At 40.7% G+C, this 288,358-nt stretch overlaps 2 protein-coding genes across 2 annotated transcripts; both read left to right on the forward strand.

Annotated features, from left to right (window-relative positions):
- Positions 1-4,632: 4,632 nt before the first annotated feature.
- Positions 4,633-64,814, forward strand: SDC2 (syndecan 2). The gene is made up of 5 exons (XM_039549172.1): positions 4,633-4,895; positions 52,493-52,604; positions 60,306-60,439; positions 61,244-61,379; positions 62,579-64,814. The coding sequence occupies exons 1-5, from the start codon at positions 4,836-4,838 to the stop codon at positions 62,740-62,742; spliced, it is 606 nt and encodes a 201-aa protein (XP_039405106.1). The 5' UTR covers positions 4,633-4,835; the 3' UTR covers positions 62,743-64,814.
- Positions 64,815-74,892: 10,078 nt separating this feature from the next.
- CPQ (carboxypeptidase Q) lies at positions 74,893-223,916 on the forward strand. Its single transcript, XM_039549698.1, has 8 exons — positions 74,893-74,985; positions 92,862-93,319; positions 104,754-104,961; positions 126,164-126,371; positions 167,342-167,453; positions 183,209-183,300; positions 194,190-194,391; positions 222,254-223,916. Exons 2-8 carry the CDS (start codon positions 92,893-92,895, stop codon positions 222,412-222,414), a joined length of 1,410 nt encoding a protein of 469 aa, XP_039405632.1. The 5' UTR covers positions 74,893-74,985; positions 92,862-92,892; the 3' UTR covers positions 222,415-223,916.
- Positions 223,917-288,358: the final 64,442 nt, after the last annotated feature.

Raw genomic sequence — 288,358 nt, forward strand, 5'->3', positions numbered from 1 at the left:
TCAGGAGTGCTGCCAAAGCTGGACTTCAATGCCAGGTGTAAAGGCCATCTTTGAATCCGGATGAATGAGTGGTTCAGGTGTTCCCCTCTAGGTATGGATCAGGACTTCCCAAAAGTAACTCTCCTGGAAAGCTGGCTGACCCCATTCTCAATGAGCACGGAACACTCCAGATCCCCCTGCTGCCCTGCACATCCCCCTCTACATCCCCTCACTGGCGCAAAGCCCCCAGCCTGGGTGCATGTCCCCGTCTCTTTGCATTGATACTCACTCCTTTTGTTGCACAGTGACAAACACAAACCAGCCCCATTTGCAGGCTACTTCTGGACTGTTTCACCCAACCCACCATCTCATAGAAGGCTGCTGCTTGTGCTCTGCCTTTAATGCCAGCCTTTTATTTTTCTTATTACGTCTCCCTACCACTATACTTGTCCATGAAAAATGAACAAAAAAAAGTTCTGTCAGCTGCATGTTTCTGTTGCCAGTTGTTGCAGGCGAAGCTCAGACTTTCTGCTGCATTCATATAAAGCCCAGCATTATAAACCACCTTATAAACCCCATACAGCCCAGTTGTGCAGCCCCAGTGGTGCCACAGCAGACACAACAAGCCCTGGTTGCTCAGCAATGCCCTTAGCTCCTGCTGCGCTGTTGTTTCAGCTATCAGGGATACCTTGTTTTGTGCAGACATGTTTTTTACTTCATATCTAACCAAAATAAAACTATAGATACAATAAAAATTAAACAACCTGCATATCTCTGTGATTCAGAAACTGCATAGCAAAAGAGGCCTCTGGATCAAAGAGAGGCAAGCATGTCCTAGGGTATTTTGGGGATGCTTAGAAAAGCTACCCTTTAGAACAAGAGCCTGTTGAGGAAGTATGCATGTTCATGTAATTACACTGTTAAGACCTGATGCAGAAAAGAATCATTCACTGATGTGTTACCAAAAATTGCTGGCACCTCTCCTGTGGTTCAATGGCCCCATGAGTACCAGTCCCATCCTATCACATCCCTGAATTCAGACTATAATACAGAAATGAACACAACTGCACTTACAAGTATTGCAGACATTTTTATAGAAGAGATGAGCAGTTCTCAAATTGTTCTTAAATTAGAAGCATAAAATTTGGGAGTTTGGGGATGTGGTAATAAATCTTTTTAAACTGTCCTACCAACACATTTTAGCAAGTTTTTTTCAGATCATTGCCAGTGTGGGTTCAAACAGATTTAACATCAGCTGCTTTCTTCCTTTTCACAGGTTCTGTCCCTCTTTGAATAAGTTATTTGAGAAAATTTGCCACCTCTTATGATCTTTGAATGTGATGCCAAGGCTATCCCATTCTGGGCATAAATACAACCATCAGTCATTTACATAACAAACAGCTCTGGCCAACACCACCTTGTCACCCACTGCAGTGTGAGGTTCAGGGCTGTGCTTTGGGCCAAGCGTTCTCAACCACAACTTGTATTATTGAACAAATCTTAATAGAGAAATGGCATGATTAGGAACTCTCCTCCCCGTGTAGATCTCTTTCCTTGGCGCTGCTTGTTGTGCAAGTCCCCTGCAGGATTGACCGTGCAAAAATGAATGCTTGGGAAGCACTCAAAAAATTGTGATGCACCCTTATCCTTAATGGTGCCTTGGCAGCCATAGGCTGGAAAACTTTTTCCCAAGATTTCCCAACTTGCTTTTTTGCACAGCTCCCATGTGCTTCTAACCATGACTCTTCCCTAAAGTTCCAGTAACTTTCCCGTTAGGAGAGACCCAAAACTGAACTTTCAAATTTGGTAGACAACTGGGTCTCTTCTGTAGTTGATAACCACACATGACATGCTACACATGAGGTCCTCTTGCATTCTTCCACCATATAATACATTTTGAAAAAAAAATGGCCTTTGGTGAAGTTTGTCTCAATCCCACCTAAATCCCACCCCTTCCTGGTTTGACTCAATGTCAGGGTACTGACTGGGTGGCCCGTGTCCATTGGAGGGCTGGAGGTGAACACTGCCTGACAGTCCGCATAAGAAATGCCCAGGCCTGCAGCTGCTTCTCCATGGGACCACATAAGGAAGTGCTCTTAGTGCTGTACTGTGCTCCCAGATAGAAGACTCAGGAGAGTGGGGAGGGAGTAAGTGGAACCCAAGACAATATTTTGTTATTTCTGTGAACTACAAGGGTTATTTGTTTTCTATTCTTTAATCCTCATGCTCATTTCTATCTTTTCAAATCATCTGTGTGGCTTCCAGTCTTCATTTCTGCTCCTTCTAGCATTGTGTGTTTATCTTCATGTTTAGCATCAGATATCGGCCACACAAAGGCTTAAGGATTTGTGTAAGCCTTTGGAGGTTCTGCAGGTCTTAGCCCCAGATCCTTCAAGGGCACTGCCCATACGTACACTGGTGGTCCATGAGGAGCCCATTTGTTGCCATCATCTTTGCCCGAGGAAGGTCTTCTCTTCGCTTGCTGCAGGTGATACTTTGATCGTTGATAGATTCTGCCAAGTATGTAAAACTCTGATAATCATGGATTGTAACATGGAAGTAAAGCTGAGCTTGGTTTATATGTTAAAAGACATGCCTGTTAAAGGATGTTAAAGAAATACCCTACTGTAGTAAATCACCTGCCCCTTGGTATTTGACAACCCTTAGGATGCCTCCCGTATGCAGCATCTCCATCTTCACATTTGCTCTTTTATGGTATTGGTTTCTAATGTGGCGTTCTGTTTTCCTACTGTTAAGGAATGCTGTTTCTGGTTTCCGCCTTGACTGGGGGCAAGTTGCAGCCTCTTCATCTCTCCCCTCCCGGCAGTCTGCGCTGCCTGTAAGACCCCATGCCTATGTGAGGTCCTACAGATTTTGCCCAAACGGAGTTTTACTCCCTTTTCTTCACTGTACTTTACTCACCCACATCAAACAGTGCTGAAATTGTTGCTTAGTTGAATTGAAATCTGGCTGCCTACAAAGGAAGAGGATACACAGAATTAGGTCTTAAGTATTTGCAACACACTTTGAAGGAGAAAGATAATATTAAACAATCTGTTTAATATAAGGAATACATTAAAAAATCTGTGTGTGTGACACCAACAAGGAGCAGACCACTGAAAATCTGGTAGGATTTCAGTGGGGAATGCAGCCTAAAATCAATGACATGGCATGTCCGGAAGGTGGATCTAGAAATAGCAAGTGTGGTAACTGTTGAGAGGTATCACGTTCCTGTGAGTGGGTCGCACACAGTAAGAGCACTCCAGGCATGGCCAGCCACCCCTCTGAGGACACGGGTCCTGCCATTTCCCAGCACAGAGTCAGCCGCCGCGCCCACACTGCACAGGGATCGCCAGGGATGTGTTTGCCTGGGAGAGGCTGGGAAAGTGATGAGTGGGGTGAGAGATTGCTTGTGCCAGATTATTTTATTTTCTTACATGGCATGCCTGTTTTGATAGGAAGGCAAGCAGATCGGGAACTGGAGGCGGTTGGGATCTCAACACAACCTGTTGGCCAAAGTCCTTCACAGAGCACAGAGTAAGCAAAGTGAAGGGCATGCAAAAACATCTGCCTGGGAAAAACATCTGCCCAGGGTATCTCCCTGGGCTCTTCTTGAGCCAGGGTCCCCTGAGAGAGATAGATTTTGCTCAAACAAAAGAGATCATTATGGTCCTTGCGACCTTTTGATTCAGGCTATAAAACGCTGTTTGCTACCTTCTGACTTAAATCACCAGTGGTAGTTTGCAAGTGAGACTGATATATTTTGCTTTCCTGGTTATTGCTTCTTTCCCATATCCAGTGACTGATGTAATGTATGTACACTTTCAGTGGTGGAAACATGCTGGCATACGCAAATGGATTGGGTTGAGGCTTCTAAGCTCTGCAAAACCACCATCTTCCCCAGTTGAGAAATACCATGGACTAGTCGTAGCAAGACTTCTTGTTTTGGCTTCTGGAGCACACATTATTGGTGCTGTCAATTCCTGCAATATTTATTTTGAAAACATAGCTTCTGGATCCATGTCACTAGCTACAAATCGCGGCCCTCTCTTACTTTGCCACCCCTCACCCTTAAAAGTTTCTAGTCTTCTTGTTGAGGGCGAAGTGTCTAAAAAAATGAATTCTGAGGCAAAAAGCTAAGTGGAGATTCACAATGAGCTGGCATTTTTGGGATAGCCCCGCTTCCCGTGATTTTTGACCCCTCCATTTTGGTTTTTTTCCGACCCTTGAAGCTGCCACCGAGGCTAACCGGGGAGGGTGGCGCGGAGCAGCGGTGCGAACCCCGGCGGCACAGCGCTAAAAACACGCGGTCGCGGCCAGATTTCTCTTGCGCAGGGGGAGCCTTTCCACGTCCCCGCTTTTTTACGGGACCAGCCCTCTCTTAGTCGGTCCGCGGCGCTGCTCATGTTTTCCACTGTGGGGGAGGACGAGAAAAGGGGAGACCAGGGCGGAAAAGGAGAAAGAGGAGGAGGCGGGGGGAGGAAAGTTGCTTGAATTTGCGAGGGGCGAGAGCCGGCGGCGGCGCGCTGCTTGTTTCCACTGGCTGGGGGAGCTGCCAATCTGTGTTGTAATCCTGCAGGAATTTCTGCGGGGTTTAACTGGGAGCCGCGGCGCCGCCGCCGCGCACTCGGGGCGGAGGGAGGGCGGCGGAGCCGGCAGCCTGCAGCCCGCGCGCCCAGCGCAGCACCGGGCCCGCCGGAGCGGAGTGCGGAGCCCAGCGCAAGGAGCGCGGCGGGCCGGATCCGGGGCGCCGCCGGCCCTGCCCCGCGCCCCTCGGGCGCTGCCGACGCCGCCGGCCCCCGGTTTCTCCTTTGTGCCCGGCCCCCGGCGGCCGCCGCGCCGGCTCCACGGGAATAATGCGGGGCGTGTGGCTGGCGCTCACCGTCAGCTTCGTGGCCTGCGCCTCCGGGCAGCCGGTGAGTGCCGGGGCGGAGGGGAGGGGGCGGCGGCAGCCCTGCGGGACGGCACGGGACGAGGGCGGCCACCTCGGTTCCGTCAGCCGAGCGCCGGGCGCGCAGACCGAGCCCTGCCCCGTGGCATCGCCGGGCACTGGGCTGGCTCCGGGGGGGCATCTGTTGATAGCTGAGCGCTCTGCAAACGGCAGGCACCGTTCCGTCCCACCCGCCAAGAAAAGAAAGAAAGAGACGACACCTCCGGAAAAAAAAAAAAACAAACAAACAAAAACAAACCCAAAAACCCGAACACCCCACGAAGCCGAGCGGAGCACCCTGCCGGAGCGGAGCACCCTGCCGCCCTACAGCGAACCTTGGCCGGAGTTTGCCGCGACGACCCAGCCTCCAGCCGGCCCCGGAGCCCCCCGGTGCCTCTTTCCCTGCCTCCCCGGAGGAGGGGCGGCTGCCCGGCGGCCGCGGGGCGCCCGAGGGGCCGCGGTGCGGGGCTGGGTGCGGGAGGGGGGATTGCACCCGTCCCGGACCAGCGCCGGGAGCCGCCGGGCCGCCCCGTGTCCGAGCGGCCGCCCGAGGACATCGCCGCCTCCCCCGGCTCCGCGGGCGGTGAGGCGGGAGCGTCCCCTGCAAAACCCGCCCTTCACGGCCCGTTGCTAAAAAGAGAAAAGAGGCAGCAACTACCCTTGGCTGCGCGGCTCAGGACCTCCCAGACCCCTCAGACATAACGCGCTGCGCGCCTCCCAGCCAGCCCCCGGTGCCGGCTCCGCGGAGCCCGAGCGTGCTGCGGACCCGGCCGGCCCTTCCCCGCGGGCTTGCCGCGAGGTGCTCGGGATAATACCGCTTTTTACACTTTTTCCGCGCCACCAGTGTATTCGCTAACCGGGTCCTCTGCTTAATGCAATTAGCTCTGTTGCCGGGATTTGTACCTCTGGGAAAGCCTCTCTCCGGCGAACGCTCCCACCCTTTCGCGGCAGGAGCCGGCGAGGGCTGGCCAGAGGGTTTTGGTCTTTTCCATCTGTGGATCTGAGATTGTCTTGAGGGAAGGGATATGCAAATGACACTGATGCAGTGTTTGGGCAAATATTAGGAAATGATAAATTGAGGTTTCAATATGAAATTAAAAAAATACCATGATAATTTAATCCAATTAAAATGAGCCGCTTCACTGAACTAAATAATGTCACTAGCTTGGGTTAACTTTAGAAGTTCTCTAGCTATTGTATAAATTAGCCAAGTCACAGCCTTCATGAAATCTGGCTCATCATTAGAGATTTCTAAGGATACAATTGCAAAACACTTTTCTTAAAGACTGATTAAAAAAGGGTTGGGTAGAACAGTGACTCTTGTTTCCACTAAGTGTAACTGTACTGCAGAAACACCCTTGGATAATGAGGTACAATATACTTTAATTTTATAAAAATGCTGTTAGTACAAAGTTCTCTGATGGTGGAGTAGCTATTAAACTACCACAGTAATTAGTAAAATATTAAGTTTGATGGGCTTTTGCCTTAGGATGAACACACTGTGGCAGTGTGAGGTACGTTGTCGGGGTATACCCGGGGCTGTGTGGTTCAGGGGGCAGTGGGGAGAGTGAGGTGGGGGGAGCCTTCCTGGCTCTGCTCCACTGCCCTTACTATTGCCAGAAAGTTGTGGAGGGACTGGGAAGTAAAAGGAGGTTGGTGTTTTTCCTTTTCTTTCACCTTCCTTCTTTTTCCTCTAACTGTGCCTGGCAGCAGCTTCATGGTCCCTGAAGATAGGATTTTGTAGACCAGTCTGTGGGAAAAGACAGATGCCAAATCTGTCTTCCGTGCAGAAGTCTGTCCTTGTCATAAGAGGAATTCTATACAGATGCATAAAAAACTCCTCCGAGCTCTCCAGAGCACTGTCAAGTGGATTTAGCTCTTAATTTCTTCTTGTGTTTAGATTCTACTATTTATTATCATTAGCTAGGCAAAGCCATAAGGTAAAACCCTCATTTCTGAAGAAGTAAATTATCCATGAGTCTTTTAAGTAGAGGAGGGGGAAGCTGCAGCAGACTTTGTTTCTTAAAGCAATGAGTTCCCTATGTTTGGTCCACATAACCAGCAAACATTTTTATTGGGGTGGGCCAAGTAGATGTTAGCACTGTGTTAAGAATGTCCTGGAAGTGAGACCTGCCACTGAACCACGGGAGTGGTTTGTCGGTGCTGGGTGTGTGCTTCGTGTGGCCTGACGTGGGCTGTGGCTTCGCAGCCGTGCTCTGCTGTGCCGTGCCAGCTGCCCCAGGGGAGCAGCTGCTTCAGGACCGGGCTGTGATGGAGAGGGTGAGAGGGAGCCCGACCTGTTAGTGCCAGCCTGCACATGGTGGCAAGCGTTACCCACACCAAAGCTGGTGGAGTGCACCCAGGTCTTGCCGAGTGATTTGCTGCCATCAGTGCACTGTGCAGTGAGACATCAGATTATGGTGGGGTCTGGTAACCTGTGTGGGTCTGCAAGGATATGGGGGATTCACCCAGGCTTGGCTGAATGGCAAAAAAATGTGCTTTCTAGCTACCTTGAAAGTTTTTTGGTTTGCTTATGCAAGAGAGAAAGACAGTGACATGAAACTGCTGGAAAGAAAAGGAAATCTCTGTGAGTGAGAGGCCTGATGTGCCTTTTAAAAGGCTGAGCCCAGTCTTGATGATGCTGGGAGTCAGCTTTTGCTGATTTTAATAGCACCAGAGAGCAATGCCTAGTATCCAGCTGTAGTTGTCAGCTCCCATTCGGAAGAGGTTGATAAACCTTTCTGTTTCGTTCTAGTTTGCAAGAGTGGGATGAATGGTTTTCCCGAGCTTGTGTGACAGTCTGATCCTCTCTGCATGCCCAAGTACACATTGAGAAACTTTGCTGGCTAGTAGGTAGTGTTGCATAGTGCAGTATTATGGTGCTGCTCTCCTCACAGAAGGTTAATTCCATCTCTCCTTGGGAAGATTCTGGAGTCTGGAGACTGCTTCACGTCAGCAATGCGTGCGTGTGGGGCTGGGTTTAGGACTTCCGGTGAAACAGATCGTCGGCGCATCAGCTGAGAGGTCTTTCTGTTTCTTGTGTAAGCATCTGACCGCTGAGTTGTTGGCATAAATGTAATTATTGAAAGATGATCCAAGGGTAATATTTGGTATATTTTTCAGAAGTATTTAGTATTTGAGAAGCATGATGCGATAATTTTCCTACATTTGTTTCTAATGGTTACTTTAGTTTTGGAATTTGGAAAACTGATAGTGTGTTGGAGAGGAGGAATGTGTTTTTGGAAAAGGTAGTTAGGCTTCAGAGCTAGTAATTAGAGGAGAAGAAGGGCTGAAGAGATAGGAGAGACACATACAGCATATAAATCTAAATACCAGCTATGTGTGTTAAATTTGTTTTGTCAAATAAGTTCCAAAGAAAGGAGGAAGCCTTTTCAGTCTTGATTTATTTTTATCCACCTCCAATTTACATGTACTTTTCCTTCTCACTGCAGACTTCACAAATGTTCATCCATTGCTTTTTTGTGGTTTGGCAACACCTGGAATCTGCCATGGCTGCTTCTCTTGCTCTAACGGAACTTCTAGGTTCTGCCATCCAACAGCTGTCTGCACTGCCGTGCACTGGGAATTCTGGGGAGCTCTGGGGTTTGCCACCAGTGTCGGGTATTACAGCCGCCCCTTAGGTGGATGTTCTCAGGAGCCACTTTCTGGAAATGGGTTTCCCTCTCAGGTTAGATTATCTTTTAAAAATTGAAGAACAGTTGAATCTTGACCCAAGATCAAACACTGAAGTTCCTCTTTTTAACATCTTAGCCCTGAGGTCTACATTGGAACTGACTTATTATTGAGGCGTAAAGTGCAGAGATGTTTTCTCTGCATTTTTTCCTAGATCCTTATCAAAGAAGTAGATGAGAGCATTGTCTTCAGGAACAAGTCAGGACAAATATCTTAGGGTTTGAAGTTGGGTGCTGGGGTTGTGGTTCTTGGGCAGGTAACACCTCTGTGGTAGGTTTGAGACAGTTACTGCAGCTAATGGGATAAAGATGGTGGACTTTGGAGAGTGCGCAGTAAGTCTGGCATTTGCTTGGAGATTGGGTGGATCTGAGTCTCTGTGGTCCTAAGTTAAGTATAATCTCAGGATGACAAGATAAAGGCCTAATTTCTTGACTAGTAGAGGTGCAAGTTATGAGAAGTCGCATGTCAAACACACAGCCATGATCTAATGCCTCCAGGGAGGATGGTGGAGAGCTACCTGCCATCCTCAATGGGGAATGTGGCATTTTGCCAGGGTGTCCTGAACTTGGAGAAGAGCCTGCAGAGGAGCCAGTCATTTGCAGAGCTCTCCGTTTGCACTGCTCTTTATGGCAAGTTGTCTTTATAAAATGTCAAGCAGAGACATATGGATGGCATTTATTAATTACATTTTCTCACCAAAATGATTTCTGCCATTGAGCAGTTCAAACATTTTGCTTATGGCAGAGAATTGTAGGCTTTAGTAAGGCTCAACAACTGAACAAAGAGCTCTTGTCTAGTTGTGGAGAAGTGCTCTTTTGTCTTCTGAACAGATTTGACAGACTGTGCTTTTTAACATAAATGTTGTGTTTGAGATTGGCAAGCTTATTTGAGGCCTCATATAAGACCCTACTTGAATCTGAGTCATAAAGATGCCCTCTGTGCTGCCGCAATTGAGAGAGGATGCGCAAGTCATGAGCAAGTGATTTGGTCCACATTCAAGTCACTTTGCAGTTGGTGTTGTAGGAAGGATGAGAGAATTACTGGAGGCTGTTCTGTGAACAGCTTGTTGTTTGGTTATCTTCAGTTCATGGTTACAAGATGGTAATAAATTGCTATCTATAATCTTTTCAGGATTAGTAATTTTTTGTAGGTTACATGACACTATTCGGTGATTGGGGAACATGATTTCTTCTGCCCACATTGAAGTATAATTTGCAATCTCTTGAGTACAGATTGCATTAGTGTTTGACCCTGTAATAATGACAGTTCTCTGTATGTATGTTGTTTTCTTGATTAGCTCAGCCCTGGGGGATGCTTTCAAAAGCATACTAGAAATTTAGGCAGAAATACAGAATACATGTAATCCTCAAAAGTACTGGAATACTGATTGCAGTAGAAGAAAATGTAGCATTTAACAACCATTTGCAACAAGTGCATTTGCGCTGAGCAAATTATTTTTGTTGATGTCTCAAGCAGGGGTTTCATTTAAAGTGAAATAATGACTAATAGGGCGGTGATGAATCTGCAGAAATTGGCCTTGTCTGTAGATAGGCTATTAGAGTGTAGTGTCATATAAGCTGTGCTTAACTAAAGCCTGAGCTGGACGCTCCATCTGAAATCACTATTTTTAGTTTATATATAAACAACTTCTTCAGAAATCTCCCTTCTAAGCTAAATTGTTTTGTTCCCAAGGTGAATTGATTTGGGAAAGTTCAAATAAAAACGTGTTTGTCTGTGTTTGAGTTGTGAGCATGAAGATAAATACATTGTACTTTTATTAATAGTAAGGAGACAAAGGGGCTTGCAGAAGGTCAAACAGCCTGTGGTATACACAGGAATGGAATCAAAATGTTGAGAAGCCAGCACTGTGATTAACAACCAGAATATATTGTCTGTATTTAAATATTATGTTGTCAGACGTGTTTTGTTCCTGTTTGATTAACCATATATAATAAAGCATAATTTTCTCTAGATGTTCTTCCACATTAGTGAAAGTCACTTGTTGCCTTTCAGATCAGCGTGAAGTGACCTATCCCTGTTATTTGAAGTGTATTTCAGAACTGTGACTGTCTGTGTGGACTGAGAGGACTGACTCTTACAGAGCTGTAGGAAAGAGTGCTGTTAAAGTAATATAGCCTGGGAGATGAAGTACTTCCCAGGGAGCAGTTGGGTGCATGACCAGCGTAGCCTCAAGACTAAGGATGTTTCAATAGAGAACAAAATAAATATCGTACTTGCTGCCATGTGAATGAATAACCTAACCAGGTCTCCCCTCTCCCACATTCAAAGGGATCATTTCTGGTATGTCTGCTTCTGTCCTTCCTTTAATTATACAAGTAGAAGCAAGCGTTTTCTTTCTTTGGGCTGAGCTGCATCAATTTCAGCTGTGTTGATTCTTCAGTATCTGCAGGAATAGCTGGCTGGACACTGTACCTGGAGGGCGCAGCCAAACCCCACGCACTTTATATGTTTTGGCTTTAAGAGCCGAGTCCTGTTTGCTTTTTGGACTGGGGTCTGTAGGGGAAGGCTAGAAATGGGTTTGAATACATGCTGTATGTTGCAAGCTGCAGAGATGAGAGATGTCCAGGAGACAGATTCTTCCTTTCCCAGGTTGTTTATCTGTGCTCACTCTGGATATGGAGATTCAGCATCAGTGTGTGACTTACACTGATTACCAGGTGAAAGCATCTACAAAGCCTTTCCATTCAAATCCTTTTCAAGTGCAGTTCCATGTTCAAATATGCAGTCACTGATGTGTGACATTAATGGTGTTTTTATTATTTAAAATGAAAACCTGCAAGGGAAGCAAAGTGGAAAGGTGATGGTAGTTCAGAGTAATGGGAACACACCATCTTTGGGACAGCCAGAAACGGAGCTTCCCTTGAATATGAATTTGTGACATTGTATAAATAAAGATAGATATGTCTTAGTCCTATAAATAATAATAATGTACAATTACTACAGCAAGAATATGCATAAGATAATGCTGCTGAGAAGCAAAATTCTGAGGGTTTTTGTGGACTGTAGATTGCGAAACCTTCAGGTACTGTCCTGGCTGTGGGACTGAATCTTCTCCCGTTTGGGAGCTCAGAGGCACTTGGTACTTGCCACTGATGATGGTGCAAGCATGAAGGAAAGCATTTGTCCAGCTAGGAGACGGAGCAACCATGAAGAGGGTGTGTGAAATTTGGTTGTGTTAGTTACGGCTTGTGTAAATGTCATTGAGAGAAGGTGTAAAGTTCTCAGGAACTGCTGAGGCAGCATCCAAAGTTAGAAGATTAATGCTTCAGAATAATTGGTAGCTTAAGCATCGGTAGCATATGGAACTGACAAATCTTCTCCATGGCAGAACAAGAGCAATGGCTAGTCCTGGAGATAGACAGGAAAAGTTATTGTAGTTCCATGTATATATTCTGAATTCTTGTCTTTGGTGAAAGTGTTTATGATTTTCCAGACACGTGCTCTTTGCTTATTTCTCATCCATGAAGGCTGATTTTTTTCGAATGTGACATTTAAAATGTCATGAAATGAAACCTCTTGGGGTACCTTTGAAATTATGTGTTCACAGAGACTGTCTTCCACAGAGCATTCAGCACTGACCTATCTCCAGCTTCTGCAGTTCTAGCTTGGAAGGTCTTTGAAACTTTGTGTGTGTATGTGTTTTATATAGAACTTTATTCTATATAGAGCTCTATTTAACATATATATTTTTTTTTAATACTGTTGTATGTGTGTCTTTCAAGTGTCAGGAAAAGAAATGCCCCACAGAACATGCTTTCCAGTTAAATAAACACAACAACATTGCTCTCAAAATTGTGTTAATAATTTTCTTGGCCGGAATTAGTTTGGAAGGAGCAGCCTCTCTGACCTTACTTACGAGGAAAAAAAGCCTTAAACAGAAGATGTTCTTTTCAATTGGTTTTTTTTTCCTTGTTCTTCATTTGTGATTTAATACAGCAGTTTCATAAATTTTCCACTATGCATATGATTTGATCCTCAGTAGCTCCCGTAGGTGCTTTTGGTTTGATTCTCCAGCACAGCCGTTTCTCTGCTGTCAAAGCCGTGGTACAGGGACAGGCATGGTCATCACTGCAAAATGTGAATGAGTTGGAAAAATTTGTGTCTAAGGAGAAAAACTGGGAATAGTTATTAGCATGGCTCTGTACCTGACCTGAGCAGGCTTGGGAGGTCCCACTGGAGCTGCTGTGACCTGAATGGACCCCTGGCTCAGCAGAAATTTTTTGTCCATGTCACAATTGAATTTTCCTTTTTATCGCTTTTGACCAAAATACTTCAGTGGATGTCTGTCTGTCTGCTGCATGGAAGCATGACAGATGTCTCCAGAAATTTCCAGAGAGTTTGGCAGTGACGAAGCCCTCTGGCAAACCATGAGATGGTTTTTGCTGTTCTGGTAGGAGCTGTGGTCCTTCCTGCAGAGCAGCACAGAGCATCCGTTGATGTGCAGAGGAGAGGAATGGCATGAAGGCGTTGGGAGAAGGAAAAAGTCTGCTGACTATAAAAAGATACATCATTTAACAGCCTTAAATAATCAGGACTCATGATTCGTGTTTGGATAATGTTTTAACATCTCAGTGTTGCTTGATGGTCTGACTGTGCAGGGTTTGAGGGTGGGGAAAGTAGGTTCCATGGCCACCTGTTAAAAACAGACTTACCTCCTTAAAGTGTGCGGGTGCTGGAGGAGACAGGGCCTTGAAGTTGAGTTGACTCATTGTCTCTAGTCATGCTGCCTATTGCAAATGTTTTTCTCTCTGGTGCTGTCTAGCCCAACCAGCCATGCCCTGTTGAAGAACAGGTCTGTGTCTGCAAGGGGGATCTCTTTGCCTTTGATGGGGCTCAGGCTCAGTAATAAATAGCCTTTCTGCTGCGGTGGAGGGGCAGTCGTGTGCCCACTCCACCATGCTGGGGCTCTCTGATGGAAGGAACTTCTGAGCTCCTGGTAACACAGAGCATTGGATCCAAAATGGTTTGAGACAGTACTCTTAACAGTATTGCTGTGATGAAAATGCCACTTCTTGTCTGTTTCGCAACTGTAGAGCATTAGAGAAGGGAAATTCTCTTTCTTTTCTTTTGTTTTAGTTCTTAGAGTAATTCACAACCTGAAAGGCTTATTGTACCCTTGGCTGGTTTGGGTTTTGTGCTTATACTAATGTTGCTTGACTGTATCGCTCCTATTTAACTGAAAGCTGGTGACTTGGCATCTTCATGTAGGTCTCTTCTGGTGAACACCTTGAATTGGTCTTCTGCCTGGTGGCATAAACATAATAGTGATGTAGATTTTCTTATACTGTTTTTTGAGAGCCGTGGATGTTGTCTGTGGGTTAAAGAAGTTTTCTGGGTTTGTGAATATTTTGTAATGCTACTGATTTCATGTGCCAGTCAGCTTTTTTTTCTTTTGAGTTTCTTCCTCTGACCTTCTCTATCTGCACTGATAGAATTAGGAAGCTTTAGGTTATGACAAAAAAGCCCCAAACCTTACTTTGGGGAAAAAAATGTGGTAGTTTTATAATGTACAGGTAGGAGTCTCCGTAATGCTTCTTTGCCGTTTCTGGTTTCACATAACATCTGAGACTTGCCTCCTCTAGTTTACATGGGTAAGTGTATTTGACTTCAGGAACCTGAGGAAGACTGAAGAAGAAAACTTCTGGCAGACACCGTCAGTCTTAAAGTAGGTAGGATGCCTTGTCATGAAGGTTGTTGCTTACAGAGAGTCAGGGCTGGCACGGTTCCCATGGAGTGAAGTTGCTCACATGGCATTTCTGTATTTGTGATCAGAGATGAAGGGGTCCTAAGGGAGGATTAGCAAGAGTATTTTGGGGGATTTCTCTGTGGCTTCCTAGAGATGCACAGAAAAAGCTAATCTCTCTCTCTCCCTCTCTCTCTCGTTATTCAATTCAGCTAATCTAATTGGAAAACCTCCTTAGAGCAGTCTCTGGCAGCTAGCTGTAGCAGCTGTACAATTAGTAGTGTCACCTAACAGGAGAGCTAAACAAGGAGCAGTAGGAAACTGGAGTAGGATGTTTTGGTGTATCTTAACAACCCTCCCAAAGACCAAGATTGCTAGAGTGAATTCAGCTGTGAATTATAAGAGATTAAAAAAACCCAGGAGAGGTCTGAATTTTTAAAGACTTAAAATTCTGAATGACTCGATGAAGTAGTTTTGAGGTTTGGGCATTGTTGTTGGTTATTTACAGATTGATTTATTAATGAAAATTTACACAAACATGACTGGATATGGGACTGGTGGGCTCTATTGCCCATTCCTCAAGGTGTGAGCAGTAAAGCTGAGCAGGGAAGAGGTGTATAATTAACTGCCTCATATATCTGGGGACATTTCTTTGACCTTTGCCCTCCCAGCTTGGTTATTGGACTGTGTTTTGTTCGGGGAGAGCCCTGAAGACCATCAAGAGCAGGAGCTGTCATGGAGGAGAGCACCAGCCCCATCAGGAGATGATGGAGCCATTCGCAGTGATGTTCCCTGGTTGCACTGTCCAGGGCTGTGCATAGGCACAGGAGGGCAGAGGCAGGTTTGTATTTGTATCACCAGCTTGGCACTTTACAGCTTCACATCACTGATTACTGTGATGCTAATGCCATTTAGCCATATCTGTATATTCAGGGAGCATTTAGATAAGAGCATGTGTGGGGCAAGTCATGATTTAGCGATCTGTGTGGATACGTGGTTGTCATATTTGAAATGTGTGACCTGTGGCTATAAAGGATAGGTTTTAGAAGTGCTGTTAACCAAGTGGCATATGTCAGGGACTGGAAAATCTAGGCTATTTATAATTATCCACAGGTGGAGAGGGAAGCAGCAATGCATAATACCAATAATAATTATCAGCAGTATAGAAGTTCATCTCTTAAGCCGTTGGGTCTAATGCACTAAAAAGTATTTGATCTGGAATCTGGCAAAGCCTTCAAATGGAGCTGTTCAAAGGCATCCTGACCTAATTTTGCTGCAGAAGTGTGTGAGTCTTTCTCGTTCCCCTAATTTCTTGCAGAAGGTTTCAGTGATAAAGTCTTCATCCTCTACGCATGCATATATTTTACTGCAGAGCTTTTGAATAAAAGCAGCCCTTGCAGGCCAGGTGGTAAATATAGTACTCAGCTTAACAGAAAAGATGTTCAGTTTGTCAGAGACATGTCCTCCCGTGTTTTGCAGTTGTCAATTAGCTTTCCTTAAGACTTCTTTTCATTTGCTAGATCTTTTTGTGATTGATTACTAAGTCTGAAGTTCAGTGCTGGCTCTCTGTCTATGAGTAAAGGCTTCGTATTATGCTGAACTTCTATTTTAGTGAAAACCTCTAAAATGTAAAGCAGCTTATAAATAAAAGTTTGCTTTCTTTTCAAGAGAAATCATTAAATTACAAGGCATTGTCCATGTAGCTATGTAAATTTATCAGTTAAAGCATACAGCATAAGTGTTTTGACTTTCCTCTGGATAAATAAAAGCAGATGTAATGACATGTCTTAATGGACTTCTGTCTTCAAAAGAAAATGGGGAGAAATCAGGTTTATTTTTCAACAGTGGCAAAATAGAGTGTACTGCAGGGATGGGTAGTGCTCTGTGTTATTGTCTGTGTTGGTGTAGATTGTTTTTATCAAAAGATAAAAACAAAGCAACACAAACTGAAGGCTTTAAAATTGTCTGACCTGTCACTCGTACAATTTCTCATGCCATTATCACCATGGTGGTGGTGTAAGAGTACCAGTTTCCTACCAGAAGTGCTGCTTTTTGTTCAGTGTGGGGTGTTTTAACTTGGGCTAGTGATATCTCTGAGCAATACTGTGCAGTACATGGTAACTATAGTGCACTTTAATTGTAATTTATACCTTAAGTTATTTATTTGCTCTTTTTCTTTGCAATCTCTTTTGCTTCCAACCTCATTAGACTGATTTTTTTCTTTCCCTGCTGCTGCTTTTGTGCTATCAGGCACAAAAGGTAACTGTTAGCATTGGCACAGCTCTTCAGTCTCATGTTGCAAGTACAAGATCCAAGAGCAGAAGAAAAGGTAGATGAAAAACTGGGACAGCCCTGGGCCTTTGCCCACTCTCAGGAATCCTTCTGCTCACTCAGCTCGCAGCAGTGAGAAAGAGGGAGTGGGGAGGAGTTGGTTGTGAGTGACCAAAGTATTGGCAGAGCTGTTGGCAGGAAGGGGATGCTGGACTGCTGACATGTCTTGGCCAGACCTTAATTAAAGGAAAAACCTGGAGGTGACTGGTTTGGGCTGGAAAAGAGTTGCTGTATCAGGGATGCTAATTCCATCTTTGACTCATCAGCTATGTCTGTTTGACAGCGCTGGAGTGCACAAACCAAGCGTTTAAGCAGACATGGATGATTTGAGCACTGCATCCCTCATCCCCTTTGCTTTTTGGAAAGTGAGTGTGTAGAGCCAAACGTTGCAGCTTGGCATTTCTCTCTGTTCTTGGATTTTCTTGGAAGACTTCTGTGTTCTCCTCTCTGACTGCAGAAGGATGGGAATGATGGGTGCAAATTGCTCCTCCTCTGATCTACAGCCTCACTTCAAAACTTGCTTTGTGCAAATCACCATTTCTGTTTAAGTGATCAGTAACTGTGCTGCTCAAATGGAGGGGAGCAGTCTGAAGTTGGGACTAGCTGAAGTGTCAGATTACCGAGGGCACTATAATCAAGGTGACAGCTGCTTTCCTTATGTTATACTGAAACAAAATATCCCAAACCATTCAACAGAGCTTCACCAAATACATTAAGCTCAGTGCTTTTACTCTTTCCACGACTTGGTGGATTACTTAACACTGTTGGCTAATGAAATGCTGGAGTGCTAATCTCTCTCCGTGGATACCAGAGGGGAGAACGTTGAGTGTTGCTACCCCAAGAGTGCGAACGTGTGCGTGAGCTAATGGCCACATTCAAGGGCTGCAGTGCAGGGAGGGAAGAGGTTTCTCCCCGAGGTGCTGGTGCTCCCGCTGGAGATGCTGAGCTTGGCACAGGGAGGGGGATTATCTGTGGCTCAGCAGCTGCCGTGTGCATGCACGCTTCTCCCATACCCTGTGTGGTGAGCAACCTGGTAACCCAACCCTGTCTCCCTCCCACCCCTTCAAGGTATTTGCACTTGCCCTTAAGTAACCATTTCTTTCTTTGGCTTCTTAAGCTGACACACTTTGACATACTCAGGGGTGAAAAATGGGAGGTGCTTCTTGAAATAGCCTGGATGTGCTGCACAGGAGAAGGCCTTGTTTGAGGAGCAGGCTATGAGAGTCTTCTCTGAGCTCTATTTTTACCTTCCTTTTAGTAATACCAGTTTATTTTATTTTGTTTTGAACAAAAATTCATGTGGGTGTCTTAGCTACAGAAAAAAACCCCACAAAAATACCTTGCTGAGGTTTGGGTGCAGTTTATTTCCAGTAATGAAGGGCAAGCCTGCATAGGGAAGAAGTTTATGTGAAAGAATGGGATAAATAAGACTATTAGAATATGCTGGTCCTGGGCTTTATTGTGGGACTTCAAGTAAAGTTTTGGGAATCATCATCTGGTACAAAGCCTTCTCTTAATATTCACCCCTTCAGAAAGAATTAGTGTTTGGCCTGCCAGAGGCTTACTCTGAGAGCAGTCAGAGGGCTATAAGCTGTGGTTTCCTTTGAGGCAGAGGAACCTTTTCTCCAGCCTCTGAGGAAGGCTCTGCTTACAGAGAATAAGGGAGGTTGAACTGGGAAGCCTGAATCTGTAGAGATAGCAGGGACGAGAGACTTAAAAATTGCAGGGGGTAAAGCCAAGAATAATCTTCTAATTGCTGAGCTGCACTGTTCAGAAAGCTGTTACATCCAACTGCCACATCCCCTTTCTGGTTAGGAAAGGCAAGAAGAAGGAGTGAAAGGACTCTGAGATCATCTGAGTGAAACTTGACTCACACAGGTCTGAAAAAGGGCACTAGGAGTTTCATTGAGTGTATTTTAATAGATGGCTGTAACAGCCTGAGGCAGGTGGAGCTGCAGCAGGAGGGAAGGTGGGCAGCTTCCAGTTGTGGGGTTTTCAGGAGACTCCTGCCTTGCTCCCTCCATGCAGCCCTCCTGGTCCACTGCACTGCTTGTGTGTCTGGAAACTCACCTATCCCTGACCGAAGAGCCTCTCCAGTTTATGGAAAAGCATGTCTGTGTTACTTCATTTGTGGTCAATTGCATGAAATGTTTCCAGAGTTGAGAGTATGCTCTGAGCAGTGCTGATACTCCAGTCAGGGCAAAGAAATGGGATAAGACTTGAGTTATTGGTAGAGCATGAACTTCGTGTTTTCTGGGTTGTAGCTGCTTGGCTGTTTCAAAGCACCTAGTTTATCCTTTTATCTTTTCTCAGTCATACCTAACTTGAACAAAGCCTGTGCTCTGCAGAGACTCTTGGAAGACATTAGTCTTGAAGTGGAGAAACTGCTCAGTAGTGAGAAAGCATGAACATCTGACAAATTTGGTACCTCATAATTTTTGCTCATAGAATATCTGTAGCACAAGGTGCCCCAATAATAAATCTCCCATCAGCAGAAGACTGGGTGATGCATCCAGGCTCTCCTGGGGGACTATTTAACCTTTGCAGGAGGATGGCTGGGGTGTGCCAAGTCCCTGCTTGTGCAGCAGAGATCCCACATGCCCCTGTTGTCCAAATTCTTGAGGTTTTTTTGCTCTAAAATATGACTAGAATCTGAAACTGTAAGGCTGACTTCTTGCATGAGGTGACATCTTCCAATGGAGAAGGGACAAACCAAGGAAATTAAAGAGAGGGTTGTTTCAATAAGATTTTTTTAGGGCTGTTTTGTTTTCTTTTTCTGTAATTATTTTTAATCTTCTCCTGCTGGCAATGTAAGAGGCATCAGAAGAAGGTAGTTGTGTTCATTAGGTGTGGTGCAGGACTTACAACAACTGACCAAAATGAATAGGCTTCACTGGGTGGTCATGGAGAACATGCTCTGGAAATAACTCCTCCGTTTTCTCTTGGGGTTTGGGAAATGAAGGGAGACTTTCTTTCAGCCCTTCTACTTATTTAAGATAATATGCTGGCCTGCCAAGCAGAGCAGGATTTACTTTTTTCTAATGCTGGGAGAAGAAGCCTGTGATTAAGGAACTTTGGCAGTCTGTGATTCCTGGTTTTCTTGTATTTTTGTTGCTTGTGTTTGTATGCTAAGGTGTTCACAAAAGCATAAGAAAGTGTATTTTTGAGAAAGATGTGAAATGGGTGACATTTTCCAAAAAGACAGTGTGTCTCTTGGCAGTATCATGGTCAAACAAGTAAATATGTATTTTGGTAAGGAGCCTAATTTTGAGAGTATCTATGGATCTGACTTGTCATGCCCTCCTTACTGTGATTGCAATTCCAGGCAGTCTTGGAAATACCACAGATATCAAATCCAAGTATTTTTTCCTCCATATTTCATTAATTTAAAATTACTTTTTAATTCTATGATAATGGCTGGATTGATGCATAGTAAATAAATACACTGGATTTCTAGTAAAATTAGCACAAGTTAGGGATGAAGTGGCCTGGAACTTCAGTGGTGGTGTCTCAGCACTTTCTGTGAGAAAAAGGTATCAACTTCTGTTCACTTTTACCTCTCAGCTGAAACTGCTGCTAACAGAGCTTGTTTGGGTGTCTGTATTTCTAATGTGGAGAGGTCTTCCCTCAACTAATAAAAAAGTGTCAAACTCTGTTGAAAATGTTGTAGAGGGGATGCTGTAATGCTGTGTTACTGCTGCTGATCTCTTGTGTGTACAGAGGACATTGACAAAGTCAGAAGGAGAGACACAAGGAAAGAGAAGAGCCACGGTGTGACTTTACGTGCTGAAAATCATTCTGTGACTGCTCACAACTGTTAATTAATGCCGTTCCAGAAGATTATGCATGTTTTGGAAGTGGCTGCAACAACGGATAGGAGAGAGGCAGCTTTCCCTGAAAAGGAGGGAAAACCTTGAAGAAAATACATGTGCTGTAACTTTTGATTCCTTCTACTTTTGTTTTGTTGGGGGTTTTGTTTTGTTTTGTTTTTGTTGTGTGGAAGATGTGACTACAGTCACTTCCTCAGTCTGCTCTGTCCAAGAGCCGAGTGAAGCACTGATGGAGAGTGAAGAGGTACATGGCATTGTCATTCCCAGTGCATGGGCCAGAAGGTGAAAGAACTGACTTCTCACCAAACCCTTCCTTCATCAGGGAAGCATGATGGTGTAGCAGCTAATGTTTGAGAGATGAGGGCGAAGGTAATGGTGGATTTGTTTGTGGGACTTCAGAAAGATGACCCAGGGAAGATGAGGTGCTTGTGTGTAGCTCCTGTGAAAGCAGAGGACCACCTTCACCAGGAGAGATGGGACAGAGTGGCAAGTTGTAGCTGACTGGGTGGAAAAAGCACAAATACCCCTTGTGGTATTTGACATCTGAACTGATGAAAATGCATATCAACTGACATGGCTGTCATGGAAATACTTAAGTGTAATCTAAGGAATTTCTTGCTCCTTTTGCAGCAACAGCAAATCAGTTATTACTTTGTTATGCTCATGTAAGAAGTACAGTACCTGTATTTTATCAGTTTTATCTTTGAAAATCTATGTTATTCAGGGCTTTCAGTATATGAATTAGCCAAGTTTATGCATCACAGTGCATATGGTTATAACATTCTTACTTGCATGGTGAAAATTAGCTAATATTTTAAATGAGCTATTAAAACTTACTTAGCTCTTACCTAATAAATATTTATTAGCTGCTAAATATCAGTCATTCATGCCTCATGAATGAGGTTCTCCAGGAGGCAGCTTCAGCTGGAAAGGCATCTCTCTTCCTGCCCTTCCTGCCGGATCTACATGAGGCAATGTCTTTCCCACCTGCTGCTTTTTGCCTGCTGTTGGAATGTCCCTTTTCAGTGCTTGTCAGTGGGTCTGGATGGAGATGTGGGTATCTGCACTTCCCAGCACTCAGAAAGGGGCCAGTTCTCCAAGGCAAATCCTTTTAGAGATATGAATTTGTTCATTTCTCGGGGAGGATTGAAATGGATCGTCTACTCAAGCGATGCTGTGCTTTCTCCTGATGAATTTAGGTGGATATTATGCATGTCACACAGCTAAATTTCTGAACACATTTTTCTTTTTAAAATCTGTTCTTCAATGTCAGTAGATTCATCTCTGAAGCTTAAGCATCCAGAATTGACAGGTGTGTTTTTAGGACTAGAGAGTCTTTGTGCAGAGGGAAGTAGGAAAGCAGTACTAAAGTGAAGCATTAGTCTATTTGGGATTGCTTTTCAGCTTTAGTGTCAGAGGATATCTGGGAGTACTACAGATATATTTTCCAGAGCATCCAGAACATGTGAATGCATATAGAGTTCAGGCTGGAGCAGACAGGATTTTCTACAGGACATGAAAACAGTAATTCATATGTATGTATTATGGATGTTTGATGGCAAAGGCAAAACTCCATTTATACAGGAAAGGCAGAACAAAGGGGAACCAAAAAGAATTGGCCAGAAATGTATTGGTTTGTTTCTTAAAAAACAGCAGACTAGATACAAACAAAGCGAAAGAAAAGGTCAGCCCCAAAATTTGAGCTGATTTTACTACGATCAGTGAAGGAATAGCAATCTAGCCTCAAACAACAGCTTGGGATGTGTTGCTGGGTCTTTTGAGAAGAAATAATTGGTAAGTGGTATTTTCCTCGTGCATTAAGTGGTGGTTTGCTGCAGACTTGCCTTGAGGAATCAAAGCAAGTTAGGGACTTGACTTTTTCACATGTCCAGTTCCCATTGCCCAGCAGTTCAGGGCTTTCCACGCATCAGCGTGATCTGCGCGGATTATGGAGACAAATTTAGTTCTATACTTTTGACCATATAAAAAAGTCAATGCTTCTTACTTTATTAATTTCCTTTTCAGTCAATGTGTTTCGTGTGAGGTTTTATTTCTTTTTTTTTAAAGAGACTGCAGCATATGAAACTTTGAGGATTAAAAGTAACTTTCAAGGGCCTAATTACAAGGCAGTTCTCTGCTGTGTTACACTTAGTTTGTAAATTGTAACTGTCACTATGAACTTACCCTTTGAATAAAGCCTTATGTACCACCAGAGTTAATATTTAAACCAAACCACCTGCTTAAAATTGGCTACCCATTACCCCAGTTATGTTAAATTAGAACCTCTCATAACAATGTGAGAAGGTTCTTGTTTTATAGGATAAGCTGCTTGCCCACCCTCAGGCAGCAAACTTGAAGTATTTTAAGTCATTTGCTTGGAAAAAGATAAGAGTCCAGTCCTCCAGCTGCACATGGCCATCTCAGCACCACGAAAATAGAAACTGGTGCTATCCCAAATGCATAATTCATGCAGTAGCTTGCAGGCATTCGTGCAGTGCAGCAAACAGCAGTGGCTCTTCCTTGAGCATGCTGTGGGTGAACAGCAGCATCGGGGCCACGGTGCCTGTGGTTGTGTGCCTGTTCCCAGCTCAGACGCTTCCGTCTTGTGCCTAGTGAGAAAGGTGCCCTAAAGATGATATGGGCAGCCTGGCAGCTTCACCAGGGTATTCAGGAACTCCTTTTGGGGAAGTAAAGGCCGACCTTGCAGCCACTTAAGTTAGGGCAAACCTAACTTGATGTTGTCTTGGTTGAATGCAAACAAAAAAGTTGTAGAAATGAATAAATCTCAACTTTCTGGTATCTTCTGGATGAACAGATATTGATTCAGGCTTTGTAAAGCATGATTATGTTCTGAATCTCTATAGGAAAAAGCAGTGTTGTAAGCTATATGCTGCCATATGCTGCCATCTTTTTTTCTTCCTTCCCTCTTCCCCAAAAACCAATGTTTTTCTTCCCCTCCATCACATCAGTGTTAGTCTAGTTACTGCCACCAAAACCAAAGAATTGGGATCAAGATGGTGCTCAGTGTTGAACATTAGAGAAGTGCAGCATAAAGTAGTTCATGTTAATAGTATCTTGTGCCTTGTCTACTTCTGAGCAAAATTTACTAGAGCATTTGCTAATTTCTGTTGGGATGCTTAGTGTTGCTTTTACTGTTGGTTGTACCTGAGCAAATGCCATTGGCTTCAGTGAAGTCTGTGTTGTAGAATTGGAGATCTTATTCCAGATGGAAAAGGGGAAAAAAAAAAAAGCTAGAGCTTTGGAGACACTGAAGGATGGAATAATCTCAGGTAGAATGGAGAGCACGGAAAGGTGTTGTTGTTTTTCTTAGAGAGTGAAAGCATGACAAAGATAGCTGACCTGTTACTTGTTTTGATAATAAATACATGCACATCTATTTCTCTACTACTTTGATTTATAGAGGAATAAACATTGAGCAACAAAAATATATATGGCGTGACAGAAAAAGATAGACGTTTAGGTGGCATCTCAGCAAAGAAAGGAAATGCTTTGAAGTATGTCCTGTAAAAGTGCATTGTGACAAGCATGCAGAACTTCATTACAATGCCTTTCAAAAGAGATTTATTTTAAATAGACTTCACCAGAGTGATTCTTAAAAAAAAAGTTCCTTACATGCTCACAGCTCTCTTCATTCTTCTTCCAAGCCAAGCCATTTTCTGTAGCTATATCTCTGTGTGCACATGGGATGTAGATTTAGCAGAAATTCATTTATATGGGAAAAGAAGGTGCTTTGGTCATGCTCGGCATCCATTGATAACTTTGATGGATGCAAAGAAGTATTGACTGTTTCATGGTTATGGCTTAATGAAATTAACCCCCGAATTAAGTGGATACTTGAACTGGCAAAAGGGCATTCAGAGAATTGTGATCATCCTAATTTCCCAAGTACATCCCTAGGGCCTACTGTGGCGTGGACAGCCCTCTTGCCTGAGCCCTGCCACCAGCTTTCCCTGGGACTCATGCCCCAAGCCCCCTTGTCACCTCTGCAGAGGTGGAAGAGGGCTGGGATGGCTTGGAGGCTCCCAGTTCTGCTGCCAGCCGTGTTCTTGCAGGGGAGCAGGTGAGCTGAGCATGTGGCTGGGAGCCCTACACTGCCCCATGGTCCCTGAGCCTTTCCTTCTCTCACAGCAGGGGCTCTGGGTGGCCCTGCCATTGGCATGTGATGGCCAGGTGGGATAAGCGCTGCTAGCGGGCCAGGGCGTGGCCATGTGGCATCAGTAACTGAAGACAAAATAAATTAGGATGCTTGAGGATTTCAGTCATCAAGGGAGAGGGGTTGAAATAGCAGTGATTCCTTGTGTGGGAGTCCACATCTATTAGTGCATGAGCTTTGCTCTGCTGGATGATGGTCTTTATTTTGCTGGGATTTAGGGAAATCCCACACTCTACATATGACCAGATGCTGCTGAAAAAGAGTCTTTTGGTTGTGTAACATTAAATACTGGTTGATTCATCACCTACCTCACTTGTATCTCTTCAGCTTCTGATGATTGTTGACCTTTAAATAAAACTCTGTGCAACTGTGATAGAGTTTGTGTTGTGACAGGTGGGCCTCATGTTGAATATGTGCAGTTGGCACTGTCTGGAGAAGCTGGTGGTGATGTGCAGGTTAGATGGATCCCAGGTGTTTCTCTTTTGTTATTCTTGCATGTATCTCATTTTCAGACCACTCAATTGTTGATGATGCTAAATAAAAAGATCTTAGGGGTTTAAAGTACAAGCACTTACTTGTATGGTGTCCTGAAGTATTTTGAAGTTGTAAATAAGTAAGTAAAAAATAAGAGAACTTGTATTTTCAGAGCAGTTCTTTTCAGCATGAGTTAAAAAAAAAAAAGGCAAATCAGATGCAATCCATGACTTAAGCACATACTTTAAGTTAAGCACACTGAGCAAGCCGAGATGGGGTCCCTGGTGGGACTCCTTGTTGTGCATAAGTGAGACATGAGGGCAGGCATCTGATAAAGGTCTGAGTTCAGAGTCACAGAGTACAAGCTCTAATCCAAAAGTGATAGCAGGTACAGGGCCAAAACTGACCAAATACGTTCTTTGGAGGATTTGTTTGCTTTATTAAATTGCTCCGTGGAGTGTTTTCACAGTTTTGTATTGATCCAAGACAGGCCAGAGCATGCTCTTGTCTGCTACTTAGTTTATTTATGAATTAACGAAATAATATAAGCAATTTGAATGCTCTGGAGGGAAGAGAGAATGGTACAAAATTCAGTATAAACATGGAATGGTATGAACACTTTTTCTGTCAGTGAAAAGATGGAAGTAAGGCAAAGTCACGAAGTGTTGTGTTGAGAGGAGCAGGCTGATGAGGAGGAGCTGACAAATGCAGAGAACAGGCAGCTGGCTGCTTGCAAGTTTGTCCGAGGAACTGTTGGTTCCTATAAAAAGTAAATTTTATATACCAAAGGCAGTTTACTTGCTGTTTGGCAATAAAAGTTAGGAATGCAGCTGAGAGGGGAGATGCAGATCACTGCAGACAAACATGGAATTACCTCATTGGGAAAGATGAGTAACTCCAGAAGAAAGTGCTGTACCAGTGGCTCACTTACTTTGGTCAGTCCTTGAGAGAGGAAATTAAAATGACAGAAGTTTGTGAGTCTTAACAAATCTTCATTGGAAGAAAGGATGTTTCTTCTGTGTTTCATATGAAGGAGACCAGTGGTTGTCATTGCCTGTGTAATTCTGTTAACTTGTCATTCCTACATGTGACTGAATTAAAACGTGTCATATTCCCATTTCAATTAATACTTTCCATTCCAAGCTCTCCTTGCTAAGTATTTGTGAAGCAGTCCTGCTTTTCTTACTTGATAACTGTCAATTGTCTGCCTGGTCTTCTCTCTTCCCAGATCCTCCCCCCTGACCCAAACTCAAATTACTGAGCATTGTAGGGATAAAACCACGGCATCTCCTCTGTCTCTGGTACTGCAGCACAGGCCTGGCTGAAGCCCAGGGTTTTGGATGGCCGCTGCCTTCCTCTTGCTTGAGAATACTCTTCAGGGCAACATCAGTGGATATTTGCAAGGGCTGGAGTCTCACTGTGGCATCTGGGAATCTGCATCTGTAGACTGGTCTAGCACTGAGTTGGCCAGTTCACACCAGGTGTAGGTACTGGTGCACTTGAACGTCAGCAACATTGCAGAGTGGGTCCTCCAAATCTGTGTCACGTATGACACAGGGACTGAGGCCTTAATTTTACTCTTACATACACACTGTCCCTGGAAGTTGTTTATAATTCTGATTCTGCTGTTTCCTACCAGAGAAGCTTTGGTGCCTTGTCCCATGTAGATCAGGCATAGATGAATTCTAGTTTATTGAAGTCAAGGGTTTGCTTGAAACTGTGCTCAGCTGCGTGTTCCTCTGAAGCCAGATGTTCTGGCCCTGGCCTGGGGAGCTGGCAGGGTTTGTGGGCACATACTGTTCGGTGAATGCAGTAAGGTCGTACCTCTGAAGCCTGTAGTCAGTTCTGCTCTGTTTCAGAGGATTTGGCTTTGTGAAATCCTTCCCTCTCTGCTGTTAGGCCTGACAGATGAATGTGATTAAAAATAGATCTGGCTGCTAACTGTTTGAATTCCCAGGTGGCTGAATTTTTGTGTAATAGGACTTTCACCATAATTTATCCTCTTGGGGTGTATTAGCGATGAAAAGCTGCCTTTCTGCAGTCATATTCATCATATGATTCATATATTCATCATATTTTGTTTTTGCAGTTGCTCAACCTTTATATCATTCATCTTTGCTACTAGGTTGCTTTTGCTACTGTAAAATTTGAGGTACTCTATTGAAGAGAAGCTGTACTGGGAAATTACCCCTTTATTTCACCTGGCCTAGTATATCCTTTCCTTCCTTCCTTCCTTGTCTCTCCATTTTTCTCACTGCTGTGCCTGCTGCTCCCATGGATGGGTCTGTTTCTGGCAATGAAGGGCTGCTCCTGCGGCTGCCTCACCAGCAGCAGAGGGAGGGTGGCTGGCATCTTGGGAGTAGAAATAACTGGTGTAGACTACATGGCCAAATGTTTTTTCTTTTTGGCAGATCTGCTTTATTTGTCAAATTCCAGCAGCCTTGCTTTGGGTGACTCTTGGGGAAGCAGGTTTCCAAATTGTATTGGTGTGGTGACTTAGCTGGTGCCAGCTGTTGGTATGACCTCTGTTTGTCCTTTAAAGTCTGTGACAATTGCTCGAGTAATGCTGAGGAAAGCGAAATAGGCAGAGAAGTTTTTCCACCTTGCCTTTTCCAAGTGAAGCTTCAGCTTCGAACCTCTCTCCTCTCAATTATGCCACGGGAATACACCTCAAAAAAGGTGTGTGAGTTTGAAAGCACAGTGTAATATGCAGTGTGGAATTTCTGTTAGCATGTCACCTGCTTCACTGGCCTTTTGAAGAACTTGACCAGGAAAGTCTAATTTATAGTTTACGACAGGTTTATATGGAAATAACAGTATTTTACTATTGTCTCCTGTTTTTCATTCTCTTCCCTTAACGCAAACTACTCAATTTTAGAAAGTGTATGCATTATAATTTAGTTTCCTGTTTTTATATCTCTTACAAATATTTTGTGGGAACTTTTTATAAAAGATACCTTTTTTGACATTGTTACTTTCTATAATTTTTTCAGTGTTGTGCGATGCTGAATGAGCATTCCTCCTGTTTCTTGAAGCATCTTCCCTTTGTTAGTATATAATGTTTCTGCAATTCATTAATCTTTATATGAGTTTCTTCGTAGTGAATGAAAAGAATTGCAGCTATTTCAGGAATCTGTGAATAGCTATTTCATAATAAAAGGCTAATAAGAGAGGAGCATTTTTTTCCTGGTAATCTTAGTTTCAAGAGAGGTGGGTACTGAGAGCTCAGTGTTATAGTCTCCTTGCTAGAACTCGATACTTCAACTGTGTAAAAGAAGGCTGTAGTCTTCAATGAGATTGCAGAGATAAAAATACAGATCCATGCTGTGTCAGAGTAATTCTCGCCACAGCACTGAGTGCGCACTGAAGTCTCTTTATCTAAACCATAAGTGACAGCACTGTTGCCTTCAGCATGGCCAAGAGCTAAGGTAGAAGGAGGGAGACTGGATAACAAGTCCCATTTGAGTGCCTGTAAAAAGTAAACAACTAAATTACTTGCAAATTCTATAGTATGCTACAAGTTCTTCTCTGTTAAGAAGCATTAAATAATTGTGATTTGGAAAGACATCTCAGGATGACCATTTTACTTTTTAGAAAAGGAATTCTGCTAGATTGCTTTGCTCTGTGTAGTGAATTGTGGTAGCTGCTGTGAGAGCCCTTCAACCTTAATGCCTTCCTTTTAGGAAGTGGTATTGGTAATGGGAAGTTGTTCAGATTAGGTTATATCAGTGCCTGGTTTCTATCAAACAGCTTGGCAGGAATTGCTGCGTTCTCTTCTAATAAATTTGTTCCTCTAATGGCATCTTTCTAAACACAATCTCAGATGAGATGCTGTAGTACAACTGTTGTTTCATGGCTGTACTTAAGAGCACTGCCTTTATATTGTGGAGGCTTATTGTGCTTCAGTTTATTTATGTTTAATTTTTAAGCAGGGGTTCGCTTGAGCTAGGTACTCAGTTTTACTTAAGGCATATAATAAGTAAGTATTAGATGTGGATGATTGTTTTACTGGCTATGGATTTTCACTGTATAGTTAAGGTTAATGTTTTCCTAAATTTATTTGGTTTTGTATCCTTTTCAATTAGTGTCTGATGTAAAAGATAGGTTTTTATGCTACCTCTGCTCTATTTTTTTTTTTTTCTAATGTGATTTAATTATTTCTGAGGGAAAAAAATCTGTCTGGTTTGGCTTCAGTGTTTCAACAGCCTATAACCTTAGAGGAATGTGCTAAAGCCTGAACTTTTTTTTCTCTTGTCAGTGGTTGTCAGGAACAAGTTCCCATAATTTAAGGCTACCTCTCCAAGGGCAGTAATATTACCTGTGCTTTGGATTCAGCCCACACAAGGTGGGGTGTCATGGTTTAACTGTATCCAACAACCAACCACCAAGTGGGATCAGGGAGAGAAGCGGAAGGGTAAAGGCTGGAAAACTTGTGGGTTGGAATAAAGACAGTTTAATAGGGAAAGCAAAAGCTGTGCACACAGGCAAAGCTAAACAAGGAATTAATTCGCTACTTCCCATGGGCAGCCATCCCCAGTCGAGCAGGGCCCCATCAGATGTAACGGTGACTTAGGAGGACAAATGCCATCATTCCAAACATTCCCTTTTTCCTCCTTCTCCCCACTTCATTTACTGAGCATGATGTCACATATTACAGAATGCCTCTTTGGTCAGTTTGGGTCACCTGTGTTTCTTTTGGTCAGTTTGGGTCCTGGCTGTGTGTCCTCCCAACCTCCCATACAACCCCAGTTCCCTGCCCCTGTGGCAGTACAAAAAGCAGAAAAGGCCTTGGCTCTGTGTAAGCCCTGCTCAGCAATAGCAAAAACATCACTATATTGTCAACCCTGTGTTCAGCACAAACTTGAAACACACTCCCATACCAGCCACTGTGAAGAAAACGAGTTCTATCCCAGCCAAAACCAACACAGTGGGTTTCATTACTGGTGCTGAACAGGGGACATCTCTCAGTCAGTAGTTCCAACAAAATAAAGGTGGTTTTTTTCCTGTTGCCAGAAGCAGTCTTAGGATTTCCCTGTTTAAGAAAGTTACCTCAAATAAGTCTAAATTTACTTGTGGTACTTATGCTGTATCAATTTTGAAAATGATGCTCATTCCTTCCTTAAGTAAGAGACATTTGATTTAATGCTGCTGGTTCAAGGCAATATCAGGAAGACACAGACAAATGAATCTTGTCTGTGTATTTGAAAACAGTAGAAACATTTAAATAATGTCTCTCTTTACACAGGAAAAATTTTAGGCCCAGATAATAGAGTTCATTAAGCAAGTTTAAACTTGGAACATGATTTCTGCCTTAAAAGGACAGAACAGAGTAAGCAGCTTGCTAATGACTTCTAGATACCTGGGACTGTTATTGCAGCGACCGCACTTCATGGGAAAATCAAAGAAATTTAGAAGTATAGCAAGTTTTCTAATTTTCTAAGTAAAGATTTAAAAAAAATCCTTTCCCCGTACCCCAGTCTGTGCTGGGATCCTCAGGCTGTTGTGAGGAGTTTGTGTATTGTTTTCTGTTCATCACAAGAGGTACTTATATTGAAAAGAAATTAAAAGCCCCTGTGGGAATAGCTGTTCTGTAGGAAGCTGTCAAGGCTTCCTAATTGTATATGCAGTAAAGCTTATATAATACTTTCACAAAAGTTAATTGCTCATATGTTTAATTTAATCACAGAATTCAAGCCTGTAAAGGAATTAAAATCTGGGGCTTGTCCTTTAATGGTGATGGCTGGATTTTGTGAACAGTGTTTTGAGTGTGTTTCTTTTGTGTGTATATGTGTATACAGGTTTTTGGATTTTTTTTAAATCTAAAGTTGTCCTTTTATTCCTTTTGGAATTATTGCAATAAAGCAAATTGCCTGTTTTTAATAGATGTGAATGAGGTATGGTATACAGTCGTGCTTTTTTCCTTTTTTTTTTGACTGCCTGTACAAATTAAATTCTACATACCATGCTGCAGTGTGTTAGGCAGTCTGATTTATGGTTGAAGAAAAATACCATTGCTAGTGGTTTTGAGAGCCTGGGAAGGAAGGAAATAGGTGGCCTTTCTGGTTGGTCTTTAGTGGAGTGCTCTGAAATGCTTAGACTTCAGTCAAGAGAACAAAAGCCTTCTTGTCGGTTTATGCGGTTTTGGGGTGTGCCTACGCCCTAAAAATGTTGTAGTAGGATTTATTTTGGAAGTCTTATTTGGAGCTTTCATCACCACCTTGATGAGGAAGGGAGAGCTACTATCGACTCCCCTGTCTGGCCAGTTTCTGGCTTAATCCAGCCAAGACGGAAACATTGGTAATAAGGCATCAGTCTGGGCAGATTCTGCCTGGACTTGTCTTTCTGGCCTTGAAGAAAGAATGAGATGTTCACTGAGATTTTTTGCTGATGTCTATGTAAATATGGCTGGTGATCTGTACAATGGAAAACTCTGGAAGAAGAATATCTACGTGTGTTTTAACACAGACAACTAGTAATGCTTCACTTTGCTGTGTTCGGCTGCTCATCTCATAAAAGATCCAGTTCAGGATTGCAGCCTTCAAGTCCTTCCTAACATACTTTTTTTGCTGTGGCAAAGGGGAGGAGGATTGTTCCTTCTGCAAGAAGCTGTGGCTGATGTAGCAGCTTGCCTCCTGTAGCCTCTGACATGGATGTGTCGGAGGCAGCAGGGGATGAGGGGAACTTCGTGATCTGTAGAAAAGCTCTGCAGGGAGAGCTTAGACATGTCCCTTTGCTGGTGCAGGAGCTATTGCAGATTCTCAGGGCTCTCTTGCAGATTCTTACAGAAGCAAGGAGAACCAGTTTAAGCAAATCTAAGTTGCGGAAGGAGGGCAAAGACTTGGGTCCCTGGTTTTCTAGTTGTTAAAAAAAAAATGTCTAATAGATCTGTGTTACAAAGACATTAGTGTTCTTTTCACTTCTTTGCCAACAGGTTACTTATATTCGCTTTGAAGGTTTGGAAACTTTCTGTGCTTGGCATTTTTAGTTAAAAAAACCAACCTGATGGGGAAAAAAATTCTGAGTATAGGTCTTGTATCCCATGTAATCATCTTGCAGACATGGGATGCAGAAGTCTAGGTTGATGTCTGCTGCTGTGAGGAGCATCTGGGGATTTGGCTCTCCAAAGCTTGCCTTACTGTGCAGGGATTGCTGTTACTGAAGGGTGATAAGCCAAACTTTGTTTATGTTACGAAGCTGAGCATTCCAGAAGTGTTTTAGACATCTGCACAACTTCATTCAGGGTCGTTTGTCTTCTATGCCACAGACCAGTCCCCAATTCAGAGACAGCCTCCTCCTTCTGCCTGCAAATCCAGCCCTCCCAGCATGGGACACAGAAGACAAATAATCTTAACTTTTTCGTGACATTTGAGATACCTTCTGATGCTGGGAGGTTCGCACAGTCCAGTCCTGGAAGGTGCAATGGGATCTGCAGGAGACGCATGTCCATCTGGAGCAGGAACTGGGAACAAGGCAGTGTGCCTGAGGCATCACAAGCAGTGCTATATGCCTGTGTTAGGAAGCTCAACAGGGCTGCCCTGGCCACAGCTACAAGATTTCCAGTGATTAAAATAGGATTTCGGGCATGGAGCTCAACACAAACACCTGCCTAAAAGAACGTGTCTCTGAAGCTGAATGCCTCATTTTAAGCTTGGCCCTGTGGGCAGTTTGGGCTCTCCAGGAATGGGTTTTAAATTCTCCATGCTTGTTTGTGCTTTTTCTCTTTTCCTTTTTCCCTGTCGCTGATGAACAGCAATGGTACTTCAGCTTGGGGCCAGGAAGCACGCCAGTATCCTGTAATTGCCTCTCAGACATTTGTAGGGAAGTTGCTTTTGTATAATTGTCTTGTTTTGTTCTCGGCTTGTTTGTTCCCACAGCCTCCTATTACATTAGGACAATTTGTCCCTTTTGGAAGGTTTTCTAAGCCACTGTAAGGTAATTTCATCTGTTCTGACCAGAACATCATTGCTTGTAAGTGCATTATATGCAGGTATCCTTATGGGGTTTTCATACTGTGTGGGCATTTATCAACAGCCTGGGTCTAAAGTAAAGAAGGTGGCACAGGAGTAGGAACTGGAGTGCTGTCTTACTGAGGGAGTAAGTTCTTATTGTCTGCAGGTGGAATAGGTGTATAATTACAAGAAACTTCAAGCACTTTTTAACACAAGCGCAGCTCCCTTTTAGAGGTTGGCCTTAGGTCAGTTTTTCTGCTGTTCTGTAACTGATCGGTATACAAAGCTCTTTTACATAGAAGAGAACTGTGAATTTTGAACTGGTTTGACTGGTTTGTGTCCCATGGCATGATAGATACAGGATGTTTAATTTTAAGGCTTAGTAGATTACATTTCATTCTCAGTGTGCATGAGAAGATATAGTAAAATACACAGTCTGCAGGTTTTACAAACCATTACATCCTTCTCGGATAGTGCCAGTCTGAATAGTTGCATGTCTTGAGGATTTCAATGACTGTATCACAATGCAGCTACTCCTTTGGTTTCCTTTCCTCAAAGTGGCACATGAAAAATCTTACTTCTAAAGCATTATTAGGTTCAGCGTGCATTCTCCTCTGCACACTGGATGGCATTCAGAATGGATGTATGTTACTATTGATTTCATGACTGTACGGGGTAGAATTAAGATCTGGAGGAGAGTTACAGTTCTCCAGGTGTGGAAGAAAATCATTTTCATAGCAGTCACCAAGTGACTATAAGAAGCAGAGGAAGAGGTAAAAGGTTTACCTGAAAGAATTTTTTTTGGCCCATAATGCTGTGCTAATTATCCAGCAGAATTGGTTTCCTATACAGCCAAGTCTGCACATTTAGTTTCATGACAGGGACGTCCAGGTGCTTATATAGCTGAAATAGCTGCTGTTGTACATGGCTAGAGAAATACAGCTGCTTCTTGCCGAAAGAGCTCTGCAGTCAGGAATTATGCTGTGGTTGCTATTTTTCCCCTTCCTTATAAACTGTCCAGAGAAATGAGTACTTGCTGTTCCAGGCAAGGGACAAGTCACCTACTTGGCTGGGTTATAGTGTGTCATTGCAAATGAACAGAGGTCTCTTATTGGAACCATCAGTTGCACAAGTGTATGTCTGCAGCCCCAAGTCATGGGGTTTGGGTTTTTCTTCAGCACATCTCATGGCAGCTCTGAGATTCTGAGGTTTTTTTCTGAGTCTCGTAAATGTTCTGCTGTCACAGTAATTGTTCCCTTAGAAGATGCAGATGATCTGCTGGTTTTGCAATGTGCCTGTCTAGCGTTATTCCAAAACTCATGCAGACCTACTGGAACCTGATGTTACACGTGCTATTTCAGTCAGTTTGACTCCCTTGCTTATCATGTGTTGGAAAGACTGTTCAGCTGCTAGCTGAGGAGTCTGAATTCAAACATAAAATCAGGACTGTGAGCAGCCTGCTGGAGAAGTATACCTCTCTCCATTGATGTGTAGAAGGACCTTTTGGTCCTAAATTTAGCTGCTCTGAATAGAAGTAAAGTTAGGTGCTTGAAATACACAGTGACTTTGTCTCCCTACCTCCTTAGTCTCATCTGAGAGTGCCACTATATTAAAGCTCTGAATTGGATAAACCAGCATGAGGCCAGTGGATTCAAAATCTCAAGTGAACTCTATCTGTAGTGATTAAACCTAATTGTACATAGGTATTAAGAGGGAAAGGAATGTGCATGTGACTCTTCAAGGACTTGCTTTGATCCCTTGTCTTCCTGTGCTGAGCAGAGAGACACAGCGAGTAGGAGTAGATGGAGATAACATTGGAAAAATACGTTAGGTTTCATCCAAGGTTTATGTTATGTTTCAGGCTGTGGCACTTTCCGTGAAGCTGGCTGAAAACCCCAGCCCATGTAGGAGACACCACTGAGGTTGGGTGACTGCAGTCAGTAGCAGAGCTGAGTGAGGAGCAGTGCCCATCTTCTGAGCTCCTGGTCCAGCCCACCATGCTGGGCGCTTGCTAGACACTCAGAATTTATTGATGAATAAATAGATGGGGCAGGAGCTGCTTTTAAACTAGTTGTCAGCTGAGACATGTGAATTCAACCACTGATGATACCCCTGTTAGGGAGAACTGTTTCACTTTTGCCACACTAAATTGAATGGTGTAACCTAGGGTGTTTGTGGGACAACCTGTCTGACCACTTCAGAAAAAGCAAGGGTCTCTGTCACATGAAGCCTGGCACTGGGGCAGGGGTGAAGGTGTCAGCTTTTTGGTATCAAAGGGACGAACAGGTGGTGGATGTTAGTCATGCTTTATATACCATGCCAGAGAGAACTTTGCAACAGCCTGTGCACAACAGAATTAAGGAACGTGGAAAGGTTGAGCATTAATCCACGCTGGAAGCCTTCTCTTGCATAAGAGGCATGGCCTGGGCCTGCTCACATCCAGCTGAGGAAGCAGTGTAATCCAGGTGTGACCCTGTCACAGGGTACACTGAGCCTCTGGGAGCTACCTGTCTTTAGCTCTGGCCTCGCTCCAACCTGTACCTGGATCAGAGTGCCCACATCTCCTTCTTGGCCTTCCCCTGCTTAAATGGAAACACCTTCAGTGTTCCTGAGCAGGGAGGTCAGCTGCTGATCTGCACAGCTTTTGCTGGCAGTGTCTGTGTAGCTCCCTAGAGCAAGGGACGCTTACATGTTAAGCAAAATGCGTGAACACAGATTGTTAAAAGAATTAAGAGTTTGAATCCCCAGCACCACAGTCTTAATCCCACAGTCACGACAACATCAAGCAACAATTCTGAGAAAGATGTTGAGCTTGCTGCTGTTGCTTGGGATGGCTTCCAGCCAGAGCATCCAGACCCCGTTGGCGGCATGGGACCACAGCTGCATCCTGTGCTTTCTCTGAGCACCTCTCTTCTGAGGTGCTGAGGATTCAGAGAATATGAGGATGAGGACTCTCATGGGTTACTCTGCTTTGGCAAGTCCTCAGGGTATTTATTGCAGTGGTGCATTCAGAGGGGAAGTAAAATGCCAAATAGCTGCCATAACTGGATGTTTCACGGTACTTTCTGTGCTTTGCTTTGAAAATACAAGCCTGAGACTTGACGTGTGCCAGGATCACTGTGAATGCAGACTGAAGCTGTGTTTAATTTCTCTTTAGTGTTGGGGTATAAACAAGAAGTATGTGCCCTGGATTCCATCTACTTGCAGAGAAGCAGTAATGGAAGCTCAGCATTGAGACTGATTGATTACTCACAGATTATAGAGCAGAAATTGCAGACAGTTTTACTGTTTAAACACTGCTTGGCATTAAACCTCTTTTATAGCAGACTGGAAATGCAGATGTCCATTTAATCTGTTTGGCTCTTTCATTGCTGCATAGTGTCATGAATGACAGCCTTCTCCAGCAAAGTGGAAACCTTCAGCTGTGTGATTCAGTGGAGTAGGCTTGAAAGTCAGGGAGAAGCTCGCTCCTTTTAGTGACTCTTTCATTGACAGGAGCTTTAATTTATAGATGATAGGGCTGGTTATAAATTGAGAATGGGATATCCTAAGATATATAGGATACTATATCTTGCTTATAAATCAATAGTGGATATTAAGTTAATTTCCTAAGATATTTTAAGATGGAGCAATGGTGTGAGGTATCCTAAACTATCCCTTAATTTGAATCTCATGTTTTGATTTAAAAAGAGAACAGATGAAAAAAGCAGTTCTGTTGCACCCATCGCTCAACATACAATCTGTATGTACTGAGGTTTTGTGGTCAGATCTCTAAGTGCCACCTTTTTTTTCAGCAAGTGCTGAAGGACTGCTTTTGGCTGTTCCCAACTCGAAGTGCTTTTCATTTTATGTTACCTCTGAAATGTGGCAGTAATGAACACAGAGAGGGGAACAACACAGCCCTCTCATCCTCCCAAAATGGGGTTTCAAAAAACCAGGTCCCTGTGGCTGGCCATTGCCTAGCTGGGCTTGTGTTGGAGCTGCCACAAAGCAAGTGGGGACAAATTAGTGTCTGGGGGCGTGTGCCTGGAGATGGCTTGCTGGAAATTTCTCCACAGATTTCTGGTGACAAAATGAGAATCTTTTCCTCTCTGAATGCAAGTGGTGTGCCACTTCGAACTGGCCCTGCTGGAAAAGTAATGAAGAAAATGCTGCATTTTCTGTAAAAGCAGGCTGCAGCTTGCCTGGAGGGATGCCTTTGGCTCCCAGTGCCGTTTGCTGCCTGCCTGAAGCCGGTGGCTGCTGAGATGGTGCATGTGAGGAGCAGCAGCATTCCCATGGCCAGTAGCTGCGGATGCCGTGGGCAGGGGACAGGTGGGATGGACCTTTTCCTCTCCTTTCTGCTCCATGGCCTGCCATAGGAAAGGGAGTGATCTTCAAAGCAGATTTTGATAATATTAGACCTGCAGAGCATGGCTTGGTCTTTCTAAAATTGTAAACCACCTCATGAAGGACATGGTGTTTGGGGAGAAAATAAAGAGCAAGTTCTGCCTTTCTGGGAGGCATCGAGGCTCCTGACATGGCCCTCACTCCAGAAAGCAAGACCTGAGGTGTTCCCTCACCACTTTGCACTGTGGTTTATGTCACTTTTTTTTGGTGATGTTCTTCATATACATTCATTTTTTCCCCCTTCAAACTAGCTTTAAAAGAATGAAATGGAGGCTTGTTAAACCTTTCAGCTACACACATCTGAGCTATAAGCCAGTAGTAATCGGCTCTCCCAGCCCATTAGAGGCTTCCCGGGGGATTGCTGCCTGGGCCTGTGTGTGTGTACATGTAATTAGTGGAGGAAGGACAGTCCCTGTCAGGAGCTGGGCTGGGGCTTTGGTCTCCAGAGGGGGCCATGCTCTGTCAGGCTGTGAGGTGAACAGTTTCAGCGCAGCAAACTGGGGAGGTGTCAGCATATCTTGATAAGACAATTTTTTCTGCAAGGAAAGTGCAGCTATGTATGTCACTGGACAAGTATCATTAGTTTTGGTGGGATGTGTCCAGTATGGAGTCAATGTTTTTTAAAGAAATGAAATGGGTTGATGACTCTGCTTTATCAAATGATGGTCACTATTCTGTTCCTCTGCCTAGTGGTCTTTGTTTATTGTGTCATTATGAAGTTGAATGAATAGTCATGACTCTAATTTTAAGCAGAAACGATCTTCACCTTCTCAGTTCTCAAAGACTTCTTGGTTGTCATCTGCCCTTCTTCAGTTGTTGTCCCTTAGAAAGGCATGGGAAAGTATTTTTCTGATGTCTTTTGTCTTGTCAAAGTGAGTAATCAAATGCTGCCTTCTATGATGTGATATGTTGGAATTGGCTCCTTACGTTCTTCCTCGACTTGCCATAAAAAGCTGCTTCCATTTCTATTGTTTGAAGAATTGTATTTATTGATAACTTCTTGATCTAATTTGCTCATATATGTTTGAGGAAGCCTGATTTACGCAGTTCATGCCCTGCCCTTTGAGAAAGGGTTATTCTTGATCACTCCTGTACGCTTTTTTTCTAAGATCACATTACATGAGCATTCTATGCTTCTAGCTTTATAGATGCTTACGTTAAAATGTTGCTTTGTGTTGCATTGCTGTCATTTGAAATGCAGTTCTTGACCTCTGTTTTCTTAGACGTACATATGCAAGTTTGTGCTAGTAATGTTGCAAAACTATTCTGCATTATCTTGCAGTGGTCTGTATGGTCTCCCTAAGCAGAGCTTTTACACCTTCCCTCTTTGTCCTTAGATTTTTTTTTTTTTTAAGTTCACAGAACCCAGGGAGGTGAACAGGTTTGTGCAAGGTCAGGTCTGCTAAGCAGCTGAGATCCATAACACTTAGGCTGATGAAACCCCTATTTGCTTGTTCCATTTCTGACTGCTGAGTGACCCTTTTCCTGAAGCAAACAGGAACCAAGAAGCTTTCTAATGCCATCAGTGTAGCAACCTTTTCTATTTCTTGCATAGAAAAATGTGTGGTTTGAATTAAAGTTTTGTTATTAATCTTGGGATATCCTTGCAAAGTGAATTTGCTTTAGACATATCTGCAGTGCAAACTGAAGGGAATTTGTCCATTTGATTGACAGCTATATGGAGCAGATTATGTGCTGTATTTTTGGAGCAGAACTGTTGGAAATAAGGTGCAGATTATTGGAATACATCTGCACTTTATCTAGAATAACACAGGGTGGACAGGTTACTTATTCATTGTGTCTGCTATTTTTGCCAACCTTTAAGCATGTTAAATAGCAGAAAGATGTCAGTGCTGAATTAGTTGCTTCTATAGGACGTTGGTTAAAAGCTGTTTTTATGGTACTCGCAAGCATTACAGAATTGATAACTTAGAAAACATCCATTCTTTCCATTCTCTCCACAAGGTACAGGTTTAACAAGGAAATAGGAAACTTGATCTAATATCCAGAAATAAAATACCACTAACAAAGACTTCGTGGATTAAAGTTCAAATCTCTTTCTTTTACCCTTCTCCCTGGGCAGCTTCCACTGTGTATCTTGGCCCTCAGCTGAGAGTCTAGTTATCAAGTGTGATGCTGAAGTTGGTATCAAATCTAAATCTTCTCTGTGCCTGTTTGGGCTGTCAGTTTAGTAGATTTTATGATGTGCCCTTGGATTAAAACAACGTAGGTATCCCAAGGGATAGTATGGGTCACTGAGCACACAAGCTTTCGAAAAAAGCTTCAAAGTAAAAGTACAAGCAAGAGCCACTCCCTCGAACAGGATCACCTCATAAATATTTTTGTAAGTAGAAAAGTAGAAGATGCATGGATGTGACTGCTTGACAAGGCTGTTCATAAGTTACATCCAGGGAAGATCTCTGTGCTAGCGCTGGCCTTCTCTGTTGATACCTCCAGGCACAAGCCTGCAGAAGACCATGAGATTGCTTTTTGATGTATGCCGATATATATCGGGTTGAGATTTGCTTTTCCTACCATGCCAAAGAAATCTGATCCTCAAGCTGGAGACCTTTATCTGATAAGGGATTTAAGAATAGAGCAGAGTATTCAGGGTTTGAGTTTGCAGTATGAGAAATTTACCTTTTTTTGTTGTTCTCTTCCTCACCTCCCAAGCCAGGTGATGTATTTTCTCACTCAGTAGGTAAATACACTTGCCAGATTCTGTTTCTCTGCTGTCTATATATAGTTCAAACAAGGCAAAAGAAAGTGTGCAAGTTAGAGAACATGGTCCCAAAAATACATGAATTCAGTCTGTTTTGTCTGCTGTGCATTCACATTGCCCCCTCTCAGGAGGTGGCTCAGGTGCATGGAAGAATTCCTGGCAGCAGGGCGGTGATCTGTAGGGTATTAGAAGCATATCAGGAAAGTGGAGGAAAACAAGAAATAAAAAGAGAATTTGACACAGGCCTCATTCTGGTTTCTGCTTAGTAGCTTCCCAGTTTGTGCCATATGTAAGCAGTGCTTTAGCCATTATACAGACAAAGCCTAACAAAGAGACTTGCTTGCTGGCAGAAAGTTGCTTAAAATAACTTACTGAGGATAAAGAGGCTGCCCAGGTCAATAATGCTGTGAAATCCTCAATGTGTAGCAGCTCCAGGAGGTTTTGTAAGCATATAGATTTTTAAAAGCTTTACACTGTTGATAAGGCAGTGAAGATTGTAGAGTGGTGCTAACCTTGTATTGATGGTGCTGGGACAGCTATAGGAAGATTTGAGATTTGTCTATAGAAATACTGAAATCTTTGTTCCCTCCAGCAGAACTCTGATTTAGAGTATGAATGCAAGAAAGAAAGAATTGTTCTTCGTTAGAAGATACTTAATACTGTTAAGGAGTCTTTGTTGTATTTTACTCTTCAGTTGGATCTATGACTGTTAAAAATGCTGTCAAGCAACTTACTTGGCTTGCTTTCCACTGAATCAAGGGAAGTAGATTTATCTAATATGGTGTAATTGATCCCTACCTTCATTACGAATGTATTAATTCTTTTGGTGCTAATTTTATATAGCATTATTTTTTAAAACATCAGCTGAAGATAATCAATATGAAGCTTATTTCAGTTTTATTAAAAGTAGTTGCTCATGATAACTGGGAGAGATTGTTGTAACTAAAACTTGAATTAAACCAACAGCTTTCTTAACCATGCTTTAAACCAAAAAATTATGTGCTGTTTGAAGGAGGTCCCTTATGTAATTCCAGTTGAAACTTTTTATTTTGAGAAATTCCCATATCTTCAGAGTTTTTTGATCCATATTCTGCCATATCCATCTGCACAGCTCATAGGGAGGCAGTAGCACAAGGGAAAGAAGCAGGAATGGGGAACCTGTGTAGGAAATCTGGCATCAGCCCTTCCACTGCTTGTGGAGTAGCCCTTTTATTTTAGAGTACATTTTACTGTGCAGTTTTAGCCTGATGCTCTCCATGTCCATGTACATTTGTGGGGGCTTTTAAGAGCAGACATGTTAGCTGGTTCTTCTCAGGAATATGAATGCTTGTTAATTGTTGCAATGTGTGGAAGCGCAGGTATGGCGGCTCACAGCAGACTGCCTCACCAAGGTTCTGCCTTGGTTTGTCTTGCTGTGCAGTTGATGTGGGCAACCATGTGGGGAGAAATTCCCAACAGTGTAGTTGAAATTCTCTTCTAGTGGTTCTGCTCAGTATATCCATCTAGTTTCTGAATGCAGCTCTGGGCTGTGTGTCTTTAGAAGAAGTTGTACCCATGGTTCCCTTGTCCAGTCTGATGCTGCACTGGGAGCCCCAGAGAACCGACAGGAAAGCCAAAGACAGAGGGAGGGTAGGAGGGAAAATCCTTCCTTCTTGCCTCATCCCCAGCTGGCTAGGAATTCGTCTAGCATTGCTGGCAGGATGCTGTGTCCTCCCCAGCACAACCTGTTTGCTGTCTTTGGCTGTGCTTGTGTCAGTGCTGCACTAGTTCTTCCCCCTGGTGGAAGGAGGCACCAGTTCCTTCTCCCTGGTGGAAGGAGGGGAGTTGTGCCTGAAGGGCAGCATACCAGACAGAAGACTGCTTCTGAAGCCACATAGCCTGTACAGGCCACCCTATCTCTGATTTCACTCAACTGCTTTTATAGTGGAAGTTATTAGAATGATGTTTTATCCCATGTGAAGGAAACTCATTTCTTATCTTTGTAGGCATCAAAGAAGATATGAAAACCAAGCCTTTGTAGTAAAAATTCAGTTAAGTAAGATGGGATCAGAGTGCTGAATCCAACAATTTAATCTTGGAAACCAGTGAGATGACACCTGGAAATAGCAATAAAATCATCTTTGTTGTCTTTCTGTGTGGGGATCTGGAATACAAAGAGGTATCTCACACAGATGTACCTGGTGTCTCAGTGCTGTCTGTGTTTGCTGTCAGTGTCTGAGAAGAGTATACCAGTGGAAAGAGTAGCAGTGATACCATTTATGTGTCTGGCAGCAGAGACTGTGGCCTAATTTAACCAAGTTTTGAATTTACCAGTGTTTTTGACCTAGGACAAACTAACTCCCTACCTCTGTGCTTCCAGCACCTAACAAGTTGGAAGTAGTTACCTGAATAAATGAAGTGATTGTTTTCCTGGACTGGAGAAAGAAGTCAGCACATCCAGCGTGTTCTGGCTAATGCAAAATTCACATTGAACTGCAGTTCAGTTTACATCTTGCATCATTATACAGTACTGCTTTTGAGCTGACTATCTTCTCTACTAGCACCCAAAGTGGTATAAAGATGATGATTTGGGGGGTTTTATGTATTTGTTTAAAGGGTGAGTAATTGTTCTTGTTGAGTGCCCAGTCTGCATATTCTGTTGCAGTGAAACTGAGGGACCCTGGTGCAAAGGTGTTTCATTTAAGCATACTTACAGCTTATTTGAGCTCTAGTTTCCTTAACTAAGAATCTAGCAAGCCTGGGATATAAATGTGCTACCACCCGCATTCATCTCAGTTCTATAGAATCCAGGATTTCTCTTAATTTAGTGGAGTTTATCTTCTGAAATAGGCTGCATGTGTTTGTAGGAGGGAGAGAAGTTCCTGCAGCTAATTGCTACAACTGAGCACGATTTTAGAAATATCAAGGAGATTGTGGGTGTACCAGTAGTCATTTTTCTGCTTGTGGGGAGCTTTGGTGGGATGTTACCAGGAGTGCTGGGGGCTGCAGGTGGCAAACAGGAGTGTCCACTAAGATAGTCACAGACCTTGTTGTTCAGTGAGTAAGGCTCTGTTGAATAACAGATTATGCATTACAGAACTGGAAATGCTCACTCCTTAAACTGTGAAGTTGATTCCTCCTGATCTCTGACAAATTTCAGTTACCATGCATAACATTTGCTAGCAGTATTTAATTGCTGCATAATGTAACCATAATAATGTAGTTGTTTTATATGTGATTTTCCTGTTTATGCAGAAGGAATGTAATTGATTGAGACAGTTTATTGCTAATTCCTGCTACCAATGGCAAAGAGATCTCAATTTAAATGATTACGTGTTAGTTGACACTCAGTTCCTCACATGGGGTTATTTTGTTGAAATCCATGGACTGGAAAGGAATCAATATGGGGATTCTGAAACCTGGTGGAGGTTTGCAGTGCTCCCACTACGATTCATTACAACTGCTTTTGTAGAGTTTTAAAAAGAACAATCTGTATTAAAAACATTATTCTTTGGTATGAACTAGAACAACTCCACATAGGTTTCCATGGGGTCTGCCCTGCAATTTGACCACTTCAAGGGATTGCAGTAATCACCAGTGGGCCAGGGCAGTGAGGCAAAGGAAAGGCTATTAGGTGGGGAGTTATTGGCATGCATGCCAAAGAGGTTACCCTGGCAGCTTTAATCATTCATCCACACTCTCAAGAGGAGGGAGGAAAATATAAGTGTTAGTTCTTCTGATTGATTAGCAAAAAGGATCAGTAAAGCATGAAAGGAGAGAGGAGGTGTGTGTAGAAGAGCCAGTATGCATTAGACTTAAAAGCACTGACTGGGGCAGGTACTTCAGTTATGACCTCTACACCAAAAGCTACCTGCTTCTCCTTTTACTTTCAGACTTGTGACTGGTGATTCAAAGACAGGCTGACCTCTTCATTCAGCATTTTCAAAGGAGTTCATTTGGCTTCTCAGTCATGGCTGTGCCTTAAATTTAACCTGTCTGCACATGGGACTGATGTGTCCTTAAAAAACTGATTACCATTTTGAGCTGTGGCAACAATTTGCATGGTGATTTTGATCCTATTTTTAGGGAAACCGATGGATGCTTCTTGGAAAATGTGCAGGAAATTGCTGTGCTAATTGAGATAAATCAATCTGTGATGCACATTGCTGGCTGCTGGCTTCTGATGCTGTTTCGCCTGTATATTGCCCTTTAATATTTCAGTCTGGAGTAGCACTTTGGAAGCTGATCCAGCTGTAGCCCTTTAAAATAGTTTCTCTGTTGTATCGTGCCTACATCGAAGACAGAGTTGAAGAATAAACCTTTCTTTGCATTGATTGATGGCTTGGCATGAAAGCTTGGAAGGGCTTTGAATCTTGTAATTTGGGGAGACCCAGAGAAACTTTGATACTAAACTTCTGCTTCTACTTGAGAAACGGGAATTGATGTGTACTCTAATTGACTGTTAAGCAGACTTGAGGTTTTCAAGGTGAAGGAGACAACTGCAGTGTTCATTTCTGAGTTTCACATACAAGAAAAGACCATTTGGTGTGGAGTTAGAGAACATCAAGCTGAGGGGTTCGCATAAGCAGCACAGCAGTACTGTTTGACTCAGCTGACATCAGATTTGGTGGGCCCCTCTATAATTTCTAAGTAACCATTTTGAAGATGGGAGTAAATTTTATGTGGTCGTGGAATTAGGAAGATCTCTTGGTCCTAGGCTGTAGCCCGTGTAGAACTGCTCTCCACTGTACTATAGTGGTGGCAAAGATCCACAGAGGTAAAGGCTGGTTTTTGCAGAAAATTATTATAACTGAATGAAGATACAGGTAACTTCCTCAGGGTAGATGATGAATGTATCTTTGGAGTGGCATGACTATGGTCTCATTCAGCTAGCAGTCCTTTAACACTACTCATGAGCTTGAGCCTAATTTAATAGCATTGGGAGGCTGTAAGGTAACTGATGTGGAGACTGTGGAGGAAGTCATTGGATCTGTCCTTCATCACCGGTGATGCTGTTGGTACTTGTGTGTAAGGACAGAAAGCTCTGCCTTGTCTTGCTGCGATGCTTGCTTATCTCCCTCCTGTATCTTCATACAGCAACCTCTGTCCCACCATGGGCAAGACAATTTCTGGATAAGGACTAAAGTTTGGTCTCTTTGTGCACTTAGTAGGTAAATTATACACAGCTGGAAATCAGACACTGTGAAAATAAGTGGAAAGATAGAGTCTTTTCCCATTGGAATTCGTCACAACCAGGCCAGAACTTTAGAGGACGTTTATCTTTCTCCTCAAGATAGGACAAGCTTCAGCTCCAAAGCTGTAAGCAGGCCAAAGACCTACTAAACAGATCTGTGAGTCTTCATAATGGGAAGAAAAACATTTTTCAGTTAAGGTTAAACAAGCTTTCCTGTTACCATTTTAAGTTCTGTTATCATGCAGTGTACCATACGGCATGTAATTGCACATTAGGGAATATTTCTAAAGGCACAGATGACTGTTAGAAAACAGGCACATGAGATTCTGTGGCTTTGTGAAGAGTGTGAACTTAAACCTATCAACTGCAGCACTGTAATTTCTTCGGTGTGTGGCCATAAGTGAAAAGTAACTAACGTGGTGGTGGCTTGTTGGTGTCTCCTTGGATGTGGTGTATTTTTTTTTTCAGTGTGAGCCATGACATCGACTGCTGAAATGCCTGACACCAGCAAGAGTTGTTTTATTAATGCTGTCCCTGTCAAATATGCCTCTGTTTTGGTAATTAGTCTGGCATAACAGATTGTATGCATCCTAAAAGCCAGCATATTTAGACTCTTGGCTCTGACATGAGGCAATCTCTGTAAATCAGCTCTTTTGGTAGACTTCTCTATTGTTGAACACCAGCAGTAGTAGAAGCAGCTTGCAGTACTTGTGTTTATTTTGGGCTCTCTGCCTTTCTTCAACAGCCACGAGCGGTCAAACCCTTTCTTTATCTGTCATGAGAGATTGGAGGCCTAAAGCTATAGTTTTGTGCAGGATCAGGAAGTTATACATGAGGTACAAGGAGCGTGAATAATCTTTCTGGCAGGTGCTCGAGCCGCAGTAGTGGCTCCGCTCTGCACCACACAGGATGGCAGCGCCACTGCTGTCCCACAAGAACCCACACCGCCACCCCTAGAGGCAAACACTACACTAGTAGGGACGCCCATGCAAAGCCAGTTTGCTCTTAGGTGAGGAAGGGCAGCAAATGTCCTCTAAGATTTTAAAAATACCTGTGGAAACGAGCTGTCCAGAATGAGTCACAGCAGTCAAGGCTTGTTATTTAATTGGCCAAAGGCAGCAGTGGAGGAGGTGGTGGTGGCTCTTGCAATTCAGTCCAGGCAGTTCCTGTCACAAGGCTGGTTTCACATTGGGCATGCAGATGGGCACAAGGATCGGTGAGGGTTTTAAGCCATTTTGAGATAAAATTGGGAGATGGTAACTGTCAGAATGATTTGGGGTAAATGAGCAATACAGATACTATCTTCTGTATAAAACCCTTGCTCTCAAACTTGCAAAATTCAATCTGGGGCCTGTCATTATGGAAAGGATATTTTGGCTGTGATCAGTGACCCAGACTGTGGTGCAGGGCAGCTCTCCTGCAGCTGGTACCTGCTCCACTAATATCAGCATTGTGCAAGCAGGATGGTGTCTCTAAGGAAGAAAATGGGTAGTCCTTAGAGTGTTTTGCTTGAATGATGTCACCAATTATTACCATCTTACTTCCCAGAAAATCCCACAGCCATACCTCCCACCAGCACTTACGCTGAAGGCAACACCGTGGTTGGCATAGTGCACCTGAGGTGGGGTTTGCTGGGAAGACTTTGTCCTGTGAGTACTTAAAAGTGGGCAATGTCACCTTGAAAGGAAATAATGCAGACTACTTCCCTCCTTTTCTACTGTGGCCAGACGTAGGGCATATCAGTGAAAGGACAGGCAGACATCTGTACTAAGACAAGTAGTGGTAAACATACCTTGTAACATAAAATCCTCTGTCAAAATTACATGTTTGTAGCTGGATACATGTGGGCAGCATAGGAAATTGCAGACTGAAGGAGCCAGCGGAGGCTCATCTCTGAGAACCAGTAACACGATGAGAAATGGAAAATGGATGCTCTTCTGGTTGGCATTTTTCTCTGGGAAAACATGGTGCTTTGAAGTGGAAATCTGATTTTCAGGTTTTGTACTTCATTTTTTTTGTTTAAAATCATGCCTCTCATTCCTGGACAAGGTTAACAAACACTTTGACCTTTCCTAGTGTGATGAGGGAAAGCAAAGAACTGGCGAACAACAGTAGGAGGGCACCTGCCAGCTTCAAGGTCAGCAATGCTGAGGTTTGTTAGGACTAAATCCTGTAGCGTGGCAGATCATAGTTCCTTTTGCAGGAAGCCTAGAGGGAAACACAGCTTCTTCACACAACTGCCTTTTCTCCAGCCTTCAGTGAGAACCTCTGTGATGGCTCTCAGGCTTTAGATGAATGCGTTCACATAGTTAGCTTTCCAAAAATATAGTGTATGTGAAGAGTACAGCACTCTAGTGAACTCAGACTCACCAGCTGAGCGTGCAAGAAAATCTGTTTTCTTTCTCCTTTTTACATGGAAGATCTCTGCCTAATCAACAGCTGTAATGCTTGCAAATTTTCAGAGGCTTCTGGCTTAGATATTTGTAATATAACATCACTCTTAAAATATTAGTCTCTGATTCTCTGCATACTAAATGGGTTGCATCTAAAAGAATTCCATCGGGGGAAAAAGGGAGGCAAAGTATCATTAGTAACACAGCTGCAAACCTCAGATTCGCTGTCCCGTGCATATACCCAAAGACAGAGAACAAAAATTTGAGTTCATCTGTAGATAATAAAGTATTTCTTTCCACGTGTCAGCTACTCGTTGCTCGTGTCTGAGTTTCAGCAGTCACGACAGCCATGGTAGACATTACTCCTTCATTGCTGCTCGCACCAGCAATGTTCTTGGCTTCATCCACATGGCATAAAAGTCTTCAGTGTCTTACTCCAAAATCACTCCCATGGAATGGGAGGACTGACAGTAACAGCAGAACTAGGAAAGGGAATGGCTATGACAGGACACTTTGTATTTTTTTCTAATGAAATACACTATCCATTCCCAAGCCTCCCATTGTCTGTTTTCAGTTTTTGTCATTGTAATTTTGATGGATGACTTAGGTGTTTCATGAGATGATGGGACAGGAAAAAGAGGTTTTTTTTTTTGTTTCCTCTCTCAGTGTCAAAATGTGGGGTTTGGGCATTTTTTTTTAATATGTCCTGGATGATCCCAGTTCATTAAACTAAAAATTACTTTAAATGTAAGATTTAGTAAAATAAAGACACTGAGATTTCAAATTCAACATACTATTGGTAGGGAAATGTCTTTTATCTAGTACTTAATGGGTGCTAATCTACACTACTTCCATGAGATTTAGATTTATGCCAGTGTAGTCAATAACCAGGCAGGAATCAGTGACCATTGGCATGTAGCATGTGAAGTATTTAGGTCACAGGATTTTGCAGCATTATATTCTTGGAATAAAAATGTAAGTGGGATAACAATGATGGACGAGAATGCAATCTCTGTCAAGAGGTAACAAGCAGTTTTTGTGGCTTCAGGGCGAGATTAAAGGGCTGATAAGATAGACATCCTTGCCTGGTGTTCCTGCCATTTTAATAGGTCTGAAAATAAGGCTGTTACATAAAAGTGACATGAGTACTCTCGTTTCAATTGTTAGCCACAGGAAGTAGTCACTTAAATATTTGGCCTTCATAATACCTAAAAATAGTTTTATGGATCTAGAATTTGCAAACTTTTTTTATTTTTCCTCCTAAATATATTGAAATGCTAGTACAGACCTTTCTGTGTCCAAGCCTACTGACAACAGATTTGTTTTTCCAACTTGTCTTTTGTGAACATCCTGGAAGTAGTCCATGGACCCCCATGGATTCCCAGCTGACAAGCAAGAAAACATTTCTAGAGCAAATACTAAATCAAGTTTATTTTAACATAGCAGAGCATAAAATTGTAAAGCGTGGCTTCAGTGCTTGGTACTGACCTAAACGCCATAAAATATTCTTTTTATTTTCATTGTTTTTCTCTCATTTTTTTAAGCTTAATCTTCACAGAATTATTTTTAATGGCTGTGGGGTTTTTTGTTAACTGTTGGGCTTTTCTTTTTATTCTGAGCCTTAAAGCAGTTTTCATTCCAAGTGGCCTAAGGCATCTATGTGTTTCTGAGCAACTGGGATAAAAGGGGCAAGCTGTGGGTATAGAGGGGGTGCTTCTACCCCGAGTCTACTAGCCAGCTTGCAAAGACAGTGCAATGAATGCTTTTATCTATGCAGATGCTTAAAGATTTTTAAGCTAGAATATGCTTCCTTTGCCTTTGATTTGAGAGGGTGCTTGTGTCCTGCCGAGTTTCACCAGATGAGAATCATTTGTGCTGAAACAGGCTGAACTGAGGCAAGGGGCTCTGGTCAGAGAGACTGCAAAGCATATTCCTCAGGTGGAGCTTGATGTCTGATCTGAATGCATTTGAAATTTACTGTACCGTGTATTTCTCCCTATAGTAAATATTGTACTGGTTCTATAAGACTGTGGGGAATAGTTTGCTCATTCTGATGATAATGTGCCATCCACAATACTAGATATTAAGTAATGTTTCACATTGTATTCTTTGCATCCCCAGAATAAAATACAACAGATGCTCAAATTCCTGCTGAAAGCTACTCAGCTTCTCTTGCATTTCTGTTCCTCTGTGTTCAGCTAGTTTAAATCCCAAGAACATCTCGGCATAGTGAGAAATAAAAGCTTTTGGCAGCTGAAGAGACATAATTCATCGAAAGAAAAGGAGTGAATATGATGGTGGGGAGCCTGGCTGACCAGGCACTTGCAACTTGGGCTGGGTTGGGTTAGCTGCTCATCTGTCTTACAGAAACTGAATCGTTAGAAGAACTGTCATGAGTCATTTCTGTCTTCTCTGAGTTCTGTGAGGCTGAAAAGAGGAAGAGAGCAGGGTGGTTGTTTTGAGGGGGGAAGGAGAAGCAAGTGTTTTGTTTGGTTTTTGAATCCTACTAAGTTTGCTTCTGATATAGACAGAGGTTGGAAATGGTTTAGGGAATAAATTTATTGATAAGTTCATATTTTTACTGAACACTAAAAATTCTGGGCATGGCTGTATGATGCTTCTATTCTCATGAAGACTGGTTTTCATTTCCTACTTTTGCAAACTCAGGCTGTTTCTCACCTCTTGCCAAAAGCAACTTCCATTGTTGGGAAATTCCTTACATGTAGATCTTCAACTTTTTTTCCCAACTTAGCATTGGGTAACATTCACTGCCTCTGATACCTTTTGAGTATTGTATGCCTTTTCTATACTCATGGCCAACCACCTGCATTTCCTTTTTAAAATGTTTTGTTTTTTCCTGCCTGATATTGAGGAGTGGTCTGTTTTGTACTATGACTGTGTCTGAAAGTGAAATAGGGTGAAGTGGCTTGGTCCATTGTGGCAGCTGGATCAAGAGCAGGATATTTGTCCTGTGACAGGGAGTTGTTTTCCTATACGGAAACAGTCTCAGCTGTGTCTTAATTGCAATACCATGTATACACATACTAAGGTACTTCATGACTTCCTTTGGAGACATCTTTTAAAAGAATTAAGTTGTTTGATAGTGACCAGACATCATCTTGAATTTCTGCTTTGGACTGCAGCCAGTTCCAGGCAGACCATGTGAACTAACAGCAGCAGATCAGAGCAGGTGTTTGTAAGCTTAACAACAGGATCCTTTCCCCCCCCCCCCCCTCCCCATACCCCACACATAAGAGTGGCCATAGTAGGAGTAGACTTTGACCAAGAATCATGTTGGTTTTCTTTTCCTCTATAGAAGAAAATTGGGGTAATACTATTTTAGTTCAGAGCTGTTCAGAGAAGTATTAGGTACCCCCCATGCAAAGATCTTTTACTGTGAAATACACTAATAATCAGGATGGCCTTTCTGCTTTTCATAAAGAATAATTTTTTATTGTAGATCAACTTGAAGAACAGTGTCTTGCTGTGAAGAGGCTTTAAACAGGAATTTGTTGCCAAAAAAAATCCTAAAAAGAAATCGCAAATGTCTTCAACAATAATTTTAGACCTCTGGGGAAAAAAGTTACCTTGTAAAGTTAGATGTGAGTCTTTGCATATAGGAGTTAACCCATTCACAGTTCGGTACTCCTTTAGGAAAGCTACAGTGAATGCTGGATGGAATGAAAGGGGCAGTCAGTGCCATGCAGTAATAAGTAAGTTGGAAACCTTTGGGACTCAAAGCAGCAGGATTGAGTGCTTATATGAGATCCTGAATAGATGAATTTTGGTACTGCGTTTTGGCATTTAGGTGGTTTTTTTACTTAAAAGTCCATTTATAACTGTCGTATTTTCTTCAAAAAGTCATGACAAACAGGCATAGACAGAAGTGCTGGTTAAAGTAATAGGAGTTGTAGTGGCAGGTACCTTCTCAGCCATCCAAGATACCTGGCTCTCCTAAGGAAGTTTATTCTCTGTTAAGAAACCGGAAGCCGAGGTGGAGGAATAAAATTCCTAGTCTTCCTAAGCCTGAATTGTCAACTTAAAAGGTGACTGATACCTTGTTCTATTTTGAACTCGTTTTAACAGAATCTCTCTTTAGTGGTGAAATACTTGCAGACATAGAAATGTGGTGATGGTCTGATGCCTGTTGAAGATGCAGCTAAATTTTAGGAGAGATGTATTCATTTAAGAATTGGAGCATAATGCTGTTTTATCTGGCTGGAAATGTCATAATCCTTAATCAATAGCACTGTCTTAGAAACATTTATATTCTGTAGTCCCAGTTGTTCATTCTAACTACTAGAGAGTTTAATGAGGTTTGGCTTGATTAACCTCTGAGATAGTTTTTGATACATGCTTTTGTTCCTTCTCATCTGAGATCAAATGAACAGACTTCATGTGTCAGCCTATACATTTGTATATTTGAGATCCTGACAGAGGGCTTCAGTCCTGGGATTTGCTTCTTGTTACAGAAGCTCTGCAGAGTATATTTGCAAATCCTATTTATTCATTCATGCATTTAATGAGATGAAGTGTGGTTTTCATTGTGCAGCCTTGGAATTTTTTTTTTTTTTTGGTAATGCTGTAATTTTTACAAATTTCCTTAACAGCTTAGATGAATGTGTGGCATAAACTGAAAGTACAAACTTCAGTGTGCTACCATCAACTTAGAAAATAGAAGTGAAGATGAAGAGACTGCTGTGCTGGAGAACTGTTATCCTTTTAACCATTCCCTCTTATCTGTTTTCCAGAGAACAGATTTGACCTCTGATAAAGATTTATACCTTGACAACAGCTCTGTTGAAGAAGCATCAGGCGTCTATCCAATTGATGATGATGATTATTCTTCTGGGTCGGGTTCAGGTGAGACAACATGTCACAAATTGATTTTCAAAAGTGTAAGAAGTAATGCAATTATTTGAGGGAAATCTGTGCAGTTTTGCTTTATAAGCTGGAGATGATACTTTCAGTGAATGTCCTGAGTGCTTTGCTATTTTACAGAGCACTGGGCACCCCTGTGGGCCAGGTTTTAAGTATTAACTTTCTGCTCTTTTCTCTTACTCCTTAGTTGCATCATTTCACTGCATTATTTTCTCTCTGCTGGCTCTCTCCTTTCCTTCTGATTTCTGTGTAGATCTCCCTGGAGTTTAGACATAAGGATTAGAGAAGGCTTAGTTCTCCCATGACATAATGCTAATTTAGCATTCCGTAAGAAAACATAGCAGCAGCAATCTTATTTTCTCTTATATGCAGTCAGGTTCACGTAAACATGGTGTCCATTCCTCTTTTGTTGTTGTTCTTTTATATTTGGAAATCTAGATACTGCCAAAACCGTGAGTTTTCTCTGAGGAAATTACATCCATATAGTGAGTAAAGACATTCTTAAATACAACATACTGAGTTCTCAGACTTAAACACTCATTAGAGACATGTAGCTAGCTCAAAATTTTTCAAAAAAAGTGTCAGTGAGAGCTCATTAATCATTTCTCTTAGAACGTTTCTTCGATGAGTATCTTCTAGACTAGCTTGGAGACTCCAAATATTAAAAGCTAAGTGCAGGATTTTATGGTAGCTCTGGAAAAGACATTTCCTTATTGTTATATTTGCTGAGCTGTTGTGGAAATCCCATTTATTTTCCAAGTGTGTTACTTACATGTTTGTTATTGTACTTTTTTTTAATATGTCTTTCGATGCTTATATATAATTTGTGTACTTTTAAAGGATAAGCCCTGCTTCTAGTGCCTTGTCTGTGTTACCTGTAAGGCACACTTCAGATTTTTCGGATGGATTTTCGTTTTTCTTTTCTTCTGGTGATTGAAAGCTATGTTAAAATAAGGTCTGCAGACATCTAATTGTGCTGCCAGGCAAATCTAGGCCCATCATCATTCAGGGCAATTCGACATTCCAGTGTGATGAGAGGCTTAACTGGACCTCCTTGATGGAGACTTGTTTGAGGAGAAATTTAATATTTCATTTGAAAAAAAAATATTAGTGAATTGGTGATTTTATTCAGTTCCCAGGACTGTCTAAGGGATATTCTGATCTCCAGGAAAAATGTGCTTTCAGTCAGCATCCCATTCTGTCATGTCTTCAGATGCTGGTGACTTTGTAAGCTTCAGGAAAGGAAGTAGGTTGACAATAAATAGTTGTATGAAGAACAGTCTGGTGTAGTTTTTTTCCATCCCTCTGTGGTGTTGACTGTTTCTAATACGGAAGATTAAAAATTCAGACCTGCTTTTGAAGTGGAAAAGCAGCACAAGAACTGGCTTCAGATTTTGTTAACCCAAGGTTCAACAAAGGAACTGTAGGATCCTGCGCCTGGGGAGGAATAACCCCAAGTACCAGCACAGGCTGGGGATTGACCCAGCTCTGCAGAGAAGGATCAGGGAGTCTTGGTGGATGAGAAGCTGACCATGAGCCAGCAGTGCCTTGTGGCCAGGAGGGCCAGTGTTCTCCTGGGGTGCATCGGGAAAAGTGTGGCCAGCAGATTGAGGGAGGTGATCCTGCCCCTCTGTTCAGCCCTAGTGAGGCCACATTTGGAGAGCTGTGTCCAGTTATGTGTTCCTCAGTTCAGGAAAAGACAAGGAGCTGCTGGAGAGGGGCAGGAGAGGGGCACAAAGATGATGAGGTGTCTGGAGCATCTTTTATGAGGAGAGACTGCAGGAGCTGCACCTGTTTAGAGAAGACTGAGAGGGGATCTCATCAACACCTATAAATACCTCAAAGGCAGGTGCCGAGAAGATGGTGCCTTTTCACCAGCTCTTTTCAGTGGTGCCCAGTGACAGGACAAGGGGCAATGACCATAAACTAAAACACAAGAAGTTCCACCTCAATAGAAGGAAGAACTCCTTTACACTGAGGGAAGCAGAGCACTGGCACAGGCTGTCCTGGGAGGTTGTAGAGCGTGCCTTTGGGACGTTCAAATCCCACATGGACACATTCCTTTGTGACCTACTCTAGGTGACTCTGCCTTGGCAGAGGGGTTGGATTGGATGATCTCCAGAGATCCTTTCCAAGCCTAACAGTTCTTTAATTCTGTGGTAAAAGTGAAGCCAAAAAGACCGAAGTCTAGACTACCTCTAGACTTTAACAGTAACACCTTGTCTTTCTCTTCTTTATTTTCCTGTGCTTAGCCTTGAGCTATGGGTGAAAGTTGGAGTGCACTTCTGCTGTCTCTGGCAATCTCTGTTTCTTTCCTAAAAGCAAACAGGGAAATTCTCATTGCAGACAAGCTTGGTGCCCCCGCAGAGAGCTCATGTGACAGTACCCAGATCTAATATTTTTAAACAAAGCAAAAAGTCTTCAGGGAAAGAAAGTAGCATCCTTTCTATCCTCCTCCTCCTATACTTACTGCTCTCTGTTTTATGTTGAAAGAGTCCTGCAGATACACCATTGATTGATGTTTCTCATATATGTTCAGTCTCTCTCTCTCTACTTGATACTCAGTGATGTAATGTAATGTTTCTAGCAGGAAGAGCCTTCCCACTCAAGAGTGGTTTTCTTGCTTTGTAGCACACATAGTCCAAGCAAACAGATCCAGGATGACAACACTACTGACTCCTTTCCTTGCTGTGAAAATTGTTAGCTGCCACCAGGCCTATGGAGATAAACAGGAATTGTCAGCACCACCATTAATGCCCTTGCAGGTCTTCAAGTAGCATTAACATGGACAAGTGTCACTGTAGACATGACACATTTCAAACTAGAAATTGGCTGAGGGCTTTTTGTAAGGAGTAGCAAAGGTGTTCTGGTTTTTTCTTTTCTTTCCCTTCATAGCCTCTTTTTTCTTTGCATACATTCAACTACTGTTGTGCATTTGCCCAAGTGTTGAATCTGAATCCACAGGTCAACAGTTTACAGAGGAGCCATGCCTGCCTCCTGATTCTTGTATATCAACAGTAGAATATCTGTAGAGATTCAATTAGTCCATTGTTTCCTTCTCATAGTCTCCATCTCAGAGGAGATGCTTCAGTCTATCATCACTTCTTTAGCATTGGTGTTTTATATAGCATAATAATAAAAAGTAAAAAATAGTTTTCCAGCCTATATACAACTTGAAATGCTTTTATAATTATTGCTACTTTTTCATCTGGCATAAAAGATTTTAATAGAGCCTTGTTCTTGGAGATCAGTGAAAGTAGCTGCTAAGCAGCATGACTACCCATTGTGTTAAGGAAAGATACCATCTTTGTCAGATTTATCTGTGAGTTCTTTGGAAAACTGTCTGTCTTGTTCTTGTGTCTTCTCTAAAAATACTCATGCTAATATAGATCATAAAATCATGCAAATTTTTCCTTCCCCTTCTTCTCTTCCCGAGCCTAACATTTCTCAGTTGATAGCAGCTTGAGTTGAGAACATTGGCTCAGGATGAACTCTGTGTATTCTGACACTGTGTCTGGGGACTCTTCTTGGACAAAAGCTGTGGTAGGGGGGTCGGAGCTTCTTCAAGAAACACAAGAGCAGATCTGCTTTGGCTCATGACCGAGAGGGAAGCTGACATTACACTCCAAGGCCAGCAGCCAGTTTGGGAGTCCTGCGGCTGGGGGTGGCGTGGCCAGGGCGCTGTGTGTCGTGGTCCTGGGGCTGAGGAAGCTGGGGGGCACGGGCGCTCTCCCGGGTGCTGCACAGGAGCCAGCACAGGTCCAGGGCCGACACTGGGTGCTCCTGGCCCATAGGGCAGCGTGCCTGGCATGCACACCTCTCCTGGTGTGCTTCCCCTGCAGGTGACAGGCAACACAGCAAGGATTCACTTTCCATTTGCTATGGTCTCACTCATAAGTGCCTTTCAGATTGTCTTGGAGCAAGAACTTCTGTCCACCTGCTAAACCAGCCCCAAGCATGCTTCATGACATTGACTGCCTGGTTCTCCAGGTCCTTGACATAAAAATCTACAGTGATACTGTTTGAAAAGTGTGTTTTTGATGTGCTGGACAGAATCTTAAACTTCAGCATAGTTAGAACTATGCCTTTTAATCCTTCTTCAAGTTTTGTTGGTTTTGTTTTTTTTCTCTTCCTTGTGTGAGAGCTATCAGAGATGTGACATCCTTGCACTGTCTCCATTTATTTCAGTTGCAGTTCCCTGGCAGGGCACAGAATTATGTTTACAGTGTCATCTCTGGGAGCCTGACACTGTGTTGATAAAGGGTTGCATTGGGGACTTTTCAGTGAATGGAGGCAAGATAAGTCAGCTAGAAATGTGTGTCACGTTGCTGATAGAGATGGAAGGTATGAAAGAGATGGTGGTTGTGTGTGCCCACCTTGGCACAAATTTGCTTGTGTGGTGGTACTCTGAGTGTGATGTGCAACAGCAGACAAATAAGATGCCAAAAGATAGGGTGAAATGATTGGATTTTTTTGGTAGGAAGTGTTAATCACTGGCTGCTTTGCAAGTAAGAGTGCTAACTACTGTGGGCTTTTTTTTTTTTTACAAAAAATATTACTATCTATACAGTAATTTCTGCTTTCTGTGCAGTAATTTAAGGTGGCACAATCTTGATTTCCTGACAAGTTTCCTCTAGCACTAAGAGTGTTAAGGAGTATTCACATTCCTGTCATCCAAGGGTTGCTAATAGACACATCGCTGAGGGTTATATTAGATATTTCCAATACTATGGCAGCATTTAGAGCTATTTTGACCACTCTGAAGACAGCAATTGGATGTCCTGAAGAAGTTACAGTGGATAAAAGATGCATGTGATGGTCAAGAGCTTTCAGCTCTACCACAGAGATGGCTATGGGTTTAATTACTGCAGGGTTTTTGTGGTGCCCTCAATAAGAGGGACTCAAGGCAGTGAATACCCAGCACCATGACCCAAGCTGACCCAATCCAGAAACCAGCTATAGAAATAGTGATATTTTCCAGAGGAAGAAATCAACACTTGTACTCAATCTTCTGCAACAATCTTGTACTCCAACAGTTTCACAGTATTCCTCTTAACAACCTACTTAGAAGTTATGCTCATGACACTGTAGGCTTTTCCTTTCCAATCTTACTTGGATTTGGTGATGCTCTTATTTGTGCTTTTTAGGGAACATGATGTAAATGTGTGTTTAGGGAACTATGTAAAATGCTATTGCTGTGTTCTGGAGAGGACTAGTGAGTGGTTTCTTTGGTCTCTCACTATTTACAGGTAATTCCAAAAATACTGCTGTCAGTTTAGCAAGGTAAGTGTCTTCCCCTTGTTTAGATCTACTCCATGCCAAGCAGAGACCTGTTTAGATAAAGCTAATTAGAAAGCAGGAACCATGGGGATGTGTCTGAGCCAGTACCTGAATCTGGCCTAAATGATAGTTGCTTCAGTGTTTTGGTGATTGTCAGGATTCCCCTAAGGCTATATGGAAGAAGAGTTGGGTACCTTTGGTGCAAATCTAGTGACTAGTCCAGGGGTTAGATTAGTCACCCATTTGTTGAGAGAACATGGATCTGCATCCTCCTTAGCCAAAGAGGTTCAGACTGTAATGCTCTCCATTTTATCTGGCAGACACAACTATTGCCTGAAGCAAAGGTGGCATTTAAGGATTTGGAGGAACAGTTGTGATTAAGTGGGACTTTTCATAAAAAGAAGAAAATACATTTCTCAAGGTGTGTTTTATCAGATCTCTAATCTGATAATCAGTTTTAATTTCCTTGGCTGTGAAAGCTTTGTGTAATACGGAGGAACTCTGGAAGGTAAAGTACTGGAAGGAAGAACTCTGAGCTCTCCAGGGGGCCATTACTTCTCAAAGAAAACTCTTGAGTCAAAGCCAGAAAAATTTTCCTGTTGGATGCCTTTCCTCACCCCTGTTCTGAAGCAGGATGTTTATTTTTTTGATCTTTGAGTGGCATTTCAGGAAAATACCTGATTCTTGTTGTGAGGTCTTCAGTATAGAGGTTATGCTGTAAATTCAGTATCTCTGAAAGTTTTTTTTTCCCAGTATTATTCTGTGCCAGTATCTTTAATGTAGTACTTTTTTTTAATGATTCTGAATTTTATTTTCTACCAATCAGAGGTTGTTTTTTGTTGCTGTCTTGTTAATGTCCCTCCTTTAAATGCCAAATGTACGTAATTCTTGATCATGACTTCAAAACATACTGTGCTCATATTTTCAGCCTGCTTTCTTTAAAAAAACAAACTAAAAAATCAGTTTGGAATGAGTGAGTCATACTATTCTGTTGTAGGAGCGTTTTATTTGTTAGGAACTACTCTTACGCACATTTGCTAGATTTATTACCCGAGAGTTACTTGGGTAACCAGTGCCTGTAATGAGCAGAACACATTGAGATTCCTAAGGAGTGGTCCAAGAATGGGTCAATTCTTTTTTCCTCTTTCAGGCCTTGCTAATAATTTAGTCTCTTTCCTGTGTCTTCTTCCTTTCACTATCACTAAAGGATATTTGTTAGACATGCCCATTACCATATTCTAAAGGGGCCTTCATACTCCAGCAGGGCTTTGAATGTGGAGGAAATTAAATTTAAGGTAATCTTTAGGGAATTTTTTGTCCTCTCAGTCATTTCAAAAGAAAAGGGCTTCTGAATTATGTGGCGTTTAAAACCATGTGAGTTCCTAGTGACTGAAACAGAAATAATAATCTTCCTATAGATAGAAATTGCTTAGTTTTTTCGAGTTCAACAGATATGCTGTAGAGGAGAAATGTTGTTGTTGAAGCAGTACGTGACAGGCAAAAACTGTTCAGTTCATATGGTTTAAGTAAAGATAAAGAAGTGTATTGATTTATTTATGGTATGTAATTAACTAGCAATCACTGAGCTATACTTTTAGGCTTAATATCAACAGTGCAACAGACAACCACAATACCTGCCATTTATAAAATGGTAACAAGCAACTATAAATATCTAAATGACTTTCTGTAACTGATCCAGTGTGTGCCACATCAACACAGACACCCATCTCACAGGCCATGGGTGTATAAGCTCCCCTCATCTGAGTGTACAGGACCATCTGTCCACACACCCTTGCTGTAGGGGACTTGGGTACCCCCATATAAGCCTGGGCCCCCACCACCACCACCTCCTGCCACCCCCAGGAGGAGACCCTGCACCCCAGGGTGTGGGTTCTGGGGTGCCCATAGTGGCTCTGGGAAAGCTGAAGGTAGCTGCTGGGGGTACCCCAGGGTGGGGGGTGGCACTGCCAAGCTCCAGCAGAGCCCCTGATGCCATGGGACCTCATCAGACCCCATGGCACTGGAGTCTGCCCATGTCACCCAGGCCTGATGGCTGCTGCTTTCACTCTAGACTTTTTGCCCCTATTACAAGTGTTAAAGCTTATTTCTTACCTCTTTTCAGGATGGGTTCTTCTATTTGAAAAGTATCGTGGTAATTTCTTGGTTGCTACTTATTCCAGCTGATACACTCCCTTCCTTTTTCCTGGGGTCACTTGGGGCAAGTATCCCTCTGACAGTTTGGGCACACTGTTTGCACTCATATCTCTATCTTAGCAGGCATTGTCATCTAGGCACCTTGCCTAGGGTGGGCTGTGCAAGCACCTCTACCTTGGTGTCATAATAAAGAATGAGTTGGTCTGGAGGAGTTTCACAGGTCAATGAAGTGTTACATTTTGTCTCCAGGTGCCGAAGAAGATGAGGATAGTGCAGTGATAACAACATCCAGAACACTTCCAAAGTTACCGACAACTAGTGATGCATCCAGGGCCGAGACCACCACAGTGAAAATGCAGACCAAGGTGCCTGCACAAACAAAGGTGCGTGGCTGGAGAGCAACACCATTTAAAATGGTTCCACTGTACACTCTTGATGGCTTGATGTTAAGTCTCCTATTTATATGGATTAAAAAGCACCCCCAAACTTTACTTACTACTACAGTGTGGTAAATGACTACAGAGCTGTTTGTTTTCATTCCCACTAGAAAGTCTGTATGGGAACATCTGGATTTCACATGAAAGAAAAGAGAGATGCAAAGTAAGAGTGTATCATGATACACCAGACAGTCTCTCAAGATATCTTTGAGTTTGAGGTGCACCTTTTTTACATTTCTCAAAGAGTTACTCAAAAATTCTGTGTGAAACTTCCCTTCTCAAAGGAGAATGCTGTACGGTTTGGCTGTAGTTTGAAAACTCGACAGATTCCGTTCAGTATTTTAGTATTTCCTTCTACCACCATAGATAATACTGTCTAGGTTACCCTCAAAGGTGTTCTCTGCATATAACATGTCTGATGTGTCAATTTCAGAGTTGTTACTTCATTCAGAGGCTGTTATTCTGATAAACACAGGCAATATTAACAGCACTGGTTCGCTAAATGTACTTTCGGAGGTTTTAAACTTACAAGCAGTGTTTTTCATTCTGACATTGTGACGACAGATAGATCCAATTACAATGTCTAGACCAACTTTCTGTGCTCTTAAAGCTTCCTATGTGATGTGTTGGTATTGTGCAGTATGTGCATGGAGCCACAGCTATGTGACTGCCCACAGCAGGCAGTGACTGTGCTGACTTGTGGTTTGCCCTCTCTGTAAGCAATGCTCAGTTCTCTTTCTTGTGCCACAGTCACCTGAAGAAATTGATAAAGAGGAAAGGCCTGAGATGGATGCCAAGAAAAAGAGCGATGAGCCAGGAGATGACACTGACGTGTTCACTCAGAAGCATTCAGAAAACCTCTTCCAGAGAACAGAAGTTCTGGCAGGTGAGGCAGTGTTTGCCAAGGTCTATCTCACCAGAAGTAAAACAGAAAACAGAAGGGATCCATATTAAATAATGCAAACGCAGCATTTGAGTTTTCTTGGTATATTCGTAGTATTAAACACATTTAGTACTAAGCACATTCATAGTGGGTAGCCAGTGGTTGATTTGATGAGAATGAATTGGGTATCTTGGGGAAATACTTAATAGCGAAGTCTGTTGTTAATTGATTTGATGCCCACAGGTTGAACACTGCCAGCTGAGTATCTGGAGCTTTCACAGCTCAGAAAAGGAGTTGGAATTTGATTGATGCTTGTAATGTATTTCTCACCTCCCAAGAGCACATTGGTGCAGATGAACACTGCCTGGGAGGAGCTCATGGCAGGCATGGGTGGATGGAAAGGGATGGATAAGCACAGTCCATTAGGGTACAGATACTCCTTGAGAAAAAGAGGGTCTATTTATATGTATAACCCAGAAGGCACAAGCTGGCCACCAGTGTGTTCACTACCTGTGAGATTTTTTTTGGCCTAAAGACAGTGTTTACAGGTATACTTTCCCCCCCTGTATTTGGAAGGGGAGTTGGGAGCCATGAAAGTCACATAGTTTTGGACCACTTCTTCCTATGAGCATCAAAATGTGAATAGCCTTAAATCCACATCAGTGGAAGCATGTGGGTTTCCTCTTGAAGTCTGGTTGGGAGTTGATACTTTGCACACACTCACAAGTGCATGAAGTGTTCTCTCCTATTATTCACCAATAGGAAGTTCATTTTAGCCTAGAGTCAGAGTGAAAACTCACAGAGAAAAGGAAAAGCCCATTTTTTAGTTAGGGTAACAAAATCTTTTAAAGTTGAAAATGTAACTGTTTAAAAAATGAGTTTGAAAGACAGCTTTATACTCTGGCAGTAGTAGTGGTCTTCTTAATTGAGGCTTTGAAAAAATTTAATAACTTTTTTAGAACTGTGGGTTGTTGGAACTCTGACTTGTAAGTGGAATGTCGTTTTACATGATTGCCTTCACGAAAGCAAACAAGCTTTTTGACAGTATATTTCAGGATACTAATAATGAAGACAGTTGCATAATGGGAGCCCTTTCCTGCAATTTGAAAATAATAGCAAACTCGTTGTGTGAGATGAAAAAGAAGTATGGTGCTAAACTTGTTTTACTGGCATATTGTGAATCTCTGTTTCTTTGATTGCAGCTGTTATTGCTGGCGGAGTTATTGGTTTTCTTTTCGCAATCTTCCTTATCCTGCTGCTGGTGTATCGCATGAGGAAGAAGGATGAAGGCAGTTACGACCTTGGTGAACGTAAACCATCCTGTGCTGCCTATCAAAAGGCACCTACTAAGGAGTTTTATGCATAAAATTCCAACTTAGTGTCTCTATTTATGAGATCACTGAACTTTTTTAAATAAAGCTTTTGCATAGAATAATGAAGTTTTTTTTTTTCATTAAAGAGCCGTTATGGCACCTTTATGATAAAACCCCATTGTATTTAAAACTTTTCACATATTCGTTTAAAAATGTAAAATTAAAACTTAACATTTGCAGTGTTCTGTGAATAACAGTGGCAAAGCATTATTTTATAAAACCATTGATGTTCACTGAATGATTTTTAAAACTTTATGCATAAATATAAAATAATGAAAATTATTGTTTTATCCTATGGTTCAATGAAAGTTGTTTAATTTTTGTCAGCATGTCTCAGATTGATCTTACAAGTTAGTTTTTATTTCATTAATTTATCTGTTTCCAAAAAATGCCTTTTTGTAGTTGTCATGGTGCAATTTGTCTTCAGATAATTCAGATAACAGTAACTTTTAGTGTAAATGTAATTTTTCAGCTATGTAAACTTTAACCTCCACTTTGTATAAATTTAAGTGTCAGAATATCAATTTTACACTTTGCATTGTTTCTCAGCGTACCTGTAGCTTCAGTGAGATTTGTAACAGCAAATTAATGTGTAAAATTGGATTATTACTACAAACTGTATAGTCATATTCTTACTAAACAAATCTCCTGTAAGGAAGATTTGTAGTAAGCTACTGACGAACCTAAGCAAACCCAAAGACTCTAACAGTATTTTGAGAAGTTGCTGCAGATTTCTATGGCCACTGTATTTGTTAATTGCAATTTGAAGGTACAAGTAGAGGTTTAAATTTTTGTTCTTTAAAAATGCATTTAAGTTGTAAACGTCTTTAAAGCCTTTGAAGTGCCTATGATTATATGTGACTCGTTGCAGACTGGTGTTAATGAGTATATAACAGTAAAAGAAAATGTTGGTATTTTATAAGCACAGACAATTCTAATGGTAACTTTTGTAGTCTTACATGGATAGACATAATTGTAATTTGGGAACATAAACACTACTGAATAAATCATGTGGCCTAATACTGAGAATTCTTCATTGTGATATACTTTTGTATGTTTTTCATTTTATGTCTATTTGCTTACGTTTTAATGTCACAGAGTACACTAGTAGATCTTAAAAATCCAAACCAAAAAAAGAAAGGCTGTTGATCAGGGTGATCCTCATACCAGGTTTATTGCTGAAGTGGCAGAGAAAAGTGGGAATGTTTAAGTCTTGCATCTGGTGTATTAGCTGTGAGACATTCGACTTTTGCATTGTGTTTAATGGCAGTGTTGACACAGGGCTGTTCTTCCTGCAAATGTTGTTTTCCCTACTGTAAAATTCAAAGGAGTACCCCAGTTCACTTACTGTGTGTATTTGTTTTTGATTTGTTGTTTGGGTTTGGTTTTTTTCCCTGTCCTTTTGGAGAATTTTGGTTTATTCTGCTCAGACTCCAGCAGAAGAGTTGAGACAAGTGGAACATCTTCATAAGAGAAGAAAGAAATATTCCGAGTAGAAGAGAAAGTCTCTGTTGCTTAGACCTTAGATAGGTGCTGGATAGAGGGACACGGGGAGAAGATGATAGTCTGCCTCCTTATACTATGCTTTGTAACAGACAAATGGCTTCGTCTTCTGCTCTGTTGACCTCCTCATTTTTTATTTTTGGGATTTCCAAAGTACAGGTGTTCAGGATGTCAAGCTGAAGTGCTTTTCGGAAATGGCAATGTATTGTAAATAAGATCTGGTAGCTCTTTAGATAAGAGTTGCGCAACTTGTGTTTGTTGCTGTCCCAAGTTCAGTGGTCATTTAGGAACAAATGAATGCTATCCTGTGCTAAAATATTTAATATATTGCTTTTTACTTAACTGGCAAGTTTTTCAAAGCCATACAAGTTCGGCAAGTAAAAACAGGGTAAGAATTTAACAGGTATATCTTGTGCAATATTTAGTGAACTTCAATTAGTAAAATAAGTGCTTGAAATAACTGTGCCAAGAAAAGAAAATTTCTGGCAAATGCTGTGCCACTGCTGTAAAATAAAGCATTTGTTAAAGTGCCAAAATAAAGTCTACCATGCCTAAACTAATACTTTATTTGTATAGTCTGACATCCAGTTTTTTGAAGCCCACTTTGCTTAACATAGTAGATCCGAATTTCTTTCAAGGGTGCAATGAATATTGCTGTAAGTATAGCTGTAAATACTAAACACCAGATAAACTGTCTCCTCCTTCTTCATAAGCAAATTGATAATAACTAGCTGTTTAGATTTTATTTATGTATATTAGACTCTGCCTCTATATCTACTATACAGGCCACTTTATCCAACATAGACATCTGTTGTAATTATGCAGACTATCAAATATTATGCTTGTCTGGTTCCTCCTGCATCTGTTTACAAACAGAAGCAAAGGTAAATTTTCAGCTTTATTTCACCATTCACCCTTTTTTACCTGCACGCTCATTATCCACTCTTTTATATGCAGAAGAGGTTTAATGCTTCAGCTGTGTACGTGGCCCTGAAATACTGCAGTCTTTCCACCCTCCCTAACAAAAACCTGAAATTTTTGAACGTGTAGTAGGTGTGTTAATAGGATTTATCATCTCATGATCTCTGCCTTTCTGTTTTTAGTGCCAAACCATACTACTAGGGAAAAATTGTAACAGAGCTATCATCTTGGTTATAAACACAAGTTCAGTTTTCATCAGTCTGAAAATCAGTCTGGTGCAGACACTCGACTGCCAGTGATGCTGTTCAGAAGAAATTGGCAGCCAAATGTGTGTCTCTAAACACTGAGGCTTCCTAGCACGAGTTGGTCTTCGGTTTCCCTTCCCTTTTGTTCTCCACTTCCTGGATGTGTTTCTAGCAATACTCTGGCTACTCATGGATGTTGCTGGGCAGCTGGCAGTCTCGGTGCCAGGCTGTGGGTGCTGCGCCACCTGCCCACAGCCAGTGATGGCTTTTCCTAGAGACCCTTGGCTCTGCTCTGCTGGAGCTGCTGTAGCAGCTCTGGAATTCCTCAGCAATCTGATACAGAGTTTCCTGGTGATTGACAGGCTCTAGTGTTTATCAAAATGCCATTTTGCTTTGATTTACCCTGGGTTATAAATTGTTACTTCCTCTTAGTTTCTTTGTAAAAGAAGCCAAATGCGACTAGTGTAAAACTTATATTGAAAGAAGGCTCTCGCCTTTGCTTTATTCATGGCAAAATAACTTCAGAAGTTGAGTACGTGGTTCCTCTGCTTGCCAGCTTTATGAGTGAGCTGTAGCTCATGTTTACAAGCTGCTTAGTTAGCTTTTTCTTCACTTTGAGCACTGCACTTCATTTAAATAGGATAAATTAAAATAAAAATGGTGCTCTTGCATCTCCTAACAAGAGAGTAGCATATTTGTAACTGTGACTAGTAGTTCCTTTTATTTTTCCTTAGAGCTATGTATGGAAATGATGGTGGAGTGCAGTCTTAAATGATAGATACTATTTTTAAGCAACATATGGAATACAGGAAACTTTTGTAAGGAATCCAGATAAACATGATATTACGCTGAGTATTTATGTATTTTGCTTAAGCAAGTGAGAAGGGAGGGGAGGACTGTTATTCTTATAGATGAAAATAATAAGGCAAATTTTTTTAGATTTGCAATCAGTTATATTTGTAAATTAGCACTTGCTTAATCAGACTGGCATAATTTCCTTTAAGGAAATATTTGTTGTCCACTTTCAATGAGCATTAATACTAATTTTGTTACATTTAAGCTCTTGGCTATGTATCCCGGAGCTCTGAACTTCGGTGTGAAAGCTCCGTGCTGTGAACCTTTAGAGTATTGCCTTTCCAAAACACTCCTCTGGTTGAGCAAACAGGACTTTGCTGTACAGTTCATCTGAGAAAAGACACAGCTAGTATACCACTCCCTGGCATGTCTTCTGGCTCTGGGATGGTTTGTGGCTGAAGCAGGAGAGGGGGATGCTGACATGTGCATTTGATTTCCTCACAACTCTCGGGCTGACCAGGCACTGGGCTCAGCTGCATGGGTGGGAGTGGGGGAGCTATAACCCAATCCTGCTAGGGGAAAAAAGATGCTTTGCTGAGGTTTCTTCTTCTGTGAAGTAAAGTAAGTTGTGTATTTTTTGCTTTGAAATCAAATAAGTAATAAAATCTAGGTTCCGTAGAACTAGAAATGGAGATGTGGGTGCCTGCCCTGGCCCCTGTGAACCAATTTCACATGTGCATCAGATGTGCCGAATAGCTGCTTACGTGGGTGGAAATCTGAAAATCCCTCTGTGTATTTGCAGTATCTGAGTTTAGTTTCTAGTGGGGATAAGGGGGAGGGGACAGGGCTCATTTAGAGCTGCAGACATTGATTGGGGGTGAGTGGAAAGAAGGCAGGAAGAGAAAACTGTCCTGACAGCCCCTGTTTTCCACTGAAAATTACAAGGCATTTTGTTTTCTTGTTGTTACCATTGCACTGAAATTGTCCTTCACAGAGAGAATCTATGGGCAGGGGAACGAGGGACTGCTGGTGTCATACCCTGAGAGACACTCTGGTTGCACACAGCTTCCCAGCACATCAGAGATGTGATGCCAGTCACAGCTTGTGCTGCTGGCTCGACCCTGGAACTTTGGCTACAGCAAAGCAGGTGGAGGATCTGCAAGGTTGACCCTGTGCATATCCTGCTGCCCGCACAAGGTGCTGGGAGGGTGGCAGGAGGCGATGATTGGGCTGCTGCGCTGCACTTGGAAGGGTCTGGGTTGTCTTGTCCATGGGAGGTGGGAAGAAAAGGATGAGATGTGCAACAGGGACTTTGCAGTCAAGACGTGCTGTTACCTATTGAAGCAACTTTCCATTTCTTTCCCATGCTTGAAAGATGTCAAGCTTTCACTACATCAGACTCTTTTGATATATGTTTTTATGGCATAGCTTGCAAAACTCTTTAGTTTTTTAATTCACATTGCAGCTTTAAGTCTGTAGATGTAATAGATCTGTAAAATGCTGTAGTTTGACTGGGGCTGAGCGCCTCTGTCTCTCATGACTAAAGGTCAGGTCCAAAGAATTCCTCCAGCCTGGCAGTTCAGGCCCTGGCCTGGAACGAGAGGAAGCAGGAATGCTTGTGAAAAACTTCCAGCAAAATATTGCAAAACCTGTAATAGTTTGTTGAAAATAAACAGAGCCCAAGTTCTCTGTAGGGGGTGACTTTAATTAATTTAGATTTCTTCTGGGGCATTAGCAGGTTTTTTTCCCATGGATTTTTATTTGATGAACACAGAGGAAGCTTCTGATATTTTTCTATGTTTAATCCAAGCACTGACGTATAAGGAACAATAATTCCACCAGGCAACCTATTTTGAAGCTTATCCTAGTGGTGGGAAACTAAGCTCAGTGGAGGAAAAAGTTCTGTGTCCTAGTTACCCACCTACCTTGTATGGCCATATGTAGTCCTAGAGTGTAAACAAAGTTTGGTACCCATTTTCCTGAGTTCCTGTGGTGGAATAGGAGCTTTCTCTAAACACTGCAGGTCCCCAGAGGATACCAAAGAGAAATGAGAACAGACTTTCTTTTTGATATTTTTATGTCATAACCCATAATACTAACACTCATCTCCTTCCTACTCCCCTTTCTAAATATAGCAGTGGGGAGAAGTCAACAACCATCACACTAAATGGTACTGAAAGAATGTAAACCAGCCCAAAGTTCAGTTTTCATCATTCATCCCTATAATTTTCAATACCACAGAGCTAACACAAGAGTCTCTTGTGAAAGGAAGAGAAGCAGAGCATGAGCTTCCTTCTGGGCCAGCCCACAGTGCCAGATGAGTTAATGCTGGCTTGGCGAAAGTCTCAGAGGGCAGAGGGAATGGCTCACTCCTGCTCAGACCAAAATGAATGAAGGACCCTGCCTTGCCCTATAGCCTCCCTGCCAGGCTGGCAGCTATGCCACTTCCATGCTGGGGAGCCAAGACTTCAGGAGCAGTTCTAGGGAATCTTCATGATCTGAACTCCATCCCACAGGAAAACTTTCCCTGAGAATCCCTGTAAGCTTAAATTATTGACTACAATCAAAACAGCAGATAGAAACTTGTCTTTAAATCATCAGCTTTCATCCTGTTTTGCATGTGCTCAGATTTTTTCCTAATGAAAATTTTTATTGGCTGGTAAACAAGATGGCTTGTTAACTCACCATTTATTTAATCTTTACACTAAATTTTGCTCTGCAGTAGTACAGACTGTTCTCATATTTATACCGTTACAAAGCTTAACTTCCATTTTTTTATATTTTAGTTTTTCCATTCTGTTACGTTAAAATGGTAAATAAATATTTACCAGCTCATTCAGTTTATAGCTTTTATTTGTTTCAACTTGCTTTTCAATGTAAATTGAGAATTCATTCTGAATGCATAAAATGAGCAATTCTTATGAAGTAAAATATATTAGGCCCATCAGAACAAAGTTTAGCAAAATTATTTTGACTATAAAGCACATGCAGTAATTGTAACTTATTTATTAGGCAGAACCATTTCTGTGTGTTACTGAATTGAGTAATTCCAATCACAATGTCTGGTAATACTTTAGAACCATCAAGTCTCAATCTATCTTCTTTTTTTCCCATAAGTTGGAGGAGTACAAGGTTTCCACTTTTTCATCTTCTAAGTGGTTTTATAAAAAAAAAAGGCCTGAAAAAAAGAATTATACCCAAAGAAGAGCTGTCAAAGAGTCTAAAGTTTTCTTTTATCATCTCAAAAATTGGTTACAGGTGCCCAGCCATGTGACTTCTCCCAATTCATGGTTTGATTTTTGTAACAGCTCTGGCAATAGAAATCATCATTTTTTCTCTTCCAGTCTGTGCTTTTTATAACACACTTTGCGTCACTAAAAGCCAAGTGGAATTTTACTTTAACCTTTCCTAATGGGACCTTTAATGCAGATTCTGAAATTCCATAGACTTGTTCAGGTCTGGCTCTTCTAAGAAATACTGTACCTCTTCTTAAAGAAGCAATATGTTCTTTTAAACAATCTCTCAGTATATAAGATTTTACTTTTCAGCATGTTTATCAAAACTTTCAAACTGTGATCAGACAGACTTTGCAAATTTGAGTAGGAATCATGCCATCTTCTAAATTCATATTGTAGAGGATCAGGACTCCAAAATTTTAGTTAGTTTTGGAAGTAACACATTGACTCTCTTGCAGAGTCACATTTTTTTTAAGTTTAAATGATTAATGCTTGACTTGAGCAGCATGTTCAGAGTCTTGTAGTTAAACCTAGAATGAGATACTGGTGAAGCTAGATCTCACAGCATGAATCCACACGCTGAGTTGTGTCTGTGCTCAAAACCTGTCACAAAATAAAACACCCCTCACTTTTGGGCCTGTTCAGATGAAAACAAGCTATTTGAGCATGCAGTTTCTGTCCATCTGTCTGGTATCTGCCACTCCAAGAACACTCCCCTTCCCAGTAAAATGGCTGGCTGAAGCTTACTGAGAGAAGTCACACTCCTGCTCAGCCTCCCATCTGCTTCTGTTAGACGGAGATTTTATGTTCACATCCTGTGTGAACATTGTAATGTGTTTATATAATCATGGGATGGTTTGGGTTAGAAGGGACCTTAAAGATTATCTAGTTCCAACCCCCCTGCCCTGGGCAGGGGCCCCTTCCACTAGACCAGGTTGCTCAGAGGCCCATCCAACCTGGCCTTGAACACCTCCAGTGATGGGGATGGGGGGGCTGTTCAATACAGTTCGATTCAGCCCAAGTCCAGAAATAAAGGATGTATTTTATCTGCATTTTTAAAACTATTCATGGATTTAAACTTGTCTGGGACAAATATGGGTGGAATAAGTCAAACTTGGATTTTGAGTAAGTTGAACCTGGGTTTTATCCTCACTAAAATACTGAGAAGAATAAAGGTACCTAGCTCTAGGGGAGAGAGTTCTTGAGAGAAACTATAATTTAACTGCTTAATTGTAAGGAAAGCTCTTTAGAGCAGTATTTAATGTATTTTTAATGCAAATATATGATAATTGATGTCAGACATTCAAATACCTTTGCTTTGTAAACACGAGTGGAGGCAGACCCATGTATGTTGCTGGACCAATTGCTACCTGAAAACTGAAAATCCGTAGGAATGAGCAGGAAGGGCTCCTTGCACGTCTGGTTTTACAGCAGATGCCCATGCTCTCATCTCCATCCATTGCAGCACAAGTCACATAGTTCATAAGGAGATTCAAGTGGGAACATGTTCCACCCATTTTTACCAAAACCCTGTCTGTGGTATGGCAAACTCACTGCCCCCATAAGAAAACTTGTAGTAGTCTGCAGGAGAAATCACCCAGCCAGACTACGTCTTCAGCAGGAAGTTTTGCTGCCAGAACTTTTGTGGGGTCATGAGTTGCTGACATTTTTATGTCCCTGGAGCATGTGTTCATCATGGCGTTTTGGAGATGCTGCATCCCCTCGCTGCAAGAGGCTGTAACAGCAGAAGGGCTTGCAGTTGCCAGGAGCACGTATACAGTGGCATTTTGCTACTGGCTGATGTTATTCAGAGAGGAGATCTCACTTTGGCAGGAGAGGACTCATTTTGTTGGCTTGTATCAACTTTTGATGTCTTGTATCAGCAAGAGATACAAACTTGAGGCAACTAATTCTGACTTCTGACAGCAAACCTGCATTGCACTGGCCAGGCTGCAGCTAAGATACGTCCCAAGCAAGTATACCCTACCAACCCACTGCTGGCAGATGTTCTGTTCTCACCTGATGATCTGATCTTGACACCTGAAATAAACAAGTCTCTGACACAACAGCAGCAAAACAAATAGACCTGTATAGAAAAATATGTGTTTTGAGGTGCTTGCTGTTTTTCTTTCACGATGTCCCTATTTTTTCCCCCGTTCTATGCATTACTAGGATATATTAATTTGCTGCTAGGCTACATAAATGGAGACGTATAAGTCAGGATCAAGCTTAAACACTTCTTTCTCCAAAGAACTGAAGAATAATTATTCTTTGAAACTTACGAGTAATTCTTTTCAGCTCCTTTAGCTGAAAAAAAAAAAAAAAGGAAATAAAAGCTGAAGTTTGCATTAATTAGCAGTCGATTTTTACCTGCCTACAGTGCAAAGCAACAGAGAAAAACTTTAAATGAAGAAAACATCTTGTAGTAGTACTAAAATCCAATGCAGACCTAAAGGAGACTGTTGGGAGACTGAGTCAAAAAACAAAAAATGCTACGCTAAAGCAAAGAAATGAAAATTGACAGCATACTCCTAAATAAGGGTAACTGGTATATTGGTAATTCCTTCAGTCTGGTACAGTGTGCTCCCACTTCAAACACCTTTTGTATTTGGACCTGTGCTGGCAGCTTTTCAAAGGAATCTCATACTTTCTTCCCTCCCCCTCCCTACTTTGCATAATAATTAGTATGTGAATATGCTTGTGATTTCTTATTAATACAGTCACATTTTAGAGACTTCATAAATTTTGGAGGACAACCAAAGCAGTTCTTGCTCCAAAAGCCGTGCAGTCTAAATGGAGTGGAAAACCAAAGCACAGCAAAGTAGCATCATGTCACCCCCCTCTCTGTGCAGGGAGAAACATTGTACCAAGCAACTGCCGGTCAGGAGAGATTCAGGAGTTGCTCAGGCAATGTCCTGTGCCTAGCAGCACACTCCACCTGTTGCTTCATATGCTGTATAATAGGTGAAAAAATCCAGCAGTAAGAAGTGTCGTATGTCCTCATTTTAGGTTGAATTCCCCTTTCCCAGAGTTAGATACCAGCTCATTCCTTGAAGCACCAAGTTACAATCAGATAATTCTGATTATTTTTGACATTCATATATATCCAATCCCTTTCTTTAATAGTAACTTCTTGACTCTGACACTGTTTCAAGCAGTATAATCACAGCAATCTTGTAAAGATGCATCCGTTCAGGGACCTTCAAGCACCTGATAGTCTTTATGAGTTCAAGAGTATGGAAGATGGATGACAAAGATGATTTCTGCATGGTGGGACCAGGATTTTGCCCAGCATAGTAGCCTATAAAGTTTGCAAAACTGATCACAAGACTCCTCAGCTCCAGCCTCTCCCTGATTTACAATTACAATCCCGAGTAGGGAAAACAGAGCAATCCGCAAGTCCTGAGGTTGCAAACAAATCTATGTATTTAGTGAATAATGCAAAATAGAGAAAATAATGTAAGAGATGGGTGTAAGGGAAATACCTTTCCCGAGGCTAAGTGGGTATTGATGTGTTTCAAACCTGTAAACAGATTTGTGCATGTTGCTGGCTGAAGAGGGGTGGAGCTCTAGGTTTTGTTGTTATGTCTCTTTACTTGCTTTTGTCAGTTCTCTGGCAAGGACAGAGTTCTCTACCCTCTGACCTAGGATTTATGACAGCCACACCAAGATATCTCCATCCTTCTGACTATCTGATGAAGGAGAAAAAAAGGCGGCCTATTATCACGCTCCTTTTGACTTCTTGGTATAGAAGGATTAACAAAGTAAGCTAATTAAGGAAAAAATAATGGGAAACCAGTTGGGTGAAGTGATTTAATTGTAAAGGGAGCAAATGAAATCACTCTCATGAATCAACCAAAATCCTAAATTTATATACCACAAGTACAGTTTTACACGAGCTTTTTCATGAAGACATGTCCTGTGTTCTATCTTGCTGAAAGTGAAAAGGAAGGCTGTACATTGGTAGTTAAGTTCAAGGTGTTGTGAGTGTAACAGCCAAACTTTGAGGATGGCATATTTTCTTGCATGACTTTCAGTGACATATTTATCACAGTAATCACTGTATAATCTCTTTCCAGAGATACAGTACTAGATGGACGCTTATAGGGCACTATTTGTAAAGAATATACAGAATGGGCAGGAAAGAAGGGGCCAGACACGCAAATCTCTGACAGACTTTTCCTTGTGTAACATTTTTGTTGAAACAGTTGTTTTGCTACCCTCAGTGGAACAGGACTCTTAAGGACTGTGGCAGTTTGAGAAACATATTGTTTCATCCCACCAGCATGCTCCCTGATCTGTATTGCAGAGGACACAGTCCCAGCTGCAAAAAACTTGCTGTTCAGATGCTGTACTGAAAAATACAAGTGAAAAAATACAAATGAGTCACCTCAAATAAAGAGGTGGAGGAGTCAGGTTGGCAGGAACAACCATTATCTTACAATAATGTGTTTCAAACCCCTCCTCAAGGTACACACCCATGAAGCTCATTAGTGTAACAGTCATTTCACTAAGGCAGAAAGTTCATGAATATTGGAATACAGTGTTGAATATTAGAGGGAAATTCTTCAATGTCTTCCTGCTACAGCAGCTTTTTGGAAATTCGCCAAGGGCTTTGATCCTAAAAACCCTTGCCTCTAAGCACCTGGGTAGTCCCATTGACTTAAACAGAATAAAATGAGAGCTTTAATTCAAGTGTTTGCAGATTAAGACCCATGTTTGTATTTTAAGATCTTATCTGCAGAAGAAATTGCACTCATTTACCTAAGTATTTTTATAAACACACTTTTATTTAAATGAGTGTAATGTTACTTCTGCAGGCAGCCACCATGTGAGGAGCAGTGGCCCTGCCTCAGTTCCCAGGAGCATGAAGGCAGGAAAGCCTCTAGACAGCTGGAAAACATCAATGAACTACACAAGCAAGAATAGCCATGCTCTGAAATACTCAGAAGGATGCTGCCACAGTGCAGCCAGCAGGAAAGGCTCCTCATGCTTCGTCCATTTTCCATGTACCCTTGCACAACTATCACACGCTCCCTATAAAAGTGCAATCTTAGAATCATCACAGCATCATAGAGTGGTTGGGGTTAGAAGAGAAATTAAAAACTATCTCGTTCCAACCCCCTGCCACGGGCAAGGACACCTTCCACTAGATCACGTTGCTCAGAGCCCCATCCAACCCGGCGTTGAGTATTTCCAGGGATGGGGCACCCACAACTTCTTCGGGCGGCAGCTTCGTCCAGTGCCTCAGCACCCTCACGGCCGCTCCCACGGAAGGTGTCACCCCCCTGGAAAACCCGGTGGTGGCGGGTGATGTTTTTCAGGCCCCCGGGGCTGGGCGGCAGCGGCCGGGCCGGGCCCGCCTCGCCTCGGGTCGGGTCGGGTCGAGCTGCGAGGCGCCACGGCCGGGGGCACCGGCGGGTCCCGGGCGGCGGCCCGGCCCCTCCCATGCCCGTGGCGGCTCCTCCTTCCCCCGTCCGCCGCCGGCTGGGGGTCAGGGCTGCGCCGGCGCCGTCGCCCGATCTGCACGGCGAAGGTGCGTGTTTGCTCCGCTCTGCCCACCGCCTCATCCTCCTCCTTTCCCTCCTTCTCCTCCTCCGCACAGGGAGTCCCCCCGGGCTGTCGGCGCCCCTCCGCCGGGCCGTAGCGCTTTTTCGGGAAGCTCCGGCTCCGGAGGAGGGGCACCTGGCCGCCATTCCCGGCACCCCGGCTCCTTTTCTGGCTTTAGAGCTGTGCAACGTGTGCTGCCTGTCCCCACACTTCACCCCTCCCGAAATGGGGCCTTCGCCCGCTGGGCCGCAGCCCCGGTGCTGCCGGCCCTGCCCCGTGTCGGTGGGCTGGAGCCCCCAGCCTGGCAGCGGGGGTCGGGACCACCTCGCTGTATCCACTGTTCGCCCTTTGCTGGAGGAGTGACTGACACCAGCATGGTCGTACTTCAGGAGCATGGGCATTCCATCGCGTGACACAGCGGAAAAGGATCTGGGGGGTGCTTGTCGACAGCTGGCTGACCATGAGCTAGCAGTGAGCCCAGGTGGCCAAGAAGGCCAATGGCATCCTGCCCTGTGTCAGAAACAATGTGGCCAGCAGGCAGTGATTGTCCCGCTGGACTCGGCACTGGTCAGGGTACACATCGAGTACTGCATCCAGTTCTGGGCCCCTCAGTACAGGAAAGACATTGAGGTGCTGGAGCGAGTCCAGAGGAGGGCAGTGGAGCTGATGAAGGGTCTGCGGCACAAGTCCTGTGAGGAGCTGCTGAGGGACCTGGGGTTGTTTTACCTGGCAAAAAGGAGGCTAATGGGGACCTTATCACTCTCTACAACTACGTGAAAGGAGGTTGTAGCCAAGTGGGGATTGGTCTCTTTTCCCAGGTAACAAGTGACCTGAGGACAAGTGAACATAGTCTAAAATGTGTCAGGGAGTTTGGAGGAATTTCACAGTAAAACTAATTAAACATTGGAATGGACTGCCCAGGGAAGTGGTGGAGTCACCGTCCCTGGAGGTGTTTAAGGGAAGACTGGACATGGCACTTTGTGCCAGGGTCTAGTTGATTGTGGTGGTGTTCTGCCAGATACTGGATTCAAAGATCTCAGAGGTGTTTTCCAACCTAATTGATTTTGTGATTCTGTGACATGAAACCCTTGCTTACCCTCTTTTCCTCTTAATTTAAAAACAAATATGGACTCAAAGTTGGTGGTCACACAGTGCTTGGGGGATGGTCAGTGTTAGACTAGATATGATGCTCTGCCATGATCCTGAAATGAGCAAAGTTGACAGCAGTCACTGACTGAAAGCTGTGTCACTGCAAACAGATAAACCCCATAAATACCAGACTGGGTGCATTAGATATTTAATTATGTTTTACAGCACGTGTCATAGTGAAGAGGTCCCAGCATGTAAAGTGGTGTAGTGCTTGAGAGTAAGAAGTTCTGGTAACTAGTACCCATTAGGTTTGTCTTGATGTCTTCATTCTTCATAGACTACCTTTTCCAGTTTGATGCAAAAGGGAAAAGTACATAACAGAGTCATTATTAAAAATGTATTTGCAATTTTTATATATGTGAATATGCATATACATATTTTATGAAAGTATTAAAATACATAAAAGATATAAGTATTATAAAAATAGTATAAAATATAAAAAAAAACATTTAAAAAATGAAAAAAATATAAGTTCAGTGGGCCGAATCAGATTTGACTAAGGAAGCATTAAATGTGAAGGAACCTTTTGAACATAGTGGTTATATATGCCAAGTTGTAAGTGTGCTCAGAACTACAAGAGAACAAATTCAAGATACAAGCATAAGAAGTCTGATTGTGTATTAATTACTTATTTCTTCCTTCAAACTGTGATATTTTGAGGACCTGACTTTCCCAGGTGCTGCCTGAGCACCAAAAGTGCCTGCTCAGACAGTGCAATACACAAAGGCACCTAAAATCCTAATCTCTTGTTAATTTTTGAGATTTTGCCTGTCTGTTGTTTTCACTCTCTTCGAAATTAGATTAGTTTTTACTCTTTCTGGAGATAGTTCTCTAGAACTGTTGTAGCACTGTTGTAATCTATTGATTAAAGGGGAGTATGTGAGCGTTTCTTCTTGCAAAGCAATACTTGGGATGGCTGTAGAACAGACTCCCTGTGTGGCAATGGAATAACTGCTTATATCTTCATCTGTCTCTAATGTATTTCTCTATTTTAGCTTGTGAAAATTCCCAAGATTTAAGTTAGGGTGACAAAAGCTGGCCTGGATTCTGTTCTGGTTAATTTTCTGCAAGGATGAAAGCTTTTATTGGAAGTCTTTCTCATGCTTACCTGTCAGTTCTTAAAATCACCTTCCAGTCTTGTCTGCTGCTCCCTCTGTTGGATTATTATTTTTAATAAAATCTCAAACCCTTATTTCCACAAAGAAGCCCCACAAAGCCTGTCATGTGTATGAGAGTTCTTACATCCCTTGTTTCCTTGTAAATTTTGTCTAATTCCCATAGACATGTCCACCCTGTCTTGGATGGCATCTGTCTGTTGTCCCTTGCAATCACTTTTACTTTACCCAAACTTCTGTCTTTCAGATGAAGTCTGTGCAGATAAACGTGGATCAAAGCCACCACAGCTTTAAAGATTCATACAAAGCCTTAGTCTTACCCGATCTTGTTTCTTGGTGTTTAAAATACACATCACTCTTTTGAACAGCAAAACAGTAAGATACTGAATCAGATAAGAACAGATTGCAAATCTGGGCTGGGGAAGAACAACCTGGCATTGACCCCTGTTGGGAGGCATCTGTTAGCAAAAGCTCATGTAAATTCCTATTTGTTTTATACCACGGTTTTGCAAATGCCTGTGTGTCTTTAATGCCAATTTGCTAAAGGAAACAACTTACAATATCTTATATAATATTGATATAATTGCACAAACTCATAATGCATATGGGATTCTTTTATCTATTCCTGCTATACTGTATAAAACTTTCTTGTTTTAAGACTGAAAACTTTGCCTTGTCATTTCTTCCTTTCTTTCCAATTGTGGGAGGATGAAGATGAAGGATGGCAGTACATCTAAGAGGTAGCAGCTGCAGGGGTGAAATATTTTGCCTAAAGAAGTACTTTGTGGGTAGAAATGTACGAAACGATTACAATCTTGAAGCACTACAGTTCTTTCTGCTATGTCTCGACAGGAAATATTATCTGTCAAAAACTGTATTGCAGTAATCTTTCACTTTTTTGTTACCAAATGTCTGCAATAATCTCAAAGTAGTAAAATAAATGTAAGGTCTTTCTTCAGTTGACCCCAAGTCACTTACATTTTCACTGTGATGGCAGTAGTGAATTTCTAGCTTGGATTTGTAATCTCTTAAATGCCAATTACTTAATCAAGTCAGTATTTTTGACAGAATCTGTGAAGAATGCTTTGCTCTTTTTTTGTTTCAGTTTTACAGTACAAGAAACAATTGTATGTGAGCTTGAGAAAAATGTTAGCCTTGTTATCCTGTAGTTTTAAAAAATGATAATTTGGGTACCTTGATCTTACAAGAGACTTGATTTCTGATTTTGAGATAGAGAGAGTGGACCAATGGTGGGAGGTTTGCTTTTAATTTATTTATTTATCTATCTACCTATTTTTTTATTTAATGGAGAATATTCAGACACATGTCTCACTTGGATTATTTTTTTCTGTGCTGGTATAAACAATATTAATATTTTCTCAGACTCTTTGAGTCTAATTAACTTAGGTCTCTTCTATGAATTTTCTCCACAGTGGGTGAGAGAAAAATGTTGAAATCCCTTGGGTGCTGTTGCTGCCAAGAGAGACTTGATAGAAGTATATAGATAGAAGTATATAGACATATAGATTAAAATACATCTCTAAGAATTTATGTATTTTGGCAAAATGTTTTGCTGTACTACACACTGCAATCAGAGGTATGGCAAAAGACCTGTGATCTTACAACCTGACTTTAAAAGAATACTAATGCCATTTTTAAAAAAGGAAATATATCAGTCAAATTTATCTCAATTCGGTAAGATAAATTTTAAATCACTGATCATTATGTTGTAGTAAAAGGAGGTTAATGTCAGGTCACCTATCATAGACATTTCTTACATCTTAGGAGTTATAAACAACTAAGATTATTTTAAACTTGCCTGAGTGACCATCTTGCATTCAGTACCATGTAAGTACAAGTAAGAGTTTCTACAAACTCGGGATTTGCCCAAACCAGATTTGTGACCCCACAGACGCAGCATCTTGTCCAACTGAGAGTTGTTGTCACCTTTTTAAAGCCTATTTCAATACTGATATGAGAAAACAGTTCTGGGTTTAAGTCTGTTGTTTTCTATGTGTTTGGGCTTTTTTCTTTCTTTTTCTCAAGTTGCTGGTTAAGGTGACTGATCTTTTACTTAAATGTAGTGATAGTACATTTCTTGACTGAGCACTCTGTATGAAAGGGAATGAGACCACTCTTCTGTCCTCTCCCAATATTTCTAGCTTTCATCTGCTACATGTTCACTGATCTACTGTGCCTTTAATTTTTTGTTAGGTTTTTTTTTTCAGAGGAGGCACTTGACTGTGAGTTTACCTAAGGCAAGTGAGTCCAAAGTAATTTTGTGTTTTAAGTAGCTTAGTAGTAGTTTCAAAAGGGGCTTATATAATATTATGCATGTGCCAATAGTAATTTGAGAAAGAAATGTTCTTTTTTGAGGTCTTAAAATACGATCTGAGCCAATGGGCTCCATTGGGAAAGCATCCACTATTTTATCTGTAACATTTGCAGACCAGATAAATTTGATTTATCTTAAATGGTTTCCCCTTCTACTCTGCTCAGGTTTTGAGATTAGCATTTCTGATTCTGTTGATTTATACTATTCTGAATCACAGGGCTGATCCTCTAGTTCTCTCTCTGGTCATGTTCTCCGGTACAAAAAACAAGTTCTCTTTTGTGGCAGACTATGAAACACTTCTTGGGGTTTTAGTTTAATGAAAATCTTTATTGCTTTGGAACCAGAAAGAATTGTAAGTTACTAATTTCTTTGAGATTGATCATATGATCAATCATTAAGATTGATTCTGTATACTGCAGTGGGCTATTAATATTTTCTCCTATGACAACTAGGTAAAGCAGACAAGTACATTACTAATCTCAGTAATCTGTTCAGTACTGCTGAAAATATGCAGAGCAGACATTTTCTGCCTCAGCAATGCATCATGAGATACCCAAGAAGGAAAACAAAGTCAGCTTGATTTTAATTACTTGTTCAGTTTGGTTGTCTTGAAATGGCTGTTGTGTTAGGAATTTCTAGAGGGTTTTCAGTTGAAAAAAAGTCTCAGGAATAAGCTTACAAAATTCTATGCAGGCTCTGAGTTACTGCCCTTGTCCATTTTACCTGCAGCTGCTGCAGTTTCCCACCCCAGCCACCCTAGTGGCCCTTGGTCAACAATTCTCACCCGGGTGGCACTAGTGGTGGAAAGAGCAGAGCTGTCCCTCACAGTGCAGGGACTTCTGCAGTCCAATCTTCCTTTGAGTAGTACATCTTTATTTTCTCTTTGGCAGTAGCCGCCCGGTACTAATGCTTGTTATTAATTTCTACAAACAAAGCAAAATTGCTTTTCATTGATTGGTTCTCAGCTGCTGATCGTATGGACAAGGTTCTGGGGCAAGTGAATGTCAATTTAAAGGGCAGAATGACCATATCTGGGATCTAGGTGTACTTAAACCACAACTGATCCAAATCTGTGTCCCACTCAGTCCAGGCTGGTAAAATACACATACACTGATTTTAATATACATTACTCCAGCAGCTAGGGTTTGTGATTCATGCTTCATCTTGGACTTAGGATTTACAGCTGAAGAGAAACCTGGCAGAAAGAGTGGTAGTGAGCAGGAATGTCTCTGTGGCTGCCCTTCGGAGAGTAACTGAATGAGGGCAGATGTGTTTGTTTCCAGAAACTGATGCCACCCAAGTCAGTAGATATATTTTGCTTTGCAGTGCTCTCTGGTGTACACTACAGTTGTTAAAAGGCCTGGCATAGCCAAATGCAATGTATCCAACACAGATGCATTGTACCAGGCTCTTTGGTAGTTGTACAGTTTTAGACTGTTCAGGCAAATCTGGCAATGGAAGAGTCTTACAAGAAATATGGAGAGACTTTTTACAGGGCATCTTGTGATTGGACAAGGTATAATGGTTTTAAACTAAAAGAGAGTAGAGTTTGACTAGAAGTAAAGGAGAATTTTTTTATACTGAGGGTGATGAAACAGTAGAACAGCTTGTCCAAAGAGGTGGTAGATGCCCTATGCCTGGAGACAGTCAAGGTCAAGTTGGGTTGGGCTCTGAGCAACCTGATCTAGTTGAAGCTGACCATGGTTGTTGCAGGGAGGGTTTGGACTGAGTGACCTTGAACATGTCTTCCAAGCCAAACCATTCTATGATGCTGTAGTGGCTTTCCTGAAAATCCACAATATGCAGGCCAGTTGAGCAGCTGAAGACAGGAATGGGAGCATAGGGAAGTTCCTTTGAAGAATCTTATATAAAAATAACTATTGGGAGCTTATCAGTATGTGAACTCTAAATTAGAAAAACAGATGCATACTGGATAAATAAAAATTAGAGTAGGCACCTGTCTATTGCTACCTCCCAAAATTATCAAATTGAAACATGCTGTCTTACATCTCCTGTCCCTACAGACAAGTGGCATAGGAAGGATGAGTCAGCTATTTTCCCTACAAAACATTTTCAGCTGTGGTGTGATAACACCTGAGCTGTTTGCTGCAAGCATCACTGCAAATGTGGGTAGCTGTGTAAACTCAGCTGCTCTTCTGAAAGCTAAAGGTAACTGCTGTAAAAAAACCCCTTAATCCAGGAATTAAACAGGATAGTAAACTTGAGAAATGTAGGCTGCTTGCTGACCTTGCCTTCCCTCCAGGTGTTTATATCTAAGTACTTTGTACTCAACAAGTAGGACTTGTTGATAAACATGGATTAAAGGGTGTGGGGTTATTGTTGCCTTCAGATCTGTTTCAGGGCATAACTGGGAAGTTGTCATAGGGGAGCAGGACCAAAACATAAGTTTAGTCACATGTGGTGAAATCATCATCCTGAAAGGGTCAGCACTTCATTTAGAAGTCAAAGATGCTTTTGAATGAAGGAGCATCAGTAACCTCATGTGAACTCTGGTTTCATCAGTTGCCTGTGCTTGCAAGCTGATGTATGTGATAAAATCAAAACCAAGTGTAAGAGATCCTCCAATACCAGTTCCATTTTAACTTGGAATTACTTTTAATTAATCAAGAGACTGACATTTTCAACATCTGGATTTACTGAAGGATGCAGAGGCTCCATTTTTAACTCACAGTAGTAACACCAGAGTCCCAAATGTTTGATAGTTGCTTTACTCATGCTGTAGATAACGCCCTCTGAATTTTATGCAGTTATGACTGGGCAAATGTGTGGGCTTGAAAATCAACATTTATAGCTAAATCAAAGTAGAGTGCTCCAAGTACTTTGTTTCTTCAAGCTTTTGTCTTCTCAGTGGTTGGTCTTGTGACTAGAAACAGTTTAAGGCCATGTTCCCAAAGCTGTGGAGGAGTTTGTGGCTGTCGCCTGCAATAGCAGAAGGGTTGGAGGAGCAATGGGGGTATGGAAGTGAAGCTGTGGGCTCTCTGGGCTCTGTTTGGCTGAAGTCTCTGTGTGTTTCCTGAGCTCAGGTGCAGTCATTTACCTGACCCGGTGTGTTCTTAGGAGTGCCAATGAGTTGGTTTTCTCAAAGGTAGGTAAAAACTTCTTTGGAGTTTGGGAGCTGGCACCTGTGTGTTCTCTTTACCTTATGAAATCTGAACTGTGCAGAAGTATTTAATATCTAGGAGGAAACTCCTGTCTGTTTTGTTTCCTCCCATACTTTCTTGGCATAATCTAATCTCTGAGTATTATTGTTCAGGTGCAGTATCAGAATTGTGTCAGTGCAAAATCAGGGAGATGCCTTAACATTTGCAGAGAGAGGGTTGATCGCATTCTGTCACTGTCCTCTCTATATAATTAGTGTGTTTATGGTATATTTTGGGGGAGGGGGTTATTTGTGATTTTTATTGGGTTTTGGTTTGGGTTTGTTTGTTTGTTTTTTCTTTTTTCACTTTGATTGCCAGTTGGTGTTTTGTGACATGACCATTTGCTTCACTGCAGCAAGCTTTTGATCATCTACTCTTGGTAGTGTCAGAAGAAAGGGGCTGAGTGGTTATGCTGATGTCTTTGGTGGGGCAACTGAAGCACTTGGAGATGTCTCTTCTGGGTCCCTCCTCTTCCAATTGTTTGTTCATTTTGTCTGTAGTTGTAAGGCCTGTTTCTCTCAGCATGTCTATGCAGTGGGTAGCCCTGGAGACCCTCATGATAACAGGGACGTGTTGAACACTGGTCAAAATAAAAAGAGAAAATTAAAAATTAATACTGATATATGTCTGTTGTCACAGCTGACTTTTTTATCCTGCAATAGCAAAATGGTTTGATAATTTTTGTCTTTTAAATAGCAATAAAAAGTAATCAGAAGTTAAATACAGAATCAGAACTGCCTTATGCATGGTAAGTGTAGTGCTCCATGATCCAATGTGTGATGCGCTGGGGAGTAGCTTTGATGAAAAAGTGATGTTGGAGCTTTCTTCCACATCAGGAAGAGGTCTGGTTTTGCTAATTTATTTCTCAAAATTGGCCAAAACCCAGATTTCTCTCAAGCTCTTTAAGTAAAGTGTATTTGTCTTACTAGCAGTCTGTTACATTTAAGCTTTTTAATTTTTTTTTTCCACATTTCAGTGCATTCAGTTGGATGGTGGCCTCAGTTGTACATTGCCACTGAGCTGTAGCAACTTGTTTCTGATGTTGATGTGTTGGAATACAGTGTGATATTTGAGTACCACTATTATACTTCAGTGAACATGATGAAATCATAAACGACATACTTCATAATATATCTCATCGAAAGGAATATCCTTTCCCACACTTAATATAGGTAAAGAAATGTGTGCATCATAAAGATAGCTTTTCTGTCAATTGTAATGAGAAATTCTTGATCCTGCTCTTTTTCATGTAGTTTTATTTACAAATTCATCCTTTGTTGCTCTGGAAAGGGAAGATTCAGTGGGTATATCCTACAATAAGGAGGGGAAAGACTAAAATACAAGTTCTTAACAAGTCTTACAATATGTTGACCAGATTTCTCAGCTTCGCAAAACCACTTAATTATGTACTGTAGCAGTATGAGGAACTTACATTTTCTTGTGACTGTAGAGAAAGACTGTATGAAAAAACCTGATAAATGAAAAAGATATTTTTAAAAGTTACAGTTATTTTAATCTGGAATTTTTTTTTATTAATATTCTTAAATATCTTATATTCAGCAATAATCAATGATTATTGACTTAATTTGGAATTATGGTGCTACTTATAGTCTGTACACTGGGTTTGTAGATGTATGGAGTAAAATAGCTAAAATCGTTGAATACTTTTGAAAATGTTGGTATTGCCCTTTTTTGGTCTTTTTCTTTGAAGTGTTTAATGTGCATAACTTTTCTCTGAATTTGTTGACTTAAAATGAAAGATTTTATTCCATATACAAAGCAAAAAGTGCTTTGTAGATGTGTGGTCGTAGAGGCATATTATTCTTGTCATATATGAAAATGCTAAGAATTTAACTTATAAATTTCTAATTCTGGAGTGATATATGTGTAGCTGCAAATATGTGGTGTAATTTTTGTTAAAATTCATTAGAAAAGTTGGTCTGTTGCACTCCTGTTATGCATCACATAATTAGTAACTAAGGTTGCTTGGTTTGGTGGTTCGTTTTGGCAAATATTGTGACCCTTATCAGTGTAACATGTAGTTGCCTTTAAAACTGAGATTTAATTGTTGGAAAGAGCAGCTCAAAGTATTTGTATTTTCTGGCCAAAATCTAGAGCATACACGTGTTCTGGAGGACTGAACAGCCTTCTGCTGGAACGCTGCTTGGAGGCGCACCAAGAAGTGCCTGCGAGTGCCTGATGCATGGCAGTGGGATTCCTTTTGGCTTTCACAGGAGTGGCAGACCAACTTTTGACAGTAACAGCCCTGTACTGACTGTTGCTAACAAAACTTGGTTTGCTCCTGTTACAAGGTCTGTCCATGAATTTTAGCAGCTTTTGCTATCCAGAGGTGTGGATTGATCATTTGCTCATGGCTCATACCTTCTGTCATAGGCTTCCTCCTGGTAGGAAGATAGGTTTCATCATTTGGCTGGGTGCAGTCTTGCTAGTCTTTCAATAAAAACTCAGAAAGAAAATATTTGACATCAAATTTGTGGAATGATTTAACTTAATACAGGATATAAGATGTCTTGTTAAACATGTTTACAAAAAGAAACTCAGTTTAGAATTTTGGGTGAAAGAAGTTTAAGTGTTGTTTAAGCATAAGTACAGAAGAGGTTGTAAGAGAAGATTTCAGTGGTTATGTTGCTTCATTAAAAAGGGAGAGCTTTTCACCTGTAGGAAAGGCTGAAAAAAATATGCAATTCTGAAGAGTTTGTCTCAGTAATTTATGAATTTTGAGTAAAGATACAAGATAGCTGTCTTGCTTTTTACACTAGGGGAATAGTTGTGGATTTGAACGAAGCTGAGCGTAAGAATACCAGGTAGTATAATTGTAGCCCTATTCTTGTATGTGTTGATTTAATTGTCCAAAATAATTCCCCCCCTCCCTCCCCTCAGCTGTCTTTCAACACCATCAGCTGGCTTTAGCTATGTATTTTGGCGTTTAATGTAATGTGAACAATACTGCATTTTGGTATCGTTTCCTAACTGCCTTCCATTCATTAAGTATTTCTGTTGAGCTCTCATCTAAAAATCCCACTGAATTCCTTTCTTTTGCCTCTGAAAAGATAATGTACTCCCTTTTGAGAACTGTATTTTCCATGCTTATTAAGAAGAATAATATCAGCTGCTATGTGGCTGAGGCATTGTTCAGTGATTATGGGGTTTTTTTTGTTATTCTTAACTTAATTTTTGTCTGGGCCACACTGCTTCTTAGAGAAGTAGCTGACTGATCATTTTTGTAGCTTTGCTGATACAGTACTCTGCACATGGATTATGGTGTGATTGTTCAGAATTTTTGCCATCCATTTTAGCAGCAGCTACTGAATAAGAATATATCAAGGTAGCCTGTGACTATTCTGAGGCTTGGAGGTGAAGAAAGACGGAAGAGTGGCTCCTTTTGCTGCTTCCTTTCTATGTTAAGCTGTAGTACTTCCCCCATACTGACTATAAATAAGGAATGAACTTCTGCCAAATGAGGAGCTATGACTGCAATGTGTCTTGGAATGTTTGGACTTTCTCAATCTTAATCTTTAGAGTTCTTAAAACTTTTCACTTCCTGTTCTGTCTGCATAAGTCAATACCACTACTAAAGCCTGTATGGTCATAGATCACACTTACCTTTTCAAGGATTTCAGTATGTGTCTTCAGTTGTAGAAAATAAAAATAGTTCTTCTGAAGTTGGTAAAAATAAAACAGCTCAGGTGTTTCCTTTGGTATTTTAGACTTTTTGGTCCAAGTAATAAGATTATCCAAAGCCTTATATCCATGTTGTGTTGTACTCCTCTTTACTCTAGGTTCACATGTCAAAAGGCTAATTTTAAGGACTTTGTAATGTAAGTGATAGCTTCAGCTGTGTGTGTTCCCAAACCCAAGATTTTCCAACTGATTAAATGTTCTCCCGGAGGAATTATGACAATTCTGGAAAAGCGGTCTTTGAGGAATGTCTGCTTTTCTGCTTCACTCTTCAAGATCATAAAACTTGTCTTCCCCCCTCCACTCCCATCCCATCCACCCCTCCTCCTTATCTTTATAAGTGATGGAACAAGTCTATGACTTTATTTTTAGGCAGAAATCTCCTCCTCATTTTGCAAGTTCACCTAGCCTTCCAGCCATCCTACTCCACAGCTGTCACAACAAACTTTTTTCCAGTGCTATTAAATGTATCAGACATCACTCTGCAGCATGTTAGTTTGTTACCCTGGGGCTTTTCAGTCTATTCTCATGTCATCAAAACCACAATGTGATTTCAAGATTTCTTACATATTCCCTGAAGGAAAATCAAGTGGTAGTTAGGAAACTGATAGATACTCTGCAGATATAGCAGATCTCTAGCAATTAAGTGGTTAATAGCCTCAATTTATTGTTTTCATTCCTCATTTCCCATAACCATGACTCCTGTGAACTCTCTGTATGCTTTTGTCTGTATTTTCAACTGGGATTTTGGGAAAACTTTGCCACACTGGAGAAGAAGCACTGCTCTAGCTTTGTTTATCCTATTTTTATGCCCTCCGCTCCTCTTTCTGTTATCTGATTGCTGTAGACAGTGTTCTCATCTGAAAGATTCTTTTGTCCTCTTTCTCTTATTCTTTTCTGTCTGTAACATTTAAGTAATTTATATTGTAATGATTTTAATGGTGGAAACACCAGTTAGCCTGGTGAAAGACTGGGTGTGCTCCTCTTTTCTGTAAGGCCATCATTAAGAGATGAAGATCCCGATGAGCTTGGCCTTTAGCATCAAACACAGCAGTTAGGTACAGACAAATTGGCCAGACAATAGGTAGGAGCATCCTACTAGTAACTACTAATAAATGTGCCTTCTGACAGCCTCTGCACAACCTGCACAGCATTGTGCTCTACATTTCATTCTCTTTCATACTAATTTGAGCTGGAAAAGACTTACTTTCTGCCTTTAATTTCTCTTTTTCTTCTACATACCTAGAACCTTTCTTCCTTGATTTTTAAAAAGCCTTTCAGCTTGTGTCTCTGGTGTCCTTTCATATTCTGAATCACAGATATAGTTTGAAAGACATCTTTTGAACTCTAGTCCACACTGCCTTTTTAAGCAGGGTCAGCTGCAGCAGGTTGTCCATGCCCATGCCTAGATAGGTTTGGAATATGTTCCTGTATGGACACTTTACAACCTCTCTGGGCAACCTCTTCCAGTGTTTGACCACCCTCACTGGAAAAAAAAAAAAAAAAAAAAAAAAAGTACATTCTTGTGTTCAGATGGAATTTCATATATTCCAGTTTGTTTCCATTGACTCTTGTTCGGTTGGTGGGCACCCTTGGAAAGAGCCTGGCTCTGTCGTCTTTGTTCCCTCCCATCAGGTATTTATACCCACTGATGAATCCCTCCCTGTCCTTCTGGAGAAAATCTTTTCTTCTCCAGACTGAACAGTCACAGCTCTCTCAGCCTCTCCTCATGGGACAGATACTCCAGTCAGTTAATCATCTTTGTGGCCCTTTGTTGCACTCTCCAGCATGTCCACATCTTTCTCATACTGGGAAGCCCAGAAATGAAGAAATAATCCAGGTGTGGCTTCACTAGTGCTGACTAGAGGGGAAAGATCACGTCCCTCCACCTGCTGGCCACCCTCCTTCATGTCCAGCCCATCAGGCTGTTGGTCTTTGCCAACATGAGGTTTTGCTGGCTCATTCTCTGCCAACACCTTTCCAGCTGGCTATCCCCAGCTGTCTTAGTGCATGAGGGTTAGTCTTCCCCAGATGCAGGACTTGTTGAACTTCATAAGGTTCCTGCCCGCTTGCCTCCTCATGCAACCAGTGTGTACACAGCCACTCCTCCCAACCTTCCCATCATCTGAGGCCGCACTCTGTCCAAGCATCCAGATTACTAATAGAGATTTATAACAGCTCTGGACCAGGTGTGAACTTTTAGGGATCACCACTAGCTGCCATCTGCCAACTAGATGTCACACAAATAGTCAAAATCCTCTGAACTTCGTTGTTCAGTTGATTTTCAGTCTACCTCACTGTCTGCTCGTTTAGCCTATACTTCATCAGCTTCCCTGAGACTTCTAGGCAGACTGTCAACTGCCTTACTAATGTAAAGGGAAACAAATCCACTGCTCTCTCCTCATCTACCAAGCCAGCAATTTTGTCTTAAAAGGGCATCATGTTGCTTATGCAATTTCGCCTTTGTAAATCCGTGCTAACTATTCTGGGTCACCTTGTCCTTCATATGTATGGAAATAATTTCCAGGATTTTTCTCCTGTGCACTTGCCAGAGCCTGATGTTAGGATGACTGGTCTGTAGTTCCCTCCATCTTATTTCTTGCACTTCTCAAAGATAGTGCAAGACATGACCTAAATAAATGAGAGTGGCCTCATAATGACATCTGATCCTCAATATTTGTGGGTGCAACCCATGAGGCCCCATGGATTTATATATGTACAGTTTGTTTTAAGTGCTACCTCACTTGGTCTTCCTCACTCCAGACATTCCCTTTTAAATGTTCTGGTAGGATTTGGCAGGAAAAAAATCTTTCTGTGAACTATATTCAAAGCATTCCCTTCCTTCTCTATGGATCCAGGTACTACCATGGCTGGATGACCTCTTTCTGCTTCATGAACAATTAAACGCAGTGAACAACTTTGACTGTCCTGTTATTTTTTATTAATTTGGCTGGCACTGTGAGGCTCATTTGCTGAATCTTAACTAGTTAGATGTGGAAAAATAAGTAATCTCCTTTGCTAGATGATTCACTGCGGTGATAAAGTTCCAAAGACTGGGAAAACAGATGTGGTTCTTTCCCTGGACTAGCAGTGGAGTGATTCCTGCATTGCAGTTTGAGTATAATGTTATTTTACCCAGCAGGGAAATATTTCAGATAGCTGCTTTTGAACAGATTATGCTGGAGTATTCAAGGAAAGCACAATAAATGACATTCCTATTTTTGTGTTCTTGACCAGGGTTTGAATTCAGTTATGTTCCTCTTACAATGCATTGGCAGGCAGTGAAGTGCTGTGCAACGCAGAAGCATGTTACATTCACAGAAGTTGTGGAAACATGTCTGTTCTCCGTGTTCAGTGGGAAATTCCTGGAAGAAGTGTATCTCTTAAATGCATGTCCTCTGGGGCAGCCTTTGGAATGAGGATCCTGCTGGTCTTTAATGAGGCTAGGAAGAACAAAGAAAGCATTTCTTAGTTAAGGGAAATGTGATAACTGCAGTTGCATTTCTCTATTGAAAAAAATGCATGAAGTTGGTAGCTGGGGGCTTTTTGAGGTGGCTAGTGCTAGTTAAACAATCCCACTATGTTTTCTTGTGTAACAACTAAGTGTATCAGCTTTTTCTGGTAGATTTTGCAAGCCCTTAAACAAACAAAACCCCAAACCTTAAGTTTTTGAAACTAAGTCTACAAAGTTGTTGTCTTACTTCATTCAGCACTTATCCATTATCTTGCTTACTTTTTTGTCCATTGATGAATTTGGCAAAAATCAGGGACTGAGCATGGTCATCCTGAGAAAATTACTGATGTCTCTACAAGATGATGTAGAGCATGATCTATGAGCATGTAATTAACTGGTCCAAAGGCAAAGTACATGGAGAAAGTGCAGAGCATCGCAATAAAAATACACCAATAACCTTCTGTGTAGTATAACCACAAATAAACAGTAACTCAGACTATAAAAGGCATTTTGCAGTTCTCAGGCAGTGTCCTGAGCTAACCCAAGTCTTCTGCTCCTGGTTGTGTGAGACCTTTGCCCTGTCTGTCTCAAAGAGAGAGCTGAAATCTCTGTGATAGATTCATCATTCACAGATGAAATCATAGATGATTTTTGTTGTTTTGTGAAAATTATGCTTCACTGTGAAGAACTTATTACTTCCTTGATCTCAAGCTTAGGCGACATTTGAATAGTTAAGGAGAATAGCTTAGTATTCTTATATTGCTAAAGCTATTGTTTAAATTGCTGTTTGTAAAGAGACCCATAAAGGCCTATGGAAGGCTGGCAGCTTGTGTTGGTTATCATACGCGCTAGGCTTGGTGACTCCAAAATGATTGTGTGAGTGGTTTTTGTGGGTGTTGGGGTGTTTCTGTTTATTTGTTTGTTTCTGAATTCTGGTGGTTTATGGATCCTAGAAATATGGTTAGTACTTTGACTCTTTCTGTGTCTTATTTCTGCACTGCACAGCCAGCGTTTCAGATGGCATCTTATGGGTGCATGCCTCGTGGGTTATCCCTGCTTTTTGGGAGCTGATCAGAAGCTCTCATAAATATTGTGGGTTGCCTCTTTTGTTTCTGTTGACAAATCTATGCTTCTAAGTGCCTGTACAGTAAGATTTTGAACATGGGGAATAAATCAAGAAGTTAGAGGTCTGTGCTCAGTTGCAGGGCTGTGATCTTGTTGGGATCATGGAGGGATAGCTCACATGACTGAAATGCTGCAGTGGATGGATAGATGCCCTTTAGGAAGGACAGAGTGGAAAGAAGAGGAACTGGAGTTGCCTGTTATGTGAGAGGACAGCTGTAGTGCTTGGAGTTCTGCCTGGGGATGGATGATGAGCCAACAGAGGGCCTGTGGATAAGGATTAAAGAGCAGACCCGTATGGGTGACTGTAGCAGCTGTGTGTTATAAGCCACCTGAGCAGGAAGAATAAGTAGATGAGGCCTTAACTGCTAGAAGTAGCTTCTCATTCACAGGCCCTGTTGCTCATGGTGTACTTTAACCATCCCAATATCTGCTGGAGGGTCATCACAGGTTATAAGCAACCCAGGAGGTGCCTGACACAGGTTATAGAGAAGCCAGCAAAGAGAGGTGCTATGGTGGACTTCATAAAGGAAAGAAGGGCTGGTTGTGGTGTGAAGGTCAAAGGCAGCCTTGGCTACAGTGACATGAGATAATGGAGTTCAGGATCCAAGGAGCAGGTCAAAAAGCAAGATCACAGCACTGAATTTCATGAGAGAAGACTTTGACCTCTTTGAAGATTTGCTCGATATAAGTCCTGTGGAATAAAGCCCTGAAAGACAGAAGAGGATCCAAAGAAAGCTTGTTAATATTCTAGCATGGTTTAACCCCAGATGATAACTAAGTACCATGCAGACACACACTCCCTTCCCCCTCCCACCTCTCAGTGATATAAGGAGAAGACACAGAAGAAGAGGTACAAAAACTTATGGGTTCAGGTTAGAACAGTTTAGTAGATGGAAAGAAGTAGAGTCTTATAATAATAATGATTATAATAATAAAAAATAAATAAAACCCAAAAAAACAAGTGATGCACAATACAATTGCTCATCACCTGCTGATCAGCCTTTCCCTGAGAAGTGATCAGCCCCTTCCACTCAACTCCCACAGTTTGTGTACTGAATTTAGTATGGAATATCCTTTTGGCCAGTGTGGGTCAGTTGTCCTGGCTGTGCTCCCTCACAGCTTCTTGTGCAGTTCCTCACTGGCAGAGCATGAGACACTGGAAAGTCCTTGATTTAGGGTAAGCACTACTCAGCAACAAACAAAACATCAGCATGTTATCAACATTATTCTCATATTAAATCCAAAACACAGCACTGTACCACTTAATAAGCAGAAAATTATCTCTAACTTAGCCAAAACCACTACACAGGAGGCATTGGATCTAAATCGCTCTTACATCTTTTTAGTAAAATAAAAAGTACTTTCCTGATTATGAAGATGGAGATTAAGAAGAACTTTTTATTCATGAATAGTTTTAAGAAAAGCTTTTCTCTGAATGTTTTGTGTAAAGACATTTGATTTGGCACTTCTGAAAAGTCCTGCTCCTAACAGAAAGGAGATACAAAACTCCTCCTGCATGGGAGCAGCCCTGGGTTTTGATTCATTGAAGAATGTGTTTATTTAAAGAGATGCAGCATTCCAAGGATATTTCTAAAGACTGCAACAAAGATTGTGTCCAGTGGCCTAAGTATCTTTTTCATTTGCTTTCAATAACTCTGTCTTCAACTTGAGTTTACTTTCCTGCTAGTTCTGATCAAAGCATTTGCATGAAAAACTAATTTCTTTTCATTTCATTTCTGTCTGCCAATCCCAATAGCAAAAAGTATTGCTGATAGGTGTATGATTTTTTAAACTTGCTTTTTTTTCTTTTTGCCTCTCCAACAGGCCATCTGTGGAAAAGAAGAAAGAGAGAAAAATGAAGTACTTATTCTTAATATTTCTCATGAATTTGTTACACCACTATACTGGGAAATCTTTGAGAAGATATGGCAGTTCCCTGAAGTCATTTGAAGACATTAAAAATGAGATAGCTGGCTATACTAATATTGCTAAGGCTATTATTGATCTTGCTGTTCATGGAAAGGCTCAGAACAGATCCTATGAAAGATTAGCAGTTTTTGCTGACACCATAGGACCTAGACTCAGTGGTTCAAAAAACTTAGAGGCAGCCATCAAATACATGTTCAGTGCCCTGCAGAAAGACGGGCTGGAAAATGTGCATCTGGAGCCTGTGAAAGTACCACACTGGGAAAGAGGAGAAGAGTTTGCAGTGATGCTGGAACCAAGGAATCACAGCATTGCTATTTTGGGACTTGGGAACAGTATTGCAACTCCTCCAGAAGGTAACTCTTCCTTTTGGAATTACGTATCACTTGCTTTTTAACACCAAACTGTATTGTACCCCCAATAACTTCTCTCAGTCATCAGACTGGTTTTCTTCTTGCTGTAATAGTTCTGCAAAACAAGGTGCTGTTCTCCTGGGATTTTTCTATATGGTGTGGTTGTGACTGATGCAGTTTATATTAGTACTGTTGGGTTGAACAGGCTTGTAAAATTAGAGTTGATTCCTGAATTTTCCATTAAGTTTATACCGTTTTGTTGAACACTGCTGAACCTCATTGCAAAGATTCTGGTGCTCCATTGTGGTTGGCAGGAAAGAAGTTCTCCATGGGGTGTCAAGTTGACACATGATTTCTCCTTTTCTTCAGCTGCCCTATCTTGCCAAGCTTAGCCCTTAACTCCAGTAAAAAAAAAGACAGCAGGAAAAGGAGCTGAGCTTGGAGTGTTCAAGCCCCTTGCTAAACATGGCAGTTGGTATCTGTGTGTCCTTTCCTTCCCTGTCTCATGTTCACCTTGAAACTTACCTGGTGACACTGCTTACATGCTCACTTTGTCACTTACCTGTTACTGAACTGTGTGTTGCCTTTTAGATGATCACGTGTGATATGTTACTCAGGGGCAAGAATAACCATGAGCTGTGCTCAACAAGATTCTGCTCTTTTAAACCCCAAAATATTAGCTTGTCTACAAACAAAATGATTTATAAGATCTCTTTTTGTACATATTGATGTGAAGCTTTCAGAATTGTTTTTTAAAGGCCAGATGAGAACCTTCTTCTGTGACTGCTCTCCATAAAAACCAATATGCTTATTCCTAGACCACTTCAAAAGCATTTGTATTTCTTTTTGAGAAAATAAATTTAGTTTAGGAAATAAAACCTAACATGATACTCATAATTTTTTTATGAATTGTAAATCTTTGTGATAGCGAGCTTTCTGTTTGAAATGAAACAATGTATAAAAGCTGGTTTTTTTTAGAAAAAATATCTAGCCTTTCAAAATGCAACAAATAGAACTGGATAATTTAAGATATGCTTGGAATAAATCATACTTGGTTTGCAAAATTGCAGCTGTCAGTTTATCTGAGATAGTTCTGTCATATGGAGGTAAACCCATTCCTAAATGCAATGCAACTAGAACCATTAATATCTGTTAGTCCCATGATATGTGCAAGGTTTAGTGCTTTGATAGGAGAATATTTACAGCAAAGCTTAAGCCTACAACTTATTCTGTATCCTTTCCAGTCCTATATCAAGCTTCCTAAAAAGTAAGCTAAAATTAGAAGGGGTTTTTTGGTGTTTAGCAAGTGTTGCTGAACCTGCAAAGGGAACCTGCAATTTAATTTTGGCAAACATCTTCACATCCCAAAAAGTCTGTTTTTCACTTCTCTTTCTTAGTTGTGTAGTTTTTTGCCCTTGCCTGGTTTTACTCCTAGGTTTGCCTTTTTTTTTTTAGAGATTTACTGAATTTACATGTTAAAAATACTCACAGAGGCTAATTACGTCCTTCTTTTTCTGTGGATACAAATATGCAGCTAGCAAGAATTTCTCTTGCTTCTTTCCAGTCCCGTGAGATATTTTTCTCTCTCACAGAAGATATTAGAAGAGTTCTATAAGTTATGAACACCTGCAACCTTGCAAAACCTTGTTTATAGTACAGTAGGAAAATATTTTGACAATGGTTGTTTTAGGATTTTTAGCCAATCACCCCAAGGGGTGGCTGATCCTTTGACCAATTAGACTATGAAGAAAAAAGCCTGTAAAAAAGTTGTAAAATAATTAAATGAAAGAAATCTTGCTGCACAATTCTTGCCTGCTGGATCTCTCTTCTCCTCCCTACCACTGCAGGACACTGTGATATTTTTCATCTGTAAAGATCCTATATGTTGAAAGATAGGATCGTATCATCCAGTGCTGGTTTATACTGAGTAGTGTTCAAAAACTTCACATCATTCTTTCTCACAATTTTACTTTCCTCTGACATCTGCCATGTTGCTGAAGAGGTATATGTGTTGGTGCTAGAAGACTTTACGGCAATGAGATCTCTCACAAAAGAGTGGTCTGTTTCTCACACTTTCTGGAATATTTTTGGTTAAATTACTTATCTTATGACTCTCCTACCATTTGTGCCTTTTCTTATTTCTGCTGGTCTCATCTTGCTCTGCGCAAGCTGTGACAGGTTTTCGTGCTTGAGAAGGTTATGTGGGGTAGCTGGTCCCTGGTGAGCACTTGGCTCTTGTTCTTCCAATCACTGGACCATCCTCCTGGCTGACGGAAATGTCTGGTAAGAGCTGCTCATCACCAGCCTCTGTGGGCAAGAGAACCGGAAGGCATGCTGTTCAGAAAAGTGCTGTCCTAGAACACTCACTCATACCAAGCATGGAATAAAAAATGTGTAGTTAGACTATTAAAACCACTGCCTTATCACTTCTGAGGATTGCCACAGTGCCTTATTCCTAAGAAAAAGGGATAGAAGGCTGCCCTAAATCACATCAGAAATAGTTGAACAGTTTCCCTCTGAGGGATTATCAGCAGTTCTGATACATCTTGTATTAGCCAAGAAGCTGTGGGAGTGTGAGTCTTCCTGTAATCAAAATAATGCAACTCAGTGTGAGATGCCTGATGCCAGTTATCCTGTCGTTACAGTACTGTTGTTACATGGGATCAGACTAGGGACATCTACTGCTGCTGTGCTGAGCTTTGGCAGAGGGATGTTTTAAAGGCTGAAGACTGTCCTTCAGATGTTGGCTCTATGATGATTCTTTGGTTCCTTCACAGCTGCCCTAAAGTGGACTGTGCAGATGATCCCTGGTTGTTTGGTGTTAGCTTGATAGTTAACTGCATGTTTTAAGTCAGTGTTCCTATCAGGATATGTTTCAGACCCCTCTGTTTACAAACCACTGTCTTGGTATAGCCCAAACAGATCCCTTCCTTGACACTACTGATGCCTAGAGACAGAGGATGGCATTGGTTGGACTTCTTGTCTTTTAAGGTCTAGGAATGGGGTTAAGATGAGAGGGGCTGACTCCCACATCCCAGCAGGAGGTACAGGAGACCATTTCTTGTTTTTTCACCTTCTCAGTTATGTCTTGTATTCCTCCCTTCCCATGATTTGGCCCCAGGCTTGTGATCTGAGAAGCTAAGACAATAGGAATTGTCAGAAATTTAGCTTAACAGTGGGCAGAAACTTAAAACTTGGTGCTGGACTTGGTGGCCTTTGGTTCCCTCAGAGCTCCTCCTGGAGCTCAGCACCCCGAGCAAGTGCTCTGGAGGGCTCTTCATTAACATGGCAATAGCCTAACAGCAATTAGAAACCTGGCTTTGGATGCTGGAAATTCAGGAAATTATTTTCCTTTCTGTCCATGGAAATCCAAACCAGTGTTTCCTAAGAGTGACCCAATGACTACAGCACATGCTGAGGTTTGTTACTTTCCATTTCAGCATACACCATGTGAGTGTGGAAAAAAATCTGCAGTCCTTCAGAGCAGGAACAGGAAGCTCTAAAAAGCAGCAGTATTTTTAGCTATGGAGTCCAAGCCAGCACTGACTCCAGGATACCAGGAGCGTCTCTTCCTGCAGGTCTTCTATCTAACTCATGCCTATGGCATTGAAACCCTACTGGGATGTGCACAGAGCTTTCCTCATCTATTTGATTTGATGAGATTGGCCCACATTGGCTTAGATACAGAACAGTTGGATGATGTGCAGGAGGTTTTTCAGTACCTTGTGATCTTGGGGATAAAATCCTACTTTCTCCTTCATGACTGGGAAATATGCCAGGATGTCGAGTTCCCAGATTCCATCTGATTTACACAGCAAAAAAAGGGGAGAGTACAGAAAAGGTTAGATTTTTCTACTGAAGAGGAAAAACACCCAATGGTCTCCCTCTCCAAGTGTATTCCAAGATGTGAAGGTGTTGCGTCAAAGAGAAAGTTTTCACTTCCTTTGATCTCCTTACAAGGAGGGAGTAACTTTATGGCGCACTTTAGTGACAGGAAGACAAGAAACATGAAACAGAGTGACCTGGATTTCCAGAAATCAGCAGAGACTGAAAACAGTCATCACCTCGAAGAAATGGATTCCTAGGTAATAAACAGGATTGAATGTTAGAAGAGCTCAGTTTTGGGAGCTGGAAAACTAGAGATTTACCATATTTAGTCAATGTCCTTCTCTAATTTTCAGTGTTTCAACATTGGCAAGCATAGATATATATATAGAGAGAGAGACTGTTGATTTCTGGTAGTACTGATTTTATCCCCCAAATTCTGAGGAAAATAGATATAATTGTTGCTTTGAGAATCCCATAATTGAAGGAAAGTAGTAGTTTAGCAGATGTTTGACCATAAAGTATCAAAGAATTCATTTTTTTGCATGTGTTTTAAGATGCACTTTTTTTATCCTGATGGGTGACCATGCCCTTTAATTTTAAAGGAGTACTGACAAGCAGAACCAACTTCAGAGCAGCCTGCCCTGAAATGTCTCCTCAAGGAAAGGAACAGTCTCTGGTTTTTGTGTACTGTTGGTTGCAGCAAAACTGAAATAATATACACATGATGTATTGGCAGACTTTTTCCTAGTTTTTGTCTTCAAGTCATGGAGGGGTTTTTTTGTTTAATTGTCAACGTTTGGTCCAGCTGTGCTCTTACAGAAGGTGATAGGAGTTTTGGAGTTAGATAATATGAAAATAGTTCCAGCCTGTTATGTATAAAATGGGAATAATGCATGTTGTCTTGAAGTTGTTGGGGTATGCTGTTGCTGTAGGTCCACCATTTTATTAAACCAGGGATGTTGCTGAAAGAAGTGGTCTGGCCCCAGTCCTGGCTGATGCATTTTGCCCCCAGTGTTGACCCTCCTCTTTCTTTTCTCAGTGGTGAAGTGGATTAGGGGATTCAGCTAGATAAACAAAAGGCCAACAAAAAGTTATTTTTAATGTGTATCAGAGGATTTACCCCTGAGCTGCCAGCATCTTGGATAACCACTGATCTCCTGGAAGAAAATGTGATCCTTCTGGAGGGCCTTGGGTACCCCTTTAATGAGGGGTTCAGTGCTGAGAACAGGGGATGGAGAGAGTTGTAGGCATGAGAGCACAGTGCATGGCAAAGCCCTCCTGTCTTCACTGGATGCCTCTTCTTTCATGTGTGAGGAGCTATTGATCGACATCTTGAGACCACGAGCCTCAGTATTGCGTGCCTGGATTGTTTATTATTACTTAAAGCAGCACTGCTTGTGCTATGGTAATTATGCTACCATTTTTCTTGGAATGTAAAAGATGAGATCCCTGAAGGACCTTAGACACTGGTCTTCAGTGACCCAGCATCTGGGCTAAAAGTTAGTGCAGTAGCGTTTCAAAGATTTGGAGAGTGGGAGTAGCTGCATGGCTTTGAGGTGGACGTGCTGTCTGGGAAGAACATCGGATCCAGCCGCTGCTTTAACGAATGTTTGCGTGAACTGTGTGGATTGCCAATGGCAAAAAATTGGATTTTCGGGTCTTGTTCTTTTGCAGTGTCACTGAGTTGAGGGTGGTTACCTCAAGGATGTTAAGTCCAGGCTGAAGCTAATGAAGGCAGGATTTGAATATGATTTTCTGCATGTGTGGGGTATGCGTGCACAGCTGGATGGCGACGTTCCCTTCATCCAAAGGAATAGCTGGCAGTGACTGGCACCTTGAGGAGGGAATGGTTGTCCTCAGCACTTCCTGCCTTGAGCACCTGTGTTCTCAGCAACTGATTTTTGTGGATCTGGTTTTTGAGTGTCTAATTCTCCCTATACAATGCATAGCAAGCCTGTGGTCTGTGCAGGGCTGCTCCCAGGAGAACCTAACCTGCTGCCCTGCTCTTTTGGCATCCAAGGCCTTGTGCTGGGGGCTAGGTCCAACCCATTTTCTCCTAGGATTTGTGTTGCACAGAAAGCTACATATTATTGAAACCAAACTGTTCTAAAGAGAGCCAGTACTTGCTGGAAATTTTAAATCGTATTTTTCAAAAATGTGACTATTATACACTGTTAATTTTTCTTTGTGTTCTTAAGGAATGGTACAATATACTTAGTCTCTGTGCAATGCATCAGCGCTGAATAGCCTCATATCCTTTTTTATAACTGTCCTATGTAATTTTATTTTCATGAAGTAATTCTCTTTGCTGTTCCACAGAGTAGGAAGGTCACATTTTCTAGAAGTATTATTCACATTTTACAAAATCTTTCTTCCTGATAAAACCCTCTTCTTCATTTCACGGTTCCCCTAAAATATTTAATATTTTCTTCATATTATAAGTCTTATATTATTACATATTTATAAGTGTTGACAGAGCAAATGTGTTTCTAGGTGTTAGAATATTTCAATTTTTCAGTACATGCTAATAATTTTTGAATGAGAAAGAAAAAGAAGTGATGATATTAATCTTTCATTTGCTTCAGCCTGACATGAAACCTTAATTGGATGAGGTCATTAGAGACAAAGAATTTGGGTTTGTTTTTCTGAAAATCTAGTTGAATTTTGTGGAGCATTGCAGGAAAGCTGAACTAATTCCTGGAGAGTGTTAGAAAGCGACATGTTTTTAAGAGAGGTATGATAGAAGTTGAGGAGGAAAATGTTTTCTGAGCTGATTTTAGAGGATATTGAACTTAAAAAAGGATATAATTCCAAGTCCCTAATCTTACTTAGCTTTGAAGAATATATTTGCCTTTTCCCTCCATTCCCCGAGACCTTCTTTCCTTAGACCGGTCCCAACAACTACCTTATCTCCAGATATGCACATCTACCTTTGTATCCTGTGACCCATGCAAAAAAATTCTAGGTTCTCTGTAACTCTGTGAAAGAAACTACCTTGCAAATGGGCACAAGACAGTGCTCATGAGCTGTATCTGAAAGAAGCATGGGCATGGTACTTTTAATGTGGAGAGAGGATCAAGTCTGAAGGACAATGGGAATAGCCAGGCTAAGGTAAGAAAAGCTTGAGGCTACTGCCTTCGTGTGTTTAGGGTCAGCATGAAATACAGTGTACCTTGATGAAGCAGCTTTTGGGCTAAATTAGCTTTGTGGGGAGAGCTGATGTAGAAACAGAGAAATCTGGGATGTTGCAGGAAATGAGGTATGAGGGTGGCCTGACCTTGCTGCTCTGTGAGGCAGGGCTGCAATCAGCACATGGATTTCAGGCACTGTGCTTGTGTGTTGTTGCCCTTGCTCTACCATGAAGAGCTCTCTTGATTTCCTGTCCCGATACCCTGGTGTCTGGGTCTGATGAATGGGGAGGTAGCATTCTGTCTCCCTCTTGTCTTCATGACTGCAGAGGCCAGGACATGTTTCAGATACATCTCCAGTTTCAAAATTTCCACAGTTATCAGAACAATTAGGTATGTTGTTGACTTTTTGTGTTGATATTTCTTTTCCAGCTTTGTTTTGTCTAGGCTTAAAATTACTGTATTTTAATTGTTTTAAGCAAAAATTGCCTTGCTCATCAGCTTATTTATTTGATGGTGGCAGCTTCAGTGCATGTGGATCAATAGCATCACCATTCTGTAGTGTGATTTGTAGAAGAAATCATAATTCTTACTTTAGTGTGAAGTAAATGGAGTTTGGGAGGTACATAGGAGTGAGTTGCTTGCTTGCTGCTATTGAAAATAATTCATTGTTAAATAAATGATGACTGAATTTGGCTTTGTAACTGGATCTCCAAGGTACTGATGCTATTAACTGGATGACAAAAATGAGACTGGGGGGAAAAAAGAAGAAAGTAAGGCCATAGTTAAGTAGTGAGCAAATTGGTATCCAGTAAGATTAAACAGTATGCAAATAATACTTCTTTCTGGGTTTACTAAATCCTTTTAATGTAGTAATAGATTGTAACTAACTTGATTGAATTTCTGTGTGTTTATGAAGAGAGTGTTTCTGGGATACTAATAAATAAAAATGTATTCTGTATGAAATTTCATTGATGTTTTAATAAAGATTCACCAGTTCTTAAAATCTGATAATAGGATGGATTTTCCTTTTTTTCTTTCTCTTCACTGAAACCTGTTACTAACACAGATAGATGCTTATCTCTAGATACTAAAATGACTTAAATATTAGCTGCAGTTAATCTTGTGGAGAAGAAGTTATCTTGTGAGGAATCCGTTTGAACTAATCTACTCCTTGCATCATTGCTGGCAGGTAAACAGCTGTGAGGTGGTGACTCTCCAGACAGATTTGTTCATGCCAAGAATCAGACTTCTTATATATGGCAGTGTTACACACAGCTGATTTATGGGTGCTTTTACATATATATACACACATACACACACATACACATATATATATATATATATATATATATATATATAAAATTAGTCTTGTGTCCATCCCGTCTGTGACCGATTTTAGATTGCTAATGCGTATCATGCTGCTTATTCCAATTGGCAATGTGATCATCAGAGGTGTGGCATATTCAAGTTTTGAGATAGAAACATGCATTTCAGGGTACAGAGGACTTTGTAAAATATATTTTTGTTGGTAATTGAGATTTGCCTGCTTGTTCCCACCATTAACACCCTTCCCATACCTTAATTCTCAGAAACAACCAGGTACAATTTGCTGTTTAATATGAGAAATGAGAGGAAACCTATAGTACTACCTAGATTCTGTTGCTCACTTGCCCAACCCAACAATATGTTTCATGTGATGAGATCAAACAAATAGTCTTCAGCTTTATACACTCAGCCAAGTTTATCATGTTTGTAATTCTGCTTTCTATGATTCATGCCCTTTACTTAGCTAATTCCCCAAATACTCTTTATTCATCTCTTGGACTGTGTGGGTTATAATCTTTATAGCTTGCTTAAGTAAGCAGGCAATCTGTCTTCCTCCTTACATGGGGTTTCTGAAGAATTCTGTTCAATAACACACAGCCAGTAACATAATGATAGGTGCAAGAAAGAGAGACAATATCTTTCCACATGGGAAGCAGAGCCATGAGGCACTGAATTGGTAGGAGACACTAGGATAGATTTCTATTAATTTGCTTAAAGGTTCAGTAAGGTGAGACATTTCCAGTTTCTAAAGGGAATAACTCGTTCTCCTTAAACAGGTAAACTATTGGGGTTTTTGTTTAATTTCCCCTTTTGCACAGAAGGTTTAAGGGTGGTTTGTGTGTGTCCACAAAGATAAACATTGCTCTTGTCTCTTCAGTTGAAGAATCTGAAATGGTATAAATTGGCACTTAAATGCACGTGAGTAATTGAATTAATCAGAAGCTACACAAGAGTGAAGTTTTACAGAAAGCACTGTAATTCACGCTTTAATGTATACCATGCTGCCATTAAGTTAAACTTGCAGAGAGAATGTTTGTTTTGTTTTATCAAAGGATGGCTTTATTTAGCTTCTTTGGGGACATTCAAGGGTAGAGATACTGAGCTAGAGTTTGCAACTCTGTGTTCTTTCCCTTAGCTTTCCCTTAGCACAAATTCCCAGTAAGTCTCACTGTACAAACTCCTGATGCCTGTCATCTAGGAAGGGCCATAAATTTCTTAGGAATTATAGATAGTTACTAGCTGTCTGGAGCTTTCTTAAAAAACTTTTCAGAGGTGGTGTTTGTTCATCTATGCAGTAATGCCCAGAAGAGTTACACTCCTCGCTTCCTTTGACGAACAGCCACCAAGACATGCGTCCTTCCAGTGCCTGCTGCACGATCCAAGTGGAGCACTGGGGAGAGCTAATATGAAATAGAAATTGCAGTATCAACCTACTGAGACCATGACTTCTCTTGTGGAAAATGAAATTTTGCAGATACCTGGCTTTATTTCCAGTGGCATGGTTTCATACCCAAAATGATCCTGTTGCTGGGATGTTCCTTAGCTAGGCAGCTGAACCTGCCATTAATTACAAGCAGCTGGAGTCTGTTAGTATGCTCACCTGCCTGCAAACAGCAGCTAGTAATATGTGAAGGTGATTCTATGGTTTGCCTCTCTAAAACACTGCCAGGTTAAGGTAAGAATCTGAATAGTTAAAATTTTTGTGCCTCTCACACTAGGTTATTTTTGTAGCTAAAACTCACTTTTGTTGTAGCAGTAAATGTCAGTTGAACTCTTAGTGGTACACTCTAATGAAAGCAAACTTCTGTGGAATGGTTTATTTAAGGTTTTGAAGTGTAGTTTCATCTTAAGCCATGAGCCTGGGTGCACTGATGCTGGGAGACATTACCTTCCTATTTTTCTATGAGTTTTTCTCGTGTATTATGGTCTTAAATACAAGTCTTTGAAATCCTCTAAATAATTCTTATTCCATGCACACAAAAAAACAACAAGCAACCAAAAAAAGGGACTTCTTCAAGAAGAATAATTTTATTCTTAAAAACATGATAGTTTCACTTTATTCTGACAAATCCTTGCTAGAGGATTTGTTATTCGTTTCAGTTTTCACTGATGTATTTTGTGACTTTTAAGTGAAATGTACAACACTAAAATTTCAGACATCCATTATTTCTTCTGTATTTAGAAGCAAAGTACCAGCCCATGTTGTTAAGCAGTCTCTACTTATCTCTGTAACCAATCAACAAATTTGAATTTTAAGCATTGTGGCCATTTTAATAAACTACTTCTCAAATGCTGTGAAATATAATTCCTCAATTAATGTCCTTAAAAGTTAGAAGGATTCTCTGGCTTATCTATAACATTCTTTGTGTTTTCAAGTAAGATAATACAGCAATTTAAAACTATTCCAACTATTAAAAACAAAGAACTGGGTGGGATCTAACTTACCATGTGTGAATAGTCCTGTAGAAGAACCTGCCTGCGTTTTCTGTATCATGACCTTGGAAATGTGGATTCCTGGAGAAACTCCCAGAAGGAGATCCAACAGAAATGTTATATTCTCTTGAATTAAATATGAAGATATTAATATCATTATTATTGTTGTTGCTGTTATTATTCACATTGCAAAATTTGTTGACACTGCAGAGCTTTAATTTAATTTCAATTATGGATTAAATCATTTTATAATAGTTACGGTCTAAAAATACGGGCTTCCAGCTGTCTTACGTTAAGCTAAGTTGTTTAGCAACATATCAAAACATTTCCATGAAAAGATTACTATCTTTTTCTTTTTTTTTTAATTAATCCCATAGGCAGCTTTTGCAAATGTTTTTGTACTATAAGTGATTACAATGAGGCATTAAAGCACATGCAGAGAATAAAATTCCCCCCATGTATCCTTCTTGCCCTTCAAGCTGTTTTAATACCAGCCTGATAGCATAGTTTACAGAGGTGTGTGTACTTGATCAGGGTGCTATTACATCTATTTAGTACCAATCCCTGATGAAACATTTCACATAGTCTTCCTTTTTCAGGAAAAAAATTAATGCTGGTTTCCTGAGTTCTGCACAGTGCATGCTTTTCTGTCTGTTAGAAGTGGCCATAGGAGAGCTACAGGCAAGCATTGCTAAAGCCACTGTAATACTTTCTTTCAGGAATTACAGCGGAAGTCATAGTCGTAGCCTCATTTGATGAACTGCACAAAAGAGCTCAGGAGGCCAAGGGGAAGATTGTCGTCTACAATGAACCTTTCATCAGTTATGGTGAAACTGTGCAATACAGGTTACAGGGAGCAGTGGAAGCTGCTAAAGTTGGAGCAGTGGCATCCCTCATTAGGTCTATTGCTTCTTTTTCTATTCACAGGTAAGCATTTTTCTCTTTTCTTCCTGCAACTCACATTTCAGTGTTAGCTGACATGTCATTTCTGGGCAGGCATTTTTGTTCTCTATGGCTTAAACATTGCCAGTTACGAGTGGGTGTTTGGTTTTGAAACTATTGACTTCACAATAGTTCTTTTCCCCTGTGCTTTGTCATTCTTTCGGAATGTTTTCATTTTTCTTTGTTACTGATCCAAATTTTGTATAATATTTGTCTTAAAGAACTTTCTACATTCTCAGGGCTGCAGTAAATATTCTGGGAAGAACCAAAACCAAATGTCTTTGGTGGCAACAGGCTGTCAGTGATGATATGAACTGGTCATTCTGTATGTTTGACTAGAATGTAAGTGTACAGTATCGTTAATTTTCCTAGCATGAGGCTGACTTGTACTAGATGAAGGAGTAGTCTGCTTTGAATGTAATTATTTATGAAAACTAAGAACACTTTAGCAGCAAGGTTTGTAATTCTCACACTGCTTTTTAAATAAGGTATGTGGAAATAAGAATTTTTTAAAAAATGTATATATTTTTAGATTTCTTAGTACATTATTCCTTTATCACATGTAGCATTATGTTACTGAAATTATATATTTTCGTTTTCTGGTTGGTAACAGAATTTGTTTTTTATCTGGGAGTTTTTTCCAACTCCGAAAGCTTACACTTAAAATGCTTATCTATTGTGAAAAAGACTAGTTGAGGCATAGAGAGGAAATAGAGACGGGTCCAGCCATGTAGTGAAATGCTGACAGATGCACACTGTCCTTTTACACAATATTTTTTAAATCTTACACTGGTATTGGTGACCTTAATGCCTGCAGTGATCTTTGTGTAGTAGCCTGCTGGCTGTGATGGGAGTTCTGTTCAGGCAGGCCCAGACAGCGGAGCTGGACTGAGGACTGGAAACAGGACAGGCCCATCTGCCTGCCCACCATCCTGTCCCTGAGCTGCAGCCTGAGCAGGATTGGCAGGGCATTAAGTGATGCCAGGCACAAAGCTTGACTGCTTAAACTGTAGAGATCTGTTAATAAAATCATTTACATAAGACAATATGAAAGACATCCAGTTTATACAAGAGGTGCTATATTTTGTAACATTCTTTCTTTGGCAAGTACATGTTTAGAGCAATACAGATTGTTTATTCCTCCCCCTAGTTGCCCGCCCAGGAAGTCTTTACCCACAGAGGAGTCATTGGCAGTAGCTAACCTGTCTCTGAATGTGTGCTACAACATAACCTGGACTTGTGTTCTGTTTAGGTAACACCATGGTTTGTTTTTGATCTCTGCTCCTAGATTTTCTTTCTGCAGAAGTCTAGGCTGGTAGGTGGAATGATATCGCTTTGGGTTTTTCTTGAGGCTGGAACTGGGAAGTGGCTTGGGAGGCATTTGAAGGTATGCTTGATTCCACTTTTTCAGAGAGAACATGAGTGGTCACACCTCAGCAATATGAGAAGAGTGCAAGCTTCCCCACTTGTAATGCTTCAGAGAGTCAGAGAAGACAGTAAAGCCAACTAACTGTACTGGAACACATGCAGAGAACAGCTCTGCTGCCACTGTAGTTGCTTGGTAGCATTTTTATATGCTTGTCCTGGTTTCAGCTGGGATAGAATTCATTTTCTTCTTAGCAGCTGATACAGTGCTGTGGTTTGGATTCAGCATGAGAACAACATTGATAGCACACTGATGTTTTGGTTGTTGCTAAGTTGTGCTTACTCTAAGTCAAGCACTTTCCAGTGTCTCATGCTCTGTGAATGAGGAGCTGCACAAGAAGCTGGGAGGGAGCACAGCCAGGAGAGCAGACCCAAACTGGCCAAAGGGATATTCCATACCACAGGATGTCATGTTCAGTATGGAAACTGAGGGAGGGGGAAAGGGGGGAGGAGAGCTTCTCTGGAAGTGACCAACCACTTCTTGGAAACAGGCTGGGCATTGGTCAGAGGGTGGTGAGCAATTGCATTGCACATCACTTGTTTTTGGGGTTTACTTATTTGCTGTTGTTGTGGGGGGGAATTTTATTATAAATTTTCATATTATAAATTCTAATTATAAATAATTAGAATTTTATTATAATATTTCATTCTATTTTTTCCCCCACTGATTAACTGTTCTTACCTCAACCCATGAGTTTTTGAAATTTTTTTTCTGAGTCTTCTTCCCATCACACTCAAGGAAATAATGAGCAAGCAGCTGAATGGTACTTAGTTGCCAGCTGGAGGTAAACCATAAAAATGCTCCACATTCGCCTAAAGAAGTCAAAATTATGTGTTAAAAATGTTTTCTGAAATATGAAGCACTTGAATTCAGATACTGTCCAAACTATTACTAGTGTATTTCTTGGTGTCCAAAAAATGTGGTGTTTACAATGTATTTTCTAATACTAAAAATTTTCTAATAAAGCTCATAATAATGAACAGATAGTGGAATGTGTTTCAGAAAGAGTTTTACAAAAAAATGTATGGTTTCAAAATAGCCTTATTTGGTATCATCAAAGAATATTGCAATCTATAATGTGTTGATTTTCTGAAAACCAGATGATCTGTCCTGTCCTTAGTTAAGGTGCTATGCAGAATTGTTCAACTGAAAGTTACTGTGTTTTCTGTTTGCCAGAGTATTTACGGAAGTGCATTTAGTATGTAATGAAAAGCTTAGAGGTGAGGAACAGAGGTGGAGACTGAAGGAACTGGCATTACAGCTATTTCAAAATTGAAAGGAAGTAGATACCAAATGCATGTTTGTTTAGAAGTATTGAATCCTTAATTGATACTAGGAACAGAGGTGTCATTCCCAAAACCAATTTGAAATGTAGATGCTGCCACAAAGCATTTTTTTAATAAGTGTACTTTCTGTACTCTCTTCATTTACCTTCACTTTTTTTGGATATGGAATGGATTGATTAATGTATTTTTTCCTATAATACAGAAGGTACTCAGGTCCAATCCCTCACTTCTGTTACTAGTGATGACTAGATCTGTTTCTCTGATTTTTAACAAAGAGGTATTGCTGTAGGCAGGATGGATTTTCTTATCTCCATGCATTCACCTATGTTTTCTTCTAATCACCAGCTGTGTGTGTCTCCTTGTCTGTCCTACCAGTGTGCTGTTCTGGATGGACTATGTGCTTCTTATCAGTCAGTGTCTGGCGCACTGTTTGCTCAGGTCACTTGCCTTTTCGATTGACTGATGGGAAATACGGCATTGCTGCAGGGCATAGTGTGCTAGAAGGGTGAGAGATGAAAGGTAAAAAGCTAATAAGAGGTTTCTAAATATTGTGAAAGTCTTGCATTCTTGCAATTTGTATGCTGCTGCATTGTCAACCAGAGCCTTTACTTCTTTGGCCTGTGTGTTTACATGTTCACTGATAATACGAATAAATGATAATGGGATTGTGGAGTTTTCCAAAACATCCTGGAAACATCTGAGAAAAAAATATCCTCCTCCTCACACTGCACTATCCCAGTTTCGGGTAAATGAAAGGTGGAATTTCACAATTTTTCCTAAACGATACCAAGTTTGGTGGATGGGGTTTTTGTTTTATTTCTTTGTTTGAGGAATTTTGTTTGTTTGTTTGTTTCTCAAATTTTTAAACCCCTTTTCAACGGGGGCTGCTTATTGTTATTTCATTACTCTATTTGCTGGGACAATGTAAGCCACTTTGTGGTGTGATTTCTAGGTGATCTTGCAATGTGAATAATATTGATATGTTAAAACTAGGTACTTTCATTAACATCCATTATTAAAGCTTACTGACAAGGCAGAATTGGTAAAATCACAACATTAATTAAATCACTGTCCTCTTGCTGGTAACTTGATGGCTGTTTCTTGTTCCAGAAATGGCAAGTGGCTGCCACATTGTCAAGGCAAAAAGTATAAAGGGAATCTTTGATGAGGGGACAGTTTATTTTTCTTTAAGGTATGGTAGTATAACTATGGAGTAATGAAACACCCTAGGGACTCAAGCATCCCAATTCTTAAGAAGGGATTAATATTATTACACTCAGGAAAATACAGTGAAAATACTCCATTTACAAGGAATGGTTGAAGTTGAGCAGTAATCTGGATGACCAGTCCCGTGCTACAACAGTCAGTGTTATTGAAGAAATAGTGATGACAAAACTATTTTCTGCTACCATAGGCTTGCTTTTTCACAGCAGTTGTTCTGATTATTAAATAATCAAAGTGAAAGAAGATAGGAAAAATGAAGTGTTTAGCTGTAAGGCTCCTGAAGTTATTTGTTTGTAATAAGATAGCCATAAGTCTTTGGGGGTATTTGTTTCCTAGCTGTACATTTTTGAAACATTTTGTAAATAAAAAGGTGTCCTTTAGCTATTGAAATGATCCAGTATTCTGTGGTGAATGTACTCTCATGAATCTGAAATTTTCAGTAAATCCTTCTGTTTTTCAAGAACCACAGATTAGATAAAGTCATAACACTGTATCTTGTAATGACAACTCCTTTAAGGGCTCAAGAAAGAAGCCAAATGGAGTGCTTTTCTGAGAACTCAAAAAGGAAGTTCCCAAGAATCCTCAGGATAAATGCCAAGAACCCTATTATTACATTTTTTAGATGCTACAGAACAATCTCTCCAATATACAAGAAATTAAACAGGGAACATATTACAAGGCCAAAATAGACCAAGTAGTACTTTGACACAATCTAGAGACTGTTAACAAGGACACATATTTGGTCAAGTTCTTTTCTTTTTGGACTAAATTCAGCATCTTATACTTACCTGAAGTATTTTCCTGCATTTTTTCTCTCCTTCTTTAGTCTACAGGTGGCCAAGACATACCACCAGCTTATGAAGCTCCAGTAACTCCAATCAAAAGCTTTGTCTGGATGAAAGCTGAAGTCATGAAAGGCATGGTGCAACTCAAGATTTATGACTTAGGTTGCATAGATGGCCCATGTCAATACATATGGCACAGGGCTGGTATATCATCTCATGGAATGTATGTGAATTTGAAAACCATTTCTTTACCATTGCATTTCCATTATCTTAATTTCCCCTTTTTTGTAACCTCATTTCACTTCATTTATTTTCTCCTACCATGTATAGTCTTGTATACCTTTTTTTATGTAAATTGTTTTCCTTTGTATTCTTCATTGCTTGTTAGACAGGTCATTCCCTTCTCAATCTTGCTGATGAAGTGTGTGCATTAGTGGCATTTTTCAGTTCTTCGGTGCTAGTACAGGGGCTTCTTACCACATCACCTCTTCCAGTGCTTGGTCTGCTGCCTTTGGTTCCAGACATGAGAACTGCTTGCTAAGGAGATGATCTTCCTTTCCCTAAAACTCCATGTCCGAGAAAAGTAAGGGCTTATTCACATCAATAGTTACAGACAGATTCATCTTCCTCTTCTTGCTCTGCCATGTTTTCTGAATTCTGGGATGATACAGTAGTTTTACTAGGATTTGTTTTTCTGTTTGGTTGGTTGGTTTAGTTGTTTGGTTTTGGTTTTGTTTCAGTAGCAAAGAGATGCATCTGACCTTTAAAATTAATGTTCTGTCTTTGAAACTGTATCTTCCTATTGTGTCCTGAGCCCGGAAGGCTCCTTTCCCTCCTGGTCTGCCCCTCCTTCCACTATGAATGCCAATATACCAAATTTTTTGCTACCATCGAAGGAATCTTTCTTCTTGTGACCCGTTCTGCTGTCCATAGAGGGGAAACAGTGGCATGCTGAGTAGGCAGCATCTTCCATCTGCTTTGCACAGGCTTGGGGAATGTGCAAGGCGTAAGGGCAGCAGGAAGCCGTGTGATGATTGTAGAGATGCAACAGGAGTGACGTAGCATGACTGAAGAAATCAGGAAGTGCCACTGATTATTTCTGAACACTCTTCACTTATGGGATTAGATTAGAAACAAGAATTGATCATAAGAAACATCTCAATGAGAGACTGTCCTAAAGCAATATCCTGTGGCAATGGGATACAGCAGTATTGTCTCCTGTTCTACTAAGGTAGCAGGAAACAAGGATAAAACCCTTATTTGGGGTCTAACAAGAGGAAATAAGAGCAGCCTGTGTTTTGTAAGTCTCTGGGGAACTTGTGGAAAGATTCTAGTTATGTTCTTCAGTGCTGTGCATGTTGTCTTGCTGCCCTTAGAGGTATGAATTGGTGGTGTGCTGTGGCGTTTGCCCTGCACTTAGAGGCTTTCCCTCCAGGATGTCTGTAAATGTTGTTGACTGACAATTCACTAATTTTTACTTTGCTTCCTATGTTCCCTTAAGGTCAACATGCCAGACTGAATTCTTCAGTGCAGTCTTTGTGCTCATTTTTGGGCAAATCCTAGCTGTCAGAAAGATAATTTAGATGTTGCTAGAAGAAATGGAGCCTGTGTTTTAGGAGATTATCGTGTTGTACAGGGGGTTCTTGCTATTTCCACAGTGAATAAGGAGTCAAATTTCAGGTAACTTCATAATAGTGAGAAATCTGTAGATGTTTCTTCAGTCCAAATTTCTCTTTAGCTTTTGCCAAACTTTTTTCCTTTCTTTTGCTTTGAACTGCATAACTCTGTGTTTTGGTTGTTTTGGGGTTTTTTCCAGTAGACGGGGCTTGATGTGATATCTGCAGTCTCTGTGTAAATTCATACACCTGGCATATTTGTTTTCTTACAAAGTCACTAAAATGCTGATGAGACTAACAAGAGCTTTCTCTACCTCCTCCTAGTTTTGACTCCTTCTGATCAGGAATATGGTGTAATTGTGAAGAGTTTCATCCATTTAGTGTCTAGTCATACAAGCAGTGTCCTGTAACTTTGGTAGAGGTAGGTAAAGGGCTAGTAAAATCTTTTTTTATAGACTCTGTTATCTAGAAAGATGCTGTGAGGATAACAGCTCTATTGAAATCCTGGCTTCTTCACCAATAACTTCCCAAGGCAAATCTTTATCAATGTAGTATTCCATTGGTTTTTTTCTTGTCTTCTGGACTCTCCTCACATTACTGAGTCATACATTTTGTTGGTGGCTAGATGACCACTCATATCATGGTTAACTCTGATCTTGTTTGAGTATCATGAGCACCCACTGATTGGGTTTGGTCATATTCTGAAGTTACTAAGGTTTATTACACCTTTGCATTACTGGTTCATGTATATTAAGATGCTGAGTGTATAAAACTGCCAAGTTTTGGGTTTCATGCCCTGGTCTGTAAGGAGTTACAGCTGTGCTTGCTGTGGGTTGAGCACCAGGAGCTTCAGCAATTTACCATGATTTTCTGTTTCTCCCTAATCAGCTCCATCTTTCTTTGGTGCTGCCAATCTCTTCTGAGTCTGTATGAGTTGGGATGCCTATGAAAACCCTATTAGTAAGTTCAGAACCCTCTGACATTATTGTAATGTCTTGACCTATCAATTTCAGGTTTGTTTTAATGTTCTCGCTATATTCGGTTTTCTTGATTACACCAAGTGTCTCACTATATGTGATGACCATAAATGTGGAGAATTGAAGGAAAACCTGACAACACAAAAGCAGATAAAGATTACAGAGAGGGATCCGAGTAACACAGTGCCAGTGAATTAGTTTAGCAATTTGTGTATTTTCAGCTGATGATAAGATCTGAGAAGTATGTGGACTGTTGTTTTGTTTCTCTGTAATTCTTCGTTTCTTCTCTAAAAGTGCAGTAACTGTGGACTTTATCTGCAGTGTTCATATCCAGAGCACATGAGCATTTGTCCCCAGACAACTGGAAAAGATTGAATAGTACCAGCATGTTTGTGCAGAATGCTACAGAATTGGTGTTTGAGGTGTCGTAGCCTAATATTCTCCTTTTTTCAAAGGACAATATACAATTGTCCTTTGAAACAACAATATGGACAATAAACAATAATACAACAATAAAACAACAATTAAAAAAACCCAGCAAAAACAAACAAAAATTTTTTTTAAAGGGAGAGAGGAAAGCCTCTGTTTCTTCATGTACTCTAGGATTACTTTCATGTTACACAGCAACTCACTTTTTAAATTTTGGTCCGGGCAATTCTGAAACAGCTTGTAAAGAGGTCTACTGTAAAGATTTACCTGCCCCTCCAATTTTATTATTTACATGTCTTTTTCCATTATTTTCATGGTTTTCCAGTTTGTATTTCCCACTGAGTATTGTTTCTACTTCCTGTATTGCTCAAGATACTTTTTCTGAATCTATTTGGCATTATTCTTAATTTGACAATGTTACTCAAATTTATCTACATATTACAGAACCATTTCAGCCTATATATATTGAAGTTTTATTTAGGAAACATTGTATCTGCTCTAAAGCACCTGAAGTATTCTTTTCAAGGTTTACTGCTGATTTCCAAAAGTGAACACAGATTTTTGCAGGGACTTTGGCTGGATTTATGTGCATGTATACAATACAAAATTTTATTTCAATGTATAGCTTTTTACTTATGTAAAACAAACAAGCAACCAAATATGGGTGCCAATTTTAAAATATATTTGATTGCTAGTCAACTGTTAATACCCACAATCTCTCTGGTTAATGCCCCAGGAGTGCAGAGGATTTGGAAATGCAAATTCCTCATTTTGTTTTGCCTTGTTTGCTAAAACATGTGATTAAATGTGTATGTTATTCCAACATACTATGATTTCTCTTTACAAGAATGCTTGCACTGTTTTTCAGAGGGCAGGTGGCCTCTTGTTTCTGTTGTTTCTTCCTCTTCCCACAGTCTTACTTGTGGCTTGTCCATATGGTAGGATATTTCTGTGTTATTTCATTAGGTGTTGTCTTCCCATAGGATGGCCTCACCCTGCTGTGTTATCTTTGCTATGATGTATGTCAGACATTTAAGTATGATTAGATAGACCTATTTGTATGATGAAACCCTTTGTTTATGGCACACAAATTTTGACTTGTGTTTTTAGGAAGTCAGAGCCAATTGTTCCACAGTTGTTTGGAATTGTCTTCTAGATGTAGGCTGGTGTTGATGGCCAACAGTAATAATGGGTTCTTCCCTGTAGAAGCAAGGTCTTGTGCCTCAGAAGTGTAACCATTTCAATTACTTTAATCCTTTTCTCCAGATTTGTTTTCCCCTTCAAATCCAATCAGTCACCTGCGTTTCTCTTATTGTGTCCATCTTGTTGCATCAAATACTAATGCTTTTGTCTTGCCTGCAGGGTAGGGCTAAATGGTGAAAATCCTTCTCCATCTGGTTTATTAAATGAGAGGTGCCAACTCCTGTCTCTGCTCTGCCAGTGATGCCAGCTTTGATTACTTGCCTGTTGTCCACTCCTTCAGGCATCTTTTACTTTCTCTCATTTTGTTTCTATATTTTGGACAGTGGTACAAACCTAAAGCTGTAACTTTGTTCTCTTCCAACTTTGCTTTTTAAATCTGACTCTTGTTTGGTGTTTATAGATTGTTTCCATTAGCTGGTTAGGTGACTAGGGTCTGTGACTTCTGCTAAACTGTTTCACCTTGCCTTTATTTCCTGGTCACTATTCACAGTACTTCTGCCTTGGCTGTCTAATGTGAATACTGCAAATACCCTGTGAAACAGAGAGGGGTTGTCTTTTATATGCTTCTGCTCATTATTATTATTATTATTAAGCAGGATTAAGCTTTGACTGCACTTCACGGCTTTTTAATCCATTGTGAATGCAAAAGAACTTCTAAGAATAAGGAGCAGAAAGGTATCACATAATTTCTGACATGTATCTGTTTGGATTTCTTCACATTAGTTTGCTTGTGACTGTGAAGCACACAAAAATACCTCAACAAGAAATATTGAAACTGTGTACTGTTTAGCTCTGAAAAATCCAGATTGATTCTCGACATTTGTGCACTGAAGAACAAAGGATACTTGTATCAAATGAGGGAGAATAATGATGTGAATCAACAAAACCCAGGGGTTCTGAAGTTCCATTCATCGCTCTGCCTTGTGCCCCTGTGGGATCTTCTGCAGTTCACAGTATTCTCTCTCTTTCCCTGTTTATAAGAAGTATTAGTACTTTTTGAATGTTAATTTAGGATAACAGTTGTACATTGTTTACTGTAAAGAGCACAACATTAAAAGTCAGCTCTCCTAAACTGTGTTTATATAGTCAATAGTAGATTCTGCAACAATTTGTGTGTGCCAAAACCAAGTAACAGTTGTATTACCATGTAGCAGTGGGTGACTACTGCTGATAAATAATCCATTATATAACCATGGGGTTCTCTCAGGTTTTTTAGTTTGAGTGTTGAATTCTGCTAGATTGAGATTCAGATCTGTGGGAAGGCTCTGGCAGGAGGCGAATGACAGAAAATACAGGTTTTTTATGTAGGAATATCGTATTTTCAAATGTAAATGCTTAAAAATAATTTGTTGACTGTAACTCAAAGGATTTGAATTCAATTCAGTAATAACTCACTGTGAGAGAGTTGAACAACACTGACAAGAGCATAAAGGAGCTGGAATTTCAATAAAATAAAAAGCTTTTCCTTAGTTACAATTTTATATCATCAAGAAAAACATGAACTTTAGAGATCAGGTTCTGGGATTCAGATGTGATTTTGCCAAAAATCTGAGGTTTGGAAAGAGTGAATTCACAGGAGAGATGTAAGGAGGTTTTAGCTATTCTTCTGTAATCTGTGTATTGGTTGCACCTCTTCAGGAAGTAGTTTGTGATCCTTCTTTGAGGAGAGTTTGTGTCTCCCTCTGAGTATTTCTATCTGCAGCCTCTATAGAAGGAAAGAACAATTTTCAGGGTTCCCAGTTTGGGGGTCTGAGAAGGTTGCAGTTGGGGGGGCACTGGAGTGCCAGAAACTATGTGAAGGGACCAGGCAACTTGAGTACATGCTCTGCATCTCCATAAAGGCCATTAGAGGGATGTACTTTTGTGCTCAAGCTCAAAGACCTTGAGAAGGGACTCAACACTGTCCAGATGCAGCCAGAATCCTGGGCAGTAGAGTTCATCTGAGAGGCCATCCAAGGCTGTACCTCCACAAAACTATGGGGATTTTTCCCCTCTTCTTTTACTGAGTTTATAATGCTGACAATCTAGGAAAACAGAAATGGTGTGCTGCAGTGTCTGAGAGGATGCTAACATTTCAGTCTTGCCAGAAATGCAATAGGCAGACCCATGAGAAAACTTTATCAGAGCTACTTGGAATAACAAGTGCAGCTGCAACTTATATTTTTAGAAGTGTAACTGTTTTTCAGGGTCTAAAATTAGGTTGAGTCATGCAAATCTTTGTATGGTACTTCTGAGTGACAATCAGTGATGGATTCCTTTAACCCTTCCCACATAGAGTGGTATTTTTTATTCCTTCACTATTTTGATTTTACTTAATGGAGTGGCTTAAGAGTTAGTGAAAGTTTGCCAGAATCCTGGCAATTGCAATAAGATGACAAAGAACTGGAGAACACCACTGGAAAGCATTAGACTTCTAGGTGACGCTTGTCTGTGGAAATTTCCTGAGAAATGAAAAGGAGAATTCCATTCTGTCCTCTAGGGTCTCCCACATAAGGTGTCTGAAGCTTTTAGTTTTGTATAGTTTTAGTCCAGATATGTTTGTGGTAGAAATTCTAGCCACAAATGCACTGTTATTTCCACCTCCACATGAGTTTTTCAGGAGGACATTCCAAAGCTTAACAGGGAGCAGAGCTTGTGAGCTGGACAGTCTTACTGTCAGGGTTTCATAAGGATGTTTGTAGACAGGTCTGTTTCCCCCAAATGTTCGACAAATCATGACCTTCCAAGGAAAAGTTGTTTTATCAGCATTTTTTCAGCAAAGCTGCTCAACAGTTTCATAGCTCTGGCAGCAAGAAGTGCTGCTGTGTGATTTGCAGTGTATCCTGGGTCACATCAACCATCAACTGTTCATTGCAGGTGAACTGTTCAGTGGTCAGATCAAGGATCAAGCACTGTCCCCTTAAAACAGGAGTTTTGTTTATTAATCAGTGTACGGGCTACATCACAAGATTCACCTCCAAATCAGTGAAAGTTTATCTTCATGTAGATGAAATTATTAAAAGCCCACTTTGAGAGCTGAGGGTACAAAGGCTTTGCAAACTGCAGGTGATCTTTGAGCTGCGCTTACAGAACAATTGCTTTAAACTATGTGATAAATAGTTATGAATTGCACTCATTTGAGTTCTGTATAATTTAGTATCTGCTTATAGACATGGTAGATTTGAAACAAGTACAATTTCCAGTGAATAATTTAAGTAACTCCACTACACTTACACAGAAATGTAGTATAGAGTATTTTAGAGGAAGAAATTTTAGCTTGACAGCTGCAAGGTAATTCAGCCTGTGTGTATTAGCTTGTAAAACACAGTTCTGCTTCTAAAAATTATATGAACTCTTCTTTCTAAGTAGGTATAGTTTTAAAAAAAATTTCTATTAATATTATTCATGAAGTTATATACATGGTCTCAGTGTTAACATTAATCACTCACAATCAGGGAGATAATTTTCTTGCACAGTGTACTTTGGGGGTGGGGGAATAATAACTACTTAGCACCTGAACATTGGGAATAAAATTCTCACTTCATTCTGTTACTGTCTTGCAGTGTTGCACTAAGTTATCTTCATTTTTTTCCTGTATTGAGCCCTAAGGCTGTGGGGTGTACCCAAGGCTGAGTGCAGGTGACTCGCTGCATGCCTCTCCTCATGGAGGCTGCCTGAACATGAGTGAGACCCTGGACACATGGGTGAGGAGGAAGTGGGGAAGCCTGTGGTCCTCTCTGGCAGTTCTCTTCTCCTGGAGCTACCAGGGGTGGGCTTGGAGAGCTCTGGCATTCTCACAGCTGTCACTTTTCAGGTAGTCTGGAATCTCATCATGTCCCTAAATCCATGTCACCTCAACAATTCATCTGATCTGACTGGCTGTGTGCCTGTATCTCTTGGTTAAGGTCCAAAATAATTGGTGTGTTTTAATTTATGTACAGACTGTAAAAGTGATGATCATTATTGTACCAGCCTCCAGCCTGCTACCTTTTTTCTGACAGCATTTTCCTGAGCAACATGGATCAACTAATGAAAATGAGAGAAAATTATATTGTTTTAGATAATCTCTCTTCCAGCACAGACTCTCATAGGCACTCTTTATTAGGTATTAAAAAAACCCATAAACTGCGAAAGTGGAATTGAGAATAATCTTTTCTCTCCCATTCAGAAGATGATGAAGGAATTGCTGTATCTCCAGGATTAAATGGGAAGAGCACAAACCATCAAACATTAAGCAAAACAGTATGACTATACAGTGTATGTTGAAGAGCACAACAAACTTGATATCAAAAACAAAACAGTGAGAAAGTGTTGCATTTCATCAGAAATTTCTCTTTTCCTTTTGGGGAAGGAAAATTACTTGAATTCTCAAGACTTAACTACTTTCTCAGAAAACCCCTATATTAATTTCTTTATGAAAACTGCTCTGTACCGGGTGTTTTTCCTGCATGCTCCCAAAGAAATGTGTAGCACGGAATTTATTCCGTGAGAATTTATTCAATTCTGAGAATTTATTCAATCATTCTCTCAACCATGGCTTGCTCTGGAAATTTTTAATTTTTTTTCAGCCTGACACTCTTCGTTTCCCAGACACAATTAATTGCCAGGAAAGGAGCTATTCAGAGGAAATACATACCTATTGGGAATTTTATTTCATCTGATGTAGATTATGAAGCTTTTGGGAGAATCTGCCACAGTCAACAAATACAGCTGGGGAAAGAACACTCACACTTGGCATGACATTTTGCTGGGCTGCTCAATATTTAGTTGTTCACTGGAGTTATAATACTATAATGAACTTTAAAAATACATTCTTTTTCTAAAAAGAACTTTTCTGCTTACAGTGGATTTCAGGTTCAAAAATGAAAAATTCAGGGTATCTGTAACTTTGAACTGATAGGCAAGACTTGCCTGAATTTTGGAAATAAAAATGTACTATTTATTGGAGAATGATTTTATCAAATAAGTGTAATACACTATTAGATAAAGTTTTCTTATCACTTAGTCATTAATATTGCATTTTACATTGCATAAGTGTAATTGTATAATGTGTAAACTAGATAACAGGCAAATGTAATAATCAGGTAAAGTTAAAGCAGTCCCTTTCAAGTGACACTACTGAAATCTCTCAGTTGAGAGGAAAAATAAGTGGTAAACCCCTCTGTATTGTTTTTACTAACATATTTTTTATTCTCTTTTTTATTTGAATGGCAAAAGTATTGGATTGTTTAACAGAACATCAAAAAGGTGTTTAATATTCTATAGTAATTAGATGTGTGGGAGTGAAAGAAGCATTTATGTAGTGAAGATGTTTCTGAGTTTCAGGTTTTTTTCAGAAAATAGAGTGGCTCACCTGGACAAGTGTCTTGCAGTGGCTTTTAGTTTGCTCACTACTTGAAATGGAATCCAGTCAGTCCCTTCTCTTTCTTCTTCACATTCGGTTAGGTTTTTAAGTCTTCTCTCCTGCTCTCCCACCCCCTTCTGTAGAGGTTAATGGAAATGTTTCAGTGGAAACGGTTGTACTCATAAACTGAAGAAAAGATTACTAGATTTCTTCATTCCCTCTCTTCTATTTTACTTCTGGGATTTAATTCCATGCTATCTGAGGTGACAGTAACTATGTTATTCTACTGTCTAGTTCTTTACTTTAAAAAACTCTCCCCTTTAATCCGTCCACATAGTTGCCTTTGGTACTAAGATGTTTTATCTCCTGCTGACTCCAGAGACATGTTTACCCTCTGTCACTCCCATTCCTACCTTATGTTTTTTTTCCTAGACTACCTTTGTATTCCTGTTGATACTCAAGTCTTACTTTTTACACTTTAAAAATGTATCTTCGTGAGACTTCGTTTGCATTGCCACACCTTATTGGAGGGAGAAGGTATTCCTAAATGCATATGAGTTTAAGGTAAGTTCAGTTTTTATGGAGGATAGTGTCCAAAGAACATACTGTTCTGAATGGTGTGTTGTGCAGAGAAGGAAGGAAAGGAGAAAAGCACCATCCATACCCTGTTCTGTGAATTTGAGACTTTCTTTTGCCTCCTTTTAGACCTTGCTCCCCTATATTTACCTCAGTGGTCAGCTGATTAAAAGGGAGAAGTTTTATGGTGGTAAGACCAATATCCTCTATCCCTACCCTTTTCCTTCAACTCTCTGAGTGTTGGCTGAGCGTTACCCTTTACCATGACCATCTTTTGACAGGAGGAGGAACCTCCCTGTGCTGCCCCATGATGTATTATATTCAGTGCCAGGGCAGACTCATGTTTCTGGTGTGTATGTATATGCCTGTGTGTGGGAGAGCTTGACCCTCTCTGCTACTCCTTATTTGTAATGTATCAGAGACTTGGAAGGACTAACATGGTACCCTGAAAGCTCTAATGACTCTTCACACCTACTTGTGCGTGATGATTTTGATGTAAGAGTTAATTATAATAATGAAAAACATAATTAAATGGAGACGGTATGAACAACAGGTCAGTGTTCTAGACAGCTAGCTCTTACTCAGTTTGCTTTTGTGTTGCTAGCCTTGTGATTCCTCTTTGTCTGATTTGCTGCTTTCCAAGTAAAGAAAATGGGGGGTTTGTCGTTTTGGGTTTTGATTTCTTGTTTGTTTGTTTGTATTTATTTATATTCTTCCTTTAGGTATAAAATATAACATCTGTTCTCAGTGAGGTTTTCTGAATATTTCCTGTGTGCACATTGGTCTGTGGTAGTAGAGAGAGTCACTGAAAATATAAATAAGACTTGTGCTCAAGGCTGAGAAGCTAGTAATTCAACAAAAAAATGAAAAACAAAGCCTATGAAGCCAGAATCCTTGCAGCTGCTGGCAATCAGGATTGTCAGTGGCGTTTGCTCCAGGAGTACTCTCCTAATGTACCTATGGTAGCGTGCAGCAGGCAGCTGCATTCTCACAAGGCAGGGATGTAAACACAGAAGGACAGAGCTTGGTGATTTGTACTGAGCAGAAGGAGGCCAAACAGGTGTATTACTTAAATAGTTTCCTCAAGATGTCAGCTGCTGGAGAGTCATCTTCGTGTCTGTAAGATCCAGCAAGTTTCTTTTTCAGTTGAAGAGCAGCTGATGCAAACTTCCACTTCCTACAGATTCTTGGAAAGCTGTTCTACTTTCCCAGAAGTTGGATAGTTCCAGGGTAGAATTCATTGAAATTCAGTTGATCATTTTACTAATCAGAGTTGTTTTCTGCTTCCTGTTTGGCAAACCATATCTAATCCATGCTATTTTTAAAAATTCTGTACTTATTGGAGAATTCTCTTGGTGCTTGTGTTACTGAATATTATAATGAAATACAAACATATGTGTGTAAGTTACATTCTGTAACTTAAGACACGTGTATTTATGGCAAGGCTGTTGTGCTTGTTTGGTAAAGCCTAATTTTAACAAGTGCCTAGCAGTTTTCTAAATGTTAATTTAAATGGAGTCCATGTGGTAACAGAATAATGTTGTGTTCTTCTTCAAAGGGAATTTTCCTTGGTAAGGCTGGTAGCTTCTGGAGCCTTTCTTGCACTCCATTACACTTGCGCTGATGCTGCATCAGTTAAAGATTGGTGCAAAGAAATCTTGAAGAGACACTGTATGGCTGGATTCCAGATATTCTAATCTTGGTAACAGACTACTGTTTTATTTAATTCAATTTTTATTGTATTTTTACTCTGCAGTTTCTTAAAATTTTCTGTGTGTATTCCTCTTTGATTTTGAATTTGACAGTCTTGATATCTTTTCAGCTTACTGTAAACCAAGAAATCAAATCTTACAAAGACAATATAAGAAGCAAACAAAGCAAGCAAATCTTGGGACAAATGATGACAGAAACACAAAATTAGGCTGAATTTATTTCTTTTGTATTTTGCCAAGTGGTTGTAAATGGGGAATAGTACTGATTTTATTTTTATAGACCTAATTCTTCTGAGAAGATTAACAATACTTTTGACATTTTGACTAATTGCAATTACAGTTTGGCCTTTCTATCCAGATAATGGTGAGAATCTTGGAAGAGGATACACAGTTGGAGTGCGCACAGTGACAGCTTTTGTTTTGTAAGGACTTTATGGTGCTGGAAAAGGGGATTTACTTGCATGGAGTTCAGGCTTTGCCATGCTGCTCCTGATGCAGAGAAAGTTACAGGCATGAGGCACTCGTGAATAGCTACTCTCCATAGCTAACTGTCAGAGCAAGATATTCAGTTTCCCTTCTGTTCTGCTACAGTATGTTCCATCGCTCCCTTTAAAGTGTAAAGCTTCGTATATGATGAGGGGGTTTTCTGTGATATGTAGAATATACAAGTGAAAAAACAAAAGCAAAGTATGAGGAAGATGTGAGCCTGTTACAGAGTTAAGGCTGTGATCTTGCTGTGGGCATAGCTGGTGATTAATGTAGTCGTGGTTCCATTCAGGAGTGTATTTTATTATTTAAGTCAATATTAACTAGCTGATCTGATATGAATTTTTAGTTTACATGTGGTTCATACAGTGAATTTTGCATGGGTCCTGTAGGAAACAGGTGGTCACATATGTAATTAGAGTCTTGTAATGTGTTTGTCTGAATGAGCAAACTTAAGACAACACTGGCAATACTTATGCAACACAGATTTTATATTTCCCAACTCTAGATTGCTTTTTGAGGTTGATGTGAAGAATGGTGCATTGAGGGTGTGTGTATACACATTATGGCTGAAAGAAATCTTTCTAAGCTTTTGTATAATCAAGTTTTGATTGGTTGGGTTGTTTTTTTTGTTTTTTTTTTTTTTCTTTTAGCCATGTTAGAGTTCTTGTAATATTGTGGTTACTTCTCCCTTTAGGAGATTGCTATCATTTCCTAAGGCTTCTACTTGAGATCTGTTTTCCATCAGAGCATCCAGTTTAGCTTGAAGCACTGGTTCTTACACAGTTCATTTTTCCCTGGGCATTTTAGCTTATCTCAGAGATAAGGGTTGGAAGTGCAGGAACAAAGTAATGAAGCATGCAAGGTCAGCTACCACAGTAACAAGAGTTAGAACTGACCTTACACCAGCAGCGCATCTTTTCATCCAGATTTTTTAGTTTCTCCACATTTGATTGTTTTACTCAGAAGAGAAACTAACTAGCTGCTTTTTGAGTTTTTTAGCCTCCCTTTACACTTCCGTGTAAGATAGAACACACATCTGTTTCTCACTAGTCATTTGACATGTACTTTTAACAGAGAAAATGTGCTCTTTTTTTTTTGAGCATTTTCTCTGCTGTTATTCATACCATGACACTTCTCTTAAATACTTTTCCAAGATGTGAAATCTAGGGGTTTATCAAAAGGAAAACTCAACCACTTTATTTATCTGAATCTTGTCAGCTGTTGAACAAGAATGATGAGTTTGTATTAACATTAATATGTTTTCAGTTAATAGTTTAAATATGGATATGAGGTGATTCATTAGATCTAAAATCAAAACAGGTGCTTTTGTTAAGTAAATAAAAAATAGTGGAAGAACTACTTACCATCTCTTCTGAACACCAAACTATGGTGTTGGACTGGGGATATCATATATTAAATGGCCTAATTACCCTTAAAGTTTTGCAGAATTAATTTAGGCTTTGTTGGATGACAGTATTTTTCAGAGAGAGTGTGTGTTTGAAGCAGCAGATGCTGACATCACTCCCCGGTGTTAGTGGAAATGCCAGAGGTGCACCTTGCTTGCCTGTAGGTACCAATGTTGTAAAGTTGAATGCTGATTCAGAGTCAGGGTTGCTTTGTGATCTCTATAGCTGCTTTTATATGATGCTTTCCTCTCTGTTCAAAGTGCAAGGAATGGTAAATGCGAGAGAGTTTGATTTTTTTTAAGTAAGATCCTTCTTCTTTTGAAATAATAGTCACAAAATCTTGTTTGTTCAAACTCAATGAAAAAAAATCCTCCTTGTCATCCCTCCCCACCACCCTCCTCCCCAAAAAATTCTTTCTCCTGCTTATCCTGAACTACATCCTCTTTGCCCTGTTTTGAGCCAAACTCAGGAATGCTTCTCTCTATCTGTTACACACAGAGTATGCTAGTAATTTCTATTTTGTTTAGTTAATGCTTGCTCAGGTCTTGCCATATGGTCAGTAGCCTTTCCAGTTCTTGGTTATCTCTGCATAAAAGGTGCTTAATTTGCTTTATTTAGATTTTTTAAATGTACTCTTTGGCACTTTATTAAGCAGTTTATTATGTTGATGATATACTTTAACACATGGCATGTTTTGCATGCATGTAAACTTTAATCAGGTGCATCCCAGGATGCTTAGTGTCTGCCACAAATGTTTTCTATGTGAGTTTGCCTTGTAGCATTAGGAATATACAGTACTGTGATATTGCTTTGTGTCTTTGTAGTGATCATGCTTAGGGTCCATTTCCCTTTTTGTAGAAATCATTTGGACAGTCATCCATTCCTGCCAGGTCCTGGTATCATCTGAGCTGTTGCTGGCCCTGCCTGCCTGTGCCAATAGGTCTTAATTTGGGTAGTAGGGTTTACCTTTGTAATCTTGGCAAAGTAGTAGTTTGAGCATATAAATGGAACTTCTGGGTGACTTCAAGGTTTATTTTTTGGGCTAGCTGGGTAAATTTTGTACCTGCAAGTGTTCATTCACTTGAGGTGTATAAGCACGTGTGAATCATAGTGAGTTGTCAGAAGCCTTATCCATACTTGTGGTGGAACATCAGGATGGAGCATCTGCAAGAAACATAGTTGCTGCTTAAATTGGAGAAACAAATACAATTTTAGGGGTTTCTGAGAAATAACAGGGATGGTGAAATCAGTGATAAAACTTGAATTACTGCAATTGAGCATTCACAGCATGTTAATACTAAGACATAAACTTGCCAGAAGATATAGGAGAAAGCATTCATTTAAAACGAGTAGAAACAAACAGTTTCTGCTCAGTCGCTGAACATAGGGTTTGGGGTTTTTTAACATTAGTACATGAAGTTGTCATCTCTCTTTTTTTTTTTTCAGTCTATTGTTTATTTTACATTGTTTGGAAAGTCTGTTGATTAACATGCTGGGTTTATCCCCGAACACTCAAAGAAATATTAAACATATGCAGCAAGTTATTGCAGTTTAAAAGTGGGGATAAGGGGTGCCTTTTCTTTTTTTCCAACAAAGGGAAAGAAAAAAATGGAAAAAAGGATCTGAACTTATAAGTCTACATGAGTTTATCCCACTCAGGGAGTATTTCATGGCACAAGAGATTCCGAGTTTCAGGGCAAACATTATTTCAAAGGTGAGCTATGGGTCACCTGACCTGCAAAGCTGATGGGAAGAGGCACCAGCCTTTGATTGAGGTTCAGCTGTAAACAACTGGGAGCAACAATTTCCTGAACTGTTGCCACTCAATAAGCAGCTCTATCTATGCTCTGAAACAGCTCCTGCAAGACCTCTGTAACTGTTTTTTAGTATTTTCATGTCCAATAAATATTTATACATATCTGCTCTGTGGGTTATGTTATTGATGATAATATGACTTGTTATTGCTAAGAAGGATTTATACTTCTAAACAAATAGAACTGAATAATCTCTTCCATTTTACCTAATCTATAACCTTACAAGGCAGATTTCTCCTTTCCTCCTTAACATCTCCTCCAGGAATTAAGTGGGGTTTTTTCCAGTTTAGAAGACTTAAAAATAACCCAATTTTAATTTTTGTTGTCATTGTTTAAATGTATTAACAAAATGTGTCTGCTACTCTGAGAAGGCACACAGGTGATGATTTTCACACATTGTGCATGGTTCTGGGCAACTGGTTTTGGGTGGCCTGCTGGAGCAGGGGGGCTGGTCCAGATGACCTCCAGAGATTCCTGCCAACCTCATCTGTTCTGCAATTCCTGTTATTTGGAAAATAGCATTAAAATTTAGTAGTGAATTTTAATTTCATTACTTGTCACAGGAAAAAAATGCACTTATGGCAACCTGTTCACTTAGACTTTTCATTGCTTTTCTTTCTGGTAAAGCAGTGAATAGAGTGTGATATCAAGGCCTGTCAAAGCATGGCACTGACCTAAATAGAGCTGACAAAGAATAGATTTCTAGATTTCTATATAATAGTAACAGTCAGATATTCTGATTAGTGTAAAAACACTTGATGTATTTTGTCAAAAGGTTTATTAAAAATTGTAACTATGTCCCTTTTGAGAATATGGTGGGGATGGTCATGAATGTATTCTTTTTAATAATTCTATGGTAATGCTAAAAAAATTACAGAGCTGAGTTGTTAATACTGTGTTGGTTTTGGTTTTTTTTAACAGTCCACATACTGGGGGGCAGAGTTACCAGCCTGATGTACCCCAAATTCCCACAGCTTGCATCTCTGTGGAAGATGCTGAAATGATGTCACGAATGTCTCTTCGCGGCACTAAGATTGTTGTGCACCTGAAGATGTGTGCTAAGACCTATCCAGACTCTCCATCCTTTAACACTGTGGCAGAGATAGTTGGAAGCAAGTACCCAGAGCAGGTGGGTGAAAATATACAAAAAACCCCTCATTTTTTCTTTCAAAATATGGAAGAAACAAACCAAAAGAACAGCCCTTTCTAAGAAATCCCTAAAACAAGTAACTTTTATTCACACACTCTTCTCTATTTTAGACATTTCAGCTTTTCAATCTTTTTCAGGTACAGGTTTCATGACTATGTTTAGCAGGTGTTGTATGTGTGTTTGGAATAAACCATCTGCACCACCAATTCTGTTTGAACATTACTTAATCCTACATTGTTGACTTCCATTTATAAGACTTTTCTTCTTGCTTTCTCTTTTCTTCCAACTTCTTAGCTAAAAGTCATACAAACTAAACTCATGGTGCTGAAGGATTTGTGCCTGGTACAAGATCTTCTGTATCAGCTTACAGCATGGAATTACTTTTCTGGCAGTATGTTTTATTGTGAAAATATTGATGTAACCTCAATTACAGCAGCACTAGAAATTGCTGCTAGAGTACCTACTGAGCCACAACGCTTTTTAAACATTGTACTTTTATGGCTTCAGTGGAGAAGAAGAATGACTATCTCTGACCTTAAAACCAGGCATAGCTCTTAAAAGATTTTATCTTTTCTGAGATGGCAGTTCTGTAGCTCTGGCTTGTGGTGTCTAGAGATCCTCAGCGTTAGCACGAATGTACAGTTTCAGCAGCTGGATCACTGGGCAGGGAAAAAATAACTACCCTGATGGTTGACTGGTTTACATAACATCACCTGTGAGTCTAGCTTCATGAAACACGTATTTACCAAGTTAAATGCTCCAACTTCCTTGTTAGGTGCATTTAATTTAATTTTATGTCATCTGCATTTTTAACCGTGTTTCCAACCAGTTAATAGGCTATCTTTCCTGAATTATGTTTGGTGTATTTCAGAATTTGACATTTCAATTCAGGTTATGAAGTGTTCAAATGTAGACTTCAAAGATATGTTAGGGTGCTTGCCTGTACTTGATTTCTCTTTGCTCTCCTGCTCTGTTTCTTTAAGTAATGAAGTGGATTGGGATCTCTTCACTACTTCCACTGACAAGCTCAGGTTTTTTAAACACTGGGTAAAGGCTTATTTACAAGCCTCCTGCTGATGTTAATGGGAGTGGTAGTGGACACACTTTGAAAATGTAACCAAGAAACAGAAAATAAAACAAATGAATGTTTAGGTTTTTTAGTACTCAGTTCCTTTTGGAGCCTTAATGGGTGCTTCACCATGCTCATTCCACTGCGTTACTCTGGTAAAAATGGGAACCATCTCACTATTTAGGCAATAAAATACATTGCAGATCCAAACTCTTACAATACCCTCTATGTCAAAGTGTTTCAAAATGCAGTATAAATCCAGAGGAACAGAAAGGTGCCATTTCCACAGGCCAAAATTTCAATTTAAGTTTTGAATCAAAACAAACCCAAATCTGGATCTCTGAACTCTGGGTGAGAAATCAACAATGGGTGGTATTGCTCTTACAAAGGTCTAAAGCAAAGCAGTTTAAAATTAGGTTGAAACCTGTGAAACATAACTGGTCACAGGTATTGCAGCAAATTATAACTTAAACCCCTGAAACTTAGTTGAAAATGAGGGTCACTGTAGGACACTGAAGGAAGTGTATGAAGTCTGGTGAAAAGTGAGATGTAACTGCACATTTAGGTATACACGTGTTCATCTATATATTGACCAGAATTTAATATACTGCTTGATTTATAAATAATTCAGTAATTCCTTCCATGAGATTTTAACATTTTTATTAAAAATAATCACTGTGAACTGAAATAATATTTGTCTGACAAGTTTATGTTACAGGCAATATTAAAATACTTTAAAGGAGAAAATTTTTTTTTTCTTAACTGTTTAGGGTGTGGGGGGGGGGCATTTTTTGTTTTGCTTTGTGGGGTTTTTTTTATTATTTTACCACTTTTGCAGCATATGTAGTTCAGTTCCTCCTTTTTCAGTCATTTTTCCAAGTGTTTTATGTGGATTCTTGCATAAAGCAATTGAGGTTTGGGGGGTAAAACTAGAAAAATGTTAAGGAAAACAGAAAAAAAGTAGTTGATATATTTTTTATATATTTTCCTAAAGTTCTGCTGTATTTTAGACTTAGCATTCTAAAAGTAATTGCTGCTGCAAGAAATGTTGATATCATCAAAACAGGTACTCAGAATTGTTCAAGCTGCAAACCTTATTTTAGGCACCTGTGCTTAACTTCAACACATTTGCTTTTCCAAGTAACCTAAAGCAGTAAAAGAAATGTGATTACTGCTTTGTGAGGCATCAAGCTCTCAGGGATGCATTCATCTTCAGAGGCAATGATGTGACATGAGTGCAGATGTCCTGTGTCTTTTTGAGGCATCTCTTCACCCAATGGGCAAGTACTTTTGAAAGATTAACCCACTGATACTTCAGGTTTCCTTTCTAATTTATCCTTTCTCTTTGACCAGCCAGTAGGCAGTAAGCAAACGTTACAGCTGGAAAAAAAGTATAGTGAAACCTACTGCAAGCTGCAACTTTGCAGTATCAAGTTTTCAGGTGGTGTAGAAAGCGTCTGAACAGAAAAAGGAAATGGATTTTGTCATGCTGTCAGTAAAGTTCAGTGTCTCACCAATATCTCTGTTCTGTTTATAATTGTATTATTCCTTCTAAGTTAGGAAAGGACTGTTCTCTCCAGATAAGACTCTTCCTATGTCAGGGCAGGCATGAATCGTGCATGTTTGGAGCAGAGACATCCAGCAGCCTCATGAGAGTTGAGGTCCTTGTTTAGTACCTGCTGAGGCCTCATTAACCTGGAGGTGCCCAAAGGAGGTGAGCCTGTGCCTATAAGATAATGAATTAAAGATCAGCCTTTTCTTCTTGCAAACAGATGGGAAACAGTGGGACCAAACATGCTATGACTTGATGGCCTGGCAACCTTTCCGAGCTTGGGGGCCCATTCTCACAGTGCTTAGGACAGAAGTGAGAGTAGAGAACCTGTGGGTTATAGGACTTAACATATTTCAGCCTGTATGACTGCTGACAATTGAGCCAAAAAGTTTGTGAAATGACAAAGGTATGGTAGCAGAACCTGCTGAGGTCCAGGCTACTGCAGGTTAGAGACACTGGCAGTTCATTCCTGACTTTTATCTTGGAGGAATATTTGAGCACTCTGTTGCACCTAGGCCCATGCTGTCAGCATTCTTCTGTGCTGTATTGTGTGTTGGTGAGATGTTTTATTTAAACTGTGTAAGCTGACACTGGAGACTGACTGACTGAGAAATTCACAAGTTAACTAATGTGGTTTTCATTTGAAATTCAGGCAGAGCTGGCAGTAAAACATGTTTGTCTTCTCATTTTAATACAGATGTAACATGATTGGTTTTAAAGTGCAGCAGCAACCGTTCTCATCTCTGGGGAAATGCTATAAATAGCAGCTGTTTGTTGTTAATCTGGCTTCAATGTACCTAATGTGCCAAACATGGAACCACAAAATATGTGATTAACTGAAAAGGTGTCAAAGTGGATAAAGATACAACACTTCTACAATCTTGACTTTCAGTGTCCCTTCGTACTGTGTGTTTCTTGGTGTGCAGTGCTGTTTTACTTATCCTACAGTTACTAAGTGATGGAAAATCTGTTTCCTAAGTGCCCTACAAAATACATAAATTTAATGGCTGCTCATTATTCTGTGATCCAGGATAAATACTTTAGAGCAGAAACATAGGAGCTTATTAAGTGGCCTTTTCAGAATCCTGGAGAGCTGTTCCAGGAATTCACTCTACAAAGCTTTTTTGCCTCCTGTTTTTATGGAATGCCATATCTACAGTATGTACCATTTGAAAAGTGTCTGTATTTTGAACACCACAGACATGAAAGACCATTGAAGAATGTACTGTAGCTTGGAGCCAAGTTTAAACAGGGCTTTGAAAGTCCTAGGGATGACCTGCGAAACAGAGATGCTAAGGTAATAACATAGATTGTGAGGTTCTTTACCAGTCTGTGATTGATGTAACAGAACCTGTTCTGCAAAGGAAATAGGTGCTTATTTACTTTTTCATTCTTCCTCCTTTCCCAGTTTCAAAGATCAGCCCTGTCTCAGATTTTGTGATACTGGGCACAAATCCAGGGAACAAGAGAACATAAAAATTGTCCAGGCTTCTGAGCCTGTTAGGCATTCATGCACATAACAGAAGAAATAATTTGTAGACCAAAAATACACCCCAACCCCAAGAAAAAAAAATCCAACATGAACGAACCAGACTTTTCTGAAGATGTGTAAAACTCAGTGCAGTGTTGTTTTATGGCCTGGCATCAGTTCTACATATGTTAACAAAATGTCTATCCATTAGCTCTTTGATGTGGCTTCCAGATATCCCTGTGCTCTAAGTAAATCATGCATACAATAGAGCTTTGAGGAGAAATGTTCTAAGAGCTTGATGCCATCATGTTATGGCTCCATTATCACATTTTCTCCATGTGAATTGTTTTGCTATTCATTCCAAAATGTTGAAAGGGTTTCTAAGTACAATTCTGTGAGCCTCTCTCCTGTGACTGTAAGCTGATGCCTGTTGCTGCTAGAATTTAAGTGAACTTGAAAGAATTAGAAGATTATTATGGAGATTAGGTTTTGAAAGTTTTGAGAGTGCCAGCCCATGACTTCATGACAGTGAACTTCACATGACAGTGAAGAGAAGTAGAAAAAGAAATGGTAAAAAAGAAACAAGAGAAAGGGTAAAGAAAGAACACTGGCATTGTTAAGAAATGTTGTATTTTGTTTGAAGTATTTTTGTAGTAGTACCCTCTGGGTGTGTTTGTTTTATTAATAACTCTTTTACTATTATTTGGGGGGCTGTCTTTTATCCTGTGCCTTGTGGGAACATTGTTGTCATTTGTTCTTAAACAGAGGTCTTGTCATGATGAAAACAGTCCAATTAATATGAAACTGATATGGAGGCAACTTGTTCTTTGTAATGTGATCATTTAAAAAATTTATTTATTTAATTATTTTAACTACCAGAAGGCCTATCAGATTTTAAGACTAAAGTCCACTCTGGATTTTGTGGTGTGTAGCTTGGCAAATATTCTAAAACTTGAATTGCCTATTTAAAACCCAAGAGCTGACTGAAAGCATTTAGGATTTAGTTCTTCTAGGGAGAACTTGGCAGTAGTTTGCCTTCTGATTAAATGACCATTGCACCCTAATGTAATTGTGTTTTTTAGAAACGTCATGATCTGAGTATGCAATAGCTACAACTTAAATTTCATTTGTACACGTGGGGTTGATGTTGTTTACGGGCAACAGTTGAAAAACACAGTACTACTTAGAGGTGGGTGTCTGAAATATTGGTGGAACAAGTGAATGTTTATATGCAGAAGAAAGATGCAAAACAGCTTAGGTATTTTAAAAAATTAATTTCCTGATATAATATTTCTTGAAGGAATCAGTTGCGGTTCACCAGTGTAGTGTGACCTTTATGAAGTTCAAGCATTTTCCAAATGACCAGACCATGTCTCTAAGTGCGCAGGTGAGAGTGGGGCAGATGGTCAGGGTGGTAGCAGTCTCTGCTGATCTTGAAGACATCTGAAGCTGCTCTGTGTCCCAGCTTGGTGATACCAGAGGAGGACCAAGGAATGTGATCCACTAGGTGCAGGCAAACCAGCAACTCTTTGAAAGGGTTCTCCTCTTGCCAGCTGAGGTGCAGTTGCTGTCACTGCATATAAACCATTGCAATATGAAGGAAAAATGTATTAGCTTTAGTGACCGTCAATGCCTGCTCCACAGGGAGCAGCACCTTCTTAGAGTGTGCAGTCTCAGCTCACTGGCATGCACCTGGCAGTGTCCTTGCTTACTGCACCAGGGCGACAGTGGCAAGGGATGAGGACGTCTAGGTGGCCTTCCTCACTAGAGTCAAGTGGAGCTTGGAAGAATGGAATGAAGCTGTCACCCTGCTATATATATTCCTTTTTTATTCTCCTAATGTAAGTCTAGGCCGTGAGCTTCCTGCTTTCCACCTGAGCTTTGTCATAGATATCACCATGTATATGACAGTTGGCTGCACACCCCAGCCCCTTTCTTTGTTTGAATCTAGGCTGGTTTCTGCCCAAACCTACTTGCTGGACCTTTGCACTGCTGTTCAGAGTGCTTGGTTGCGTTTTAAATCCTTTACATCCTAAACTGCAACCAGCTAAATTCTGAGGCTAGAAATTAAAAAGTAACATTTAGAGTGCTTGTTCTGTTGGCCAGCAAATTCATCAGAACATGCAGTTTTGTAGTCCTTTTGATGGTGTGAGTATAAACAGATACGCTATAATATTTTTTCTTTCCATCCATTCCTTTGTCTCTACTCCCACACAGCAGTTTAAAGAATTACTGTGGGATTTTATTTCAGTAATAATTTACAAATACACATAGGATTTACAAATGGTTGTGAAAGCTTTTTTCCTCCACATTGAAAAAGTTATCTTCTAAAATTACACTGCATCTTTCTTGCATTCTGATATGCAAGAATATCTAAAGGGTAGTCCTGGGTTCGGCAGATGTAAAACTTGCCTGAGGCATGAAGTAAGAAACACCGGAATACTGAGGAGGAAGGAGGAAAGAAACAGTATTTTTCTTTTAATTATGAATAAGTAGGTGCCAGAAAGACTAGGGCCAAGTGTCAAGAATTAGTCTCAAAACAACTATTCTCTACAAGGGTTGTCAAATACCTGTACTTGCATGTTTGTATTTGTTAGCTGCAGACTATATGCTTAACGTTGTACAACAGGACGACTACCAAGACCTTGTATTTTCATGAATGCCATGCTAAAAAATACGTATTTTCCATGCAAGTCTAATGGAAAACTGCTTATCTAAGAGTATGTGGGTTGAATGTAGAGGGCTGTTCAACACAGATTCAGAGATTCCCACACGTAGGACCAAAGTGGAAGATCTGACTGTGAGATTTTTACCTAGTGGACAGAGCTGACATTGTTGATGGAGTGAAAGGGAACTGCTAAAAGAAGTGAAATGTAAAATGGTCAGGTTGGGACTGAAGTGAAAGGTGGAAAGAACTTGGTCTGCTAATCACACTGAGATACTGACAGCAGAGCTGTTAATAAGAACTGTGTGATTGCAGCAACTGAGATGGTTACTCAAGGATGTAGTAGAGTATGTAGCAGAAGTCATAGTTTTGGTGGGCAGAGAGAGCTGATGAAACATGGGACCAGCCCCTGAATTGTGGGTAGACTTGTAGGGTTTTATGCATCACAGTGCTACTTTGTGAGATCTGGGAGTGGGGATAGATGGTGTAAACAATAAGCTGACACAGTTGGTGTGGTCTTTACTAGAATTGTTCTCAAGACCTTGGTCTACTAACAAAGTACATGCTTAAAAATGTTAATATCATTTGTTCTTTTTCTTTTTAAAATACCATTGTTATGTAGTTTATACTTCAGTCTAGAAGAAGCTGCCCAAGCTTCTGAGACCTTAAAGATCTTGAACTTTGCCACTCTAGCTTTATTGTAAATGTAATTTCAATGATGCAAAAGTATTTACTATGGTTTGGCAAAGCAAAATACCCTGTAAAACACATAATACCAGTAAAATCTGTCCAAAATGCTTGTTAATAAAATGTTGAAGATCTTGTGAGTCTGGCAGGCAAAGATCTTAATTAAATCAAAGAATGAGTTTTGTTCATAGAGTTTCTCAATTATTGTCACTACTTATACCAACAATATGTCATGATGTAATATGTAAGTTATCTAGAATTTCATTGTGCACAAATATAATTCTAATTCATTGTAACAGGTAAATGGAATTTTGGACTAAATCCTGTTTGACTCTTTTCAATAGTGTTTGTTACAAATATAAAATGATTTATTTGTTTAGAACTGAGATCCCATTTTTTCTTTACTGAAGTCACAAAGGAGAAAAAGGACATTACAGGGTCAGAAAACATATTTTGTACTGCAGGTTCTATAGATTTGCTTCTTTATACATGCTGAAAAGCATGTTCCTCACAGTCTGCATTTGCTTTTCACATTAGTTTTTATTCTGTCATTTATCCCATAGACTAGTTTACAGATTTGAACAAAAATATATTAAAATGTGTACTCTTCTGGTAGTTACATAATTCCTTGACATCTGATTTCTTTCCCAGTGTTTGAATTTACAACCATCATTGTGAAATATTAGTCTCAAAAACAGTTTACAATGTCCTGGTATAAATTATTCAGAAAAAACCCTGTGTTCCAATTAATTTAATCAGACATTATCATGTAGAGGGTGAATGGAATAATAACATGATGTAAGATGAAACAGTCTGAAAACTATACTGCGTTAGAAATTGCACCACATTAGTGGGTTTTTTTCCTGGAGTCCAGATAAGGAGATAGAATTTTCTGTGCATTTAAAATGTTTTCATGTGGGGAATGATATTAATGCTTTCTCACTACTTCTTTAATTCTGGGCTTTATTTTTTATATCGTGTACCTGGACTTACTGTTGTGCTTAGTTTTTACTTTCAGTGATGTCAGCTGGACAAAGATTTTTCTCATCCTCTTCGTGTGCCAAGTTTAATCTGCTGCTTGTGTGAGAAGGTACTTCATGAAATAATAATCTTTCACTGTAAAGGAATTTGTTACTGTAAGATGTGTGCAAGCATATACATAAGATAATTTTAGGACACTGCCTTCTGTGGCATGCTGCTCAGCAGAGTAGAGCATATTCTGCCATTCCAAATGAGAAATCTCTGTCATCCAGCTTCTTGCCAAGAGAAAATTACTCAGGTCTCAAATATGATGTCCTCCATCCTCTTCTTTCACTTTTCAAATAATCAGGAAAAGGACCTGGGATCACATTATTCTTTGTGAAGGAAAGGAAAAACCGTATCTTTAACTGTTGACAAGTATGTTCCTCTCTGTCTCATCTTATGAGCAGATAACACAGCTCATGGTCTGTTCTGCTTGTATGACTTTGTTTCTTGGCATTGTAAACCTTAAGTCTTGGATTTATATTCTCCTCTTCTGCCTGAAGCCCACTAACCTCAGTTTATGTGTTAAAGTGCTCCAGGGATCTGTTCACTTAGCTGGAATTAATGTTCAGATGATACTTTATTTGACCATCTCTTAACACGTTCTGCAAGTTGTTCTGCAGGTCCTTCTGGAAGTCTGCAGCTGTGCATATGAATAGGCTATAGTTAATAACACTATTTACAGCAAGCCCAAGTCTGATGTTCTTTTCTTGTTCATTAGAGTTTCCAGCCTTCAAATAAGTTCGACAAAATAATTGGATTGCACCCTTATCCACTAAATACAGTACATTTACTTTTTCACTGATTAATTTAGCAATTTAATTTAAAATTGCCTAGACAAATTTAAATCCTTAGTTTCAGGAAAGAGATACAACTAAGTATAAAGAAATATAAATAAGCTATTTGATAGATTGGTTAAATTTCAACAAAATTGGTAAGGATAATATTCTAGATTATATGAAAATACATAAACTTTATATTCTTTTGTCTGTGGACTGTTATGCACACAATGTCCTGCTAGGGATCAACATAACAGCCCTTGTTGCTCCTTCAAACTACCCAGCAAGCCTTTCAGAATGCTTGAGAATGCTTTCAGAATGGTCCAAGTCAGCAATGGTTAGGACTCAAATTACTTCAATTTTCTTTAATCTCTAACAGGGTTTTCAGTGAATTAAGAACAACTTGGGCTAAGATCACAGTCACACTTAATTGTGACTTTCTGAATCTGGTGGTGACTGGATCATGGTGGGGGAATGTGATTACAGGTGTTGCCAGGATCAGACACATAAAAGTACTAAGTACTCTGAAGAAGAAAACAGCAATTCAGAATAGTGCTGGCAAATTCATAGGAATCACTCATACTCATCAGGCTGAAACGGGATCTGCTTTTCTTTAGGAAGCAGAAATGTAACGTACGATGTGCCCCTGGCAAGGTGCCTCATACAAGATCATTGCCCCTATTTACTGAAAGAAGTTCTAAAGTACTTACAACTTAGCAGGCATGGTACAAAATGTACAATGAGATTATATCCAGCTTTTCCTTGGAAGAGCTGCCCTGCCCTGTAAGAAAGCATGTTTTAGACACCTTCACAACTTGGGGAATTGAAGAGTCTCACTTGAAAACCATGTTTGTACAGAGACAAGTGGAGGCATCTAGACAGTCTTTCATAAGTGCCTAAGTTCCTGAGAGAGCATCTGGTTGGGCATGTTGTAATTGCTGCTGGTTGTTTCAAAAGCCTTTGCATGAAAGAGATGGCTTTGTTTTCTAATTATCTATGTAGCCCATTTAAAAATCTTTTAGTGACCTTTCAGCATAGGATTCTGCAACATCACAAAGCGCAAGTCTTAGCTATTTAAGATCCAGACAATACATAGTTGGGAAAATACAGATATTGCATGTCTGTCAAATTAAATCATTTGCTGTTAAATTCAGTGTTGGTAAAGGGTAAAGGAATCCCAGTTTGTGTTGAAAGCACAGAGACCTTTCATCTTTGGTTTCTAATAAGAAAAGGCTGTGTATGTTTAAAGGTAAAACAAAAAAAAAAAATTCCAACCAAACCTTCCCCGGCTTAACTGAGGATCACTTAAGGCATTTAATTAATATGATCTCTGAAAGCCACTAAAATGTTGAAGAACAAGCAGCTAGCTTGCAGTAATTTTAGCTGTTAAAATCTAGTGGCATTGAAACTGTATAGGTTGCTATAAATACAGTTTTAGTGGTTTGAACAGATCTTCTTTGTCTATAATTAATTGCATTTTCATTTAAATGTATATCTTTTAGGAATAGATAAGGATTTCTTCTCTCAGCGTGGTACAAAAAGATACTAGCATATTTTCAATAACTTCATTTTGCTTCTTTGAGCACTTTATAATCTATTGTTGAATCTTAAAAGCAGAGAACTGCTATTTTTTTTTCTTTTCCCTTATCTGAAACCACATATTTGATTGTAATGTGAATCATAATTGCTAATACCAATTTAAAACTGGGCTGCTGAAACAAGCAGAACCAGAGATCAAAGGACTATCTGCACTGTGTTCAATAAACACAGCATGTTGCTTTATGGATGCAGCACTGACTTGGGATATGACCGTAGTGACTCAGATAATGTTGTGTCTTTTCTATCATGTAACTTAAACCATCCATCTCTTGTGGTATAGAATAAAAGACATCTTTGTTTCCTTTTTCATTAATGAACTAACTGCAGATATAGACTCTGTAAGATGATAATTCACAGAAGTTATTTATCTGAAACAATTAGCATAATGTGCAATTGCTCTAAAACTGACTTACTGAATTAGTAATTAAGAAATCTCCATTTATCCGAGGTTCTCTACACAGTCCAGTGAAGAACTGCCATTTTTTCAGAGCTCTCTTCATTTTCTCTCTAGTGTCTAAGGTTTAATTAAACCTTTGCCTCTAGAAGAAAATAAAATTATTTCTGATACAGGTTTAACAAACATGCATCTTTAATGATTTTGTTCCGCAGTTGAAATTGGAATTGATTGAATGTGTGTATCCATACATAAGATCAATATTTTTAAAAGTGCTAAACATAAAATGTTTATCACAATCTTCTTTGAACCTTGGAAAAGGGATCTTTTCGCTCTTTGTTTTAATGCTTTTTGAAAAGAATAAAAAGGAAAAATGGTAACATATATAGCAAAATTGACTCAAACTGTGAGCAAAGGAATGAAATAATTTTACATCACTTTTTTCATATGCGTAATAAATTACACAGAATATTTAACTGTGATTAATAAAACCACTCTGTAGGTAATTTAACTATCACAAATTTACAAACCCAAAGCAAATGTGAATTCAAGATATCATGATATGATCTCCTGCTTCAGTCTTGGACCTGGAGTTACAACCTTTACCACTGAAACACTACCCACACAGCAGATATTGCGCTGCATTGCATTGGTGGGGTGCCAAATTTCTACCTCTCTTCCTCTCACATCCTATCTTCATAAACCAGCAGTGTTCCACAAGATGTAATCCATGCCATCTGGCTTACTGCAGTCTCTTTTTGAAGTGGTGTGGATTGTCTGTCCTCCTTCTCCCATTTGTTTGAAATTAAATGCAGGAAGAATTGTTTAGCTGTGTGCTACAGCCAGATTCTCACACTGTGGCCTCAGAGTAGCAAATGATGGAAACCTTTTTGGTGGTCGACATAATGAGTCAGCTGGTGGGCAGGCTGCAGTTTTGGGAAGAGGAAGGAAGCGCTGTGCAGGTCACAAGACTGTGACCCTTGTGGCTCTTTGGCTTAGCCATGAACGGGGTCATTTTGTGGGCCAGGAGCACATTTTTGAATGAAGAGCTTTATTGAAATACCGATTGTGTTTCTGGGTGTCATCTTCATTTATTTTTGTGATGCTTTAGCTGCGTGCCTGCTCTGCTGTTCTGCTGCTGAGTGCCTACACATGTGGTGAACGTGTCTTCCCAAACTCCCCCAGCTGGTTTGGGCTGGGGAGTGCTGACTCTGCAAGGCCAGGTCCTGGGGAAGGGCAGTTCAAGGTTGGGAGCTTTCACTGTGTGTTTCCAAAGAGATTGCTCATCTTCAGTTGACCACTTGATGTAATCCATGCAGTGCTAGCATTATGAGTGAGGTACATTTATTTTGACTACAAATTTTAAGTAACTGCTCTCTGAGTTCAAAGTGACCTACAAAGGGTTGCTTCTCCTACCCACTTCCAATTTATGCATTAAAGTAACTCCAAAGAAACTGAATGTATCAACTGCTATTCTTTTTGGACGTCTCATTCACAAGCAAAATCATGGAGGGACTACTGAAAGGCTGCTATAAGCTTGGCTGACAGAATTTAGCCTAGAATTGGTCAGTGTCCAGGTCAGATGATAAGATGCCTGTGTATCAAAGTTAATGGTTAAAAAAGAGATAACACTCATGGCTTCCTGAGTTCTCCATCAAAATGCTTCTAGTCCTTCCTCAAGCAGTCCCCATGAGTGGCAGTGAAATGCCTGCTGTTAAGTTCTCTCTTCCTACTTTTCAGCAACCTCAGGGGTGAACTGTTAAGACAACTTAGACTCAGGCACCAATACCATGTCAATGAGACAAGTCTACATATTCTTTCTTCCTCACCATATATGTCAACAGCAATAGGACCAAGATTGTATTGGTCTGGTGCTTAGATGAGATCAGTTCACAAATGAAGAACAGATAGATGAAGGTGAACTTGACAGAGGACAGTTCTAGTGGGACAAAAGGACATGCTGAGAAACCCACAAACCTGGTACTTCTGTCTTCTACTGAAGATATGTATCCTGTACTGGTAAATTTTATTTAGTTGTATTTAAGGTATTGAGCCTTCTTTACTGCTTTTGTATTTTATGGGCCTATGCTATCTAAAAACACAGAATGAAAACTTTTCAGTCTGTAGGTATTCTTTTCTTGTACGATGGACCACCTTCTGACAAAGCTGTTGTAGGAGATGTTACTTCTAAAAGTTGGTCCAAGCCTGTAGAAATAAATTGCTCAGCAAATAAACCATTCACTGACCTTTTGTTCCAGAGAAAGACAACCTTCTTTGACCTTACTTCCTCTGCCATAGAGATACAGCACCATGTCCATCTGTAAACACTGTTTCTCCAGAAAAAAAATAAACAAAACTTTTTAGAAGACATTCCAATACATGGTGTTGTCCGCTTGAAATAGATTTTAGGGCAATCAGTACATGACTGTACTGGGAAGTAGTCTGGCATTTGCACTTCCTCATGTAGAGAAGTGTATGTCCATGGTGGTAAACAGCCCAGAGCAGCCCTCCCTGCAAGGGTTCGCACACGGGACCTGTCAAGAAAGAGAAACCCAAGTCACCAGTCCAAGAATGCAAGTTCTGCTCTTGGATGAAGTAATTCCTTTGCCTGGGGATTCTCTTGGATTTCATAGTCCTTGCAGATGCCCAAATATTCATGATGCTAGTAAACATTGGCTTAAGCTTAGTTTGCTGGAAGATATAGTAAGCCAGATCCATGACTCATCCTGATCTGTATATTTTTTTTCTTTCTCTCTTTCTTTTGGTGGAAATTAAGCAGCTTTTTAAAGATTCAGCAAATACCAAATAGCAGCAGCCTGTGTGCTAAGCTCCCATCTCAGTACTGAGCTCCAGTCAGTACTGCTGACTGCAGTAGTTTTCTGCTGAACACAGATTCAAGATCTGATGTTACTACCTTAACTTTAATGCTCTACATGACTCCACTGTCCATTTTTAAATTTACTTGTTCAAAATCTCTACAGTTAGATTGTCTGCCGCTGGACATGTAGGAGACAACTGCCAGAAGAAATGAATATAGATGATGAAGTGGATTCTCCCAAGGAAAAAAAATCAGACTTCATATCCATTTATTAGAATTTTAACTTTCTCTTCTGCTGGCATCATCCTTGTCCCAACAAATCAGTCATATGAGTGAATGAGGTTATTTCTTTACTTAGTCTCAGGAAAAGGAAAAGGAGGACTCATAGATTTCTATTTTTACATTCATGGGAATGTGTTGGTACAATCATGAGGGGGATCTTAGATTCCAAGGAAAATGTCTTCTAAATTTATTTGTGTTGAAGAAAAAAGGAGCATATGCTGAATCCTCCTTTTTGTTGCTGAAAATTGTCATACAGCTTGACTTGCATACTTTGAGAAACATCTTTGGCTGGAAATACGTGTTCTGCACTGCAGTATTAATATTTTTGTTCACTAAAGCCTGCTTATTCCAAGAAGGCTTGGAAAACTTCGGGAGAAATTTATGCTGTGTAAGATGCTTTGTTTCTGGGTGTGACAGTGCACAAATAATATATATCTGACATACTTGGGTATGGAGTTACATTGTTCTTGGCAATCTAATCAGGAAGATATTTAGTGAATGTTGTCAGAGCTGGGAATGGACCAGAGCATATACTTATAAAACAATAACGTAAGAGCAACTCACTTTTCCTTGAAATTATAATCCATCTGAGTTTCTCAGTAGAATTTTTTTTTTAAAACTATATGTAATATCTGAAATTATATCTAGGAACTCCATTTTTATTAAGGCTTATACAGCTATTTATTCAAGAAGCTGTGTGAAGGATAAAGTGCAATGACTAAATCCAGAAGGTTCATTTGCTCTTTCTTAAGGCATATTTTTTTTCCATTTGCTGTCTCAGTGGTAACACATGCAGTGCACTTTTCAGCATCATTCTTCATTAATTGAACATATTCTCAATAAATAAGTGTACAGACATGTCTTTTGAAACCTGTGACACTGTTTTCAGCTTTTTGCTGTGTCTTACAAGAACGAAAATCTGGTAACTGAAAGTAGATTTGGTACATTTGATTTATTGTCTTGTTTGAAAGTGTATGTGAAAGAGCTTCCCAGTGATGCTCAGAAAGCATAACTCTTCTAAAGATAAAAGAAATTGTTATAATCCTTTCACTGGCTAATTTCTACATGCTGTAAATGGATTGCTGTGTATCCAAGGAAAATTGCTCAAGGGTAAAAGAGTTTGTGACTTTTATTTAGTGCATTTTGTGCAGCAGTTCCTAGGCTAGATGGAATGATTAATAAATTACTGGATTAGTAACTTGGAGTGAATCACTTTAGCTATACCTGAATTAGTAAAAAATCATGCAACAACAACAAAAGGTTTTAAAGAGAAATTAAATATTTTGAACAGTGCTTTCTGACTTGACTAGCTAATGTACCCTTTTTTAATGGTATAAATCATTTTACTGTGGTTTAGAAGGGGGACACTTGGGATATCATATAGAATTCAAGCATTGTGGAGCACTAGATTTATTAAGATACCACAAGTGATTGTGCTGGAGAAATGCATCCCCTTCTTTCTTTTTCAATGATGTTTTAGTATTGGAATGGTTGTAGTATGCTCCTGCCTACGCTGCTGTGCTGTGACAGCAAGTCTGTAGGATCAGCTCAGTGAAGAGGAACCCACACCCTGTGAAGCTGAGCACTGGGGAGAATGAAGCCAAGTGGAGATGCTCAAGACCCAGTTGCACCACTGTAGTTATAGCCAGTCTGCCCCAGTTTTATTTCCTAAAAGTCCATGGTATTGACAGTATTTCTATGAAGTTGGGAGAACTGAGGTAGATGCTGAAGAAGCAACATGGCAGTCTTGCACCTGGAACATCATGCCGGTTTTAAAGCCTATTTTGATCCTTATTTATTTTTCCTTCCTGAATCAAAGTGTAAAGTTTCTCTGACAAGGGTATAGGTCAAGTGTTTCAAGATTCTTGCCAGCTGTGCCTACCTAGAATAGCACTTCTGCCATATTTTCCAGGCAGAACACGAGGCACTCTAGGCTTTATTTTCCTAACTTGGTTTGTGTCCTTTGCACTCATCAGGTTTCCTCTAGGCTTTTAGCCATCTCATCTAAGCTCTTTTGTATGTACAGAATCCTTAACATTTATACAGGCTTGTTGTTTAAGGAGGTTTTGGAGCATGTTTTTGTCAGTAGAAAGCAGACTTTATCATGAACTGTGCTTTTGGTGATACTTGGAGCGAGCAAACAGAGTTCATAGTTCACACAGTTTACTTCTGTGTTCAGCAGTTCCGGCACAGAAACCAAACAGCCGTATCTGTTTAGACTGCCTCCATTCTGCTGAGCCTTTGTAGCCCTGCCAAACTTCTCCACATCACTGAGCCTCCCCGTGAAAACCAGAGACCACTTCACTTTGTTAACAGGGCTGAAAGCCACTCTCAGTGTGGGATCTGGGGAGCGAAATTCTTTCAAGAATGAGTTACACTCAACCAGTGAGTCGTCAGAGGAGTAAATCAAAGGGATTATTTGTTTTGACTGGTGCCTGATTTGTTTTTGCCAATATTATGCTCAGTCAGAAAATTTTTAAAAGCCCCTTAATTAAGTGTGATATTTTTATAAGCAAAAAACAGGCAGAAGAATCTGGTTCAGCTTTCACTGTGCCCTCCATGCAGAAACTTTATCATCTGAAACATACTGGCTTATTTCTGTTAAGTCTTATAATGAACAATAATCATGCTTTAAAAATTGGGTGAGAAGATTACAGTTTGTATAATAAAGGGCTTAAGCAGGGGGCAAAAGATCATACTTATATCTAAAAAGTGATCATGGGAACTGCTCTGCTTCTATAAATTGTTTATAAAGAAATAAAAACAAAGTGACAGAAATGTAGATGCCATGATATAAAGTGGGCAACTCAGAATGATTTTAGGGAAAAAAAACCCCTTCTCTTGTTTTTCAGTTTTCTCAGCATTTGAAAGGAACTGTGATGGAATATAACTTTACTTTAGAATTATTAGCAAATATCCTTACAAATAACCACTGAGGAAACTTCACCTCATCCCAAAGCTTCTTTTAGCAGGTTGTGCTTGTAAAGCTACTTAAGGAGACTTAAGGAAAGAGAATAGGAATGAACTGTATTTCAACATTGTTAAAGTTATTACAAATTGGGCTGATATAGTAGATGTTATTAGCTCAGAATTCTCACTGTTGAGCTACAAGTCATTAATTCTTTGATTATGAACTTCAGAAACATTCAATTGAACTAGTTAAATAGGCTATGTAATGACAAGTGAAATTTACGAGGAACTGCCACTGTATAATCTTTGCTAAAGAGATTTCAGGAGATAAAGCAGGTAGATGTCTTTGTAATTTTATCATTAATATCAGATTAGTTGTACATATGATGACCTGGAAACATACCTAATCAATATTAAGGAGTAGCATTCAGCTAAATTATAGTGTTTATAACTGGAAAATATTAATACTGTGATTCCTGCAGGATTCAAAGTAGGTTTAAACACCATAGCTTTATTAGATGGGGTAAAATGTTCTTGAGAGAACATTTGAAAATTTGATATTTATCCAACAGCAGGCCTGAAGGAGAGGATGGGAAGAATCTGCAAGTTAAAGATGTGATGGATGCCAGCTCTGACTCTAGACATAAGATATAAATGTATCTATGTGAAATTACCATGTTCTCTCATTCAAAATCGTGTCTTTTGGAAATACACTTGGCAATGAGTATTTTTTAGCTTATGCAAATTTTTATCAGAACAGAAAATTCTTTGAACAGGGCTCATAGGTGACACACACTGCCGCTTTATTTGCCTGTTCATTATGATAAACGTTTATAGTGTGTTAGTTGCAGCAGCAAATAACAAAAGAGCTTTGTACTCATTGCTACTTCAAAATCAAGTGTGGGGACCAAAACCTCTTTGCATTTGCTGGATCAGGCACTTGGACTCATTTTTTTGGAGAAAGTATTTTTTCTGAAAGTGATCCTGTTAACTTGGGCAACTTTCAATCTTATTAACAGAGTCAGAAGTTAGTTGCATTTTAACCAGTACAGTATGTTTCATCACACTGAATGTTGATGGTGATACCACCTGTGACCTTGACTGTTCTGTTCTTTCCTCTGCCACACTAGCTGCAGCTGTGACACAGCACTGCCTGCAGCATTTTGTCATCCTTGTCAGTTTTTAGGTTCAGGTCACTGAGCACCTTGCAATAAGGGCTGGTAGTCTGAAACTGATTAGATGTTCTAGAGAAATGTATGAAATGGGTTTATTGCTTTGACTTTAGTCCATGTTGCTGAAAGGGTACCATTTGTGCTGGTAGTAGGGCAGAATTTCACAGGCACTGAAAGGTCTAGGTACGTTTTGTTAATCTTGAAATTCAGATACAATTATGAAGTTACCCCCTGTGGGAATATTTGGTATTTGCCAAACTTACAGTTCAATAATTAGAAAAGGAGACTGAGCTGTGTTCTCTCTAGAACAAAGAATATGATTGGCCTCCTAATTTTGCTATATTCAGATAGCTGTCATTGTGTCCATAGTATTCCAGGTTTTCAGGAGACTTAAACAGAATAACAGGGTAGTTACTCTACCAAAGATTTTACAGCTGAAACCAGGGATGCGAGAAGTGGATGACACATAGGGAGCAATTAAAATACTGCTTTGTAAAAAGTTTAGAAGTACAGATTTTAAAATAAAAGTTCCAGAAGTTCAGAGCAAGTACAGAAAGCTGTTTGACAAAGTGGGGGAAGCTGAGGGATTAAACTCACTAAGAGGATTTTGAGGCATGGGGAGTGACATGGTTGGGCAGTAGAAAGAGAAATCCTTTACTCTGTCGTGTTTAACTGTGGAATTAGGATTGTCAGAAAAAAGGAGGTTACAAAGGGGAGGTAATGAAAAGGATGGAGGGAGGTGTGAATCACGCTATGTGCACAGGGAATTAAAACAAGAATGACTTCACTGGATAGCAAGGGACAGAAGACCCAAGTTTCTAAAATCCTGACAGAGAGAGAGAGAAATGAGAAATGTCAGATAATAAATTTGACAATCTCTAACTATTCAGCTCTTGTAAAATGGAAGTCTGTTCTCAAAGCTGGCATTCCTTGCAGGCTGCTCTGGGTCCTAGAGGTGTCTGCCAGCTGGCCTTCTCATATGCTCACAAACTCTCCTCTTCAGATATTTTGTTCTTGATGGTTGCATCTTGATTTAAATTCTCCAAATGTAGTATTTTTGCAGCCATTTCTATGACTAATATTTTCAAGAACAGGTAGTTCCTTTCTATCACTTCTTTTTCCAGAGGTTTTCTGAAATAGAATTGCCTTGAGCTGCCACACCACCACATAATAAAATTGCAAGGATTTTTTGCTGTTTATGTATCTTAGATGGGACTTCATCTGGAAGTCCATCTTTTGCTTTCAATTTTCAGTCCTGCAAAGGAATAGTATTGATCACTTTAAAGGAATGCAGTGGAAAGAACATGAAATGTAGGCACAGGATGGGGAATGACAGGAAAGAGTGATTGTAGAATAATTATGTGTTTCTGTAAGTGGGTTGGTGGGAGAGGAGGACAAATGACTGCACATACCATGAATAATTGCTAGGGATAATCTAAGCAGGGAATATTAGATAGAATATCATGAAAACATTCCTGACCATGACATTTAGCTGTCTACAGAATAGCTGACCACTTAGCTCCCTGAGTTTCCTTGGTTTATATTTAAATGTTTCAAATACTGCGAAATACTGACAAAGAGAAAAGTTTGCTGTCATATTGCATCTCTTCTGCCTGTAGTTTTTAGTCTGTTTTTGTTAGTTCCACTAGCTTATTAAATGAAATTCCACTTTAAAAGGCAGAACAAATTCCAATGTATGCAAAAGTTACCTTTGCTCAGCTGTCTTGTTACTGGAAAGGCCTTGAGACATGTCCAGTCCAAACAGAACTGTGGGCTGTCATTATTAAATCTTCAGGCTTGCTGTTAGGAACTGTTGCTTCTTCTCAAAGCTGAATTTTCTTTTTTCCTTACAGCCAATGGTTTTGATTTATCTCCAGTTAGTGAACATCACAGAAGCATGTCAGACCTAGTGAGGGATGTTTTCATTTATTTAGTGTGTGATTGTTTCCATGGCCTGGAAAGTTTGGGAGAAAAGCACAAAAGAGGAACAAATTAGTTTCTAAAAGATCTGCATATGCAGGCTGTAAAAGAGTGATGATTTTCATTTGATAATTGCCCATTTATGTAGCAGATAGTGAATGAGGCAAAGGTAGCAGTGGCAGAAGTTACACAGCTGTTGGGAGAAGACTCATTGCAGTTGTCTTTATAAGACACTTCTGAAACGGGCTGAACTTCTGCTGGCCTTGCATTTGCAGCTGTGTACATCTTTGATGCTGCTTTGGTATTCAAAATGTGTAGTTTAGTGTGTTTTTCTCTTGCTCATCCAATCCTTTGATCACTTCTGTTTTGATGGTAATTGAAACTGGCCTGGACCCTTTACAGCAGTTCTCTGGAGATGATGACTTCCACGTTCTGAAATAATCCATCTTTTCCCAATATATATTTTAGGAACCTGCTTTTAGAGCTCCTTCAGATGCTTCATGGTGTAGTAAAATCTAACTCCCAAGACAAGGTATTCTGCCTTTTAGGACAACGTTAACAGTGACTTATCCAAGATGGATACATTTTGCTGAATTATGTGAAAACTACAACAAAATTCTTTTAAAGACACTTTGTCCAACTTGGGGATAAATGGGGATCTGGTTATATTCACATCTAAACCTCTCAGGAAAAAGAAAGATTAATTGACTATCTGCTGTCTGAGAAGTGTTACATCATGACGATACTGAAAATTTGAGGGCATTTGCTAGACATTGGGCCTAATTGCTGGCTATTTATGTGGGAAGTTAATGCATGAAATACATTATATAAACCAAAACAAATAATATATACTGTAAATATTGCTTGTTTCAGAAGGATGCAGCCAGACTAATCAAAACTATATTTAAATTGCATTAGCTGTGTTTACACTAGATCCAACAAATTGTTACTTGGCTGCTGTAGAGAAGGCTTATATGCAGCTTCAAACGCTTTCACACAGGGTCAGTTTCCTTGTGTCTCCCTTCTGTGCAAGCCATGAGTAAAAAAGCTGTCTCCTTCTCTGCTTTCCTGCTCTGTTGATATGAATGCTATTACTTGCACCGATGTCCTGAATGCATTATACACTAGCTGTGTTATATATTTCCTGTCATAAAGTTTAAGGGGCTCCCATCTTCAGCCATGCTAGTCCAAAGAAAAATGCCTGAGATTACTGTACATCTTTTGCTCAAATTTTATTTTTGTAATCTGTTAGCACTGTCCCCTGCTGCCTTTGTACTTTTATTTGTTTATTTTTAAAAGGCTGTCAAAATTTGCATTTTCTTTTTTTGCTGTAGCAGATGTTATTTAACATGTCACATATCACACAATTTAGGTGTGTGGCTAGTGCTCAGTTGCTACACATACTCTGTGAGATGTATACTTCCAGCAAGCACTGGGAGAGGAGGAATTTCCAACCAAACCACCAGGCATACACAATGGTTTCTTTGTGCCAATGTTTAACATGTTCCAACTAATAAAGCTAACTAGTACTTTCATTTATAAAGGGTACACTGCCAAAGCCCCTGACACAAAAAAATGGATTTTTTTTTCTAAGTAAATATATACAAATATTAAAAAAAAAAAATCAACCCAGTTAATAGAATGTGACCCTTGCAGAAAAAAACCCCAAACATCAGACCACGTTCTTTGTTTATTGACTTTCTGCCCACAGAATATTGCTTGAAGTTATTCTCTGTAGAGACTCACGTTTCTCTGGCAAAACTTGCAGTCTATTGTGGTAAGCATCTGCATTTTGATGGGGAAGAGCATTTTGGGAATTAAACTCCATACTGCACCAAACTAGTGTAACATGCAAACAGTGCTATTTAATCAGCAACTGATTTTGTGCTGTCATAGGATGAAGAAGGGAAAATACAGAGGTGCTGGACATGTCACTAAACACCATGGAAGTTATTGAGGTTGGGATGAATTCTGAGAAACTAAGTGAAATTAAATAATCCTTGGTTGTAGGTTAAAAAAAAAAAAAAACATAAAACCAAACCAACAAACAAAAATCCCCCAACAAAACCACACATAACCAACCACTCCCCGCATCCCTCAGAATATAGTCCAGACCCTGCAGATTACCTGGAAGGGAGAACTGGCTCACATATTAATTTCTTTAGAAGTCATATGTTGTCTGGATTGAAAACATCTGTGTTCAAAAGGTCTTTTGCTCCTATCTCTAAACAAAATAGAGGTATACGTTCACTAGAATTTCAACCACTGGTCATATGGTCACTGTTAAACACTCCTGATGTGATAGTAACATACTTAGTAATTTCCCTTCTTTTGAGACCTTTGGAAAAGCAGTTTTCTTCTATGGCTGATCGGCATGAAGAAAATACCTTTAAAATGTATAATAGTCTGGAGTCAAGAAATATGTTTTAGCATCTAGTAAACTGTGTGTTTATGAAAAGTTGTATATAATGTCCTTGATTGGGGGAAGGGAAACACTGCAAAAACAAAATGCAGAATCATTGAAGGTGAATTCTTCATTTTCCTTTATCACATTTGCTATTACTAGCCTAGATAATACCACCATCAATATTTCCCCTCAAGTATAGGAAAACTTCTCTGGTTTTGGTATGATTCTGGGTTCCACAATGTTACTTCAGAAAAGAAATTTGCTATAAAGGTCATGTGAAATGACCTTTCATTTGTAACACTCTATTGTATTTTGTATGTGCATGTACTTTCTCATATTGAAAAATGTGCATCTCATTTTATATATAGGTTGTTGTTGATTTAAGTCTTTCATGATCTGAGATAAGATTCTGAAAACTAAAAGTTTAATAACTTGTGGGACATTTAAGGGTAATTGAAATGTTACATTTTCTGGTTAGAATGCATGCACGTCATGCCTGAAGACGTATGGCGTATTATGAAGTTCTAAATATGAACAGTGCTTTATGAAGTGTTTTCTGCTTTTCTTCTCTGTGTCCTCCATGGTGGTCAAGTTGTCAATAAATGGGCTCTTTGGTTGAATAAACTGAGAGGAAATTGGAGCTGAATATTGGAGAGGCAGAAGAAAAGACTGAAATTGAATGATGGAGTATTCTTCCTGGAATGTGATATAATTCCTGCATTTTTACTATCTCAAGTTGCCAGTTCAGGTTGCCCTCTCCTCTCTGTCCTTACTATGATTATTCATTTTCCTGTCTTTCAGACAAAGTTAGTCTGATTCAGCCTGAGATGAGCAGTGGGAGAGGAAAAGAACATCTTGAGGAAAGATTTTGATTTGCTTGGTATCCAAAGTGATCCACCAAAGAAGACTGATCCCTCACACCTGTCAGCTGTGCCAGGGTCCAGATTCCACCCTAAAGTTTAAAAAATGGGAATGGGAAAGATGGGAGGGAAATTTTAGTTACAGCCAGGTCTTTGGGGCTTTTGGAAACCATTATGTACATACAGGTTGTACTAGTTTGAAAAGAAACCAGTGGGACGCACCAAGTCAGAATAACAATTTAATAGGGAAATTTAAAAAAAAAAAAAGCAGAAAACACTGGGTTAAACTGACAGAGTCAGGATACAACCTGACACTCTGTTAGCCAGGATGGTGGCAGCAGTCTGATAAAATGGTGGCTGCAGTCCTCCTGAAGTGATGGATGTGGTTCTGTCAAAGCAGTGATCCTGTAGGAAGGGGCTGCTCTTCTTCAGAAGGTCCAGTGGTGGCTATGTAGCTCCTGTCCTCTGGGAATCCAATGGAAAAGGGTGTCTGTGGTGTTTGGAATCTCAGATTATATCCAGGATGGGATGCTTGGTTCCTCCTCCTGGGTGGAGCATCTCACAATGGGATGATGAGTCATGAGGCAAGGTGTTGATGGGCTCATTAACAGAAGATAGTCTGGAGGGAGGAGGCAAGGAAACACTGCCCCACCTGGTTTCAACAGCTCATGAGGATGGTAATAGAATGCACTGCAACCCAGGACACAGGTGCAACTGATGATCAAGATGATCTGAAGAGCTAGCAAAGGAAGGTCTCCAAATGCTGAAATGGCAGCTATGGTAAGGGTGGTGTGTGGGAATGCCAAGATAACCTGGTGATGGAAACTCATTGGCATTTTCTAGTGCAACTTTTGTTATTACATGAAAAGTCTGTTTAACACCCACCCTTTGCCAGTCCAGTTCCTGTTCAATGTACCTTGAGCTTTTACTGTGCTTTGTCGTTCTTTCCAGAGGAAACTCAGGTCTCTCATAGCCACTTTAAACAGCTGTTGCTGTTCTGCAACAGCTTTTATAGTCTGGTTTTCCATCCTAGTTTCGCTTCTCAGTGTCTCCTTGGGATAATTTGAAGATACTGTGTCCTTAGTACAAGAATCTGCTGTTAGCTCAGGAGAGATCACTGTTGTGGCGATCTAGCACACATTTTTGTATATGTTCACATGTGTACTCATTTGTACTTTCACTGGTGACATGCACAGACCAAAGACTGTGTTACAACAACACCAGCTAATATCTGTTCCCAGGGAGCAGTTTATATCAATTTCTTCACCTCAAACCTATGCTGTTTTGATGATATAGGCAACAAGTCATATTCTATTACACTTGAATTCGAGTCAACCCTTTCCACAGAATCGTGGAAACTTTTTATCTGCAGCTTTCTCTTTACCTCATTTAACTTCTTTACTGTTTCTACGAACTTCTTTCCTTGTGTATTTATAAAAAAATTAAATATTAGTTAGCTATTTTTGAAAAGCATCTTTATTGGAACATGAAGAATAAATGAATCAGTTGTGGAATAGGAAGTGTAAGGTTTGTTAACTCGCAAAGTTTGTAGGCAAAGTCCTAGAAATATTTCAGTTCTGTGTCTGTTTTCCTTATGTGTGACTCTGCTGCAATTATAATGGTGTAATTAGGATAGATTAGTATTGAATGTCCTGCGGCTGGGAAGAGCAGAAGTAAATTACTAGAGTGAGATCTGCAACTACAGTCTGAGTTTTGTGAATGTAGGTACTTTCAGAAAATGAGCATGAAACTTACATGTTTTGGGGATATAGGCATTGCAGAGGACCCGTTTTTTGGAGCAGCTTTTTCCAAGAGGATGTTTGATATATATTTCAGTATGGCAGGAGTAGCAGCCTGCTAGCAGAGTAGTTTTGTCTTTTTTTATTCTTAGTAATAGAACAAGTTAATTTGCATTTTATTTCATTTGTAGAATACAAAATCCAGGTGAACACTTTTGCTTACTCTTGAAGATCAATCAAATAAATGTGCAAGTTTCACGCTTGTTCTGACCTTACCTTGCAATGGACATTTTTTAAAAGCCATAATTAAAATGTCCTCACCTTTGAACAAATTGGTGACTCACATTCCCTTTGGTCTGTCCCTGTCTTATGTGGTTAAAAACTGAACTGTCTGCCTGAAGACTTCAGTCTCTTGAGAAGAATGTGATAGACATAAGAAATGCTGGCCAGCATTCAAGCATACTTTTTTTTTCCAACAGGTATGAAGCATCCAAGAATGGCTTGGAAAGTGAGTAGTAAAATGTGTAAGACACCAGTGGGAGGAGAAAAGTTCAGGAATAACTGCAGATTCCTATCAGTTATTCTGAAATTGTTGTGTTATTAACCCTAATATGAGGGAATAAAAATTGCTGAATGCACTCAAATAGTAAAAAATACAAACCAGATTTTTATGCAGTTATGTCTGATAACAAGGACTGGAGTGGATGCATTAGGAAAATCTTGTTCTTTGTGTCTCCTTTTCTCTCTGTGCAATCTTGTCAGAAGTTTATTTAAAGGATAAAATAAGTTTCTTTTAACATTCAACTATTAAAATATTTAAGCAAGTACAGCCCTGATAGAATCTTAACCAAACATGCCTTTCAAGCTTATTAATTCAGAACATATAATGAGTTTTGTGTACTACTGTGATAACCATAGTGTTTAATTTTGAAAGTTAGAGACACAAAACCTAATAAAATTAGAATAGGAGCCTCTGAGAACAGTGCCTGAAGGAGAAATTAAATTCATTTCAACACAAGGAGATATGAAATGAAGTACAAATAGAACAGCAGTAATAATTTTAGTATGACACAAGGTTTCATTAAAACTCCAACAACCATTACTGCATTCAGTGTCAGGGTTGTGGAGACTGAATGTAGGATCTTTTTGATACTTATCTTAGAGGACAGACTAATGTCTAGTAGCAGTCAGTGGTGCTTGCCATCTGGTTAGCCAGTGCTATGTAGATGTCAGAGTTCCTGTGAACACATTGCTCTGTTGTGTGTGAAACTGGGGAGTGCAGGGATAGTTAAGTAAATAAGTTATTTCAGCTTGCAGCCGTAGGAAGCGACACTAGAGGGAGGTGACATTGGCAATGAGACACACAACCTTTCAGATAAAGGTCAGGGATTTAAGTCTAAGGTGAAGTGACAGGGAGTATTAGTTAGTACTGACAGATTTTGAATGGCCTAGGGTCATAAATTTGATGTTAAGTCCAAGTAGACAGAAACCTACATCACACAAGCCCATCTGTATAACCTGGATCTAGCTGGTGTTTCGGGTGTTTTTCTTTCTGATTTCCTCTCTGTAGCTGGACGTGGGGGGAAAAAAGTCACAAGCTCAAAAGGCTTCTCATGCTATGGAGGACATGAATAAATTTGTGCCTCTGAAAATGTCAGAGATTATACCAACCTGCAGCCATTCTTTCGGCACCTGATAGAGAGAAGGGAAGTGGAGACCATGTACAAAGCACAGCTCTGTTTGATTCCAGAGTGTGACCATGAGGACAGCTCTCCTACTTTTTGGAGGAATGCTGTAATCACTCTACATATTCCTTCTAATGAATACTCAAAATGTTTCACATAAGCTGAACCAATTACAAGTGAGATAACTTCCATTTTCTGGTGATTTTGGAAAAGGGCAGGACAAGGAACCTGTGTATCTCCTCCCACTCTCCTAGTGCAGTTGACTTGCTTTTCGCATTTCTACAGGGTTTGTCCAGAGCTCTGAGTTATCCATCTGCTTTCCATTCTGTGCAGGGAAAGCACTGGTTTGTGTTTGGCACAGAATGATCAAATCATAGAATCATTTAGGTTGGAAAAACTTTTAAGATCTTTGAGTCCAACTGTTAACCTGGTACTGCCAAGTCCACCACTGAACCATGTCCCTAGGCACCACATCTACATGCCTTTTAAATACCTCTGTGGATGCTGATTCCACCAGATCCCTGGACAGCCTGTTTCAGTGCCTGACAACCCTTTTGGTGAATAAAATTTTCCTACGTCCAATCTAAATCTCTGCTGGCACAAGGCGAGACTATTTCCTCTTGTCCTACTACTTACTACTTGGGAGAAGAGGCCAACCCTCTCCTGGCCACGGCCTCCTTTCAGGCAGTTGTAGAGAGTTATAATGTTCCCTGCCCCCCAGCCTCCTTTTCTCCAGGGTAAACTACTCTAGTTCCCTCAGCTGCTCCTCATAAGACTTGTGCTCCAGACCCTTCACCAGCTCTGTTGCCCTTCTCTGGACACGTCTGTACGTGCATTAAAAGATAGTAACAGGTAGCAGACATACAGAGCCCAGGCAACTCATGCACTTGAAGTGTCTTTCAGCCTTGGAGTAGGCCAAACATCTTGGAGTGCATATTGCCACTCTTTTTTTCCTGCTTTGCCACATCTGTACTTTGCACCAGGTTTACCAAAGTCCCCTGCACTCCAAATGCATTCCAGAGCTTTTGTGTTACTGCTTCCAATAAAGCAAATCTCTTTAAACTTCGAGCAGAAATTCCACCCTGGCAATCATCCTGACAACAGTTGTCTCATCTGGTCTTCTGCACACATTGTTTGAGTTTGAAAATCAGCCTCTTCTCTATCTTGGTGAAAACTTGTGTCAAACATACTTTAAGTTTCACAAGAGTATATAAACAAAGAAATTAAGGACAGCTAAACATGTAGGGTGTGCTATTGCTTTGTATCAAAACTCTGGTGTTTTGAGATACACTAATGGGAATTGAGTAGGGAAATCTGCCCATGTTACTTGCAAGTACTTAGCTGTGTCTTTGTGAATATGACTTTGGTAGGTACTAGAAATTGTGGACTGAATTATTGTTTGTATAAAGACATACAGTTACAATAATTTCTACATAAGACAGGGGTTTCAAGTCTCTATTTCTTAGTATTTTCCATGAAAGCTGTCATAAATATAAGAATAAACCTTAATCCTCACTGTATCCCCACATAATAAACAGTAGCTTAGTCCCATTTTCCTGACAAAGAGACCAGTACAATATAGTGAACTAATTTGAATGTAGAAATGAGAAATAATAATTTTCTAAGTCCAAGTTTAATCCTCAATAGAAGTGCTGTTTTAATGATCAGAAACAAAAAGAAACTGAAGGGACTAGCATTGGTGAAAGAAGATTTGTAATTTGAAAATTACGTTGATATTTTGAAGACATGTTTCATACAATATATAAAGCAATTATTTTACGGTCAGTGCTAGATAAATTTTTTTTTTTTTCCATGTTGCAAGCCAAGTAATGTCCTGTTTCTGTGCATTCTTGCATCAGTTCATAAAACTATTAGAAAAGAATTGCAAATTATTTAATAAAATATGTTCTGTCAGTGGGCACTACTGAAAAGAGTCTGGCTCCCTCTTCTTTACATCTGCCATCAAGTATTTATACACCTTGATGAGATCCTGAAGCCTTCTCTTCTCCAGTCCCAGCTCTCTGGCCCCTTTGTTGGAAATGATACAATTTAATTTTTTTTTTTAAACTAGCTTTAGTGAGGGATTTGTTCCTCTTTGCCCAGGGGGAAGGGTATTGAAGTTTCTTTTGAAAAGGCTCTGTTCCCTGGGTGAGGCCTGATGATCTTAACATCTCAATGGACTGGGAGTTGCCAGAGGATGCACAAGAAATAAGCGACCATTAACAAACATTACCCTTGAACATCATCCCCTGGTGTGTTGGAGACACCTGGTCTGGGAAAAGATCGATAAGGGAACCTAAGAATGAGGACCAAATTAGCATCGAAGGCGAAGGGATCAATAACCAATAGGAAACCAAATACTAAGAATTGTGAATTTTGGGACCAATGAACATTGAACCAAGGAATTGCTTTGGGTTCATAGTATAAATATGTGGAAAATCTAGTGAAGAAGCACGTGTGATGGAATGATTTTCACTGCACAACCTGAGCAGTGTGTGGATGAAATGATTTCTCTTGCACATCCTGGCCAGAACAACATCCTGGCCAGAATAAAGTAATGCCTGAATTGTCCAACACTGAAAAGATGTTGGAGAGTTTTTGTTCTTCCTGCAGTTTCGGTGACACCTTCATCATGTCTGTGGTCCAGTACAGTCATGTCTTTCTTTTTCTGGGGATCTCCAAGCTGCACAAAGCACCCAGATGTGTCTCAAAAATGTGTAAGGTGTCTCTCCAGTGCTGAGTGGTGAGGAAGGATCACCCTCCTTGGCCTGCAGGCAGCGCTCCACCTGATGCAGCTCGGGTGCCATTGGCCTTGTTTATGGCACAGGCACACTGCTGGCTCACGGTCAACTAGTCATCCACCAGGACCCTGAGCTCCTTCTCTGCCAAGCTGCTTTGCAGCTGGTCTTCAGCATGATCCTTGAAAACCAGCCAGCACTCCTGGACTCTTTTTTCTCTCCAGCTCTGTCTCCCATAGGATTCTTACAAACAGGTCCTTGAACAGGTTAAACACTACTTTCCCCAAGACCAGAGCTCACATCCTGCCATTTGCCTTACTGCTTCTCAGGATCCTGAGCTCCTCCATCTTATGTTCACAGCAGACCTTCACATTCCCAATCAGTTCTTCCTGTTTTGTAAGTATGACGTCCAACAGAGTATCTCCCTCATGGATTCATTCCACAGTGGGTTCCTGCAATTCTGGGAATGCCTGAAGTTAGTGCTGCATTGAGACATTTATTGTACAGTTTAAAAGGGAAGCCATGTATATGGGAAAGAGAAAATGTTACATGCAGATTGAAAAACCCAGTAATGAAAAATAAGAATCTCAGAAAAAAACCTGTAACAAATAAGAGGATAATCCCAGCAAAATTCTGAGAAAACTTGTGCAGGTGCCAGGAATGTAGGATAAGCTGTAAAAAAAAAAAAAAAAAAAAAAAAAAAAAAAAAAAAAAAAAAAAAGTTACAGTAATCAAATGAAAGACTAATTGAGTGGTTTAGCATACTAGACAACAAAATCCTTTGGGCAGCAGTGGCAGAAATGGCAAGAACGTGACCTATGTGAGGATTTGTGAAGTAAGAGGGAAGCATCAGAAAAGCCTCTCTCACAGGCTGTGAACACGGGCCTGTGAATTGTGAGAGGAAGAAGTTTTTGCCATCACAGCAGAAAGGCCTGGAGCCACCATGCACTACAGAGTAACAAGGACAAGACACATCACTAGTTCTGATAGGTCATTGTGACTGTAGAAGTGGGACAGTTTTGTGAGAACTGATTACGTGATCAGCACTCCTTTCAATATATATAATGGTGAGGGACAATGGCGTGATAAGATGCAAAAATTTCATTTCCATTGTGTTCATTTGGTGATGATGAATAATAAAAGCATCTGGAGGTGTGGCTCACAAGGCAGGCTCACAGCATTTAAAATCCAGTTTGACTTTTGAATGCTGCAGTGATGGCCCAGCAGGGCACATTTTTAAAAAAACGCTTGTGTTATAATGGGTATTAGAAAAAATGCTTTCCTAAGAGTAAACATTGAAACAGCTTGTCCAGAGAGGTTGTGGCATTTCTATTGTAAGAAATTTCATAACTTGACTGGACAAAACTCTAACTAATCAGATATAAGTTCATGCACAGAGGTCCCTTCCAAACTCAAGTATTCTCCAATGCCTGGTGTCTGGTACAGGGACATAAGTGTTAGTTTTTAAGCCTCCTTTCTTATAGTGCTCTGCTGTTATTACAGCCATGTAAGGGTTGTTTTGACTTGCTTCCATCAGAAGTCTTCTTGGGGGATTTGTAAAGTCAAGTCTGTTTTCTTGAGGACAGTTGAGAGGCAGCTGCTCAGGATGGCTTTCAGGACATTTTAGGTCATCAGAATGCTCTAAAGCAGTGCTAGTGAGGCATGGTTCTGACTTATAAGGGGTCCTCTAGTTGATGCCTTAGGTTTTAACTTTTATATTTTTCAAATTCTGTACTGCTTAGTGTGTAACTCTGGAGTTTCCTGTAGCCTGTTCACTTCTGCTCTCTCGTGCTATGTAGACACAACAAAGCCTCTCCGGCTCTGCTCTTCAAGGACACCCAGACCATCACAGGCCCAAAAAGTATAAACCAAAGAGCCTCTAAGGGGGGCAAGCAGAGGGGAACTTACATCATTAACTGAAGCTTTAATTGGAGAATTAACCCTGATATGAAAATGAACCAAACCTATAAAAGTGTGAAGAACTCGTGACCTGTTGTCCATCTTGGGGTCCATCCTGGCAATAGCCTCTGGCCCCCAGGGGGTACCTTTGAAGGCCTTTCAAATAAATACCTACTTTTATTCCCTTACTCCTGTCTAGTCTCTGTTTCTAGAGGCCTCTTAAGGCATCATAGTGCTCTTGAAAGGTAACAACATTTGTAATTTTTTTGGAGAAAAGTCTACTATTTTTACAGTTTTAGAAAGGGGAGTTTGCTAGTAATGCCTAGGATCACAGTGTACAAGTAGACTTTGTAAACACTTCAGCAAAAGAAGTAGCACTGGACAATATTTACTTTAGCTGAGATTAATTTTGATATCTGAAAAAAGGAATTTCAAAGATAAAACATTCGGGGATGTTGCTAGATCTGTAATAATGTGGAATCCTGTATGACTCTAAAGTGAAAAATATATAAATATATATACTCTAGATTATAAAAATTATCTACTGTATGTGTAAGGGAACTTTTCCTTTGGTAAGTGTAGAAAAAAGAGAGCTGCTCTCTTCACATCAGCTCAGATGCCATTTCAGCTTTTCTACGGGCTATTGCAAGAGATTCTTTGCTGATCTTTGAACAAGAAAAAAAGCAGCTACAACATCTTCTTAGTGCAAGGGTAAGTGATATTTCAGTGATACCTAGTTTTGTTTAGAGGCAGTTACTGTTATGATTTTTCCTCTTAAAACGTCTAGAAGTGGGTTGAAATATATAAACTAAATTCCTTATTTTCAAAATAAAGTATTATGAAGAGTGATATTTCTGAAATGTTATAGCTCAGGAAATAGGAAATAAAAGATGCTGCAGAATTTAAATATGGAAATGCTAAGTCTTAAAATCCAACGTTTAATATGAAAATGGTAGTAATTTCAATACTTGGTTATCTTTTGAATGCTCATATAGTTTCTATGTCGTTACCTTTACTACAATTCCCTTATCAGTAATAATTTATTTTCAGACTAATTTTCTCCTTCACTGTCATACATGCTATAAATGATATCAACTCATGCTATTAACTACTGAGTGGTTTTGAGATTCACTTCAAACAGGGAGGTTTGATTGCAGTAGTTCTTTCCAAGTACATATTAGTTTCAATCACTTCTACAAAGTAGAGATTCAACTTTAAAGAGCTGACTGTATGTTGTGACACAGGGGCTCTCTGAAGGTTAATCAGCTTTTTAGCAATAATAGGGTTGGATTCTTGTGTGACTAAGTGAGTCACTTCTGTTTCATGTGCAGATCTATCATTTAATCAGAAGCCTGGAAGTTAAGACTTACTATGCTGCATATTAAGTAGAAAAGACAGTTGTTGTTTTAATAATTTTTTTTCTTTCTGAACTTCACTGTATCTTTAGGACTGTAAATTAGTTGAGACAGCTAGACTGATTATTTAAGAACCATTCCTAATGTGTGTAAAATCTAATAAAAGGAGCTGTACAGTGAAGTCATATTATTTGGACACCAAAGCTAAAAACTAATTTGAAGAAATATCTTCATATATACAAAACAAAATCCACTAAATGTGGTAATGTTGTTCCTGATTTACATGTAGGGCATGATTTAATCCAATTGCAGTTTAACTGGGGGCAGTTAGTGTTTTCTTAAAGGCAAGTACAAAACCACACAAATCTTTTTTAACATATTTGTAGCCCAAAACAAATATTTGGAGAATGGCCAGAATAGACTGTCACAAAGAGTTTTAACCACGTAAGTTGTTTTTACAACTGAGTATCTCTGATATAGTTCTGTGCTTGAATTTAGCTGTTGAAGTTGATAAAATTACACACAATAGAGTAGGCTTGTGTTTAAACATTACTGGACAAAGTATTTTTCTTCTGGTAGCAATGCCCCACACACCTTAAAATACAGGAGAGTTTATATTTAAATATATACGTTATATGTATATATTACCTTGCATGTTAGTCTAACTCTAATCCCATACCATACAGTACTATGTTACAGTGCTCAGTACTCTGTGTTGCTGATGGGCACTCAGCTTTGTCATCTTGTCTTCCTCAAATGTTGAAATGCTGAGCTTGAATAATGGTAGTGTATACAAAACACAGTGTCCCAGCAAGAACTGTTTAAATAGTTATCTTTATAATGCAGTGCTTGAGTAGTTTTCTTCAAGTATTTATCCTGCTGTTGGAAGTGCTGCGTTGGATTCCAGAAAAGAAGATGATGTGTGATGTGTTTGCTGCAGTCAGTGTGGTGCTACAGCACACAGGATTACAAGTTCAGATTGTTTAGGTTTCGTAAGGCCTTTGATAGAAAAGCCAAGGGACTGATTTACAGAATCTGGCTAAATGATACAAATTAAATAACTATTATAAATATTTTAAAACTTGAGGAATGTTGGTTTCCATACAGGAATGACATTCTGCCTGGACATGAAGTATCAAGTAGGAAGAGTTGGCAACTTGTAATTTGCATTTGTTTTGCTGTGTGGCTTGAAGAGAGAAAGGTTTGAGGTGGAGTAGGAAGAGAATGAGTCAGGGCAAAAAAAGCCAACTGCACACCAACACTTTATTCTATTAAGATGACAGAAGTTTTTCCTAAGAAGGGGGAAAGGAAATCTAGTCTGCAGATTAAGAAGTGCTTTAAGGAAGGATGCTGTGCCAGCTTTGCTATGCGGGTGAGGAGTAGAAATGCATATTGCTTGGTGTTGCCATTTTCCCAAATACATTTGCAAGCTACTACTGCGGACAATGCTAATACATCCTAGAACTGCCATGCCATATATACTACTCTATATTTGCAAATCTGTGTATATGAAGACTTTATTTAATCATAGTTTTGAAAGCAAGTTAGGCATGATGGGCTTAAATTTAATCCTGCCAGCTGTTTTATTTGCCCACTAGTTAGGTACATGATATGCTGCCTTTCTTTTTTCCTTTATTCTCATGCTGTTAAAACAGTGAAATTAAGAAAATCTTTAAGTCCTTATAAACTGAAGCCATCTGGCTGTTCATAGCTGTAATGCTATCCAAATGTGTAAATTACTAAAAATGTACTCCCCCTTATGCTTAGGAGAACAGGCCTGAATTTGGTGCTGCTTTCCTCAGTCTGAGAAGCTGGGATTAGGTTTTTTAGTCATGGCTCATTTAGTGCTATAAATTTTGTTGGGACTGGAGAGAATAGGATATTGTGAAGTGAGAGAGTGTTTGTGAGAATAAAAAGATTAATGAGTATCCAAGGAAGGAGAGAAATTATAGGCAACTTTTTAATTGGATTGAATAGGGGATCCTAATTCTTATCTGACTTCTGTTTTCCTCTGATTTTGGTCCAAACACAAATCAACTTTATATGCTGTTTATACACATGTAAGGTAAGTATTGCACAAATAACCCTGCACTGGCAGGGGATTCATGCAAGGGAAATATCCAGTTAAACAATACAAGACCTTGTTGTGGTACTTAGAGTTTCAGATGAACTTACTTAGAAGCAAACTGGAGAAAGTGAACCACAAAAATTTGAACAGAAATGCTTTTCATGAGTTTCCAGGTAATTGTGAACTGGATGGGAACACTGTAAACCTGTGTTGCCTGAGGAAACAACCAACTTCTAGCATTATTTGACTGAAAATGTGCATGAAGAGTTGAAAAGAACTTGAGTTACAGTCTAAAGGACTTCACTGTTTAAGCTTGATGTTTTGGCATACAGATGCTTGGAGTTTGAATGTGTCATGACTAAAGATGCTTAATCTGGTTCTAATATCCTGTTTAGTTCTTGGTCATATCCCATGCAGCACTGCAGGCTGGGGACAGAGTGGCTGGACAGTGGCCAGGCAGGAAGAACCTGGGGGTACTGACTGACAACAGGCTGAACATGAGCCAGTGTGCGTTCAGGTGGCCAAGAAGGCCAGTGGCATCCTGGCCTGTATCAGCAATGGTGTGACCAGCAGGACCAGGGCAGTAATTTTTCTGCTGTATAGGCCGCACCTTGACTGCTGTGTCCAGTTCTGGGCCCCTCAATTTAGGAAGGATGGCAAGATGCTGTAGCATGTTCAGAGAACAGCAACAAGGCTGGTGAAGGGTCTGGAGGACAAGTTCCATGAGGAGTGGCTAGGGGTGTTTATCCTGGAGAAAAGGAGGCTCAAGGGAGACCTTATCACTCTCTACAACTGCCTGAAAGGAGGTTGTAGCCAGGGGAGGATCTGTCTCTTCTCCCAGGCAACCAGCGACAGGACAAGAGGACATGGTCTTAAGCTGCACCAGGGGATGTTTAGGTTGGATGTTAGGAAGAAGTTCTTCACAGAAGGGGGGACTGGGCATTGGAATGGGCTGCCCAGGGAGGTGGTGGAGTCACCGTCCCTGCAGGTGCTTAAGAAAAGACTGGATGTGGCATATAGTGCCATGGTCTAGTTGACAAGGTGGAGTTTGGTCATAATTTGGACTTGATCTAAAAGGTCTTTTCCAAACTAATTGATTCTGTGATTCTTCGTGTATGTGATGCTTGTTTAAATTTTTTGTCCTCTTGCAAGTTAAGGTGCTCCTTATCTTCACTGTCTGCTGGAGGAAGATGTAAAGAAAAGTACTTTTCAGTGTTTTGAATAATGAAAGTTATTAGCATGCTTTTCTAAGAGAAAAGTGTTGATAGGCAGATTCCATCAATAAAGGTCCTATCTAAACCTCCATCCATGAAGCCTTCTTCATCCATGAAGGTAAAGATGAATGATGGCTTCATTAGTCTTCCATTACTCTTGCATTACCTGATATACATCTGTCTCAGGGACATGAAATAATAACTCTGCATAGCAGTTTTCACAACTTAATACAAATGTTATTCTAGATTAAGTGAAGTGATTGAAAATGTTGCTTACAGTTCTTTCCTAATGTTTAATATTTATGATCTCTAAGGTTGCATAGAAAGAAACCTTTGCTTTGTGTTTAACTAAAAATGGGATACACATTTCTTAAAATTCCATTTAATCAGGCAGAAGGTAGTTCACCTGCATTTTATGAAGTTGTTGCATTGTACTAATTTGAAAACAAACCAGTGGGAGGCACCAAGTCAGAATAACAATTTAATAGCGAAATCAAAAAATAAAGCCAGAAAACACTAGGTTAAACTGACAGCGTCAGGATACGACCTGACACTCTGTTAGCAAGGGTGTTGGCAGCAGTCTGATAAAATGGTGGCTGCAGTCCTCCTGAAGTGATGGATGTGGTTCTGTCAAAGCAGTGATCCTGTAGGAAGGGGCTGCTCTTCTTCAGAAGGTCCAGTGGTGGCTATGTAGCTCCTGTCCTCTGGGAATCCAATGGAAAAGGGTGTCTGTGGTGTTTGGAATCTCAGATTATATCCAGGATGGAATGCTTGGTTCCTCCTCCTGGGTGGAGCATCTCACAATGGGATGATGAGTCATGAGGCAAGGTGTTGATGGGCTCATTAACAGAAGATAGTCTGGAGGGAGGAGGCAAGGAACCACTGCCCCACCTGGTTTCAACAGCTCATGAGGATGGTAATAGAATGCACTGCAACCCAGGATGTGCATGACAAATGCAACTGGCCTGTGTGACTACATATGGGATGGGAGATTATTTTTTAGTGTCATAAACCATCCTGCTTAGAAAAGGTTAAGTCCATGACATGGGCACATGTAAGTGAATGTGGGGTTCCTCTTCCTAATCTTCTTGGGGTTAGAATATTAAATATATTTTTTGTTTTCAAAATATTTCAATATGCTTGATTGAAAGGCTGCACATGACCTAAAGGCATCCAATAGAGATCATCGTGCTGATGCAGAAGGAAATAGAGTAAGAAAAAGAAATCTTGTCATGTTACATGCAAGCTCTCTTATCCTAAATTTATTTTTGATCTATTTGGCAAATATGTATTGGTATATTTGTACTGCCCCATACAGTTGCTTGTGGTTTCTCTGCATATTTAAAACAAATACTTATATTTACAGATACTTACAAGCATTGCTTTGCAATGCATATATTCTTCTGGTACTTCTATAGGGTTGTTTTGTGCAAATGTAAGTTATTAGTTTCTGTGTAGATTTGGAGCTGAGAATCACATAACAGATTTGAAAGCAATGTGTAAAATGCAATAATCATACATCCTTGATAGCTTTAACTGCATTTATTATTGGCCCACCTATACAGAGTATTATACTACTATTATTTTATAATATTACTTTAAATAATATAGTACTTTAGACTGAATTTCAGAAATATTTCCATTCATTGCTCAGACACATTCTGTCTACTAAAAGACCAAGATAAACACAGTGGGTTTTGTTATTTTATAGCTGTGTCTTATTTTAAGAATGTCTATGGCTATCAGCACGATCAGTGAAACTTACATTTTAGCAGCTGCTACAAAAACATGATAGTTTGAAAGCACAACTGTTTGGAAGAAACTTTCACATGGAAGTACAATGGTTGTATTTATGTAATTGCTCTTGGCAACAGCTTCAGTAAATTTAAGTTGAAGTTCATCCATAAAATTAACTGATTTTCTCAATCCACTTGAACCTTGATCTGTTTTGGTGTAATGTTCTGGAGCTGGTGAAGATGCTTACAACTGGAGTCTGTAACCCCAAATGAGATTACACCACCTTCTTCTGATTCAGAATTTCCTGCTGTTGCAATATGTGTTGTTCCACAGAAATGAGGAGTAATTCCCTCTCAGACACTCTGTTGAGATTGCTGCCACGGAACAGCGTTAGTGATGTGTTCTTTCACTGCTACAGACAAGGCATCACTTCTATTGTAAACTTGGTTCTCTCTCAATGAATTTACAAACGTATTCTAAATAATTCACTTCATCTTGAAGCTCTGTTTCCCAGGACGCAAAATAGTAATTTTCTTAAAACCAATTTTTGCTTTAAGAACAAAGAAACCACATGGCAACTTTGAAGCTGTGGAACAGACATCCTTTATACCACAGACAATTGGGTTTTCACTCAGAGCCTTTTCTGTTCTTTTTAAAAAAATATTATTATGTGTGAATTCCTTATTGAGTGGAACTGTATTGAGTCTGCATCTGTTGGCTGCAAAGTGTGGTGGTGTTTGAGCTCTCTCCTGCATAGGCAGGTTGCAGTGGGGCTGCACGTTCAGGAACGAACACAAAGCAGAATTCATTCATGCACTGCCCTCACCACCTGCAAGTGTGCACATGTGTGTGCATATGTGCATAGTCTTCCCTTAGAGGAAAGCAAGAAGAGCAGCAAGTACCCCAGTGAGTATTTATCTTCTCTGCTCTCGTTTCAGAAACCTTTCTACCTCCAAAGCTGGCACTGCTTTTCTCAGGTGATCTGGTTTCAAGCTATGTTGCTACTGTAGCAGAGGGCTGCTGCAGATTACATACTTCTACTGCAGGGCAGTGTCCCTAGAAAACGTGCTGTTCGCAATCTTTTGTGTTGGCCTTTAGAGGATCATATTAAATCACAGGAATACCCCAGAGAAATTCTGAGGCTTTTACAGAGGGGCCGGCCGTCCAAATTTAAGTGCTGTTGAAGGAGGGGAGGTTTTGGAATAAAGATTGCAGCATGTCTGTAATCTACCAAGAAGATGAGTCTGTGATGGAAAGCAAGCACATGTTAAGGCTGGATAAGGCAGAAAAGAGAGTTGAGACATGAGAAGGAAAGAGTAAGCTGCTCTTCAGATTTTGATCACAAGCTTTTTCTGCTTCTAAGGCATGACAGTTCTGTTTTTTGTAACACACACATTTATAAACATCTCACAGTCTATTTTCTAAATTTAAAGGGGTTTGGTGCATTCCAGTCAGACCCATGGCAGTTCAATGGGTATGATTAGTACTTTCTCATGGCCCTTTCTCATGGCCCATAGTTTATTGCTATGGATATTTCAGTTATGTTACCTGAGTTTGTGTTCAGTTACATGAAAAGACACTGTTGTATGATGAGTACTTGATATTTTTTATCTTGCCATGATAGTTAGTCCATTAATTTTAATATGCAGTGAAAACAGATTTATCTCACATTAAGAAGAAAATAGAGATCTTCATGTTTGGGCTCCGAGTTACTTCCTTGCAATGTTCACTGCATGCTTTACAGCGTAGACTCTTGCCTTCCAGGAGTTACAACAGGAAAAACACATTATGTTCTTATTTTCAGTGCTAAACTAGTTGTCCTGTGCTGAATGGAAGATGAGACAATATGCCAGGAGATCCTTATCCTTAGGGAGAAGACGGTAGCAGAAAGAATGAATATATTTTACATTTTTCTGGATCCCTCAACTCTGAGACTTGTTTGACATCAGCTAAACAGGGAGTGGGAAGCATCCCTTTGTGTATGGCCAGTTCTGCGCAGAACAGAGGTGGATGCTCCAGGGCCTCCTTCAGTTTTTCCTTAGTGCTGAGTTGTCATATGTTTCAACATGTCCTGCTCTTGGTTTTGTGCTGTTGCACCATTTTACCACGCTGCCTGCTTGGCTCGGAGTTTTTGTGCCTCCTTGACCTTTCCATTGTAATCATAGATCCATCAGCCCTTCAGCTTAAGGCCCAGTTAGGGAACAGTCACACTTGTGGTATTGGTCTGATGCTGCTTGTCAACATTTGAAGGGTTCAGATCTGAAAGTGGATGTTTCTGGAGATGCCCATACTACTATTCTCTACTGTAGTCACAAAACTTTCTTTGCAGAAAACGCATCTGGGACTTGCTACCATGTTTTAAAATATCCTTATGACTAATGGAACTATAAAATACCTTGTCATTGTTGTAGCACGTAGGGGATCTAGTAATAAATTAGAGGTCCTCTGTGACAAGTACCATAGACATATAATAAAACAAAAACCTCTGGGAATGCTTCAGTCTAAGTTCGTATTTTTTCCTTATGCACCCAAAAATAGGATTAATGAAATTTCATGCCTAAGGGCTTAAACAGATGTAATATGAAAGAAAATTTCACCAGTCAGCAGTGTAGTAGTCCTGCATCTCCAGAAAGTATGCACTTTCATAATGTACAAGATAAGACCTTTCATTTAAACATTTCTCACAGCTTATCTAGTTTCACTTACGCAGTGGTTTAAAGTAGTAGAATCCCAGATTAATATTCAGCAACTAGAGAACAATGTTTTAGTTTTATTTGAATTTCTTTCCTTTTGTTCTAAACTAAAATGCCAACTTTATGACAAAATCATTAAAATGCTTAAATGCTAAACAATTTTCTGATTCAGTGTTTTCATGTAGATATGTTTTCTCAAAACTGCTTTTCTAGGTTGTATTGGTCAGTGGACATCTGGACAGCTGGGACGTTGGGCAAGGAGCTATGGATGATGGTGGTGGAGCTTTTATATCATGGGAAGCATTATCACTCATTAAGGATCTGGGTAAATCTTTAATTTAAAAATACTTTTAATGCATTACATTTCTAGTACATTTTGTGTGATATCGAAACTGGATTTTATATTTTATCCACATCTCTGAGCACAAATACTCATTTTGTCACTATATGCCTCAAAACTAGTTCAAAACAGACTTTTTAGATTGCTGAGTTGATATCCAAGGATGCTTTCCCCCCTTCATCAGATGGAATCTATTTTTCCTTCTTATTCTCCTTTTTTCCACAAATGTAACCTGTGGTCAAGAGGAATGCCTAATGTATTCGTTAGAAACTAAAATCAGCTGCTGCTCCTGCTCTTAGCCCTAGCAGCCTTTAAATAATAAACCATCTTTTGCTGCTTCCCACCGGAAGGATTTGCGCACTTCAACAATCTCAATCTTTCTTGAAGAGCTCTTTGTAGACAAGCTCTGTTACGTGATTAGCTGCTTGCAGACTGCAGTCATGAACATCAGACATCCCTGTAAGTTCCTATTCCTTTATTGTGCATTGTTTGAACCTCTAACCTCTCCTTTTCCCAGCCTTGGAATGATTAGATTATCAGTCTGTAACTAAAACAAAGTGTGTCTGTTTAAATTTTTGGTCTTTTAAAAGCAAACTAAATAGGATTTTTCTATGGAGAATCCAGGTTTACTCCTTCTTTTAGTGTTTTTTAATCCTTTTTTCATGATGCTTGGAAAATTCTCTGTTTTCTCCACCTTCAAGGAAAAAAAAGTTATTCTGCTGTGTTTGGTACTCTATTCCATTCAGAATAAACTGTTCTGTGTTTCTTAAGGGCAAGTTCCTGGTGGCATTGTATAATTCTTATTCACTGGGTTTTCCTTCACACATGACTGAAATGCATCACTTTCTTCTTGTTCAAATATTTGATTTCCTCTGGTAGTAGCCTGTGTGTTTGCTGTGCGACCTGTGGTGAAATGCTGTTCTCTCAGCTGGGAAAAGCTGGAGCCTTTGCTGATGCCCTCTCTTCTGGGCAGCTGTAGTGTTCTGCTCTTCTTGTTGTACCAGTGTTCTTCAGGAACATAAGGCTGGGAGAGGACTTCTAGGTCTTCATATCTGTAGATAACCAAGGGGCAGACGATGTGGATGCTAAAAGGCAGGAGCAGAGGAATTTTCCAGCTGCTGAAGCATTTTGTGAAGTGGTTCTTTCTCATGCTTTAGCTGAGAAACTGTGAAAGATGGTTTTGTAAACTAATTCTATTATCTTGCACCTGGGTTTGTTTTCCAGCCTTGCTTTGGTACTCTGGAAAAAGTATTTTGAATGGGTGTTAGAGAACCTCAGCCAATCCCTCTAGGGGGTGGCTGGTCAAGCGACCAATCATATCATTCTCTCTCACATACAAAGATACATAACCTAGCTTGTAAATAATAAAATAATTCCTTTCCTGTTGCAGTGACCACTCGCTTCTCAGCCCGGCCAGCACCTGCGGTGTGAGGCAAGAGTGGGGAGCAGCCAAAGGCTCTAGGCTTTAAAGCTGCTCCTCTGGAGTTCAGCTCTGCCCAGGGGAGCTGAAGCTCCAGGTGCCACAGCTGTCAGCAGCCCCGACGAGGGAGAGGATAAAAAGTAGTAGGCAGGCTTGCCATGGGAGGAAATCCCTGTTTAGTGGATGGTATCTACAGAGGACAAACAACAATTGCAGAGCGACCATGCCTTATAAAGGGGGCAGAACAAGGGGAGTGACCCAACTGGGGACCAATAAGCAGATTAGAAGGGAGGGATGCTGGAGGGACTGACTCACATCTGGTCCAATGGTCTTGGTGGGTGGAGGGAGAGGGGTCACATGCCCCAATGGGGCGTTGAGGTTTAGGGGATTTCCAAGAGGGGAGGTATCCGAGGGGGCAGGGTCTCGGGGGATTGACGGGGACCATATAAGGGTAATTAGGGAGGGCTTGGGTGACAGACACAGAACAATCCAGAACTCCAGGAGGGTTGTGGGTGATTGATAGGGAAGGAGCCAGAACAAGGGGAGGGGATAACCATATATGGGAGCACGGGGGAAGCAACTTAGATCTGGGGCAGACTAACTGGGAATAGAAGTGGAGAAGGTAGGGGCAAAGCATTGGGGTACAAGGAACATACAAAATACAATAAAAACATTGCATCACCACACTTTCCTTTTCTCCTTGGATTTGGATTGTGTCGTTGCTCACCGGTTCTCAGTAAAACAGCGACAATAGGGCCTTTCACAAACTGGCCTTCATAGCAGATTGGTTAATGCAGATTTTGTATTTTATGCATATAAAATCCGACCAAAAAAAAAAAAAGGACAGCAAAATAAAAAGATGTGGAGATTGTGTGATTGTGTGAGAAACAAATTAATGGCTTTTACTTAAAATCAATTCCACAGATTGTGTTTTGAATGAGCATTGTGTTTTGAACTATGGAGACTTTGTTCAATATCCTTTTGGACCCTGATAAATTTAGTCTCAGACTAGTCCACCAAATACATTTGAAATGAAGATAAGCCAATTCAATTGGCTCCATGCATGTGTAGAAATTTTTTACTGTGTCCAGGGAGTCTTAAAGCCATGGTGCATTGTGTAGCCATAAAAACTGTGTCTGCATTTACCAGAGTATAACTGATCTGAGAGCTGTGGTGATATGATCCTCAAGCTGAAATGAGCATTCTGAAATATGATTTCTAGAATATGAAGTTTATATTGTGTAGTAAGAAATAATGGCAGTACTTCTGCCATGGTCCTTTGGGTTAACGAAAGCAAAATACTACTACGCTATTGAAGCAGTTTTTTTCGATGATGGTCTAATAGCATTTCATCATGATATCACTGTGACCCTTAGACATGGCTTGTGGACAAGACACAAATTATGCCTCTTAATTTGGATTCTGACAATTTCATGTAATACTTGAAAAATTATTATAGTTTGAATGCAATTCCATACTTTCAACATAACCTCCTCCCAAAACCATTTAATAACTATTGGCTTAGGACCAGATACATGAAATTAATTTAAAAATCATTAAAATAATGGTTTCAGAGAGTAAGACTTTATTTTAAGCAATACAGTTTGTTTCCTTGTCTCAAGTAAAATTTTTAATAGTTTTTGCTTTTATTTCTAGGTAAATCAGTTACTTAATGTGTTGGCCTTTATACCTCATGTTTCATGAATCTTCAGTGTTAGCTTTTATTTTTTTAATTGAGGTGGCAATTTCTGTATCATATTGGTATGTTTTTTTTCTTTCTGTTTTGTTTTGCTTTTGGGTTTTTTAGCTTTTCAGACACCGTAATAGTTACACGTTCCGTACAAGGATGTGTACCAGTAGCACAATCTGAAGTAGTTTTACATAGTCTTCAAAACATCAAACATTTGGTAGCATTTTTTTTTCCATTTCCATTTTGACTTCACATGAATGTTGGTTCTTTTTGAGAGAAAGGCAGCTACATGAAGATCAGACTGAACAGAAACTGTTTTGTTTTATATTACCAGAGAGTGGAATTTTATTTAATTGATGTAAAATCCCACGTATACATTTCAAAAGATTAATACCTTAAAAACATTGGGCCGATTGTGAGCTGCTGTAGTTCTTGAACACTGTTTAAAACTATAACCATTCAGTTAGCTCTGGAAAGTAGAAGGGCTAACGAGTGGAAAGTTTCAGTCTGTCTGAATACTTTGCTTCTAGTAGATGTAATATCTCTCTGCTCATCTTCTACAGTGGGGATGGTAGAAAGGGGGTACCTGCTGGTGGTGCCATTCCCTCTCCTCGTTCTTCAGGGAGGAAGCACAGGCAGCAAATTCAGAGCAAATGTTGACTTCTAGATTACATTTCAACAAGGTGAATCTTGCTATGTTTTCTGTGCAGGTGCAATTTCACTCTCAAAACATCCCCTTCAGCAATGTATAGTTAAATGTCAGCACCGGCTTGTGCACCTGTTGGTACCCACACTGGTTGTGGACATCTCCTGACTGAAGCAAAAAGAAGCATTTTCCTTAGTGCATCCATATCAAGTTGTCTGTATCAACTATTCTCTCATGGCTGCTTGCTTTGCAGGTAGCTAATCTCAGAAAAATTCACTAATGGCCATACTGACTATTGGTGTTCAAAGGGGTCTTTTATCACAGTTAATAATGAAGTTACATGAAGCACAAGAGAAAGAAAAACATTAATTAAATTCTTGAAGCTTATATATACCACTGATAGGCAAGGTCTGTGGCAAGCTGCTTCATGGCAGATGTGCTTAAAAAAGGAAGAACGGGAAACATTTCCACAGAAGTTGTTTATGTGAAGAAACATGAACATTTCAGTTGGTTATTACTCCTTATTCCTTTTACTGGGAATAAAAACGTTTTTAGAGTTGCTGAGGCAGTTTGTGAACAGGTCTGAACTGGTAAACTTCCTTCAGGGAAGCCAAGGCTGTTGCCATTAGCTGAGGATTTCTGATGCCTAAGAAATTACCCTGCATAACTGCAGGTAGCATGTCCATGTCAGTAAACTTGTGCAATCTGCAGTTTGCCTTCTGCAATGCTGCCCTGCCCAGCCCTCTGCAGGTTTTAATCTTTTGATCTATTTTAACTAAATTTGATAGAGGCATAAAAATATTTAGAATAGGAAGTTCTGATATACTCTTGTCAAACGGGTGACTGGGAAGAGATGGGCAAGTGCATTTATGTCCCACCTGAGGAGAGGCAGGAAGAAGGCACTTTTATCCTTTTCTTCGGATGGGAAACACATGGTTACCAGAACATATGTAACATTGTGGTAATCACCAGTCTCTTTCCTTTTAATCTGTGTGCAAACTCTGTGTGATAGCAAATATCTCTATGGCAGTATTGAGAGCATTATTTGGCGTAATTAAGAGGTGATGGGGAGACACTGGATGTGATTTAGAAAGGAAAGGCTAATGGGTTCCCTTCTTTAAGCTGAGGGAGTCCATGGGGTGTTGCATGAGCTGTAATGTGGTGTGATGAGGGCCTTTGGAAGCTGTAGGAGAGACAGCACTCACACAAATTGCAGTTTTCTAGTTTTACAGAACAACAGCTGTGTTGCTAATTACAGTCTAGAAATCTCAAACCCAACTTGTTTTCCGGTTGCATTTATAATTCTAACATTTTGTGTTTGTTAGTTTATGTGCAAAAAAGAACATCTCTGGAGCTGGCCAGTGCCATTTGCCTCAGCATTTTCATGTTGGTCCGGTTAGTACTCTGGTGTCATTTGAAACACAGCTTCCCATGTTCCCTTCTTACACAAGGTTTACAAAAGAAGCTGCTTTTCCAGGTGAGATGAAAGGCTAGCTAAGCAGCTACACATAGAACATCCCACAAAATTTATTTTGCTGCCATATTTTGGTTGGACAGTTTGCAGGACTTGATCCTGCTTTGGATGTTGGTTGTCAGTTTCTGTGAAGGAGATATCTGTGCCCTTTTCCCAACATTTCAAGCCTGTAGCTCTTCTTGCTCTGGAGCCATACTTGTATACAGTCTATTTGAGCAAGAAGCATCTAGTGTGTATCCAGTGGTTTCAGAGCTTTAGCTAGTCCTGCCTCTTTGCTCCTAAGCCAGCTGTGCTCCCACATTGCTTGGCTAAAGGGCATTTCCCAGCTGAGCTGTTCTGCCCTCCTCCTGCCCTGCCAAAGCCACCTCACACTCTAGTGCTGGAAATGTGGGATTTTCATCCCTAAAGGGAGCTTGAAGGACCTGAATAATTACAATAATAGAGAAAGGTGTTTAGGAGGTGGTTGTATGGCAGTGTCAGGTTTCCAAACACAGTATTTTAAATCTCTTAACAGTAGTAGGGAGCCTATTGGAGTTAGAAATCCAGTTGATTTTGATGGATGAATTTCACTGCTTTCTTCTGAAAAAAATCAGAAGTGATAACTGTTATATCTCTTTTTAATTAAAACATCTGGAATCAATTTTTTTTCCTGTTGAGAACAGAAACTGATGGGGTCTATTGCTTGACTCTACAGTCTAGTTTGTTTTCAGAGTCCCATCTCTGCTAGCACAGGAGTCAAATGGTCAACAGGTTCTTTGTTCACATCCCAGGTTTCTTTCAGCAACATTTACCCACAAGCTCTCTTTCCTTGTTCAGAAATGTGTTTTCTACCTGTTCCTGGGTGGTTTTGGGTCTCTCTTGCTTCATTGCTAGTCAGCTCTTGCTGCCCTGCCAAGCCCAGAGGTACATACCTATCCACGAGCTACTGCTCAATCTGGGGACATCTTCAAAAGTCAGTGGCTGAGCTGAGAATTTGTCAAATGACAAACTTGTCATCTTTCCCTTCAACTGCTTGAACTGCAGCCAGTGTAAGACATAGCCAGTTAATGCTATCTGAACCCCTGCTTCTACTGAAGTAGTCGGTACAGACTCCAGGAAAGGCTACACTCCAAAGACCACTGTAGTGGTGGGTTGTGATACAGAGGAAACAGTTCCCTGCTTGTGCTGTTGTGTTGTGCACTGAGCCCATGCTGGTCATGTCTGCATGCCACCTTGGACCAGCAAGTCTCCTGCTTGGACTGTGCCTCAAAGTGCTTCTGAGAGTCGTATTTGTTCATGTTAGAAAATGCTTGCTGTGGGGAGCTGCCAGAGCCAGTGAATACCAGCAGTCAAGTAGGTGAACAGGGGACGTTTTCCTCTTTCATACTCAGGGTAGGATGGTGATGCCATTGCTGCTAGAGTAGCTTGATGAAGGAAGAATGATTGTTGACAAAATCTAATCCCAGTCATCACACATTTTACACAGCTTTCCTGCATTCCTGGATGATGATGAAACATGAAAAAGGGAGAAATGTACAGTGATAGATGATATGTACCTTTTCCCCTCTGTCTCTTTGCCAGCATTAAGCTGAACTGGGGTTTCTTAAGTCACCTTTCCTATAGATGTAGGCATGGATCTGGCACAACCAAATTTCTGTTTCGTGGGAAAAAGACACAGAAAACTACAGAATGTTTTTAAAACAATGCATGTAAGAATTTTAAGGTACTATCTGAGTTACTATTTATGTAACTTGTAAGGAGTTGATTGGACAGTTTTCCCCCTTGAAACTTAAAATTGAAATTGTAACTCTCATCTGTGTTATACCAGTGACTAATGTGACTGGAAAACCATTAAACAGATTTTTATACAGTTCACTGTAGTCTTTGTATGGAGTTACATTTCTCCAGTCCAAATTCACTGGCTAATATATGAGGACTAAAGATATATTTTATTAAAAATATGATCACTGGAGTAATTCCTTTTCTGCTAGTTTAATTGAAGTCATATAAATGCAGTTTTAACATGCTTGCAAAATATTCTGTTAAACATTTTTCTGAATTTCTTGTGGTGGTGTAGTTGTTTGCTGTCCAGGAGATATGTTGTGAAACATAATTAAATGACTAATTTTATGCTTGCAGGTTTTTTTCTTTAATCAAATATGCCTGATATTGACTTCTTGTTCTTACATTCTTTTCACTTTCCCAAAGCTGAGTATTTTATTCTGACCTTCACATTTTCAATTCTATTAAATCTACTTGGAATGAAATATCTGCATATGCTGTTACGCTACAAATGCATTTATTCCTTCATTTTAACATTTCGTTGAATGCATATTTGGCAAGTACTTAAATCTTCATACTGTGTTGACATAGCAGAGGGGTGACTGCAAACATAAAAAGTTGCTAATCTGGTGGTAAATTTAGATATACCGCCCTCCATAGCAATTTTGCCCTCTGTCTTGTGGACTGCTGCTTCTCTGCAAGCTTTAATTTACCCAGAAAATTCGAGAAAAAATCTGAGCTTTGATTATCTATAAAAATCTTAAAAACCTGGCAATAGTAGCTGTTGTGTGTTATTGGGTTTTTTTCAAATCTCTAACATGGTTGACATGGTGAAGTGCTGAAATCCTTCTCAAATGAAGTAAGGGGCATCTTGTCCTTACTGTCATTTTTTTAAGGTATAAATTTTCAATAGGGAGACAGAAGTGTGCCTGCTACATTTTCTGACTCATCAGCTCTCAGAATAGCCTAACAGATTTGTTTTTTCTAACCCAAAGAGCGGGGAGGCAGAGGCAGAATACGTGTCACGGTTCTATTAGGTGGCAACATGCCGCAACCTTCCCAAAAGCATCTCCAAGGAAGCCTCTCGGTGCGGCCAGCACACTGGCACACACACACACACACACACACTGGATAGCCAGCTAAAACAGTCCGACAGTGAATGAACAGGAAGAGTTTTCGCATAGGGTTTTACAGGAGAGATTTGATGCCCCAGCACTCATGCGAGGTTTCAGCGAGGTCCTGGGGCAGAGCAATGGGGGGTCCAGGGTAAGGGAGCTAATCGAGAAACTCTGAGGGCATATCAGGTGATAGTGGTTGTAGCAGCCAACAGAGCCAACCAGGGGAGCAGGGGTACATTAACATTACAGAACAAGCATTCTGGGGGAAGCTTTTCCGTCACTATAAGCTGGAAAGGAACCTAGGACTTATCCCCACCATAGGACTCCTTCCGTTCCTTGTCCAGCAGGCCCACTGGCCTCCACAAATACAGATCCACCACCACTCATTATGATCTAACCATATTTGTCTGATATTTGTAATCCCAGAGAGTGTGGGAGTGGGCCCCACATTGCTTTTTTTGCTCCACAGTTTGATGAGATCACAAATACCCTTAGGGAAGAATGTGTTCCTAAAGAAGAATAAGGTGTGTTTTAAAGGTGGACAGTGTCTTATTCCTTTTGTGGGACTCAGAGGACACATTGACAGGACCAGAGCAGGGCATGGGGTGGAGGAGCTCTCTGCTGACTCTCTGCTTTGCTGTTTTACATGGGCAAGTATTGTGTTTCCTTTTCTTCTCCTTTTTTTTTTTCTTTTTTTTTTTTTGTGCAAATGACTTGTAATGGCTTCATGACACAACACAAACTGGTTCTTTGTTTAAAACCCAATGTGCAGATGAGCACATTTGGCAGTACTTCTCATCTGAAGTGCCCCTGAGCTGTGCTGCCATGTGGCAGGAAGGTGTCCACAGAGAAACCCTCCCTCTGGCACTGTTGCCGCCTGACTTGCAGCCCACAGCACCAGGCTTGGCTTCCCTCTTTTCCCACTCACCTCCCCAGTCAAAAGGCTTAACCCATGTTATTTTTAGTTACTAGACTTGCAAATCATTCACAGATTTCCCCTCTGGTCTTGTATACCCAGCTCCTTCCTTGACATTTCCTCTTGGATATTGCATTGCTTTTTAAAAATAAATCTCTCTAAAACCTCTCACATTTCCCTTCTCCACTCTTCTGTTAATCTGCCCTTCTGTCATAAGATCATCAGCCTCCCTAAAAACAGGAAAAGAAAATTGCTTGTGTAATCCCAGTGTCTTGCTGCTCTGCTGTCAAGGCTGCTGGTGCTCTGCAAACCCAGTCCTTCCCTAGACTGGCTCACCTTGGGCACGGCTGTCCCCCAGTGCCCTCTTTGAAGGGCCTGTCCGAACAGCTGCCCGCAGTCTGTGCCAGTGGCAGAGTCATGTCCTCTCAACTCCCAGAACATGTTTCTGAGCAAGCTGACAGCCCCAGGCAAGACTGAGCTACAGTATTTGGCTTGGCTCATCACTCGCTTTCATTTCCCTCTCTCCAGCCCCAGACCTGACCATTTTCTGTGTTCTTCCTGCAATGCTGCATCTCTTCTCCAGACCTCATCTCTCTTTATTCCAGACCTTCGAGACTCTGAGGTTTATTTGCTTCCCAGTGCTATTTTTTTTCAGTGCTTTGTCCTCAGTGCCGCAAAAAGAAGCTATCAATGGACAAAAATCAAGGAGATTGCACTGCATTCGACTGATTTAAGAAGAAAAGAAAGGCAGTTTCCCAAGCCAAAAGCTGTTCTCCATGTCTAAGTTGAACTTCAATAGAGAATTAGAAATATGTTATAATCAAGGTTTAAGTAGTACTAAAAGGATTTTTTTCAGCTGTTCTTTGCCTTGTTTTTTGAAGCTTTTAACTCTGATGATCTACGAAGAAGGACTTGAGGGTGCTGATTGGTGAGAGGGTGGACATGACTTGGCAATGTACACTTGTAGCCCAGAAAGCCAAACATGTCCTGGGCTGCATCCAAAACAGCATGGGCAGCAGGATGAGGGAGGGGGTTCTGCCCCTCTGCTCCACTCTGGTGAGACCCCACCTGTAGCAATGCATCCAGCTCTGAGGACCCCAACATAAGAAGGATGTGGACTTGGGGTGAGTGCAGATGACGGCCGAGATGATTACAAGGATAGAGAACCTCTCCTATGAGGAGAGACTGTGGGAATTGCAATTGTTCAGCCTGGAGAAGACTTAGGGATGATCTGATTGTGGCCCTCCAGTGCCTGGAGGAGGCCTACAAGAAAGATGAGGAGAGTGTTTAGAAGAGCGTGCAGTGATAGGACAAGGGGCCATGGCTTCAAACTTAGAGAGTAGGTTTAGATTAGATGTTTGGAACGAATTCCTTACTGTGAGGGAGAGTGGTGAGGCACTGGCACAGGTTGCACAGAGAAATTGCAGATTCCCCATCTCTGCAAGTGTTTAAGGCCAGGTTGGGTGGAGCTCTGAGCAACCTGACCTAGTGAAATGTTGGAACTAGATGATCTCCAAGGTCCCTTCCAACCCAAACCATTCTATGATTTTCTCTGTGGAATCATTTGTCACTCAATAAAAAAAACCAATTTCTTCTTAAATAAATGAGTACACAGACACTTTTCTGCACAAGTAGTGAGATCAATTGTCTGAACCATAGAGGGCTCTATTTCTAACAGTAGTATGAAAGCCAAAGTCCTTCTGGTTTAGAATGGAGACTTCTTGGTCTTCAGAGGAAAATCTGGACATCTTCAATTAACTGTGTTATTAATGTCCTCCTATTGATTATGGTTTATTTCTGTTTGTATATTCTTTGCAATTAGGCAGGGAAACAGGTTGCTAGGGGTAAGAGCCCTTCTCTTGCTTGCCCATACCACAGGATACATAAATCAGGTAATAGCAGGTTGCACCACTGTTTTTGATGATGAATTCTTATCTTCTTTAGCAAAATGTGGAGTACTGGTTTTATTTTTATTTTATGCTGTGGCAGAAATTTTGGAAATTCCAGGTATTTTATGAGAAGTCCATGCATGATAGAAATATCCCAACTAATGGCACCCAGTAAATCCCCTATATCTAATCAGCTGCAAACTGGAAAAAGGTAGGGAGTGCAAGAGGAATTTAAAGAATGCCAGCAGCATCATTATGTATCCTGATACTTTTTTGTATAAATACTTATAAATATTTTTGATAAATACCTTTTAAAGAAATTCCAAGCCACAAGGTAATGATGCAGAAAAGGCCATAGCTTATCTATGTTCAATGCAGCAGAAGACAGTACTTGAGGATGATATATCTGTATATACCTCTCTCTAGTAGCTTCTGAAGCAAATACACTAGTGACTTAGGCAGTATTAGAAGTAAGAGAACATAGAGAATAGTTTGGGTTGAAAAGCATCTTTAAAGGTCACTTAGTTCAACCCTGCTGCAATGAGCAGGAACTGCTTCAACTCAATCAGGCTGCTCAGAGCCCTGTCCCATCTGACCTTGAATTTCTCCAGGGATGGGGTATTCACAACCTCTCTGGGCAACCTGTGATGGTGTTTCACCACCCTCATTGTAAAAAACATCTTCCTTAGATCTAGTCTGAATCTCTCCTCTTTTAGTTTAAAACCATTGCTCCTGGTCCTTATTGCCACAGGCCCTGCTAAAAAAGTCTGACCCCATCTTTCTTATTGACTCCTTTCAGTCACTGAAAGGCTCCTCTAAGGTCTCCCTGGAGCCTTCTCTTGTCTCAGCGTTTCCTCATAGGAGAGAAGTTCTATCCATCTGATCATCTTTGTGACCCTCCCCTGGACCTGCTTAAACGTGTCCATGTCTTCCCTGTGCTGAGGGCTTCAGAGCTGAATGCCATAGTCCAGGTGGGGTCTCACCAGGGGATGTACAGGGCAGAATTATTAAGTGCAACTTACTGTATTTTATGTTCAGATCAAGGCTTTTCTAGTCCATTTATGCAGGGTCTTGAGAATGCATTACTTCCTTGTTTTGCTTTGCTTGTGTGTACACTTTTTGCTTTCCCTATTAAACTGTCTTTATCTCAACACATGAGTTTTTTAGCTTGCATCCTTCCAACTTTCTCCCTTTCTCATTTGTCCCACTGGTGTGGGAGTGAGCAAGAGCTGTGAGGGGCTTGGCTGCCGGCTGAGGTTAAACCTTGACACCTGTTAATCTACTCACACCCAGTTGCAATTTGCTTATATGCCTCATATAAGTTATTTGATTTGCTTGTGTGTGATCCCAGTGCCTTGACTTGCAGGGAAAATATCTGTTTTCACACAGGTGGAATACTTTTTATATTTTTGTAAGCTGGTCTGTCTTATGACGACATTGAAGAAGCCTGTTAGCCAGCTACACGCCATCTTCTTAGAAAATACTTTATCTTTGTCATCCTCCCCATCAGTAAGGATTTATGTTTATAAAGTGAGAAGATAGTTACTGAAGGAAATTTTGTGTTTGTAGTACCGATCTCTATTTTGATTAAAAAAGATGATTCAAGTTCTCCTTCCTGACTTGTGTGCTGTCTTTAGAGTGAAGTGGGTTTATTTTTTTGCTTTACATGTGACAGGCCATTATGATGTACATGTACCGAACAATACATTTCAGTTTTGCTGTGTGGGAATGTCTCAATTCTATCAAGCATGAGCAAGACATGTAGGACATAAAATTCAGGTCTTGCTGCTGGTATGTTAGTAATCTATGATGATTTAAAAGAAACAGAAAATAGAGTCAGTAAGACCTGCACGTTGGTGTGACTGAAATGTTTGTGGTACCTAAGGAGAAGGAAAGGATAGCAGCCACTCCAGCACAGAGAGAGTGTAATAGAGCAAGTGTCCTGCTGTGCTTGCTACAGATGTATCCTTAGTCACAGATCGACCATATTGATGTTTATATTTCACTCCTTAACTGAGGAGTCCACATGCCCATAGTATCTTTTTTATGCTTGAGATAAACCATAGGAATATAGAGGCTGATCAGCAAAATGCACCTTTGTGGTAAACTGTGATTTTATTTCCCAGTTAAGGGTAAGGTAGAAGGGGGGGAAAAAAAGCTAATACATTTTTCCAAAACATTGGAGATTTGGAAATTCATCTGTAGGTTTTTTCTTCTGATATCGTCTTTATTTTTAATACTATATACTAAGTCATTTATTCAGATAACAAGGAAAGAGGCACAATTTTATTTGTGTAACACTTTTCTTTCATTTTAAAATTGTCTAACTACCTCTCTATACATTACACTTACCATAAAACAGAGTTTTCTAGCCCAGTTGCTATTTTATCGTGTCTTTTCAGTATATATTTGGGCTGTGATCTGAAAGACTTTTGATTTTGTAAGGATGATACCTTGCTTAGGAACCAGTAGTTTTTAAGAAGCCAACCAAAGTAGCTAAACTTACTTTTAAAAACTTTTTGAACTTTAATACAGTACTTCATTTTTTTCCTAATAAAAACATTCATTGAGAATATTCTTAGCAATTTTTCTTCTGAATACTGGATTCATTTGCTGTTCTTTGGTCAGATTAGCTCTGTTTTTAATAACAGGTAGATAAATACTTACTGCTTTCAGATTAAGATAATGAGGAAATTAAATTTTCCTCTGTAGACTTTGTTTGTATTTAAAATAACTGCCTCCATAGCTTACATATTTTTACTTTTTTTAAGTTGCCCATTCAGTTTCAGTAGAACGCACAAATGAATTTGCCGACAGGAATCTGTGAGATGGGAAGAGCTGATACACCACCTCCCAGACTGGAAGGACCAAAGCTCAGCAGGGCTTTTTTATTTCCCCAGCTTCAGTGGAAAGATGCAATGATGGGCAAGGAGGGGGCCATAAGAATCTCAAACGTCTTCTCCACAAGTGAGCTGAGATCATCTCAAGCTCCTGGAGAGCAGGAGCTGCAGTTACAGCCCATCTGAGCCAGCCATGAGGACCCCCTGATCACTGGCCCAAATCCCCCTTAGGGCAGCGGTGGCAGACTGAAGCAGCTTGATTTTCGCCTGGGAGGAGCCAGATGATGCTACTCCTGTCTTAAGCATTTCCTGTCAAAGCTGTTCTCACAGGCTTGGTGTGGTGGGCTGGAGATTGGACTTCACTTTGCATTTTGTGATATGACAAATAAACCTCCTTTTTCCACTTAAACTGCAGTGCTGCTGGAACCATACTACAGCACTGGTCTCTATGTTTTATACCAGCTCTTTTTCTTTTTTACAGCTGCCTCTTCTAACCAAGCTGCTTGGTTATTGGTTTTTTTTTTTGGTTTTTTTTTTTTTTTTTTTTTTTTAATTGGGTTTGGAGTTATTTTGGGCTTAAATCTTTCTGACTTCAAACCAATGGCTATTTTATTACCTCAGTTTTACCTCATAGGCCATCTGACTAATTTGAAAAGCAAAGGAGGCTAATCCGTTACTGTTGTGATTTAGGAGAGCAGGGAATCCACTGGGAGGTGTGCAGAAGGTTGTCTTTAAAGTAATGAGGTTTGACAACCTTTCTGTTTACAGTCAGTAGATCAACATTCAGAAAAGACACCTTTAAACCACTTGTTTGCACTTCATTATAAAATACTGGAAAATCCAAGCTCTTTTATGCAGATTTGGGGTATTCCTTCTATATTCTGCCTTCAGTTCTGAGGATTGCTAGCATACAGTTTCGAGAAAGAAATCTTCAGATCATATTCATTGTGTCAAAAGAAAAAAATTAATGAAGGTCAAATCTATTGGCAGTCTTCATCCATTTCAGTTAGGAAATGAAAGAAGTTCTGACAGTGATAGTGATATAATTTTTTCTCAGCACAAAAGTGTGTGCGGTACTTTATGCTTTATCACTTGCGATAGTCTCCTCATGTTTTTTCTTTATTTTTTTCTCTACTGTAATTAGAATTCCACTGCTCAGAGAACAGTATTTTCTTTATCTGTTTGCTCTTCCATGCTCTCAAGTTTCTCTCATTGTATTTATTTATGAATAGAAACAGTCAAATAAATAGAGGACAGCAACTTCTATCTGATCAGTTCTGCCATGGCAAAAATGGTTTCAAAATTTATCTGAGAACTTATCTTTCTGATTGAGCTACCATAGCAAAATAGAAAATGGCTTCATGTTCGCCTTGTTTCAGAAAGTTGTGCATACTTTTAGCAGCTGACTCTATTTCAGATTCCAAAGTACAGATTGCTGCTTTTAATTTCTCTGATAAAAAGCAAAGTAATACTACATAGCCCCTCAGTTCTTGAAATGGATGAACATTTCTCATAAAAATCCAGCAGCTCATTTTCAATTAATTGTAATAAATTAACCATGACAAAGCAATGGTAGTTTTCATGAAAATTTGATTTGGATATGCTACAAGCGGATGTGCATTACTTATGGCAGACCACCACAATGACAGAAGCATGTGTTTCAGAAATCTATCAAGGTAGTTGCTTTCTGCTGTGGTTTTCAGACACTTTCAGTATGTCCCTGAATTGTACTTCTCTTGTGCTTCTGCAACTGGCAGCAGCACCACAACTGCCCATTTCTTCCTCATGTGGGCTCTCCCACGCCCCACTCTTTCTCCCTAAACAAGAAAAGGGTACTCTAGACAGAAAACCCCACACTTGATATAGGTTGTGTTTGGTTTGTGGAAACACAGGCTTTTCATCCATTGGTGGCTGGAGATGAATGTAAAAAATACTCAAATATATCCGTATCAAATATTAAAAACAATATTAAAAACTGTGTTTTAGGACTTCGTCCAAAAAGGACACTGCGCTTGGTGCTATGGACAGGAGAAGAGCAAGGAGGAATAGGTGCCAAGCAATACTATCAGTTGCACAAGGTAAATATATCTTTTCATTATTTTCTTGACAGCACTTTTCTCCCCAGTCTTGTGACTTGAATACTATTTTTGTCGAAATGTTCAGCTTAATATCTGACCAAAACCAGTGATTACAGTTCTGCCTGGAAGTATATTTTCTGGGTTTAATCATAAATGTAAACCTAATTTTACATTTAACAGTAAGCGATGCAACCACACGTTTGTGTTCCACTTGACCTAAGATACTCTGTCACAAAAGTGTTCTGAAACAGTTATTTCATGATGATATCTTCCATACCTTTTAAACATAGCTAACCTTCTGAGAATGAATGATGAATGGCCCACGTATGTTTGCAATATAAGTAAATTTTGTTTGCCTTATATATTTCTGCTTCATTGCATTTTCCCATAATATTTTGCAAAGTAAAACATAAAATAATACAAAGAAAAATATTTGCTATCTTATGTTGATAGTGTGTCATTTATAATGCACTTTGCCAATTGTTAGTTTTGTGGGTCTGGAACATCCTAAAAGGGTGATTTCTGGTGATGCAAAGAACACACAAACTCTATGACTTATGGCTATGAGGATAAAAATATCACATCTGTCTCTCCTGCCAACAGGTGCCATTTCAAAGTGCATCATGAAAGTTTTGGCAAAACTATTTTGGAGATAAGTCTTTGGAATATGTGTATGTTTGGGGGTTTTGCCACGGAAGAATTATGCTGTACCTGTATAACTATTCTAAATTAGTTATCTTTTATTCTTTTCCCTAATTAAGTAGTATAACTGTCAACAATGGTTAATACATCCAAGGCAGAGACAAGGTGAATGCAAATGTGCCTAGGAAGTTGCCTGCTCTACACAGTATGAAAGCAGACTTACAAGCAGTTCTTAAGAGCATATTTTTAATGCTAAGCAACCTATCAGAACAAATAAATGGAAACCTCACTTGAATCAAATTCATTGTGATGAACCAAATCAGATCAACTTGCATCTGCAATAGAGTTGTCAGAGATAGGTTTAGAGAACTTAGAGTTTTCTGCCTAATTGATGAACAATCATATATTTCCCACTAACTAGTTCAATATTTCTAAGTATATTTAGCTACCCATATATAATGGGTTGGACTCGATGATCTTGAAGGTCTCTTCCAACCCAGGCATTCTGTGAATTCTGTAATGTTGTACCTCCTTGTATCTCCAAATTATAGGGATAACTCAGCTCTGTCATTTATTTGGAAGAGGTACCCCAGAGCTTGCTTTCTCAACTTCAGGGAGGTGACAGCTTGCAGTTTAGTGTATGTTAAGGACTCTGGATTTACCACTGGTACTCTGATATTCAGCAGGATTAAACTAGAATAAAATATTCTGGAATAAGTAGCACACGAAAGAGATGCTTCTTATGTACAGAAGTGGATTTTGGAGGAGCTGGAAGGATGCTCTGTGCCTAATGCACACCACTCATCAGAAATGTATCTGAAGATTTGCCTCTGTGGATTTCCATGTTGGACAGTAAGATCCATCCTATCTATAGTGGTGATGTCAGCAACACATGAAATTGTCTCATGCATGTCTCATCTTTTGCCAAAGTGGCTTCGTTTCACTGTTGTCTCAAAGATTTCTATTCAGAAATAATACCAAAAAGCAGACCTAAGGATCAAATAGAGAAATGTAAAGCAGGCTGGGTGTTGTTTACCAGATATTTGGTTACTTTGCTTTTAAAAAAGTTGAGACAAAGATGTGTCTCAGTTCTTGCTCTGCTGGTGAGATTCCATCCGGATGTTGGGCTCTGCAAAGAAAGCCCTGTCTGACTGAACAGTTTGTAATTTACATGGAGAATTTAAGCAGAAATGACATCCGTCTGTTGTTTGTTGTTCTTGTTTCCCCCCTGCCATGTGATCTGGCATAATTATAAATTAGTTTGACTATAGGACGTTGCATTACTCATAACAATGAAATAAAGTTGATTAATACTGTACATTAAATTTAGCATGAAAAATAACTTAACCTTTTAATGATTTACTTGCTCAAATTTCTGGCAATTAGGATAGTATGGCACACACATTGCTTGCTGATGGTAATGAGTACAAGTTAAATAAGAGTGGTATTTAAAGATGCCTTGTTAAATGAAAGACAGCCTGTATGACTCATCTACAGGGCTGGACTTATGAGTTCAGTTCGTTACAAACAAGTAAAAATATGAATGCAGTAATTCGGCACAGGCAGACACGGGTAATTGTAGATTACCTCCTCATGTCAGTGGAAATGTGGCAAGGGAGAAGAAATAAAGACAATATAGTACTGGACAAGTACAGATATTCTTATTTTTGTCACTTATTTATTATTTCTTTCAATTCACGTTCAGGTCCTTCTTCCTCATCCATCATTGTAGGTTGTCACTGCTAGAAAGTGGATAAGTTACTGCACAAATAACTGAGATAGCAGCATAGTGGTTTTACTATGGTACCAATAGTTAACACACCTCCTTGTGTAATGGCATTATTTATAATGCTCAAGTCTTTCTCTAGATCCCAGTATTATCATTTCTGATTATTAAAGCTAGTGATAGGGTATATTAGCTGTTCAGGGCTTTATGAGAGTGTAAGAGCTGCCACATTGTGTTGATCAAAAGCTCTAGTGCTCTAGGCAGTCTAGACTAGTGCTGTCTCCCGTTACTGACAGCATCCAGTAAATATGTGCTTAGGAAAAGCATATTTGCCCAACTGCAGTCAGGTGAAGCTCAGACAGATACATTATTCATACAGCAATTCTTTCAGTTTATCAAATATTTTTCTGGAGAGTATCACATGGTCCTCGTCCACTGTTTTCTTTGCATCATTTTTCTAAGCCATTTCCAAGAGTTGAAAGCCGTGTGTCTTCTAGCAGTTTCAGTGCCTCCACTAGTGCAACAGTACCTGCCCCTCACCAACTCAGCACAGAGCACCTGCTGGTGCTCGTTCTTTCACCATGGGGTAGAAGCCTCTCAGGGGAATTACCAGCACCTTTGCTTCCAAAGGAGATACCTGTTGAAGCGCTCATTGCTTTTAGCTGTTAGCCAAGAATTAGATCTAATCCCAGATTAGAAAAAGGGTTGATTTTCCTTAACATTAAAGCTCTTTATCTTGATAAAGAGCAATGAAATTAAAGGATTTAAGAGCAAATCTGACTCCAGAGCTTGGAGTTTGACGCTACATCTGAAGTTGTGTTCCAGTGCTTAGTGTTGTGTGATCCAGTTGCTGCTCTTACATACAGACAATACAGTAAATAACCTCAGAATCATCAAACATTGCAACACTACTTTCTTATACAAGTTGAACGGAAGAACAGAAGGAACAAAATTCTAGAAGGCCTCATGATGCAACTCTTCAGTACAGATTCTCCTACAGCCTTTAACAAAGATACCTGAGTACTCTCAACCAGGGTTAAGTTTTTTGTGTGTTTACTCTTAGACTGTCTTCATGAAGGGAGAAAGAAATACATGTAATGGAGTGTCTGTCCTCCTTTTTATTGCTTTGGACTAGATTCTGTGAAAGGTCTGTGTACCATGAAACAAGGTTACAGTTATTTACCCAGTTGAATTAAGGGACTATGAATGACTGATTATATTTATTTTGGAACAGAAGTATTGTGTACAATCTCTTGGGAAAGCAAATTCATTTTATAATTAGAAGACTAAGAGATCCTAGGCCACCTTCCAATTTACTTTAGTAACTTTGTTGTGATCACTGGAGACATTATTGTGTTAGGAATTCAATTCAAACCCCATTACAGAAGGCATTCTTAAAATATTTCTGCATGTTGGTATTCCTATCTTAATGATATTTAGAGTACTTACCTGAATTTCTGGTGCACATGCCATACAGTGTTTTAACATTTTAGTAAAGGTTTACCCACGTGATAAATATCAATCACCAGTGTTTACTGTGGTTTCTTTTTTGTATTTATTACCAAGATCTGATATTTTGCTTGAACTGTGTCTGCATGAAAACAGGACTTTCTGAAATGCTGGCATTTCTTTCGTACTAGTTTAAGTACTCTTTGTTGATGCTCACATGAGATTTCTACTGTGATTTGCTAATGAGTTGCTTTCTCTAAGAAGCAAATATTCAAAAAATGTCCTGTCACTTTCAGGTGAAATGATTCTTCTACAGAAAATATTGGCTCCTCAAAACCATAGTTTTCAGAATACTTTATAGCCTGAGGTACCAAGTGCTCTGGTGAAATGTAAGACATGAATTTGTGTCTTATTTGAACCAAACGTATCAAGGACTTCAATAGGGATTCTTTTACCCCAGCAAAATGTGTTGACCATTAGCCTTTTGACTGTCCTCAGGTAATATTCTCTGTAATCAAAGATTATGTAAAATTACTGCTGCCTTTTTAGGTCACTGATGTCCTGTTGATCCCTTTCATTGCAAAGGGAAAGAAATGCAGAAAGAGCGAAATGTCCATTTGCAAAACTACAGAAAGTAATTGCACTGTATTCTCTGGTATCACAACAGGCAGTAGCTCCACTGATTGTATTAAGCACAGTAATAGCACAGAATAGTTATGGAATTATATTTTACACCAGTTCTAAGTCCATAGGAATTAGTAATTCTTAGTATTTAGGAATCAGCTTCCTTGTAAAAGCTGCAGAGAAGGACAGATTTTGCTAAAACACAAACTCAGGTTTATTCCTTATACTGCCTGAAGCATGGAAGACCCCAAATTAGTCATGACAGACTATCTCCTGGATGCCTAGTCTTCATTCCATGTAGACAAAATTCATGCATCTCTACCGTTAGGAAAACTTTTCTCTGTGCATCTTTCCTCTCTCTCTCTCATGAGAATAGCAGAGCTGCCAGTTGAATCTGGTAGAGACATTTTCTGAGGATAGCTGCTTCCAGTGCATGCTTCAGGCAGATTCACCCAACCATAGGTCCTTGGTCCATTGGGATGTCCGATTGTAGGAAAGTGCACACTCCCTGCACCTGCGCAAGGTGTAGAAAATTATGTATGTGCTGTGATAATTTCAAAGGTGTTGCAAATTTGTTTTCACTGACCTTTGGTTGAAAGTTGCAGAAATACTCATTAGCTTCCTGAAAGAGTAAACATCATCTTTGGTTGAAAGATGTAAACCACAATTTTTAATTTTGGCATTTTTGCCCATTTTCTAGTGAAAATCTAAATCCTTTCGAAAAAGAACGGTGGTGGGGTCATTCAGAATCACAGACGTTGTTTTGATACCTTTGTATTTGAGCAGTAAAAGGTCTAAAGTTATGGAAAGTTTTCCAGGAAGAGCACTTCTCTTTGATATGCCCCTTTGTCAAAGGAGAAACCTCCTAAGACAAGACTTCAGGCATGCCTTACTTACCCTGCTGCCATGTTCAGAGCTGTCTGCTTTTTCTTGTCTGTCATCCCAGGGAACTTACAATACTGAATGGTCATCTCTGTGAGTGCTGGCAAGTCATCTTAGAGGAAACAGTTGCGATATTGTACAAGGCAAGACATGCCCGTAGTATGTTTTTACTGAGTGAAATGCTAATAAGTCATGACCAAATTGCTCCAGGGCTGTTGAAGTTACTGGGACTTTTGTCATTTGGCTTCTCAGAAGTCAGAACTTGTAACTGACATACAGAACAAACCGTTCAACCTTTACACTTTTTTACATACTGCTTTCCTATAAAATGTAGCAGAAGAATATTTTATCTTGTAACAAAAGGATGAGCCTTATTCATACCTTGTCATCTAGGAAAAATTGTGCTAATCTTCAGCTTTACAGCAGCTTTCTCCTGTATAATGATGGGATAATTTACAAAAATGAATAACTCACAGTGTTCCCAATTTTCCCTGTCTTCATTCAAAAAGAGTGTAAATGGTATGATCACGCTTGTGGCTGGTGGTTATTATGCCTTGATGCTGGCTCATCTCTCTTCCCAACAGCTGTTGTGATGGTTTTTTCTCTAGTTTCAATTTATGCTGTTTTGCTTCATTAAATTACCTTCATACTAAACAGCAACTCAAAATTACACTACATCATGTTTATATAGTATTAAATACTTAGGGGATGTTATTTATTTTACTTTTTTTTCTTTTCTAGCTGTCACATGCACTTAGGTGTTTCCAGTGTTTTTTCTTGTCTTTCCTGTAGTCTTAGTTGCCAGCCTAACAGAGCTGGGTGCTGATCTAAACCTCCTTTTAGTACTACAGGTGGGGTGACCATCACTTCCCTGTGAGTTCTACAGCATGGTTGTTGCCATGCTATACTTGTTTCCTGACTGCTCTGAGACAAATACTGGAATACAAGTGTTGTTGTTTCTTAAAGTTAAGTGTAAATCAATAACAGAAAGCTGAAAACACAATGTCGGATTAACTGATGTCCTTTATCACTGGAACAAATGAACCATTAATCAAGGACAGTGGTTTGTCATTACAGACTTCAGTATTTTTCCTGTAAAGTGCTGATTTTTCTCCTTGGAACAAAAAAGAAAACCAGTAAATGAGCTGTTGGACAAGTAATACTCTATTTTAAATAAACAGCCCCAAAGTACTGAAGGCTTTTAGGGTAGTTGTTCCCTGCATTATACTTTCAGGTATGTCCCTGCTTTAGCTGGGTAAGAGGGATTGCCATCAGTGGCTCAATGGATTAGTCATGAGATGTTGGAGTCTAGTTTAACATCTGGTAAGAATTAACAATTGGGATTTTGACTGAGTAAGTAGCTACTGTAGGGTATACCTGCTTGGGATTGCCAGTGTCTATCCTAGAAGGAACATTTCCTACCAATAGAAGTACCACTCATACATATTACAAGGGTTTGTTTTCTTAATGGAAGTTTACTGTAATTACAGGCTAAACGACAGATCCCAGAGGGTGGGACAGTAATCAGTGGCACAGAGTCTAGTTGGAGGTCTGTCACTGGTGGTGTCCCCCAGGGTTCAGTACTGGGCCCAATATTGTTTAACTTTTCATCAGTGACTTGGATGAAGGGGCAGAGGTCTCCTCAGCAAGTTCCCCAACAACACAAAGCTGGGAGGAGTGGCTGATACCCCAGAGTGCTGTGCAGCCCTTCAGAAGGACCTCGACAGGCTGGAGAGATGGGCAGAGAAGAACTGCCTGAAATTCAACAAAGGCAACTGCAGGGTCCTGCACCTGGGGCACCCCAGGCACCAATACAGGATGGGAACCAACCTGCTGGAAAACAGCTTCATGGAGAAGGACCTGGGTGACCTGATGGACAACAAGCTGTTCATGAGCCAGCAGTGTGCCCTTGGGGCCAAGAAGGCCAAAGGTATCCTGGGATGCACTAGGATGAACACTGGCAGCAGGTCGAAGGAGGTGATCCTGTCCCTCTAGTCAGACCTGGTGAGGCACCATCTGGAGCACAGCATCCCGTTCAGGGCTCCTCAGTGCAAGAGAGATGTGGAGATCCTGAAGCAGGTCCAACAGGGAGTGAAAAAGATGATAAGGTGAGAAGACATGACTGAGAGAGAACCTCATCAGTGTCTATCAGTCTCTGAAGGGAGGGTGTCGAGGATGGAGAAGGCTCTTCTCAGTGGTGCCAAGCAATAGGACAAGAGGCAATGGGCAGAAACTGGTGCACAGGAAGTTCCACCTAAATATGAGGAAGAACTTCTTTACTTGTGCAGGTGCAGTGGAACAGGTTTCCCAGAGAGGTTGTGGTGTCTCTGTCACTGGAGATATTCAAGAACCATCTGGACACAACCCTGTGCCATGTGCTCTGGGATGGCCCTGCTCAAGCAGGGAGGCTGGACCAGATGACCCACTGTGCTCCCGAACCTTGCGCATTCTGTGGTTCTGTGATTTCTTGTTATCAGGTTTTTGCCTTAGCGATGACAAGTATTTATATTTTTAGTTTTGCTTAACAGAGATAAAAATAGATTGTTTATAGAGAAAACAGAAAATAAAGGAATTAAAATTAAAAAATTAAAAATAGGAGAAGTATTGGCAAGGATTGTGCCTAATTGTGTATTCAATGAAAATAGCAAGCTATAGAAAGCCAATTTTCCCATGCTGTATTTATTGTAATGTTTCATTTAAAAATTCAGTTGAAGAGCTAAAGATGACATGATAAAGAGAGGTGACCTCCTCTGTAACAAAGTCATAAGAAGGCAATGGATAAAAGTCTAGTTTGATGTTCAGAGAATTAGGCAGCAGGTTACACAAAGAAGTTTTAATTTTCTGGTACGTACTAAGAGAAGTGACACAATATCAAGATGCAGCAAATGAGATAACTTTCTGAAAAAAATTACATACTGAGTTTAAAATGCTTATTTAAATGGTGCATTCATTAGGAGAACGAATGAAGGAAACAGCTGAGCCTGCAGTTATTTTTTAAAATCTTTCTGGTTTGTTTGCTGTTCCCTTGAATCAGTTAAGGGGCAATGTATGGTCTCACCCCACTTTGTTACTGGCAGTAATTCCTGCATCATAGATGGCAAATGATGACAAAGCATCTTCACTATTTTTAAGCAGTATATTTTAAGCATGTTTTCCAGCATGTGTTTCTTTCTGTGTAAGTAGAAATGCCAATGTAGATGTACAAAAATGGGAATGTGGAAACTGATCTGAATTTTTTTAAGACTTCAACTTTAAAATTCGATAGTGAGTAGTTTTATAAGTAATCCTATCTTCTAGTGGACCAAATAGGGAAAAAGCTTTCTCAAGGACACATGGTACTTCAAGTAGCTGTGACCTGTTTCTTTTTTGTTGCCCAGTGAAGTCAGTTTCTCTCCCTCAGGTGTCCTGTTTTCGTGCCTCTCCAGCATGTTCTCAGAACTGAATAGCTTTCTTACAGAACAACAATATGGTGTAATATATTGTGGGTGGTTTGTTTACTCAGTTTCATATTAGAAACACATGCAAACATTTATGTCAGAAAACACAACTGAAGAGTGCAGCAATGCTGCAATACTAGCAGTTTATGAAGTTCTTGAACTTAGGGATTCTGTTGTTTTGCTTGATAAATTAGATTTCTTTTAGGTATCCACACTGTTCCCATGCTCACTCTTCTCCTCACTTCACTGCCCTGAATAGTCTCTTCCACTGCCCTTATTGCTTCTCCTCATTTCAGCTGCTCTAAAAATGGGCAGAAGTCCTGCTGTGGAAAGTCAACCAAAGAGGCTGAGTACCATAGCATCATATTTATGCAGGGCTCACTATACTTAAGTTAGCTTTCATTGGCCTTTCAGCAGCCCACTGAAATGTGTGTTGTCTTTAGTAAGTCTTGCTCCTTGGGCATATGATAAAGAAGATTTACATTTTGAGACATTCTTTCTGTTGTATCTGTGACATTGGAGCATCACTGGTCCCTTTTAGCCTGCCCTGTGCTTTTCTTGGCCTGCTTCTCTCCCACAGTGTTCAGAGGTCTGTGAATCGTGATTTATGTTGAGGCTCATGACCTCAGGACAGTATTTGATGATAGGCCTAGACTCCACATGTAGTCTAATTATTTACATTTAATCTTTTGCAAACTGAAGATGTTTTTCACTGTCTAAAAATGGTGATTGCCAATGAGGTGACAAGATTGGTTATTTGCACTTTGATTTCCAGTAGTTAAATGGGTGGATAGATTGGTTATTTTTTGGTGTTATAATATTTACAGTTACTTTATCATGCAAAGATTTTATATTAAATTTTTAAACTACTGGATATATTTCTAAGTTAAAAGTAAATAGCTCTGCTATGATAGAATTGTTTCACTCAAAAGAGAAAAGTTTTGGGAAAGTTAAACAGTTCTTGGCAAATTCTATAAAGGACTTCTGAAAACTCATGTGAATTATTCACAGCCACCTGTAGTACATATTTGGGTTTATATACAGAAAAATGTAAAAGAATTCTTTGCTGAATTGTTGGTTTATGTATGCTGATAATGACATGGATCTGTTAGTTGCTGCTACCACATATCCCATGTATTGATTTTCTTGTAGTAAGTAACCAATGGCAGCCATAAAATTCTGGAATGAGATCTGGGCATAGGAGTAAAACCTGCAGTAAGTTCTCTTAGTCACATTCAAGGTGGTCTGAAGTATAGCTTTCTTCTGCCTGACATCACCATAAACTGTTTTTTAAAAGTTCTGTACCTCTCCAAAAAAATGAGATCTTCCTTCATGTAAAATCCCTATGTATTTAATTCCAATTAGACTTTGTAACTGAGCAATCTGAGCAAATATGGTAAGTAAATAAATTGCTTATTTTTGTTCTTTAACCTAAAAAGATTTTTCCAAGTACACACTAAAAGCAGATGTTATTATGCTACTTGTATACAAAATCTTACCTTTCATGTTTCCTGGGAGGATTTACTTTGGAAGCACAAATTTTCCTTAAAATAGCTATTATTCCTTCACGTCTCAGGGAGAACCTTGGCATTTCAATCCTCTGATCAATATCAGAGTTGACTATATGGTATATTGAAAAGAATGTATTTCTGAGCAGGCAGCAGCTGGCTTTTAAATAGACTGTTCTTCACAGTCTATGAAGGATTTGGATGCCTCTAATTTTAAAGCCACAGAACTGTGTACCCTCTCCACTGCAACAGAATTTCAGAGTCTTGGGTCTGACAAGAAAGGGAGAGCTGCAAATGTAAACTGCAATATGGTGGTGATGGCTTACCTTTCTAGGTGGCACTTCAGAAGTCTGAAAGCAAGTATTTGGGGACAGCAGACTAGTCACACTGTGGCTCCTACAGAATACTGGTGCCTCAGAACGTAACTTGAACGGTTTCAGCATTTCCATACAAAAAGATAGGTCCCCTCATTTATGCTCATGTACACGTTTTCATGGGAAGCATTTCTCTGCTTCTGAAACAAATTTGTTGTGGCATGCTCGCATTGACACCTAGAATCTAATATATGATGCCAGCTAAAATAAAATCACAGCACAATATCTTCTTTTCTTACATGTTTAGGAAAATATCTCCAACTTTGATATTGTTATGGAGTCTGATGAGGGCACCTTCCAGCCATCTGGACTGGGTTTTTCTGGCAGTGCTGAAGCCCGGGACATCGTGAAAGAGATCATGACTCTGCTGCAGCCCATCAATGTCACGGATGTTTACGACAATGCAGATGGAACAGACATCTCCTACTGGATGAGAGACGGGGTGCCCGGTGAGTGTCCCTGGTGCTTGGCAGGGGACACTGCTCCCGCTGAGCACTGCCACGTCAGATGGGTGGTCTGATGTTTTGAAAGTAGTAAGAAATGCTTTCTCTCAGGGAGTAAAATTTACCATAGGTAAAATTCATAAATGTTAAAAGGTGACCAACAGAAATAGGACATAAAGTGCATTTGAGCTGCAGTTTAATAATGGTATAGATTATACGTAGAATAAAATGCCTAAAATCTTCTTTTCGGCTTTAAGGATTTATAATAATTAATCCCAGACTGGTGGTTTATAAATAGTAAACCAAGGCAGAGGGGAATTCTCCAATACAGAAGAAATATTTTTTTAATTATTATTATTTTTGCTTTGAAATTCAGGGCTTTTTCTCTCTGTTTTATATGCTGGAGAAACAATGTTTTTGGGATGTGACATTTAAAAAGTTATGAGTCATTAAGGTGTGATAAAGGAGTAAAATTCTGAAAAGTTTGAAGTAGTTTAGGGCTTTGTTTCGAGGATTGTATCTGGCTCCAAGTGAGGAGCAGCTTGTTGGCAAAGAAACTTATAAACTGTGAGAGAGATGCACCACTGGCAGCCCCCCCATGCAGGAGAGACCCCACACTAGCACAGAGGCTTTCAGAGCACAAGAATCCCAACTGGAGGCCAGCCTGGGTGAAACCTTAGTGAATTTCCTTTTGAATAATAGTAGAAAGAAAAATTTCATAACAGTGATATTAAAAAAATTATGATCAGTTTTAAGTTTTAAGGTTCTTTTTCTCCTGTGTTTTATCACTGAACTAGGCTGGCACATTTCTCGTGCTAGTTTTACTACTTGCTACTATATGCTTAGAATCTTTTAATACTTTATTAACTGCCTTGTTTTTTACCTTGCAGAAGAGAGTGAATGATGGAATATATTATTCTTATTTATGGTCAGAACCCTTTGCTTCTCACTCACTTAGGGTGTACAGAGATACCATAAGGTTGACTGCTTCAATAAATGTATCGATATCTAATTTTGAAACCAAAACATCTATGCTGGGAAAGAGGTATGGTTGAATGGATATTATTAAGCAGTTAGGGATTCATCTTCAGCTGCTGTCCTGCTCTCTGGGTGAACTGGAATCTGTTCGGTACAATGTCATGCGGCTGTGACAATGGTGTGCTGAGTTGATTTGAGAGGCTGTAAGCACTACTGAGAGGCTGTGGCCATGCATCATCCTCCACAGCCTGGAAGTGCCTGTGAAAAGATGTCTGGTCCAGAATTTCAGACCAACATGTCTGTGTTGTAGGTGGAGTGTAAGAACTCACCACTCAGCCTATGGTTAGAAAATGCAAGGGTATCGGAATTATTTCCTGGGTAAGGTGCTGGGAGCATTCCAGGGAGTCCTCAGGGACTTGCATTGTGGTTCCCATCTGAATGTGACAAGATTATGGAAGAAGAGAGAAAAATTTAACATTCAAATGCCTTGTTTTCAGTTGATAATGTGAGTGGTCCTTGTGATGGCAGTGGGTATTGAGCTCTTGCACACCAGTTCTCATCAGCTGTGGTGCACCTGGAGCATAAGCAGCTACATCTTGCCATGGTCCTGTTATTAGTCTTTGGGCTACTCAGCAGGAAGAGTGCAGGAAAAAGCCCTCTCCCATGGACATCTGTACTCCTCAGAAAGCATAAACTATGAAAAATATAAACTGTAAGTTCAACCTTGGGAAAATATGAATACACAAGAATCAAGACTTCAGTTTTTAAATAAAATTGATTTGTTTTCCTATTAAGAATTTGTCACATTAATTGATGGTGGAATTTTTTTTTTTTCTGTAGCTTTGGTTCATTTAACTTCCTGTTAAGCAAATGGCAGTGTTCTTGCAGCATAAAGGAACACTGATTCTTCTTTTCTTCATCAAGCCCCAGTGAGAAGAAATTAGCTCCACTAAAAGAATTTCGGCTGCTTTAGATTGTATTTCATGCTGTTCCAGAGAGAAGTCTAAGACATCTTCTAATCTTCATGCCTTGTCTGCAGTATTCTCCCTGCTTGAATGAGCCTTTATGGTATATAATAACATTGAAACAAATTGAACACTCTGTAACAGCTTTTATAATTTTGTTCAATTTAAACAAGCAGTCAAGTGTTGACACTTCATCAATTTTATTTAAATATTTTCTTGAAAATATACTTGGTGGCTTTTTTTCTGCAACAGTGAGAGAAAATATGGTGTATTTCTTGAACAATAAGAATGGTTTCTGACATAATTTTTCTTGAATTTTTCTCCTTTTCAGTGTGAAATAGATCCCAGGATTTACCTTTTTAGATGCTATTAATGTTCTTCTCCTCCTGCTCCTTTTGGTCTGAAAGATCCACAGAGGGCATCACTACATGTGTTTTTCAGAGCTGTTCATAGCTGAGACAGGCAAAGAGATGGTGGCTTCATAATCGCTGCTATTATGAGCATGTTTATTTTTAATGGACATGCAATGAAATGTTATTTGTAATGTTACTTAAATATATGTGCAACTAAGTGGCAGTGATTATTCTGAGATTTTAGGATGAGAGAGGCCACGAGTTGAGTCCTTTGCAAACCATAGACTGAAGCTTAAATAATACCTCTAAAGCACAAGCAAGGTGACCTGCACCAAACGCAGCAATCTGGTGCTTTGTGACTGCAGAATATTAGAAATATTTGTCAGTGGCCTTTACATTGGATTGTTTTGAAAACAGTTCAGCCCAGCAGTGAGGAATGTCTGTAGTTGTGTTTTTGTACTGATAGCCAGTTTTCAGCTACTGAAAATATTTGTCTAACATTTGTTTTTCTTTTTCATGAAGCATAAATCAGATTAAAGGGGGGGTTTGTGGTGTTGTATTTTATGATACAACATATTTAACATATATAACATGGTATTTTATGATGTGGTTTTACAGTTTGAGGTGACCATTGATTCTAAGACTGCTTCTTTAATAATTATGCAATTATCTTCCTCATCTTTCTTTTAAATTGTTCAATTCCATTTTTTTTTTAATTAGGGAAATATCCAGACTGTGGCACATTAAGCTGTTCCTTTGCAACACTAAATCCCAAGTTACGTTTGGCTAGAATTTGCAAATGTAGGTAGGAAGATAGGTTCACTGGCTTTATTTATTTGGTTTGTTAGCATACTTTTTCACAACAGGCTTCTTTAGTGTCTGAAAAGGTTAAAAAACCGCTAAGCAAGCCCTGCTAAACCAATGCGGGGGTATTCCTGCTGAAAAAGCAAAAATGATCACAGGTACTTGATGATGACCAAGATGCTTCGAACGTGTTAGAGCTGTCCCTAAAGTAACAGCCCTGGTCTGGATCAGCCTTCCCTGCAAGCCTTCAGAATCTACATTTGACAAATGAAGTGTTTCTATTTGTATTATGGAATCCAGTGAATGTTAGTTCAGCTTTAGGTGTTTGGGGAGATGAAATCAGGTGCTCTCCTATTTTTGCAAAGGAATGGCTGTTGTGACACATTATTTCCAGGAAAAATGGTTCAAGGATGCTCCTTTCTGCTTGTCAGGGTGGTTATCTGTTCCCGCAGTGCTTATGATGGGAACACTTGTCTGTTAGGAACTAAGCTGTATTTGAGATCAAGCTGACCCAGGACATCAAACAGCTCCCCGAAGGCATGTTTCAATTCCTCTTTTAAAAATCAACCAGTGGCCTAAAGGTGAAACTCCTTTTACAATGTCACTTTGAACCTTGATGGTTGGTTGTGTTTCTCTGTCTCCACAGTGACTTGATTTTTTGTTACATTGCATAAAAGGAAGAATTGTTCTTCCAGAAATTAATAAACCAGTAGTTCATCTAATTTTAATGTTTCTTCAGAAATCAAAAATTTGTTGCTAACCCAATCTATTAGTCATGCAGATGTGACAAACAAATACTATAATAGATAGTTTCTTTCATTTTTATATTTTCATACTGCTTTTTTATTACCTTAATCTGAAATATGCTGTATTTTGGCCTGAGACGCCAGATTTTTGACACATTATTTTCTTTCCTATTATGTAAGAGGTTAAATCTACCCCTTTTCTGGAGCATGCTGCCCTCTCCTACCCCTGCCCCCATCATCCCTGTAGTACCAGACTCAAGTGCAAACCAGCATGCTGGTGTCAAGACTACTGCCTGCTTGGTGTCAGCCAGGGACATGTCTGAGGAAGTAGTGTAACAGGAAAACTCCTTGACTTGAGGTTGCCAGCTGGACATGAAAAAGTGAGTAAACTCTCTTTCCCAAATTGTAAGTGAGTAAACTGTGTTCATTCTTGGCTGTGTCACTGTTTGGAAGTGATACTCCGCTGTGATGCTTGAAATGCTGCCCCTCTGACTACCTGTTTTGTACTGCCCACAGTCTTGGGCAGTCTCTTTAGATCCAGTTTCTAAGCATCTTTTTATTTCCAAAAGAATAAAAATGGAAGAAATATCAGATGTACAGCCTAGGGCTTCATAAGCCAATGCTGAAAAGCCTTGGACTTGATTCTGCAGGGGTAAGGGATGTTGCACTTGACATAAACCTTCCTACAAGATGAGGGAAGGGGAAAAAATTTCCCTGAAAAGTAGACATTAAACTTCTTCACTTTACTATGTAGCATTTGTGTCACTTGTGATTTGAGATGTTTAGCACAGGGAATCAATGTAGGGTTCGAGGTATTTGACAAAGTGACAAACTCAAAGCAAATGTTTCCTCATGAAGCAAAGACAAAACTCCTGAACACTACTCACAATACTAAGCTATATGGATAGTATTATAAGTACTTAGGTAATTTTAGGTATTCCATAGGTGCTACATTTTTATATTTGCCGAGTTCCCACTTCTCTGGACACGTGTTAAGCACAGTGCCAACACCAGCTACTATTTCTCTGTGAAAATGAGGGGTAAAGGGCTTATGGTGTGCACACATGTCTTGCCTCATTCTTGATCTCAATAAGTCTGAGATGTCCCAGAACTGTTGCCTGATAATTAGCAATATTGTGTTGGTTTTTCCAGGGCATTCTTTTCATTTTAAATATTTCATTTTATCATTCTTAAAGGAAATATGGTGAATGAGTGTGTTCCACTGCAAAAGCCAAATCTTTTGCAACTTGGGTGGTATTAAATTAAACCAGTATGCTAAGAGAACAATTATAATTACTTGGCACTTTAAGAACCTACTGTAAGTGCTCAGGCTATTAGACCCATTTAAAATCTTGATTGCAGAAAGAACTGTGTGTATTAATCTGTAAAATAATTCGTCTATTCTCTAATTTATCATTGTTCCAACAAAATGGGCTTTTGAAATTAGAAATTACTCTAGAGTAATTAAATAAATTTAATATGCTGCAACTTTTTATGAAGGTGGATACCTTAAAAGGCTCATAGTTTAACATAGTATCTCAGTTATATTAGCCTTTCATATGACCTTCTCTGTTTTTAATAAAGTTAATACAGTCTTTGAGACTAATCATTTAATGAAAGGAATAGTCTGTAACTTATGGCATTTTCTTATAAGTTGTGCTATTAGACTACCAGACAAATGTGAAAATACTTTACATATAATTCCTTCCAACTTTGCTCTGCTTGGGTTAGTCTTGTTTTGGCACAATGGAGTATTGTCTACTTCTAATAATTAACAGGAAGCATCAGATTTGCAAGGGTTTTTTTGTTTCACGTAGACTAGACACAGACCATGCAAAAATGCATCTGTGATAGTACTGTTGGAGGGAGGGATGGAGTTGGGCAATTAGGCACAGTGCCTGAATGCAAATTTTCCTGGTAGTTTTAAGAGGGCTTTTGTACTATATTTCTCATTAGCAATTCAGTCTATTTGAGTCTAAACAAACTCAAAGTGGATGAAAGCAAATTCCTTCTTCCAATAGGGTTAGTGAGCTATAGAAGCACCTTGCAAACTTGGTGAAGTCTCTCTGATTTTTGCATGTGTAAAACAAGATTTAGGTGTCCTTCAAAAAGTAAAGGGTAATTCAAGCAGGAGGGATGGGCTTGATGCAGTAGATACAAGGTGAAATTCTTTGCCGTGTGTTACTCAGATGGTATGATGGCAATGGGTTTTGCTGGCATTAAAATATCTGTGAATCTGCCAGTAAATATTACAAGCACTTTCATAATGAAATTCTTCTTTCTCATTTAAGCCTCACCCATTTCAGACTAGATTTTTGAATATCATAAGCTCTTGCCTTTGATTTGTACAATATTTAGATAATCCTAATTACAGTTACAAAAACAGAACTATCATTAACTTGCTGATCCCAGAGGAAATTTGAACTGTGAAACCAAAAATATTTGCAAAACTCTATCATAAATTGCTGAATTTCTTATTTTGCTTCTAGGTATTTTTTTTTCTTCGGTATCTGTGATGCAGTTTATTTGGCAAAGTTTTCTTGGTGGTCAGAAGTGAAGAATTACAGCACATGGGTTAAGTAGCTGGTATTCCATAGCTCTTAAAATTTGTTTTTCAATAAACTTAGGCAAGACAGCTTTAAAATAATCTTATACTAATATAACAAAAATTAGTTTGAAACACTGACATTCTGATAGGCTTTTTGAATCCCAGAAGAAGTAAAACTGTTCCAGTGCTTTCAACCCTGTACTAATACTATATAAGCTCATTAATCTAGTAATGAAAATTTAAATTCAGGTGTTTAAAATAAAATCATAAATTCTTGGTTCTTGACTTCGTGGCTAGTGGACTTCTTTCTCTTATTTTGTCACTCTTCTTTCTTTGAATATCAGTAAGGTTGTATTTCTTCTTTCCTTTTAGAATGCTTACTCTTCAAAAAGTTACATGGGATGGATTGGCATAAGTGACCCTGTATTAAATAGGTTCTTCCTGGAAGCATATGAAATTCCTAAACATCTCAAAAAAATCAATAAATTTGCTTCTGCAATTCGCCTTTTTTAGTAACAGAACATACTTTGTCTCAGAAAAGAAACTGAAAATATCTAACTGAGGATCTCATTCAGATTTGGGGTGTGGTTGTTTTTATTCTGGCTGTGCCTCTAAGAGACATCTTAATTTTCTATTGTTTGCTGCTTAGGAAAGCTGAATTCTGTTCCTGTGGGTGGGAATATTCTTTTTCAGATGGAAGTATTTGTCATTCGTTGATCCTAAAAAACAAGTGGTCTACATTAACACACAGAGCTCAGTGTTAAGATGTTAAATAGTCATTTCAGAAGTACAAGTTAGTCAAGCCTTATTCCTAGAACTGCCCCTGGCTTCAGTGAAGCTTATGCAAATAATGAAGTAAACAGAAAGAAAAAATAATAATTAAAAATAGTTTAATCAGAGTTCTGTAAGGAATTTGGAGATATTTGCCAATGGAAAAAGTGAGGAAGTAAAATAAGAGTCTCTCCACAATTTATTTATTTTTTTACCTTTAAAATTTGACTGTATGAAAAATAAGACACATTGATAGCGTGGAAATGCTGTGAGATTTCTCACCAAATATGTCATGATCTAGAATGGTTGTTAGGAATAGCAGCAGAAATATCTGTGGATTCATGGATTTCATTCCTGGAAAACAAATTGTAATGGCATCAGTATTAAAAATCAAATAAAAATAAAGCATTCAGTAGCATTCCAGGAAGACCATGCGTAAACTGCTCTTGATGGGAGGGACAGAGGTTAAATGTATTAAGGTCTGGCTTGTAGCTCTCCAAGTACTTTCCTATATGAAGTCATATGACGAGTGTTTCTAATAGGATTCTTCAGGCCTTGCTGCATCCTCAACTATTTAGAGTTTCCATTGGTTTGGAGTCAAGTTTCAAATTACAGCAGAACACAGCTGATGTAATTGCTATATTAGAATGATAAAGAATGATGAGAACAAGCTGATCAGCCAGCCAGGGTGATTTGTCTCCTCTGGCCAGTTTGTTCACACCTCTCTTGTTCTGGAGTCACAAAAGACGTAATATTTAGAAAACATCACTTCCTTGGACCTGTTGGCTGCCCTATTTCCAAAGAGGCCCCTCATTGCCACAAGGTTTTGCTGGTGCCTCTTGCACAGCAGTTCCTGTTCTGCAGAACTGCTGGTGCACCTCCCACCAGTACTGTGGCCATGGATTGTCCTCTTCCAATACAGAACTTTGGTTTTGTCTTTGCTGACTTTTCTGAAGTCCATGTCAGGATTTTGAGCTCTCTGAACAGCAGCTCTGCCTTCCATACACAACTGCATACACAACTGCTCCTTCCACAAATTTTCTGAAGACACTGGCCACCCCTGTCATCCGGATCATTGCTAAGGATGCAAAGGGTGCTGACCTGGCATGGACCCCTGGGCATCACACCACTCATAACCAGCCACCTCAAACTGTTGATGGTGACCCTTTGAGCCCAGGCACCCAGGCTGTTTTCCACCCACTTTTATCCCACTCCTCCAGTCCATAATTTTCCTGGGGACTGAGTTTTTCTAGTTTGTAGTTCACAGAATCATCATAGGATTATAGAATGGTTTGGATTGAAAGGGATCTTAAAGATCATCTAGTTTCAACCATTATGCTGTGGTCAGGGACACTTTTCACTAGGTCACGTTGCTCAGAGCACCATCCAGCCTGGTCTTGAACGCTTCCAGGGATGGGGTATCCGCAACTTCTCTGGGCAGCCTGCTCCAGTGCATCATCACCCTCACAGTATAGAATTTCTTCTTAACATCTAAGCTGAACATACTCTATTTCAGTTTGGATCTATTACCCCTTGTCCTGTCACTACATGCTCTAGGAAAAAGTCCCACTCCATCTTTCTTGTAGGCTACCTTAAGGTACTGGAAGGCCACAATTATGTCACCCCAAAGGTTTCTCTTTTCCAGGCTGAACAGTCCCAATTCTTTCAGTCTTTCCTTATAGGAGAGGTGCTCGATCCCTCCAATCAACTTAGTGGCCTCCTCTGGACATGCTTCTGGATCCTGCTGCCTTAGATTTTACAACAGGCATAACATTTGCTTTTTTTTCAATCATTGGGGTCTTCCCCTAATTGCCACAACTTTTCCTACATGATAGAAAGCAACTTCCCAATGGCATTGGCCAGATCCCCCAAGCAATCCATCCAGCACCATTGATTTTTATTTGCCCTGTTTGGCTAAACAATCCCTAACTTTATTTTCCTATACCATGAGCAGTACCTCTTCCCCTGTCTTCCCAACTTTGCTGCCATACAGAGACCTGAGAGTTTTCAATTCTAAGCTACAGCAATTACTTTGTTCATATGCTTTCATTGCTTGTTATAGCTAATATAATATAGCACTTCAACAGCAATTTTCCCCCCAAAGTTCCAGAAGTTTTACATGGAAAGGAGGCTTTAGAAACATCTCAGCTGACTGTGCAGGCCACACCAGATATTTGAACCAAGTATGATCTTGATTCAGGATCTGAATACTCTTTAGTGATGGAGTTTTAGATATTAATCAGAAAACTTGTTCCTTCCTAAAGCAGCAAACAAAACACACTTTCATTTGCAGGTGACACTTTAGATGTAAATGTCTGAGGCCTTTGAAGAATGCTTTTGATAGTAGTCCAAACTGAACAAATACAAAACTCAGAAAAAATTTATAAAGACATCTCCCTCAAAGGAGTAAGTTCAAAATTATTTCAGTGACAGCCTCTCCAGGACATTGTTAACATTTATAAACCACAGAATTGAAACCCTTCTAAATGTTTGTCTTCGAAAGTCATTCTACAGATTGGGTCTATAGTGCTACTGAATTTCTGAAGAGCAGAATTTATTGAATACCAATTTATTTTTCCCAGAAATCCCTTTCCAGTTATATTGTATGTGTTTTCATGCAACAATTTCAGTCAATTCAGACATGGAGTAGACCACAGAAAAATACTTAAGTGTGAAAGAAACTGAATATGCATCTGTATTTTATATTGGCAAATCCTCAAGGAAGGATTGTGGGCTGCATAAGAATGCAAGAGAGAAGGTACAGGGTTACTGTTCTGTCTCTGACATCATCTGCCATGATCACTGAACAATTTATAGTCCCTCAGTTTCCCTAATGGTAGCAGTTACCCAAAGGTTGCTTATGAGTTACCTTTTGTCTATATGGTGCAATAAAGAGGAAGGAGTCATCATTACCTTCCTAATTAAGCTGGTCCATCTTCTGCTGGAATCATCAGACCTTGCAGCTATTTAAAATAGCACAAGAGCTTCACCTGAGCAAATACTGTAGATGAGTGTAAAGAAAAGAGCAGCCAAAGTGGAAGAAGAAGATTCTTATATATGTATTTTAGGGGCACATAAACAACTCTGTCTGCAAGGACAAAGCATGAATCTCAACAAGAGAAGCAGTTTATTGGAATTCCCCATGCAAAGAGCCAGAAAACCTAATTATGATTTACTATACATCAGGGCCAATCTGTCCACAGCTCTCAACTGTTTTCAGTGCCCATGACAGAGCTCTGTCTCAATTGCCATGTGGGGCCTTGGAAATCCACCAAAGCAAATAGGCACTTTTCCTTTTGCAGTTCAGTTCTATCAATTATATTAAACACGAGCCTTCTGAGACAGAAGAATTTTTGTAGTTGTTGCTGTTGTTTTTAAATAAACCTGAAATAAAGAAAGCTAGGGATTTTCAGATTCTGCTCTCTCAGTTGGGATAGTCCATGTGTTAGAAAATGTTTATAGATTTAAAATTGGAAGCAGTTGAAAACCATTAATATGGCATTGTGGAGGAGAAAGAAGTTGAGCAGCTTGATTTTTCAATGGATAGATACTCTATCCTACAAGCAAAGACATGAGAGTTTAGAGCATTGGCATTTTATAGCTATCCCGAATTCCTTTGGGGATGTGTACCAGCACCTCTCTTCCTGAAAGATACTGAAAACAACTCAGAGTTGCTAATTAGAGATAAGAGACAGAAAAAACTTAAATTCTCTGGGGACAAAAGTTATTATGAAGCGTTCTAAAGCAGGGTGGTTTTACCTAAACAAGGATTGTCTGGATTGGCTGCCTGTTTCCCCCCAAATCCAAAACCACAGAAACAACAACCAAAGCACAGTGGGAGTTGATGGGAGCCGGCTGAGAAAGAACAGTGCTCAGTTGTCATCTCTGGTCAGAGAGATGTGAAGAAACAAAAACCAAAGCTATCACCACTGAAGTCGCAGAAGTGATTTTCAAGAATTTTTTTGCCTTACATTCCTTAGATGGGTAACTGCTAGAGGAATGACTTTTAGCACTGTTTTCCACATGCATATGCATTGCAGTTCATGTGAAATATTTAGGAGTGGGATATTTTTCCGATGTAAAGCTGTTGTTCATAAAATAGAACTAGGTTACTCCAGAAATTCGGTGTCTACTTGCTCTTTGTAGGGTTCACTTGGAATAGTGATCCTGAATTTCCCTCTGCCTCACAGGCAAAACTTGCCTGGAGCTATGGGTCAAGACAAGTGCCAGAAAATGAAGATCTGTAGTCTGTTCAGTAGCTATTTCAGAAAGCCACACAAATAGACAAGATTTCAAAGAACCACAGAGCTGGCAAGAAGGTTTCTAGAGAACCTCTAAATATTCTTCATTCCAGCATGGTCTTGCCAATGTCTCTGTCCTTTCTTTCACATTTGTTGAAGCTGGTCTTGAAGACTTACTGTAATGGAAACATGATAGACCAGCTGGCCTGCCTCAGTGCTATTCTTAGTGCTTAGGGAAGTTTTTCTCTTATCTAACCTACTCCTGCTGCAATTTAAGAGCTTTGGCTTCCATTTCTTTTCATTGTGAAACCAAAGAGATGGTTACTTCTTTCCTCTTGCAGCATGTTTTTATGTGAAGTTGATTTTTTCCTTCCTTGGTGTAGTAGTTTACACTTGCCCCTATTGATCATTATCCTGAGTTGTCTTTTCAGGTATCTCATTGGTGAACATCACTGAACAAATTCTCATAATGCTCTCAGTGCCCATGCTATATGTCCCTAGTTAGTGTCATCTCACAGTGTAGGAAGACTTTCCTCTATCATTTTAGTCTATAATGAAAATACAAAATAGACTCATATGGTGCCCCAGTCTAAAGATCCTTCCATTTTTTACTCTCTGAGTATATTTTTCATGCAGTTTGGATCAACTTTGCAATACACATAATTCCCCTTTTCTCTTCTGGTGTCCTTAGTGATTAACATAACTTTGAACTTTTATACATGTCTTACAGGATCAGAAAGTTAGTTCAAAGGGAGCCATTATGTACACTGAGGTGCTGGACCATGCTATATTCTGGTAATATTTGGAGATCACAGTGCTTTGGTGCCTGACATTAAAAATTGATCCTAGGTGTGTGTTTAGGGGCTTCTTCAGAGATAGAATGCATTGCAAATGTAGTTTCTATCAGTAGATTGTCTTCTTTGTTAAGGAAAAAAGATACTGAGATGTGTTCATTTATATGAACAAGATCTATTTTGATGAAATTAGAATAGAAAATAATAGAACTAACATTTTTATAAATAAAGAATAAACATTTTTATAACATTTAGAGTGATGATTGAAACAAAGGTTTTAAGATTTTATTTCATGTATGTATTGAGTCAAGAAAATACACGATTGGAGTATTTGTTTTTGCTGGTTTATTTCACTTGATGAGAAAAGTTTTGGGTGCCTTTTATTTTTGTTTGAGTTGGGAAAAGAGAAAAGCAGAATTGTGTTATTTGCTACAAAACGGAAAGCCCATTTTTTCCTAGCTCTGCCTTTCGTGGTGTGCCTCTCTTAGGGATTCCAGGATGCTGCAGTTTTTTCATCATGTATCACTGCAGCAAGATAATATAGGTTACAAATTATTAGTTTAATCAAAGGAAACCAATCTTTATCCTGTACAAGCTGCTCTCAGGACTTTGATGCAGACAGGAACCAGGCTATTTCCAGGTTTTATCAGATTGACCCCTTCATGATTTATGGTAGAATCCACCAGCTAAACTATTATAATCTCTGGGAAAAAATGAAAAGTATATGACAGAGATATATTAACAACACTGTTATATGATAGAGAATAACTATTCACCTTTTGTAATAGAACCAGAGCATCAGAGCATCAGCACCAGCTTTAAGACACACTTCTCTGGACAACATGTAATTGAATGGAGGAAATCAGCCTCACAAGAGGTTTTGGAAACCAAGATCAAACATAAATTTAATAAGGATGGAATACTTCATGGGAGAAAGGCTGTCCAAAACAGTGATATGAAAGCAAGTTCCTATTCAGATAGTCCTTAATCTTTTGATGGCTGGACAGGTGTACTGAAGGATGAGACCCTTTTCTCCCATTTTTTCTCAAAACACTGGCTTCTACCAGAGAGAGGGAAACAGGCTGGCTGAATCTTTGAGGTTTTCCCCAGTTCATCTGGTTTTCTGTTCTGTGTAGTAGATATAGTCTAAGCACTGCTAAATAATCTGGGTAACCAGGCTGACAATAGACATTGCAGTCAGGACCCTTTTAGATGCAGGAATGTTCTGTGAGTTAAAGTGCTAGATAAACTAGTTAAAGTGTTGCATGTAAATTATGATGAAGTCTTTCCTTTGAGCTTTTGTATAATATAAATCAAATGCCCTTGTCCTGCAGCGAGGTCCTGCTTGGCTCAAGCTGAAAGGCAGTGTATGGCAGTTGGGAAGGGAAAAGAGGAAGAGGAAAAGTGAAGTGGCAGGTGTAGAGCTGTGGGAGGTCTTGGACTTTCAGCTTTCTAGAATAACTACTCTTAAACAAAAGCATCTTTTAGTTGATTTTCAAATTTAAGCCAGAGATAAGCAGGACGTATTAATGATACCAGTTAGTGTTATTGACTCCTTGTGTATTATTTCTGTTCTGTGCTTTAAAAGTGCTCACTGAATCTGTGGGCAGATAAGACATTGCAGCAGCAGCCCTTCAGTTCCAAATTACGGAGGCTCTGAGATAAGCTGTATGGGTTTGAAACATATTTTAAAAAATAACACTTGACAGTTGTTAACGAATTGTCTTCACATTGCAGAGCAGAATTAAGGGCTGCTGTATGTGCTACAGGAGTCATTGAAAGAAGTCTGTAGATAAATACTGCTGAAGGCTGGGCAGCTGTGGTTTTTATTGCACTCAGGCATCGACTGGTGCATCTTGCAGCCTGACCCAGGCCCTTGCATCCATAGCAGCTGCTGGAGAAAGTCTTGTGGGCTGCTCTGTGCACTCACACAGTCTATGCTGGTTCCAAGCAAGTCATACTGCATTCTCATTTTGTTGTCTCTGTTCAAAGGTTGCAGAAATAGATGGTCACTAATAGCCAAAATCCCTCGTTTTGGCAAAGCCTTGATTAGTTCTTGGGGTGGGTGTTTTTCCCCATGCAGAAGGACTTGGGGGGTTCCTAAGCTATTTGCACAGAACTGCCAGCCTTGAAATTGGTATTAATGTTCCAGCCACCATTACTCTTGAGCTTGGAACGCCAACAACATGAAAGAGATCAGGTCTGACAGGGCAGCTCTCACTCTCTTGCCATGCTGCAGTGTGAGAATCACAGGCTAATCATGTCAGGACTTCAACATCCTGCTGCTGCAGCTTGTTTTCTTGGCCTGAGCAATTTTAGCCTTTCTGACTTCAACTAAGAAACAGATTTCATTGTGCAGCTAGAACTAACTGACAAGTTTTAAACATCTTAATCTTGAAAACAGCCTGAATTATACACATCTTTAATTTTAAATCCCTAAGATATGCTAAATGGGAAGCATTGAGAAAACTTAATTAGTCTGCCTGCCTCTTCCTGTAGTTCGTAATTACTATGGGTACTTTTCTTGTCCACCAACACCTGCTGGCTAGATTTTAGGGCAGATGTTCTTGTGTAGTCATCATTAAAAGCACATGCACTGGATGCTGTTGAAGCCTCCAAGTGCTCTGCATTTATGTCTTTTATTTCAGGATGCCTGGGGGGAAGAAGGGATCATCACACAGTTAAAAATGTCATTTGCTTTCTCTATCTTTTCCATGCAGCTTCTCTCTTTCAGTCAGACAAATAGCTACCAGGAAATTTGTTAAGGGTAAAATGGTTTTGAGACATGGTGCTCTGTTTTTGAGAACATTATCTTGGATTAAAAACTTTTTTACTCAGTATACTCAACCCAGTGACAATTTCACTATCTCTTAACCCAAGTAATGACTTCAAGTTTCTAATTAGAGAGCAAGAGGGAAGGGACTGCATGTGGTTCCTGGAGCCTGAGCTAAGAGAGTGCTAAGAAACACTGTAATAATTTAACAGGTGTGAGAGCTCCTGCCTGCTGAGCCAGCTCTCCTGCCTCTGTGGAAATGGGCAGGATCACTGCTTTGCCCATGGCTTGTGTTAGTCCTCCCCAGCCAGACCTCTTTTGGTTTCACCTCCCTGAGCTCTGTGAGTTGTGGCTTGGCCCTTGGCCCCAGCCCTCATTACAAAATATCTGTTCTCCAGTTTTAGGTGTAGAGCATCGTTTTTGCAGGAAAAAAAAAAAGGTAGGTGTTGAATACATGTCCTTATCATGGATAGCATTATTCCTTGCCTTTTGCTGCTTTTTTTTGGATCATCCTCTTTTTCTTTGTGATTTGTATTGTGTTTTAAAGTCGTTGAGATAGGGAAAAGTGTGTTTGCTCTTCTACTGTTTCAAGGAGTGAATGTTTGGCCACTCCATTTGCTAAAATAGCTAGTGGTAAAGACATTCTGGGTGCCTCATCTAATTCCAGATAAGCCTTGGGCTCTCAATACACAGCACAAGAATCTAATTATTGAAGTAGTTATTGTTGACTTCTCTGCTACACCCCATTTTTCCAAACCCAGAGCCACCTTTGGAGTCACAGCAGTGGACCCTGCTGGCAGTGGTGGGATGTAATGTCAGCCTGGAAACAACTGTACTTACCTGGAATGAGTTACTAATTTAAAATCTCAGTTGTGTATTTTTTGACCCTGAAAGGAATATGTGACAGGAACAGGAGAAATATTCCCTTCTTCACTCAATGCATTCAAATTTCAGTGGCTGCATTTCTGCAAAGCTGGTGCTTTTTCTTCGCCTTTTCTGAAGAACTGGATAATAGCTAAGGCTAAGGTTAGACTGCCCAGGACTAATGAGACCTACCAGTTTTTCTTCTTTTGTGTCAGTCTTTGTAGGAGGGGGAAATGGAAACTATTCAACCAATAATGCACAATTATTTTGCAATGATGTGCCTCAAAGCAAGAAAAATCACCCTGTCTTTCTTTTTTACTATCAGATGCCTGTTAGTTTTAAAGTGAGGATGTAAAAGTAAAGTGAGGATGTCAAAGTAAAATGAATATTGGGCAGAGTGTAAAAACTTTTCATTCAGGTTATTTTTAGGCAAGACTTCTAATTCCAGTTTGATTGAGTACTTGTTGCAGTCCTTTGAATTTATAGCATGCCATTCTATTGAGCAAGCGTGCGTTTCTCTCCTGAAAGGTTTTTAATTATGTGTGGGTTGGTGTATATATATATATGTTTATATTTATTTTTATGTATCTGCTGTGTAAAAAAAGTCTTCAATTTATGTATTTGAAAGGAACCAATAGTCTAATGGTATTCTGGTTATGAAAACTGGATTTGGGGAGTATGTCTTTCTCCTGTGAAAGGCAAGCATAGCAATGCAGAGATTAAGGGGTTTTTTAAGGAACATGTTAAATTCTGGCTTCTCTCTATTAAAATAATTCTAATCATTTGATAATAGTCTTGCTCTGGGCCACTAGCAGTCATCACCACTGGGTTTTTTTCTCCCTTTGCATTAGTCTATAGGTGGTATTTGAATGTGGCACCATAAACATCTTTACAAAAGTGTGCTTGTGCTTGATTTCTTTGACTGAATCCAAATGGAAATTACTTCAATTTATACGGCTGTAAACATTGCTTTAAGTTTTAGCATGGACACAATATACCAGAAGGATGGTGGGGAGTATTTAAACTAAGAGAGGTTTATTTTCTTTTTATTGTGAAGAGTTTGGTCACTGTTATCAAATTATATGCATTTGTTGCATCATATGTAAAATGTTGTGTCTTTTGGAGTTGCTTAGAAATTTCTGTAAAAGTATATAATTTTAAATGGGCCCCTGCACATTTTTATTCACAAATGGTGAAAAATATATATTGATCCTTGATTTCTGCAAAATGATGATGGAGATAATCAGATTGTTTCTGGAGGAGGATTTGCAAAGCTGCCAACAGCTTGGTACTCATGGCAGCTGGACTTGCTAGTGCCTTGTTCTGTTTCTGTAAACTTTCACCGAGCCAGTCTTTGCTTTCCATATTTTAAATGAGGCCTTCAACCATATAGATTTAATTTGAACAAAACCAAAGTAAAGCTCAACTTTAAAAGAAAACAGTGTAGTAAAACAGAGAATGCACTAAGCCTGTGTTTAAGGGAAATGCTATTTGCACTTACTGATGTGACTGAGGATCTTTCACTGAAAGTAAGCAGGTTAAACTTTCAACTTTAAATTAATTGTCAGTTTCTCTTAATGTTCTTCCTAAGCTTATATGTTTGGGGGTTTTTTTGCTCTTAATATATTAGCATTTTGACAAGTGCATTTGCACTGTGGCAAAATAGCTATCACAGCAACTCAAATTTACAGGTTGGAAGAGTCGTGCTAGTTAGAGACATTTTTTTATTTGCTTTGTCTTCCTCTAGGATTAGTTCTGCTCTGTGGGTTAGCCAGAGCCCACACACAAGTAGTGATACACTGGAGAGTCAGAACCAGGTGTGAGGAATTTCTCTAGTTCCTTACTTTAAAGAACAGGAATTCTTTAATTTCCCCCTTTCTTTTCCTAATGAAACCCCATATAATTTCATGGAACATTAAAACAGAGACATTCTGAGATTGTGAAGAACAGTGTTGCAGCAGGTGTCTTCACTCTACCTTAATTATTTTTATCCTTTTTTTTTCTTTAAAGTGTGTTGTTCCTTTGTAGTTTTGCTGACAAAAATATGCAATCTGTTGCTTAAAATATTGAATAATATTCATTCCTGCTACTTTGCATTCATCACCCATTGGATAAAATTATTTTTGACTCGAGCAGAAATGTTTTGTGATTCTCTAAGCCCTAATCCTAAGAGTGGCTTGCAGCCGAGGCACTCTGCAGTATGGGTGAGCCAGCTGAGAAAGGTGTGAAGGCAGCAGTATTGGTGCAGTGCTCCCTTCCACATGCCTTTTGCAACCCCAGAAAGTATCCCTGGACTGTAGGCTTTGTGGCTCTCTGAACCCCAACCCTAAAGACTGAAAACTCCCACATTTGGATAGTCCTGAACCTTGCAATAAGCTTTGAACTTTGTTTCAGGAACTTCTCAGCATTTCTGTTACTAATGAACTAGCTAAATATACACTGGTTTGTTTGGAGATCAAATGAAAGAGATATTTCATCACCAATATCTGGAGCATCTGTTATGAAATAACTTACTAGTTTAAAACTCAAGTATGCATTACTCAAAGTAACCACAGATATTTTGAAGGATATTTTATTGTTGTAGGAATAGTATATTCTTCCAGCTTTGTCTAATGGTCCTGCATCTAAAATCCACCAAGAACTTGAAGATTTTTATAGTCTCAGTGGGGTGCAAAAATAGAGACAGTAAAACCATTGCTTATTCTGTGGGTGTGGCTGAATAAGTGCAGTTTTGGTTTCTGTGATGTAAAATACAACAGACTTGTAGTGTTCTTAGGATGTGTTTTACTTAAATTAGGTGACTGGTTTGGTGTTTTGGGATTTTTTTCATAACTAGTTAAGCACCAGAATGCTCATTAACTGGCTCTTTTCACCACCATCTGGGCAGAAGAGAGCTCTGCTTAGTTGGGTCCCATGAATATTGGCATTTCTAGTAGTGGACTACTTGGTGGGAAGGCTCCTACAGGAACTTTGTGGTTAAACATCCAGCTGTAATCGTATCGAGGAGGGACGATTAGAGCAAATGGGGACCTGTGTGTTTCCTCTTTGTCTCCAGCATCCTCTGGAAAAGCATACCTATAGGCTTGCTTTAAACTGGTTTGTGAGTTTGGCCTAGGAAATAGCTCCATTTCTTGTAAAATACAAGGAAGCTTCTTGAATGGATTGAAAATGTAAATGAATGCAGACAATTACTGCAAGCAGAAATGCTACTCAGAATCTTGACACGTGGGTCATTTTCATGATTCTCTCTCCCCATGTGTGACTTTCAAACAGTCTAGGGGGTGTCTGTTTCCACAACTTTTCTGGAGTGATTTTGGAAGTTGTTGAAACAGGGTGGAGCAAGGGTCTAGCCTTGGATGTTAGCAGGAGGCTCTTTGGCTAGCAGAGAGCATTGAAGAAAGCACTTCAATAGTTTGGGGTTCTAAGCAACATTATAATGTCAGCTACATGGTGTAGTTACACAGAGAGTATAGAGACACAGAAATGCATTTGGTCAGGAAAGATGGTTTAAATGGGTCCCAGTATTCAACTGGCCCTTGTGTGTTGACATTTAAAGCTTAATGGCATTAAAATAAATTGCATGCTCAGTATTTAACTGCTTTGCTGAGCTGAGACATAAACAAATACATTAAAAAGAATTCTAAATTAGAGAAACTACTGATTTTGCAATGACTTTCATTCCACTTACAGTGTTAAAAAGAAAATGCAAAATGTAAGGGATTTATAAATCCAGCAATCATTTTACAACTATCAACTTTTAAAGTAGTCTCTGTATAACATATGTAGGCATGTACATAATTTTAAAGAAAGCAAAAATTAAGTAAATTATATTAAAATATACACAATATATACAAGCATAAACAGGTATCTAATAGAGGTACATAATCCTTCTAAATTTATATGCCCAAAGTAGGGAATCCCCTAAATAGGGATCTGTGGTTTAGTTAGCCAAGGTGGTCACAGAGCCAAAACAGAAAATACAGAAGTAATCCAAGAGTCCATGTTGCTTTGGAAGAAAGAAGTCATGTCTCACCAGTCTAGCAAGGCATTTTCAGAAGAGTTTGTAATAATTTTTGTAGCTGGATCTGGTCATTAAAGTACAGTTGATTCTTCAAAAGCTCCTGGATCAAAGACTGTAGAGGAAGAAGGTACTGTGAGGTGAGAGGTATTTTCCTCCTTCATGGTAAATACCTGATTTTTAAAAGGTAGAAATCAATTGTCGGTCTTCTTAATGGAGAAAGTCTTTATTAGGTTGCCCAGTCACCTGGTTTTTGTAACTTTGGATGTTTACAAAACTCCATGTTAACTGCAAAGGAAGTGAACAGCAAGAATAGCAAGTTGGCAAAGTTTGTTTCAAAGATTTCATATCGAAACTGAAGCTGACTGTGAAAATGTGACAGTAATCTTATAGTAGAAAATGCCTAAAGAATACAACAGCCAGTGACATTTTTGTGTCAATAAATGCAGAGTGATGCAGTATAGGAGCTATGTGTCCAGAGCAACAGGATCCACGTTATCTTCAAGAAGAATGATTTGGGAAGCACTGTGGATAATTGCCTGAAATTGTCAAGTCAATACCCAGGGAAGGTGAAAAACACAGTGTTTCATGCACTGAGGAAGGAAGGAAGGAAGAGAGAAAAAGCAGAAAGCATCCACAGGAGATGTGTTATGGTATGCTGCAGTCACATCACGAGTCCATTCCCATGCTGGTGTTTGCAGGATGTATTGGGCTTCTCATCTCAGGAATGGTGAAATACAATTAGAAAAGGGAGAAGAAGAAGCACCAGAAACCTGCATCCTCAGAGATATTGAATAGTTTCTACATGAGGAAGACTGCTCAGCTTGGGAAAAAGCTGGTGAGTTAGGTGTGATAAAAGTATATTAAGCCACCAGTCCTATGAAGGTGAATGAGAAAATGGAGGGTGCTGCTACTACAGCTCGTGAAGTGAGAACCATACCGTGCCCACATGAAATGCCCAGGCACACCATGCATTGCCACAGGGAGCTGTGGGCAGAAGTGTAAATAGGTTCAAAAATTAGTGATTAGTGGGCCTATGGAGGATCTCTCCATCTCAGATAGTGAGCCTGCAAGTGGGTCATGTTTAGGCAGCAACAGCTAGGGAGACTTACCCTTTTCTTTTCTCTTTTTTATTAAAAAAAAGAACCTTGATGATGATATAAGACAGAGATTGGGTGAGTGGAAGAAGAACTTCCAGTGCTTTTCACTGCTGAAGATTTATCTGGGGTTTTGTGGGTTTTTTCCCAGCCAGGGGCTGTTTAGGATATTATTTTAGAGTCTGGTCAACCTGGGCTCTATAAAGTAGAACTGCCTCCTTCCCTGGCACCTCATTTCACAGGATTTCATGCGAGTTTAGGTTGGATCCCCTACTGTTACTGGTCCTTTAATGCAATAAGTGAAAGGTTAATGCATTGCAAAAGTAACTGTGATAATCCTGATCTGTAATTTAGTCCATTTAGTGTATCCACAGGATTAATTCTGAAATGCATTAAGCAAAACAAGAAGTAATATGGACTTCATATTGTCTCCCTTATACTGTAGTCTCATTTAATTAGTCCCTGAAACAACCAACTGAAAGCTTCCCCTCTGTCCTGTTGTTTGAATCATGAATTTTAAAGACTTTTGAGAGTGACTCAGGAGGTGAAACAGCAGGGCTTCTGATGTTATTTATAAGCTCTGTACTGGAAACTATTTCAGTGTCTGTAGCCATGAAACTCAAGCAACTTAGCCTGTAATTTCATCATTTGAGACTGAGTGACAGGAAAACTAATGTTGTCAGTGTCCCACTAAACAGCATTAACATTCTCCATTGCCTCTGCTTACTTGAAAAATGGACAATGAAATAATTGGCATTATAGCTAGCTGTCAGCTACAGCTTATCCCACAAAGGAGGAGGTTAATATGAGGACCAAAATACATGGAAGAGATGCCTGCAATAAGTGGGTTTTCATTACAGTAATAGTTCTGCAGACAGCAGTTAGGCAGGGGCAGCACACAAAACATCTGTACAACACCTAAAACAAGCAGGCACTCTACAGGGCTTGCAGCAAGAGATGCTGAGGCACCAACAGAGCATTCCAGCCAGCCCATCCTAAACACAGCTACAATTGCAGCAGATTTATTCCCGACCACTTGAGATTTGTGATTTTGCTGGGTTTTAGAAAGGCACAAAATGAAAATAAAAATAAAATAAGAAATTGTGTTCCTGTTCCTATCTTTTATCTGGTTTTCCTTTTGTAGGTCTTTGGCACATACCCTTTGAAGGAAAAGCCATGTGTCTTCCTACATCTGCCCTGAAGTTTTGACCTTTCCAAATGTGTGGGGCAGAAATGTTCCAGCTGTGAGAAGGGAGAGGCTATTGATTCTATTACTGTATGTGAGGAATACTGTGCTCTTCTGTGTTTATGTTTTCCTGGTGCATACCATTTTTGAACTGCATAGAAGATTGTGATGTGTCTCTTTGCCTCTTTTTCATTATTTTTAAGTATTTGATGTAAAAGAAAAAGATACGTATATTTCATCAGGACTTGCTTTATTTTTAGGGCATTATGGATTTTTAGTACATTTCTGAGTAGTGTCACTGGCATTTAGAAGGTCTGAGATTAGAATAAACTTGAAAATTAAGTAAAAGAGTTTTTCTTGTTTCTTAAATTAAAAACAGGAAACAAAAGCAATATTTAATAGATAGGAAAAAAAGGAACCTGTCTTTTATAGCCAGGGAAAGCACTGCAGAAATAAAAATAAGGTTTCAGATCAGGCACCTGATGTGTTGACATCTTACTACAAGCAGTACCTTTGATAGCATGTAGGTTTGTCTTGACAGGAAGGTGCAGCTCAAACAGGTACTTGGAAGATGCAAGCGAAGCTCGTGTTAAACCCCTTTATATTTGTAAACTTTTGGAAACATTGAGCAAACTATGCCTTGTTAAGTAAGGCATTTCCAACTTTGCTGTTAGGAGGTAGTACAGCTTGCTCAACAGGACACTGGCCTCAGCTCAGATGTCTGGCATCTATTCCTTTCTCAGCTGCTCTGAGAAAATGAATGTGTCATTTCATCTCTACATGCCCCTTTCATCCTTCAGTCCCTCTTGTCTGTTTAGAGTGTATGTTTTTTTGAGCTGGAGTCTTTTCTCTTTGGAGAGGTGTACATATACTGTGTAAAATAATGGAGTGGCAATTCTGTCAGGACCTCTAGGGACTACTATAAAATGAGACCTGGAAAAGTTACACGCTTTTTTATAAATCATTAGCGTATCACTTCACTGTATAAGGCAACGTACATGCAGAGGTCAGTGTCCCAGAGATCTAGCTGTAATATTGAAGATCCAGGACACCAAAGCAAGGTTATAGAAACAGTGGGGATTTTCCCATTGTATCTGAAAGAGGCATGGCATAGCTGTGAAGTTTACTTGAAAGCAAAGACAACGGGGAAGCTATTGATAGGGCTCCATAGCAAGCATGTACTGACTCCATGACTCACATTTGACTTCCTTTGGCAATTGAATGCTATTTGGGGTATAAAAAGAAAGGGAAGAAAATGTAAGGAGGAGTGTAATGCAAAATTTTAAAAAATGTAAAATTACTCTGAAGTTACTGTGTGTTTTCCCCCTAGAAGATATTTGTGTTTTATGGAAACTGCCTTTATAATCGTTCTGATAATCATTATCTGCTTTTCCAGTCATTGTTTGCACAAATGACAAGAATTTGAGTGCTTAAGTATCTGGCAATAGAGTTTAATTCTAATTATGACTTATGACAGCAGCGCTTATGAAGGCAGTAGACAGAGTGACAAGAAGCAGTGGTCATCGTTGACATGCTCATCATTTGTTTTGTGGTTCATGCATCCTTTTACCTCAATAGCAACATCTTCTTAACCTGGCAGTAAAACCTTGTGTCAGTTTTATTAGTGTGTGAAGAATAGGTGTTTGATATGAACACATTGTAAGGCAAGTCAATATCCTTATCATCAGCTAGTGAGTATTTGCATTGGGCATTTCATGCTGAGATCAGAAGCTAGAAGGGATGGGCTGTTTTTTCAGAATTCCTCAATGTGTGTGTGTATTTTCACCAAGGTACTATTACCCAGCTGATCACTAAAAATACATTGTCTGTATGAATTACCAAAGCAGCTGCTTTTACCTGTCTTATGCAGTGCATCAAACCAAGTATGAAATAGCAGAGAATCATGAAATGAGTTCAAGACACTAATGAACTTGAATTGAAGAATTTTTTTATGTTGTGTTAATTCTAAGATGTCTGGAAGAGCCAAGGCACCATGGGTTAGAGTGCCACAGAATGGCTGAGCTTGGCAGGCACCCCTTGAGCTTGCCTAGTCCAACCCCCCTGCTCAAGCTGGGTCAGCTGCAGCAGGTGCTGAGGACCATGTTCTGTCAGGTGTAGAATATCTCAAAGGGTGGAGACTCTGCAGCCTCTCTGGGCAGCTTGTCCTAGTGTTTGACCCTGGGGGATCACCAATGGCACTAGATAGCTGCTGATGCAGTAACAACTGCATTAAATTAGGTAACTAAACTGTGCTAAAGAGGGTTTTCTGACACCTTGTAATGGTACTATGAATTATCTTTGTATTATTTTATTGAAATGATTAATTTTCTCCAGTTTTTAATTTCCAGTATTTTTGATGCATTCAAGTAATATGTACAGCATTTTTGGCAGCAATATTTAACATTCCCTGTTTTCATGCCACAGCATCTATTATATCCAGATAGAAGCACTTTCTCACTGATTTCCTTTTTGGCCAGCAGTGTTCCTCATATGACTTGCATCACTGTAAAAGTGAACACACTGAGAAATGACAATTAAAGAGCATTGTTTGACAAACATCCCTTTTTTTTTGCTTTATGACTGCTCTGCAAATGCAGGACAAAAAGCGAAGTGCGTAAAATGTGACAGTGTAGCACCTAGCCCATCTCTTGGTTTTTTGTTCAAGTATTGGTTCCACCTGGAAATCAGAATTAGATACATGGTACACACCTACATAACAGGGCCCAGCTGAGGGGTTTTAAGTACTTAATTAAAGCTTACAGACTTTTAATTCTGTATGCTGTCCCCTTTCTGGGTGGCTACCATGGACATGGGTGAATAATTTATAGGTCTGTGATTCATGGCTCCTTATCTGTTTTATTTGACTCCCAGCTTATATAGCTGGCAAAAATAACCCCCATTTGTTACTGACTGTTGTTCCTGAGACAAATGTTACATAACAACAACAAGAACAAATTACACTCACAGCATTGTTTCTTCTGTTAGATTTTTAGAAAAGGGGATTTAGGTTCCCATGGTCTTTACTGAGGTAACCTAACATGACTGCAGTCTGCAGGGCCCTGCAGAACTTGCCTCTTCATGGTCATCTGTGAGGGCTGGTCTCAGCCCTGGATGCATTTACTGGTGCAAGGGAACCATTCAGTGTCTCACTGCAGCCTGGCAACCTCTGGCAGCAGAAGTGTCTGCAGGCAGCTGACATCAACATGGAGGCGTCTCAAGTTTGAAGCAGGAGACTTCCTTGCAATGAAAATTGCTTGCAGTCATATCTGTGCCCCAGGGTGCTTCATGTCCAGAGGTTTGCGTGTGGCGCTGAGCTGTAAGCTGTTCTTGTGCTCAAAGACAAGAAGATGGATTTTCATTTTTGTTTCTAATTACATAGGATGAAACTGTTTTCTTAGGGTCTTTTCCATAGTCTCTCAAGAAGCAGGTCACTGGCTTCAGTGCTAGCCCACAACATGAAAGAGACAGCATGGCCAGTCTGAGAACCTTCTGATATTTTCTCTACTCACACATTCTGATTTTCTTGCACAGTAATTGATTGATGTCAAATCTGATAATTTTCTGATTTATAAAATCAATTTAGAGAAAAAAAGTCTTTTCCAGCGTTTCAGAGAGTTAAGTATGACAAAGCAAAGGGTGTTTCTTCTTGTTCCATTCACAAGGATAAAGTGCTATTCTGTAAATCCATAGTTACTCTGATTAGTGAAATTTCTATGACAAAATCTGGGCAATTTTTGTCTTGAGTCTTACAAAAGTGTTCAAAACCAGTAGTGGGTTTGCCTCAACAGCTTAACTTGTTATGAGCCTGTAGTGCAGAAGCCCATCAGTTAAAGAATGTATCATTGTTCAATCCTTTTATGATTGCATATATTCAAAAGGATTCAGAAGAAAATTTTAAAAATTAATTTGACTTTACATAAATTTAATCTTAAAATTATTGGAACATAATTCAGCACCTGTAACCTGCCCGGTGACTTCTGTGGGACTGCAATGCTTCAAGTCAGGAGCAAACAGGTCATTTAAGAACAAGAAGAGCCTCTTAAAATCACTCACAATACTGTATAACCTTATGCTATAGCATTTGGTCTTTCTGCTTCATCATCTCTGTTATGAAGGGATCTTCACCTTGGGTGGAATTAAAATGCGTTAACTTTCCATTCCTTCTCTCTAAAATAGCAGTAAAGTGAGCCATCCGAGTCAGTCCCCAATACAGCAACAGAAACATGCCTGTTACCCACAGGGAGAGCTGGGCTCTGTTCTGAGTGGCTGTACAAGTGATCAAAAGATATGTATTCTAGGAATGCACAGCTATGCTGTGGGAAATTTTGCTTTCATTCTTTTCAAGGGCTTCAGGCATCTCAGGAAAACCAAGAAAAATCATAACAGTAAGTTTTATGAGCACACATGAGTTTATCACAGCCCTCATCATCTGATACTGATTTCCATTGCATGTAAATAAATATATGAATAATTTATGTTTTTCATCTTTATAATCAAACAGTCCTGGGGTTTTTTCATTCTTACTTGACATGGTACGAGTCTCCTCAGCCTGTGTTTCTGCCTGCAGCCCATAGCTCTTACTCGTGAATTCACACCAGTTCTCTGGGTTTGTTGACCAAGAAAGGAGTGGCTCTTGTTGTGCTAAGTGGGTCCTTCCTTGGGAGCTGTGTACCTCCTAGCCCTGGTCAGGGAACAGGACAAAGAAATCAAGGCAAAGGAATTGTAAGCAGTGAATGAGTGTGGTGGGGGAAATATCAAATTCACTTATTTTCAAAATTTGACATGGAATTCTGTTCATGGTGGAATGATTGGTGACATTACAACAAAGCTGATGGAGGCTGATAAAACTGGAGGAGAGGCAGAGGCAATGAACTGGGAAAGAAGGAAATTCAAGGCAACAGGGGGTTAGAGAGGGTCAGTGGGCACTGGAGCAGAGAATAGCCAGGGTTACAATCCTCTGCCACCATCTCTGCTGTGGCTCCTAGTTGGGTGGCAGCTTCTCCAACTCATCTTGGCTTTGGTCTGCCTTGAGTGATGTCTTGCAAGCATTATTTGTGTTCCCTGAGCCCACCTGCCTTCAGGAAAAGTAGTCCTTTCCCTGCCCGTGTGGTCCCAGAGGGAATCAGTTTTTCCTGAAGAGGAAAAAGCATGATTTCACTTAACTTGCTTCTGCCCCAGCTGATGAAGACTCCTGACTGCGAGAGGAATGTAGTCCTGAGCTACCTGGGTTACCCCAGATTATCTGAGAACTTGTTCTGAAACAGCACATCCTTGTGATGTACAGGGGCTCAAAAGCAGAAGCAAATTCTAAAGTGTTCCCCGCCACAAATAACAGCAAGGAAAGGATTCATAACTCTGTTGTAATTCATCATTGGAGAACAGGGGAAGTGCTGCTGTGGGGTTACTGTAGGGATTTTCCTGCTTGAACTCTGGTAGTTTCAGAAGAAAATGGATGCATACTGTTGCTGAGGAAACGAGTCTCCCAGGGGAAGGTTGGCTTTTCCCCAGTGTGAATTTTTGCTGCCTCATGCTCACTCGAGTCAATTAACCTAAAACTTACAAACTGCACATGGTATGGCTCTGTACAGTTATTATATTTCAAATACATTATGAATTTTGTACAGTTGCATGTGGATTTAATCATAAACAGCCCAGGAACAGATTCAAGTTTATATCCCTCTTTAAATATTTGTATTCCTATAATGGAACTTTGCCCATTTTTCTCTGTAGGTGCCAGCTTGCATAATGACATCAATAAATACTTCTGGTTTCATCATTCTCAAGGGGACACGATGACAGTTCAGGATCCAAACCAGATGAATCTCTGTGCTGCTGTTTGGACTGTTGTCTCCTATGTAATTGCTGACATGGAGGAGATGTTGCCAAGGTAATAAAACAGCAAGAAAGATTTCTGTTCTTCAGTAAAGATTGTAAGTCTACTAATGCATGCAGACTACAGCTGTAGTAAATTCTGTTAACCTTGATTTTGTGCTGTATTATTACATCTGTTTTCCTCAAAACACACTCTTTTACACATTCCTGCTTATTTTTGCTGTTTTAATCTCTTCCATTTGTGATTTTCACTTAAAATGTCTTCCTTTAAGTACTCCTTAAATTTCAGATGAAGATATCTCTGACTATGGTATAATAACCATTTGTATGCACAGTGATCCTGTGCAGCAGGAAAAATTTATCAAATAAATTTTTTGCATCAGGATAATTAGTGTATTGATTTAGTGTACACGTTTACTGGTTTTGTTTCTGTCTTTCATTCTACGCATTGGAATTATGTACCATTAACCAAACAGCCCTTTCTTTTCACTGTTTGAAGGTAATACTATAGTTTCTAGAAGTTTTCAGGTTATAGGACAAATTAATTTTGTCTGTTTTAATGGTAATATGTGATAAAATGGTCAAATAATAGTCAAAATGCTAAAATAGCATAATAGTTTCATTCAGGTCCACTTTTAGAACTTATGAAAGGTTCACCTAAGACTCAGGTAAACCAGGACACAGAGGATAGAAGGCCAATCAGAGGACTCCCAGCTCTCCTGTGTTTTTTTGGGCACCTCCTCATGGAAAGCCATGCGTGTCTTTTTCTTTCTTGTGGAAGACTCACCACAGTGACAGGCAGAGAATTTCATGTGGCAGTTTTTCTATGAAGTGCCATGTTTCAGAAACAACACCCAGCTGTGATTTGTGACCTTCAATACTTGCCAGCTGATTTCCAAACAAAGTGTAAGAGCAGATTTTGATTCAGAATCCTGAAGCCATTCCTAGCTGCCCCTTGCTTGCAGGGATGGTCTCCCCTGCTGAAGCTAGACTAGAGGATGCTGGTACATATTTACTTTGATGGAAGGATTAACCTGGGAACTTGATTCTTACATAGTTTGTTGGTTTGGGTTTTTTCTTCCTTACTGAGATTATGAATATTCAGATGAGTTTCAGGCATATCTGTAGAGAAAATATAACTGTTCTTGGAGAATATTTTAAGGTGTATGATTTCTGCTCATTTCCTTGTGATGTGATCCTTGTTTGTGATTTTAAATTTTACAACAAGCAAACTTAGTGGTGTGAATAACTGCTGCAATATAATCAGCACCAAACAACTAATGTTACGAACATGGAGTATTAAACCAAATAGCAGGCAGTCCCTAGTGCTGTTAATCACCTCTGCTGTTGAGCAATAGCTGAATAATGAGCAATTCATTTTTATAGAATTCATAATCATGGTATCTGTTTACTGTGATAATAGCTGTTTTCCATCAAATTTACTAACTATTTCAATATTCCCTCCAAATCATTTCAAGAGCATAAAAGCTGCCTGGAGGTACTCTGCTCTATCTTTTTAAAGAAACAATATTGAAATAAAGTTAGCAAAGATTTCCTCTGCTTTCAAGGTGTGATGCCTATGTTTCTTTTTTGCTTGACAAGAGCATAGTTGGTGGTGCTCACCACTGACATATCCTCAGCTGTCTCCAAATCCAGCCTTTTGTCCTTTACACAGTGTTACTGTTTCCTGAATTGTGTTCCATATTGTTTTCCCTCAAGGTATGAGGCTTTGTACGTCAGAGATTCAGAAGGATGTTCTGTGAAGTTATATTGTTGCAAATCTTAACCTATGCTCTCTTGGAAATGGTGTTTATTTGTGTTTTTCTCCACTGCCTCATGTCAAACGGAAAATCTCTGGAGTCAAGAATACTCCTCTGCAGAGGAGAATAACACTACAGGTGTGCACATGGCACCACAGCACCTGCCAAGATGTGCTTGTCAGCTCCTAAGTAAGATAATTAACTATTCCCAGGCCAAAAGCAGCACAACAATGTAAGATAGACCATAAAAATTAAGACCATTATGCTCCTGAAGAAAATTTAACCTTCATGTCAACCTCAGATACCCAGTTCTAGAGAGTAACTTTGGTTTTAGAAAAAAAATGTTCAAAAATCAGAACTGCCATCTTATTTTTCTAGAAATAATTAAAATGAAAATATTTTATTTCTGACATTGAAAAGCACAGATTTTTTTTTTCTTGTAAAACCAGATTTCATTAAAATTAGACATTGTCTCTGATTCACACTTTTTTTTTTCTGATCTATATTAGTTCTCAGACCTAGAAGTTCATCTGTCCATAGTACTGTTCTGATAATCTGCCTGTTCAGATGTACCTCTCTCAAAAATTTCCATAAATGAGGAGATGCTAATAAATTTCTTTTCTTTCCCAGTGGGATTTTGTACCATCTGTGCAATAGCTTATCTTTACAACTGCTCAGTGTAGCAATTATGCTCTTCCAATTAGTGTCCATTAAACATGTATCAGCTGGTCAATTTTCAATTCAAGAGCACAGGGTAAGCCAACATAACTTTGCCTTCCACTGACATACCATTATCTTTGAGAGTCTTTCTCAACTTTTAATTGAGAAAGTAGTAGCTTAGGACATTATTTATATTACTATTATTGTGAGGGTCACCTGCCACAAATCTGTGCTTATCATGAGTAATTCAATGATGTTCTAGGTCAAAGGGACCATGGGTAAATTTCCCTCCAATAAACATTTGGGTTTTTGCCTGCTAAGATCTGTGAGCTGAGCACTGAAAAAATCAGCACTAGCATTTAAATATATGTCAAAAATTTAAATTTCAAATAATCATCTTCCTCAAGGTATTACAAATCTCTTGCATCTGCTGAGAAGGGAGGCCCCTGAGTAGTCTTCCTTTCAGCTACAACTCGAAGGTTTCAGACATAGTTACAGAGGGACGAGGCCAATGCATAATTCATTTACCTGACTAGACTATAGTACAAATTCTCATGAAAAGTCTGTTTTCAGTACTGCATAATGTCATGTAAGTAACTTTGCCAGTAATAAAAGAAGAATTGCAAGGTAGGTTTGCTTTTGTCCTTCATTGTGCCAAGGCCATACTGACGTTTCACTGTCTCTTTGAATGATTCTGTTCTATATGTTCTCACAAGATTTTTAGGTTTCTTAAAATAATTAAAAACAAAGAGAGAGTTGAAGCAGTGCTGATTCTGCTGCTCCATTACCAATCCTTGGCTGCATGTTTAGTTAGTATGCTTCCCCCATAGCAATTTGAGACACTTCCATTTACTATAAGTAAATATCAAACGGATCTTGATATCTATATCTGTCTCATGAAATATACATACCATCTAAATGTGCCCAAATGATTAATTTACTGCTGTGTAATGATTAGCATAAAAATCTCATCACAGCACAGAATAGAAATGTTGCCACTAATTGCTGGTTGGAGTGAACAATGTTTTCTGCATAGAAGTTAATGACGCATTGCAGCTCTTGAATGGGAAAACTCAAGACCTTCTGGGAGAGAAGCTTTTTTCCCTTCTTTCTTGCTAAATGATGGAGACACTGATCATATGTAATGAAAAGGAAAAGATATAGTATAATAGATATATATAATATAATAGAAAGGAACTCACACCTTTTGTAATCTTCTGTCTGCTGCAAATGCATGGAAGCACTGTCCACACACACACTGTAGTCTTTCATGGTCATTATTTCTGGAAACTCCAGCCTTTTTGCACAAAGGTATGGCCAGCCATGGGCCTGTGATTTGTAGTTACAAGTGTTTAATAAGTACGATGTGCTAGTCCCTGATTAAGGTTTTAGATGCCTGTTTTCTCAATAATCGTGTTTGCGCTTGGAGGAGGGGCCTTGATGACAGCCTTCTGTCCAGCTCTGTGTCCAGCTTGCAGTTTGATTTCACTTCAGGACAGATCAACCTCCTGTAGTTTGTTAAGTTTATATCTTCTAGAGGGTTTTTTATCTTTCACTTTCTTTCTCAGCACTTGTACTGTGGCATGGATATTAGGAATCACTGACTGAAAAAAATCTGGGTATTTTGTGTATTAGGGCTCAGGAACTGTGAGATGCAATTGAGATGACTCTGAAGAACAGCACATGAGCACATGGTAGAGAGCTCCATCAGGGCCAACACTTGGCATTATCACTGACCTCTGTTACTGGCAGACACAGCTTTGTGATCAATGCAGTGAATTTTCATCACCAGTCATGGTTTTCTACATAACTATGTGAAAATCAGGCTTTTGAAAACTAAAGAGGGAAGCTCTGGAGGAGGGACCACAAAAGCCACAAAAAGAGCAAGGTTATATTGGCTCAGGAACTGTGGCTTCAAGTACCAAGGTTTTACTCTGCATTGCTGTGTGAGCTGGGGAACACTGTCTGAACCTCCCTCAATTCCGCTGTTAAATGTTGGTAGTGGTGTTTGGTGCTTGTGTATGGTGTAGCCTGATTTAACAACACTGTGTTAAAAGACATGATGCAAGTAAAATGTAAGTTCATAGCAGAGGCGAGGTCCAGCTGGAGGAGAGGAATAAGAAATTAATGCCTTCCAGCTACATGAGAATTCACCTGTAGAGCATGTCTTTTAGTAATTACTGTTTGCATTTGCAATACTTGCATTATTCACATTATTTGCATTTACTATTTGACATTAAAAGCAAAAAGAAATATTGCTCCTTCAGATGCTGCCATTTCAGAATAGACTTTGGACATCAGGCATATGAATTTTAAACTAATGGGACTTTGCATCCGGGAATGATGTGGGATGATTTTGTGTGCAAGATGGTCACACACAGTGCCATCTATATGCATCACTGCACTACATTGAACTGTCACACACATACTAAGTATTTCACAGAATCAGGGGCCACACACTGGAGCAGTTTGGGAAAAGGGAAGAGGTTAAATGGTTTCCCAACAGTCATGCAGCCAGTCAGTCCTAAAGCTAAAAATAGTTTAGTTCCTGCCTCAGCCAAACTGTGCTGCCCATAAATGAGTTACTACTTTCTTTTTATACCACTGAGAAAACTGTGAAGCTGAAGTGCAAAATTTTGTGCAAAAATGACACTTTCAACTGATCATAGGCAATGTATGGAGACTGAACCTTCGGGAAAGTCTTCAAAACTGATTTCACTGAGATTCTTTGTGACTCAAGTTATAATCTCTGGAATACTTCAGCTTCAGCTTTGTGAGTGTGATTATGCAATATGTTGCTTATTCTAAATTGGCTATATATTTTGCTTTTTCCAGAGATATTATGTCAGTGACACAGCTGCAGAGAATTCATATCATTGCCGGTACTTAAAAGAAATTTCCCAGTTCTTTTACATGTCATCATTTTTTATTTGGCTTTAAATTTCTGTCACTAGGACAGCGAGGTATCACAAATTTTAATATGAGACACAATGCAGAGACTAATGATTGTTCAAAAGCAGATAATAAACTATTCATTGTTTTTAATAGAGTGTCATGCTGATCTTTCCATGGCTATTATCAAGCTTTAGCTCATCAGGAAGATGAGTTTAAAAAGAGGAATTGCTAGAAAGTGAGTCATGAGACACTTAACCATGTAAAGTTAAATGTTGATCCTTTACTCCTCCAAACTCCTCCAAATTGTAAAAGCTGAGAAAGCTATAAATACCCACAAGGAAATGTCTGATTGTCTTCAGCAGTGATTCCCAGTGCTGAGTCCTGCGTAGAAGATATTTTAAGCCTTTATAATGCAGCCTGAACCCTTAACATGAAATGCTGAGATGCAAACACACATTAGTTGTGAATTCTTATATTCCTTTTTCTCGATGTAAACAGGATGCAGCTGTACTGGGAATTCAGCTTAGCTTTGGTATTGCTGTCCCTCCAAGCAGGACTGCCCCCTGGCTATGTGGCAAGCCTATTGGAAGGATAAGTACAAGCAGTAGAAGAAACTACTTAAAAATTTGGTTTTGTTGGATCTTTCTAAAACAAAAAGTGTGGGGGTGTTAATGCACAAATACCTTTAGTTTGTTAAACAGCTGAACTTACGCTTCAGCATGCGCAGTTGTTGGAACTCTTTTCTTTCCTCTCATAAACATTAGTGTCTTCATAGGTTTGAGAAGATATTAAATAAATCAGTAGGCTCTGTGTAAGTAACACATGTATTAAACCACAGCCTAAGTTACAAAAAATGTAACTTAGATCAACATTTATCAACAGGAAATAACTTTTAAATACGAAGAGAGGATTAATTTCCAAGTTGTTGGAAGGAAACAGATGTGATAGAAGGAAGTATAGACTTTTTCTTTCAATACAGCAAAATCTCATTTCAGGTGTTCCACATAGTGTGTTTGCTAGAACTCATAGGAGGAATTAGAGGGGATGTGCACAGCCTTGCCTGTTGAGCAAAATCCTAACAGTGCTTGCTGGCATCAGCAGAGGCTGCCCCACCAGAGACCCTCTGGTTAGGGGGCTGTCCATTCCCTGTGTATTTGATAACACTGGGTGTGCTATATTCCCAGAACTATGTAAGATTGAATTTATGGGGTGAGGACCAGAAGCATTTATTGGGAATGTTCTGCAAGAAGTGTGTGACACAGCTGTTTCTGACGCCACATCTTCATATGACAAACAAATAGTGAACCAGCTGTTGGTAGCTCAGCCACCCGCTGAGCCCGTGTGGTTCTGTGGGATGTGTGATCACTCCAGGCTTCACTTGGAGGAAAGAGAACTGATGATCACTGACCAGAGTCCAGGTGTTTGGTTGACCTCTTTCTATACCAAGAATGTGAGATTGCCATAGAGAATCTTTCTGCTGATCCCCTGGATGCAGCGGTCCTTTGCATCCATGCTCCCATAGAACCAGAAAAAGAGGAGAGTTTTCATGATCGGTGAACATCTGGAGGTGAGTACTTCTTTTTGCTCTCCAAGTGCTCCAAGTTCAGGAAGAGCTTGGGGTCTCAAGTTCTTTTTTGCCTCCCAAACTGCCATACTTATATATCTCTTAGACTTGGATTTGCAATGGATTTGTAATATATAGCATTGTCATCACACTGTGAAATCACTGAAGTCTAATACTTTTCATGTTCCGTATCTCTGCATTTCAGAGCTGTGTCTAAACAAGCAGGAACAGTAATGGCTGTCAGCAGAGTGCTTGACAATATCTTCAAAGCAGAAGAGCTGAGTAAACATTTGCTGTGTGTGCTCTATTAGGTGTCAACAAAAATTTTATTCCTCCCTCCTTCATCTGTGAAGTGATGGAGGGGGAAAATATTACTGCTCTGTGATTCTGCAACAGCTAGTGTTAGAGTGGCTGCTACAATACTACTAACTCAGCTTCAGGCATAAGATTATATAAGACATCAGCACTTGGCAAACTTCAGGGAAATCACAAATGTAGCAACATTGTTTATTGCATAGTGTTTATTCACACAGTAGTGAGTGATCCTTTAAAACAGAAGTGTTAGTGGCTTGCAGTATTTGCAGAAACATTCTGCTGACAACCTAAAGCTTTGGAAGGCTGCTGTTACCTTATTGTAATAAACTAACAAAAGTGAAATTAATACCTGGGGTTTTTTAACTTACCACTTTTAGATTCCTCTACGGAAAAAAAAACATCAGCTCAGCTTAAAATAAGTATAGGAAGAGTTCCCAGCGGTCCTTCAATTTACACTGGCTTAAAATATGAAGTAAAAAAGATTGAAGCTCCAGGTAAGCATTGGTCAACTCAGTAGGAATTTCTTCAAAAATATTTGCAAATGTGGGCAGATGGTGTTAGGGTTTTCTGCAGTTTAACAGAGCAAGCAGTTATATTAGACATTTTCTTTTTCCCAAAGTTATCCTGATTTTGACAAAAATCCTCCTGTTGCCATTAATCTCAAACATTCTAACAAGCTCTAACTTTACTACCATGCTGTAAAAGTTTACTTTCTGGCCACTTTTTTTCCCCCTTAATAAGCTCAGTTTAGTGGTTTTAACTTAAGACAATAAACCAGGAACTCCCAAGTTCTAATTCTGCTGTGGTAACCACCTTGCTGGGTGGTCTTGGCACACCCTAAAGGTATGTCTTCTATGTGGACTTAATTTATTAAACACGAAAAAACAAAAAAATCCATCCATTTCTGAGCCTGCATGCATCCAGAAGTGTGGGCCACTGTTGTGTTCTAATGAGGTGTCTTTTAAATTCACTCACAGCCGAAAACAGCTGAGATTTGGGCATTTTCTAATTTATGCTCCATAGGTGAATTAACCTTTCTGATGAATAACACTCCAGCTTGGCTGAAATATGAATACAATTGTGGTCCATCTTCACTGTAGCTGATACACAGTTTGGAGTGGAAAAGACATCAAAATTTGGTGGATTTTTGACCTTAAGACTAATGAAACCTTAGAGTTTTGAGGTATTTTCTGTTTGTTAAAAAATTAACTCTTCGCATGTGAAATTGAAGATCTTTCTCTTCAAAATTCTGCAAAGAAACTTCTGAAAAATAACATTGAGGGGAAAAGCTAGAAAAAGTTGGTACAAAAACTGTCCTGTATGGTAATACCGTGAGCATGAAAACAGGGAATATATTCCAAACTTGTGGAAGTGTTGAGTTGGTTGGGGTTTTTTATCCAAGAGCAAGAGTTAATAAAACTGCAAAGTAATTTTAGTAAAGTGCCTAATTTATTCTTAATTCAAAGTCATTTTCTTATGGCTACAGGAAATATGCCCTACTGGAGTCAACTCAGACAAAATTCAACAGTAAATGTCTCACCCCTCTTCGTTATCCTGAGCAGAAATCTACACAAATCTCACATATTCTGCGTCTGTAGCTGATGGTTACTGAGCCTTTGGTACAAGTAATTAGGAGTCATCCCTCATAAAACAGTTGGAAGCTAGTGAAATGTCAGAGGATTCCCTCCATATTCAGTTTTATTACAAATTCATGTGCTATACTCTCAATTTTGTTTAGTGGATGCAATTAATGACACTGAAGACTTCTCAGGGTATAAATTAGAGTTTAAATTTGAAGTAATGCCAGTGGCTTAAAGAAGACAGTTTACTGATAACTCAGTCTTCAAACTGCACAGTATATCAATTATTCACTTTCTCACCTGTCAACTCTGGCTCTAGATTTGATATGTGGTTTAAGCAGCATCTCTTTGTTAAAGGAAATTGCAACAGAACTTAGTTGTATAAAACAGTTCTTCTTTGTACTTTGAGTGAAAGAACTTTAAAACCCAAACTGTCTTTAAAATACCCATTGCCCCCAAATATTTTTTTCAAATACCTTTTTTTTAAAAATCAGTTTCAGCTTCTGTCCCTAGTAAGCATACATATTCACAATCCACACAGCTGAAAGAAAGCAGAGCAGGGAAGGACTTATTCTTTGCAGGCGCTAATGTTATCAAAAAGTAGTGATAAAAAAAAAGTAGAAACAGCAATTGTATACAGTAAGTCTGAGATGCTGCTCTTCCATGAATGAAAAAGAAATTCTTGTCTTGTATTTAGAATGGAAGAAAACTAAACATCTCTAGGGAAATGGAATGCATAGGACAAAATAGCAAGAAGTGCAAATGGGAAGATGAGAAATTCTTACTATGCCCAAGGAAGGTAATGTAGTGCCAAGATACCTGAGTCACTTAAATATTCTGGTCTGGAAAAAATGAAATGAGAAGCTGAAGATAAAAATACCTGTATTCAGTACAGCTATATAAAAATACTAAATTCATAATCCAGGAAACCCTGCAGTTGCCTCAGATGGTGTTACAGGACCAAGAGGTGGGCCAAACTGATGGCAGGCTTGGAAGTTTAAAGCAGTTTTAAGCAAACCTGAGCCAGCTGGATGGAAGAAATGTATAACTTATGGGTTCATTATCTTTCATCATCCAAGAAGGTGAAAACTGGCTGATCTCAGTGCACTTATATTAGAATTTTGGTTCAAGGGAAATGTAGAACAACAGTCACTGATACAAGAGAATTGTTGGGTGGAGCTGTGGTTGGAAACTGCAGTGTGCATCACTGCTGTAGCAGGGCTTTTCACCTTTCTTTTTCCTTTTGCTGAGCATTGTTTCATGCAGTCAATGCTGTGTCTTTCATCAAGGTTTACTTTAAAGTTTGAAATTGATGGTCATCCCATGATTTCCCCTGAGCAAGTTTTCTTTACGATGAATCTTCTCTGCAAACTTCTTTAGAGCTTGTAACTTACCAGTGTGATAGCACTGGCATTTGATGTGCTTGCACAAATCTCATGCCCAAAAAACTTGCCCTTGAATTTGTCTTCTAGGAGAAAATTATGTTGATGCAACCATAGATGTTGATTATTTCTATTACATACAAGGATTCTTAATTGAAGAAATAAAGAAAACAAACCCAACTGTTTTGCTGCCTCTCCAGCCTTTTGAGGTCGATGCCTCTGTGGAACCTCAGCAGCGGCGTGGGAATAACAGGTGAAAGGAAAACTGCTGTGTGGGGAGTGTAGGCAAGGCTTGTCAGTCAATTGCTGTGCTGTGCTGTTTGCCTTTGGTATGTCACTACAAATTCAGTATCCCAACATCACATTCAGAGAAGCCTTACAAAAGCCCAAGGGCATTCATGTTTCACCTTCCTTTATAAAAGGTGTTCTGAAATGTCCAAACTTGCCTTCCTTCCCCTCAAAGGGCTTTATGTGTGTAATGTTGCTGTCTAATACTGTAGGTTGCTAGCTAATACATTAATGTAAACAGCAGGAATAGAATCCCCCCAAAAATCAGTTTTACACTTTAATCTTTAGAAGAAAATGATTTCATATTTCAGTACAGGATTGAAGCAAAGGTTCTGCACAGATAAAGTGAGACATTGCCTGGCAAAGGAAGGTGTGGTTCCGTGAGATAAAAGGAAGGTGTATGTTTTCTCACTGCTGAATTTGCCTGAAGATACATCTTATAACAAATTTCCCCTTAATGTTGTGAGGATCCATAAATGCAGGTCAATTTAAATAGCCAGCCAATCTGCATTTTAAATAATGGTTTAGTTAATAAATAGAAAAAATCTCAGAGAGCTCTGATGTATCAAGTCCTCTGAAAGTCTCTTAATGGCAGCTAATAAAAAGAACTTCTAAATCAACACATTAATTTCCTGGAAGCCAATGGAAAGTCATTAAATCAGAAGTACTCTAATGCAAACTCGCATGCCTGAAAGTATTCAAGCACTCACATCATGACCACTTTGTGTCTGGGGAAAAAGATGATCAAAACTTCTGTGAAGAAAGGCAATGTGTTACAGCACACTAATTTCTTCAAAACTGGTTTCCACAAGAAATTGAAAGTCATTCCCTCAAAGTAACTATATTATTGGCACCCCTTCACAAAAAGCTGCATTTTCTCCCTAACTGGTGGCAGAGGGAAAGATTGTTTCATTTGGCCTTGTGAAAAACCCACTGCTATCTTTCCTTTGTAATATGTGAAATGAAAGGACTGTGCCTGGCACAAAGACAAGCACTCCTGTGAATGCACTGCAGATCGTTTTTCATTGTATTGTTAAAACTCTTTATTTCCAACCTGTCCCCATTTCCTAGACCTGACTACCAAAGCTCAACCTCAAACCAAACAAGGATTTAACACAACAACAACAAAGAAACCACAGCTGTATTTTAAGACTTCAAGACCCTTTTCTTTCCTGTTTCAAACAGCTATTTACTTACCTTCAACCACAGGCAGCCTCTAAGGTTGAACCTGTTTATATCAAGAGACTCTTCTCCATCCCCATATTACAGTAAAGCCTTCTGAATGCTTGATATTTACCATAACATATTTATGCAGCTTTGTGGTGTTTTGTTCTGGTGCTAGTTTCACTAGCACCTGGCAAGGCTCTTGAAGTTTCCTTTTCCAGAGGGTTTTGTATGGTTTTTCTCCACGATGTTGATTCCTTTGGATTTGGATGGTGACAGCCCACAAACATCCCTTTAATCCTGACTGTGTCTTGGGAGAAGAAATTAAATATGAAAAATTAAAAAAAAAAAAGCAGAGAAGGGTCTGCCCCTTGAGATTTCCCTATAAACAAGTGTGCTGTTTCTCTTGGTTCATGCAGAAGATATGGTGGAAAAACCATGAAGTCCCTCAGTGACTGTAGGTTGTTGGACACGTATACCTGGTTTCATGTAAAGGCACAGGAGGGTTAGGAAACCTAGTAATGAAATAGATGTTAAGGCACAAAGTCAGTTACATTCAATATGGTTTCATGTTTTATAGAGAAGACCCTATTTTACCCATAATGTATTTTATGAACTGCATAAACCTGACAATGTAATAAATTCAGACCTTGACCTTGAATGTACACAGGTAGGCTGGCTCCACTCACAACCTAATTCAAACACACTCCCGATTAGATACTTGAAACACAGGGTCTTGCACCAATGGGGTGCAACACTCAAAGCTCCACTGACTCATAGAAAGTGGTATAAAATTATACTAACTTCTCTGAAATTGAAACCTAAGTGAATTAGATTAGCTTACATCACTGAAAACAGCCGCTCATTACTGAAATCAGGGTTTACCCAAGATTTTGCACTTATGTGCACAGCAAATTTTAAGTTAGTGTGAAACTTGCTATTCCTGATAAGCCCCCTAAGGTTCCCTGCTGCTGCTGTGCTTGTGGTCTGTAGCAGTGGCTGCCCATTCGTGGGCAGGTGTGCTTGTGTTTGATCAGCAAACACTGTTTGGTAAGGATGAAACAACTATACTATGGCAAGAAGTGTTCCAAAACTGCCCCTGGTAGCGCTGAGAAGAGACCACTGGTGGCACATGCCCGTGGCCTGGGTTGTTTCTGAAAAAAGGAAAGTTGCTTCCAACATTATTTCTCTGAGGGGATCATTTCCAAGTGTGTTTTCTAGGCATCCAGGACTTCAACAGCATCCAAGTAACCTGTTGGATGGTATAGCTGTGGTGAAGCAGGGCCTTGGCCTTTGCACTCTCCTACTTGCATTGCTGGAAGTAGAAACTCTCTTGAGAGCCCACAGAAAGTGTGCAGATGTGGTTTGCACTGAGGGCAGACTGCTGTAAGGCACAAGGGCTGCCGAATAGGACTTTTTGTGCTTCTGGCCAGGGAACCTGTCTTCCAGAAGGAAAGCCGCTGCTGCTGCTGCTGCTGCTGCTGCTGCTGCTGCTGCTTTAGCTCCGCACAAGGCTGTAGTGACAGCAGTCGGTCCTTCCCCTAGTCCTGAGATAACCTGTGTCAACACTGTGATGATCAGCTGGTAAAGCATTAGTGTAAAGTGCACTCATGTGAGAGGCCACCCCAATCTGCTCTTTCATAATCTGGAAACTATTCCTTGGCATCGTTTCTTCTCCAGCACTGGTAGCAGACTCTGCTCTGTGCAATTTTGTGCACAGAGAAATGGAAGTGAGTAGAAACACATACTTCAGGTTAATCTTTGTTTACTGTTTTGGTTTTTTAATAGGAAAGCAGTTACACGTGATCTTCAGGGACAACTCTTATGATATTAAAACAAATAAAGTTTATTTGCCACTGGAATAAAAGGATCTGGATGTGAAAGTATTTCACAGGTCACACCAGGCTGGGAGAAGGGGCAGTTACTGAGAGCCACATAGAGGGAAACCTATTAACTCTGTTAAGCCAACAAAGTGTATAATAAAGTACTCTGTATTTGTAAGATAATGTTGTAAGATGTGGGGGTTTTATATCAAACATATTAAATGGAAAACACAGATTTTGTTTGCAAATGAATATTAGAAAGAATGTAATGTTTTTGATCCTATGATAAAAGTCATTAGATATATAAGGGATATGTCTGGAGGCACGTTCCTGACTTACAGTTACTTAAGGGGGGTTGTGAAGTCTAAAAAGATCAGATCACACAATCCGAGAAATTACTAACTGCTTTTAAATTAAAGTCGAGCCCCAGTGTTTTGTTAGCAAATAAAAAATAAGGTTGTGCTTCTTTCAATGTATAGGAAGAAAGTAGTTGAAAGTATGTAGCAGATGTTTTGATTGAGCTAGCAGACATTTTTCCATGGGTAAAAGGTGGTGTACCAAGCAGACAGAGTAGTTCTTGGAAGAAGCAAACTGGTGGGGACAAGTGCTGTGAAAAGGAGTCTAAACAGGGAGACGGAACTGAGTTTATTCATCTGGTTCATTTAGTCCTCCTAGCTACAGATTCCTGTTTTCAGGTAAATAGAGCTGTGATTTAAGAGCATTTCTGTCCTTCTGGCTCCCCATGTGAGCAGGAATGAGCTACAGAGCACGGCAGAGCCTTCAGCAGCAGTCCTGTTCAGCTGGACCAGCACCATGTTTAGATGGTTTTTCACATACAAATGAGAAGAGAATTTCCTTTCTACCTTCTGTTTGGCTTTTTCTCATATCAAAGTTGTGAGTGGATGTAAAAACATCAGCTTGAAGGATAATCAGTCACTGCCAGTGAAAATAAAACCAGGTTGCAAATGACAGCTGTCACAGTGTTTAATAAAAAAATTCCTTGATTTTTTATTCATATTGTACTGGTTGATAGATGCTGCAAAAATTGCAGAATTTTGACTTCTTTCAAGTTTCTTTTACAGCACTTCAGAAAAGGAACAGAGCACACACCTCCAGGCAGCTTTGTTGCCCTTCGCCAAGAGAGGCCTTTATCTCCCTGCATCATCTAAGAATTATTGCATTGACAGCTACTAATACAATTCTCAAGCAAAGAAGCTTTCCTTAACACAATCTCCTAGAATTCAGGTCTTTTCAAAATGTGTCTCAATTTTTGGATGGCCTACACATTTGAAAACAATTTGGAGGTTTTGATTCATTCAAGAAGCAACTGAATGTACTGCAGAAATTTGCTTGGCTGTGTAGCAGTTGGAAATATGGGCAGATTCTATTGGAGATATATAAAAATACATGCACCCAAATCTAGGCAGTAACTGCCAAATGAAGGCCATATTCTTCAAAGGAGGAACAAGCAATATTAATTATAATTAAGTAAATAGACCCAGTGTGCATTAATAATGACAAATGTTGAAAATTAGCTGGAATCTGGTGTACAGAGTGAATATTTTTGGTTGACTGGCTATGGCTTATTCCACAGTCAGGAACGCCGAGCAACTGACCTGATAAAGGTTTTTGTCCCCACTCACCCTGTCCAACTTCTGACAACATTGTTTGTTTGTTTGTTTGTTTGTTTTCCACAGCTCTAACATATTAATTCAATTCAGGAGGTATTAAAAGTCTTGGCAGAATTAACCCAGTCATGTCTTTTCATAACACTCCTACCAAAATATGTTGAAAATTAAAGTAATTTGAAACAATAAACTTTCGTCCTTTCATCTCCTTCCCACAGCTGCACTCAAAATTAGAGTAGAACTGCAGGTCCTAATTATTGTAATAAGCTATAATTCAGGTAGAAACCTGTGAGTCACCAGTAACTCTATTCCCTGGTACAGCAAGTGTGTGGATATATGTGCATGTAAATGCCATGCAGGAAACCCAGAACTAGCCATATTAAAGTTGTGAAAGCAAGAAAACACAAATTATCATCCTGGACCTGTGTTCTGTGTGCTTGCTCTATCACACAACCCCCGACCCAAACAGGAGCTGCATGTACAATTGTCCAAACCTGTAAGTGAGCAGATTTGATATGAGATTAACTCCCAATTTGCGCCTGACCTCCAGAGCCAGCCTGGCTTTGTGACTTGGACAAACATTTCATTAACTTCATTGGGACCTTACCCTAACCTTAACATCAGGCCTTGTCCTTTAGAACTGAAACTGAAGCTATAGTTAAACATCCACTAGCTGGTTGTTGTTGGGATTTTTAATTTTTTTTTTTAACTGACACACAAGAAATACTGACAAGAAATCTAAAACACCATCAATTTAAACACTGTTTTGGAAATGAGTGAAAATAAATTGCAGTGCAAGCTTCACACTGTGTACTTCCTGACTTGCACAGAACATGCCTATAAAGAGAAATTGCTGTGGAATGACTTTCTGCAAAATAGCTCTATTTTCATACATTGTAGAGGTTCATCATCTCCTCTTCCTGGGCTGTGTTGCTTTCCACCCGTATGAATCCTTTTCAATTTGTAATTTCAGCGGGATCCAGTTCTAGTTTTATTTGTCAAGATACTCCCTTTTTTTGAAATGGTCTGTTAGTGAAATATCCCTACAAGATGATGTAAAATTAATTAACCTGATATCAGCTCATATTCTTATATGCAAATGGATAAGTTCAAGGCTGCATACCCTGTATAAAATAAATATCCATAAATGGTTGTAAGACTGTGTGCCATTTGGACAAATTTGGAGGAAAATATCCTCTGATAGAAGGCAGGTTACAACCATCCCTCCCCCACCAGGTTCTGGAAAAAAAAATATTTTCCTCAGAGGACAATGAAAGAGATAAAAACTATTTCTTTAACAAACACACAGGAAAAGGATAATAATGCTAAATAATAAAACCTCTCGCTGTGGAGAGAAAGCTGGAAATATTTGAGAGTCCTTCTGTAGGTGTGGTCTCTCTCCTCCTCCTCGGAGCTGGGTCGTGGGCCCACCTCCGGGGCCTTGGTGGAAAATTCTCCCGGTGTGTTCTGATGTTGTTGAAACAGTCCAGAAGAGAAGAAGGGAAAAACCGAAGTCCCAGGAAAACAAAGTTCAACTCTCTGTCTCCTTCCGGAGAAAAGGAGCTGAAAGCTGGCTGGAAAGCAAGAAGGGTGCTTCCTCTGCTCTTGCTGCTTCAGAGCAGGACGCAGAGGAGTGTGTGTCTGTGTCCTTGAACAACTGCTTTGAAAAGTTCACTCGGTTTTTTTCTCTCCCCCTCTCAGGCTCAGTTTAAAGGCACAGAAAAGGCACAAAGTTAATTTCTGGGCATAGAGCAGCGATAGGGGATACACATCATACAGTCACCCCAAGACAGGGTGCAGTTTGATTACATACCATTTCAAATAGCAAAGATGTTACAACTGGACCCAGTGGAAGTTTTCTGCATGAATCATTTTCTTATTTTCCCCAGAGAAGGATTTGTGAAGAGAATTCATTTTCTTCTAATGTTTGGAAGGGAAGGGGAATGCCCCAAAGCAAACATTTATGTATTTCCACATTTGAGACTTAAATGGGGTTTATTCTTTCTTTTTCTTCCCCCCCATATTTCTTCTGACACTGAATATGACAGAGTAAATCTTTAGTCTGTGAGATTCTGCTCTCTTTTATTCCCCTCACTAACTTTTCAAACAATAAGGAAGTAGAAGAGAAAGTTGAAAGTCCTCAATATTATCTATGCTAATTCATTCAGGAGACAACTCACAAATACATTTTCAGACCTCTTTTTTTTATATTTGGTGTGTGGGATTTTCTTTTCAGATGTTAACATTTCTTTGAATTTTTCCATTACATTTTTTTCCTTTATTCATTTCACCCTTTTGACAGTGTCTTGAAATATTGAAAAATAGCCTAGTATTAAATTACATTATGGTAAAATTACAAATATAATAGAGTGCATTGCCAGTACATTTAGAATTACAGCAAATCTGTGAATTTTAAACTACATTTCAATCATATTTATAGTTGTGATTTGAGTTACTCCTGACAGGCTATACTTTCCCCTGTTTGTCATCATGTGCTGCTTGTTTGCAGTCTGTAATTACCAGGTGTGTTCAGCTGATCTGAGCACAGAGCAGCTGGAGGTCATGGCTAGTTCTCCAGTCCCTGAGCAGCAACAAACTTCAAGCTATTCCTGTTAACTTTGCTCAGTATCCAATTCACTGTCTATTTTAACTGGGTGAAAAATATCCCTAACCGCTGTCAAAACCCTCTGCCCAGCCTCTCTTCCTCTCTCCCTTGGACTCCCTCTCTGGGCAGGCACTGGGGCAGAGAGTGCACCCAGCTGAACTGGGACATGTGCTGGGACTAAACACCTGCACCCTCGAGTCATACTAAGACCATGCTGGCACAAGCTAATTCCTGGGTTTTTACAGGAGTCTGTGCCCTTTGTGCACGGCACGGTGTATTTCCATAGATCCATTGCAGCTGGTGGATTTCAGGTGTAAGTGCAGCAAGGGTTTATAACCCTTTTCAGTTTAGCTCAGGAAAACAACCCACTTTAAAGGCTGTCTAAATTCCTTCAGAAATACCAGTGGATCAAATCAAAAGCCAGAGTATTGATTTATCCTAAAGGTGAAACCGGAAAGGGACACAAGCTTTCTTCCCATCCTCTGCAAAGGTGCTGGGCACAACCTCTGTGCCTCAGAAGGGCTGATCTCACCACCACTGCCATCAGCAGAGGCAAAGCATTCAGCTACGGCTGCTCGGGGAAGTGGATGCCTTGTAACCATGTACTAGAGAACTAAGGAAGAAATTTAGGAGCAGGGATTGTGCCTAGAGGGCTGAGCTAGACCATATTTAGTCGAGGGCATGCAGTGTCCAAACTGCCCCTTCTGGGTACCACCAAGTGCCCAACATCCCTGAAAACCCCTTTTTCTCCTTCCCTCATGTCTCTTGGCACAAGGAGCGGAAGAAGGGCCTCAGCAGCATCCCCCTATTCTGGACCTTAAAGGCAGTTTTAGTGCTGTCTTAGGCAACAGCTTCCATCCGTACCCCTCTCCCGTCACTGCCTGAACTTGCACTCATGTTCCTGCAGGTTTGCCCAAATGTCTGCACTGTGCAAAATAATGTCATCCCTCAAACCTTCAGTTTCCATTGTCTGACCAAAGACACTGCTGAGGTTTCAGCTCTCACCCCTCTCCAGCCAGCAGCAGGCCAAGAGGAGATGGGAGATGCCTCTCTCTCCTCAGCATGTTGGCTTCACCAGTGCTGAATCACTGGAGGTCTGGAAAAGGAGACCTGTAGAGCAATTATCCAAAACCTACTGCCACCCATAGAGGCCAATCTGTCCACCAGAGAAGAGCAAATTGGTTTTGCGATCAGACAGCTCTTTTTGTTTGTTGTATGTGACCATATACTTAACGCACCACTGCAGTTTATCAGCATTTGAGTTGATCAGAAGAATGGGAAGGGAAGACCAGTCTATCTCAACAGGAGCCAGGGATGCCAGAAGGATTGTCCACATGCAAACTTAGCTGCTGTTGGAATACTTCTGCATTCTGTCTTCTGTTTAATCACAATCAAGACTAGCGGGTGGTGGGCAACCTTGCAGAGCTGGCCATCTCCTACCTTTGTGGTTGGCAGGCATAACTCCACTGAGGTAGTGCACACATTGCTTCTCTGGAGCAAGCATCACCTGGGCCTCCTGTGTCATGGTAGAGGGGACACTTTTCTTGCAGGCAGTAGGCAAAGGGGAGGCCGAAAAGGCAGAGTCTGTCATAATACCCTCAAGAGCATGGTGAAGACAACATACTTGGTTTGGCCCCTGGGGCACTGCAGAGACACTCTTACAGTGCAGCCACAGCAAAGCCGGGCCAGGGTGTGGGGTGTGGCTTTGGGGTAGGGTGGTGAACACTTGAAAGGATGGCTGGGACACATCATGGGTTGGAGAGAAGCTGTGCAAGTGAGAAACAAGAGCCCTCTATTTTCTTAGAACTATTACAAGTTCTGCAGAGGATGAGCTCCTTTGAAAGGCATCTTGCACTGAAATGCTGATGAAGTTTTTTGGAAGCAAGCTAAACCAAAAACTGCTAGGAACTAGTAAATCCTTATTGACAGATCAAATTTTTATTTCACTGCCTATTTTAGCACCCAGATATATTTTCTTGACATATTGGTAGGGACATATGGATGAAGCACTGGAGAAAGAGGTAGGTGCAGGTGGGGAGCTCGGCCATGTGGCCAGCAAATCTGTGTTCACTTCTGCTCCATCCTCTCCTGTGCAGCCCCTCCTTCCTTCACTGGAGACACCTCAAAGCAGAGCTACGAGGCTCAAGTCTTTACTACTGGTAGAAAACCACACTGTATTTATATCAAGTCGGTAGGAGGCCAGGGACCTTCACTGTTCTGTGAACAATACAAATGGTGGCTGTACTGGGCTGCCTGCGGGTTGGTCATTTACAACCAGAAGTGATTACGAGGGATTTGCACCTTTGAGAATAGTTGAGGATTAAGTAAATAATAATTTATCCTTCTAGTTCTTTGGTACAATGCGTAATTGTTGGCTGGCAGGGACATCTCTGAGATGGCCACCTGCCTCTGGCTGAGCCTGGATTCATTTCTGTGGTGTGGCATCATCCCTACTGAGCACACAGGGGCCACTATTAGCAACATAGCAGTTAATCCTCTTTCATAGACAGGAATAGACCTCTGGATGAGGCCAGGAGGCTGCAAAATGCTTTTGAGCTTCTTCAAGACAAAAAATGTTATAGCAGTTGCTGTTATCTGCCGGTAAGCAGTAAGAGGACAGAGAAAGAAAGTAAAACAGGGAAGGTAGGGAAAACTTCTACTGGAGCTAGCTGGAAATGCGTGAGGAAATAAATAGGCGTGGTGTTATTAAACAACAGATGCACCTGGGAGTCCAAAGCCTAAAAATCCCTTCATTATCCAGTTTAAGGCATCAAAAAGCTGTGGCTAAAATGTGATATATCAGCCTTATGGGTCTGTTTATACAGACTTCTCTAAATAGTTCTCCAGTCAGATCTTTTGCTTCTGCAAAATCTTTCTTTTTCCCTTGTGTTTTGATTCCTTTCATCTTAAAGGACACACTGCCATTTTCCAATCTGTAAATAAAACTCACTATGATAAAGGTCACGAGCTCATTCTCCAGGAAGAATTACCCTGCAGTGAAAGGTAAAGCCCATTTGGGGGTTGCCAGTGCTGCTCTTTGCATTCACTGATACCAGGGCCTGATGGACACTGCCCAGCTCCCCACATCGGTTGAACTTGCATCAATATCTGATCTTCCCCCTGCCATTATCCTGTGCCACAAAAAAAAAGGACTTTTGGAGATTTACTATGGGGTCAGGAGAGAGCTTCGTGGTGGGCAAAGCTACTGAGCACCACCAAACCTGGGCATTGGTTGCTGTGGTAGAAATGTCCCTCACAGGCTGGGTGTGGGTTTCACTGGCTGTGCATGGTGCGTGTGTGTGTATACTCAAATGTCTTGGTCCCTCCACTCGAAAGCCAGCTCCATTGGCAACTCCTGCCTGAATTCCACAAGAAAATATTTGGCAAATCACATGCTGACATGTTTATCTTGTTAGCTGTCAGGATGAGTAAGTGTGAATGCTATCATTCAGCTTGAATGGAGCAATAGCTACCACTCATGAAATCTGACAGAATAAATACATTTTCACACGTGATTTTTGTCAGACTCATATTAATCCTTTGTTCAGCTGCTGTCCTAAGTGACTTTAAACAGACCTGTGCTCACTGGCAACCCCAAACTCCAGCTCAGGGCTCACACAGTGACTCTACACAATCAAGAGATGCAAAGTGATTGCCTGCTCACAGATTGAGTTCGCTTCTGCCCGGGCATATATACATTTACATGTCTTCTACCATCTAATTTCACTGAAGCATCCCACAGAAAGCTCATATTTGGGCTTTTAATGCTAATCCAATAAAAAAGCAATGCAACCATTTCAAGACAGTTATGGCATCAGCAACCCCCTGCCTGCTTTCAGACAGGCGTTCATGGGAACTCCTCGTGGGAGTTCACACCGTGTGAGAAAATAGCGAGCGCATTGAATCTCATTCTGTGGCACAAGTATTTCAGTGTGTTAGAGTGCCTCAGAGCTAAGAAATCTCTGAAACATCAACTTTTAGTTTCCTGCTTGATCTAAGCTGGCCTCGCCTGAGGCAGAGGTCAATCACATGGAGCTTTGTTGTTTGCCAGAATTAATTGTCTGATCAGCTCCCTCTCCAGCAATATCAAAGTGCCTCATTCACATTAAAAATCATCAGGCTTTGGCCCATTTGCTCTCTGATATTGGCAGAAGTGCCAGCAGGAAAGGGAAAGGGTAGATTGAAGGTTTCCTCATTCCTAGTTTGTTTTGCTCTTTGCTTGCCCTAGTGGTGCCTGTATACCCCATCCACAGCTGGAGTTTGTAAAGGAATGGCTTGAGCCATTCGGTGAAACACTTGCACATAAAGGAGTAAGGCACTAAAAAGCTCTGGCCAGACTTTCCGTGTTGAGCAGGTAAGGACAGGATTAGTTCAGAGGTCCATGCAATAGGATAAGGTCTGGAAATCAGCACAAGCTCTGGAAAGACAGAGCAGTCCCACAGCTCGGAAATAAAAATGTGGCACACCAATGTGAAATGGCAGAGTGGTGAAACTGGGGCTTTTAGCAGTGCTATGCTCTATTTTAGCAGTGACAAAGACATGCCAGTGAGAACTTTTTTATTATCAGATCACATTCAGAGCACTTTAAGAGTATGAAACAAACATCTGAATCAAGGAAAGGTAGAAGATGGTACTGGGACCTACAGATTCTCTCTTTCTACATCTGCAGTATCCTCTGTGCCTTACTGCCACAACTACAGGCTGCCTCTTCCTGGGTACCTGCCTCCTTTACTGTGCAGGGTGAATGGTGCTTTCTGAAACCACAGCTGTTCAGTATTTATCTGCAGAGTTCAATGTGTGGCCTTGCTGGCTGTTCCACACAGCACTGACACCCTGCATCTCCTGGCTCCTGCAGCACATGGGGCAGCAGGGGGCCAGCAGCTCCCTTTGCTCACTTTGCCTTGGCTCATGCTGGGTGCTGAAGGAGGTGGAAGGGAAGGCTGTCTGTCTTCGTTATTTAAAGATCTTGCCCTTTTGAAATACCATTCAGTGAGAGGAGAGGCATTTGTTTTGGGAGGGGAGCTTTGCTGGTTTTGTTTGGAGTGTTTTTGTACTGAATGATATGTCAGCAAAAGGGGAATGTTCCTCCTGTTCTAAGGAGAGCATTCATGTGAAGCAGAGTGTTACAAGAAGCTCTCAGAGGCTTCCCACGTTCACCCACTTCAGTAAATTCAAGACAGCTCAGTCCCTCACATCACTCTGATTTAAATTAGGGTAAAGTCCTGTGTAACCTTTCTGTGGTAGATGACACCACAATTACCTCTTGTCCCCTTTTTCTCTCTGTTCTTAGAAAAAGGCAGTCAAATTATCCAGCTCAGCTTATGAATTGCAGGACTGAGCAGCACCTGCAATTTCACATCATTCAAACTAGCTTTTATCTCTCTTGACACAAATGCCAGACCCTCGTATGCCCCTGAACCGGCTGCCGGCAAGAGACTGTGGCTGAGTGAGTTATGCCAGTGATCCTGAAGTGTGTTGGCCAGCATGGGCTTCCAGGGAAAGAGCAGGTTATGTTGGGACAGGAGAGGAAATCTGATGTATTTATTTTTTAAGCTGAGGGGGCAATGGTTAATACAGCTGCCTGAGCCCAGGCCAATTCTCACTCAAGATTCATGGTTTTACCTGGAATAAACTATAAACAATAAAACCTGTTATTTCACAAAGCACTACTATGACTAATACATTTGTTCTCCTCTTCCAGTGGAATGATCTATATTTGCTTTTGATATAAAATTTTTCATAGGGAAAGATTTCTCCTCCAGTTGTGTTTTACATGAATTTGTCACATGCATTTTACTGGCAGAAAATTCTTCTTTTTAAACTGCACATCTTCTCTTTCATTCTGTTCTCATTACTTATTCAGAAAGCTCAGAAAATCTTACTAGAAGTACAGCCAGTTCACTGGCATTTGAAGAATGAGTGTCTTCCCAAGCAACCGAACATCTACATTTTCATTAGCAATTTAAGACAGAAGAAACAACCTTCCTCTTTAAATGCAGCTCTGCTTGTTGTTTGACTGCTACATGGTTAAGCCACCCCTGAGCCTTGGCCCAGCAGCTCTTCCATCTATGTACCACAGCTCATTTGACCAGAGGGACCTGGTCTCTGAGTCAGAGCAGCTCTTCAGAGCACACCAGGAAAGGGCAGGTGCTTCCTGGGTGTTTCAGCAAACACCTGGAGAATGTGGCCAGGCTGCCATCGCTTCTCTGGGGTAACTGGGGCATCTTCAAAATCCCACGACGTAGCTATTCCAGCTTGAAGGAAGGGTACAGGGGAACTCCCAACACTTTCAGAAGTTATTTTCCGACTTTACTCCACACTCTGCAGATGTGTGGTTCAGAATTAATCCCAGGGGCAGGTGTGCATTGCCATTTCTTGTTCGTAAATACTGTCAGCCAAAGGACTACACAACTGAAAAGCACCATCAGTTCAGAAAGGGGAAAGAGGGTGTTCTGCTGGTGGGGGGGAGACCCACCTCTGTTTTCCACCTTCAAATGGTGTTAAACTGACCTCTTCAGCTGTTTCTTCCTGTGTCTGCCTTTTTGAGGAGAGATTCCTCCAGTCACAGGAGGTTTCTGAAGGACAGAGATGTTGTCTTGGACAGCCAGAGAAGACTTGGAATGCCAGGGCTGTCCATCTTTCCAACAGCTGAGTGCTTTGCTCTCTACAAGGGAGTAGTCCAAATACTGGCCTGGTATCCTGCATCCTACTGGGATGCACCCACCAGGGGAAGGGCTGTATCTCTATGTGTACTTCCAGCACAAGGGGAGGCAGCCCCAGCAACATCCTGGCAGGCGGGTGGGTTGAAAAAGTCATCTTTGTTTCCTGAGCAATTTGTCCAACCAAAAGAAAGAGCTTCATTTGAAACATGTCAGGCCTTTCAGGAAAAGCTTAACCACGCCAAGCAGAGCTTTTGGAGACACAGAAGGAAGGCTTGCAGGCTGGAGCAGCCAAGCACTGCCATTAATACTCTCAGACAGCCGTGGCTTCGGAGTCACCTCCCACTTCTTTGAACTGTTTTGCTGGTGCTGAATCTGCATCTGCCTAAGATAAACTGTGCAGTCCTGATCTAGCTGTGGGGTCCAGCAAACTTCAGAGAGAAGCCATTGTCATGCTGTCACATTAATCGAGCTAGCAAGTCCATGCTGCTGCCAAAAGTCCTCGTAAAATATACTCTAATTAGACAATTTTACAAAGCTTACAAATTGGGAGGGTGGTTGGGGAGAAGAGGGAGAGCTTGGGTTTTTTTTAAAGCTGCTGGATTATAGCATCTCTTAAAAGAGCAGTTATGATTTGGCATTATGATCTTGCTTAGTTTGCTAAATCTGGCCTTTAGGCTAATCTATCAGCTGCCATGAATTTATGCAAACCATGCAATCAGAAATATGTGGGTCACTTTCATAGAAAGTCCTAAGCAAGAGAAAATTATCCATTTAATTTACATTTGATGCTCCCCAAACTGAACACTGTTTTCACTAGTAGCCTGTGAAGTGCCAAGGCTTGTACAAATATGCTCTTGTACAAATCCAGGAAGAGACCAGACACAATGAAATCCCAGGCCATGAGTTCAGCCAAGACCCTCAGAGTTTCTGCCCACAGCTCTTGCAAAAACAATGCTCAAGAATATATGTCCTGCTGCCAGGATCATCAGCAACATCATGCAGGCACATCCTCAATCCTTGCCACTGCAGGAATCCTAATGCCTTTACTTTTCATATTCTTTTTTTACAGGCGCTTCTCTTTTAATTTTCTTTCCTATCTTTTTTCTTTTCTCTCTTCCTTTCTTTTTTCTTTCTTTCCTTCTTTTCTTTTTCTTGAACTTCAACCTAAACATAACAGGCAGATCCTCACTCAACTTTCTCCCACTTCGGAAGTATGGGAAGATCATCAGCAGCTGTTGTTGCCAGCTTTAGTCTCCTGAATTTCCTTGTATAAGGCATAAACGGCACATTAGATTTGAGGTTTGGCACTACTGTATTTCCTTTCAGGAAAAAAAAGGAAACACTCAGCTCCCACCGTTCCCAAATCTGTGATGTTTTTCTGTGCAAATAAGGGCATTTAGTGAGGGGGAAGGTTTTGAAAAGACAGCTCACCCTTTGAAAGACAGCTGCCACTACTGGTGTTCAAGGGGAAACTCAATAAGGACTTAATAAGAAAGGGAAAGGGAAAGGGAAAGGGAAAGGGAAAGGGAAAGGGAAAGGGAAGGGGAAAGGGAAAGGGAAAGGGAAAGGGAAAGGGAAGAGAACTTTCTTTTCCAAATCAGGAGACAGTTGATGATTTACTTAGTCATTGTGGGCTTTGAACATGTTAGAAACCCCTGATGTTTTGGTGGGACCACCAAGAGAGCAGCTCATGGAGGTGAGCTGAAGGTCACTGCTGGCCCTTTGCTGCCATGGGTGGCAGGAGCAAAGCCATCATGCAGGAGGAGATGAAAGCTGTCACCTGTTCGCACGACAGGTTCACAGGGTGCCACCTTGAAGGAGCCACCAGGCACTCCCAGAGCACTTTGTGGAACTGTGCAGTAACCTGACTTTGGGATTGTGCTTTTTTTCCTAGTTTTTATTTAGGCAGTTGGTGTACTCTGAAACAAGAGTCTCCCATGCTGTTCACACTGGACTATCACCCACAGCAATGGGCTGGAGTCCTGCTGTGCCTGTAAAGTGTCACAAAAATGCTTCCAGAAATCGCAGCCCAGCCTTAACATGGGTTTATCTCTGTCCTTCTCATTGTGAAGGAAAGATGTTCCCTGAACTGCTGTGGGCTTAACATAACTGTGCTTGTTCTTCTTATCCCTCTGCTGATTAGAATTACCATGTTTGTCTGTCCTCATCTGCATCTTCATCCTGACCTCCCTGCCATCCCAGCACTGCTTGGGTTTCGTTTTGGTGGTGGAAGAGACTGTTCTGCTGGAGGCAGCTCTGGTGTAGGGCTGGGATTTTTCAAAGCAACCCAGTGCCCACTCTTCATCACCATAGTATGGATGGATTTGCTAAGCTGTTTTCTCTCTCCTTGTTGCCCTTCTGTAAAAGTGCAACATCATTAACATGTTAATCATTTTCTAAATTGGAAAGGATGTTTTAATTGAATTTGCTCTCCAAGTGGATATGGAGAAAGAGAACAGCATTACAGCAGTTAGGAATGAAAAGCTATTAGCTCTTGCTTTTCCCCCTAGTACATTCACTAAATATAAAATTGGATTCCATTTGCTGGTGTATTGGTATAGAGAAGAAAGCAATATGTGTTTTCAGCTGCCTTCACAGACCACTGGCTTCATTGCAATGAAGACCTAAGACACCCACTGAACAAACTGGAGGAGAGTCAACAGTGAGTGATATAAATTGATAAAGTGAAATAAAATTATCTTCACAGACAATGGTCCCTAGAGCCCTCTGTTTGGGGACCACTGGCCTTTTGTCCTTGGTCCTCCTCAAAAATAAGCAATGGTGATCTCCTGGCAGTCTCCTGGATGTGACGACAAAGCTCAAGTGTGAATTAGGTCTGGTTTGGAGCCAGCAGCTGTCCCTATCACTGCACTATGAGCGTTGGTGCAAGGCTGGACATGGGCTCCTGGCATCGTGGCTTTACAGCATCCCTGTCCCAGGGCTCCCTGTGCAGCTGCCCTGAGCACTGTGCTGATGGGAACGAGCTGTCAGTGTACTTTATTATTTCCATAAGCAACTACTAATCAACCTGTTTCTCTTAATTCTGTTATTTCAGGGGTGCAAACATTAAGCAAATAATAAACTTCTTATGAGTAAGAAGGATTAGAGTCAAATGCTCAAACAAAGGACCGCAGGGATTTAGGGAAAATTATATTTTCCATTTTTCATTCTTCCACACTTAACCCCAGGGCAACAATCTCAGACAGCACATTTTGCAATTTTAAAGGAGCTTCAGCAGTTTTATTTCATCTGAAGTGTGGTACAAGGAAAACTTGTGAACAGGGATCCAGACAAAGACATTGGAATTCAGTTCAACCACCTGCTTTGCAGAAAAACTCTGTGATACAAAAGGAAACATTTTCAAAATCATCTAAAAAATTATGTTGGAGCCCCACGTCATGCTGGGAACCTGCCCTTTACAGCTACTTTGTGGGTTTTGAAAATGTTAACCGTTTGTGTGGGTATTTCTCCATCACTCAAGACCAGGAGATATTAAAGGGGAAGTGAGAAGATTGCCCTCACAAAGCTCCTCTGAAGATGGATATAGCAGCAGAGCCGACAGGGGGAAGGTGGGAAAGAGAGAAGGAAACACCTTTTCTTGGAGAGGGACATCTCACCTGAAACCAAAGCTTCCTGACAGCCTACAAACATGCCCTTTCTGCAAAAGTCAACCTACACTTTAGTCTCAAAGGAATCCAGCTGTATCAGAAAGCTGAGGGAAGACATTCCTAAATAAATAGTTTTTAAAATAACTTCCATATTCATCTGGTGGTGGATTGATGTAGAGTTATGCCTCCATAGCTGAGGAGCTTCCAGTAGTCATACATGTGTCAGCAGAAAGAGTAACAACTAGGAATTATACCAGGGGGTATAAATGGAGGATGATCTGGGATAGCCATGAGTTGACAGACTGAGGACTGTGGAAGAGTTCTGAAATGGGCATTCACACACCTTCACTTACTGCTGCCAGGTCTGAGTTGCCATTCCTTCCCCTATCCCAAGTTTTTTCCTTGCATGATCCTGCTCAAGAGGAGATCAAGGGCAACTGCTTAATGGCACAGAAGAAAGTTACAAAAGTGAAGAAAGAGTTAGAGTATGTCCTATCCTGCCAAAAGGATGAGCTGTGTCCTGGGAAAGGAGGTGCAGGATCATCAGCAAAAGAGAAAGCCTTCTTTGTCTTTTGGAGTCTAGGATGCCTTAGTGCTTTTCTTTCTGCCTTTGCATAATGGCACTGGAAGCCTGAAATGCTTTTATTACTGTTGGAAATGCTGAGCCTGAACATGGGGGACATGTGGGACAATGGAGGTACTAGAGAGCAGAAGCTGTGAATGCTGACACCAACTGAGTTGCCAAAGCTTGTCATGAATAATGTAAGAATAGCTCCAGTCCTTTTCCTGCCCATGTGGAGAGATTTGAATGAATTCAGTGCTAATGTGGTCTCTGAGAACATATGCTGCCAACTGTATTTTCATGGGGTGGAGTGGGAAAACTTAAAATCAGCCATCAAAGTTAAACTGCTTCCAATTTCTCTGTAAGATGGTTAGTGCCCAGCATAAATGAGCATAGGACAAAAAGGTCCCTTTTTCTGGGCAGAGCAACTGCAGGTAACTTATCATCAGTGCAGGATGCTGATGCTGCAGTGAGAACTCCTCTGCATCCCCCCTGCAGGCACCACTCAGGTAGGGACGATATCCACTCCCCCTGTCACAAACGAACCGTGAGCAGCACTGCTGCTGGTGCACAGGAAATGCTGCTGGGGCACAGGGAGTGCTGCTGGGGCACAGGGAATGCTGCTGCTGGGGCACAGAGTGCTGCTGCTGGGGCACAGAATGCTGCTGCTGGGGCACAGAGTGCTGCTGGGGCAGAGGGATTGCTGCTGGGGCACAGGGAGTGCTGCTGCTGGGGCACAGGGATTGCTGCTGGGGCACAGGAATATTGCTGCTGGGGCACAGGAAGTGTTGCTGCTGGGGCACAGGGATTGCTGCTGGGGCACAGGGATATTGCTGCTGAGGCACAGGAAGTGCTGCTGCTGGGGCAGAGAGTGCTGCTCCTGGGGCACAGGGAATGCTGCTGGTGCACAGAGAGTGCTGCTGGGGCACAGGGAGTGCTGCTGGGGCACAGAGTGCTGCTGGGGCACAGAGAATGCTGCTGCTGGGGCACAGAGTGCTGCTGCTGGGGCACAGAGTGCTGCTGCTGGGGCACAGGGAATGCTGCTGGTGCACAGAGAGTGCTGCTGGGGCACAGGGAGTGCTGCTGGGGCACAGGAATATTGCTGCTGGGGCGCAGGAAGTGTTGCTGCTGGGGCACAGGGATTGCTGCTGGGGCACAGGGAGTGCTCCTGGGGCACAGGGATATTGCTGCTGAGGCACAGGAAGTGCTGCTGCTGGGGCAGAGAGTGCTGCTCCTGGGGCACAGGGAATGCTGCTGGTGCACAGAGAGTGCTGCTGGGGCACAGGGAGTGCTGCTGGGGCACAGAGTGCTGCTGGGGCACAGAGTGCTGCTGCTGGGGCACAGAGAATGCTGCTGCTGGGGCACAGAGTGCTGCTGCTGGGGCACAGAGTGCTGCTGCTGGGGCACAGGGAATGCTGCTGGTGCACAGAGAGTGCTGCTGGGGCACAGGGAGTGCTGCTGGGGCACAGGGAGTGCTGCTGGGGCACAGAGCGCTGCTGCTGGGGCACAGGGAGTGCTGCTGGGGCACAGGGATTGCTGCTGGGGCACAGAGTGCTGCTGCTGGGGCACAGGGAGTGCTGGGGGCACAGGGAGTGCTGCTGGTGCACAGAGAGCTGTTGGCACAGCCACGGCTCTGCTGTGGCACGTGACAGGCACTCTGCCCTGCTCCACTGGACAGGAGAGAATGGACAAGAGAACAAAGTGGAAAAGTCAAGAAAGGCTAAAGAGGGTGGACAAGATGTCATCACAGGTGACTTTGGCAGAACGGTGTTTGGGTTAATTGCTGTCACAGCGACTGGCCAACTGCTCCCAGGCTGAAGTGCCCACGTTCTGGCTGTGCAGAGTATCAACCGAGTTTATGCAGTGAGACCCTGCAGAGCTGCCTCTGTCAGGGCTGTGCTGCTGCTACGGCGCGTGCAGGGAGGACTGAGGCTGGAAGAAACAGGTGGTGCTCTCCCTCATGGTCCCATGGATGCATCAGAAACTTCTCAGTATTCACCAGCCAGGTTATCCCAACAAACTGAGGAGGATTTGACAAAATTCAGCTTGTTATTGCTCTCACTGACTAAACACAGTAGCAAATCCCAATCAATTCACACAGTTTAAGCCAAATCAGGGTTGGAGTGGTGTATTGATTGTTTAATGATGTGTAATGAACTAGCAATCTTGAAGAATACATTCAGGATCAATAAAAGCCACAACAGATAACCACAGTCCAGCTACAAGCGGTAACACACAGCTACAAATTTCTAAATTACCTTCTGTAACTGATGCAGACATGCACACACACACAACCCCCTCCCACGCTGTGGGGATCACACATGCCCCTCATCTGGGTGGGTGGGACCGCCTGCCTGCACAGGGAGGTGTGGCTGCTCCAGCCCTGTGCAATCCTGCCCTGTCCCATACCCCTGGCACCCCGAATGTGGGTGAATTACCCACCCTGAGAACTAGCCCTGCTGAAAACAGAGTAGGTTCTTGGGGTGAACCCATTCTGAAGGGGACATTTTGGGATCCCCAAGACATCTCCTCTGCCAAAATCCATTTTGCAGTGTGGACTTGTGATGATAAAATTAAGGTCTATTTTTGCATGTCATTGTGCAAAATTATTTCCTAGTTAGCACAACTGCATAACCGCTAAGAAAGCCTAGAACCACCTTGTGTTCAGGCTCTTGAGCATTATAATGGAAGTGGAAGGGTTTATCAAATGATCTACCAAAGAATAACACCAAGGGCTGCTTTGTAGCAACCCCTTCCAGCCTCAGAGGGAACGTTCTCTCCATGCTGTCCAGTATTTGTGATTTCTTTTTCTTCTGTTCTGGTCCTACCCTTGAAGTAGTCTCTATGAGTACACAATGTTACTGCTAAAGTAAAAAATGTATCTCTGTCTGCCAGAACTTCAGCTACTGTTGTTGCAATATGACAAGCAGGAAAGAGTTGCTCATCTAGGACATCGTGTAGGGCAGTGGACAGTCGTGTGTCAGCACTCATTGTGCCTGCTTAGCTGCGTGTTGGTGTAACAGGCTTCTGCAGAAAGTCATCTTTTCAATGCTCTGTAGCAGTCTTAAGTATGAGAGTCTTACTCTGAGGGGGTAAGAAAGCAGAGGCCTCACTGCCCCAGAGGTGAGAACATTGCAGTTTGAGAGATTATGAAAGGATCTGACCCACAAAGATAGAATTCCTTTCGTCATTCATCTGCCATCTTTACAGACGCCTCTTTTCCGCTAATAAGTGTGTTTTCAGATCCTGAGTTATGGATTATCAGCTTTTAAGCTCTGAAACCAAGATATATTTTAAGAGGTTTTAAGATCTGACATCTGATTCTTCAGTGGGCCCAGAGCCAGAAAGTCAAACAAATCAGAGCACAGCCCTTTCTGCAAAGATGTTGGGTTGTGGTTAATGGAAACAGCAGAGCTTGCAGTACATGTGTACTTTCTTGGCCAAGTTCTACATCTTGTTAAAGTCAGTGGTGGGGGAGAAGAAAATCACCTGATCCCTAGAAAGCTTCTGCTCACTGTTCAGAGTTTATTTTAGAAACACTTGCAAAAGTCAACTCAGCACACTTTAGTATCAAGATCTCCATCTTGAATGAGGAATTTAAGGGTAGTGAATATTGGAACAGAATTAAATTTTACAGCATGAGAAATCATGATGGAATAAAATCTTGAATAAGAACTGCCTTTTCCATGAGCCTTATCTGACTGGAAAACAACTTTTCCTCTGTTGATTTTAGAGAGAAGACCAATGTCTAAGTGTCTTCTCTAAGCAAACAACATTTTAGAAGAATAGGTAATTAATTAAATTTAATTTTTAAATTAATATAAATTTGTTGTGTATTTAATCATGGGTTTGCTTCCAAGAAGGCAGGGAAGGCAAAACTCATTTTGTTTGTCTTTTTCATTTTGGCTCCTGTGAGCTAATTGCGTTGGAGATTCTGAAGTAATTCAAATAGTACCAGGAGCACAGTGGCTGAAGAGCATCATATTTCACAGACAAGAAGGAAGAAATTCACTCTAGACTTGAGTCTTGAGGGTGGAAAACCAGGAGAAATTTACAGGAGCCACTCCACTATAAACATCTTGACTTGTGTCTATGCAGTAATAGATGTTGAAGTTTTTTAAAAAGTAGATATTAAATTTGAAAATGTCTTTCCTTGTGTTTTGAAGAGAGTACTTGATTCAAATGAGCTAAAGTAAAGGAAACATATCTTAATGAGGAGGTAGATCCAGCAGTGTTATTAAATCATTTAAGATTTGTACCAAGTCCTAGTCTAAGATTTAAGTGAAAAATATATTTTAAAGGAGCTATTAAATTGAAGTCAAAGTCTGTAGAGGAAGCATTGGCTTACTTTTTAAGGGAAACATCCTATATTATAATATATTTGTTGACTCTAAATACTTTTGTAAAGTATTTCGTGAAGGCTGAAAGTGGCTGTCCAAGGAAAACCTGTAGTGTCCTGGTATCCGAGAGTGCCAGAAATACAAAATATTGTTAAAGCATAGTTTTGGTTTCTAAAATATTGCTGGTTTATTTTATTCAATTGGGACTAGCAAAAGAACACATTTAATTAACTGCCTGGAAGTCAGTATCTCTAACTGTCCTGAAAGATAATCTGGTATGATTTAAAATTCCACGCCTTGTTCCTGCACTAAAATTGATCACCTCTCCTTGGTGACGATTTCTGTCAAATCAATGTGTAAATGATTGTCTAACCAGAAATATTTTGCAAAAAAAATTAGTTTAAAAGTTCAGATTACCTTTGGGGTCTCCCTTGCAGTAAATATAGAGACTTTCTGGTGGTGTTAAATATACATCATTGCAGCTGAGCTTACTGGGCAGGTGGCAAAATCTTTTGAGTTTCTGTCTGTGTGAAATGTGTTATGTGAACCCTTTAGAATGAAGCAGGGCCTGACACCAGACATGATCTGAGCATCTCTGACATCTTTACTTCAGGCTTAAGCTGCTTGCAAATCTTCCTAACATCTGGTTAGGACAGCTAACATGTATTAGTTCTGTACATCTTTCGTAGACTGAAATGCCGCCAGCCAAGGAAAACAACTTCGTGCTTTATCACTTGCACTTCACTATGAGACCCTTGAAAGACGCTTGGCTTTTGGCTATGGGTGAAAAGAGAGGTGAAAATTTGTGAGGCACATGAAGGGATACTCTTGTGATTTCTCAGTCTGCTGGCATTCATCTTAGACAACTTGCTACAATAACATCTTGACTGATAAACATGAGCTCTGGAAATTCTTGGGCTTCTATTCATTCCAAAATTCAAACTGGAATTTCTGGCAAAAGGATTTCTAGGATGGACCCTTTTCTAATTTAAACTGAGCAGACTGATCACCATAAATAGTCCAATGGTACATAGGTGAGGAATGACCAAGCAAGTACACTGTGGTTTTTGTATGTATAAAGTAAACTCAGTACTCTGTCTTTTGATCACACAAAGAGCAGCCCTACCCCTCAGCATCATACTAACTGATCATACACTTAACTGAAAGAAAGAGCTGATAGAAGTCCTCCTCTCTCAATGATCCAAATATCCTATTTCTCAAATGTTCCAAATACTTTACTTCCCCCAGGGCTACAGTAACACTGGAATTCATTTGCAAACAGAATACTAGTAATAAGCCTTGCCACCAAATGCTATTTGCAGCAAAGCACATATCCATAATAAAGTGTAGAGAACTAACCAAATTCTAAAAGGGAATAAAATTTATTACAGAAGTTAAAAATAGCAATTCTATGGAGTTCAGATTTATCTAGTGATGTAAATCAATTTAATTTAGTAGGATTATGTGTCAGAAATATAGTCTAATACATCTAGGCTTACCAAATGTTGATACTTACCAAAGACCTAATCTTTTGTTAATTTTCCTGATGTGTATTAACAAATTCTGTATTATTTGTATTCTGTGTTATTATAATCTACATTATTTCTATGTAGAATGCTGCATAAATAAAACCTTTATCTTTCTCTTGAGTTTGCTACCTATTTATTTCTGCTTTATTTGTGTGATGGCACAGAATGCTGGCAGCAATAGAGATAAATGGTAAAATATTTCTCTAAGTAATGAAAACCAATGTGTATCATTCACAGCAAAGAAAAACCTTTTTTTTATGGTCTTACTTTATTTTAAAAAATTATATGTGTTTACTGACATTTATCTGAGACAGAGGGAACTGTTTGAAAGGACACAGCTAGAGAGCTGAGTGATGTTCAGTGGCAGCAGGTACCCAAGGGGTCCCCTGCAAAGGAGTGGTGTTCATGCTGGAATAATCCTTCTACCAAGTTCCATCCCTTTACTACAAAACCTACGTGCTGTTTCCAGAACAGTGTTCGTGTCCCAGATCAGTGATTAAAGGCTAGTTGCATGTGCCGGGAAATGAAAATCTTCTGTTATCCTTCTCAGCTCAAGAAGTTGTTTTTGGCATCCATTAAAAGGAATTGGTGAGTTCTGCCCAGGTTGAAAAGCAGCTTACAAAGCAGCTGGATGCAGTGGCTGAGCAGGAGGAGGAATAATGCACTACCCGCAAGGGACGTGAACACCACAGCAACCTGTACAGAAGGCTGTAACAAGGTTTTGGAAAAGTGATGTTTCTTTTGATTAAGAGCTGAATCTGAGGGTTCTGAGACTGGAAAGGAGCTGAATAGACATGATTTTTGTCTGTTCTAGTTATAAGAAACAACTTCATCTAATGTCATGAGTAAAGCTGACAGGACTCCTTCGGCTGTAAATTCAGCTCCATCTCTAAGCTGGTCAAGAGAGGTAGCTTTCTGACTCTGCCACATAATGCTAGGATGGAAGTTGGACCTGCAATATAGACAGGGCTTGGATAAATGTATTCACAGTGACTAAATAGCCCCTAATTTGCAGTCTCCTGGTTGTTCTTTGACAGCTATTTGCTCTGGAGCCTGTCAGCCAAGCTGAAACCCTGGTGAGACCCATTAGTGTCTTCCAGTTGCTATCTGAAATGGTGGGGCACACCTCTACCCATAACAAGTCAGAGAGTACTCAGGGAGACAGTGTCAGACCCCAGGAACAAGGCTGCACCTCCTTAGGTGGGTGTGAAGCCTGCTCTGCACTTTCCTTCCTTCTCCCTGCCCACGAGCAGAGTGGAGCTTGTGAGGTGAGGTGAAGCCCACAGAGAGGTCCTCTCCTCCTGCACTGGGAATGTTCCAGGGAAGTGATGCCTTTGAGATATCATCCTGGAGCTGCCACACAGGAGAGGGCACTCCCTTGTTGTGTCTGACCATTCTACAGTGCTGTGTCAGTCCTAAATAGCAGCATGGATGGATTGTTATATGGAGCCCACTCCACTCCTGACACCTCTCCAGAGCTGCCTGCAAGGACTAGCTGAAGGGCTGGCAGCCTGGCTCTGTTATCTAACAGTGGTACAAGTAGATACTTGCCTCCTGCATGGGATGTGACAGCCTTGCACCATGCTCACAGCACTGGTTTTTTTCCTTCAGTGTCACTTGGGCTGGTGGGATTGCTAATAGCTGCATGGCAAACTTCACCCTACTCATTGGGACTTAAAGGGCTGATGCCTTCTAGGTGGTGAGATACTGTCTGACATGCTGCCCTGTGCTACTTGGTTAGATTTTTATTCTGCAGTGATACAGGCAATAATCAGCAGTACAGCTACTTTACAGCTTCAATCTTTCACCACTTATCTTCTCCCAGAAAAACAATTTGCACATCTTCGCTCAGCTGATTTCCCCAAACTTACCTGAGAGTCTTATCTGTGTTAAGTCAATACACAACAATATGAAAATTTAAACAGAAAGACACTTTCCTTGCTATTTAATTTGAGAAAGGGGAAAGGAGGGTTATTAGATAATTTACAGGACTCAGACTGGAGGGCAAATCAATTCTTGATGTAAGTTTATGGTTCAGCAGCAATGGATGAATTCTGCCTAGCAACAGGCAAAACTGTTGAAAAAGCTGAAAAGCCAGTGGGAGGCTAGTGATGGGTTTCAAGGCGTGGGGAGAAATCAGTGTCCAGTTGCTAGGTGATGTATACTTAGTAGACCACTCTTCTGAAAAGATGACGGTGTTTTTCTTTTGTTTTAGCAAATATGATTACATCTACCAAGTCACAAACATGCCCGTACCCACAGCTTGCTCTCTTCCTCTGTTTCTCCTGAATGAAAGACTGATTATTTTTCTTAGCCAGTCGGTTCTTTCTTGTTACGCTCTACAGTTAATGAAATCTAAGAAAGAACCTCGTAGTGGCTGAAGAGGAAGTTTTGTGTGAGTGATGGAGACTAGAGCATTGCCAGCCAGAGGGGATTGTCCCGCTCTGCTCTGCACTGGGGTGGTCTCACCTTGAGTACTGAGTGAAGTTTTGGGCACCACAATATAAGAGAGACATAAAGCTGTTAGAGAATGTCCTGTGGAAGGCCACAAGGATGGTGGATGAAGGGCCCTGAGGGGAAGCTGAGTGAGGAGTGGCTGAGGTCTCTTGGTCTGGAGAAGAGGACACTGAGGAGAGATCTCATTGCAGTCTGCAACTTCCTTGTTGTTGAAGAGGAGGGGCAGACACTGATCCCTTCTCTGGGGTGCCCAGTGACAGGACCCAAGGGAATGGCCTGAAGTCAGGGGAGGTTTAGGTTGGAAAAAGTTCTTTGCCCAAGGGGTGGTTGAGCACTGAACAGGCTCCCCAGGGAAGTGGTCACAGTACCAAGCCTGACAGAGTTCAAGAAGCATTTGGACAATGCTCTCAGGTACATGGTGTGGCTCTTGGGAATGGTCCTGTGCAAGGCCAGGAGTTGGACTCAATGATCCCTTGTACGTCCCTTACAACTCAGCATATCCTCTGATTCTGTGAAAATAAACAATATTCTTCCCACTGTGCCAGGCATCACAGCCAATCTTCACCACAATGTATATACATTTATACTTCATATATGTGCTTCTACTTCCTTCATTTGCAGGTAGAACCGAACATCAGTCCTGAGTTGTTTGAGCTGCTGCCAATAGTGGGTTAAATCCCTTTTTTTTTTTAACTGAGTGGCCATTTAACTGTTACAGCATCCTGAATCTATTCACTTGTTCATTTATTAAGTAATACTTTAACTGTGGAGCTGTTCAACATTGATCTGATAAATATAGTTGTAACAATTCAAAATTTCTTATAGGGAGAAAGGAGTACAAACACAATCAAGGCATGTGCTCCAATTCCTTATCATCTTGCTTGTCTTTCTCCATGTGGCCATGGGACACAGTGCACTGTATCTGTTTCTTCCCAAGGATGTGCTTTGGGAGGTAATGCCCGTAAGAGATACTTTTGGCAGAAAACTCCACGTGTCTCCTGGATTCACCTGACATGCTTGTGTCCAGCAACTCATCTGTTTTATCACCAAGGTTAGTGTAGCAGGACGCCCCAGCCCCCTTTCTCCCCCCCCAAGAACTTATCTGTTGTTTGTTAACTGGTCAGATAACTCAAACAGGACAAGCTCTCGTAGTGAGTTATTTTGGTCCCACAGGGCTAACACCGGTCCAACTGCCAATACACATCTTAATGTTGAAGTGAGATCTGGCAAGGTAAGATGGATTTATGACAACATCCACTCACTTTACAACTATAAAAGCCACACCAAACTTTCACGAAGCCAAAATCTTCCGTGCATTACCCAGGAAATGTGTGGAATTTCTCCCATGACTAAGGATGCTGATCACGGTTACTCCCCAGGGGTTAAGTGAAGGAATCTGTGTACATTATCATCATTTTGGGGTAAGTTACATTCAACTCTTAATCAGCAATCTTTGTTTTGCTAGCTTTAATATAGGTACTTTGATATAGTGCACTGTTTTATGTTATGCTGTAATCTACTAATAGTTCTTTATTTTTATACTTATAGTAAGTAATTCTGATTAAGATCTTTCATGTTATCTCTTGGCTATCTAATAAACAATTCATTTTTATAAATAGATCTGATTTTTCATTATTAGAACTTGCAGGCCAGAGTGATACCTCAAATTTAAATTGTTGCCAAAAATAGGCTAAGGCAGGGCTTGTCTGAAGCTTCCACTCTTCCCATGACATTTGGCAGAGCTTCCCTGAAACCTGCTTGAGATTTAATCCAAAACCATATTTGACTTTCTAAACTACCAAACATTATTATCTCTTTTAACAAAAAGGCCTATTTCCTGTGCACACTTATAAGTTCAATATGGAAAATGTAATATGATAAAGAATAGCAATATGCTGATACTACTCCTTAGACAGAACATGGCTTAAAAAATCCTTTTTTATCTTTGAAGGTACAAATGTGCCTTGATATTGCTATACTACCGAACCAGCTTCTGGTTTTTTGTTCTGGAGTTCATCCCCACAAATAGCCTCCTCATGTTTCAGGCTAAGGTTGAAAGCATCGCAGGAAACGACCTGCTGATATGGCAGAGCACTATCCATCAGAGCAGGAAAGCAGTGTGTTGCTCCTCATATGGCAGCTGTGGCAAACTGCCTCAGCAATGTGCAGGGTTGCCAATGATATGCAAACATCCCTGCACCGTGGCCCACTGACCCACCCCAAAATGGTTGGTGGTTGCTGAGGAGTTTGAGTCAGGATCTCAGATGGACCTGGGTTTTACCTGCTCAGGTGGGTAGTGGGGTCAGCTAAAGGGGAGGAATGAAAGAGGAAGAGGGACAGCCCTAGGAGGGACCCTCTCCTCATGCCTTACCTATTGCCCTAACCCCTCCCTTGGCAGCCGGAGCAAAATGGCTTTGCAATAGCACATAGGACTGACTTTCTCTGTGTGTGTCTCCTCAGCCACATGCACCACCCCATGCCTCTCCAGCAGCTGCATATTCCTTTGGCCTCTCTCGTCCCTCTCCCCTCTTTGCCCCAGCTCTTTCCACAGGTCAGAAGCTGCTTTAATGACTCCTGCACTACAATAAGGGAAAATCCCACCTAAATAAGGGACACAGCTGCAGAATACATTTATGCTCTGTTTGGAGATTATTTGCTAATATCCAAGGCTCATGGCTCAGCTTTCCCTTTTGTTGTCATTACCATGTGGACAGGTCAGCCATCCGTGTCCCCAGGCTCCACCATAATATCCTGTGCTCCTCACCTCATCTGCACTGGACAGAGAGGTCCTAAAAAGCACTCCAGAGTTGTGTGCTGGGCCCAGGCAGAGCACACACCCCCATAAACAAGCCCGACACCCCACATCCAGGAAGGCGAATGCACAGCCTGACTCATTTTTTTTTGTCCATGCTCCAGAGGATCAGCAGGAAAAATTCTTGTTATAGGAAAAAAATGTGTTAGTGGTTTGCCCTCAAGCATGATGATGAAAGTCAGCTCACTTAAATGATGTCAATCGAGGAAACCTGCAGATTGGTTTTGTATAATTTCAACATTCAGTATTGTCTGACAACCTCCTCTCTCTGCAGTTCTCAGGCTCCATAGGCTGTGCCTGTCCTTCCGAGTTGAGCTGTCTGGATCCACCTGGCAGTCCTGTGGCCAAGGGCCAGGCCACTGCTCGTTGTGTGAGAGAGCTCTACCCGCTCCAGCCCATGGCAAGGGTGTTGTGTCAGTGGTGCTTGGCATGCACTGTCCCCTGAGGCATGGCTGGGCAAGGGCCAGGAGAGGCCCTGTTGGTTGGCACGGCAAAACTGGAGCTGCGGAACATGAGAGTTAAAGAGTATGGACAGCTGGAGGAGAGTGCTCCATGCAAGCCCAGCCCAAGTTCTTCATTTTTACAAATTAGTCCAGATGTCCCTTCTTTGCAGCTACTATGGCTTCCACCTATAGCTGGCTGCAATTTCTTGCTTAGAAAGTTTCCTAATTAAAATTATCTATTATTTTTTCCCACTGGAAGATGCTAATTTGGGTGAAAACACTGAGATTTTCTTCCAAAATTTTTGAAAACCATGGCTTAATTTTAAACATTTACAGAATTAAGCACTTCCAGCTCAGGAAATAAAAAAGGAATACCTGTAGTCAAAATGCTTTTTCCCTGATTTGAATTCATACTTAATTTTCTGAAGAAAAAGGAGATGCTTCGTTTGCCATTTTTCACTTTACATTTCCACTGAGAGAACATCAGTTTTCCAAATAGCTTTGGTTTTTCTTCTTAGAAATTGTCAGACGTAACTTACAACTTACATTAAACTCTCATCTTCAACAGCCATGATATAAGATCCTTTAACCGTGAAAGAGGAATTGGTTTTGCCTGAATTACAGATACATTAGAAACATTTTTATCTTGCTTGTGAATCCACTACTTTATATCTTTTTCAGGAAAAAATATCCAGCTCACATAACAGAGGCAGGGCTGGCATAGTAACATCATTATTTAGGCTTGAGACCACCAAATGGGATCAATTTTAAGCACTCGGTGTCCAGAGCTAATAAATATTGAAAGTGTTTTTAACAACTCATGAATTCAAAATTTTTAGTGGTCTGCATGCAAAACATATGCGACTATGTTTCAGCTCTAAGACTTCTTTCCCTGAATGTTGTGGTTGTAGCAAAACCAAAGACCCTCAGTATGAATTCTGTATGCCTTAGGTCACCCTGTGTCTTTCATGAACACGCCCTAGTCTTGTGACTTCCCTTCATTTACAGCAGAGATTCTTAGAACCCTCTTATTCTCTTTCCACTCCAGCTGAAGCTGTAATCAGTGGTCGCAAAGACCAATACTTTTATTAGAGTAAATTAGACTGGCGTATTGCTCTGCTTTTTCTTGTCAAGGGATTGACAAACTTTTCCTCAATTCCCTTTTCCACTAATGAGCTCAGAGCAGCAGGAAAAAACCCCGAAGGCACTGAGGCCAGCCACACTCCTGGGAATGCCATTTCCATGCAGATTCACTGGGATCTAGAAATGCCAATCTAACAAACCAGAAATGGTTTTAATTGTCTGACATGCTGGGACCAGTTTCAATCTCCTGTAATTCCCTCTGCTTAAACTGAATTACTCCAGGGTAAATGTGGCTCCCAATAATATGTCAAAAACAAGCTGGCTGGGTTCTAATATCTATAGACTCTGGAAAAAATAATAAAGGAAAAGTATTTAGAGGAAGATGATGTAAATTGTGGCAGCTACTTTTGCTCAGGAAAAATATCCTAATTTATCAAAATTAATGAGTTTATTTAATCTTACTGTGTTCTAAAAATCTAGAATGAAAATTGCCCAATCATTTTTTTTAAATAACAAGGCCACTGATTTATGGAAAATTTACATGGCCTATAAGACTACAGTTTCTGGAAGGAGGAGAGAGGAGATATAAGGCCAACAGGCATAATTAAAAAAGAAAAAAATCAATAGCACGTAAAACCATTTCTTCAGGAAAGGGAAGGGGTGCTTCCAAGTATGGGGCATTTTCAGGATGGGCAATAAAAGGAAAATTAGGACTTTGGTGCAAGAGAGTCATTGCTCTTCTTCTTGCCCAAGAAGAAATGGCAGGTTGCCTCAAACAAGTTTTTGTTTAGACATAAAACAAACTGAAAGGGACCCTGTGAGCAGGCTCTGGTCTACTGGATCATCCTGCCTTGCTGGAAATACACATCTCAGTTGACAGCTCCCTGAGGACATTTCTCCCTAAGAGACCAGGCAGTCCTGACATCCTAGAGGGTCTGTGAAAAGCCAGTGGTTTTCCCTTGAAACCTGGGGTTGGCAGGATCTCTGGTGGAACTTTTAAAGCCATCCCCTTTCACTGGTGGCACTGGAAAGGGTTGTCCTACAAGGACAGCAGTTACACAGGCTCCCTGGCGAGCAAAGGGCATTCAGGAATATATTCTTGGAATTAGGGACACTTTCAACCCACCATGGTAACAGCTCAAACCCAACCCATCTGCACGCAGGTTTTCCACTGCTGGGGATCTCACGATCACTTATGCCTGCAGCATTACATCACTGAGCTGCATCTGGCTCAGGGCCAAAATGCTTGTGGTTTAATGTAATGAGACATTACTCTTTTGGCTGCAGTAGAGTGATGACCTTGAATGGTGGCAGGACTACTAATCTGCAGAGCGTTTATGAGCAGTTCTAAATCAGATTAACATTTGCTGTGTATTTGGATGTTTGGTAATGGCCTATCATTTCACTTTCCAAAAGGGAACTGAAATGGTCAGGGTGATTTTCTAAAGAGCATGCAAAGTTATAAACCCAGAGATGGTGTGGGATACCTGCAGAGAACACACTGTGCCAGAAATACTGGAGTTCTTTTTTGTATCAAATCCTTTGTTTTGAAAGCAGACTTCAGAATTTTTGTTGTATCAGATATATCAGAAAGACAGTGGACAGTCCAAAATAGATACCACTCACAGCATAAAATATTTACCCAATCTGCCATCAATAATACTCTCATCTTGTGAACAGCAGTGGTTGTGCTTAATTGTTTAGGTTACAAAACCTTCAGCTCAACTCTTGTCTTTTTTAGAATCTTTTTTCTTTTAAATCAAATCTGCTTGGTGATTGTCTGGTCATTGTTGCAGGATTGCCCTTCCCATGGCAAAAACAAAATTATTTTTGCTGAGCATTGCTCAGTTCTCAAGACTTAAAGACCAATAATTGTGTTTTCCTACTGATGATGGGATGTGCTATACAACTGTATGCAGCAATATGTCAGAGTGACAACAGTGTAGCTGTTGTCCTGAACAGTTAAAGGTCAGGTATAGCAATCCCACAAGTGATACTTGCATTTCCCATGAGAATTGGGCAGGCAGTTTGATAAGATGTTTTGCAAAGCATCCTAAAGCTTTCAGGGAAAGATCATGTCTAATTTTTGCAGTAACGTTGTGATCTCAGGAAGTTGTAGTCATAGTGAACTGAGGTGACAGGGAGCTTTAATCTCACTGCTGTCTGAACAGTTCTGAGAGGTGTTGTTGGGAGCACCAGTAGTCACTGCCCCTGGCTGGCAGCTGGCACCATGGTGCACAACTTGGATTAGTGACCCCACATTTGCATGATGGCAACAGCAGAGATCTACAGGAGGTGGCATGTGGGCTCTTCTAGTTGGTGCTGGAGCACTGTATGAGCCATTGGCTGCCTGTATATGGCACGTCCTGATAGGAAGGGACAAAAAGACACATACTTAGGCTTGAGTCCTCCAGTTACATTGGCTGCAAGCTTTCTACTTTGTATTTATAATGGAAAAGTGCAACACTTGGAAAAAATCAGACTGAATGTGAGACTGGGACTACACACTCCTCCATGCCCTCTGCTACTCATGGCTAGGAAAATGCCTTTCTTCTTGAAAAATTTTAAAAGGGATGGTTACCTCCACTACCTCTACCGTTTCCACTCTTTGCACCTTGCCAATAGACAATCCCAGCACACTGGCTCCCAGCTCAATAGAGAGGGAGAGGACTGCACTTGCCTGATACCAAGCAAGCACCCAGGGAATAGGAACTGGCCTGCCCAGCCTTCAGCTCTACTTAGCAGAAGTATCTGGATTTTCTCCTCTCTGTCTTATGAGTTAGGAACTTTTTAAAAGGTTTTTGATTCAGAAGAATGATTTTTTTTAAGGTAAAAAAAATCCCAAACCCCTAGATATGGGGAATCAGACAAAATTTTCTGTCTTAGTGTTGCATTTGGACATGTACAACCAGTAGCAGCCCAACCCTTTGTCTTCTTTCTTTGCCTTATACCATCTCTTCTATATGTACCTTTTCAGTGACAGCAATTTTGTCATATGTATTAGTACCAAAATTGCTACCCTCAAATTTTGTAAAAGGTAGATCTGAAGATAAGAATCTCACTGAATAAAATTCTAAAAGCATTTCCTATGAAGTTTTTAGTTACCTTCCAGCAGCTCTTGACAGAACTACTTCACTTCCTGGGAATTTTTTTTCACTGCATATCCTATTGTCTAAATGAATGGCAAACCAGACACAGGAAAGGAAATGACCTGAGGAAGATTAAATTCTATGTTGCAAGAAGGACTTATAGATACTCTTCCTTCACTCACATGCTCTTAAAAGAGTGTGATGGACCATGGAGAGAAGAACAGATCTGGGAGGTACTTTGTCTTGCCATGTGACAGGGGTCACGTACTGCTTTCTTCTAACACACAGGAATGAACATTGTTAGCTTAGAGAAAACAATGCTGTCAACCTTTTTTGCTGCATCCATCCCTTGTTTCCCTGAGAGACTCCTTAAATATTTTTTCCATCTTTTCTACCTGGTCTCCTCCCTCAGTTTTAAAGGGGGATTATATATAACCTACTAGCTCTAAAATGTAAGCAGTAGGCAGGACACAGGACAGCCAAGCTACAGAGGGAAAGAAATCTTTCTGTGCCTGGGTGATCAAATATTTGCATTAAACTCAAACTAGGTAACACATCGCTTTGTGGTTCTTCCTTGCTGCCCTCAACAGCCTTTGGACCTGTTGGGGTTTTAAGAGGTCTAGTTTTTTTTCTGTTAAAGGAATTTTCCCCCATTCTGTTACTAAGATACAAATCGCTGGATGCTTAAGAGAAGACAAAAGACCTGGCTACTCTTTTGTTTCACCTGGGTGTGGGGTCAGTTCGCTCTCGGCGTTCGGAGAGAGAAGCTGCAGAGAGAGAAGCTGCTGGTTCCTTTCGGCCATTTTTCTTTTTGCGGAGAAAGATCCCTGGATCCCCGGCCCACCTTCCCTGCCCCGCTGGAGGCCGGGCTGTGGCCGCCCTGCCCCGCCGCTGATTCGAGCCTTCGCTGCGTTGTAGCCGTGCTCGCCCTGCCTGCCCGACCTCTGGGGGGTTCCCCACTTGAATACATAGTGTCTGCCATCTGGGATTCGTGCTCATCCCTGCCGCTCCAGCCTGCTGCTCCAGCCCGCCATTCCAGCCTGCTGTTCCCGAAAGTCCAGCCGGAAACCGGGGCCAGCTGTTCGGGGGGGTTGTGAAGCCTTTGTTCCATCCCTCCCGGGATCCCAGGGCACCGGTGCCGCGTGCTCCCCGAGCTCGCTCCGGAGCGCCCCCTGCAGCCGCGGGGGAACCATCGCACCTGCCCTGCTCACCGGGAGCCGCCAGCGCCCCTGCCGGCTGCGAGCGGAACTGCACCCGAGGGGAAAGGGCCCGACAGCCGAGAAGGCTGGCACTGGGTTTGTGATTGTTTGCTGTTACTGCCACAGTTATTGCTGTTTGTTTGACTGGTTATACACATATAGATATATAATAGTAAAGAACTGTTACCCCTATTTCCCATATCTTTGCCTAAAAGCCCCTCGATTTCAAAATTATAATAACTCGGAGGGAAAGGGGTTACATCTGCCATTCCAAGGGAGGCTCCTGCCTTCCTTAGCAGACACCTGTCTTTCAAACCAAGACAGGACCCTTCAGCCTTTCACATGCAACTCTGACTTTATTTATTAAAAAAAAATGCTGACACCTGCTTCAACAACAGTATCTCCTGGGCCACACAATGGCTGAAAGCCCAGTAACCCTAAAGCAAGTTGAGATTCTTGGCTTGAAGGCAGCTAAATGGAAGCTAAAGACCTCAGTCCTAACCAAGGTGCTGCAGTTTAGCGCTTTGTATTTCTATTGCACTGCAGTCTTGCAGTTTTCATTTCAAAGCAGGCTTGCTTTTCCCCCTCACAGTCCAAATTTAAAAACAAAATCAGAGTTTTATTGTTAAAGAAGGATAGCATTGGGGATATTTCTCTCAGGTGTAGAAAATTCTTCTGTTGGCCCCTTCCTGAGCAGGAAAATTTTAAATACCTGTCTCAGTTTATTCTAGGGTCTGTGGTCATTTCAAGGGTCTTTAAGAGGATGCATGAGCTTGCATAAGACCTGCAGCATCACACCTGTGTGGGTGATTCAGGATAGAGGGGGGGGAAATGTAGGTGATTAGGGACAGGTGTTCGGAAGATATCACGTTGTACAGGACAGGTAGAACCCCTCCCCTCTACAGGTAATACGTGAGCAGAAGGAAGTGACGCGGCAAACCCAGGTTATTTAACCCGATGTAATCCATGAATAAACGCCATTTGCCGTCCACCACATTGGTGTCTGTGAGCTGATGGTCCGAACGACCTGAGGTGGTCGTCGTGCCATTCCTGAACCAGGTCGCTACGCCTCCGAGAGGCAACAAGTGGTGCCGAAACCCGGGAACCGGAATCGGGATTGGGAATTCGCCTGGACGGGTGAACGGCGGCCGGCGCGGCAGGACCAGCCCAGCGGGGAGGACGCTCCCGGACCAGCGAGGAGAATGGAAGCTCTCGCGAAGGTCGTATCTCAAATTCATAAGCAATGGGGTATTGATTGCAAGCCAAAAGATTTTACACTCGCTGTTGCGAGGCTATTGAAAATTGGGGTCATAGACCGACCGGTGGATATACTCCACCCAGAAGTATGGGACAAATGTACTAAGGCTCTGGCCGATGAAACAATGTCCTCGGGTTTGGGGAAAAACCTTAAATTATGGGGAAAAGTCGTGCAGGCTTTGCGTAAGGCTCTGCAAGAGCAGGAGACCTGGAAAGCCGCACGGAACTGTTTGCTGGCCACACCTCGGTTGGGAGTTTGGGCGGCCACGCAAACTACAGATGAAAGCAGCCCTGCCGAGTGCACAGGCTCGCAGGAGCAAGCACCCTCTCCACGGCCCCCCAGCCCAACCCTACTTACAGAGGGAAAGGAGCGGGCGCAGTCATTCTGGGGTGGGCTGGTGGAGGAGGCCAGGGGGGCTGCCATTAAAGCGGAGTCCGAAACGGCATGGGCGAGACCCCCACCCTATGTGCCAGAGAATGGCGCTGAACCGCAAAAGGATGGGGGGGGGGGGGGGGGCGCACATGCGGCCAGCGGGAGTGGGGGAGGTGCGCCAGATAACACAGATGCGGCCGGCGGGATCAAAGAAGGTCCACTAGATACCACAGATGCACATGAATGGAAAAGGGGGGGGAATCCCAGAGGGGGAACCAGGGCCAATCAGAGCGCTTGCCCAGAAACATGCCCTTATAAAGCAAGAGCCTCCCTCAGCAGCAGGCGGGGCGAGCCCAGGGGGAAGGAACGGCCCAATCTTAAGAGAAAGGGGCGGGGTAGGAGCCCGGCGAAAAAGCTCCGGAGCCCAGAAGTATCCAGTCAGTCGACTTCCAGCTCCGAGTCGGACTATAGCTGGAGCGAGTGGCCTGACGAATGGTCCGTAACCAACTCCGACAAAGATGATTTAAGAATAAATAAAAGCTATAACCACTGCGCTCCTACTCAGGCCAAGGGGAAATTTGAAAAAGAACGTGCTCCGCTTACAGACTGGAGAAAGATAAAAACAGCCTGCGCTGAATGGGCCCCTTCAGCCACGCTAGCTTTCCCGGTCCGAGTAGGAGAGCAAGCCAGAAACCAGAGGACTTACTCACCGATAAATCCTAAAGATATACAAGCAATTGTTAAAGCAATTGCAGACAGAGGGATTAATTCGGCTATGGTTTCCACCCTCATTGACAGCCTTTTTGGAGGGGACGACATGCTCCCGTTTGGCCTATCAAATACCTGAGTCAGCTCCTTACTATCCGTTTCTCAGCATACTAAACACTACCTTTTTGTCATTGAATCAATCAAACCCGAACTTTACAGAATCATGCTGGCTGTGTTATGACGCACAACCCCCTTTTTATGAGGGCATTGCACTTAATGTTTCTTTTAACTACTCAGCAGCACAAAATCCATACCAGTGCAGGTGGGACGCCCCCCAGAGAGGAGTTACTCTGAGTCAGGTAACAGGCCAAGGCAAGTGCTTTGGCAATGCAGTCTTAGCAAAACGAATAGGCGATGTCTGTACTGAATTTGTCAAACTTGACAAAACGATCAATAAGTGGGTGGTCCCATCCGTGTCAGGAATGTTTGTTTGCCAGCAATCTGGAATAAGCCCCTGTGTGCTTCTTGATAAGTTTGATAACTCCGCTGATTTTTGTGTCCAAGTTTTAATTGTTCCTAGAGTCCTGTATCACCAAGAAGAAGAAATGTACCACCTTTTTGAAGAACCTAGCCGGCTCCACAAGAGAGAAGTAATAACAGGCATAACCATCGCAATGCTGCTTGGCCTTGGAGCCACCAGCACGGCCACAGGTGTTTCAGCCCTCGTGACCCAACACCAGGGACTTTCTCAGCTGCAGATGACTATTGATGAGGACTTACAAAGAATTGAAAAATCCATCTCCTTTCTAGAGAAATCTGTCTCCTCTCTCTCAGAAGTCATCCTGCAGAACAGGCGAGGACTAGACCTCTTGCTCATGCAACAAGGAGGCCTGTGTGCCGCCTTGAAAGAGGAATGCTGCTTTTATGCAGACCACACCGGAGTCATACGGGACTCAATGACTGAACTAAGAGAACGGCTAGCCCAGAGAAAAAGAGAAAGAGAAGCCCAACAAGGATGGTTCGAGTCATGGTTTAACCAGTCTCCATGGCTGACCACCCTTGTTTCCACTCTAATAGTCCCCCTCACTATGTTACTCCTAACGTTGATTTTCGGGCCTTGCATACTAAACAAATTGGTGTCATTTGTTAAAAGCCGGTTAGAAAAGGTTAACATTCTATTTGTTGACCGCCAACAATTGCTCTAGAGCGCATTTATTTTGTAAATGTTATATCACTTTTTATAACTTATTATGTAGGTTTTTACTAGTTCTTGAAATTTTATACCATTTATACTTTACATGTTTTTTAATCAATCATGGGGGGGGGAAATTTGGGTGATTCAGGATAGAGGGGGGGGAAATGTAGGTGATTAGGGACAGGCGTTCGGAAGATATCACGTTGTACAGGACAGGTAGAACCCCTCCCCTCTACAGGTAATACGTGAGCAGAAGGAAGTGACGCGGCAAACCCAGGTTATTTAACCCGATGTAATCCATGAATAAACGCCATTTGCTGTCCACCACACTGGTGTCTGTGAGCTGATGGTCCGAACGACCTTAGGTGGTCGTCGTGCCGTTCCTGAACCAGGTCGCTACGCCTCCGAGAGGCAACACACCTGAGCTTGAAGCTCTTCACAGGAGCTGGGGAGAAGGTGTCTGAATCTCACAGTCACCAGGTGGTTTCTGTTGAGCTTCAGTGTCTTTAGGGCTCTGTTTACAAAAGAGCAAAATCCTCAGTTTCCAATTTGAGTGCCACTAGTCATTTGTAACCTGAGAAAGCACAGTGTAGCCAAACATGAAATTTGCTCCTTTTTCATTTCCACTCCACCAACCCCCCTCTTCCGCTCTCCTTTGAACTGTTCTCACCACTTGCCAGTGTAATACAGCTTGTTAACTGGCTGCCATTCTGATTTTTCACAAGTTTGCCACGTTGCAGTGACAAGACCATGTCAGGGGCCAGATGCTTCAGAGTAAATAAATAGCACATCTGGGATTTGGAAATGGGCCGGCTCTATATTATGGAAAAAGCTGGTGTGGAAACACATCCAAAGAATACACAGCTGGAAATCGTTAACTCTAGAAAGGGGGAAAAAAAAACCAAAAAGGAGACAAAAACTCAAGCATTACTGCTGCTTGAGATCTTGTGCATTATAATTGCTGAGAAACAGAAACTCAGTTTACACAGCAGTTAAATTAATAGCATTCCTTAAAAATTGATAGTTTATAATAATTGACCTCAAGCAACATAAAGGCAGCACAGGGTGGGAAGCTTGACTCCTCGCTGTCTGGCTTTCTTGGATGTGTTTGGTAACATCCCAGCTATTTCACAGGCAAGCTGGTGGGAGGATGTTGGTGGTAGAGGGATGTGACTGCCCTTCTGGAGCCACACTGCTGAGAACTGCAGCAGTTTCCCAGGCCCCCAAGCAGCCTGTGTCACTCAGGGTGTGCCGGCCCCAGAAAGGCACAGTGCAAGGAGACTGAAATGGAGGCGGCCATGCTCACAGCATCACTCCCACAGGCAGAGCACCAGCACCACTGATAGATGATTCAGGAGGGTGAATCAGCAGCAGCCACAGAAGGGGCTGCTCCCACCCACTCTCTGAGCCAAAATCATGTGCTGCGTCCACCGAAGGGTTTCAGCAAGGTAAAACCAGGACAGGGGAGGCAAGAAGGAACCCAATATAGATTGGAATTGTACCTTCGGACTTTTTTGTTTTGTTCTAGGATCTCCTTGTTTAAAAACAAAAAAGGCAAGCCTAAGCAACAAAGCCTTCAGACAGTGAAACTACTGTAATCAATTATTTTAAGCACTGCTCCAAGGAAGGCATGCATCATGCAGGAAAGCTCCTACTTTTCATATGGGCACCACTCCTCCTGAGAGCTATCAATGCAGTGCTAGAGGCTGCCGCAGTCCCCATGCTCAGAGACCACCTCTCCTTCCAGTAACTGTTTAAAAGCTCAGAATGATCCTGTTTTTCCTGGATGAGATAAGCATTGATTGCAGGTCAGAACCAGCAAAGCCAAAACACCAGGTATCCTTGATCTTAAGACAATGTAGCAGCTTGTGCTTCTGCAGTAGGTTCATCACACATCGGAGAGAATAAAGCATTTTTTCACTTACTTTTTTTCCTTTCTTGTTTGCCAGGCTTCCTTTCCCTGGTACACATTAATTTGGATATATCATTGCATAAATGGAAAATGGAGCAAACCCGGATTTCTAGACCAAAATATACCAACTGGGCAATTTTGAATCTATTGTTGCCTGTGTATAAAATAGGGCTAATCTACAGCAGTGTTAGATAATGTTTTACTGTATATTTTCTTGTACGTTTAAGAAGCCCTTTCTTGTGCCAGAACAGATGCCATTTCATTTTCTGCATGCCTCATAGTGATGCCTAAGTATTTCCTAATGTTTATTTTATTTACCCTAACAACACTCTGTTTTCATTTTATGGTTAAGAAATAGGATATTTTGGCAAAATCCTTAAAGGATTTTGGGCAGAAGAACCTAAGGACTGTCTCTAAAAGCTTCCTGAGCTGCAGACATAGGGGTGTGCAGTGAAGAGATGTGTTTGGTGCCTCTGTCCCTTACGCGGACAGACAGCATTCCCCTTGCAGGCAGCCCTGCCCACGTTTCTGCTATGCCCTCATTTACACCTTATTTACCCCTTTGCCCTTAATACCTTAACCCAGGTTAAGCTGAAGGCAAGTGCTCAGTTGATTGCATGGAGAAGAAACCTAAAGCCTGAGGCTAAGAGCATGGTATTTTGAGAGAGTCAGATCAAGAAAACCATGTTGAGTGTGCCCACGTCAGCAAGCCAAGGCTGTTTGCTTGACCTGCCACAGGATGTTCTGTCCTTTGTCTGTGTATTACTAATGATACCAGCAGCAGTTACAGTTTTTACTATGGTCCTTTCTTAAAGCCCCACAAAGAGCAGGCATTAGCTTCTCTACAAACACAGTGGGTCATACACCAGGATATTGGGTTCAGTTGTATAATTAAGAATTAACTGAAAGAAACTGTATGGCATAGGCAATACAGGAAATACATACCATAAAACAAATCTGCTGGAATTTCTGAAGCTGTGTTAATCCAAGCAAAACAAAATAACCCACAGAAGGCTGGAGGCAAGTCCTGGCTTCCCAAACACTCGGCTCCCTCTTCCTCAGAGCTGTTTCCAAACTGACCATACTCATTTTCTCCAAGAAAGATCTGGAGTACTCACCCTCAGGAGAGGACGTAGGAGGAAAGTCCAGAGTGGAGATGCCTCCTTGCAGTGCTATGTCCATTTGCTCTTACTGCAGCATCGTAGTTGCTATTTACTTGGCAGCATGGTTTTTATGGATCCTCTTAAAAGAGTCCAGGCCCTCTCTCAGGGAATTCAAACCTGAGTTCCGTGTCACAAATTATGTAAGCTTTATATTACCCAATATTCACTGAAAGAGAGCAGCTGTGACTCTGGCACCAGGAGGACATTCCTGCCCCACCTGCATGTCTGCAGCCACACAGTAGCTCAGTCTGGGGTTAACAGAGGAGCTGGGGGCTGTGTTGGGGAGCAGACAGATGCAGTGCATCAACAACTGATTGCACAGCTCATGTTGACTACATGGACTTGTTTTCTACAAATTCTTTGAGAATCAGGGACTTTGAGGGTTAGTCAACAGGCTTCCCAGCCCAGTGAGAGCTCTTTAAATGACGAGCAATGTGAAATGAGATGCTAATACCCTACCAGGTGAGGAGGAGATGGACCAACCTGCTGAGCAGAGGATGCAGAGAGGTGTAGACAATGGAGACCTCATAAACACCAAGATAAGGACGGAGGGAGTCTGCCGCTGGGTCCTTCCCTCCCATGGCTAGTAGGAGTAGGGTGCTGCTGGAGACATATGGAATGGAATATATGGTCCTGCTGCTGTTATACTAGGCAGTGCAGGATAAGCATTGTCCGTCACACGTGATGGGCCATGGAGAGCTACTCGTTACAGTGGGGATTCTGTAACATGATGTATCACTGGCTCTTAGTCTTCTAGAGCACCCCCTTACACAGGCAGCTGTTGGCATGCTCAGTCTGCCTTGTCACAGTAGGAAGACATGGAAAAGCTGAAGCACGTGTTAGGAGTCTCAACACATGGTGAGCCAGAGTAATAGGGCATGTGTAGCACCATGCTGGGATTAGGACTTTATGGAAGTTCTAGAATAAGGGCAAGGAGTTACAGAACTAACTGGGAAGTGTGTGTGGCTATTAGGCTAGCCATCCTATCCATGAATGTTTTATGGAGATCAACAAGGGTCATCAGGATTCTGAAGGTGATATAGCCATAAAAGCCATGTGAACACAATGTGGGCTTGTGAATCCTGTCAGTATCACCACTTCCTAGCAAAGGAATTGCCTCTGATCCTCTCAGGGGGTTGGTATTATAGCTATGCCAGGGACCTACAAGATGGCATCACTGCCTGCTACCCCATAGCAAATAATTTGTCAAAAATGGATGGGTGCTGCTGAGTGCAAAGGACCATGAACACCTCTTTCTTGGTGGGAGAAGGTGCCCAGAAGGCAGCACACTGGATGACAGGCTACACCTTGGACCGGTGTGAGTGAACATGAACACCCTCAGTTATTTGCCAGTTGTTCAGCTGCTGGGGCCAAGCTCTGCTCTCTGAGAAGAGGAGCCTGTCCAGGCTGTGTCCTGCTTCAATACCAAAGACCCCAGGTACTTCTCCTGCAGCTCCTGCAGCATTGTCTCCTCCAGACTGGGAAGACCAGCCCAACAGATGTCCTCTCCACAGCCCAGAGAAGGAGGGCAGCTGGGTGCTGGGCACTGTGGGAGCCAGCGGACAGGAAGCAGTGGTGGCAAGGGCACGGTGGAAGGCAGCACATTGTCACAGTGAGTGCCAGGTGTGCTTCACAACTGTATGGAGAATGCATGGGCTGATGAGTGCATGAAATGCCTGTGGTTGCAAAGGCTGCAGAGGACATGTTGCAGATGATGTGCTCTGTGAAGCACTGGGGTACCTGCTCTATGCCAGACAGCTCTAACCTTGACTATTACGTACATGCGCAGATCTTGGTGGGATTCTTTGCTGTCAACACAAAAGCCAAGAATTGATTTGATTTTCCAAACAATTAATTTTAAGGAGTTGAACTTCTTCAGTCAAATATTCAATATTTTTTTGTGTAAATAACTCTTACACAACAACTGAACTTGATTTTATTTTTTTGTGTAAATAACTCTTACAAAATAACTGACTTGATTTTATTTTCTCTGTGAATCCTCACATAGTGAGAATAAAAATAGTTTTGCTTGGTACAGCTAAGTGTAAACAATTAAATAAAAGCCCAAATACAAAAATCTGTGACTTTGGTAGAGCTAGAGTTCAGCTTAGAGCCATCTAGAAACTTCAGGGCTAGTTTTACATTAGTGATGCTTCTTCCAGATGCTGACTGTTTACAGAGGCAGTCTACATTGTACTGGTCTGTGTGTGATTCACGAAATGATCTACAACTCTCTAGTGAAAGCTTGGGGTTTGGAGCAGTTTGCAGCTAGTTAAACCACTGAAGAAAAACAAAAAGCTGAAGTCACAGACCCCACGAGCAACAGGTCAGTGCCTGTCAGTCTGAACTTGCCTGTGCTTATTTGAAAATATGCCTTCAGCCTATCTGGCTTTGCAAGCTTGTTTGTTTGTTTGTTGGGCTTTTCTTCTTGTTGCAGCACATTTGTTGCTTCTTAAGGATAATGTGACTTTAGAATTAGTACATAATGGAAAATGTTATGTCAAGCATTTCCTTGTACTTACAGTTTAATCTGTTAAAGATGATTTACTGATATACTGATTGTTTTTATTAAAAAGGGAGAGGTCCCTCTTTCTAAGTTTCTCTAGAGCTGTACTTTGTTTATGTACAAAGTCCAGTATGATATTGCTGTCTGAACAGTCTCTTAAAGTATCACATTTTTTTTAGTGTACTGTTTATGGTGCTTGATTTTTTTAATAGGATAGGGTAAAACCTGTGTAAAATATGGACAAAATAATTCTGGATAACAAACCTCAGGTTTTCCTGAGACTTGTTTCCCTCCTATCCTCTCAAGACATCAGCACAAAACTCTCTACATCCGTGAACTTGGCCTCAGAGGGTGCACATTTTCTTCTCAGGCAGGAGGCTGAAAGTCTTGGAAGAGGGATCAGCAGAGAGATGGGACCATCCACTGCACTTGTCTCCAGAGGTTGCCAAGATCAACCCCTGCCCAGGTGGGGAAAAGCTGGTACTTCACAGCTTGAGAGCATCCCACAAAAATGCAAAATCAGTGCTTGTCAGAAGCACTGAGCATTCCCAGTTGACTGGAAAATGACTAATCTTGTCCCAGTTTACAAGAAGGACAAGAAGGATGGAAATTACAAGCCTGTCAGTCTCACTTCAGTAGCTGGTAAAATTATGGAGAAGATTCTTTTGGGAGGTAATGAAAAACACCTGAAGGACAATGCAGTCATCGGGCACAGCCAGCACGGCTTCATGAGGGGAAAGTCCTGCTTGTCAAACTTAATTTCCTTTTATGACAAGGTAACCCACCCAGCTGATCAAGAAAAGCCAGTAGATGTAATCCCTTTAGATTTCAGTGAAGCTTTCGATACTGTCTCTCTCAGGATCCTTCTGGACAAAATGTCCAGCACACAGCTGGAAAAACACATCATGCAATGGGTGAGCAACTGGCTCAGGGGCTAGGCACAAAGGGTTACAGTCAATGGGGTGACACCAGGCTGGGGACCTGTCACTAGTGGAGTTCTGCAGGGCCCCATTCTCAGCCCAGTTCTCTTCAACATCTTCATTACCTTCTTGGATGCAGGACTTGAAGGGATACTAAGTTTGCCGATGATACTGAATTGGGAGGAGCTGTTGCATCCCTCAAGGGCAGAGAAGCCCTGCAAAGTGACTCTGACAGATTACAGAGATGGTCAGTCACCAACTGTATGAAGTTTGACAAAGCCGTGTGCCAGATTCTGCACCTGGGATGGGGAAATCCTGGATGCACAGACAGGCTGGGGAACAAGAGGCTGGAGAGTGGTGCCATGAAGGGGACCTGGAGGTCCTTCCTTTTAGCAGGGGGGTGGTCCCGGGTGCAGGGGAGCCAGCTGGAGACACAACACGAACACCAATACGATTTGAGCATCGTGCTCCAGTTTTATTGTTTACTTACACCAAGTCATACTTTGCAAAGTTCACGCCCCTTTCCCATGAGAAAGCCTCTAAGCAGCGGGGGAGCTGACCAGTGTATACCTTTTCCCAAGGCTGTTCAAGGCTGCCGGCTGGCAGGTGCTGAACAAGCCTGTCTTCAGCCTGAGGCCCCATCAGGGGTACTTCTGCAATAGCCCTGGGATGCCAAAGCCCTCCTGGGGTATCCTATGCCCCCCTTCCACAAGGAATTCCTCTACACTTCCTGGTCAGTGGAAGGTTGAATGGGAGTCAGCAGTACCCTGGCAGCAAAGAGGGCCAACCCTGTCCTGGGGGGCATCAGGCACAGCATCCCCACCTGGGCAAGGGAGGGGATTTCCCTCTCTGCTCTGCACTGGGGTGGCCTCACCTTGAATATTGTGCGAAGTTTTGGGCAACAAATATAAGAGAGACATAAAGCTATTGGAGAGTGTCCAATGAAGGGCAACAAAGATGGTGAAGGGCCTTGAGGGACACCATACGAGGAGCAGCTGAGCTTACTTGGTCTGTTCAGCCTGGAGAAGAGGACACTGAGGAGAGACCTCATTTCAGTTACAACTTCCTCATGAGGGGAAGAGGAGGGGCAGGTACTGATCTCCTCCCTGTGGTGCCCAGTGACAGGACCTGAGTGAATGGAAGTTGTGTCGGGAGGTTTAGGCTGGATATTAGGAAAATGGGATTTTCACCCAGAGGGTGACTGGTCACTGGAACAGCTCCCCAGGGAAGTGGTCACAGCACCAAGCCTGACAGAGTTCAAGAAGCGTTTGGACAATGCTCTCAGGTACATGGTGTGGCTCTTGGGAATGGTCCTGTGCAAGGCCAGGAGTTGGACTCAATGATCCTTGTGTGTCCCTTACAACTCAGCATATTCTGTGATTCTCTGATTTTAGACCCATGGCTTTGGGGCAATTTTCACACGACCATTTGACAGGCTACATCAATCCATCTCTGGCATGCTCGAATGACTGGGATTATGTCTCTCCCCAGAGGCTGACCAGACGCTCTCCTGGCCAAATAAAATGGTCATCCTTGCCAGAGTTTGAATATATTATGTGTCTGTATTTTCCCATCTACAGTCCCCTATTCATTAGCATATGCTGAGTGCCAGTGTTAATTGCTTTCTCATCCCATGCCTGTGAGGTAGGAGAGGTCATCACAAGCTGCATGGTGGTCTGCAGCTCTTGTCTGGGTTTCTACCAGGACGCTTTTTGGATTTCAGGAATGTATATTTCCCAGAGACGATCCGGTAACTTCTTGTGAAGGCTTGCAAGGTTGTGTAGGTCAGAGTAGTTGAGGAGTTTCATCAGTTCTGTAACTGATTTCTGGTTTTAGGATTAAACTTTTCTCTTGTTGCTCTAACATTCACATTTATTAGACATCTGAAAATGTCTTGGATCAACACAAGCCTCTTACGAGAATTGTATGTTAATTCACAGTGTTGTATCTGCACCTGCACCATCTATGAATCTATTATATTTACTTTTCATCTTGTCTTTTGTAGCTTGAGATACAAATTTTCCTCTCTGTTGACAACCTGACCCTACTACTGAATGGCTTTATGAGGATAGTGGTTCAACTTCACAGTGAACTTCTGATTTCACAGGCACGGAGTTATTAGAGATTATATTGACTGGCTATTTTTCTTTAAGTTATATTTATAAAAACCTTGTAGAAACATTCAGGTAAAAGTATAGGATTTTGAGGGTTTTTTAAGTTTCATGGTCTAAATAAGAAAAAGAAAAGAGGACAAATATTATGCTAAATTTGAACTGAAACAGGTTTTGGGGGACTGGTGAAATATTTGCTTATGTTACCAAATTTTCTAATTTTACTCACTTGTTTAATTTAGGTTGGTTTCTTTTAATATTTCATAATACAAGCTGAAAAGTTTCATTAGGCAAACAGTTGTGGGAAACATTATAGCAGTTCCAGATATAAATGCTTCACATCAAAATAGTTCTGCACTGACTGCTTTATTCCCTCCTCAAGTCCTCGACTCAAAAATCTTTCACCAAACTAATTCAAACCGAAGTCAGACTCACTAATATTCCCTTTTTCATATGTTCACTTCTAATTTTTTTATATATAATCTCTCATATGTATGTAACACCTCTGTTATAGATATAGCATCCCTCTAACAAGAATCTTGGTACAGAAAGGTCTTGGTTTTCATTAACTATTTTTTTTTTCAATCTGCTACTATTAATTCCATGGTAGGTGTTAGAAACCATTCTTTCAGTGCTGAAATCTTGCACTGAGCCCATGACGTTTCCCCACAAAACATTCAGTGTACTGCTTTTTGTGTGTATTTCCCAGCATGCTAACCAAAACAAATGGAAACACTAGACAAAACCACTGCCACTAAGGAACAGAAAAATCTGCTCCTACTTGTTGTCTGTCCTGCACAGGAATGAAGTTCTATTTTAAGGGGTAACTGGCTTCTGATGTACAAGGCACCTCTCTATCACCACCTCATTGCTGTCACTGGGGCATTGTCAGGCATGTTTTGAACACTAATTCTATTCCTTCTGATGTTCTTTTTCAAAGGGAATACTTGTTTCTGGGGATTTTATTTTATTTACCCAGTCTTAACTCTCTTCTTTTTAATGCTTTTTGGTTCATACTTGCTTAACTTTCTTCTTTCAAAATAGAACACACTCTTTTTGATCTTCTGGGGTGTTTTTCAGTCAGATATTCATATCTAAACTGGAATGGACATCCCTATGTGGTTAAATATTCGTGGTTCACTCTTTTTGCAATCTCCTGACAGCAAAGTAGTTAAGTAAATATTTCTGGAGGCTATAGGATTCCTTTCAACAGGAGAAGAGTTCTTTCTTCTTTATAAAAATAAAGAAGGAAACAGAAAATCCAAGAAGAAAGAGGGAAAATATTTTCTTTCTTGCTAAGCCTAAATATATGTGTGTGTGTGTATTATATACATACACACACATATATATGTGACATTTTTCAAGGATTTCTGTGCTCCTGGAAGAGCATCTTACAAAAAGTTTTCAAAGTCCGTGTCCTTTCGGGACATACTGAATTCTCCCCTTATGAAGGACAAACTAACAATGTGTTGAGATGCAAACTCAGTCACCAAGCTCTCATTTCCATATCTGGCAGTGACAATACCTTATTTTCCTTTCCCTGATACACTGATAAACAGTCAAGATAAAGAGAATTATATTCTGAAGAGTCATTCCCTGACAAAACCCAGTGTTTTGGATCCCAAACCACTCCCTACTTAAATCCTTTCTCCCCTTTTAATTTAGCTATATCCTCAAGCCCTGAAAATTTAATTAAAATAGCTTGGTCCTCTGAAATTTCACTGGTCTTCCTGTACCACTAAAGGGTTGCTGGATATTTAAAGAAATGCTGTTCTGCCTTATCATGTGTAGTGATACTAATGGGAAACTGTGAATAAAATATTTATTGAAAATAATGCTCATTTTTTCTGTGTTGTTAATGTTAATATTAATATCTTTATCTCTGGACCTCATATTAAAATACAGTGTAATATGGCACTACTAGCAGCAGGAATACAACTGAATACCACTTGAGGACAGTTCCAGCCTCCCGCTCTAAAATATGACCAAACTTCCAGAGCCACAGGGTCAGGCTTGCTGGTGTGAACCTCTCTGGTCACCTTATTTATCTCCTTTTCCAAAGACTGGCCCTATGGGCAAGGACAGTTTCATGTGTTTCCACCCTTCCTTCCTCATTACCCATTTTGGCTACCTCCTCTCCTCCAGCAGCTTTTTTCCTTCCAACAGCTCTGTTCCTTTTGGTAAGGAAAAGTAGACACATGCAGATGAAAAGTGATGACATTTGCTATGTTGCCTGTGGACATCTGGAGTAGACAGTGTTTGAGTGTTTGTGCAATATCATCTCAAGACAGTCCAACAGAACAAAGTTACCAATTTCTTCCCTGCCGCCTGCAGCAGACAGGGTCTTTACAGACCCACAACTCCTCTTTTTGTCTCTCCTCTTGTTTGTCCCTTGGGTACCAGTTGTGATGTTTGACACCATTGCAGGGCCAGGTGTCTTCCTGGGATCCTGCTGGGTGTGTGGGGCACCATGGTCAGGCTACCGGGGGGAGAAGAGTCCCACAATACTTACCTGACATGAAATTAATGGGGGCAGATCTCAGTCTCTAAAGGGCAGGTTCAGTTCAGGATTACAAGCAGAGATTTGAGAGGAGAAGAACATCACACTCAAAACCAGTTTTAAATGCCTTTTTTTTTTCCTGACTGGTTTGCTTATTCTGCCACTCAGGAACTCAGTAGAACTCAGCCATTCAATGAATGCCAGCAGCCACGTCTCAACCCACAGCTTTGCAGCTCACTGTGAAATCTCCTTTTAGAGGCACATGTTCCCCTGAACACAAGGAGAACTTGTGTTCCCCTGAACTGAAGCTATCAGTTCCAAACCGTACCTTGGACCATTCTGGCTGCAAGAAAAAGTTTCAGAAAAAGTACTGATGCTGGGCAAGGTGCCACACTCCACAAAGATGCTAATACAATAACTTCAGTACTCAGGAACTGCCCTGTAAATGTCATGGGACATTAACCCAAAATTTTTATTCAGATTGCAATACCTATCTTGATGAAAAAGGGAAAGCCAGTGAGAGACAAAAACTAATAAAACAAAAGGAATTCAATGAGTTCTTCCTCCAAGCTGATCACACATCCTCATAGATAAGTCTCTGAAAGCTGTGCTTACTATAGCTGGTCTTTCTGAAATCAGTGAAACACACTCCTGCAGATACATCCATGTACAACCTGCTATTTTCTGCTGCATCTTTTTGCAAGGTTGTGAGATAAACATGAAAAAAATATTATGTAATGAGTAAAAAACTATTCCAAATCATTTCCTGTCATTCATGAAGTTGTTTGGACACTTTCAGCAGTAAAAGAAGCTACACCTTGCTCTGCCAGCTCTTAAAGTCTAGAGCTGTCAAGGTAACGGAAAATGGGACTTAGCATATAGGACATTTGATTTCTCACCCCTAAAACACTGTTGGTATTCCTAAATGGAGTGCTCATAAGATTGAAATACAGAAATTTGACATGGTTACTTTCTTACATAGCTTTCTGCCTTTCTGGAGATGGAAGCATAATCAGACTTAATATACATTTGTTCAAAAGGAAACTATTTATTCTTGTCAGAAAAATCAGAGAAAAGAAGACCTGAAGAAATATTAAAGTTGTAAAAGGTTTTGATCAACTGGAATGAGATAAGCTCTTCAGTTTGATGAGAAGTCTGGAAAAACAAGAGACATACTAAAAACTAGGAAATTAAGAGTGAAAGAGGAATTCAGGCACAGCTATTTCAATCAAAAGTAATAGGTACGTGGAATAAATTATTGGTAGGTGAAGCTATTGAAGCAAATAAGAGGAATGAATTTAAAAGACAGCTAGACATCTTTATGGAGAGAGCAAAAACTTCACATTTTTCCTACTTATATTCTTTGGTTAGATCCAGGACTTAGTGTCTAAGAAAAGGACTTTTAACTGCTTAAATTCAGAAATACATCCCAAAAGTCCCAACTGGCTACTGAAAATGCTAGAAAGACCTGGGTTACATAGTCCCAATCATGCTGAGACCTAGGACTAGGGCTGTGTCAGTCCATCCCAGAGCACAGTGCTGGCTTCCACCCCAGTCCAGATTTGAGCCAGTGTTCCCCATGGGCCTGATGCAAAGCCTGGTTTTGCAGCATGCCAAATGCAAGGTAGGGCACAAGGTCCCACACAAAAAACAGTAGCAGCTGCCACTTGACTTGAAAATGATGAGAGGGTAGTGCTAACCTGTGCTATCTTTGATATAGTGCTTTGATAATAACATCATGGGATGAATGTGGAGGACCCTGATGCTTTTTTTCCTGGACGGCTCTGAAATCTGAACATACTGAATGTAAGAGGAAGGGGTGAATCCCTTTTCTCCAAGGGGGGTTAATCATGCAAAAGAGCATTTCAGACTCACTCAATCAGAGAAATAGTAAGAAGTAGCATGAGTATATCCTACTAGGTGGGCAGATTGGGAAAATTCCTATACAGTGGTTGCTCTTTCTCAGGATTGTTGCTACTTTTTGTATCATACCATCTGGTTACATTCTTTTTATTAGTCTGGGATACTTCTACCCTGGCTGATAAAAATACTCTTATCACACTTACAAGTTTTCAAAAAAGCTCATTTCATTATCTCTTGAGCAGCTTCAAGCTGCCAGCGGAGAACACCACAGGGAGACCGTGAGGTGGCTGTGGCTCACTATCTGGAAGATATGAGTGAACTGGGCAATGTAAGGCTCAGATCATAAATACATGTTGAGCTCTGACTAACATTTACAAGAGCCGAAAAGAGACTGTGGAATTGATTTCAGAAACTTTTAGGACATTTCAAGCTGTCTGCAAGATGTCCCCTTCTGTTCCCCCTACTCCCCACCCACTTAAATTGCAATCATATGTTATCAGAGTGACTCCAAACAGGCTATGACAAAAAACCATGTTGTCTTTCATTTAGGCTGAGTCATCCGCTGCTCAGCTGTTGGGATAGATTTTCATCTGGGTGCTGGGATTGCACACACTGTGCGTCTGAAGCGGAGCTGGAGCCAAACGGAGGCAGGCAGAGGAAGATAGGAGAGACTGTGTGCAGCACTGCAAGGCTGCCCAGGAAGGATAGGGGATCCCCAGGGACACCCTCCTGACAGGGAGGGAGCCCCCCAGGGAGGCAGCACCCCATTCCTGACTTCCTGTGACTCAAATGACACTATGTAATCCCTGAAAGGCCACAAGTGGAAAGCAAAGTGCACAACTGGAGCTGTTTTCCAATGAGACCCAGAAGCTGATGGAGTTAAACCTCTCTAAGGTTTAAACTGATTTACACACCACTTGCCTTAGTGCTGAAAAAAAAAACCACCTTGGCAAGATTTGTAATGATAAGAAAGTATCCTGTTAAATTAGTACTGATAAGCACTCTGCACTCATTTTCTGAATTAACTTTGCATGACCCAAAAAAACCATGCTCAATGAGGTAATTGTATTGTGCTTGAATCTCTCTAGTAAGACTTTCTCCTTTACATCTAGTTCAGGGGACAAGTGACCTGCTAATGCTGTGGAAAACAGAGCAGAGGTAGTGCTGGAACAGGGCTGGCATCTGGCTAGGAAGGCGACTGGGTCATCATCTGGAGGTAGGTCTGGGGATGGCTTGACTGAAGAAAAAGGCAGAGGCTGTTGAGAAACAGAGACTCATCTGGTAAAGCAGGTGGGAAAACATTCCTGCCAAACTGCAAAACACAGCAGGCTGCTATTTTTAAAGCACAGAAGGTAGTTATAATTTGGAGGAAAGGTGAGAAATTACTTCTGAAACATCCAACTTCCGTTTTGTTTCTTTTAAAGAATTTGTAATGCTTCTATATCTGAATTTCTGTTACAGAATGGTGAGTGATTGCTCATATGAAGATCATGGCTTGCATAAAGAATGCAGAGGTGAAAATCCGTTCATATCTAATCCTTGCTCTGAGACTGATACAAGCTGTGACCTTGAGCACATCACTTAACCTCAAAGGAACAACTTGAGGATTCATTAGCTGGTCCTTGAGGAGTGCTTTGAAGATGAAAAAGGCTTTATAAGTGGCAAATATTATTATGTGTTCTGGGACCTGGAAATTTTCCATGTTTGTATATATAATCATTTACAGAGGATTTACTACATAAAAGAAACCGTAAATTTTGCTGAAAATTGCTGGAGTGAAGATAAGAACAGCCTTTTCCATCTGAGGGGATTTTTCATGGTGGTCTTTCTCTTCATTTCCATGAAGCCTTTACAACATGAGTCAGGGATGACCGTTTCTCTTGTTTCAAAGGGAACAGTTGCATTGGTCACTTGCTGGTCAACAAGTGCAAGGGTGAGGGAGAAGGTTTACAGGGAATGTGCTCCTGAGCTACAAAGTGTAGGTCCACAGTGTGGGCTCATCCCCAGCCAGGAGGTTACATAGGATGTGTGAAGTGTATTCCATAGAGATCCAGTGCAAGAGGATTGCCAATCAGCACTCACCAAAGCACAAAGCCCTGTTGGCAGCAGATATTAAAGTAAGCAAGAGCATGGAAGAGTTGACTGCAAGGAGGTGGCTGGCTCCATAGGCTTCAAAGGAAGATTATGAGTTAGCATCATTATTAGGATTTCTTCTTTGAATCATCTTTCAAAGAAGAAGGCAGCTGCATGAAGCTGGTCTATGCTGTATATTATAAAACAGATTTGTATAAATGTATGAACAGGTTTAGGTAGCATGGTACCTTCAACAAAATGGGACTGAACTCCAATTCAGGAGGTGTCTCACCTTCATAGGTCTTGCCTTTCCCTACATCATTCAAGTCTGTGATAGTGCTATTGACAGCAGCAGCATTAAGTTTGTGTGCTGATAAAAGAGAAGAATTGTCATGAAAGGGGCAATTATTTAGGTGTATCCTAATCCAGCAGTGAGCTGGGTGAGAGCATGGTATCGATTACCTTGCTGAGCCTGCATCCCACCGACAAGAAAGATTGCAATGGTCTCAGAGGCAGAGCTTCCTTGTGCAGCTTTTAAAGATCTATCAAAGACAAATCTGCTTCTGGACCATGTACTCTTAATGAATTTATATTATTGTTGATACAGCATGCATGGTGTCTACAGGCTATGAGTGCCCAAAGGACTTGAACTTGCTGCTTCCATATCAATCAATTTCAGGCATGTTTTCCCCTTAATCTGTGTGAAATTGGCTGGCTCATATCCTGTATTCTCCACTTAATCAAATTGCTTATAGAAATCAATGGAGATTCTGACTGAGTAAGGACCACCTTGTTTGTCCAATCGCCTTTGCAACAGTCACGCGCATTTGGATACATGAAATAAAGAAGGCGGAGTGTAAAGAAATGGAAATTGCACAAGGACACTCAAGCATACAAGGAACAAAAATAAATGAAACTGTATATTGAAAAGGTGAGGACACTAAATGTTGCTTCTCAACGAGACTTTTTCACTTTTTTGCTTGTCTGACAATAGCTGATTTGCTATTAGTTCAAGAAACGGGAAAGAAAAGCGAGAATATTTTACGTACCAGAATAAAATGCTCTCTTGAACGTGTAAGGGTTTTGCTTCTCACAGAGGTGCAAGTCCTGTCTGCCTCCAGAGAATCCACTCAGAAGTGGGCCATCAGGAGCATCCAGTAAACAGTTATTTGGGGATCATGCTGGAAATGCAAAGCTGCAATTAGGACAAGTAGGCATGTTCATGTTTGAATCTAAAGAAAACCTGAATTGCTGGACAGAATGGAAACAATATCTGGAAACTCCTCATGAGGTTCTTCTGTTCTCTCTCATCTCATGTTATTTTCTCACTGACCAGCACCAGGAAAAACATCCTGCTGCAAGTTCATCTTTTTCTGCTCCCCATAATGTCTGGAAGACTTGTTTGTTTCCCATTAGGCACAATTACTGGCACTAGGGTAAGTGTTTGGGCTACATATATCCCTATTCTCATCCCCTCTCTCCAGGCATCCAACAGGTTGTGAAGTGCTTTGCTGAGGAATGCAGGTACCTGCTCTTCACTTGGGCAGCTCCCAGCACCGTGGGACTCTCAGCTTCTCCAAGGGTTACAACTTATGGAATGAAAAGTACAGAGGTCCATAATAGAGTGAGGTTATCTCAGCTTACCTCATCCCAAATGGGAATTTGTGGGAGAATCATATTGCACACAGCAGGATCTGTGAGTAATCCAGCACCTGGCACAAGCAATACCTGATCTAGTTGGAGAGAGAACCAAAGCATGGAGAGAATTTAATTATCTGCACTATCCTTAGAACATCCAAAGTATTTTTTACTTCCTATTACATCTGTAGCAGAGACTTCATTTTTCCATGTAAAAGATTTTAATTACACAAAATGGTCAATTAGAACCTTAATTTCCATTCTAGAAAATAAATACACCATGCAAATCATTGACTTGCTCTTAATTTCTCTAACAATTCTCTCAAACTTTTCAAC

Source organism: Corvus cornix, chromosome 2 (genome assembly GCF_000738735.6).
Source record: "Corvus cornix cornix isolate S_Up_H32 chromosome 2, ASM73873v5, whole genome shotgun sequence".
In the NCBI taxonomy this organism is placed as follows: Eukaryota; Metazoa; Chordata; class Aves; order Passeriformes; family Corvidae; genus Corvus; species Corvus cornix.

What these genes read in the sequence shown, in the direction of transcription:
- SDC2 (XM_039549172.1), top strand. Translation starts at nt 4,836, where the DNA reads ATGCGGGGCGTGTGGCTGGCGCTCACCGTCAGCTTCGTGGCCTGCGCC. An exon ending in CCTGCGCCTCCGGGCAGCCG is followed by an intron (nt 4,896 to 52,492) that starts GTGAGTGCCGGG and finishes TCTGTTTTCCAG; the next exon opens with AGAACAGATTTGACCTCTGA. An exon ending in TTCTTCTGGGTCGGGTTCAG is followed by an intron (nt 52,605 to 60,305) that starts GTGAGACAACAT and finishes TTTTGTCTCCAG; the next exon opens with GTGCCGAAGAAGATGAGGAT.
- CPQ (XM_039549698.1), top strand. Translation starts at nt 92,893, where the DNA reads ATGAAGTACTTATTCTTAATATTTCTCATGAATTTGTTACACCACTAT. An exon ending in AATACTATCAGTTGCACAAG is followed by an intron (nt 183,301 to 194,189) that starts GTAAATATATCT and finishes TTACATGTTTAG; the next exon opens with GAAAATATCTCCAACTTTGA. An exon ending in GATGAGAGACGGGGTGCCCG is followed by an intron (nt 194,392 to 222,253) that starts GTGAGTGTCCCT and finishes TTTTCTCTGTAG; the next exon opens with GTGCCAGCTTGCATAATGAC.